At 42.2% G+C, this 229,800-nt stretch overlaps 1 protein-coding gene across 2 annotated transcripts; it reads right to left on the bottom strand.

The window, feature by feature from the left end:
• Window positions 1–8,445: 8,445 nt before the first annotated feature.
• BICD2 (BICD cargo adaptor 2) lies at window positions 8,446–162,379 on the bottom strand. Of its 2 annotated transcripts, XM_074957791.1 has the most exons (8): window positions 162,003–162,379; window positions 74,918–75,130; window positions 38,359–38,511; window positions 35,311–35,763; window positions 32,816–33,835; window positions 31,244–31,395; window positions 13,820–14,030; window positions 8,446–10,608 (listed from the first exon to the last, which is right to left on the bottom strand). In XM_074957791.1, the coding sequence occupies exons 1-8, from the start codon at window positions 162,240–162,242 to the stop codon at window positions 10,603–10,605; spliced, it is 2,448 nt and encodes an 815-aa protein (XP_074813892.1). In that variant the 5' UTR covers window positions 162,243–162,379; the 3' UTR covers window positions 8,446–10,602. The 2 variants fall into 2 exon arrangements, with proteins under 2 accessions (XP_074813892.1, XP_074813893.1); XM_074957792.1 differs by having other exon boundaries at window positions 8,446–14,030; window positions 162,003–162,377.
• Window positions 162,380–229,800: the final 67,421 nt, after the last annotated feature.

The raw sequence follows: 229,800 nt of genomic DNA, 5'->3' as shown, positions 1-229,800 counted from the left end.
GGGAACAATTTCAAGCTGCTTGTTCAGCGCATCCAATTCAACAAAAACTATGGGAATTTCTGACAAAGAGATGGCCCAGTCACCCTAAAAACCGCAACCCAGTTTTGCTGCCTTATTTTAGAGATTGGGATGAACTTACTTTGTTCAATGGCTGTGTGCTACAAGGTACACACCAGCTCCTTGTGCCAGAAGAATTACAGTCAAAACTCATACACCTGGCACACGATACTCATCAAGGAATTGTCCAAGCCAATCAATGACTACTGGATCTGTATTGGTGGCCAGGGATGGACTCTCAAACTGAAGCACTCATAAAATCCTGTGTCACTTGTCAAATACATGATAAGACAGCAGTGACATGTACCCCTCCATTACAGCCTGTTCCTCTTCCTGAATCTGCATGGGAAAAAGTGGCGACTGACATTGTAGGACCCTTTGATACTGCTCCAATTGACTGCCATTATGCCATCACTTTAATAGACTATTTCAGTAAATGGCCTGAGGTAGTGTTTACATCACAAATCTCTTCTGCTACCGTAATTAAGTTCCTCTCTTCAGTTTTTAACAGGGAAGGTAACCCCTAAGAACTGGTTTCAGATAATGGTAGTCAATTTACTTCCCTGGAGTTTGAAGCTTTTCTAGCACAGAGGAACATTTTACACAGAAGGTCATCCCTATATTACCTCAAGCCAATGGGGAAATCGAACGATTTAGCAGAAGTTTAAAAGAGAGTTTGCAAATGGCTAAACTGGAAGTGCGACTGTGAATACCCTTCACTACTGATTTCTGTAAGCATACCAGGCTACATGACATGCCACAATGCAAAGATCACCAATAGTTACTGCATGGGAAACAGATGAATACTAAACTGAACATTGCTGGATTGTTAAAGGCACGACCTGATGCCCCAAATTAGGATGATATGAGAAAAACAGTTGAACAGAATCAAGCAAAGTCTAAGGCTTTCACAGACAAGCGGCGGGGTGCTAAGGAACCAAAGTTTGAGTGTGGTTCCTTCGTTAGAATACGAAAACCTGGAATTTTACATAAAGAGGACCATAAATTAAGCTCCTCTTAAAATCATAGAGAAGAAGGGATCTTACACCTATCGACTTTCTGATGGGCGGGTATGTAATGCTTCTTATCTTGCACCTGCCTATGTACCAAGAGGAGATTATGCCAACACCCAGTCTGCATTGGATGACTTCACTGTAGTACCAACACAACAAGACACTGCACTGGGACCGGGGCTTGAGAGACGGCCTGTCAGACCCAGACGACCACCTGTCTGGACTAGACACTGTTATGTAGTATCTACAGTGTTTTCAGTATAATATTTCTGCCAACAGTATTGTGTCTTGTTTCATATTTGTTCCTGTGGTTAGAAAAATAATGTTTATTTTAATTGGGAGAGTTTCTTAAGAGAGGAGCGAATGTGGTGTTTAGATGTTGCTTGTAATTATTAGAATTGGGAGAACTGGCTGTTGGGAGTCTGAAAGGACAGGAAGCAGGAAGGAGGGGGGAGGAGTTGAGAGGCTGGAAAATAGCTACAGAGGGTGCAGCAGCAGCTTGGTAAAGAGGTTTCCACTTTGAAAATAAAGTCCTGTTGAAGCTTGTTAGTACCTTGCCTGGTTGATACAACAACTTGCTGAAGCCTCCAGGAATGGAAGACCTTCCCTTCTGATTCAGTGCAGTGTTTAGAGGCAGCCAGAAGAGGAATGGGAGAAGACGATGGGGTAGCAGCACCACCTGGAGGCAGTAGGAGAGGTAGCCTCAGGAATAGCAACTGCTTCCTGCAGGGTGTCCCAGAGCCGGGAGCTGGCCCAAGCAGAAGCAACAGTCATACCCCTGCACCCCAGGAGGAAGCCTTCCAGAGGGAAAAGGATGAAGTTGCACGAATAGTTTATTTGCTGAAAAATGCAGTTTTGGTTGACCTGAAACTATTTGACCCGATTAATTTTGGCTCGGGAAATGTTTTCAGGGCTAGCTTCAGGCAAGTGAGCCTATGTGCCCCGATACTCTTCAGCCTACTGGTCAGGGCTCTTGCCCGGGATGTGGGAGACCCAGGTTTGAATCCCCATTCTGGAGCACTTGACCTTCACCCTCCTCATCTCTCAACAGAGCATCTTAACCACTGGCTATAAGCTCTTCTGGGGTGAGCTGCTTTCACTCTCTCCTGTTGCAAAGCTGTGACCCTTTGAATAAGTTATTAATCTGGTCCAAAGAGAGAGAAGGACTCTCTAGCCTGGTGATTAAGGCGCCCCACCTGAGAGGTAGGAGATGGAGGTTCAACTCTCTCCTTAGACTCAGGCTGATGACTGAGATCCACATCTCTTACCCCTCAGGTGAGTGCCTTAATTGCCAGGCTAGAGTCATTCTCTCTGTGGCACAATGAATAGTTAAGTATTTATACCAAGCAGAACAGCTTCAACAGGAAAGACCAAGAGCCGCCTAATGACAGGGTGCTCACTTGGGAGTGAAAAGAAAAGGAGGACTTGTGGCACCTTAGAGACTAACCAATTTATTTGAGCATGAGCTTTCGTGAGCTACAGCTCACTTCATCGGATGCATACTGTGGAAATTGCAGAATACATTATTATATACACAGACACCATGAAACAATACCTCCTCCCACCCCACTCTCCTGCTGGTAATAGCTTATCTAAAGTGATCATCAAGATGGGCCATTTCCAGCACAAATCCAGGTTTTCTCACCCTCCGCCCCCCCACAGACAAACTCACTCTCTTGCTGGTAATAGCCCATCCAAAGTGACCACTCTCTTCACAATGTGTATGATAATCAAGGTGGGCCATTTCCTGCAGGAATCCAGGTTCTCTCACCCCCTCACCCCCCTCCAAAAACCACACACACAAACTCTCCTTACAACGTGCATGAAAATCAAGGTGGGCCATTTCCAGCACAAATCCAGGTTTTCTCACCCCCCCCACACACAAACTCACTCTCCTGCTGGCAATAGCTCATCCAAACTGACCACTCTCCCCACAATGTGCATGACAATCAAGGTGGGCCACTTCCAGCATAAATCCAAGTTTAACCAGAACGTCGGGGGGGGGGGGGGCGGCGAGGAAAAAACAAGGGGAAATAGGCTACCTTGCATAATGACTTAGCCACTCCCAGTCTCTATTTAAGCCTAAATTAATAGTATCCAATTTGCAAATGAATTCCAATTCAGCAGTTTCTTGCTGGACTCTGGATTTGAAGTTTTTTTGTTGTAAGATAGCGACCTTCATGTCTCTGATTGCGTGACCAGAGAGATTGAAGTGTTCTCCGACTGGTTTATGAATGTTATAATTCTTGACATCTGATTTGTGTCCATTTATTCTTTTACGTAGAGACTGTCCAGTTTGACCAATGTACATGGCAGAGGGGCATTGCTGGCACATATCACATTGGTGGATGTGCAGGTGAATGAGCCTCTGATAGTGTGTCTGATGTTTAGATAAGCTATTACCAGCAGGAGAGTGGGGTGGGAGGAGGTATTGTTTCATGGTGTCTGTGCATATAATAATGTATTCTGCAATTTCCACAGTATGCATCCGATGAAGTGAGCTGTAGCTCACGAAAGCTCATGCTCAAATAAATTGGTTAGTCTCTAAGGTGCCACAAGTCCTCCTTTTCTTTTTGCGAATACAGACTAACACGGCTGTTACTGTGAAACCTGTCACTTGGGAGTGGGGAGAGCTGACTTCAAGCCCCTGCTCCAGAGCCAAGTGTTAAACCTGGATCTCCCACAGCCCAGGTAAGTGCACTTACCACTGGGCTAAAGCTTACAAGGATGGATGGACACATACCTGGCTCTTTACAAATGACTGGAATGAAACTTCTCATTTGCTGACAAATTCAGAGCATTTGGGGAACCAAACCAAGTATTTTTTTTTCCGGTTTGCTGGCCAAATGGGGGGGGGGGGGGAAATCAATTATTCACCCAGCTCTAGTGAAGACACTATTCAAATAGGAAACAGGACCAGAGGAAGCTGTGACTGTGGTAATCCCTGGACACAAGGAAGTGATAAGATTAAAGGAGAAGGAAAAAGGATGGGAAGGGAGGCTTATGGCCATTTGAACTTCCTTCTGATGTATAAAGGCGGTCTCAAAAACCTGTTTAATCAAGGTCTTGTCTAGGGTGCAACTGAAACTATGCTGTGGACAACTGGCAAACTAAGAGTGTATTGGATGTCCTTCCAGGGCAGTGAACCTGGTATAGTGGTGTGGTTATTTTTACTGAGTCTATTTAAGACTCCTTGGCTTAGCAACTGCATAATTAAAACACATAGGAGACAAGTTCTCTTTACCGCCCCCCTTCAGTTAGGGTTGAGCAATAAAATAGGGTTGAGCAATAAATAAATCTTTTGTGTTGCCCAATAAATCCTCCAGAGAGGGTGGGGGAGAAGAGGCAGGCAAAAGACAAGACTTGACAATTGGGATATTTTTAGGGAAGATATAGAGAGAGTAAAATAACCCATTCATGCGTCTTCCATATATCATAAAGGTTTTTTAAAAAGTGTGTGGGGGATGACACACAAACCTATTTCTCTCTGCCCTTATCTTTACTGGTACTTTTTAATTCTGTGCCTAAAAATGCTATGTGAAGAGAAACACTTGCACCAGAATCACCAGCAGGCAAGGCCAGACAGCCTTAGTGACAGCCCACAGGGAGGGAGACTTTAGGAGGAGGCCCACAATGTGTCACAGTCCCTGCGAAGACCAACCTCAGTGCCATTCCCTCTGACAGATCCACCATGGTAACAAGTAGCACTGCCAAATTGCCCAGAACAGCCAGTAAATTGTACAATGTGAGATTTTCTTCTGTACCTAACAGAAATGAACTGTTTATCTCCATAGTACCTGAAAGCTAGACTCATTTACATTCTCTCTGGTTCATAAGGTAACGTAAACAGAGACCGGAAGATGTTACCCGGTGTCTCTTTGGTGGCCTGTGTGAAATGAAGTTTGTGGTCCCTTCCTAGTCATGCATGATAAAAGTACACACATTAGTGTTTGCAATGTGCATGTGAGCACTGCTACAACAGGGATTTAGCTCTGGAGGTCCCCCAGTTCAGAGTATGAGCCACCTCAACTTGAACTAAAGAGCTATGGTGCTATAACGACTCATGTCCCCGGTGGATCAGCAGAGGAGGAGGATCCATAACACCCATTCACCAGTGGGCTATAGCCTATACATGTCACTGGGACGTCACAGCACAGAGGCCAAGGAGTGAATGGGCACGGAGAATGAACAATCCACAGTGTATCTCATGGTCAGGATCGAGACCAACCCTTGGAGTAATCCACTCTTTCTGTAAGAGACCTTATTTATCTTCTCTCTTAAGGAAGTAAAGTTTGAGCCTTTTGCTGTGAGACTCAAGTAATTGCACTGACTAAAAAAAACAAAACATCCTCCCAAGCAGTGGTATGTATGTATAGATTGCATCAAGATTCCCAGAAGTATCCATCCACAATCTATGCATACATACCACTTCAGTAAAGATAGATAACTCACTTCTATAAGAGGCAAGAAAATCATCCATCAGCTGGAGAAGTTACCCAGTAACCATCCAACTGCTGCCAGATAAATACCAACTTTTTGCACAGTAAAGGAGAATGCATTCTATTCTCCACCTCAATACGACCGGCCTCAAAAGCTGTTCTCTGAGCCCGTGTTGGATCATGCTTTAAAGATTGCTATAGTCACTCGAGAATTGAGAGTCTGGTTTGGCTTGTTCTTCCAAAACATTATATATCAGATTTCCTTGTTCATTTTTAAAGGAGAGGTACTAAAGCAAGGATTCCATAATTGGTTTAATAAAGACTCATTGTTAATTTGGAGGTAACAGGAAGCTGGTGATCCATTGTTGGATCAAATACTTTGCTCTTATCCCCTTGAGCTGTATTAAGGTGAACTCCAAAAGTATACGGCATGCTATAAAATAAGTGACAATATATTGAAGATTAGTAAAAATAGATTGTGTGCCTAATTCTGAAACTAGATGCATGTCAGAATCTCAGTGCAAACTATCCTAATTAGAAACAAAGTCTCATGACCAGAGATCAGGTGAAACTATTTGTGATTCTAGAATTGCTGGTCTGGATTTTGCCTTTGCTTGAGTAAGCAGGTCTGCTTTAAAAACAATAAATAACTAAACATACTGCAATAGCTGAGCAATAGACTTTAAAAAAAAACAACCCCCACTCAACTGCTGGTAGAAAACAAAGATTTAGCCTTTTATATGGAAGATGAGGGATATTTACCTTAATTATAATTGTGTGGTCAGGTAATAGGCAGCTGGTTCAACAAAACCCATGCAGCATCTGATAAACTGCTCACTAAGGATACTATTATACTAGAATATTAAAATCAGGTATGTGTACTGAAGAATTTCCAAAGCTGTTTTAAGTTCACGGGGTTCTTTATCTCCGTTTCTTTTAGTTAGGAGATGGAGTAATGTTGGCAATATTTCATTTATGAGACCACTTTTGTCCTTTAGAAGAGAAAGAAAATCAGTTTGGCAAGGAGTAATGGCTAGTACTTAGGAGCAGGATTAAGTATAAGAAGATCTGTGACTTGAACAGGAGCTGCTAGAGGAAAAGAAGTCTCTGAAAATTCAGAGACACCACAACCCAGACAATTATTGGAAACATCCTAAGGTGCACTTGGTATGTTGCTGGTATGTTGTTGGTATGAAAGTTGCACTTGGTATGTTGCTGGTATGTTGTTGGTATGAAAGTTGCTGACTCCCTTACACATGGGGCCGTGGGGATAGAAAGGAAGGGAGAAAATGGGTTAATCTTATTCACCAACTCACATGCTGTTCCAACAGCTGCCTGTTATTTACTATGGGTAGCTAGGAAAGTTTGTCTGCAATGATACTTGGATGCATTCCTTCAGATCTACTGGAAATGATAGTGTTTGTAGAGCTGCTGTTTTGAAACCTTCTTCTAGGCTATAGAACTGATTTGTCTTTGGCTTTTCATCTTTATTACTAGAAACACGATTTAGAAAAGAGCCTTGCCTCTCTCTTAGAGCCTGATCCTACAAGGAGGCTGAGTGACTTCAACACCCATCAAAGTCAAGGAGAGTTGAGGGTATGCAGCAGATTGGAGGACTGAGCACTCAGCCAGATTTTTAAGGGTATTTAGGCCTCTCAAGATGAGATAGGCACCTATTGGGATTTTCAAAAGCACTGAGGGGCCTCCCATTGAAATACCTTTAAAAATCTCACCCTTAGTCTCTCTTGGTGCAGTTCTGCTTTTGTTATAAGAGATTATAAAATAATACTTTTTTTTTTTTTTTTTTTTTACCATCTTTACTGCCAAGCAACAAGTACTCAGCTCTAAATTGCTGATTCTCCAGGACGGGTAAGGGTGTTATGTTAGTTGGTAGATTCCTTTACCTGAGACTAAATACAGCAACATCTGTCAGTCTGGCATTTCAGCTCTGGACTAAGTCTCTGAAGTCAGTATGTGCCAACATGCCACCAGACGGGCCCAATTTTCACACCGCAAAGACTGGCATAAGAAATTAATATTGTATTAAAACATACGACAAATAAAGATAAATGTTTTCCTTGTATTATTTTGCTATTTTCCCAGTACACAGATGTTTACTTAAGCTTTCATCTTTTGAAATGCTCTGTTCTATATGTGTGCTTATTTGCATATATATTATATAAAATCTATTCTCCAGGCACAGCAATCCTGCAGGGAAAACTCCAATTAAAGCTAAGGGAAGTTTTGAATGAATAAGCACTAAAGGATCAGGCCAAGAGCCTTGTCAGACATGAATTCTGAGTATTTTGCAAGCAGACCAACCCGGTTTGTGAACATTTGCTAAATAGAAATGGGCCATTGTCTTCCTTGAGTTACAATGTACATTAAGTTGATTAGCTTTTCTAATGGAATTGAATACCAGGTTACATAAACTACAGTGAGTTGCGTTAGTTTAGGACAATCCCCATTTTGGGGGGATGGTGGTATTATAAACCTTAAAAATCCCATAGACCTGTATTTCATGTCCCTAGAGGTCAAGACCAACTCATAGTAACCTACATCCTGAAAAGGCTTTGTGTGTTGTTTGGACTGATCTAAAGTCTTATCTACTTACAGCTGACTTTGTACCTATATTTAAGCTGGTTTTAGGTCAGCTGTATATACAACTTCCTTCTGAGTTCTGAAGGGTCCATCAGAAATTACTGTTAAACATATGAACGACAGTTAATAGATGTAGGAGTTCCTTTTTCTATTCAAACTATATGCAAATGTAAATCATCTTTTAGGTTTCTTCCAGGTAAAACCTATGACAAAAATACAAATATTCATTTAACCTTGTATTAAGATTCTTAATGACCTAGGAATATTTCAACAAATTAAAGTGGCAGACATTGCAAAAACAAACAAACAAAAAAAATCCCCCCACACACAGTAAACAGATCTCCTTTTCTCTTTTATTGATACTGCCAATGCGACTACCTTTACACAAGCAGATTGCTTTCCTACATTACACACATTTTTTGTATTAATTTGGAAGTAACATTTTGCCCCCTAAAGTTATCAAATTAACACAGTTATACTTACGAATCAGTTTTCCACAATTTTCTTTTAACGAATGACATTTACTTTTTCAGATCTGTGTAAAGGTTACTTGGCAAGAGTACATGCATGACATTAAATGGAGACCAATCCACCACTAAAAGGTAATGCACATAAAACATAATACAGTACTTTGACATCATTTCAAATAAATACCCACGTACAAATGTAGTAATTTTTAAATGTAACAATATTTCTTATGAATCAATACTGTAACAGAAGATGAAAATATAAGAAGTCCCCACATCTAGGAATAATAATGCTTCTTCCAGCAAACAGAAATCTTTTCCCCACTGACAATATTATTACAATTTGTACTTTTTTTTTTTTTTTTTTTTGAGGGAGGGAAGTCTTCCCCCCTCTCCCCCCGAAGTACCAATTTAATGATTCACACTAGCCTCAACAAACAGCACCAAGGCAGGTGGGTACAGCTTGTTGATGCACTTTTCACTTTCTGTTTCCTGAAATTACAATGATTAGATACAACATGCAAGAGTAGGTATTAATGTCTTGTCTTTCACATTTCCAAACAATACTATGGTTAAACTGTATCCACCACCATACACAGCGAACAGAACATTAATGTTCCCAATACATCCTCTGTACTGCAGCCACAAATGCGTTAATACATCTTGCTCATTTGTTCAATAAAAGTCCATTTTGGTTCCCAAAGTGTATTCGGGTTCGTTTTTTTTTCCCCCCTATACCCCTGAATTTGCAAGGATCTGCATGATGAAGTATCATTGACTAACAGTATTTTTTACAATTTCTTGTGTATATATAATCTCTATATTAAGACGACCATTAAAAATGTGCGAAAGGGGAGTTCACTTTGCACTTATTGCTCCACATCTTTACTAAGTTCCAAAACAACCGTTCATTTCTTCTTGTATAGACTAAGCTATTCTAGGAGTCTCACTTAAATTATTAAAGGCACTACTGGCAGTAATTAATGACAAAAAGGCGCTGAAATAGAACACCCTATTCATTGACAACTTTAGAATTTTTCTTTCTAAATGTACCATAATTTGGCACAATAAAATGAAGAAGTAACAAAACAATTCCAATTTGGAATTTAAGCCATACAGTTGTATAAAATTCTGTTAATCAATAATACTTCATACCTTCCTAAAACCCAGAAATTCTGGAATTTATAGGTAACACTACTTTAATATTTTTCAAGTGCCTATTACTGTTTTAACTAGAGCAAAGTCAAGTTTTCTTCTTGTTACATTGAACTATTCCTAAGAATAATAATACAATATGAAAAAAACCCCAGAATTTGAATACCCTGGATTTCTTAATGAACATGGCAGTTAAAAATCAGTAATTTTAACACATAAAGCTTAACATTTTATAATAATAAAAAAGGTTGCTGAAGCACAGCACATACATAGTTTAGCAGAGCTCCTGGTTTTTGTGTTGAAACTCTTTTTCTAAACGCCATCTAGAACAAAATCAGAAATAGTCCAAATCTCTGCCACATGCTGATGTCGAAAATCAACAAGCACAAGCCCAAAATGGGGAGAGAGACTGTGAGCACAAACCACTGCATTTTATATAAACTCTTCTACATAAGGAATTAAAAGAAGCTAAAGTAAAATATCAAAAGTGCACAGGTTTAACAATCAGATAAAAAAATGAATATCTGCAATGAAATAAGAAAAATTCCCCCATCTGAACATTTCTAGTAGATCATAAACTAATATGGTGATCGTTACGTTCAAAGTAGGTTTCTTCAGCACTTGTAAGTTTTCGTCCTGCAGCAGCACTTATAGGTAAAACTTGTTTGTTTTATAACTTGAGACATAAAAGTAAAATAGCAGGTAGTATATTGGAAAAAGGTGGGTTTGTTTTTTTTTTTAAAAAAACAACAATCTAGGATCAGGTCAGTGGTTTCCATTCTTTGTGCAACAGGCTACCACTGTTAACCAGAACGAGGCAGGCTAAGAAATACTGTTGCACTGTTGGAAAGGCCATCTCCAGGAACTACTCTAAAGCTGAAAAATGGAAAACAGAACAACATTAGAAAAATTGGTACTCATTCATCAGTTAAAGAACTGACTTAATACAGAGTGCACTGCAAGATCTCCATAGCAGGTTAGTCGGTTGAGGGGCATCTGTTAGTTTCCCAAGTTAGAGGCAGTCACTTTAGTTGGCATGTGCTTTCCAAGCTAATGAACAATGCTTTACATGAGTACTGTTCAGAAGCAACAGCTTTGCAGGAAGGTTTCTTACAAGTACTGAATAAAGCTATGCTGTTCGAGCAAAAGATACAGCAGTGAGTATGCGAAAGCCATTATCAATGAAGATTTAGGTTCTCCCAAGACATGCAGGTCAGTATATCATGCAGGCCAATGCAGAGAACAGTAATCATTCAAAAGAAGAGCCTGCTTGCAGAGGTAGGTGATGGCTTAATAAGTTTTCCAAGCTAAATCCCAACCCATTGAAAGGGAAATGAAAGACTTAACATAGCATAGGTAAGTTTCAAGAGATTTGTTTCACAAAAGTACAAGCCCCCATAATCTTAAATATATTAATCTAAACATACACACAGCAGAAACAGGTCACTTTTATGTACCGTTGCTCATTTCTCTTTAGATCAGGTTTTAAAACATACACTTGACAAGCTTAAATGGTCTGGCTGTTTTTTATTTTAAGAGCCATAGAGATTAATAAAAATGGAAAGGATTACTAAGCTGGTTGTGATGTAGCAAAACTATTCATATTTTGTACTGATAATGTGAGCCAATATCGATAGTAATAGTCACCTTCTGATAACACTGAAAACTTCCTATAAAATTTCAATTGACTTTAAAACTAATCAATGCATGTAGTTTCTTAAATTTACCTTTTCTGTCATTTGTATGTTGTGACAATACTACCACTAGAGACAGGGAAGCAATAAGAATTGTATTAACAGCTTCCTACCAAAGTTAAAACAAAATGATAGCTGCTTCTAATGGAGCAAAATGAGTTCGTAATCTAAATGCCTACTTTTACAAGGCATTCTTTATAATTACCCACAATGCAAAAATGAGAAGAATAAAGGCCTTTTGGAGGATTGTGCAGCAAAGAAGAGGAAAAGCAGGACTGAAAATTGTTAAAAGGTATTTTGCTTCTAAAAATATCAAACCTGCTACATAGCAATATTAAAGCTCAAATTCAGGAGAATACAGTGTTTTCTAAAAATGAAGTAATAACTGATGCACAGCGGCCTGCTTTTGGGGCCACAATTACTGTCTTTTTAAACGTCTCATGTACACAGGTAATTGGGCAATACAGAAGACTTGGAAAATCCACTCTTTTTTTAAAAAAAAATAGATATTGGCAAATGTGATTCTGGCACCAAATTTAAGGATGCCACATTCAAATATTTCTTTTAAAACAAGATTTTTCATAACTCTGATGTCAGATTTCTGCACAATTTACTTGGGTGGATTTTAGAAGCATTTTTTTAAAATCTCTCGGAAGCCAAAGACTATCTTTTCCCTCCATTGGGAAAGCAGGCTGCGCTCCTTATTACTTTATATTTATCTTGTGATATCTCCTGACTACTTATAGGCAGAGCGGCGATACACAGGAAGCAAGCTGCTGACCGTCTACAAGAAATGGTAGTGAAATGAGGCAGTACTACACCAGGATCATTAGAATGGCTTTAGAAAACATCACTATCAGCAGACAACTGTGCAGTCTTGGATTACTTTTAGTTAATACTACAAGCATACAAAATTATTTGAAAAAGTACAAAATGAACAGGGCTTTACATTAAAATAAAGTTTGAGGCTAGGCACTTTAAAAACTTTTGTTTTTAAAAAATGTGCCTTATTGTGCTCCACAAAATTTTCCACAATTTTAAAAGCAACATTTTTCAATCTTGTATATTTATCACTTGTATAGGCACCAATTATGAAGTACACTTTTTTATGTTATCAAACATATTGAAATTAAGTGGCTAAAAAGGCCCCTTAAAAGTCCAATAGCAGACAAAGTATTTTTTTTTTTTTACGATTAATACATATGCTAACCTACTTCATTAATATTTATTAACAAGATGAACAGGTTAAATTTCCTGTGCCTATAATGTAGAGCCCTGCGAAAGGTGTGCTTGCATAAGGAATGCAATTTTTTTTATATTAAAAAACCCCACAAACAGAGCTCTGAAACACTATCCCATTAAGATTAATACTGAGAGCTGAGAAGAACTGTATTGTGACTTAAAAATAGTAGAACACAGTCATATAAATTCTGTACAGATATGGTGTGGATAGAGTTATATGTAAAACACCTTCTTTCCAAACTGTTATGCTGCAAAAAGCAACATGATACCACAAACATCCTTTCTGTACATGACACTTTTTCACAGCATAACTTTAAGGTGAAACTGCATATCAGTTAGGATCCTAATATTTGTAATTTTCAATTTTATTCCAGATGGGGTAATATTGCATATTTTTAATAGACTATAAATGTGCAAGTTTCTTTAGGTTAACCCTCTGAAGTAGAGAAGAAAGAGTTTAAGAACGTATCCTATATTTCTCCAACTTTTATAGCTTATAAAAGCCTTTTGGGACTTTGGACAGTGGTGATATGGCAGAAAATTTCTGACGACTGCCACAGCAGCCAAATCTAGTTTTGGTACTGGTTTTGAAATGTTCTGCATTTCCACGTTACACATCTAATTTCCAGTGTTGCATTTCACCACTTTTCAAACCAGATTAACAAGGAGATTTTCGGTTTGCTTTTTCCTGTGAAAGCTTTTTTTATTTGAAGGATGCTGTAACCCTGGGGAAAGGATCATATTTGTGCTAATCAAACTACAGTTAGTAACACCAGATGTAGTATAGCAGGTATACACTTTTAACACTTACCCATAAACAGCAAAACCATACACGTTAACTGTGGAAACAAAAAGTTCCTTTCCACTATTAACTTGTTAATAAGATCTCCATACGTATGAATTAGTTACAGTTAAGACCACCATAATACCATTTGTATTACATGGTTTAACAACATACTAGTACAAGCAAACTCACCGCAACATTAGATAGTGGGGATTTATGCTGACAATTACAGCATAAAAATTAGATGCATAATATGATTTCCTACATGCCTCTTCTAGTCACAATAGATCTTATACTTCTCACAAAACACCTGGTTGTTAAGGACAGACCCCTCAGATCTGTCTCCACAGGACCGGATATGACTTACACTCGGGTTACTGGTCTTGGCTTTGGAAGCAGATTTAGTGCGCACCCTTTTGGACTGCTCGTGGTCAAGCTCCAGATGCTCCAGGCGCTGGGTCAGTGCCAGTTTTTGCTGGATTGCCATACGAAGCAAGGAGTTCAGAGTCTTCTTCTCATCTTCAGCTGCTGCAAGCTGGCGTTGCATTTCATCCAGTTGTGTGACATATTCGTCACATCTGCAATGAAATATATCAAGAATCTTTAGCAACCCTATTTTCCATTACAAAGCATGAACCCTTTGTGCTCAGTGGACATGGCCACTGGCTGACAGGAAGGAGTTTTGTAATCTGTTATGCGCATATTTATTTAGGAACTTCAGCAAAACCACCGTGCAGCCCAATTATTTTCTTCTGTGGATCTCCAAATCCCACATTTAGTGCTCAAGTTCTCCCACTTCATTATAAGCCTCCCTGACTCCCCAAGTATGGGACCTGGAAGCTCTTTGAGGGGCTCTGTCTGAAAATTGAGCACCCCGCACTTGACCTGATAGTGATGAATTACATCTCATGACTCATTCTTCACATAAATGGGGCATTCTATTACAGAAAGTTAGGACTTTAGTTCTAAAGTGTAGGTTAGAACAAAAGGGTCCTATAACTTTTAATGAAATGGCCATTAATGCCATTTTACCATTGACTCAGATGAATTCATTTCCCTATTTTCCATGTGAGAGAAGGCTGAAAGACATTTAATAAATTCCCCTTTTATCTTCCAATGCACATCCAACCCCATACTGAACTCAGTCACTCTCCCTGTCCCAAAGAAAAGGCCTACAAGCTGCCCAATACTGTTCGGTTCAATTTATTTATTTATTTTTTAAAAGAGGAGCAGATGTAGATTCCAAAACTCCAGTTTTGCCTACCCTGTTTGCTGGTGTAAGATACCAGATATTAGTGTTTTATTGCTGTTTTGTTTTGAGCAAGTATGTCTTTTTATGCAAAAATAATGTTTGCAATATAATGATTTGCAAATGAATTTCTAACAAGGAAAAGGTGGGCCCTTCCAGTGTTACCTGGCATTTTGCAGGGCACGCTCCACAAATGCCTGTGACCTGTTTAATCTGTAATCACTTCCATTGAGCCTGGGAGTTATTAAAACTGCATCATGCACCATAAGCAATTCTAAATGAAGCCCCTCACGTGTAGGTGTGTGGTATGTAGATGATATAATGAGTATGGGTGTAAAAATAAATATGTCTATACACCAGCAGAAATCTCTCACAGCCACATCTGTAAAACTGAGCATCTTCATAAAATCAAAGCCAAACCTCCACCAGGGAGATCCTTCTTGTGAGATGTATTGAAAAGTCTGTCAAGCTACTAGCAACGTATAATCTAAAGCAGAGAGGAAAAAAAAAATCTGCATTCAAATGCAGATTCACACACTGTGCCTTATAAAGGGCCTGATTATTTTCCCATTGACTTCAAAAGCAGCAGAGGCCAGCTTGCCGTCTAACTGAGTTTGCCAGAGAAAAGTTTTTATTTTGAAGTACACATTGAAGAAAGTATCCAACAGTGGCCCCTAAATGCTCACATCAAACTTCAGTGCACTCAGACTGCACTGTAGGTTAGCGTACCAGGGACAACTGGACTCAGTGCTATAGATGGGAGTCTACCCTTTTTCTCATGGAGAAGCTGTATCGAGAGTAAAGACCTACAGTGGTAACAATACATGGAATTCTTGGAGAGTTTTGAGGTGATGGTGGGATTGAGACAAGGCAGTGTGCTGACTCCTCTTCTCTTCAGCCTAGTTATGGAGGTAATTAGTAGGAGAATCAAGCCAGCGGGGAGACAAAGAAACCTATGTATGCTGACGATCTGGCTCTTTTGGCTGACAGCAAAGAGAAATGAGCTAATACAGTATCAGAGTGGGCATCTGTGTTTGAAGACCATGGTTTGAAGGTAAACACAAAGAAAACTGAAGTTGTGCAAGTAGGGAACGTGTAAGAAGGGTGGGTGGTTGACACTTCAGGAGAGAAGCTACTGCAGAACTACTAACTGTGGAATGTAACCTATCATTTTAATGAGCTTCTGTACCAAATGACTGGAGGATAGCTAACATGATGCCAATTTTTAAAAAATGCTCCAGTGGTGATCCTGGCAATTATAAGCCGGTAAGCCCAACTTCAGTACCAGGCAAATGGGTTGAAACTATAGTTTAAAACAAAAAAACAAAAAAAACCCCAGAATCAGACACATAGATGTACACCATTTGTTAGGAGAAGAGTCAACATGTTTTTTGTAAAGGGAAATTGTTCCTCACCAATTTATTAGAATTCTTTGAGGGGGTCAACAGACATGGACAAGGGTGATCCAGTGAATATTGTGTACTTGGACTTTCAGAAAGCCTTTGACAAGGTCCCTCACCAAAGACTCTTATGCAAAGCAAGCAGTCATGGAATAAGAAAGAAGGTCCTCTCATGGATCCGTAACTGGTTACGTGGTCACTGTTTTCAGAATGGAGAAAGGTAAATTGTGGTGTCCCCCAAGGATCTGTACTGGGACCTGTCCTGTTCAACATATTCATAAATGATCTGGAAAAAGGGGTAAAGAATGAGGTGGCAAAATTTGTAGACAATACAAAATTACTGAAGATAGTTAAGTCCAAAGCAAAGAGTTACAAAGGGATCTTTCAAAACTGAGTGACTGAACAACAAAATGGCAGATGAAATTCAAGGTTGATAAATGCAAAGTAACGCACATTGGAAAACACAATCCCAACTATACATACAAAATGATGGGGTCTAAATTAGCTGTTACCACTCAAGAAAGATCTTGGAGTCATTCTGGATACTGCTCTGAAAACATCTGCTCAATGTGCAGCGGCAGTCCTAAAAACTAACCATGTTAGGAAACATTAGGAAAGAGAAAGACATAAGATATCATAATGCCACTCTATAAATCCATGGTATGCCACCATCTTGAATACTGCTTGCAAATGTGGTCACCCCATCTCAAAAAAGATATTAGAATTGGAAAAGAGCAACCAAAATGAGTAAGAGTATGGAATACTGTCCATATGAGGAGAAATGAAAAAGACCGGGACTTTTCAGCTTGGAAAAGAGACAGCTAAGAGGGGATATGATAGAGTTCTATAAAATGATATGACTGGTGTGGAGAAAAATTAATAAGGAAGTATTATTTATTCCTTCCCATAACATAAGAACCAGGAGTCACTCAATGAAATTAATAGGCAGCAGTTTTAAAACGAACAGAAGGAAGTACTCCTTCATACAACACACGGTCAACCTGTGCAACTCATTGCTAGGGGATGCTATGAAGGCCAAAAGTATAACTTTGAGATCAAAAAAGAACTAGATAAGTTCATGGAGGATAGGTCCATCAGTGGCTATTAGCTAAGATGCTCAGGAATGCAACCCCATGGGTGTCCCCAGCCTTCTGATTGCCAGAAGCTGGGAGTGAACGACAGGGGATGGATCACTCGATGATTGCCTGTTCTGTTCATTCCCCCAGAAGCACCTGGCATTGGTCACTGTTGGAAGACAGGTTACTGGGATATATGGACCATTGGTCTGACCCAGTAGGGCCGTTCTTAAGCTGATTTGGAAAAAGAATTTGTGTACTTAGGGAGTACACTTAGCGCTACTGGAGAGAATCCAGAGAATTGAAAAGAAGAACCCAAGTATGCTGGGACAGCACTGAAGAAGGCAGCAGATCTGTAATTAAGTAACAAATCGAAAGGTAAAGTGCATGCTGCATGTGTTTGTCCCTGCTTGCTCTGTGGTTTGGAAAAGATGAATCTTACAGAGATGGAAGAAAAAAAGATACAGATAGTAGAAAATAATATTCTGAGATGAATGGCAGGTAAGTGGAGAGTTGACAGAGTGTGTCTGGAATTCATTAGGGGGAAGAAACTTGGGACTCTCAGTGATAGATAGGCTAGAGAGAGTATGCTTGAGGTGGTCTGGACTTGTGAAAAGAATGGGAGAAAAATGAAAGCATGGGAGGAAGAGGAGAGCAAGAAAGGATGTGGAAGACTGAGGAAAGACGGAAAGACTCTGTCAAAAGACGCTTGAAGAGAAAAGGACTATAACTGTAAGACTTAAAAATCCATGCCATGGACAGAAAGGCGTGGTGAAGAATTGTGAGTACCTCAGACCCTGTGTAAATAGGGAAAGGAGTTTAATACAACAGATACATTTCCAAGGCAAAATTGAAAAAACACTCCAAAATTAGAGGAACCAGACTTGATACTTCCCAAACTATGGGCCAAGTCATCCCCTCTGATCTGTCACTGGTATTGAGGAAGGAAGGAAGCAACAGGAAACAAGTTTAAGTGTCCCTAAATATGCTGGATGGAGGAGAAATTAAACTTTAGGACCATCATGTCCCTTCCCCTCCCAGTAAGCTTCCCCGCAGTCCCACGTAAGCTTCCCTGCAGAATTTCACCCCCTTTGGAATGAGGACAGTGGGGTGGGTGTGCTTGGGGATAGCTGCCTTATGTAGCACGTCCCAGCAATCCTGCAGAGAAATGTTCACAGGAATGAATCATTTGGACCCCATCAGCACTAACTGCTGCACCATCCGCTCTATGCTGGCAGATGGAGATGGATTTTGTTGCCAAAAGGTGAAGGGGGAGGCTGAAAGGACAAGGAATAGCCCAAAGGGACTAATGATCTCAGGATGGCCAGAGATCTGTGGGATTTCCCTTCAGTTCTTGGGACATCCATGATGTTTGGAAGAGGGAGCACACACTGGGTGGACACCATGAGGAGGCAAATCTACCACCTCCTTCCCCCAACCTGACTCTTTGGAAACTTGGCTACCATAAGCCAATGGAGTTTTCATAGTATCTTGTGACCTCTTGTTTTTTTCCCCTGCAGCAGAATGTGTTCTGGCCCTAAAACATGACGATTCATTAGGCCAAATTTGGTCCCAGTTTATACCGCTTGCGTTCTTAGTGCAGGACTGCTGGATGCCGATCCTGCACAGAGCAGCTACCCTCAGCTACACCTACCCCTCAGTCCTCACTGAGGTAACAGGATCACACAGGATGAACATCAGAGCAAAATTTCTCTGCTTTTCTAACCGTTTGCAGATAGAACCAAACTATCAATTTCTTTTCAATCTGAACTGCACACTTCAGCCCCCAACCTCACTACGGTAAGGCTGATTTATAACTGCTGCAGCCATTCATTTGATTTCCATTGCAAAATTTGTATTAAAAGACTTTGAGGGGGTGAGGGGGAGCGGATTTCAGTTTTAGTCCTCCTGAAAGCGAAAGGCTGGCTAGGAACAAGAACACTGCAGAAAAACAGAGTACAGCTTCCCACACAGCTTTGCTAATGTACCTTAATAGCAGGAACATTGCAAGCTGAGGATTATCTAGGCGTCTCCTGATCAAAGGCTGTCAGTTGTGCCAAGCTGGGTGCTGGTTTGGTAACATGGACAAATGCCTGTAGGGGACTAGAATAAGGCCAACAAACTCAGTCCATAGTTGTAATTAAATCTCAAGATTTCACCTGTGAAAGGCTACCATTGCACCATCAGGCTTTTTGCTAATGCAATGTTTAAACATCAAATGAATGCCATTATAAACTTGACAATGGGAAATGATTTACGGTTTTTAAAAATGTGATGAGTTGTTTTTTTTTAACCCATCCTATTCTCACACTATTTCATTAATATAGGTGGTGCTTTCTTGCTAGCAGCAGCAGAAACATAGTTGGGATTCTTACTGTCCTGAATTACTGATCTCACGTGTGGGTTAGAATGTCTTGGAGTTTTACTAACACATGAGACATTTCATGGCTCTCTTTCCTGAATCCATTCTCCTGAATGGTTCTTTCGGCTAAAGTATTTTGTAAGTGAAATAAATCAGTATCTTAACCAGTTCTGTGCCTGATATTATTCAGGATTCCTTTGTAAAGCCAGAGAAGTGATACTTTGCATATAAGAATAGTAGTCCATTTAAACAGGTTGAAAAGGATCCAGGTTTTACTAGAAGTGGATGCAGACTTTACACAATTGGTCTTCTGGGACCAATGACCTGCTTTCCTCCCCCAGGCTGTTCATTAATGCCGTTTTCATTTGTTTCAACTGAGTGTTAGTCCTTTCCTAACTATACTTAGAAACCATGGTCTCCAGCACTGCCTTATATCAATGCAGTATAACAATTCACACTAACATCATGACTTTTTTTTTTTTTTTTTTTTACACATAAACTGATATCGATTTGTAGCTTTGCAGGTGTAAAAGCAAAATATCTTCTCTTTATAAATTTATCTTTTGTGCAAAGCAACATTTCAGACTATGTATTCAATGTAGATGTGTGGAACTGAAGATTCCTTTGTTCCAAACACACTTTTGAAACTAAAATAATTGAGCTTTCATGCTTACAAAGGAAAATAAGATTAGCATAATTCAAGTCTGTTGTGCACGTACTGTTATATAAATAACAGTACGTACATAACAGACTGGAATGATGCTATTTATTTATATATATATATATATATATAATGATGCAGACCTTGAACATAAGGCTTTGATGTTGCTTACTTTATCACTGATGATTAACCAGGAAAACAAGAATTTAAGGAAACCACCAACTTGTAAAATTTTAAATAAGCAATACCATAAAAAAATCTCAAACTCAAGATGATACAGAGAGAGGAAAATCCCTGAAGGGCTCCATGAAACTAAAAGTTAAAAACATTTAAAATGCCCATGTCTAAAGCTAAATTATTCTTTAAAAACAAAAATCAAAAGCATGCTGAATATCAATGTCTCTAGGGTTAAAGATCTCATTTTCCAAAGCAGTTTAACATTAGCATTACTTACTGCACATGCCAATCTCTCCTTATTTCTGCATATATTTTTAATCATCTTGAACTTCAGCGTGTTCAAAATGGTTAATTAATCCTGATATATTTTTAATCATGTGTTTTGCCATGTTCTACAGTGCTAAGATCTGTATTTGCAAATGCAACCCATGTAGTTATTGGCACCTGCACTTACTTACACCCATTTACCTTTTCCCATTTTCAGTTGTGATCAGTACAATACCAATTTATAAGAAAGCAGTAAAGCATAACAAGCAGAAAGAGCTAACTGAAGAAGCCTCTTTGGGAACACTGTCAGCTACTTTAGCCTCTACCACAATAGATTAAACTGTCACCTACATTAGAAATTAAGAGCAGAGAGGATTAAAGTCTCACAATTTTTCCTCTTCATTAAAAGATGGAAAATATATCCAAGCAGAGGCTAAAAGACATTTAAATGAACACGGACCCTAACAGAGACTAACAGCAGCATGGCTATAAGAGGTATTAGCTTCTACCTGCCATATTAACTCTGTCTTTACATTTGAAATAAATTTGATGAGAAAATTCCTAACAACCCACCATCACCAGCAGGAATGAAGAGGCCCTTACCTGCAGAGGAAACAGTGTGTGCTTATACTGCTAGAGGGGTGGGCATGTGGAGGAAGAGAGGGGTCAAGGAAAAGAAGGTGAATCTATCATCATGTAGCTCCATTACCCTTCCACCCAAGGCGACAGTAGAAAATGCACAGTAGTTCCACGGCTGCTTTGTAGGTTAGAGGGCAGAAGTAAAGATTCTTCCTTTTTCCCCTACCTCAAAACGATCCCTGGTTTGGACCGGGCACTGAAGGCAAGATGTAGAGCCAAGCGAAACACCATTTGATTTTATTTAATTAGAACACCAAGTTTTAAATGGCTTATATTTTGCATCAGCTCACCATGCAATGTAGAGAGAAAAACACGAGTTACAGTGGTTCATTTTAGATGGACAACCTCTAATTTACAAATTTTCTTTCACATAAGACCAAATTTTGTGATTCTTTCTCAAGCCAAACTCCCACTGGATTTCATGGAATTTTGCTTGACTAAGGGCTATAGAAGTTAGCTTTCATTTACTAACGTCTCAATCCTGGAAGGTGTTGAATTCCCCAACTCACTTCATTTAGATTAATACACACACATACACAGACAAAGATAAGTATCCGTATGCCCTCGGCTGCCTTGACATAAAAGTGCATAGCAAGGAAAACAAACAGAAAAAGAAAAAGAAAAACACAACCTAACTGAAATGCAGTTATCCCATCCACTTGGACTTCAGTGGAGGAGCTCGCACAGGACTGGACTCTAAATTGTCAATGAGTTATTGACCTTCATTAAAGACAAAGTGAATAAACAAGATGAGGCCCAATCCTGAGTGGTGTCAGTATGGCTCTGCACATGAATTCGTGTGGATCCAACTGCAGGATCAAGGTCCTAGTCCTAATCCAGTGTCTGAAATATTTTATGAAGTCACTTGATAATCTTGACCTGTCTGCCTGTGTGGGATCATGCATCTGTAGCACATATGCTTAGCAGATCCATGTAAACTAAGGCATTCTTTCAAATATATTTTTAAAAAAATACCTGAATCCAAAAATCAGATAAAAAGGAAAAGACCACAGATGTATATATTTTGGGCTTAGAGATCAAACCAATTCAAATATCTATTGGAAATCTTGACTCTGACTTTTCTTATTTTTTCCCTAATCTCCTGGACATCTTGCATTGAAAACTCATCTGAACCGCACATTAAAGAAAGTTAATTATGGGCTGGGTGTCATTTGGCTAAGAATCAAGTACAGATTATAACCAATATATAGTTTCCTAGATCACTTATCTCAGCCATATGGAACAAATACTTTTGCAAATTATTTGTATTAACTGTTTAAAAAGTAAATCACATGGAGAATCTCCTCTGCAGCTTGATATTTCCCAGGAGAATTATCTCCATAATACAAAGGCCAAGGTCAGATCCACACAGCTGGACCCTTCAGTCCTTCCGCACTTCCAAGGAATGCAATGGGACTCTGCCACAAGGGTCTGCCTACTTCCATCCTATTGAAGGGTCATGACCAGACTTGAAAAAAATTGAATTTACCATTAAATGAAATCCACAGGAAACCCCATTTCTGTATCAGGGGAGAAATTAACCCTGGTGAACCATTTAATTTTCATCTAGGCCACGTATACAGAACAGAGGGCCTCTGCAGCTGCTCTCCACCACTAGCTATCTTTTAGTTACTGGGTGACACTTGAGGTTTTGATTTTAACCAATGAAGGCTCTGCCTATTTGAGAAGCTGCCATTTTGATAAGATGTTGGCAAGGCACTCACCATGAAAGGGGCTTTAGAATTTACTCCCCATTAAGTTCAAAACCGCTCCAAGCTTTTGAAAAAGAGCATGGGATAAGGGCTGGTATTTGCTCTAGTCTATGCGTACTTTCATGGCCCTCATTACCACACAATAGGACCATTTGCCAAGTATTTACAACACTCTTGTGAGGTGAGGAAGTCTCATTACCCAAGTGTTGCAGATGCGGAACTGGGGCACACAGCGATTATGTGACTTGCCCAGAATCACACAGGAAAGCTGAGGCAGAGCTGGGATCTGAACCCAGATCTCCCCGATCCCAGTCATGAACCTATTCATAAAGCTATCCTCAAGGGGATAGCAGAACATTATTGATTTTCAAGCTCCGGTCATATTCTGGTTTGAGGGAAGCTGTTGGCCATTTTCATTGCATTTTTCAATCTTATTATCAGCAGTGCCTAGACCCTAGGATAGGTGCATTTTTGTTATACATATAAATATATAAATCAGTACAAGAAGCCACGAGTGTCATTTTACACCATTTCTACCAAATACATTTTGAATTCTTTTTTCTGCCACTGTGTCTTGTTACTTGCATATAGGACATTGGCAGTGCACAGTACTGGACCTGGAAAATGTGTTACACATAGGCTCATTCACTGCCCCTGAGCTACACCGTACCACTGGCTGTAGAAACTGGGAGAGAAATGCCTGTTAGTCAGGCCTTATGAGACTCCACTCTAGCCAGTTTTCAAGATCAAAGTTCTCCATCTGGCTTCTCTGAACTGAGCATTTATCCAATGTAGAAATATTCTACAACTTGTTCCAAAACTGTCCCAGTCCAATATGAAGCCCACTTAGTTATGTATGTCTCTTACATGTAAGTTTCACAGTGCTCTGGTTCAGTTTACAGCTTCCATTGTTAAGCTCTTCTTTCATGTTCTGTAGGCCCTATGATATCTGAACAAGAGGATAGCCTCCAAATTAGCTTTGCTATTTTAACTACTCTGCCAGTGTTTAGATTTGTTTACTTCATTTCATTTTCACACCGCCAGTTGGATGCCTTCTCTGTGATGGTGAACAGTAATAATTCATTAATTGCTGTTTGGGTGGTAGAAGTCACAGCCTGGTTCCCTTATTCTGATAGCCTTCTTGGACTAGTCTCCTCCAATTCTAATACTAGTCTCATACTATGCACTATCCGCGCATTACTAGCATTTTCTAATACATGTCATCTTCCCTCCTGCTGACTAGCTGCAGAGTTTGCACTTGCACATTGCTTGTCAAAGTCATCTACTCTCTGCAGGATGCCATTTCTTAATTACTGTTCCATCTTTATTCTGGAGGGAAAACATCTATTCTCATCTCATTCTCACTTGTTCTTAGTTTCTGGGAAGATGGTTTCCCTCTCGAGATTCACTGTAAGGTTCTGTTTGCTGATGTTCTATAAAACCATTTTCCTCAGGCTCTTGCTCAGTGGATTCAGCAACCTTCACTCTGAAGCAGGGAATTTGCAATTTGCTGTGGCAAGTTCTTTTTTCTGCAAGTGTTCATTTTGTCCTCCTTGCAGAACTAAAGTACTTTTCTTCTGTTAGAAGAAGAGGCAGAATATTTCTGCAGAATGGTCTGAATGGATTTATTTGATCTGAGGTTTCAGATTCTAACATAGAACACACGAACACCATGTTTGAAAATGTTTTGTCTTTGGAATGGATAAGTGTCTCATTTTGCTTTTCTGTCTCTGGTTGAATTTGCACCCTTTTACAGGGATATGTGCTTCTCATCCTGAAATAATATCTTGCTTATATCCTTAGCTGCTTTGATCTTCGCATGCATTATTTCCTGACATGGTAAGTCTTACTGCTATGGTCTTTTTGCTGAATCTTGGCATATTGTTCTTATTCCTGTATTCTTAGTGCTGTAAGGTGACCAAGTGTCAGAGTCAGGTCCTTGTGGGGCAGAATGAAGACTGTTCTACTGAGTCACACTGACTTGAAGACCAGGTTGGTCTCTTTGGCCCAGATTTTCAAAGGTTCTTGGGCATTGCTACATTCACTCAGTGATGCAATGCCTATATGATTTAGAACCCTAAATCTCACTTTCAAAAGGGATTTAGGAGTCTAAAATCCATCAATAGTCAACGGGATTGAAGCACTTAAAATCCCTTTTGAAAGTGAGATTTAGGCTCCTAAATGAGTTAGGCGTTGCAACGCTGAGCAAGGGCAGCAATGCCCAAGTGCCTTTGAAAATCTGGGCCCTTTGCTCCAACTCATGGATATAAATAGAGGGGTAGTAAAGAGAGAGAGGCAGTGCAGCACAGAAAATTCTGGAGACTAGCCTGCCTGAAAAGTAGTAGGGTCTGAGTGTTTGTAGGTAGGGTCCTGGCCAATTCTGTGTTCAGTTATGAAGAGAGGAAAATCATGATAAGATAGGAATTTTGTGCAAACTAAAGAAACAAATCTCTCCCCTGAGGGGCTTGCAATCTAGGTTACTCACAGGGCAGCCAGTTATGTCCTGGGAATGATAAGGGTCACACTAAAAAATCATTATGTACTTTTCATATGTACACATCCTGGGTTCAGTGGGTTTTTTAGAAGGGTGCAGGTGTGTTCACTAATACGTTAAAGTGTTATTTTTAGGACCTGGGCAAGCTAAGTCAGACAAGAGGAAGGAGTAAAACAATGGAATCAGTGACAGCCAGTCTTCAAATTGAAACCAAAATATCTTCCTTTCTTTCAGCTTTTCTTTGCTTGTGATTAATTAATACCTGCTTGATCAGGGCTTGGGTTTTTCCTGAATAACTGAAGCTTCTCTCCCAAACCTGCAGTAATGCCCTGTGTTTAGTCTGCCATAGTACAATAGCTTCTTAAATAATGACTTGTGGGCCAGTTATTTTCTGTCCTTCACGAAGTCAACTTCTTATAACCACACTTTCATTCTAGCACGTGTTCTTGATCTTTACCCTCAGATGCTGTAAATCCCTGCACCTCTGCTGAATCACCATTCCCATGTATTAGGGACTGCTGGAGAATTACAATCATGGTGTTTTGATTTATTCCCAGTTGGGTGCAGATGGCTCAAAGCAACTGCCAGGAAGGCTGCAGTCTCCTTCCTCCACATTTCCTTACTGAATTAATAAAAAAATACTAACTTCTGTTTAAATTCCAAGGTTGGTATATTTCTTATCTATTCTAATATTGTGTTTTGTTCCATAATGAGCCTTAGGAAATGAAACCCTTTGGAACTTTTTCTGTAAATAATTGTCAGTCTAGAAACATATTTTGACCTCTTCTACCTTTAAATTTTAGCCAAGTTAATTTCAATCTCATCAGAATTTTACAGGAAAACTGTCTCATAGAAAAGAAATCTTATTTTCAAGCTTCTAAACAAATAAATTACAAAACCACAGTTTAAATATCCTGATTTGATCATTGTAAAAAGAATCAACTACTGTATGTGCTTTTAAATATCTGCCTCAGATCTGATGACTTTTAAAACTAGCTACTTGGAAGTGTAAATTTGATCAGATTCCTGTATAAAAATTCCTTCCAGAATAATTAATCCTCTAAATTCATTATTGAGGTTTCCTTATTTGGTGCTGCTAATATAGGCCCTTAACCACAGGAACCCTCACTGACAGCTTTATAGCTCTTTGGAAGTAGCCTCTTGATTAAAATATTTTTCTGGAAATGTATGAAACAAGATCTCTTGTTTCACTTGAGTTCTCTCTACATGTGTGCTATTTTACCAGCTTCTTTGTGGATAAAATAAACAAACAGCTAAACAATGTGTGTACACTACATTTCAAGAACTTTTCCTGTTTTTGATAAATTCATCATAGAGATATGCATTAAAACCCTGAATTTACTTTAAAACAACTATTATTAATCAAGTTAGCTACCAATTTACAACATGCTAAATAGCACTGGGTAGATTTTTAATAAATAAGAGTGGTTTGTAGGGCATTTAGTTTTTCTTTTCAATTTGCAATGATTTACTTGTTTTCAAAAAATAAAATTTATATCAAGGTGTGCAACTATACTTCCATGTTATGAGTATATTTTAAGAACAAACCATTTGTTAGACTGAATCTCTTCACAGCACACAGATTTTCTTGATTTGCTTTTTTAGAATTCTAGGTGCAGATGTTCCTAAGATATATACCAGACTCCAAAATGTTAACTTGGGCAGTGTATTTTTATATGAAGAACTTTTCAGAGATTCAGGATTTTGAAATATACACTTTCAACAGCTGCTTCAGATGACAGACAGCTAAACTATAAGAGTGGATGGTACCTTTAAAAGGTCAAAAAAGAAAAGCACCACTTCATATTAGTGATAAAACTGGAGACAGTGTCTAGTTAACATTTACCGCAGTCAGGAAAATAAACAGACGTTCAAGTCTTTGTTGCATGGCAACAATTAGAACCATCCAAGTTTCCAATTAGCAACTGTAAAGCTGAAAGAAAACTCAGTTTACTTTTCTCTTGGCATTTTAAATGGAAAACCTATTGCATCTTTCTTCTCACGGGGAGAGTTTGCTAATTAACAATAAAATATTTGACTGTTATGAATTGATTCATGAATAAATACTAGAGTCCCAATTAAGTGGAAAAATTCCGTTTTCAGATCAATATGGCAGATTTTGACTATCCCTCAATATTCTGATCCCCATTTGCATGGATAGTAATTGCGTGCACATTTTTGTGTGTACAATTATTAAAACTTGGGCCTTAAATAGTTTTCTGCTTGCTCTTTTATGTTCTATTACTCAACTATTTTAAGACTGCTTGATAAATGAGTGTATGTCTATCTATTTACTTATTTAGGTGAGGGTAGGGTGACTAGATGTCCCGATTTTATAGGGACAGTCCCACTATTTGGAGCTTTTTCTTATATAGACACCTATTCCCCCCTCAACCCCCACCACTCCCTGTCCCGATTTTTCACACTTGCTATCTGGTCACCCTAGATGAGGGGAGATATTCCAGCATTTATATGAGTCTACTACCCTAAAATTAAACTATTGAGGGTATATCTAATGGAAAAAGCTATTTTTCAAACTCTGATTTGCATGGCTTCCCCTGTCCACATCTCAAGTCCTGTTGTGTTTTCATTATTTATTGAAAATAGTTGATAGTACTGTCAAATTAGTAGGATTAACCTACTTTAAAGGAAATTAGACCCTTATTTTCATGCCCAGATCATTAACACCTATTTATGATTTCAGCTTCCCTCATATGCTACAAAATGGCCAGTTCCCTGTGGATAATATAGATCCATGCTTATCTCAGCCACTGTAGCATCCAATGTAGGCCTACAGGCCACTACTAGAAGCCAACATACTGGATGAGATGAAGCTTTGAACCTGGATAGCTATCCCAGTGATTAAACTCTGCACAAAGATGTGTTTCTCCTTCCCCTCCCCTCCCCTGCCCAGTATCTTTAACTCTTCACAGTGTGGTGTATGAATTTAGCAGTTATGGAAGTGAGGAACATATTTGGGGGAAGAGAGGAATTTTGCAAGCTCCATGTGAGTGTGCCACTTAGCCTCAGTTGTGCAAGTCTCTGAATTTCTCAGATGGGTGGATAATTGCTCTCATATATGGGTGACTTAAGATACAGTTTGAATTCAGGTGTTCAAATGTGAAAGGCTATTGCACTGAATTACCATCCATGCAGTCCTCTGCTTTCTATGGGTCACTCTGTGCTCTTACTGACAGCTCACTGCTCTTTCATTGCAATGCCTAGGTAAAATGGGATCTCAGAAATGTTAACTATTCATTTGTGCAAGCAGGTCTGTAGTGTGTTAAGCACACAAAGTCATTCCTGAGTTCTTTATTCATGCAAATTCCCCACTGACCACTGACCTCACTGGGCATCAAGGCTGCAGGCTCAAGCTCATAGTCTATACCTCCCAGCAGAGCTTTCTCTCTGCGCCCCCCCCCTCCCCCGCTCGCATGCACCTTCTCACCTGTAAAAGATCAGGGTTGAGTTTTCAATGACAATAAGCTGGGAAGCAGGAAAATAGAAAAGAAAATTCTCCCTGCAGCATCTCACTCTATGACTTGGAGGAAAAAAATTTCCTTTAGGGCAACCAAAAGAGGATTTTCAAAAGTGGGAGAGGGAAATTACTATCAAAGGAAAAATACACTGTGCTTACGTATAAATCTTAATAAAAACTTAAGCGCCAACTACCTTTACCTAAAAAAAATTTTTTTAAAGGAAAGGTAAAAAGGAATAGGCTGTTTGTTTTCCCTTCCCACCCCCTCCACTTCCTGCTTCCAGCCATTTTCTCACTGATCTAAAACTAGCCATGGGAAGATTTGGTCCAGGCCTGTGTAAATGTAACGCCAACAGACCCCGGTCATCGGCGGGCAGGATCAAACCTGGAGCCTCTGGAACTTAGTGCATGAGCCTCTACCATATGAGCTAAAAGCCAACTGGGCTGTTAGCTAAGGCTGTAGAGCAGACTCATTTTCTCTCTCTCTCTCTCTTAGGGCAGGTCTTCACTACCTGCCAGACCAGCATGTAGTGATCGATTTATCAGGGATTGATTTATCGCATTTCATCTAGATGCAATAAATCAATCCCCGAACGTGATTTATCAATAAACCGATCCCCGAACGTGAGAGGCAGAAGCGGAGTCAATCAGGGAGTGGTAGCGGTCGTCTTGCCTCTGTCCTCACAGCCAGGTAAGTCGACCTAAGATATGCCAACTTCAGCTATGCTATTCGTGTAGCTGAAGTTGCATATCTTAGGTCGACCACCACCAGTGTAGACCAGGGCTATGTGCTCTCTAAGTGCTACTAGATGGGACAGAACACCACACCTGGGGGGATGGGCGGTGTTAAATAAGGATAAACAAGGGAAGGACAATACAAGGGAAAAAAAAAGTCTGTATGGGGCATTACATTGTGTTGGAAAATGATCTGCCAAATTATTCATCCTTAAAGCATCTCCATATCCGGTTTCTCTTTCTGAGCCAAGCCCAAATGCAAGGGTATTGCAGGGAAATAGAGTATTGCTGTCGATCCAACATTGCGCTTTGCCTGAACTCCATCATCACTTGAGTGATGTACCTCTGCGAGTGCTGCTCTAGAGCCATCCTTTCAAGTGCACTGAAGATGAAGCCACAGAGTCCTCACAAATGTTCCCATTATTCCTCACCGTGGTACTTTTTGACATGGCACAGAAAATCCTTTCAGCGTAAAAATTGCTCACAGCAGACAAGAAAAAGGTAAAAGAAGTACCTAGCGTAAAGACGCACAAAGACCTGTCCTCCCCTGTGGTTAGCTTAAATAAACAGAACAAGACTTCCAAACTATCGAGTTACATTAAATGGTGGTCTTTATGACACCTGCCCTGGCCATCTTGCATTGTTTAGATAGCCCTGCATAGCCTTCTGTTATTCCAAGAGGTGTGTGGGTTTTTTTAAAACTACCAACCTGGAACTACCTACTTTAGATAAAGTTTTTTTCAGACTAGTTTCCCCCAACACTCCCCCAACTCTAAGTTTTGTAGGTTTGAGAGAGGAAGTCAGTGACGGGCAGCTCCAAGTAACATGCAGATCAACAATGGAATGCTCACACCTTTTACAACATGTAATGTATCAGCATGTTCTCCAGGAACACCACAAAGTACAGCTAAGCAGGGCAGAAACAAGTTCCACACTGAAGTAGTGCAGCGACCCTGATAAGGTTAACTTTGTAAATGGCATGAGAGATGGGTGCCAAATGCAGCATCTACAGCTCTAAGAATATTTTTTTCTTTAGTTTATTAATATATAGACATATATTTTTCAGTGCTTGCTAGCACCTCCCATATTACTCTGTGTACCAGCAGGATTCAATTATAGCTGTATCTTCATTATGTAATGTTCATTTTATGTTCTTAAACATAATTCCCTCTCAACCTGAGTTTAAGTCATTGAAGCTAGTTACTCCCTCCCCTGATTTTCACATTATGAACACCCCCCAACTCCAGAATCAATATAATTTGTTACAGCAGAGTGCTATATCCCTATATCCCTGTCATTATCCTAAGCAATAGGAAAACATAATTGCAGGTCACTTTAATGAAACATTTCAAACAGCAGAAATGTGAAGGAAAAAAGGCATCCCTCTTTTGTTTTTCCTCTCACATATGATGGCATCCTTGCATGGTTAATACTGCTGCTTGTAACTAATACATTCTATTTATTCCACATACAAACAAGCAGTGTTTGGGGGTTTCAAAAAGAGTTCATGTGTTCTTTACCTTGTAGCAAACATTGCTCTCAGAGAAGAGAAGGTAGCAGCATCTTCTTTTAAAGCCTTCAGCTCATTACGCAGCTTCATCATTGTCTCCGTAACCATAGCTTTCTCATTTTCATACTTGCTTTTTAAGTTGGCAAGGGCTACCTCTGCAGTCTATTGTTTACCAAGAAGAACAAAAATGTACCAGTTAATGAAACTCTTCATAAAGTGGTTAGCCAAGAGGTTTTTAATCTCCATTCATACAATGGAGCATTTACTTAGTACTGAAATTTTAAACTTCTAGTCAACTTTTCCTGGACAGATTAAATGAATTGCATATTAGGATACTGGAGCACAAAAAGAGTTTGTTTCTAACCATAAAGCACCATCCCAAGGAGGTCAGCCTGAGGATATTTAGTTAGTTATATATATATTCCCAACACTACTTTGTTGAGTCAAATGCTACTATAAGTCATATCAACACCATCAAAGGTACAAAAAGTTAAACAGTATAATTTGAGGACTTAATCTCGATTTGCAAGTTATTCGGACTACAACTACATATAGCTTCTAAACTGCACCAGTTTTCCGAATGGATTACATTTCTCAAACAGTAATATTACAAACAAGATGAGTACAAGTCTATTTCTGAAATAATGTACTATATAATTATTATTTATCTTAACATCTGTGCTTTGAGATAAATTTGAATTTACATCACCTTAATTTTAGATTAATTAGTGAAGCATTTGTCATTGTAAACCCTGGAAACAGCTCATCACAATTATTCTAATCCAGCTGTGCTACTATGGTTATCAAAATGACATAATCCAGTCTCCAAAATTTAAAAATCTCTATTTCTACTTGTTTTTCTTCCCTTATTCTGGGGTGGGGTTGTTGTTTTTTTTGTTTTGTTTTTTAAGTTCTTATACCATTCTCCATGGAGTGTTTGAATTGTGAGTTTGTGTGTGTGGGTGAAATCTTAGAAAGGACATACTTTTTACAATCCCTTTAAAAGACCAGCAAACATAATTCTTTCAATAGGAAAATAATTTTTACCTTTTATTTTCAGTGAATTCAATGATTATTGATCCATTACACTACATATAACCTAATAAGTTTTAGGCGGTCACTAATGAAGCTTGCCCAGAACACTTTGTCAGTGTACTTACTCCTGATCTTCAACAGCCCACTATTCCAGTTCAGAGAAGATGCCAATAGCGTTACATTATGTAGGAACGTATTCATATATTCCCTGGGCACTAGACAGAAGCCACTTTCCATTTCTCTTGACATCTCAACTAAACTGGAACTCATGAAATGCAAAAGTATGTCTAGGTTTTGACTCTCTAGACTGCTCGGCATCACAAAACTTCAGCCTTAGACTATGTACATGGAGTGAAATCCAGGCCTCACAGATGAATGGGAGTTTTGTCACTGACTTGAATGGAGCCAGGATCTCACCCATGACTGCAATGTCTAACGCATGTGGCAAATGGCAACAAGGGTCATTCTAGCCAAATTTTCTTTAATGCTTTTGCTTATGATGTAGGTGTGTAAAACCCTGGGTTTCATCCCTGCAAAACCTGCTCACCTGTTTGTTGGCCTTTAGTACAGTTCTCAGGGTTGCTATCTGTTCTCTCTTGGTGCTTAGCAGGGACTTCAGCTTCAGGATTTCCTCCATGAAAGCTTCCTTGTCTTTGTCCACTACCGGCCCAAGTTCTTGGGTGGCAACGCGCTGCCTGGACAACTCGGTTGTTCTGTCCACAGCAGCTTGTAGGTGTTTGATCTGATCACGAATTATAGCGATCAAGTTGTAAATGTTCATGGGTTCCTTCCGAGGATCTGACACAGGAGATGGGAGGGATGACACTGGAGATGGACTGCTGTCACCACTTCCATTCTCTGCCTTTCCTAGGTCTATAGATAGCAGCCCTTTAGAGAGCAGGATTGGCGACCTTCGACCTTTGCCCTCTGGGCTGCTGCGTCCTCCTTTACCCTCTTTGTAATAATCCAGCATCACCCTGTTTGGAGTTTCATTGTTGCACATGCAGACGTGGTGATACAAATTGGCCAGCTCCTCACTGAACGTGACTAGTTCATCTTGGGCTACACTGAGACTGCCCTGTGTTTCTCCAGCAACGTCGCTTACTTTCTTCAGCTCCTTCTCCAGTCTGGCTACCTGTTCTCTATCTTGCCTATTAGATTTTTCTAACAAGGTGATCTTTTCAGTAAGAGCTTGGCTTTCAGTCTCATACCTGCTCTTCTCCTCCTCATATTTAGACTCACACTCTTCATATTTGCCCTTAAGGACTTTAAGCTCTTCCTTTAGGTCACCAATCTCTGCCACGGCCACTTTGTACTTGCATTCTAGGATCTCTGGCCCATTGATGTCAACTTCGTAATAATCTCCATCTTCGTGGCTGTCACGCTCCTTCTCATTGTCAAGAGCAGACTGACGTTCCTTGCTGACTTGGAGTTTTTTCATCGCATTAAGGTTCTCTGTGAGCCTGCCAACTTTCTCATGCTGCTCTGAAAGGGCTCCCCGGGTGTTCTCCAGCTGTTTCTGAGACTCTTGGAGTGTAGATAACAAATTAACTTTTTCTCTTTCCATCTGAAATACATAAAGTCAGACATTAATTTTCTGGAAGCAAATACTTGTGCAGCTTTATTCTGTACAATCATATGAGAAAATGGTAAATAGTCAATAAAAGATCATACAACTGCAGAAACTTGGTCCCTTACACTCTGTGGAAAAGGCAACTCCATTTACACTAAACTCAGTCTTAAAACCTTACTGGCACCATTACTAATTTGCATCATAGGGTGGTTCTTACATCCATTAAGGATTTTCAAACAAACACACTCTTTCCTGTTTTACCTTCCCCTTCCACAGTTTGGGCCTCTTAGTAAAACCATTATCCTTTCAGTTAAAGCTAAGCTGAAACCAGTGTTGTCCCATAAAGTGCCTAGGAAATGATTGGGCACTGTAAAAATAATAAACAACAATAAAAATGTGAAGCCAGTCAATAGTGGCAGTTTGGCATAGCACTACCAACCCCAGATTAGCCCTGTTAGCAACAAAAAAAGATAAGACATCAAACTATTGTCACCCTACTTTGCAGCACAGGGCACTCTTCAGAGAACTCTTGAACTGGTCAAAACTAGTCTTGTGTTTCTCTATAAAAAAATTCTTAATCAAATTTTTTGAATTTTGTTTATTTGGTGGGGGGGGGGGATCCTACTCTCACTTTATAAAGTTCTCCCCTTTTTCCACTGGGGCGGGGGGGAAGTAAAATGAGACACAGTGGTGATACCCCCCGCTGTCTCCCTTAATCTTCTTTTCCGGTGAAGTACAAAAGTGCTACTTTCTTCCATTTAAGTTAAAAATGAAAATTTAACTTCCCCTCAAATGTTTATATATTTTCTCTCCCCCACTTTTTGGGGTATTACTATTTTTTTAAGTGGGCATTTTCTCACAATTCTGAAACAATTTAGGGATTTCCCCCCCGATATTTCTCACTTTGAAAAAATGAAAAATTTTGTCAAAACCAACATTCCCCCAACCCCTACCATCCATGTTTTTATTAAATCCCATTTTTTACATCAGAAAATTTTCAGCAAGCTCTAGGCAACTCATGTGTGCCTTGTTTTATATTCTTCAATACTGGTTGTCTTGCTTATAATATAGAAAATGCAAATGACAATTCATGGCAGACTCTTAAGCAAATTAAAATGGATTTCATTTTCATCAGGCTGGCTGTGTTTTATACTCTTCAATACTGGGTGTCTTGCTTATAATATAGAAAATGCAAATGACAATTCATGGCAGACTCTTAAGCAAATTAAAATGGATTTCATTTTCATCAGGCTGTGAATTGCATTAGACAGGAATTACAGTATGTTTAAATGTAAATGCACATTAAGTACATTATGACAGGTGAAAAAGTTCCACTTTTAGTATTTGCAGGAGACCCATCAGACTATGGGTAACAATGAAAAAGATCTTTTGAGAAGACTGGGTTACCCCATGGTAATCTCAGACTGCTAGTGTAACACAGATTTATTATCTAGGATCTTAACATTTACCTGCACAAGCTGTTGTTTCAACTTCTGGATTTCTGATATATTTAGCTCGCTCAGAAGATCTGAGACCAGGCTTGGGGCTGGAGGAAAGCTGTCATTTTTCTTGGGGGTGGATGTATTATTCTTGCCATTGCTAATTTTGCTGAGGCAGTTCTGTTCAAAGCCATTCATGATTTCATCATTATTGGGCTCTGTGGTTTCATCGCTGAACTTGAGTCCATCCAAGGAGATGTTCAGGTGGCTGGTGTACATAGAGTCATTGATGTTCATGTAATGAGAGAGCTCCTTACGAAGGTTGTTCTTCTGCTCACGCTCAGTCTTCAGGGTCTCTAAGGCCTCCTCAAGTTGGCGTTCTGAGATCTCTTTCAACCGTATAGCATCTTCTAACTGGCTGTTGAGGAATTCTGTTTCCTCTTCAAGCCTTTTGATTTCATGTTTTAGGCCTTCAAACTCCACCTAGAGAACATATGATAAAACACTATCACTAAAATGCCTGACTGTAAGAGGTCACAAAGCAATCTCAGAACACTTCACTGATGTACATTTTATTTAGTTAACTATGGTGGAAGGGGAATAATTTTTAGATTCTGGACTCTAGTTCCTGCACCATGACTACAGACATCGTTCATTTAATCTACCTCTGAGAGTACATTCAACAAACATTTTCTGAGGAAACTGTTAAATGATGTTGATCTACTCCAAATTAATTAGAATAATTATGATTTGCATCATGTTGTAAAGAGGCAGCACCCAACAGGTTTCCCTAGCATATAATGCCAGCTACCTGCTCGACCAGTAAATCTGTGTGCCAAACTTCACACAAACTCAACCCTCAACATATTTAAAACCAAAGATTTAAACGCTGTGAGCCTGATTCACTATGTGGAACTCCATTGAAATGGCCTGTTGAAAACTGTTGTGATGTCGTGATGAAGGGCCCTATAATTATAAAGGTATGCAAAATGCCTTATTACTAAGCACAGACTAGGACATCTTCAAATCAAACCTATATTGACAATACGATATGAAATCTGACTACTACCATAGTTTTCTCATCTGTACAATGATGAGAAAACTATCTGTTGTGCATTGGTGTTGTAATCTTAATTAATGTTTGTACAGCTCTTTGGATTCCTTGGAAGAGAAGAGAGTAGCAGAAGTGCAAAGTACTGTATTATCTGATTTATTTTTCCTCTGACTCATGACTTAGGACATGCACCCTTTGTGTTAATTCTGCTTTGCAAATGAAGGTCTGGAAAAGCTGAGGGTTTCGTTTGGTTGTCTCAATGGATTAATTAAAAACTAGTAACATTCAGTGGATGGGATTATGGGATGGAGAAAAGCAAAAAAAAAAAAAAAAAAATCAAAAATGTCATGAATAGAAAAATTACTTACTTTGGTTCTAAATATACCCACCAAACAGGTATATTTAGGATGTAATTCACATTATCAAAGGATCCAGGACACAAAATGATAACCAGCGACTGCTGGAAACCACCGCCATCTACCAAACACCGCCTGACAAAGTTGGCTGAGGCTCAAAGTCAGCATTAGTGAGTTTAATTGGCTTTGGGTGCAAAGACTTAAATAGCTAGGCAATTTCACTTGCTTCCCCTTACAGGGCCAAAGTGAAATCCTGTTGGCTAGAGGGGAAAAAGAAAAAAAAGAAAGGAGGATAACATTGTTTGTTCTGTTTCCCAGTAATTTTCTTGAGGACCTACTATGGCTGCCAATGCAGTGTGTACAAATAAGCCAGTTCCCCAGCTGAAAATCTGGACCAATGTATTCAGTGAGGGGGAAACTCATAAGTGAGAGTGCTTTGTATGAGTTGGAATTCATTTGCTCAATCAAACCGTGTTTCCTCAACATGTGATGTTCGGGCCACTAGATCCACATAGTCCTGGCCCAGCCTCAACTCACCCTACATGCTGGCCTATTTGGGGCTGACACGGAGCCCTCTTCTGAGCACACAGGTGGTGTGGAGGCCCAGTTGTATGGCCAGGCCACCCCAAAGAGCTTGTGCAGACCCCTCGGCAGGTTTGGAGGTGCACCTAATATATTGGAACACCTCACAACACCTAGTTGAAAAAACGCCTTCTGCTGAACAGCCCCTTTAATTCTTTGGGGGGGTGGGGGGGAAGAAATTAAAATGAAGGTTAAAAACAAATCCCAATAAGTTTGTTTCATGTTTTCTATATTCTAAGGCAGGCACAGCTACACTTTTTTCTCCCAAGTGCTTCTTGACTCAGCAACATGACAGTATTTTCTGAAGCCTCCCAAACTACGGTTTATAAAATTAAATTGACAGGATCTCGGGGGGGGGGGGGGTAGGGGGGGAATAACTAGACATCAGTAGATTTTCATCTGTATACAGCTGAGAGACAGAATAGAAATAATTCCGATCTAACGACCGTTTGAAACAGTAACACAAGAAAATTCTGAACTCATTACAAATACATAATTACCTTTCCTGAGAATCTGCAGATGATTAGGACTGTACAATAAAATATTACTTAGTTTTCCAGCATGTGCATCACACATGTATCTGACAATGCAGAGCAATTATAGCAGTGTTTAAAATATTACAATAGGGAGTCAGAGAAGACAGAACATTAGGAGAGCAACAGAAGTAGCAAGCACCAACATGAAGAACTGTCCAAAAAATATATTAGTTACAGGTGAGACTGGCTGATGTATTTTAAAAGGGGATGAAGAATCAAGTGCAGCAAGGAAACCCAACTCCTAATAGCTGATGTAGCAGGGGATCAGCCTCCAACAGAGGAAAGGAGGGAGTGGAGGGGCTTAGATGAGACCAACAAAGAACTAGTAGAAGGGAATGACCAAGTGGGGGTATAGGAGAAGAGATGAAGGTACCGTAATGAAGAACTTTCAGTCCAAGAGGATTGATTTTGTAGTGGACAGAAAGCCAGCAGCGGCCTTTTGAGGGTGGGGAGACGTGGCTGCACATGCGCTAATGGGCATGGAGGCGTGTTGTAGCATGTTGAGCACACAGGAGCAGCCTGGAGCCATGCTGATTATTTCAATACTTGCCTGGTTTTGCTTGAGGACAGACACTTGTTTCTGAAGGCAGATGTTCTCCTCCTCGAGCTCAGTGTAGTCTTGCAGCAAACGAGCTTCTCTGAATTTATATTCCTTGATGTCATCTCGCAAGCGGGCTCTCTGGGTCTCCACATTCTGATTGATCTGTGAAAGTACCACCAAAAATATAAGCGTCTATATTAACTATCTAAAGCTATCACTATATGAACAATACTTCAATTTTAGATTAAACTGTGCATACATCCTCGTTATTTAATGAGACTAACCTGAACCTATCTTTTTTTTCATTCTGAGCTGAAGCCTCAGGGAATTAAGTACTTTACACAATAATTAATGATGACCTACTTTCTTATCTTACGGGGGGACTACCCCTCCCTCATGTGAAGTAACGTAACAGAGAAAGCAACACTATGGGCTTGTCTACACTACCACGCGGGGTCGATCTAAGATATGCAACTTCAGCTACGTGAATAGCGTAGCTGAAGTTGACGTACTTAGATCTACTTACCGCGGTGTCTTCACTGCGGTAAGTCGACAGCTGATGCTCTCCCGTCGACTCCACTTGCGCACCTCGTTCTGGTGGAGTCGACGGGAGAGCGCTCAGCTGTTGATTTATCACGTCTATACTCGACACGATAAATCGACTGCCACTGGATCGATCGCTGCCCACCGATCCAGCGGGTAGTGTAGACAAGCTCTAATAGAAGAGCTCTCACTCACAGGCTGTAAGCAACAGGACAAGAACGTTACTCACCTCAATCCATCTTTAGGCGTTTAAACAAAAAGGCCTTTTTAAGAGGGTAAATACAGACTGAGGTGTTTAGCTTTAGGCAACCCATATTTGAATACTAGGTCTCATTGCTTATGCCCCTCACCAGAACTTTAGCCCATCCCCAGGGCTGACAATGCAGCTCCGTAATTTGGGGATACTGCACAGTTAGAATTAAGAGAGGTCTCTCCTTTGGATGAGACATGAAACTGAAGATCCGCACAGCTCTGATGAAAGCCAACATGTAAATCAGGAAAACTAGGCCAGCCGGGTGAGTTGGCCAATATTCCCTCTTTTGGTAATAGCCCAAGATTTGTACAAGACGTTGCTGAGCAAATCCTATGTCTTCGTACACAGTCACCACAACCATCCAACTTATCCCTGGAAAGCACTTAGGGATATGCGAGTACAAAAACCAATATAATGAACCAAGTTATAGTCACATGACATATATATGCAGACACAAATAAATATTGAGCTAGCACAAATTCCATTTGTTCGGATGCCTCACTGTACTTCGCCAGATTTTTTCACACAATATTTTTTCCTTCAAGCTACACTGAACTATAACAGTGAAAAATATATTTTAAAAGTTAGCAAAAATATTTTCAGAGGAAAAAATGTTTAAAATATTCAGCCATAGAAGAGCAGCCAAATATTTTGCAGCTGTACACTTGATAGAGGGAAGATAATATCTTTTCAAACAATTAACGAAAAAGCTAAAAATAAAAGGAGAGGGGTTGTCTATTATTAATTCAGCAATTTAGGCTATCGCATCTCGTTTCTGCTATCCTCAACCAAGCAGTCTAGCCAAAATACAACAAAAGTGCCTCACTCTTTTCCAGTGCTGGTATGCAAACTAGTAAAGAGAGCTACTTTGGATTCTTTCAGCATAATGTTATTACTACTGGTTGCTGGAAACCAGAACATCAACACTGCTTGCAAATTCATCAAAACACTGTGTACAAATCAGCAGCCTCTTCAACTGCAATACATAGTACAGATGTCAGATAGGCATTTACCGAAAGACACAACACAAAGAAAATAGACGTATTGCAGGAGGGATGCCAGGAGCAGAGTCTGTTGTGTTTTCAGGACATATGTGGAGTTCAGTCACCTAGAACTACAAATCCAGTAAAGTTAACACTAGCTCCCTCCCTCCTCAGGTAGAGAGTCAACTGTGTAAATTAGTCTATTTACTTTTAGCAGACAAGAAAAGAGTATCCCTAGCACAGTGGGAGGCTAAATTAAAATAGCCTGTTTTAGCTAATGGCTAAAACAGACACTAAAATGCAGTCAACAATGCTAATGAGAGGTCATTGCATCCCATATTCCAGGGCATGCATCACAGCTCTACAACAGAACCACTAACACCTTGCATATGACGTTTCAAGAGATCATTTGTACTTTAACTACAGCAGTGAAGGAATCAGGGATTTTGAGTCACAGAGGTTTGTGGGATCTTCTTTTCCTTTCAATTCATATGCATTTTTCTCCGAGTTCATGGTTTTGGTGCAAAAATGAAATTTGGGCTTAGGCTCAACCGATAGATTCATGAAATGTCTAACAAACCTTAGCTGAGTTAAATTCATAGCTTGTAATGGAAGGCCCAAACCAGGCAAACCTGCACAGTTTTGAATCTAAAGTTGCAAATAGCCCAGCTAATATTTTGTGCTTCTGTAATGCCTTTTGTAAGAGATTCTAACAGCACTTTGCAAACGTTAATGAATCAAGCTTCACAACACTTTTGCAGGTAATATTTCCCTCCATTTTACAAAGGAGTACTGGTTAGAACAGACAGACACCCGAGCCGTTGTGAAGCAGAGGAGCATTTTAAATAAATATAGTATTCTAAAGAGCCGAAAGTTATAGGCAGGCATGAATGCACGTCAGAACTCCCTCCCCTGCTCAAGTGCCAGATTCCAGCAGGAAAGAAGACTCTGCAGCCAAATAATTCAAGCTAAAATCATAAAAGGCTCCTGGGTCAAACTCATCTCTAGGTCAGATTCATCTCCAAGTTTTATAGCTGATTACGAGCCTGTTCTTTACCCATGTGAAGTCCCAGTGAAGTCAACGGTACCCCGCATGTGAGTGAACAACTCTCCCCACACCATCAAATTAGTCTCAGAATGAGATACTCCGAGGTGTGTTCTCTAAATCCTTAATCATTTTATTTGAAAAACAAGGTTACACTCCTCTTCAGTACTCTAATTATCCCCTCTCTCACATAAGTTTAAACCAAGTTGTGTGTGTGGAATAGAGGTGGACTTCAGATTCGCAGTTAGTAATCGGACAAATGTAGTTTCTTTTGCTGTGAGAGTTTTTCTGTGAAAGGCTATGATTTTTTTAAACTAACATGCTACTTGCAATGGTTCAGCGAATCATCCAGGTGAACAAAATTTTAGCAAACTTTATGGATTGTTCATGAGGCCCACTAATAGCATTCACAGTGTTTGACTGGTCACCTTAGTCACACAGCATTGCTTCTGTTCCTTGGTTGGATGACCTAAACTTTGCAAACAGGAGGGCCTGGAGAAAGCATTGGAGTGGTTATTTAAGATTGGGGCAGAGAGCATTTTAAGGAGATTCAGATAGAGCAGCAGATGTAAGCAGGTCTAAAATCATTTAAAAATCTTTTCCTGTCCTGTTCTTCACAAGAAAGAGCATTGTCTGTGGATATGTACAAGAAGCCCAGATTTTAAAATAGCTGACTTCCTTCCTGAGCACGGAAGGAAGATCTATAACCCTGATTTATTGGCTGTCTACAGACTGTACATTCCGTTTGCTCCTATCACATGTACACCAAGCATCTACGTATGTTGCTAGTTGCAGACGTTATAGCTAGGTCCCTGGCTGTCTCATATAGTTGCCCAACTGCCAAGGCCTGGAAATCTGGGGACTGCTGTTTATTTCTCCTATTCCATACATAAAACACTGTATTATATCCACCAAGTGCATGGATTGAATCCACTGGTCTCCATACCAAAGGAAATTACACTGCACTCGTTCACACAATTAATGGCTGTGGCAAACGACTGTTGACAGTATAGAAGACAACCTAGTGTTAGTGCCTATCAGCATGCCAGAGCTCCCTCGCCTACTAAACTAAGGAATATTCTCTGCTACACAAAAATCTTCTCTCTCGTTCTACACAGCAAAGGATATTCATCAGATTGACTATATCCTAAAATGGTTCTGCTCATTCAAAAGCACATAGACCTTTTCTCTGACCTGTGTATCCTCCTGTTAGGATATTTATCAGTGGAATTTCTTCCTCTTAATTTCCCCCAGATGAGTTGTTGCAGGGATCCCCATTTTACAGCACAGATATTAGTTAGAGCTATTAGAAACAGTAGACATTTTCTTGGCAACAAGCCAGGCAGGCCAATTCCACATTATCCCTTATATGCCAGGGTGCAATTGTTTTACTTGGTGAGGCCTGTTCCCTATCACTGACACCAATTTCTCGATCTGCATACAAGATAAACTGGAAAAATATCAAATTCAAAGAGACGTTTACTTTTATTTTTCTTTACGTGGGAGACAAATGGCACTAAACACTTGGGAATAACCTCTCTAATTTAGAGGAAAACAGCCACACAGAGAGGGCGAAATTGTGGCCCTACTGAAGTCAATGGAATTAGAACCAGAGAAAATGTAATTCAGAAGTCTACAAACAGGTGAATCTCTCTTCAGTTTCTCTTAGGGTATGTCTTCACTCCAGAGTTAACTCGGGTGATTGGCACCTGGGTCTGAGCACTCAGGTTAGCCTAGTCTGGGAATGAGTCACTGCAAAGCCATACCCCAATTACCGAGTTATCACTGGTGCTGCGCTCCCCCGTATGTGTGACTAGGACTTCTGGAGAAATCTCCCATGGTTCTTTGGGACGCAGTAAGCGAAGCTGCTCTATGATTCTTTCCTAGTGAATTGAGGGAGAACTAGTCTGTCCTTGCAGGCACACGGGTGGAATTGTGGGAAGGTATTGTAGAACTACCAGTTCTCAAGTGATTTAGTCTGTATCCTTCCTGCAAAGAGAGAGTGATTACCAACCTGAGTGAAAGTGGTACCCAGGGTTTAGCTTACAGCCCAGCCGGGCCAGCTAAACTGGATTGAAATGCCATTAAATTTGGCTGAGATGGTTTTGTGTGTGGATGGAAAGGGGATCAGAGGCAACAAACAGGAGCCTGAGTTAACTCTATAATGAAGACACATCCTCAGTGGGTCTGACTAGGGCTCCTAGGTGCTTTGATAATGTCAATAGAGTCGAAAGGTATTCAGCATACAAGGTCAGTTATTTTACAGATATAATCTCAAATTCACCTACTGATCAGCTTCAACCCAGTTTCTTACATGTCACCTTTCAAAAATACAGCCCTCCTGCATGACAGCACAGGACACAAAGAAAGCAAGGTTTGGTAGATTAATATTTAAGATGGGGTCAATCAGGCCAGCCTGGCGCTGTTAATTATAGGTTATACTTAAAACAAGGTAGGAAACAGATCATTTGAAATTATAATCACATCCAGCTGGGATGGGTTAATGAAACAGGATGGCTTGCCACTTAAGGGCTGGAGGCCTGGGGCCAGCCAACCCTGATGACTGTGGGAGCCATCTGTGCCACATTAAACCACTTTGATGGGGCCTGAAGGAAGGCAGCTGATTCCCCTATAAAGGGGGGAAGGGGATAGAGAACAACTGATTGTCTCCTGGGGGGAGAGCAAAGAGCACCATTGAAGGGGGGGGGTATTTATATAAAAACTTAGAGGCCTTAAAATATCAAAGCTTTTGCTGCAACGCATACTAAGAGCATTAGGAAAACAGGTCCCTATTTTTTTTTAAAGCAATATTGCAATTATTTAAGACTACTGGGAAAGATGAAAGACTTCAATTTTTGAATGATCTATGGTGCCCTGTGTTTGGCAGTGAGACTCAGGAACGGAGTCTGCTTTGCCCTAAAACAGAAGAAGAAGATGAAGAGAGAGGGGGGAAGCTCGAGAAGCTGTAGCAGAGACTGAAGAGAGTGAAGAACTGTGCAGAGAACATGCTGCAGGAAAGGCCCTGAGACCAGGGGAATCACCCCCATTTAGAAGGCTGGGAGTACCCTGCTCAGGCAGAAGGAAGAACCTGGCACCAGCGGAGTTTGGAAGTCAGAGCCTGAAGGCTGAGCTCCAGCCAGGTAAAGCCTGGAAGAGGTAACTGACTTGGGAACCAGCTCAAGGAAGGAAGCACAGGTGATGGGGGTAGAGGGGACAGGCACATGGGTCTCATACCTCCCCCAGATTTCTGCCAGACTGGGAATCGGGCTGAAGAGACATGCCTGGGAAAGGCACCAGCAGCTAGCGCTCCCACTGAGCCCCACTAGGTGGCATCAAGAGCAGGGAAGCGAGACCAGGTTAAAGCAGGTAAAATATAACAAGTGAGTCAAAGTTTGTAAATTCAAAATGATAGCAGAGATGTAATAATCTGCCAGTTTCCCAAAAGTCTTTTCAGCGTTACCCAGAATAACTCTGGGAATCTCTGTCTTCTCGTTCAGTTATTTTACCCTGTTGGAATCCAAACAGTCCAGAGATGAAAGATTTTCCTTTGAATCAGTACTTAAAGCTTCTTCTTCGGACAACAATCTGCTAAATGCATTTACACACACCATGGCCACTAGCTTTGAAATTAGTATTTCCTGTTACAGACCTTAAATCCCTCATTAGCATTTCACAAGATTCCTTTGAGTAATTTAGTTACAGGGTTATGCACAAATGCAAATGTTTGTAATAGCAAACAATAGGGTATTTAACTAGTTTTCATGAATTGAACACCTGAATACATTCTCATACTAGCACACATTTTAATGTAGGGTGATCTAAACAAATTATAGGGGTATACACAATGTAAGTGCAATGTAATAGCAGACCATCGGTTACAGATAATACAAGAACATTAGCATCTCTTTTGATCTCTACTAGCATAAGAGTGAATTAGTATGAATACACTTAACACTTCTTTGATAATCACAGACAAGTAAATTGGCCTATGGCTCTGGCCTGAGCTAGTCTGTCAGCATCACAGCCTGTTACAGTTGATTATTGAAAAGAAAGCTTTGCTTTCCCATTGTCTTTATACAATCTTCTCTTTGTGTCACTCCAAGACTATCAACAAACCCAGTGTTTAAATCTACTTGGAAAAATCACTCTCTCTCTATGAGATAAGGTGTATCACAAGCCATGCCATCATGCTGTAAAAAATACAACAACAGAAAACACAGTGTGGCTCAGCTCTCTAATCGCGATTGGCATTACATCCATTTTTGGCTGATGAAAGCACAAAAAGGAGTTAACAAAATCAGTGACCTAGAAGGTAAAAAAAAATCATCTTTTTGTCACTCCCAGGGGTATCAATATGTAACAGTCTACCTAGCAGGCAAGTTTATAAATATATGCACTGTGTAGCTGCCTGAGAATCCTAATTAGCAGTAACACCACTACCCTAAAGGCAGGTATCTTTGAAATATAACACAACAATTTACTTAAACTAGTTGCATCCACCTATAGATGTTAATTAAAAAAAAAACCACGATAAGATGCCTACGTTTGAAAGTCTGGGCAATGGATCTTAGAGCAGACATCCCCCAAAAGCATTGTCCAAAATATGAAAGTCATTTAATCAGACAGCAAGAATTCAATCTGTGTTCTTTGGGTTCATTGAGCTGTCTTGACCACTGTTAGATATGGCTGGTATTGCAGATGAAGCCCATGTGAATACACATTCTGTCATGTCAACATTGTAGGCTCCTTAGGGTAGGATCTGCTTCTTTATTTTTGGGTCAGATTCAGTTCTCCCACTGTGGTAAACTGGCTCAGAGCAAACCTTACATGTCACACTTATAAGTTTGCTCTCTCACTTTCAGATAGCCCCAGTTGCCATAGCAGATGAATAGCCTGAAAAAAACAATATTCCAGTTGTATATTTGGTATTTCATGTAAGAAAAATATTTTTGGGACATAACCAGTAATTTTCTCATTCTCAAGTCTTCAGCCTTTCCCAGTTTCACAGCATCACTAGTGGAAAGATGCATAAAGAGATTGCAAGGGACTGTGCCTTTCTTTATCATTGTACAGCAGCTAATATACTGAGGTCTCAACTGGAAATAATCTCCTAACCATTGCACTAAAAATCAGCATGAAACCTGGGAAGACCATTCTACCTGGCTCAGTGCAGTAGGCCTTGTCATAAATTTCAAAAAGCTGATGAGGTGGTAAATACAGATTAATGTTTCTATCTGTTTCAGCAACTAGCATCCCACAGCAATGTCCCTGCAACCTCACACTAAAACTCATTTGTGGCTCAGATTACATAGACTACCCATCTGTTTCTGGGTGCAATTCCAGGGGTTAATTTTGAGCCATACAGCTCTTTCACATCCAAAAAACCCACTATTTAGGCTACAAAGCCGACGTTAGAAGATGCCAGATTTACAGCAGCCCATGCAACTTCAATTCTGTCTCCTGTGCATCTATTCTGGGCACTAAATAAGGTAGGAGTCCCATGGCAAAACAGCGTGTGATCATGCAGTTAAAGACCATCATCATACAAAAGGGGCAAAATTAAGGTTGCACAAGAAACCATAAATTTGGCTTTTCCTAACTTGAGTGCTTGACTTAGCCACCTAAACATTATTTTAATTAAGATTTTTAATGTAATTTACTATGATTTTTTTTAAGTGGAAAAAGGTAAAAACAAATTCTGCTTTGTGCCTCTATAAAAATCCGTTCACACCATGCATGATCAGGCAGGCTTGAAGCCTGAACCTTCAGCAATGCTGCAGCACAGATGGCTTGAGCGACAGGACTAACTACAGGACTAACTACGTAGCTGCAAGCAGAAGGCTTTTATCCCAAAGGTGGGAGATGGGCTGCTAAGCCCACGGACTGTGTCCAAGGTGGCTGAGGGGATTTTGGCCATTTCTCCCCCCTCTCTCCAGAGGTTGGAGGAACATTTCTGAATTTTTAAATTTTTGTTTTGTTTTGATAGCACTTTCCATCACAAAGTGTCCAAAATGATTTCCAGCTATAATAGGTAGATATTTAGATACTCTACTTGCATATTAGGGAGGCATGGGAGAAGTGCAAAAATAACTTAGTCACCTTTGCCCCACCCTTCCCCTCCTTACTTGCACAAATCTTACCTCAGACAGAGGTGAAGATCTAGCCATGTTTTATTATATTATATACACATTACACACACACACAAAATATGTTATTTTGGTGGCGAAGTCAAGCACTCCAAAGTTAGGAAAACCCAGGTTTATGGTTTCCTGTGCAACCTTATTTTGGCTCTCTTGTGTGTATGCATTCTGACACCATCTTTAATTACACACATGTATATGTATACAAAATATATACAATATAAAGACCTCAGAAATGGAAGCATCTCTGGGATGAAGGCTGGCAAGCAAATGACACATTGTACAGCAATGACCTGTACTCCTCCAGGTCCACAGAAATCAGGATGGCAATTTAGATTTTATATATACTACAAAGTGACCATCCCCCTGTTATAAATGTATTCTGGATATTTCTAGCTATAACTAATTTATGGATCCATTACTAATCCCATTTAGCTATTCATACCTGTAACATACGCTATTCGTGATCTCCTGTGTTTTGTTTACACTCTGTTCATTATTTCTTTTCTTGTGCTATAGGATTCAAACTAATCAAGTGTTTTCACCACTGTTTTCTTACCACATTCCCTCCCCCAGATACTCCATATAGATATTATGTAAATGTAATGCAGAAACAGAAATTAATACCAAAAATATTGAAAAAAAAATCTGTGTGCACAAACTGTCTTACCATTGATCTAGGAAATTTGTTCAACTATTTTCCTTGAAATTTTGCAGGGAGCATTATTCATAAATGTTTAGTAAATATCAAATATTTATTCATGTGCCTTTATTTATGAACACACATCAGTCTATCTTGCAACCCACAAAAGTGAGGCCATGAAATAACTGAAATGGACATTCTACAAGAACAGGATGTTCCACTTATTGTAAAGGCACTAAGTAAAAATCTACAGAGAACCCACAATCTATAGATTCCGGCAGATACAAAGAAAATGATTAAAAAGTAGCCTGGTTGAGCCATAGACATATTAGCACAAACGCACTCAAAAGTACTGTACAATTTAAAAAGTTTAATTTTCAGGAAATATAGCAAAAGTCATGTCCAAATAATAGCAGCAGAAAGTGTTATGTCATACCTGATGAGAACAATGATCGTAGTACATTTTACAATGTTTTTATCAGTGTGTGTTTGGAGTCTGAACAAGTTAACTGGAGGAGAAATATAAAGTGGACATTATGCCAACTGGGTAATTAAAAACCAGGCATGTGCTCCTGTTTAAGTCAGGGACTGCAAGTGGGACTTGGTCAATCTTCTCGAAAGCGGCTAGGTTTTTAAAACCAGGTATGATAGGAAACAGAAGGTAGTCAAAAATATTAAAGGGGGTTGCAGATCACAGGTTTTAAGCACAGTGTGTCACTAGCACCCAATACACCAGAGAGGAGCAGAGTTCTTAGTGCTCCCTAATTCTCCCACACACCATTAGGCAGGACTCAAGCTGCTTAAGTGGAAAGACTGCTACTTTTAAAAAGAAAATAAAAAATGCCACTTGTAGGAAGGCAGAGGTCGCTTGGGGAATTACATTACACCACCCCTTTTTGATCCTGCATTTGGTTCAACCCTTCATGTGTTAATGCTGCTCTTACTAGCACTATGTTCACTTCAACAATGAGTTTAGTGCTATTAGAAACACAGTGGGTCCTAAACTACATGTTAAGTGTCCATTCAAACTTTAACCTGATTTCATTTAGGGGGAAAAAATTTTGAGCCAAAAAAAAAAAAAAAATATATCCAGGTCAAAGCCTCGCTTCCAAGCCATCTCATTAAAACTTCACCTCTTTAAAGAAAATATTATCTGTTCCTTTAACAATGAAATAGGCATAAGGTGCCTGGCTCAGCAGTTAGTATTTAGCACAACAGGCTCCCATGCAGGAGTCTGAACCAAGGGCAGATTCCACCAAAAGTGTCTCACCCTTCTGGATTAGCAAAGGCTGGGAGTTCTACAAAAGCACCTCCCGCAGCCTCTAACAGAAGAAGCAACACCTACTGTGATATCCTGTGGATATTCTGTAAGCGCTGTTAAAAGAAGACCTAAGTGAATGTTTCATGATGCAACCCAAATCTCACCCGTCTTTAGGTTTTGCTACAAATCCTAAAGTCATGCCAGATTTGCTGAGATTCATGAACCTGGAGCCAACTTCTGAGTGACCCTGGATCAATTTCTGGTTTCTAATGGAAACCACACCAAAAGGTTTGCACAATACCTCTACAAACCAAAGACCTAAAATAAATGCAATCTGGCAGTCTTCCTGGGACAGACAGGATGGGTTCTAAGACACAAGAACCCTACAGGAGGAAAATAAAAGATGGGAAGGGGGAGGAAGAGAGAGAAGGTCCTCTGGGCTCCAAGAGGGGTGGTGTGCATTACCTTTCTTCCCCCTCCTGAACCCCCCAGAAAGCAGGGGACAGAGTTAGGGATAACCATTCCTCGTACCTTTTACCATGTCTAATATATAGTTCCTGCTACCTTTAAAATATTTTAACAGCAGCCAACTTTAGGGGTGAATGTGAATGACTGGCTTCTTCCCTGTCCCCCTTGTGTCCAAACATCTAATTCCATGGAGAGTAACAAATACCTTCATCATCATAGCTGCTACTCTCTCAAATAATTCGGTTATTTCCAAGGTTTACCTGCGTAGCTCCAAAGTTTAGTCACAGCTTATAAACTCTTTAAATAAATAGCTTTTGTGACACTGTAACATTAAAGAGAGGTTTATTGCAACAGTGGAAAACAAAAATATATACCATCATGGATTTCTGTTCCGTGCAACGTTATAGCTTCGCTTAATTAAAAAGTGCCAAGAGCAGTAACCCCATAGGCATTTACATCTTCTATAATTTCTTAATCAGCACAAAGCCTTGCTATAATACAGATATTTGATTAGCAACTATTGCTTAATACATAGTTAATACATAATTAACACATCAGATTTTTTAACCCAATCAAAGAGCCAAGTTTCAAAGCACAACCCCAAACCCTTTATTTGTCAGGGCTAATAAGGAGAGTTGACATCTGTGCACATGCAGCTGGGACTACAGACACATCACTGTCTGTTTTCTGTTAGCTTTTATTTGTTTGTATTCCTTGTTTGACGATCTTGCCTTGATCAAATAATCTATGCTGTCTTCAGTCACAAGCCTAAATCAAAAATGTCTGCTGTGGCATTCTTCCCACCTCACTGGTTACCACCACCCACGGGACTCCATCCTGGGTCAGTAATCTGCAGGTTTGTTTACTATGGGGTTTTTGGTAGGTGGTTTGGGGTGGGGGGTTTGGCACTGGTGTCTCTACACTAATGCAGCTGCACCAATGCAAACCCCTAGTATAGCTGCAGTGCACTGGTGTAAAAAATGACTTGCACCAGTGCCGTTACATTGGTGTAACTACAGTGGTGCAAACAAGCCCTCATTGCAGGTAAGTCCTAGAAGCAAAGGGTTCCACATATCTGAGGAAAACCAAGCACCAGTGGTTTTCTGATTTGCTGATAGTGTGGGCTTGTCACCTGCAAAATCGCATGCTATAAACGAAAAGCACAAAATTTCATCCAGTCACTGTTTACACATTTTCACACTATTAAAAGAAATGACCTCATGATTTCAAATGCAGCTTTTGGGGTGTATACGTGTGTCCAAATTCTATACTGCCCTTCCCCCCAAGAGTGGGAGTGTGCAAGCAAAACGCTAACCCAAGCATAATGACAGTGGTGTGAATGGCACAGTGTGGCACAATTATAATAATCTCTCCCTCCCCTGCACTGTACTGCTTGCTAAGAACAGCTAAACTCCAGCTGCTTTTCAAATCTGACATTTAAATGATTGGCAGCATTCCATGTCCTTCGTTTTAATCAGGAAGGGGTTTAACCCTTCTTAGGCATGCTAAGGGAACAACGGTCTATTTGAACATTAATGGTGTTAATTCAAAGGATTTTTTTGAAGGTCTTGTTTTGAGAGAGATTATATGTCTCTGCCAACTTGGCAGTGAGGGAAGGGATGAGTGTGCTGTGGGAGCTTTATAAGAAAGGCACACCTGCCTAAAAACATGTCTTTGGAAGATCTTTATTTGCCAAAAGACAGGCATCTGCTTGCTTCTCAGTTTGTGGTAATCAGCAATAGAAAAAGTAAAGTTAGTCAATCATGGAAGCAACACAGAGTAGCATGGCAAGAGAACCAAAATGAAGCACAGTGCCCGGAAGATATCAGAGCAATACCTTAACTATTACGCACTTTAGTCCAATTTGCCTCACAGCAATGTTATCTTCTGCACTTATCAAAAGATATCAACACCTTATTATGAAACGAACACCAGCATGACTTCACATGTTAAAAAATAAAAAAAATCTTTGCCCTTGTCTAATCTCTTACCAACAGGGTGCGTGAGAGAATCAATGACACTGTAAACTCCATCAGCACTAGATTATGGGCTAAATCTTTAAAGTTACTTTGGCACCTCCTTCCCATTGAAATCAAGATGAAGTAAGCACCTAAACAGCGTTAAAAAATCAGGCCCTTTGATTTTAAAAGATGCTGGACAAATCAAAGAATGTAAGCTAACACAGAACATTGAGTCCAAACCACCAAACCAAAACCCCAATACAGCTGTGAACAAAAGGGAAACAGGTATGACTTCAACTTTTGTTAGAAGCTTCAAGCTAAACCCTGGTCATTTAAACCCCATTTTGCCAGTCCACTAACCCACACATCCCTATCCCTTACCTTTAAAGGGGCTTCCATGTGTCCTACTGTCACCCAGTCCCTCTCCTCTGAAGTGTCTTCTAGCTAGCCAGCCCATTCACTGGGATCTTCAAGCAGTGCCAGATGGCCACTACCATACATCAATCAGGGGCCGGGGTTTCCCTAGCTACAGTACAATGGATTGTGGGGTGCCTCATCCTTCCCAGGCTCATTCATCTGGCAGAAGCAGGACTGTTTCTTCTGCCATTGCTCCTCAATGAGTGTATTGAAAAGACCAGGACAGACACCCGAGGATTCAGTGGATAGAAAGGAAGGCAGCACCAGTTTTCTTACTAAAGGATTCACTCTCAAGTTACTCCAAAAATCTTTTAAGTGCAGGGCGCTCTCAGCCCTGAAAATCCCAGGACACGAGACACAAGCCACCAGGGCTGAAGATATTGGGGGGAGGGCGGGGAATGAGGAAATTGCAATGTTCCTATTCAGTCCTGCCTCTCCCTGCAGAGGAGCTGAGTTATTAGAGGCTGGTAGGGCTAATCCCAGCAGTCAGCCACACTATTAGACAGTTCCAGCTTGCAACACCACCTGCTGCCACAGGGGGACTCCTGGTGGGGCTGAAGTATTTGGGCAGCAAGCAGAGGGACTTTCTATAAAACAGAGTAGAAACTTCTTAGGGGCTAATTCAGATTAGCCCTTCCAGAGACAGGGTATGGGGTCTATGCTCCTACTTCTTGAGGTCAAGTAAGGACAGAGGGGGGTGGAATAAAGGAAGGTGGTCTTAAGCCGGAGGAATTGGTTCTCACTCAGCCTGATGGTACTAGGCAAGTCTCTGAGTCAAGGAGGATTCTGAGCCTGAGCGGGCAGTCAGGTGAAAGCAGGAAGGGTTTGAGGGCTAATTTTTGAGTCAAGGGAAAGGAAGGGATTCAGACTCCGGGGGGAATTCAATAGGAGGGAGAGCTACCAAGCAGAAGAAAGTTTCAGGGCAGTGAGGGGTTGGTCAAAGAAATTTGGGGATGAGGTTCTGGACTTGCAGAGGGATGGGCTGGCTTGGTAGGGCTGAGTGTGGAGAAATGAAGGAGGGAGAGAGAGAGAAAGTGTTAAAGCAGTAGGGGAAGACAGAATAAGATCCGAGGGGCAGAAGTCTATGGAAAGGAGAGAGAAAAAAGAAAAGGTCAGGAAGGGGAGAGAATAGGGAGGGGGTCACATTGCTCCTTAATATAGTACTTCTCCATTTTTTATTCTGAAAGGGGCCTCTCTTTCTTTCACACCTCCCCACCAACATCCTTCACCCCCCACCTACGTATTCTCCTGTGACACCCACTCTCCCACTGTCCATATTTCAGTTTGGAAAATGTGGTCCTCCTTCGGGAAGGGGGGAAGGTCTGATGTATGGAGGTGGTAGGAAAGAAAGCAGTGGAGGGGTCTCTGCTACCTGAAGTCCCACCACTTATTTTGGTCACCAGCTACCACCATCTCCCCCTTTACACTTAATAGAGAGAGGGTTTCCAGGGACTGTTCAGAGGAGTCACTTTTAGGCTTTGCATATATACCGTTCAAAGTGACCTAAGTCTCCACAGGACTCAGCAGCTTTCCTGAAATCTTCAAACAACATTTAAAAGAGCTTTGAAGCACAAAAACACACAGTATGATTCACAGCTGATCAGAGGTGAAATTCGGGCCTGACTGAACTCCCACTGATGAAAGCTGGGTCCAGGATTGCACCCCAGGTGTCTATAGTGAGCATGACATAACAAAACAGATTGCTAAGCCACTCTGATGCCTAAAATTTCCTGAATGCCCTAAGTTTAGGGACATATATCCAGATAACCCTCAAACAGTCTGACACCTCATATTACATCCATAGAGAAACTTTTGCTTTTATATCAAGTGATGGGAAACCTCATTTCCACTCATGAATAGAGATCTTAAGTAACTTTTTTTTTTTATTCTGGTTTTGAAGCTCCTGGATTCACATATTTTAGATGTTACATTCCCATCTTAAGCAGTTCATTGTTTAGACAAAAGTGCTGGCGAGAGATTAAGAAGGGAAACGGATAATTGGAAAACAAATTTGTAAGAACACTCAGCATTCAGAAGACTTGCCTGCCATTTCCCAAGATGCACTTTTGTTCCAGAAATAATGGTTAGCTGATAGATCAGGGCAAAATCGCACCCTACGAAAGCATTCAGGGAGGATATGGACACATCATTTTATGGTCAAAGAGTAACAGTCAAAATTGATGTTTTGTAGAAGGTCAAAGACTTTCTTTTTTAGGAGACAGGAAACAAAGACAGAGAAGACTAAACACACATACAGAAAAACAGAATGAGCAATAAGCAAGACAATGGGAATTGACAGCCAGACAGATATAGAGGGTGTATAGAAATTGGCAATGCCACATCTGTACATCCAGATCTAGCATCTCATACTGCCCCCACAAAGAATGTGTCTATATAAAATAAGTGCCACGGCAGGTTACAAATTATATTTTAACTACACAAGAAGTCAGATTTTAACTCAGCCAAAGACATCTGATTCTGTGCCTATTATAAAAGATAATTTCCTTATTTTAGTTCAGGGACATTCTCCTCCCTGTGCCCTTCCCCATTAGAAAATGGTAGTAAAAAGCCCAGGAATGTGGTATTGTTCTACCCAGAATAAAAAAATATCTGGTGACTTTCAAAGACAAAGGGATACCCAGCAAATGTTGAAGTAGCACTATTAGGGTTCTGAAATAAGACAGCACTAAAGTTCCAATTTCCTGACTGAAGTGTTCAACGTAGACCAGTGACTCTCAACATTTCCAGATAACTGTACCTCTTTCAGGAGTCTGATTTGTCTTGTGTACCCGCAAGTTACAACTCACTTAAAAAGCGCTTGCATACAAAAATCAGACAAAAATACAAAATTTACTGAAAAATTTGCTTACTTTCTCATTTTTACCATATAAATTATAAAATAAATCCACTAGACTATAAATACTATACTTACATTTCAGTCTATAGTACATAGAGCAGTATCAACATGTTATTGTCTGTGTGAAATTCTACTTTGTACTGACTTTGCCAGTGCTTTTTATGTAGCCTGTTGTAAAACTAGGCAAATATCTAGATGAGTTGATGAACCCTTTGGAAGACCTCTGCGTACCCTCGGGGTCCATGTACCCCTAGTTGAGAACGACTGACCTGTTTATTACATTGTATTCTCTAACCGCAAAGTGTGTGTAATCTGATGTGATAGCTTGAACAATAAACTAAAGAAAGGCCGTTTCTCTTTCCAGAAATTGGCCTACAGCCTTATATTTAGAAACAGGGTCTTTCCTTCGGTTATTGCCAGACTGCTGCATATAGCATGGCCCTATTCACATACTCAAATCAATTAGCATTTTTCTCCATGAGCAGATCAAGGATTATTCTTCTGATTCTGTGCATGATGGCTCTCCCAGCAAATCACAATCAACATGACTGTCAATGATCTCCAAACTGTTCACTGGAAGTGGAGTGAAGATGATTAGTCTAAATAATAATAAAGCAACACTCAAGATGGGAACAGAAGATTGGATTGCCCAGTCTAGCTCCCTGCCAGCGCAGGATTTTTCCCTACAGTGTTTTGCCCAGTCTAGTGTCAAATGTCTCAGGTGTCACCATTTCTCTAAGAAGGCTGTTTGTTCTTCAAGCTAACAAATCTCAACATCAGGAAGTTCTTCCCAATATTCAGTGCGAGTTTTCCCTGACTTAATTTCAACCCATTTTCCTAGCTATGTCCCTCCTTCCCTCACCCAAGCCCCACATATTGAATTCTTTAACCTTTCCTCAAGCCATTCTTTTGAGCCCACTGATAATTTCGGGCCTGGTCTACGCTTAAAATTTCACTCAGTATAGCTACACCGCTCAGAGGTATGACAAATCCACATCCCTGACCAACGTGGCTAGACCAACCTAACCCCCAGTGTAGACACAGCTAGATCAACAGAAGAACATGCCTGTTGACCCAGCTACTGTCACTCAGGAGGTGGCGTTCCTACAGCGATGGAAAAACCCCTTCCAAAGCTGTGGGCTGCACCTACAGTGTAAGGTTATGTTGGCAAAACTACAGCACCACAGCTGTGCTGCTATAGTCCCAGTAGCGCAGATGTAGCCTCTGTTGCTCTTCTCTGCACTCTCTCAAATTTGTCAGTGCCCTTCTGCTAGCCAGTTGCCCAACTCTGAATGGAAAATCCCATGTGCAGTTTTATTATATCCCTATAGAAAGCAACTACTATCTCACTGCTCCATGGTACGATCCCTCTGTAGCCCAACACAGCATTGCCTGTTTTATTTTGCGTCATATCCCATTGTAAATGTGTGTCTAATTTGTCTCCTCACGTCTGTAAACATATATTCCACTTTAACTGTCTGAAGCTTTGCTGGTTAATTAATGCCTGGCCTTCCTCTACTCTGAGATCCTAAAGAGTCTAACCTATTTTCTCTTCTACTCTAATATTAAAGACCTATTTTAATGTCCATTAATCATTGACAACAACATTCTTGTCAAGCAGATTTGAAGTAAACTCCACCTTCTGCAGCAGTCTGGGAGAAGATTCTCAGGAATTTAGTGCCAGACTACACAAATTAAGAGAGATTCGGGGAAAGTCTTTACAACTAACAATGTTAACAGGGCAGGAAGTTATGAACTGAAGAAAGATGTCACAGGGTACATCTGACCTATCAGTGTAACTTTGTCATAACTGATATATGTAAACAGTTAAAGTTTTGGCTAGGTGTAAACTCACAACATCATTGTATTTGCCTTAAAAGAAAAAAATCTAGCAATATAGTAAGAAGCATAGTTTTTGCAAGCTACCATATCTCTGGGATGTAATATGGGCTTAGCTTATTCTATTTAATTCTGTTGAGATTTTAACTCACAACTACCTGACCTGGACTACATCACTGTTTAAAATTACTTATAATGAGTAAATACCAAAACAACCCATTAGGCTGAACTGTATTCATGACACTCCAAGGTGTTGTTATAATCAGGGGAGTTATGTTCAGGGATGTGTATAAGGTTCTGATGGAGGGAGTTTGGGAGTGAGAGGAGTGTTGGAGCTCTACACTGTGTGCTCTATACTACAGGGAAAAAACAGTTACCTACCTTTGTAACGGTTGTTGTTCGAAATCTGTGCTCATGTCCATTCCATTCTAAGTGTGTGCGCATCAACGTACACAGTTGTCAGAGACTTTTGCCTTGGCAGTATCTGTAGGGTTGACCGTGGTGCCCCCTGAAGAGCCGTGCTCATGCGTCGGTATATTAGGCACCGCTGACCCTACGCCCTCTCAGTTCCTTCTTGCCAGCAACTCCGAAAGAGGGGCAGGAAAGTGGGTAATGGAATGGACATGAGCAACACATCTTGAAGAACAACAGTTACAAAAGGCAGGTAACCATTTTTTCTTCTTCGAGTGCTTTCTATGCTAGGTGACTCACAAGCAGTATCCTTGGAGGTGGGCTTGGAGTTCACATTTTGGCAGTTTGTAGTACTGCTCTACAGAAGCCAGCATCGTCCCAGGAGCGCAGCCGCCATGAGGAGGGCCCTCAAGCAGATATCTGGGTCCTTTTGGGTTCTAGGTTGAAAGTTTTTACAGATTTGGCACTTGTCCTTTCTGTAGGATTCCCCCAATACTTCAAGCAACTGTCGTGGGGGGTCACTGATAGGCATTGGCCTGCTGTATGTCAAACACGGTTTGAAGCTGATAGAGCGGGGCATGCCCTGCTCTGGAGAGGGAAGCCCAACCGGGCCTCTAACTACCAACTAACCTAACACTTAACTTAATGGCTAACTATGTACCTACAAACTATGTACAAAGAAGATAACAAAGGCTGTAAAGAACCGCTAATGCTCTTGTGATCTGCAAGACAAAGTGCTTCAACCAACCATCACGGGTGATAAGAAGGAACTGAGAGGGCTTAGGGTTGGCAGCGCCTAATATATCGATGCATGAGCATGGCACTCAAGGGGTCACCACAGCCAACCCTACAGATACCACTAAGGCAAAAGTCTCCGACAGCTGTGCCCATGGTCACGCACACACCAGAATGGAATCAACATGAGCAAGCACTCAAAGAACAACAAAAACTTAAGATACTAAACAGTGTCATATGAAACCAGAAGAATACGGTCAAACCCAGGCTATGCTAATGGGTGCTCAGAGCTGGGTGGTGAGCACACAAATTAGCTCTGCAGTGAAAACATACTATTAGAAAAAGTTATATTGGGTTACTGGATTAAATCCTTTCTTCATCCTCCTTTTTACAGAGACCAAAGTAGTGGCATTTGCTTAAAGCCTAAACGTGCAGCCTTACTCACGCTGCACAGCCTCTCTGACTTCAGTCGGACTCTTCACCTCAGCTACAGCTGAAGCTGTACTCCAATTTCTGATGAGATTAACGGTTCCAAAACTGGAGTCACCTAGCGTTCTAGTTTCAATAGCCAGCACCATTCTTCTGGCTTCACAGATACTGCAAGTTTCCTTGTGAATAATCATCCAACCCTGAAGACTGCCTGTAGTCCAGTGTTTTTGGGAGCCAGTGAATAAAAAGGAAGTGACTAACATGTTTTTTGTCTCTCTAGCCACTTTTATAAACTGTTCAGTAGGAGATAGCCCTTAAAAACATGCTGATGATTCACTAAAATAACTTCAGGTTTATTATAATCAAACCAACTGCAGATAAAGTCCGCTGCCCACTTTTCCCAGTTAAGCTCCAAACAATGTCTCACAGCTCTTTGTAATTTACAGAAACAGATGTGGAGATGTAGCAATTTGGACACTTGTCAAACAGTGACTAAATGTTGTTTCCAGAGATTTCCTTTGCCTTCCTCTCTTTTTTTTTTTTTTTTTTTTAGTGGGGGGGTGATCTTCCAACTAACAAAGGCCTCAGAAAGAAATCAATACATTCAAATCCGTGGACTTTCGCTTCACTGGATAGGTATTGGGTGGATCTGTAAAATGTTAGTGTAATGCACTCTAAGGCCTTGTCTACACACAAGAATTGTACCACTAATTGTCCCAATATCTAGTTCTACACTGCTTTAACTATATTAGTAGCACAACCCCCCTAGTGTGGACACTGTTATACTGGTCTAGAAGTTCTTATGCCAATGTAGTTGATTCCCATGAGGAAATAAACTGTGCCAGTACAAGGCATCTTTATACTGATTTACCTGTATTCACACTAGAGGTTGTACTGGGTAACTAGTTTGTTTTACCCAAACAAATCACACCCCTACCTGAAATAGTTGTACTGGAACAAAATTGGCGTATAGATTAGGTATATGCTGGCAATGCAGACACTACTCTCGGTCATGTCCAAATCCACTTTCACTGAATGGATGATAGAAAAAAGCTGCTTTTTTCTAAATAGCACAGAAATCAGAAGCCTGGCTGGAAACAACAGAGAAAGGTGTGACGTTAAAGAAGCTCTGTTACAGTGGTTATCAAAATGTAAGGAGTCAAGTTAAAGGCACTAAAGATTGACGTCCTCAATCTGCTTCACCAGATGTCCTCAATTCTTTTGTGGAAGTCGAGTGCTGCATCTATACCTTGGCTTCAGTGACTGACTGGCCGCTCTCCTGAAACTGGCAGTTGCAGCGCTAGTTACTCTCAGATGAGGGGATGTTTTTTATGTTGTAGACAACTGTTCGTTAGACCCCAGACTGACACCACCAACTCTTTTCACAGAGGTCATTAAGTTAGTTGTCACGTGATGGCAACTTTCAGCCACTTTTGAAAACGACTAGATTCAACTAATTATCCAAAAGATGACAGGCTTATTATTCCCATTACCATTCCCGTGACCTGGTCTCTGTTTAATGGAAAGGGGAGCAGGAAAACCAGAACCACCATACGCAGCAGGAAGCAGCCATTTCCTTAACTTGCCTTACCACATGCTTTCCCCTTCAGCCATGCCTGTTTGGACAATGGATAACAAATTAAAGAAATATCAGCTTCTGACACATGAACGAATGATAGCTTTGACTCAGTGCAGTGCAAACTATCCCAAAACTTCAGTAAATCCTTTATTCTGGATTGACAACACTTGTCAGAACAGCAACAGACCTCTCTCGTGAGCAATAAAAAGACAAAACATGGTAGGATTTCATGAGTTAGCCCCATATTCATTTGTGACTGAAGGAGAGAATAAAAATTAAACAAACTTGTGAAGAACACGGATTTCAATCCCTTTCATCTAGGAAGAGAACATCTGACCTGCATTTACAGACCGGATCCCCATGTTCAGCCACCAACCCAAAATATTATCTTACATGCAAGAGAGTTGAGAGGGATCTATCTGGCTTTAAGATTAAACTCGATAAGTTTATGGAGGAGATGGTATGATGGGATAACATCATTTTGGTAATTAAATATTCATGGTAAATAGGCCCAATGGCCTGTGATGGGATATTAGATGGGGTGGGATCTGAGTTACCCAGGAAAGAATGTTCTGTAGTATCTGGCTGGTGAATCTTGCCCATATGCTCAGGGTTTAGCGGAACAACATATTTGGGGTCGGGAAGGAATTTTCCTCCAGGGCAGATTGGAAGAGGCCCTGGAGGTTTTTCGCCTTCCTCTGTAGCATCAGGCACGGGTCACTTGCTGGAGGATTCTCTGCTCCTTGAAGTCTTTAAACCACGATTTGAGGACTTCAATAGCTCAGACATAGGTGAGAGGTTTTTCGCAGGAGTGGGTGGGTGGGTATGGCCTGCGTTGTGCAGGAGGTCAGACTAGATGATCATAATGGTCCCTTCTGACCTAAATATCTATGAATCTATGACATATTAGTAAGGTAGCAAAACTGGGGTATTTTGTGGAATTTCTTTTTCAACCTGACTTACAAAATTGCTGTGAATGGCATAGGCACAGAAACGAATATAGGCAGTAAGAAGACAGAGAAATGAACAATAATAATTGGTATAAGAGCTGGTGCAGTGGAAGCACAAGTCAGTACTATGGTGACCATTCACTAACAGAGTATTTGTGCTTCCTATTTGGACTATTTTTTGTCACGTTCCTCCCTCATCCCTAACACCAACCTAAAATGGCTTGAAAAAATATCTTAGAAGCAGTTCTAGGTCAGTTTGCTAGCTGCCAAGCTACTAAATACAACTGTTTTTCTTCAAGTACATTACAATTACGCTTTAGAATGTATTACACATGCTCTTTCCTATTTTCAAGAGGCCACTGTCCCATAATGGAGGTAGCAAACCCAGAGCCGCGAACCCAAAACAGTGCCCCTATTTTCTGTGGCCTATAAACTGTAATACTGCTGGAGTTTGAGAAGAAGATTTCATCCAGCAGCAAAAGAACACTTTTAATAATGGTTTGCCAGGTTATTTCAAGCCACAGTCATGCCAGTTAGAATGTTCTCAGTCACACTACATTGTGTATGTAGTTTTCAGATCAGATAAAAGATTACCTCACAGGGGATTGTTTTACTTTTCTAGAGCTTATGCTGGTCAGAAATCCCTGAGCAGACAAAGGTCAAAATGAAGGTCATAAGAAGCCATCATTTAAAAAAAAAAAAAAAAAAAGTGTTATGTTCCTTGCAGTGCAGCACCACCAATGGTCGCATACCAACTTACTTAAAAGGGGCGCAATTCCCAATTCACCTTGGAATCTTACCACTAACTGAACCTTTGAGACTCTTATTACATAAAAAACAATAGATTAATAAATATCATGGCAAAAATCTCTGCGCTGACGAGTTACTTTAAACCTGGAATTTGAAAATATGCAGTACAGTTAAAGAGTAACACGTGCATCTCTTTGAATTTCCAGCGTCAATTTATTTTTCAAAATTCTGACTCTTTGGGATGCAGCCATTACAGGAAGAGAAATGCTGTCGTTAACATCTTTCCCCTGAATATATCAGTGCACAACAACAATGGAGAAATCAGGAGCAGATGCCTCCTGGAATACATGCAAAGCAAATCAATTGAATTTCCATGACAATTCATCTTCTTTGAAATGGATTTTATATTATTTCTCAAAGGGCTACAAATGATATATGCTACTTCCCCATTGTAAAAATAAAAAATTCTCATGGTTATCAAAAAAAAGGGGAAGTTGTCAGTGTAAAATCAACTCCAATGAAGATAAAAGGTGGGAAGAAAACAGCTGCCATCTGTAACCATCTGCAATATGCTGAGACAGCACCCAGCAGCGTGCCTGTATCATACGGTTATCACCATATTTGAACTTCCTGTAATGAACAAAAGACAGGCAATTACTCTGCCCATTTACCCAGACATCCCTTCCAGTGCTCTAGAGTCAATGGGGGGTGGGGGGGAAGAGAGAGAGAGAAAAAAAAGAAAGAAAAAATTCACACTGTGACCCTTCTAATTCTTTCAATATGTTGGGGTGATAAGGAATCCAGTCTTGCAGATCACATTTGATAGGCTTGGTTCCTCCGGGACATCGACCTGTCTCTGGCATGCTTTTATGAAAGAGCCTTGTTAGTCCACAAACAAAAGCTTTCAGCCAAATAGAGCTTTGAATAGTCAGTTTCAAGCTCCATTAATGATTTTAAAAACTGCATCGTCTCAATAGGCTTTCTTCTAAACCGTAAATAAATAATGCTTTCTTCAATAAATTGAAAAAAAATTTCACATTAAAATACTATGTGTCCACTTGCTAGAGTATTTTGTTTGAATTTTTAGGCCCTCTCTAGTCCCACAGGTATGAATTCCAGAGGGAATCAAGTCTATTTTGTGAGAGTATTAAGGATCCAAATGTGTTTTTCCTGAAATTGGTGTTTGCCATGGCATCCTCTCTACCTCCCCAAACTGTTGTGCAAAGTGCTGTGTGCCAGATGTATGCTGCCCCTCCCCTTCAGAGGGTGCATTTCACAGTGGTGAGATACATGCATGCTTTCTAACACATTTTGGGAACTTTTGGAATGAAAAGCAATATATAAATGTAACTTCTTTAAAAGCGTTTTCTCCCCCTAGGAAGCATGAAAATGGAAATGAGTGATGTGAGATATGAAACCCTCCCCACAAGGAGGAAAAAAACAAAACAAAAACAAAAACAAAAAAAAAGAGGGGAAACTGAATTCAACCCTGAAAAATAATCAGAGCCTCTAAGAGCAAAGTGACTTGAGAAACTGTAACTTTGTGCTTTCACACGTCATATTCAGCTTGGGACAGCAATCTAAAGAAAATAAAGACAGCTACATCTGCTGACTCCGCCAAACGAATTTTTCAAATATGGCTATTTCACTAAAATATCAGGAAGAGGGTAGGGAGCTGCCCAGCTGTGGAGAGGGTTGAGATTTTTTTGTTTGTTTGTTTATTTTCAAGAAAAAGTATCTAAAAACCACAAAAATTTCAAAACGTTTAAATAAATGAATTATGAAGTGTTTTACTGTATTTTTGACCAGCTCTATAATATACTCAGTCCACTCTCTCCTTCACTTTCTCCATTATTGCTTCTGCTAACCTTTACTCTCCTGATTTTCATCTCCCTCTGGCTGTGTCTGGACTACCCATTTTTGAGCCCTGGTATAAACGTTAGTGTGGCTCAGGCACTGTATAAAAGACAAAGAATATAAAGAAAATAAAGGCATAAATAACACTTGAGCCTTGTTTATACCAAACAGTCAAAAAACCAAAAACAAACAACAAGCACCACACTAAATTTGGTAGTGAAGAGACAGCCTCTGACTGCTCCTTTAGCATCTCTGTAATGGTCCTTTTCCCCCTCTCTTTTCCACCCTTCATCCCCTCCTCTTATTCATCTACATTCCCTCTTTAGGTGGCCACCTCTGCTCCCACAGCTTCAGCCTCTACACCAATGACAAATTTACCTCTCTGCTCACACCCTTTTCCCTCTTGTACCTTCAACTGTTTCTGGTCTCCTAGGTGTCTTGCTAGAATCTTCAGCTCACTCTCTCCAAACCTGTTTTCTACTTGACCCATTTACTACAATTCTGTATCAAACTTAACTATGCAGGTCAGTCCTTTTCTTCCACAACCAACACTGACAACTCCACTGTTCTTCACCTCTTATCCACCTGCAACCTCTTCCCACCCACATTTCTCCAAAATGCTGTTGCTAAAGCTGTCTCTGTTTCCCACTGCTCTGATCACGTCACCTTCCTTCATGAAATCCTTCACTGGTCTCCTGTATGTCAGGAGCTCAGAAACAGAGGCCTCATTCTCACTCTCATTTACATCTCTGATACGATCTCTCTCTTTTGCTCTTCGTGCACCACTATTTCCTTTCTCCTTTTTGCTTCTTTCATCCTTTTCTAAAAAACTGAGGCCATGTCTACATTACAACGGCCATTTCCGTCACCAGAGTTAATCCACCTCTCCAAGACATGGTAGCTCGTGGTATCTACAGTGAGGGTTAGGTTGACCTAACTATGTTGCACAGGGCAGGAAATTTTTCACAGCCTGCAGTGATGTAGCTAGATCGATCAAACTTTTAGGTACAGACCAGGCCCCAGCTTCACACCTACTCTCCTATTCTTCTATATTCTATTTATCATTAAGCAACTCCTCTTTCCTCCTATAAGTCTCTTCCAGGACTTTCTACTTTGTTCTCATAAATCTTTCTTCCCCACCCCTTACATGAACTGTTTTCCCACGTCCTGTCTTGTCTATTTTATTTTGATTATAAAATCTTCAGGCTAGGGAATGAGGCTTACTCCATCTGCCTGCCTGCAGTGTGTGCACGCAAATTTATGAGGCTATATGACTAACAACATCTTCATCCTTACCTCACCTCATTGTGTTGCAAATTGGCAAGTTGAGGCCTTTATTTTCAGTTTCCTGGCAGGTGCATCTGAATAGAAGTACTATCTCAACTTGGATTTTTTGTGTATTTTTTTAAAAGAAAAAAACCTCAAACAACACTAACAACACTATATGAATTAGGTAAATAGTTTACCAGTTTATTTGAGAGGGGAAAAACAGAGGATAACAATACACAAAGGACTAATCAGCCTTTTAGCTATAAATCCTACTGGGAAAGAGAAGTGCACCCATGACTTTGGGAATACTCTTCCCATTACTTATGATGCTGAGGCAAGTGCTTATGGGAACTTGGAGGACTTGAACAATTGCCCTACTGTGTACTTAGAGAAGAGCACCAGACAGTGCTGCTATAGGCAGACGGGCGCTTTGAGTCTAATAGCCAGCTTAATGGGCTACCATGGTGACAGTGTTGGCACCTAAAAATACACACTTGCTAGAAATCAAAACACAGACAAACTGCTATGAACAGAGCAGGCTCTGTGCTTTTCAGCAACATCTTTCCCATCTCCAGTTCTGTATTTTAATGTCAAGACTCAAAACCCAGGAAACTGATCTTGAATGGGTGACGCTGTCACCTCTAGGGCTCAAGTAACTAAAGAACCCAGGCACCTATGTGAGCTGGGCCTATTGGGAGCCTTATGGGGGGAGTGGGACCAGGATATTGCACTTCTATGAGGCCCAGGGCAAACCTGAAGCTTCTGACCGTGAGGGGTTGCCTGACTTAGTCTGGGGTCTCAGGGCTAGGTGAAAGAGCCAGTGTTGCCCACAGGAAGCAAACCCTTGGCTGATCCCTCAGGGCAGTGGTTCTCAAAGCCGGTCCGTCACTTGTTCAGGGCGGCCAGCACATCCCTCAGCCCATGCCGCTTTCCGCAGCCCCCATTGGCCTAGAGCGGCGAACCGCAGCCAGTGGGAACCGCGATCGGCCAAACTGTCGGACGCGGCAGGTTAACAAACCGGCCAGCCCCGCCAAGGGCTTACCCTGAGCAAGCAGCGGACCGGCTTTGAGAACCACTGCCTAGGGGAGAGTGATCAAGAGAGGCCACATTTTGAGAGCCCCAAGCACAGGGGCTTTTGCCCTCCCCGTTGAGATGTTTTGCCACAGCAGCTGTCTGGGAGGGTTCCCCAACCTTGGGCATTCCCTTTCCTCTGACTGCCCCAGGCCTTTGTGCCTGAAGCCATGCTCCAGTTCAAATGGTAAAAGCAACAGGAGGAAAAATCCTGCTTCAGCACACTGACCTGAAAGCCCTCTACATGACTTTTTCTAGCACCGCTGTTGGCTGGGGAAGACGCTGCAGACTCCTGCTGCTAAAAAGGAGAGGATCCAAGTGCTGGATCACACTGCAAATGCTGCTGCCACTGAGCAAATGCTGCTCCTGCCTTAGGCTAGTGCCCTCTCCCTGTTGGAAATACTGCTTAGAAAGAGGGAGAAAAAGAAAATCCTGCCTGGTAAGCAGGCCCAGAGAGAGCGCCTTCAGAACATCTCTCTGCCCTTAAAAAAGGCAGACATCTAGGCTGCAGACAGTACATAAATACTGTCAACAGGAGGAGTTAGTGTGCAGACTAGCTGGGCATGGCAGAAGTCACCAAAGGGAATTGCTACCTAGAGTGTGAGTTGAAGTCAGAAAGCTTGCCCATCAGTACAGGGCTGATGTAGCACTGGATACTTATGTGGAAGAGAAAAGGACACTAAGTGCAGTGACTGGGCTAATTCCTTAATACAACATTAACCTGCTACCCTACTTCACCTCCACGGTTTCTTTGTCCCCATAGGAGAAAGGGTTGGTCTTAGGAAATAAACAAAACTGTCATGTACAAAATGTTGTCCCTCTGCAAATATACTTTTATAAAACTGTGTGACTCCTCCCACAGGACAATATTTTTGGGAAGGGAAAAAAAAAACTGTCAGCATTAACCATGCAAAAAAAAAAAAAGTAAACAAAAACTAGGTGGGATTGGGGAAGCAAAGGGAGAAATCCCTGCAGGTAGCAGAATCAGGAAACTGCATTTTGTAAATTATCCTGCAGTTTGACATGCATTTTCTCTATATAGCGCAGCCAAGCGAAGATGACTGATAATACAGAACAAAGCAACACAAAAAGCTTCCTTAGGAAAATAACTGCCACTTTATGGATTTAGAGGAATGACGCTTGTTCATACCTTCCTGATAACCCTGAATAAGAGAGTTTTGTTTTTCAAGCATAATTTTCTGCAGATTATATAGAGCCATGTCATTTTAGCCTGCCTAGTACTTAAATAGTTTGATTTTTTTTAAACCCAGATACTGAAACAATACAGACAATTGTTTTGAGATATATTTTCTTCTTCGGTTTATATAACGGAGGCATCTTTCCACTTTCCATGCTCTTCTGGGAAAGCACCGCTCAATTATTTTTTGGCTCCTATCTACTGTACGTGGCTAATGTTGAGGGTTGGAATAATCCGCTTTGCAATCCTACTGCTAAAATGCAGAAGAGATGAAAGAAGAGAAAAGGGAGCGGTAATTACTAAATTGTTCAGGAGGGGTCCCTTCAATGACTCCTCCAGGGCACAAGAACTGCTGAGCTAGCTAATGGCAGCACTTGAACTCACATCTGGTAACCACCCTGTCAACCTGTCTCAACAGAACTGAACTAGATGATTCAACGGAAAACGGTCAAAAGCACTTGGATCTACTCCAGCAACTTCAGGTGTACCAGAGGTCATTTTTTCCTTAGCAAAACACTGATCACCTCCACATGAGTGCTTATGAGAAGACAGTTTTATTGCACATCCCCTTTTGGACACAGTTTCTGATGGTGACAACAGCATGAGGTAGATGTTTGTTCTAGCTCTTTAGACTGAAAATAAAGTATACATTTTTAACAATGAGAAGAATTAACCATTGGAACAACTTACCACAGTCATGGTGGATTCTCCATTGCTGACAATTTTAAAATCAATATTGGATGTTTTTCTTAAAGATATGTTTTGCGAATTATTTTGGTGAAGTTTTATGGCCTGCGTTACACAGGAGGTCAGACTAGATGATCACAATGGTCTATTCTTGCCTTGGAATCTATTAATTATTTTAGGCATCCAATGTCAACCACATCCTGCTACATTACATGACCACTAATATTCATAGAATATCAGGGTTGGAAGGGACCTCAGGAAGTCATCTAGTCCAACCCCCTGCTCAAAGCAGGACAAATCCCCAATCAAATCATCCCAGCCAGGGTTTTGTCAAGCCTGACCTTAAAAACTTCCAAGGAAGGAGATTCTACCACCTCCCTGGGTAACGCATTCCAGTGTTTCACCACCCTCCTAGTGAAAAAGTTTTTCCTAATATGCAACCTAAACCTCCCCCACTGCAACTTGAGACCATTACTCCTTGTCCTGTCCTCTTCTACCACTGAGGATGGTTCTAGACTATTCTCTCTGGAACCACCTCTCAGGTAGTTGAAAGCAGCTATCAAATCCCCCCTCATTCTTCTCTTCCGTAGACTAAACATTCCCAGTTCCCTCAGCCTCTCCTCATAAGTCATGTGTTCCAGACCCCTAATCATTTTTGTTGCCCTTCGCTGGACTCTCTCCAATTTATCCACATCCTTCTTGTAGTGTGGGGCCCAAAACTGGACACAGTACTCCAGATGAGGCCTCACCAATGTCAAATAGAGGGGAACGATCACGTCCCTCGATCTGCTCTCTATGCCCCTACTTATACATCCCAAAATGCCATTGGCCTTCTTGGCAACAAGGGCACACTGCTGACTCATATCCAGCTTCTTGTCCACTGTAACCCCTAGGTCCTTTTCCGCAGAACTGCTGCCTAGCCATTCAGTCCCTAGTCTGTAGCGGTGCATTGGGTTCTTCCGTCCTAAGTGCAGGACCCTGCACTTATCCTTATTGAACCTCATCAGGTTTCTTTTGGCCCAATCCTCCAATTTGTCCAGGTCCCTCTGTATCCTATCCCTGCCCTCCAGCGTATCTACCACTCCTCCCAGTTTAGTATCATCCGCAAATTTGCTGAGAGTGCAATCCACACCATCCTCCAGATCATTTATGAAGATATTGAACAAAACCGGCCCCAGGACCGACCCCTGGGGCACTCCACTTGACACCGGCTGCCAACTAGACATGGAGCCATTGATCACTACCCGTTGAGCCCGACAATCTAGCCAACTTTCTACCCACCTTATAGTGCATTCATCCAGCCCATACTTCATTAACATGCTGACAAGAATACTGTGGGAGACCGTGTCAAAAGCTTTGCTAAAGTCAAGAAACAATACATCCACTGCTTTCCCTTCATCCACAGAACCAGTAATCTCATCATAGAAGGCGATTAGATTAGTCAGGCATGACCTTCCCTTGGTGAATCCATGCTGACTGTTCCTGATCACTTTACTCTCGTCTAAGTGCTTCAGGATTGATTCCTTGAGGACCTGCTCCATGATTTTTCCGGGGACTGAGGTGAGGCGGACTGGCCTGTAGTTCCCAGGATCCTCCTCCTTCCCTTTTTTAAAGATTGGCACTACATTAGCCTTTTTCCAGTCATCCGGGACTTCCCCCGTTGGCCACGAGTTTTCAAAGATAATGGCCAATGGCTCTGCAATCACATCTGCCAATTCCTTTAGCACTCTCGGATGCAACTCGTTCGGCCCCATGGACTTGTGCACGTCCAGCTTTTCTAAATAGTCCCTAACCACCTCTTTCTCCACAGAGGGCTGGCCATCTACTCCCCATGTTGTGATGCCCAGCGCAGCAGTCTGGGAGCTGTCCTTGTTAGTGAAGACAGAGGCAAAAAAAGCATTGAGTACATTAGCTTTTTCCACATCCTCTGTCACTAGGTTGCCTCCCTCATTCAGTAAGGGGCCCACACTTTCCTTGGCTTTCTTCTTGTTGCCAACATACCTGAAGAAACCCTTCTTGTTACTCTTAACATCTCTTGCTAGCTGCAGCTCCAGGTGCAATTTGGCCCTCCTGATTTCATTCCTACATGCCCGAGCAATATTTTTATACTCTTCCCTGGTCATATGTCCAACCTTCCACTTCTTGTAAGCTTCTTTTTTATGTTTAAGATCCGCTAGGATTTCACCGTTAAGCCAAGCTGGTCGCCTGCCATATTTACTATTCTTTCGACTCATCGGGATGGTTTGTCCCTGTAACCTCAACAGGGATTCCTTGAAATACAGCCAGCTCTCCTGGACTCCTTTCCCCTTCATGTTAGTCCCCCAGGGGATCCTACCCATCCGTTCCCTGAGGGAGTCGAAGTCTGCTTTCCTGAAGTCCAGGGTCCGTATCCCGGTGCGAACCTTTCTTCCCTGCGTCAGGATCCTGAACTCGACCAACTCATGGTCACTGCCCCCCAGATTCCCATCCACTTTTGCTTCCCCCACTAATTCTTCCCGGTTTGTGAGCAGCAGGTCAAGAAAAGCTCCCCCCCTAGTTGGCTCCTCTAGCACTTGCACCGGAAATTGTCCCCTACGCTTTCCAAAAACTTCCTGGATTGTCTATGCACCGCTGTATTGCTCTCCCAGCAGATATCAGGAAAATTAAAGTCACCCATGAGAACCAGGGCGTGCGATCTAGTAGCTTTTGCGAGTTGCTGGAAGAAAGCCTCATCCACCTCATCCCCCTGGTCCGGTGGTCTATAGCAGACTCCCACCACTACATCACTCTTGTTGCTCACACTTCTAAACCTAATCCATAGACACTCAGGTTTTTCTGCAGTTTCGTACCGGAGCTCTGAGCATTCATACTGCTCCCTTACATACAGTGCTACTCCCCCACCTTTTCTGCCCTGCCTGTCCTTCCTGAACAGTTTATAACCATCCATGACAGTACTCCAGTCATGTGAGTTATCCCACCAAGTCTCTGTTATTCCAATCACGTCATAATTCCTTGACATCACCAGGACCTCCAGTTCTCCCTGCTTGTTTCCAAGGCTTTGTGCATTCGTATATAAGCACTTGAGAGAACCTGCTGATCGCCCCTCATTCTCAGTATGAGGCAGGAGCCCTCCCATCACAGACGTTCCTGACTGTGCTTCCTCCCGGTATCCCGTTTTCCCACTTACCTCAGGGCTTTGGTCTCCTTCCCCCGGTGAACCTAGTTTAAAGCCCTCCTCACTAGGTTAGCCAGGCTGCTCGCAAAGATGCTCTTCCCTCTCTTCGTAAGGTGGAGCCCGTCTCTGCCCAGCACTCCTCCTTCATGGAACACCATCCCATGGTCAAAAAATCCAAAGCCTTCCCTCCGACACCACCTGCGTAGCCATTCATTGACTTCCACGATTCGACGGTCCCTACCCAGGCCTTTTCCTTCCACGGGGAGGATGGACGAAAACACCACTTGCGCCTCAAACTCCTTTATCCTTCTTCCCAGGGCCACGTAGTCCGCAGTGATCCGCTCAAGGTCATTCTTGGCAGTATCATTGGTGCCCACGTGGAGAAGCAGGAAGGGGTAGCGATCCGAGGGCTTTATGAGTCTCGACAGTCTCTCCGTCACATCGCGAATCTTAGCCCCTGGCAAGCAGCAGACTTCTCGGTTTTCCCGGTCAGGGCGGCAGATAGATGACTCAGTCCCCCGGAGGAGAGAGTCCCCGACCACCACCACCCGCCTCCTTCTCTTGGGAGCGGTGGTCGTGGAACCCCCAACCTCAGGACATCGCATCTCATGCCTTCCAACCAGCGGAGTCTCCTTCTGCTTTCTCCCCCCAGACGTTATATTGTCCAATATAACTCAAGATGAGCTGCTAATCAGCCTCAGTACAACCATTTCCCTGTTCTATTATTGAGGATAGACTGATCTTTCCTTTATGTTGAGATGATTAAAAAAAAAAAAAAAAAAAAAAGGATACCAGGTTGACAAGAATGGAAACTGAAGGCCTATATCCACACAATAGGTCACTGCATGGGTAGTGCTAGCTTCCCACACCAACCCTGCCAAATATATCACTTCTAAAAATGAGACTGGGATTCAGTCTCCTCGTCCATCAAATTCTCGACTTCGGGACAGTTTTGCTATACGGGCACCGCCACTAGGAAATGGACTGAAGCCATCTCAGATCTCGTTGACAAAACACCCTCCTTCATCAGGTGACAAGTCACTACCAGCCTGGACCGGATCTGAAATGAACAGAGAGGAGGCGAACAGCGCTCTGTTCCATTAGAGATCTCAGGAGCCAGCCCATTCCTTTTGAAGAAATCTGTCTAATAGTAGTAAAACAGAACTTCCCAAACATACACACTGAATGGGCCAAATCCTGCACAGGGACTCTGACAGGTGATAGGGGGAGAGGGGCAAATTGCAGTAGTGTCTGTGACCTGGATAGTTCTCCTCCACAGTGGAGGTTAGCCAATGGATCTGTCTGTACAGTCATTGACCAGTTAGCCACACCCCATGCCATCTATGTTGCTGTTGAGAGGGATAATTCACAGGGAATGGAGTCTTTTTTGGACTATGGTCTGGTGTCTGTCTTTCTATGCAAATCTAGGGCTGTCCATGCCTGCATGGTAAATGGAGTGGGGAGACTTTCCTCACCAATCAACAACTGCTGTTGCATAATCTCCTCCAATTCTCCCCTATAATGGCTTTGAATAAACTCACTTATATGTATTGTATCCATAATCTTTATAGAAAGAGAAGCCTGTATGTCTCTTCCCAGTTACACTCAACCAAGTAGCTAAACGATTTAGCTATTCAACCCACTGAAGATGATGACGACGAAATAGGAATTGTTTGAAGTTTTGCCACTTCTTGACCCACTGCTTTGGAAAATGGTGAGTCTGTCAGGTTAGACATTTGCGGCATTTTGACTTGGCTCCAAATAGACTGGAGAACTTGTGATAGCTAATACAACATTGTTCATGCTGCCTCAACATTAGAGCTATTAATGGTAATTACAGGATAGTTTAAATTTAAATGTGGTGCAGAAGCAAGCACCTTCACGGGGGGGGGAATCCTAAAATATATTAGCCAGCTGGCCCAGACGTTTTCACTTTAACATTAAAAGCCTTCTGTTATTTTTTTCCTAGCAGAAGAAACAGCTGGGACTTAAATGGGAAAAAGAGAAAAGCAATGAGATGACAGAGAGGAAATGACATACAACCACTCTTTCTAAAGCAGCATTATTCTTAAGTACTCAAACTCATCAGCAGGGGTCTAAATTTTAGAATACACACACACACACTATAGCAAAATACATTGTTTCTCAAACTTTGAACATTTTTTTAAATGCAGGATTCCTCGGAGTTTAATAGATCCATTTAAAATTTATGGTCAAACATGAAATTAAATTCTTTACATTATTCTCACAGCTGATTTCTAGTCAGATGTAGAAGGTGAAGAAATTCAGCAGATTTTCCCCACTCCAAACACAGAAAACTTCAAACTTCCTTTTTTAAACAGAGGAAGAATCTCCCTGAGTTCCCATGAGTGATCTGATGTCACTGTTTCCTTCTTTACAGCTGCTCAGCTCTCTCGGCACAAATCTACAAAAAAAAGTTTCCATCTCATGCAAACAGCATGTGTGTACTGGGGGAGGGATGGACTTGAATCAAGCTAAACAGCTTGTCCTAATGCAAGCATGACAACATTTTATTAATCAACATGATGCCTCCAAGCAAATCAGGCAGAGTTGTTTCAGCATGACAGCACAAAAAACATCAACTGCAGCTGGTGACTCGTTGATTTTGGATTGTAATCTGCCTATCAGCACATTTTAAGGAACATTTGGAATTTCATTAAGTGCACAAAGCCCTGGTGGTGGGGGGTATGACGGGGGAAAGAGAAAGGAAAGGGAAAGGATTTAAACTGATCTTAATGGTAGTAAATAAATACATGATAGCTTTGGATGTGCTTGCAGAGACTGGTTCATATGCTCATGTTGCCTGAGCATATCAGCATGCCTGGACTCCAGCTTTATAGTCCTGCGATCATGGCACAGGATCAGCGATAGAAGAGAGTTAGATTGTTCCTGCTCAATAACTTGTAATAATTCATGCTGCAAATCCCCATGCTGTTATACTTAAAAGGCTAGGTATTGACTGATTCTATTCTACTGTGCTGAAATAATTGAATTTTCCAGAAGGACTCAATTTAAGATTTCCCACTTCTGTAGAATTTATCCTGCCATGTATTTTCCATGTATATGCCATTCAATTACAGAGAAGAGAAAGAAAACTAAACCAGGCACCTCTGTAAGTCACTTAGCAATGTGAAATATATACCAGAGGTATCAGATAATTAACCTATATAGAACTACCCCACCAGTCCAGTATCCAAGGATTCAAAGGCAGGTGCAAGAAGTCTCATAATAAACAATTATGAAATAACTTCCCTGCAATTTATCGCATTTAGACTTTTTTATCCTATCTAAATTTAAGGAATTGTTTGACGTCTGTGAACTTTATACTCAAAATGTTACCGGTTTCACCTCCCTCCATACCTGTATGATTTTGTTTTTATTTGAAGTATAAGAGTTCATAAATAATGGAATTGTTTGTTTAATCAGTTATACGTCTCTATTTTCTCCCTCCAGATAGCCCAGCACTATTAATATTGTGCAGCCATAACACTAAAGGAATATTATGATCAGGACTGAAATAAAAGGGTCAGATCTCTTGCAACAGCAATTTAAGTGACCTTTGAAAAGCAGTCTGTTACCATGAGATAAATACAAACTTATAACTATAAACACAAAGAAATCATATTAGGACCTTGACAGTAACTAAGTTCAAGGTTTTTATCCCATGCATGTGTGTCTTTTCAAGTTAGGCTGCAGGAAGTTCTAAGTTTACTATATAAATAAAAGGGCCAAATTCTGTCCCATCTCACACATTGATCCAACCCCACTGATTTCACTGTAGAAGTTGCTACCAGGGTGCAAGCCAAGACAGAACTGAGTCAGGATATTCTTTCTGCCTGAGCTAAGCAATTTTCCTGTTTCTTAGCTGATACAGTGCTTTCTTACACTCCCAAGAGCAACACCCTGTCCTACTGGCTGCGGGGTAAATACAGTGAATACTGACCAGGATGACTTCACAGGTATGAAGTAGAACACTGATTTCACAATGGGAGAAACAAAGTGTTCTGACAATTCATGCTATGATGCACAGCATCCATTCGCCCTTACCTCTTTCAGTTCCTGTGCAACAGAATTAAGGCGTTCATTTTCAGACTGGGTGTTGGCAAGGACATTCCTCAGCTGCTTTAGCTCAGTCTGCAGCTCCATTACTTTTTTCATGTAGTACTCTTCTTTGGTAGCAGACTCCTGAATCAAAGTCTCCTCCCTGCTCTCTCCATCTGCTGCTACCTTCTTGTGGTTGGTATGAGCCTGCCCAAAAGCCTAGGATGGTCAGAAAAAAAGGATATATTTGATTAATAAACACATCGACCTTTGCATAAAAATTACTTCCATTTCAATAGTTCACAAACTTAAACTTTTCCACATTTCAGAACTGCAAAATAAATAATTAAATAATCTTTTCTTGCACTTCAATCTATCCATTACAGGGCAGATCGTTAACTGGGGCAAACCAGCTTAGCTGCATTGACTTCAAAGGAGCTACACTAATGTACACCAGCTGAGGCTCTGGCTGTACGCGGATAATGACCTGACTCTGTAATTAGAAACCGTTTTGCCCAAGCAAGGCCCCTGAAAATAGCAGGATAGGGCCCCAGTGGTGTTCCGAGTGACTTATTCACGATGCATAAACAAATACACATATAGAACCTTGGATACATTCACATACCTGAGAGACTATCTACTACATTTCATACTGTTTGAAATTCCAGTGTTGATAGCTTACTCATCATTTTTGCGGCCGCCGTTTTAGTCTAAATGCTAGGCCAATAAATAAACTTTGTACACAAGGAAAAACAACCAATGTTCCTTTAAAATCTGGATGGGATAACTGTTAAAATGGGCAATATCAAACAATGGCTCACAATACTAATGAAGGACCTCCTTTTGAATGCCATACATATTAGTAAAATCTACTGTCTTCATACAGCATGAGCACAGGTACTCAAAACAGGGAGATAGTGGACCAGTTCTTAATTTGCTGTTGCCACAACAAAGTGATTTTATTTCCTGGTTCAACTTCTAGCTCTGAAGATGGATCTTTAAAACAAATATTGCAGTGTATCCAGCTTTTATGTCAAATCCTCTTGCCAACACTACCCATATTTGTGATGTCGATCAGGACTCAGGGTCCCAATTCAGCAAAACACTTGATAGGATTATGCACATGCTTAAAATTAAGCACACGCTTACATCTCATTGACTAATGGCACTTAATCATGTTTTCAAGTGCTTTCCTGAATCAAGACCTTAGTCTCCAACTGGACAAGATATCTCTGTGTGATGATCAGATACAGTACTTTTATCCCCCCTCCCTTGCCCTTCCCCCCAAGGCATGGTATACAGTGTAAGTGGTCAGGTCCAGGGCTGTGAAGACTGAATGAATAGTGGAAAACAGATTTTATGCTAACAGGCTGTTCTGTTTCCTGGTTTTAATTTGTGATGGGAAAAGCATCTCGCAGCAAAATTCTCCTTTGAGAGGTAAGCATATAGGTCTTATAGACTCAATGAGCATCAGATGGCAGAACCTGTTTTTAGAACCCAGGCAATTGCTTTCACTAAAACACATTATAAAGCAAAGGGTTTCTTAATAATTTAAGTAGGTATATACTGGTAACAATCTGCCTGACAGATGGACTGGAGTCAATGAGATTAATGAATGCTATCTTTAAACGACTGTACGTGTTTCTGCCCCAGTCCACTCCAAGATGAATTTGGGGGCTTCCAGGTGTCAGCAGTTTTCAGGGTGCCTGTCTCCGTATGGCAGGTTTTTCACAGCTAATATTATTATGATGCTTTAAGCCAAATCAAGGACAAACTAACATCTCCTTTCCAAAGGAAACTCCTTGTCTAGTCAACTGTAGATTTTTTCCATTTTTTCCTCCGCTCTTCAAATGTATCCTATCATCACAAAAGGAAATTTGCTTCCAATATATATAAGTAAGTTTCAGCATTTCATTCTTCTGCATATTAGAGAGGAAGCATTTACTGATACAGTACTTACTGAATACATCAGGGCTAAAACAGATGATTGATAATGTCTGCCCTGTCCAGTGTTAAAGGCACCCACTTACTGCTCTTATCAGAGTGAATTCGATTTCAGATAAGCAAATCAGAGAACACCTGACATATATCCAAGGAGGAAATACTGGCCAGATTCACTCAGCCAACCCGAGGGAAATTAAAAAGCGTCACATTTCTGACAGAAAGTAAAGCACCATCTGTGCAAGTCCTTGTCAAATGAGTTTCAACTGTACAAAGCAGCTTAAAAGCCTAATACCTCAGATCTCCATAAGTGTCAAAGGGATGACAAAAAAAATATATATATATATTGCTGCTTCTCCTCCACACACTGACATTTTTTCCCCAAGAATTAAAATCAGTCTGTTATGGACCTGCATTTATTTGAAGTCTATAACATGGAGACAGAGGATCCGACATCCACTTATACAGTACAATCAACTGTTTTCAATAGGTTTTCTTACCGGTAGACTGCTAACACTGAGCAGGTTACAACAACTTAAACCCATTTCTGATCACATAGTAAAAAAAGTCTAAGCAAAATTAAAACAAGTGATTTAGTAAATTACCTACAGAGAAATTCTTGAGAGCAATGGCTAGTTTACATTTAATCCTTTGGACACAGGTGTCAAGTTGAGGATTTCTTGTAGGAGTTAATGACTCTCACATATCAGCAATCAAGTATTTCATCATCACATCACTGGTGCAAATACAACCTATGGCCAAGATCATAGGAACATAGGAATTGCCATACTGGATCAGACCAGTGGTCCTTTTAGTCCAGTAGTCTGTCTCCAACAGTTGCCAGTGCCAGATACTTCAGAGGAAGGTGGAAGAAAACCTCCTAATCTCTAGTAGTTGGGAGATTGGCTTAAACCCTGAAGCATGAGGCTTAATAGCTCTTCCAAAATGTATATTGTCATTAATGATTATAACTCTGGATATTCTTCTTATTCACATAACATATATCATCTCTTTTAGAATCTTGATTTATGATGGTGTCCTGTGGCAATGAGTTCCACAGTTTAATCGCACATTGTGTGAAAATATCTTTCCATTTAATAAGTTCAAATTTCCCATTTTTTTTATTTCATTGACTGTCCCTTTGTTCTTGTGTTATAAGATAGAGAGAACAGAAGTTCCTGATCTATCTTCTCGGAACCTTTGTTATTTTATATACCTCTCATTTTTACTCTTGTTCATCTCCTTTCCAAGGTAAACTATCCCAATCTTTTCAATCTCTCTTCATATAAGTTTTCCCATTCCCCTGATTATTCTCAGAGCGCTCTCTGAGCCTTCCCTTAATTCCGCAGCATCATGCAATATGTTGTTATAAATTGCGACAAATAAATAAAATCTGCTCACATGGACTGATTGCAGAATTGTGACTGAAGTCAACAGTGACTAAGGTCCCAGTCCCACAATTTATCCTGTGCCAAGTCCCAGTGAAGACCCACATGCATCACATTGCAAGATAAAGGCCTAAAAGACTTAACAGTCCATACTATCCAATGGATGTGGGATGTCCTGTTTGAAGGAGGTTACTGGTTTCCATACAGTGAATAGATAACCCCATCACAAAGCCAACCATCACAACAGAGCCCCTTATTGGTGATTTGAGCAGGAATCAAAGGTTATATGGGTAAGGAGACCTAACTACTTTCTAAACTCCAGTGTGTGGTCCACCCAAATAAGGTTGAGGCAGGGCACTGTGGTAAACACACACTGATACTATCCAAGATACACTTATTACATACACTTACTATATACCAGAAGCCTTTACTCACAAAGCTGTCAGCCTGGTAACTTTCTCTAATACTAAAAATGCCGAAAGAAAAAAAAAAAAAAAAACAGAGTTCTCCCATTTTTAATCATGTCTCACTATGCCTGTCTTCTACTTAAGAGTGGGGATCCCATATGTTCATGTTACAACTAACTGCAATAGGCTATGTGGAATGGGAAAATTTTATTTTAATCCAGATGTCCATAAAATGTAATTACCATCCATGGCTACGGTCCAGGTCTGTCTTAAAAATCTTACGTTATGAGAAAAAGAGGGTTTTAGTAACGTGCATGAAACCCATGAACATTAAAGCACCATTAAAACCAGTGGTGTTCACAGCCTCCTTTTACTTTCTTTGCTATTTAGATGCAAGAACCATTGGGGGGGGGGGATGGGGAGAATTCAGAGTTGATTAAGTAATGCTTCTCTTACTCCTCTACCGAATGCTCATTTTTCTTTCGCCTACTAAATTACCTGGTTATTGTGCTGTGATTACCAAGCTTCAAATACCAGCATTTCCCGAGGCTTTTAAGAAAAAGTGGAGGCAAACATCTAAGTGCTCACTGCACAAAGAAATATCATCAGGCATAGCTACGCTACAGCTTATGTCGCTTGGAGGGCTGAATAAATCACCTCCTCCCACCCCTGAGCGACATAAGTTACATTGATTAAGTGCCGGTGTGGATACTGCTACGTATATCTAGGCTACAGCTACCGCCGCTCGCGGGGGCTGGAGCAGTTAAGCCGAAGGGAGAGCACTCTCCCATCGGCTTAGAGTGGCTACATTAGCAGAGTTTGCAGCTGCGCCGCTGTAAAACTCTCTAGTGTGGCAGTAGCCTAGAAGAAGGAGGCGGCCAGTTATAAAGGGATCGTTGTAGAAGAGCGTTTTTAAGTGTCACTAAAATGCAACCCTGACTGGATAATTCGCAGTCGAAGGTCTGTGACTACTATGTGGTCATGCAATTAAAGAGATCACGATGCATACACACAAGTTAAGGTTGCCCCAGCCAACTTTAATACTGCTGTTTCCTAACTTTTGCGTGCTTGAGTTTGCAACCTTAATAATGTTCTTTTCACTCAGTTTGTGTGTGTGTGAGATATGTATTAATTTATACACAGAGAAAGACACACACACTTTTTCCTGCATGTTAGTCTAGGAAGCTACCAAAATCCATACAGGTTTTGGTGGATGGTGACTTTGTAAATTCTGGAAGATACCAACATTAAAAGGACTACCAGAGCTCTCTCTGGCCTGTCCTCCCCCTGTCCTATTCACCATACTGGTCTTCTTTTCCAGGATGAAGTCATCAGTAGGAGTCAAAAGTGTTCTTTACTTATTTAGCCAGATGTAGGTGTTGCTAGCTACATAAGCAAAGCACTTCCATACAGTACAGTGCTACTATTTGTTGCCATCTGTAAGCCTCTGAACTGTTCCTCATTATGGAAGGATATTTTACTGTAGACCCACATATACTTCTGTCCCAGACAAATCTGTTTCCTCCTAGCTTACATTACAAATAAGGAACATTTTACTCATGAAACTGAGGTTGTGGATAATATCACATGAAACAAAACTCCTTCTGCACATATGATTGCAAACTTCCTGAATTATTACAGTTCTGCACCCTTTGGATTGCATCTTTGAATGCATATTTGAACTCCAGGAGGTTGAATGCTATGGACAATTGTCCTGCCGGCTCAAGGAGAAAATCATCAACCAGCTGCAGTCTAGGAAAGCAGCACACTACCAATCAGTAAGCGTGGTGGGTATTTAGTCCCACTAGGCTTTCTGAGTCTCCCACCATGACCACCATACACTAGCTGCACTCCAAGGATAAAACACTGAAGGCACACACGGAATTTTATATGAAGTGATTGAAAAAATAATAAATCAAATTACAGTTACCAATGTTACCATCCTTTCTCCTAATAGTTGCAAGCATAATACTAAAAATTAGCTAAACTCATTTTGAAAGATTAACCATTGCCATTTTACTGCACCCAATAATACAGAAGTTCAGAAGGGAAAAAGGACTTTGATATTTTAATTTGCTTAATAACAGCTGATGTTTGATCTCACTGCTGGTGGCAGCTATTTTGCTGAAATGAGCAACACAGGATTTACCGTACAGGTGCGTCTAGTCCAGTATCATTTGTGGCACTAATATTATGGGAGGCAGCCCAGAACAAGAGAGACAGTAAAAATGGCTTCTTGTTTTAACACTGAGCAACCCGGGGTGGGGGGCAGGAATTCTTCTCTACTGCCCAGCCCCAGGCTTTGGGTAACCATTTCTTTACACCAGTACAAGGAATGTAAAATTCTACCACAGTCAGAATTCTCCAGGCATGGCAGTGTTAGCATTTTACACCCACATTTTGTTGGTGAAAAATGACTACGCTAGATGCCAGGCAGTGGAGAAACAGGTGCCCAATGCTTTAAAAATATTCAGTGTTGTTTAAGTATGAGCAAAGTAGGCTTGAAAGCGACCCACACAGCCAGCCAGCATCCCATGACGCCTCTTTTCAACAAGATGATCAGCAGCATCTATTGCTACAAACAAAAAATCTCTCAGGCATATAGCTTCTCCTTTCCAACTCCCCCAACCTTTAAAAAAAAAAAATAATCTTGTGATTTGTTCTGAGATGGATCCAAGTCACAAAATTCAGATCCACACCACCTACAAGTTTAGGGTGTTCAGAGCCTTTTCATGCTTTCATCTTAATAATAATGGACCGTAAAGGTGAATTACTTTATCAGATTTGATAAACATCAGTACAACACAAATCAATGGAGTACAATAGATCTGAACACAGCAACTGGTAACAGCACAAGAAAGAAAATCCTATCATGTGCAGTCTAAACCTACATCATAATAAAGAAACACTTTTAGTGAAAACATTATATTGTGTCTTTCATCCAAGAATCTTAAGTACTTTAAAGCCATTAATGAAGTCAGCCTCACAGCACCCAGTTGAGGTAGGTAAGTAATACTGTTATCCTTATTCTGCAGATAAGGAAGCAGAGGATGAGACTTCAGACATGTTATCCGAAGTCTGCAGCAGGCAGGAACAGAGAATGACCTGTCCCCCCTTTCTCAACTTCCTCTTTTCCCACTTGAGAGAAAGTCTGTGAAACAGGGGAGGAATTCCCACAAGGGACGTATTAGGACAGTTATCTTCCTCTAGCACATTATATAGTTCATTCATGGTAGTAAGAACATCCTACCTTCTGAAATCTCAGATGGCTGGGCAGGGCTAGGTGAAAGCAGAGCTGTTCTTTAAGGAAAGACTTTCATGTGGCCGGAGGAGTGGAAATCAAAACTTTCAAACTTATTATTAAACTTATTGCTTGAATCTATTTATCTCAGAGATGGGCCTGAGCCAGAACATTCATACCTAGATGTCAGACGAACCAAGATTCAAGCGTATTCAGAGCTAGAGTTTTGATTTGAGCCCTGTCTCTAATTTGCAATTCACATTTTCTTCCTATAAATTTTCCTTGCAATATTTGCTAATTAGGGATATTTCTGTTTAAACTAAGGGCTCATTCATTCCCTTCCCAGCCCATCTTCCCTTTCTGCTTATTCTGCAGTAAAGTCATAATGCTTAATTTGCAACCGACAGTTCATTTGCATGGCCACAGATTGATACATAATTAGTACCTCACTGCAGTGTCAAACTGAAAAAGAGAAATGGTGTTAAGGGCCCAATCCAGTTCCTGATGAAAGCCACGGACATTAGCAGAAATTGGAGAAGACGAACCGTACAAGTACGATTCAATTCCCACTGTAGACAACCCCAGTTTTTCCATGCACTTCAGTAGGAATTAGACCAAGCCCTAAATAAATAAGCTCTTCTCCAAGTCTACATGTCTGAAACAATAGCAAACAATACAGAAAGCGACTGTCCAGTTGAAATAACATCTTCTATAAAATTGTCTCTCTTCTTTAAATGTTTGCTCATGTCAATGCTGCTCTTTTTACACCAAGCAAAAATATATACATATATATTCCCACCTCCCCCCAATATATGCGTCTGGTTGATCCAGCTTGCATTAGGGTGTTCCTGTTATAGGGCCAGATTGTGGTCCCATTGAAGTCAAGAGGAGTTTTGCCATTGATGGCAAGGGGAGCAGATGCAGGTTCAAAACAAATGCCTTTTATATTGTCATCATTAAGTGAAGATGATTTGAGAAGGAGAGGAAGTAGTTCATATAGTGTGTGAGGATTAGAAACTTTCAGTTAAACAAAATTTCACTTTGGCTACATTACTTATATAGGTAGATTCAAAGAGCTTTTTTTTATTTTTTTCCCCCCCAAACACCACTATTATACTTTAAAATGCTCCAGAAACGTCACTGATGAAAAGAAGGAGAGACATCTATTAGTTTAAAACTTTAAAGATAAAATGCAACAATATTATCCAGATTTAGGTTGTCACTGGGCCAATTCAAAGCTCTCCACAGTTGATTAGAACGGAAAAAGGAATTAGGACAGTAATGGGATGAAGTGGACCCATGCCAAGAATGTCATGTTATACAAATCACACCCAATTTCCAAAATACGAACTCATACAAAGTGAAGTTTCATTGGTATTTTAATCAACAAAGATCTAAAATCATCTGGGTATTTACAAGAAAGGATCAAACCTTAAGTCTCTTGGCAGAGGTGAAGTTTTTTTTGTACCTGACAGCACAGTGTGACAGGAAGGTAACTCAATACTAAGGATGATTCTCATAAACAAACATCATAGGAAGCAGCTATTCCCCCTTTGAAGGTAAGTGTCAAGATTATCAAGCTGATTTTTTAACAAAAAGCAGTTTCTGCATGTCAGTGACATATCCATTCAGCATAAGCATAGAACAACATGAAGAGTCATGGAAACTCAAATCAATTTGTCCATCTCATGAGCTGAACCTCACATCTATTAAAACAGCCAGTGCAATAGGCCAGAACTGACCCCAAAATGCTCAAAACTCAAAGCAAAGCCCAAGGCTTTTCTGAGATTTGAAAAGGTGTACAGTGGTTTTGATTGCTGTTTAAAAATCAAACCCAACACTCTGTGCTATCGTTTTACTGTGTCTACATGATCAGAAGCAGAAGTACAGAAACATCTGGAGAAAGCCTCAGGTCCTCAGCTCTCCAATGAATATTCCATCATGATTCTGAAAAGGCTAGCGTCAGCAAAACACTGCAAAACTATTTCGAGGCACTAAAAAATGAGGGGACAAACACCTTTGAAGTGGCTTACAAAGGTAGTAACTAATCACTACAATATAGTAAACTTTGATTATTGCAGATTACCATTTTGGAAAACACAAGAACCACCTGGGTTTGCCTTCCGGTACTTTGTCTCACCTAAACTGTTCATTCAACAATAATCTAAGGGATGGCACAAGGAACATCTAATACACAACATGATGTGGGTGTGGGGAGCACTAAAGAACTTTTGGGCACTAAAAGTTGCTCTTTTTTCATTTAAAAAAAAAAACACAGGCAGGAATGTTTGTGATTTCATTAGATGTATTACTGGGAATTCTTCTTTTTATAAAAAGAAAAGGAGGACTCGTGGCACCTTAGAGACTAACAAATTTATTTGAGCATAAGCTTTCATGAGCTACAGCTCACGAAAGCTTATGCTCAAATAAATTGGTTAGTCTCTAAGGTGCCACAAGTACTCCTTTTACTTTTGCGAATACAGACTAACATGGCTGCTACTCTGAAACCCTTCTTTTTATAAAGGCTTTAAAAGCGTCCATCTCAGCAAAGTACACAAATTTTCTATGTGCAAACAGTAACAATGGCTGCCTCTTGGGTATGTCTTCACTGTAGAGCTAGCCTGGTTTCTTACATGAGTGTTGCCCCCAACCCGTCTCCCGTCTACACACAAACCCTCTCACCCAAATTCTGTGGTGCTTTCAAACCAAACTAACTGGCATGGCTGGGGTTTGGGGTTAGAGCCCGGGTTTCACTTTTACTTGGGCTGGTAACTCACCCCTTTCTAAGTGAGAACACAGGCTAAATCGTTTGAATGCTGATAGTCCTCCACTGCCCTCTCCAATTCCTCCAATGTGCCTAGGAGGACAGACCAGTTCTCCCACAATTCATTGGTAAAGAATCAGAGTAAGCAGAAAGAACCATGGGACGTGCCTCCAGAAATCCTAGCAACACACAGATAAGTGCAGCACCAGAGAGGACACAGTAACTTTGAGGTAGGGCTTTGCAGAGGGCCTGCTCACAGCCAAGCTAGGCTGACCTGGGTGCTGATCTCCCAAGCTAGCTCTGTGGTGCAGACATCCCCTTAGCTTAGGGGATGAGAAGCAAAGGACAAGCCACTGGGCTTGTTAAAATTAGGCACACTGAATGGAAGAAAAATATCACAGAAAGTTGAAGATGTTACAAGAGCCAGTAATTCAGTTAATCAGCAACAGAAATAAGAGCTCTATCTTACACAGAAGAAATTATGGGGGTTTCCTGCACAATAAACATACCAGTTAGAAAAGAAAAACCAAACTACCTTTATTAAAATGTTTTAATGGAAATTACGAGGAAATTCACTTGCCATAGCTACACTCATTGGTAAATTACAGTGACACACTTCAAAGGATTGAAGGAAAAAGTGAGGAAAACAAACTGCTTATGAAAAATGTATGATATATGAGGATTAAAAGAAAGGTAAGGAAATAAACAGAATGACAACTTGAAGATTAAGAGGCATCAGGTGCCAAAAGTACAAAGCAACCTCAAGACAGTAGGTATCAATGTTAGAACACACACAGCTAGGCACCTTCCGATAAAAGGGGCAGCTGAAGTTCTTTGTCACACCAAAGAACCTCAAAAATATGAACTCAACTGAAAAATAAAAAAAGGCGAAGCAACTAATAGAGGCATTCCATGTAAAATACTTCGCTAGGCTCTTTGTGCAATTATCTGAAATTTCTCAGCCTGAATACATCAAAGTGGCAAAGAATGTTTTTATGTCCTATAATTTGTCTTTGGTCCATATATACTGAGCCTTTTACGTTTTAGAGTATGAGCTTAGAAGCAGCCTTTTTTAATTAAAAAAGCTTTTAAAAAGTCAAACATGAAGAATAACGTTAAGAGCCATATTTTCTAAAGCATGAGCACACACAAAAAATGTACATGTAATTGCATGCCTAGTTTATAGATTTATGTAGCTACGTTTGCACAGAAGATAGCATGATCATGCATACAGATATATCCATATAATAAAGGACAGCTGGGCATCTGGTCATTTGTGCGTGCAAATATCCAGTATATAACAACTAAAGTAACTGTCTACCCGAATTAGGCATGTAGTTGTATGTAATTTTTTTTTTAAACACACAATAAAAAGACCCTGCACCTCTGGGGGAGGGATAGCTCAGTGGTTTGAGCATTGGCCTGCTAAACCCAGGGTTGTGAGTTCAATCCTTGAGGGGGCCATTTAGGGATGGGGGCAAAAAATTGGGGATTGGTCCTGCTTTGAGCAGGGGGTTGGACTAGATGACCTCCTGAGGTCCCTTCCAACCCTGATATTCTATGATTCTATACTTGTCTACTATCTCAGCCATGAACGAATTACTACATAGCTAGCTCATCACCAACAGGAAAAAAAGGTTAAATCTGTTAATGACTTAAACGTTGAGCCTGCAATTGCACAACTATGTTCTTACATTTATTCATATGGAAGTAAAGTTATGCAAATTTAGGTGCATGGTTCTTAGCCTGTGAAGAACTCATAATAGTATGGAGGAAACAAGCAATGTGTATTTTTAATAATTTTAAAAGTAATACTATCAAAGCATATTCTTGGCCTTCAGTCATTTTCAAGTTGTGCTTGCCTCCTATTAGCTTATTCATATAAGATCTCTAACTGGGAAATTAGAACCTAATTAAGAAGGTATTATGCACCCTCGTATGATCTTGTGCACTAAAGAACGTTTCTTGACAGGTGACTAGTGCATATGTGGAGCTTGTAAGATGCAAATACTTTTTTCTCTCTTCATGTCTCAGGTATTAGGGGTGGTCAGTGCTCTTCCTCTCTGCCCCCAAAACACCAGTTACTTATACAAGATGTTTGATTTAATTTTTTATGAGGATCTCCTGAATTTTTCCTACCACAGTTTATCATCCAGGAAAGGCAGACAGTGAGGAAGGGGCGTTGGAGGAGGGGAGAAGCACAAAAGAAAGATGCTTTGAAGGCAAATGACAAAAGCAAACCTTTGAATTGAACTTTTCTCTTTGTCTACTTATGCCATCAAGCTTTCTACTTTACTCTCCTTTCAATCTGTGCATTAGTTTTTCCTCTTTAAATGAAAACAGCTGGGGATTTTTAAATTCAGGGGAAGTACAAACACTTCTGCTCCAGAGGGTAGAAGCTGCCAGAGCTCAGTTCCTCCTTTCTTTGACCACTTGGTGTCCAGCTTTATAAACCAACAACAGGGCTCTTCAGTGGTAAATTACAAAGCCAGAGCAGAGCAGAGCAGTTAAGCATTATCATCTGTATCAGGGCAGTGTCTACAAAGGTGCTAGGTGCTGTACTCAGACATGCGCAGCTCCAGAGAGAATAGGATTGTCACTGAGGAAAACAGCAAACTTCCTCTTGCAGTGCTGTGTATGTACATGCCATTTTTAGAAAACAGTGAAACAAAATGAACGCACACTTGTTCCTCTTGTCACTCCACAGAGCTAAATTTAGCTGTTGATTCAAGCACCAAGACCACATTAAGGATCCCAGAGCAGCTCAGTGCTGAATGTATCAACTGAAATCAGTGCCAAAAAAAAAAAAAAAAAAAAAGTCAGGATGAAGGCGTGAAACAAAACGGGGCAACACTGAAACTCTGTGATTTTCTCAAATCAGGTATTTGAACAGTGAGCAGAGGCGGGAGTTACTGAGTTGAAAGACACCACATCAGATGTTCCTTAGATTCCCAACATGAAGATTTGCAGAGACCAAGTTCAAGTTTCTGAGCCAGAGGCAGATTAAGGTTTCCTAGGGCCCTGGGCCAGAGCAAGTGGGGGACTCTCCCCACCAGTTCTGCCCCTTCTGCCTGTGGTCCCACCCACAGCCCCCCCCCTCTATCCCTTCCCCGCACCCCACCCCGTTCCACCCAGGGTCGTACCCCCGGTCACTGCAGCCCCGCAGCCTGTTTGCTCCTTTCTGCCCCAGAACAGAGAAACTCTATCCCACGCCATAGCCCCACGCTGCTGTGGGGAGTGAGAGCTCCTCCAGTCCCAGAACTGCAGCAGGGATCCAGGTGCTGGGGCTTCCCCCACCACCCCAGTGGTTTGGGGGGGAAGGGACCAGGATTGGGGAGCTGGAGCTTCTCCCATCCTGCATGGAGCTTCTGCCAGACAGTGGGGTCCAGGGGGGCTTTGCATGCCCTGCCTACCCAGCGGCCTGGGCTCTGGGCTTCTGCCATCTGGCAGCCGATACTTCCCGAGGCCCCCCATTTGGCTGGGCCCCATCAGCCCGGTGGCTAATCCGCCACCGTTCTGAGCTATAGTCAGTTGCAAAGGGCTAATAAGCAGCAATAGAAGAGCATAATGGTGGGAGTGGGTCTTTTGGCCAATTATTTTACATTAATGTAATAATAAGTAATAAAATCTGACATTTATGCAAAGTCATTCCAAAGGATTTCACATTGCTTTACAAACATGGGCTTCAGTAGGGCTCTGCAGGGGAGCAGGGATTGGATTGCACAGGTCTGATTGCAGTCTTATGTACTAGAGATGGTCTAACAGCATTCAGAACAGGACATGGAGCACTTTTAGACTACAGCTGGGGTCAGATTACGGTTACGTTCCAGGATCTCTGATGGTAAACACAAACTTATTCTCAAGGGATTTTGACCCAAAGTTGTTTGAAGTCACGCAAGGTAGTCATTCATTACTTTTCTGCTATCTCAGGACACATCAGAACCAGGATCCGACCGGCTAGAAAGGCTCCTTCCTCTTTGTGGGACACACCCCCCAAAGCTGTGTCGGGTGGGTTCAGTTCTTGGGTTTAGATTATACAAAAATATGTTCAAACGAAAGAAGTAAGAGTTAAAAAGTAAATTTGTAAAAAACTGGAAAGGGTAGGGTGAAATACATCACAAGGGGAAATGCCAAGGGCTAAAAATATAAAACAGTGGAAAAAAAAGAAGAGACTGGGGTCTGAGACAAATATAAAGAAATAAAGGTAAGATTTAAGATTAATTTTAAAAAATTAGGCAAGGATTAAACATAAAAAAAAGCTCAAACCATGTGCCACGCATCTGACATCACCCTGACCACTTTACAAGGCTGTTGTATTCTGGTTCCCCTTGCCTTCTGACCACTCATATTATTCATTTATTTATTTTAAGTTAGGAAGAAACAGTCCCCAACCCAAAGAGTTTACAATGGGTTTGTACAGCTTTCAACAATATGGAGTCCTGATCTTTATAGGGGTCTTCACAATAATTCAATTGAAGTATAAGGGCTTCCTACATGGGGAATTATTCTGAAATAGTTAGTCCTGATTAACTCCCTGTGTGAATGCTCTTATTCTGGAGTAAGAGTGCCTTATTCCCTATTAGCATAATCCATTTTGGAAGTGGATTAAACTAATTCAAAATAAGGCACTCTTATTCTGGCATGACAGCCCACAAGTGGAATTAATCAGGAATAGATAATCACTTTAAATTCATATCCTACCTTATTCCAGATTAATTTTCAAGGCCTGATAAAATTGTGTGTTAAAAACACCCACATATATACCACCCCCAAACACACAAAATTATTGCACCCACCACTAAGACACAGTCACCTCTGTGATGATACAACAGTACAGGACAGGAATGTCGAATAGTACTGTATCAAATAGAAACTGTGGGAGAGGAGTGGGGGAAAGTTAAATAGACAGCAGGGTTCATATGATTATGCAAAGTGGAATTTGGCCAAGATGCCATGGCTACCTCACTATCTCTAATATCTCTTATAAAATCTTTAACAGGAACAAGTGAATACAGCTTAGGTTTTATCTCACATCTAAAGCACAAAGTCATATTATACAAAGACAACATCTACACAGCAAAAAGCTGAGGTTGTTCCCAAATTAGTTCGTTGAATTCTAGTGAAAACTCCTCTTACTGCTATGTTAAACAGTTTAAATCTTTCAGATCCTTTGGAGTTGGCCATGTTGTAACCCAGGTGGGAGTTTAGGCCTTTGTGTAAGCAAACACGCCTTTTAATCCTAAACTAGAGGACACTTGATATCAACAATACTTCCGTGTAGTTATGCCAGTTTATACTTGCTGAAGGTCTATCCCAGTGAACGCTCTTCACAGATGGATAGCATACTGGTGGCAGCATACCTGCTTTTTCAAGAAGCCATACAAATTATATATCTATATATCCACCACACAGACCTTCCAGGTACCACAAATTCAACCTGCCTCAGATGACAAAATTCTCCCCAAAGGCTAGAACTGCATTGTTTCCAATTATGGGCTATTCATAATCCAAAGATTTACTTCTTTGCTTTCTCGCTCACAGTACAGGACCACGTTCACAGATCCACAATTGCTCTTTGTTCTCCAAATCGCTGTATACCATAGATAAATGATATAGGCTCTCTACTCTAGATTGGTTTCCTACCTCAAGAAGTCAGATTGCTTTGTCTGAATTTGCTTTGTCAGCTAAGCATTTATGGCCGTCACATGCTCTTTACATATCATAGATTTCCAAGGAATTCAAATACTATGCTATTTGGCTCTGGTTACATGACCTAAAATCAATACTGTACAGAATCACATGTACCCTACCAACATTTCCAAGTATTAATAGTGAAACTCTTAGGGGCATTGTCTCTGTTTATTCCATGAGGATAGCTTCCGTTACCAACAAAGGGAGAATGGACTTTTATAATGTATGTCAACTAAACCACAGTCTTGAATCTTAAAGCCTTGCCAGTTACAACTGCCTGAAACTGGGGTCATGGAAAATATAGAAGAGTTGTCACTGGAAAATTAAATGGAATTCCAGCTGCAAGTTAATGCTTAACCACAACTCCTTAAAATGAGGAAGACCATGATGCAAGCAGGTTTAACAACATATTTGTATGCGAGAAATAAGCCTGCTAAATGTAATTTGGGGTGTTAGATTGTGCACGTTTCTGGAGAGTCTTTGAGACTTGTTATCTTCTTTGAATAGTAACTGATCAAAGGAAATATCTTTTCACACAATGTGCAATTCAATTGTGCAACTTATTGCCAGAGGAGATCACTGAGGCCAAAAATTTAGCAAGATCCAAAAAAAGGATTTGACATTTTAATGGTAATACTTAATACTGACTATCAGAAGGAGATCTTATGTTGGGGGCAGGTTATCCCACATCTGCCTAATACAAGGATTCACATGTGGGCCACTGTTAGAGACACGATACAGGTCTAAATGGACCACATGTCTGATTCGGTATGGCAATTCCTTTGTTCTTAATTGGAATAGACTCGGGAGACAATAATTCTGTGTTATGAGTATCAGCACCCCTCCCCACAATCAAATTTACAGGATGGTACAGTGGTAGGAACTTCTTACAGGACACCATGCACCAGTATAATATGCCTGCTTCTCACACAGGAATTGCAAAGATCCCATGCCACGTCACAGTGACAACCACAGAGGTCTGGAACACACTGTAGCGATTCCCAATACAGTTGGTGTTTCAGTATGTCATGAAACACACTCTTCTCCTCTATACACCATTAGAATCTTCAAGAACAGGAGCTAAACATTTATCGTTTGAGGGACCAGCTTCTGGTAAGGTCTACTGCAGAAGTGCAAAGTAAAAAACAGCCAGAGAAGAGGAGCGTGTGGCAGATGTTTCCTACCACAGCCTGCTGAGGCTTCCCTACAGTCCCATGATGGCAGGAGCCACAGAGAGGTTTGCTTGTAAACCTCCTGCTCAGCAATGGTCCCTGTTCGCTCTCTCACACACGCAACTTTAAGCAGGAATAGCCTGTGTAGAGCAGCTTTTCCTTGAGAGAACATGGATGTAAACGAAGGTTTTTCTTTGAAATCCGAGTGTAAACCCACCTGCGCTTTGAGCATGAATGTGGCTCCTAATTTTGTTTGGAAAAAACCCCCATTCTTCATTGCTAACCCAGAAGCGGATGTAACAGTGAGGCAGCACTTTGCTTGGAAGCAGGGTTTGAATGATGCAGCGCTCCCCCCACAACGGCAAGAAAAATCCCCGTTTAAACTGCACTGTTTTGCTTACAGCAACTTTGTTGCACTTCACTTCTCAGTAGATCTCATCAGCATTATACTAATCAGGATGTGCTAATATGCTTCGGAAGATTAATTAGCACTAAAAGCCACAGGGATTTTTGTTCACGCTCTCACATTTCAGCCTCTGAACTTAATTACAAAATTTTATCACAATATCAGCTCCTAATTTTTTCTGGTCATGAAATTCAAAATAAAATAAGAGCGTTGTTTTCTAGGGTTTCCCTGAGTGCTGCACGTTTTCCTACACTAACATTCATTATGCTATAATGAACTAATGATTAGCAAAACAAAAGTAAGCAACATAGATCTCCAGGGAGCCAAGTCACTTGCCAGAGTGGAGCATTAACAACAACAAACTTTGCATTCAATCCTCTTGCATCATATTTGTCTGTATTTTTTCCCCCTGAGCCTTCATGTAAAATGTGTATGTCCCTGTTTCTCAGTTAATAGACTCAGTACTTTGGGTAGACTTCCCAATAAAGTTCTTAAAATGATACATTAAACATGTGTCGGAACATAAGTCCCTCATAGAAATCTGATCCTTATGTGATCCTGCTGGATTTTTGCTACATATTTTTAGAAACTTTTAAACTAAGACCTGTCTACACTAGAAAATATCAACACCACTGTTCACCTCAATACAGCTGTTCCTGGTAACAACCAAAAAAGCTGTAGCATAAACAGGGCACAGAATATTTTTTGTCACTGTGCCATTAGAATGATGGCTGCATACTTTACAAGGAAAATTAATCTAAGAAAGGAAAGGCAAAGATTTTGAAGCACAAAATATTAACTTTAAAATTACTGGGCTATAACAAAATTTGTAAGTGGTCCCCTGTGTTCACTGACATGGCTAGTTGTCATGTAGGTATCTACTCATTCTCCTGTCTCGGGGTGTGGATGCAGAGCTCATTCCAATGCCAAAAGAAGAATCAGGGTGTACCGCCTCCCCTACCTGCAACTACAAGATCCCCTCTGATTTGTGCAGATTGCTGGGGATCCGACAGAGGCATGAGCCAAAGGAGCTGGGTGCTCAGCTCTGGAATTTATTTCCCTCCTTTGATCCAGTATAGCCAGAATTTGATGGCAGACTCAGGACATTTTACAAGACTTACTAGGTTTCCAATCCACAACTGCCTTATAAGATCATAAATAATCTTATTCTGCTAAGGTGATCACAGAGGGACATTTGGCACAGAGACCGTTTAGAATGACTGTTGTTATTAATATTTATGTCACAGTGCGCCTAAGATCCTGCATTGAGCACATACTGTTGCAGTGCACTGAATTTGGGGTAGGGAGGTTGTCTCGAGTGTTATTGAAACCTGTTTGTTTTTATCTCAACAGTTTATAAAAAAAATTATTTGAAAAACATGGACCCACAAGAAAGGAAAAAAAGAGTGAGAAGCAAATCCTGATCTCACTGAAGTATGTGGCAAAAGTTGCACCAAGTCTTGAGGTAACACCATTTCACCTTTATGAAGTGGGGGAGTTTGTTTCCCAGGCCGGCTGCTCTGTATCTAGTTGACTTTTGTGACTTTGTATCTATTATTGTAAGAAGTGTTATTGTAGTTCATGAGCCGAACAGTCTAGCACCTCCAATGGGGTTCTACCTGGGTTTGGAAACTGCTGAGCCAGTGAAAATAGAATTCAGTACATGTGAAAAGGTGCCAGATTGACAGCTCCGGAAACAGAAGGTTTACTCTCTCTCTCTCTCTCACACACACACACACACACACACACACACACAAAGCATCAGCAGCACAAGTCCTCTCCTCCCCCCACCCCCATCAGTGTCTCTTCCTTGACTAACCACGAAGATCACCTTTAAGAATGATCCTGGCTCCAGTCCTTTTTACTCCATGGCTTCACTAGCAGTGTAGTCATCAGTGCCATTTGTTACAACGGTGAACTGCTGTGATTCCAAACACTAACCCAGCACCAGTGCTTAGGCAAGACCACATTAGTGCCAAATTTTACATCACACGACTAGAATCAGAACCACTTTCTTTCTTTAAAAAAATAAATGAAAAGTGGCTATATCCAAGTGGTGTAACTAAAGAGGCCTGATGCACACACACAGATTGAGGTTACATACACACAAAGGTGCACAGGCACTTTTGGGTGTTTCATGCATGTGACTTGGCCACTGAGTGAGCACAGACTTTTTTTTCTAAATGCGGGTCTAAATGCGTCATGTCATTTGTAAGCTTTTCATCAAACACTTAATTCCAACGCAAATTAGCAGCTACTAAAAATCATCTCACAGTTAAAACAAAGAGGGTCATATCAATGATGTGATTGTGGAGTCCAAATATTTGCAACCTGCCACGGCTAGAAGCAAATGCTTTAGGATTGGGAAAATGAGATTCCTCGTTCTTTCAGTTGTATAGGGCAATAACAGAGGACCTTAAAATATCATTAGGTCACTCGGGTTGGCTGTGCTTTTTTTGGCACCAGGCTGAACACAGGAAGACCCAGACATTCAGATTGGTGTTATTCTTAATCCCTTCTTTTTGTGATGTAGACATCTGTCCACTGGGACCATTGATTTATTTCACATAGGCCACCAAGCAGCCATCAGCTGGTAATTACTTCTGGTCACTACTAACCTAAAGGTGAAAGGCTCCGTATAGCATTAACAATCCCTTGCTACCTAGTCCCCCCATTACTAATAATATAATTTGAGGCATTTCCCCTCCATTAGTGGTATATGGATAAACACATTGACCTGAAAGAGCTCTTCATAGCTAGAAAGCTTGTCTCTTTCACCAACAGAGATTGGTCCAATAAAAGATATTACCTCACCCACCTTGTCTCTCAAGCACATTACCGATAGTCTGAACAAAATGAAAGAACGACTCTCTGACAATTTGTAACATTCACTTGAGAGGTTACCATACAAAATTGGCTCATTAGTATATCGTATAGAAAAAGATGCCTGGCTTTTAAGCGCTAAAATCAGCACCAGGTAATTATAAACACCATTGGACTAAGGGATTCTCCCTTGCACAAACAGCACATTCAAACTAACCAAGATTTCTACATCTGAATATTTCCAGAACCTTTCCCCCATTATTTCCTAAACAAATGAAGAATAGACATACTATTAAGACAAATCATATAAGACCACCACTGTGAGCACTTCTGCAGTTAGGAGCCTTAATCACAAACGCAATCTCACAGACAGCACGTGACCTGTCTTACACCACAAACAGATTTGCTTGCAAATGGGTCAGACTGACATGCATAATTCATAGGATCTTCCACATGATTTATTAAAATTAAACCAGACACTGCTGCTACAGCCGCACTGTGCTAGGATAAAGCATAAGATCAAAAATTGGTGGTCACTGTGACCATCTATCTTCCTACCCATAATAAGAGATACCCATATGTAGTATAATCCAGTGCAGCCAGCATATAAAGTTAGGCCAAACTGAATGGTAAGTAATAAAGTGCATTTTTATCAAGTGTTTATGGTTTCTATATAAGCCACAAAAGACATTAGGAGTTAGTTTTAACATCAAATTAAAGAGATAAAAATGCATTTCAGGGGGTTAAACCATATTACAGATTTTTAGTACATCATTTCATCTTCTGTAGCAAGGTACTGCCTTATTACTGTTCATATCAGGACCTCAGAGATGTATGTGACACACACATATGGTAACTATTCAGGCTTCGCAAACACATCTGAGATTTGTGACTAACACAAAAGCAACAGATAAATTAAATAAGTGATTTACAATCTTTGCTCTTCATAGTTAACAGTTATATTCCACTTCTCATCCCAGAGATCCCCCCACTCTCACAAAGGCAAGTAAGCATTACAATCCCCATTCCGCTCACGGGGAAGTCAGTGGCACAGAGAAGGTTAAAATTATTTGCCCAAGGTCAATATAAGAGCAAGAATAAGACTCAAGTCTTCAGACTCTGACCTTCACTGTACTATGCTGCCTCCCTATTACCTAGGTTCTCTGAAACGTGAGCATCAATAGTTCTCTTATTCACAGTTCTTCCACTATTATTATTAATCATTTATGATCACAATTTGGTGACAGTATGCTGAACACTGTGCAAACACAAACAATGACAGTCCCTGTTCCAGACAGCTTATGTTTCAGTGAGGCCTTAAATTCAGTGACCTTAAAATATATGAAATATGAGATTTTTTTTTTCCAGTGGAACATTTTAAAGGAAAACTCATGAATTTCTTAGAAAACTTAGGGAGGAAAAATAGTGAAAAAAACCTCACACAAGTTGAAATAATGCTGTTTTGTTTTGTTTTTTTAAGTGTCCAGTTTGATCTTGTGACAGTTAAACAATGGGTTGATGAAATGATATCAGAAGCAAAAATCAACACATCATCATTACACAATAGCCTTTCAAATTTGTTTACATTTTGCAATCATATTAATTAAGACATTGGTTAGGGATCAATGGGACTGCTTACTTACATAAGTAAAAGTTAAGCACATATATTAAGTGTTTGTAGGATCAGAATCACGCACACACACGCCAGGGTAAGATTAGAAATCAACCTGAGCCACTAATGTCTAATCCAGGCCCCAAATTCTCCAAAATTAAATAGTGTTCTTATCCAGGCATTTGATTCAGGTTCTCTTCTAATCAAATGCAACACAACACAATTCAAATTTGAAAACAACCCAATAATTATAAAGCCTGGTTTTCATATGAGCTTCGATAACAGAACCACTTGGGGAGGGAGGGGGGATTTTTGCCTCAAACACTCTACACACACAGCACACATATATCACTGCATGGCCTAGTTTATTACTATCTTTTTAACTGTGTTTTGGTTTTCTTAATCTTACTTGACCATAAAATCTTGTTACAACATGGTGAAGAGCACAGAGGGAATTAGGCTCATGCACCGAGAGGATGAAAGAGCTACAGAGGTCAAAGACTGGTCAAAAGTATAACATGCATCTGCAGAAAATGAAATCTCCAACACTGCTCTAATCCAAGGCTGCCACCAGTACAAAACATGAAATAGGAGGGCGGGGAGGGGGGAAACCAAAAATCCTTCCACGCTGTTAAATCTGTCTCTATGTACTCCCTGTGTATTTCCAAGCTGGTCAGTACTTCCCATTAAAGGAGATCTACCTGTTTCCACTAGCCCATAAAATATAACGTTTCCCTCCTTCTCTCTATTGCCCTGCACTGCCCCCTCCCCCCCACCTTCCAAATTTAAAGGGAAAATAGTTCCTCCTAAAAAACAGAACTCGTAAATCCTTGGGTTAATATTAAATGCAGTAAACATTTTATTTTAAATGGTTTTCCTTGTTTTTATTCAAACAATGACTCAAGAAAACAGCTAAGCATTTAAGCCATAAATGACTGGGCCTCAGGAGATCTTGGTTTAATTCTCTGCCACAGATTCCTCATGTGATTTCAGGGAAGTCACTTACACCCAGATTTTTAAAGGCTTTAGGTTTTGCTCCAGTGGTTGCATTTAGGTGTGGAGAGACTAAGGCCCAGATTTCTAAAGGTATTAGGCATTGCAAGGTCTAAGTGACTTAGATGACTAAATCACATTTTGAAAAGTGATTTAGGCACTTAAATCACTTTTGAAAAATGCAATGCATTATACCTTTAGACATCTGGGCCTCAGTCCCTCCACACTTCTGGTTCCCCATCTGTAAAGAGGGGACAGTAATATTTCTCTGCCACAAGCAGGTGTTGTGAGCAGTGCAGAGACACAGTGATGGGAACTATAAGCACCAGAATAACCAGCTAAAAACCTCCGAAGTTGCAAGTTTTTGTTTTATATTTACCAATTCATCTCTTCTGTCATATAAAGAAAAAAGAGACCACCAACTCTGAGGTGCAAGTACAATAAGTAAATCAGCCCACCAAAGAGAAGAGGCATATAGCAGAACAGGTAAATAAATAGAAAGCACTGAAGTTGTCATTCTAATGCAGAACGAAGGAGTTTGTATATACTAGAATGGCTTTCAGAGTTATCTTAGTTAGCAGGGTTTACTTATCTAGCCTTTGCTCTGTATTCAACTATATTTACAGAAAGTACTTTTATTTGTGGTTTAATGATGTTTAAAAGGAAACTACATAACATAATTAAATTTGACAGGAACTATTTGCTCTAAAATATACATCATAGCATCTCTGGTTCAATTTTTCATGTCTAGAGGAAAAAATGCCTGTGTAATTACCAACAAAACCTCTCTCTGACATCTGTTTCAGAAACACTATTCCTGATAATAATCAGGAATACATCTAATGCACCATAGGTCCTACATCTGCTCTTAGATTTTCATTCTTCTTTTCTGACATTCAACTTATCATACAGGGGGACAAAAAAAATAATGTTGCCATTTGATTCACTCTGTTGTTGCAAATGGGAAGAAGTGAGAGGCTTACACAGCTGGAAACCTAATGCCTCACTGATATTTGCCAGCTGTCCACCCACTCTTCCACAATGAGATTATTTCACTAACCAATTTTGAGAAGTGAAAAATTATCTTCAAAATATGAGTGATTTTAAAAGAAATATAATAGAAACAGAATCAATCTGCTGCCGTACACTTTAACAGCAAACGATGCAACCTTTGTCCCTCTGCGAACACCCGACAGTCAGAACACCCTCTGCACAGCAGGCTCTAATTAAACCCTGTATGTTGGAAGTGTGAGATGGAGCATCACTAACAGCCCAAGGACTGTGCACCTAAGCGTGTCTGTGTGCTCGTTTGTGCTTTAACTTGTCCCTGGACTCCAATCTTTACCCAAGCATGTTTGTCATGCTGGCTTCTTTAACGCAACCCTACATTTGTTTCTGCATCTCCAGCGATTGCATTGATCCAACCGAGTTCTTTTCTCTGCCCTCCCCCCACATTTCGTCTGGCTGAGCATCTAGTGACATGTGGTGTTGAAATGTCAAGCAACATGGAGCAGGCTTTAATAAATGCCACACTGCCCTTTCCTCTGAAGTGAAAGGCTGATACAGGAAGGTAATTGTACTCAACAGATGAACCAACATGAGGCATTAACTGTTGCCTTCACTCATTCATAGAGAAGTTGAGGGTTGGGTTCTCCAATTACATTCACATTACCATGTACAGCACACCCTCACAATACAGCAGTGTTTGGAAGCAAAGGAATGCGCATGTGTTCCAACAAGACACGTGTTAAAAAAGGAACCCAACTGTAATTCTTTCAGTAGAAAGGCACAGCTGAGGGCTTGTCTGTACAAACAGCACTGCAAAGGTGCAGCTGCACCACTGTAGTGCTTAGTGAAGATGCTATCTATGAACGCTTCGCCCATCCGTGTAGGTACTCCCTCTCCCTGAGAAGCAGTAGCTATGTCGACAGGAAAAGCCAGGGGTAAGTTGATATGACTCTGTCGCACGGGGTGAGGATTTTCTACACCCCTGAGCGACGTAGTTTTACCACCATAAGTTCCTAGGGTAGACCAGGCCTGAGTGTGAAAGAAGAAAAGTGGTATAAGAATGGTAGACTTGTTGAGAATAATCCGCTGCCTCGTTTATTGAGCTAAAAGGGCTTGTGGAGTGGCGGTGTTCTGCATATACTTAAATTGGAGCCTGATAGGCCAATAGGGTGACCCACTCGTTATATTTTAGGCAGTGGGCACTTGCCTGCATGTGATTCAGGAGCATTAGTGCATGTAACTTTCCCCTGCTATGTCTTTGCTTAGTTTTTGCCTGCTGGAAATCAAGGAAAATGTGTACAAATCCCGCCTTTGGATTCAGTGCCTTCGCTGTTCTTTCATCAAAATAAGCAGTTTATGGATAAATAACTAAACAAACAAAAAATACGAGCACTGCTAATCAAGAACTCCCATGAGAATACTATGCGTTCTGCCTTTTACCCTCAGTAAGAGGAGACCAGGACTATCCTAACCAGCTGTTCCCCTTCAAACTGTTCTTTATTCAAAGAGATTCAAAGTCTTTGTTTCTTTCAGCTGGCATTGTACTAAGTAATATACCATAAGAGCAGGAGCACACACATTCTACCCTCCCCCGACAACAATCGCTGTAAAGTATTCAGGGTGTATGTATTCCTTTTTGGGTGTTAATACATAAAGTCAGAGCTGCTAAGTAAGCATTACTGGTTGCCTTTCCTTCACATGACTTCCCAGTCCATGAGTAAATATGTAGTTGGGTTATGTGGACTTAAGTACCAAGCAATATTAGTCATAAGGTATTTAATTCATTAGCATTCCTCCCTCCCTGCCCTCCCCCCCGATTTAAATGAATGTGGGATCTTTTGATAAGAAAATATGAAGCCAGCTGCCATTGGCTACACCAAAGGTATCTAGTTCCATTACGCAGCTGGTGCTAAAAATGGCCATCAGTGTAAAATCGGGGAGTGGGGGGGGGACGGGACTGCATACACCAAAACACATTTAATGATGCATTCCCTCAATTCTCCTTCAGAGAGTTCCCCTTCTGGTGTTCTGTCCTTGGGACACTCAGCATGATACTGCTCCAACAACCAAAATGTGTCCTGCTGCTCCTAAGCTCATTAGCTATCATGGAACAGCTTCATTGGTGAGCTGCATGGTTCAGACATTGCTTGGGAGTAAACTGCAAACCAGCAGCTGCTTTAGTTGTTTTAAGTGGCTGAATTTGGGCATCCATGAAAGATTTTCAAAGAAAATTACAGTGTGACTGCAGGGGAGGAGGAAAATTAGAAGCTCCAAATACATTTTGCTGAGTTTAAAAATTCAATTACAGTTTTATATTCAAACAAAAAAAAAAGTGTAGCTGTGTGCATACGTGCGTGTGCAGAGGAGAGTCTAAAAAGACTGCATCAAGCAATAATTTCTAGGTCTGATAGATTTGGGACAAAGATTTTCCTTCCTGGGGCATCATAATAGATCAATGAACTAATGGTCTTGTCTGTTAGTAGCAGGCATCCGCTCTTACAGACCACAGGTTCAACACTGGGTCTCGGGGGAGGAGCCCTCCCAGCCTCCAAAAAAGACTTTACCACAGATAGAACTTTGCAGCTAATGCTTCTGCTTAACACTGGCACTATTTATTAATTTCAGGAGAGAAGTTAATTATGGAATTCTATCCACCAGTACTGTGGGTGCCCTTTACTGTCCACAGGGGGAGCTGTGGAAGGTGGTCTCATAGTGTATGTCTACACTGCAGCTGGGAGGTGTGGTTCCTAGCCCAGCAGACAGACTGATACTAGCTTCACTCAAGCTAGCCCACTAAAATTAGCAATGTGGATGTGCAGGATGGGCGGTGGCTCAGGCTACCCACCCAAGCTCAGACCCAGGGAGTTGGCTGGCTTGGACTTAAGTGGCGAGGCCAAGCCACCACACACAGAACTCCACACATGTGCCTGCCCCCACCAGATGCACCCACCAGTTTGATGCAGTATGGTCATTACTACCTTCTGCAATGTTTGTGGGACAGATCCCCAGCTGATGTAAACTGACACTGCTTTGTTGAAATCATTGGATCTAAGCCGATTTGCACCAGCTTAAGTTCTGTCCCTGTATGTCGTTTTTATCATAGAAAACGGCTACCCATCTATGCCACTTCGTACAACAAAAGCTGAAAGACAATGGATTAGCATACTGCTTATATCCTGCCATTAAAAATCTCCTCCAGAGATGAACATTTGAGGCCTGGATAATGTACAAATGTGGACCTAAAAGTGTGATGTCCCACCACATAGTATTAGTCACTATTATTCCTGTGTTGAACTACAGGCAGGGTAGCTTTAGGCTGGAATATCATTTTAAAGACCTGGCCTATTTTCAGTTCTCTGAATCCCAAGTCTGCAGCTAGCAAAGACGTGCTCAGATTCCTAAAGCCATCCTCTCCTCCAATAGCTATCCCACTCCCACTGGACTGGCACAGATCCACACACTGACTGGCATAGCGCCGGCTCTGCAAGGCGCTGCTGGTGTGACAAATCATGTGGGCAATGTGACAACAACAGAAACTGTGAAGATGATAAAAACTGCATATCAAGCCATTTATTTAAAGATGCTGGATTCCACAAAGGTGGTAAGAGTAAGTGAAAACAGCCTGCTTCCTACAGACTAATGGGGAGGGTAGTCACTGGCATTTAGGCAAGGCCAACCCCATCCAGGCTGAAGGACTCGGCTTAACACAGCCTGCAAAAGTGTAACTGTCCCCCATTGAGCAGCCCATTGGTTTATGACCAGGCTTGCTTATTTCAGCCCTCATCTGAAATCAGTTTCCAATGGCATGCAAAGCCATTCTAGGTACAGAGCCTCCAGTAGCTCAAAGGCAGCCTACAGCAAGGCTGAAGTGGCACAAGTCATCCCCTAGCAGGGGACTGGCAGAAGTGGCTGGGAAGGAGACGTAGCCAGGGCAGCCATAGGATGAAAGAATTCAGCAGATCCTCTGGAGAGTGCACAACCCCCAGTGGCGGAGCCCTACCTAACCTTTCGAGAGGTCTTACCTCACACAACCCTTTGGGGGACCCCACAGAGGGTAGTGGAAGTGCAGACACTGCCTGTCATCTCCAGCGGTCGTGAATCAAGCCCAATAGCTACTTATGTTCATATTTTACATAAGATGTAAATATTTTGACCTTCCCCTCCCGATTCCAATACCGAAGGCAGTGAATGGACAGGCCACCTATGACGTCAGAGGGAAAAAAGAAAACCTGAACCTTCCCGACAGCTTAGGCTGTATACACTACAGCCTATGTTGGCAAAACTTAGTCAGGGGTGTGACTATTCGACCCCCGAGTGACATAAGCGTTTGTGTGCACAGCGCTATGTTGGCGGGACAGCTTCTCCTGACAACAATCGCTTATGCCACTCACAGAGGTGGTTTTATTATGCCGACGGAGAGCTCTCTCCCAATTTCAGATTTTGGTACCGGGGGGTAGGGGGGAAAACACGGCACAACTTTAACCATGATTCCAGGGGCTGTTAAGGCTCCTGAGAACTCTAATTGTTTTTCCAGATAATAACTTAGAACTTAGCTGACAAAACCACCGTATCTAATTCCTGTATAAAGAAAGAAAATGAAATAAATATTAGACCCACTCAGTTCTAATACTAACATGTTCTAACATCTTGTGTCAAGTCACTTAAGGGACACTGGTTACATTTAAAATTTTAATGTATATTTTTACTCTGTTACTAACTCTGGAACAAAGAGCAGTTGAAACAACTGTAGAAAAATCTAGATTACTATCAATTTTTTGCAGTTCACCGATTCACTTGGAATAGATCATTTAACTTTTGGAAATATCCTTCTGCACCTGCTTGGGGCTCTAGCGGTGTTACCCCACTACAAATAATAGACTTGAAACTGGCTTTAAAGAGGAGTCAAAACTGATACTTTCAAGTCACTTTCACAGTATTGCCAACCCCAAATGTTCAAAAATCATGAATCAGGCTCACCAAAAATCATGAGATTGGCTTTAATAATAATATATTTGGCATTCTTTTAATTTGCCTTCTACTTTTTGAGCCTTTAGAGTGCACTGGGGTCACATTTTGAAGCTTTCTCCACAGCCACAAGGGCTAGAAATTTCATTTTTCAGTTAAAAATGAAGACTGAAATCATCACATATCCACTTGCCTCCAGGAGCTGGGGATTTAAGGAAAACAATAATCATCATGAGACTCATGACAAAATCATGAGCGTTGGCAACACTACTTTCACTTCTGTTTAAAGGCTAGTTACTTTCCAGAAGGCTCTTAAACACAACACTACAGCGATAGAGTTGCAGTTTTCACAGGAGAATATTTAAAACCAAACACCAAGAAAATTCACATTTTAAAGACGAGTAAACAATTGAGACTTCTGAGTTATATCCAGGCCACTCTAAGCAGGAAAGGAAAATAAACAGGCACAGGCACTATGGGCAGCTCTTCCTCTTGAAAGAATGTTGGAGGGTCAAATCTTCTAGTCCTTAATCAAGTAAAACTTCTATTGCCATCAGCACCTCCACTCATAGATATTAACAAGTGCTCAATAACTATACATTTCATACTTAAATAGTCCCTGAGCCATCTTATCCAGGGTTACACATCTTATATGCATTGGCTCAGGGACTACATTTTCTGGCATATTCTAAACAGTGCTGAGCACACACATAGTGCCCCGTGAATAATAGAAAACATGACAATAATCGTCAACTTTATGGACTCTGTGGGTGTAATTTCTGTCCTTTGTTCTGGAATTGGCCTGAATACTACTGAAACCTTAAGAATTTGAGGCACAAATACATCTGATACTCATACGACACTCTTATTCCTTCCTTTTCTCAAACTCGGAACAAACAAATGACAAAACAAAATGGTTTTCAGTTAAAATGTAAAACTGAACAGCAGCCATTGCTCTACCACCCAACATGGGGCAGAACCTACCACCCTTTGGAGGTTAAGTAGTCTCCTCTCATCTGACTCTCATTCTCTCTCTTTCTTTATCCTTCCTACCTCTGTGCTGCTTTTCATGCTGTTAACCACAACATCCTTCCTAATTGCCTGGGACCGTTTGCTGGAGTCTCAGAACTGGCCTTCCTGGTTTTGCTCCCATCTATCAGTGTCCTCTTTCTTGCATCATGCCACAGAGAGATAGGCTGGTTCAGCAGATAGAGAACTAGCCCTCAGAGACCTGGGTTCTACTTCTCCCATGGACTTCCTGTATGACCTCAGGCTAGTGCCTCAGGGACAGAGTTTCAAAGGTTTTTAGGCACCCAAAGATGCCTCTAGGCATCTAGTGGGGTTTACAAAGCACTGAACCTTCTAAGCACTTCCGAAAAATCTCACCAGGTGCCTAAATAGCTTTGAAAATCTGGCCTTTAGTCTGTGTGTCCCTCAGTGCCCCATCTGTACAATGGGGATACCAGCACTGCTCCACCTCAGTGAGGGACTGTGAAGAGAAACAGGTGAGACATTGTGAGGCGCTCAGATACTACGGTAATGGGGGCCACACATAAGTACCACAGGTAGAGTGGGAACTTTCCTATGCCACTGCTATTATTTTTCCTCATTTCTGGCCCCTTATTTTCACCTCTCCCCTCAAATCTCCCTCTTTTCTGAACGTAACCTCGGCTCAGAGGGCTTGGCTGCATTTGAGTCCCCTGCAGTCTCTCTTCAAACACTCCCCACCCCCAGCAAAGGTAATTATATTAAGGATCTGGAAGTTATTAGATGAGCCCAAAAAACTGGAATCCCTTTTTCGGGCTCATCTAATAACTTCCAGATCCTTAATATAATTACCAGCCCTTTCTTGTGTTAATCACCCTGCCTCTGTCTATAAACAAAATACCGACTCCCTGCCCCAGGAGCACAAGCTGGGAGCAGCACCCCTCCCCTGCAGAACTCACAGTCCACACACATGCTGTGCAGCAGTTAAGAACTCTGCCTGGGAGCCCCCCAGCCCTCCCCAGATGGCACCCTGAACCGGAAATAATATAGGTTATATATGTACAAATGTGGATCTCTGTAGACAGTTACTGATAGAGTATTAGTTTGAACGTGTGTGGCCTCCTTTGAGTTATGTTCGGTCTGAGCACTGCTATGGCAGCCTGCAAATTCCCAAGTGGAAAACCCAACTGACTTCCTCTGTGGCTTTGAGCAAGTTACTTAAGGCCAGATTGTGGCCAGCAACTGGAGGAGTGCTGGTGGGGAGCCAAGGGGGGCCACAAGATCCCGACCCCCATAGGTGGCTGGGTGAGGCTAGCCCCCGCCCCCCCTTCTGCCTGAGGCGCCACCCCCCTCCTCTCCTTCTGCCTCCCACCCCCGCAGGAGCCCACAGCACTCCTGCCCCAACCCTGGCGTGCTGGGTGGTGCGGCTGCAAGGACGAGCGGGCAGCGCGGCCCCAGCCCCAGCCACCCTAGTGCCCACAGCAGGCTGGCCCGCCCCAGCCAGCCTGGGCCAGGGCAGAGTGCCAGGAACTGCAGGAGGGAGCCTGGGGACGGAGCGTAGCTAAGGCCCCACCAGGTTGTTTGGGGAGGCTCAGCCTCGCTCAGCCTATGATACCCACCACCCATGCCAACCCCCACCTTCGGCAGGTCACACCTGGAGCCCTTGTATTCCCACAAGCTCAAAGGCTGCTCAGGGCTACTGCCCCCACACGTGAGCCACTACAGAGACCTGATCCAAAAAATTTTTAAGTCAGTGGGAGTTGGTCCATTAACTTCAATGAACTTTTGATCAGGCCTGAAAAAGAAGTGGGCCATGGAACACCCCATTCCTTTCCCTATCGGCCAGCCCCAGAGGAGAACACACACCACACCTTCCTAAGGGGTCAGGCAATAGCTGTGCTCCCCATAAGCTCTGCGAAGTGTCGAGTGCAGCTCCCGGATCTTCCCCTGGAGCGAGGTGTCTCCACATTAGCCCATACTTGAGGCTGTGCCTTAGCGACCCAATCTGACCCTTCACTCTCTGCCTTCATCTCCCTGTCTAGAAAACAGAAGTAACAATACTTACACAGGATATCCTTTTGGAACTCAAAACACAATGTTACATAGGAAGGAGGTCCAGTACAGACTCACTATCATGCTTCTCATTGAAATAATTTTCAAACACCGTTTTAATAAAATGAAAGACAAAGCCAAAAACTCTGAGGACCATTCACCTTCCCAAGGCATACAGTCACCTCTCCCGGAACTTGCTTATTGTAATATATACTGTATGGAAAGGAAATACTGTCAAGCAAAAGAACAGTGTAATATTGTAAACAGAAGACACTATGCCAGAAACTCAAAAAGCTCATGCATCTCTGGGGGTTCTCTTTCCTAACAAAATATCCCTCTGTGTAATCATGCAAGATCACTAACAATATTAAGAATATTTTTACATCCCTGTAAAAATACATAAGAGAAATACAGGAGATCTATAATGGCTCATTACAAGAACGAGAAGGATTAGCTATTAAGCACGAATACCACACTGTCTTCGCTCTCACTACTTATGTGATCAGGGTTTCACTGGAGAGTATTATAAGGTCAGCCAGGAATCTAAGTCGACAGTTAGGGGACTCTGCTCTCTAGTTCAGCAACTGGTTCTAAGAAATGAGACCTAACTCTTAGCCTCTCTTTCACCTAGTCCTCACCAGCTTTTGGGCCCAATCCTGCACTCACAATTAAATTACTGGCAAAATTAAATGGGGGCAGGTTTTGACACTTAGGAGGGGCCAAAAATTCTGCTCCCTCCTTAACTATGCATTAATTGGTGACTACCAAGGTGCATATGGTTCAGTTATTTAAGAGCCCTGTCCTGTTCTTTTCAGTACCAAGGCTCAATACACTGGTGAATGTTTTACTCAGATTAATGGCCTTTTGTCTATTAGGCCAGCAAAGATATACTCAAGCATGCAGCTCTGCAGTTATGCACCCCCAACCACACTTTTCTCTTACTGATTCAACAAGTCCGTTTACTGTTTCTCTCCCTACCTCATTTGCAATACTAAAATGACACTGATGTTCCTTACATGTAGCTGTGATTGGAATTTTGCACCATAGGTAAGCATATAACTTTGGGTATTTTCATTGTTCTTCATGTTAAGCTTCCCCAGTGTGCCTCCTCTGTGTTGTTGGGATCATCTTCCCAGAGTGCTTCTCTGTGGCTTCCACTATATGAAGTTTCATAAAAAATAAAATTTTCAGTTTGTACAGGGTGATTAACATGATACACAAAGGTTTTTCCTTATGCTTACTTGGTTAGTCCTCCATTTCAAAGTATATATTTAAACAGTATTTCGAATTGCAACAGAAGAAGTCTGGAATAGAATGTAAGAAATATTAAACCAAATCTCTTATTAAAGAAAGTGCTATTTTGCTAATTTACTAAAATAGCTCTAACAGAGATGCTGTCAATTTGGGGCCAGATTTTCAAAAGTATTTTAGTATCAGAGGGAGTAGCCATGTTAGTCTGTAACCACAAAAACAATGAGGAGTCTGGTGGCACCTTAAAGACTAAACAGACTTATTTGGGCATAAGCTTTCGTGGGTAAAAAACACACTTCTTCAGACGCATGCAGTGAAAGTTACAGATACAGGCATAAATATACTAGCACATAAAGAGAAGGAAGATACCTTACAAGTGGAGAATCAGTGATGACGAGGCCAATTCAGTTAGGGTGGATGTGGTCCACTCCCAATAATTGATGAGGAGGCGTCAATACCAAGAGAGGGGAAATTGCCTTTGTAGTGAGCCAGCCACTCCCAGTCCATCTGGATTTCAACAATTTCTACCCCACCATCAACCTGAGCCCGGACCAGTCCACACAAGAGATCCAGTTCCTGGACACTACAGTGCAAATAAGTGATGGTCACAAACACCACCCAACACCGGAAACCTACTGACCGCTATTCTTACTTACATGCCTCCAGCTTCCATCCAGGACACATCACACGATCCACTGTCTACAGCCGAGCCCTAAGATACAACCGCATTTGCTCCAATCCCTCAGACAGAGACAAAAACCTACAAGACCTTTATCAAGCATTCTTACAACTACAATACCCAACTGGGGAAGTGAGGAAACAGACTGACAGAGCAGGACGTGTACCCAGAAGTCAGGTACCCACTACAGGACAGGCCCAACAAAGAAAATAATAGAACGCCACTGGCCATCACATACAGTCCCCAGCTAAAACCACTCCAGCACATCAACGATCTACAACCTATCCTATCGAAAATGACCCCTCATTCTCACAGACCTTGGGAGGCAGGCCAGTCCTAGCTTACAGCCAGCCCAACCTGAAGCAAATACTCACCAGCAATTACACACCACACCACAGAAACACTAACCCAGGAACCAAACCCTGTAACAACCCTGATGCCTACTCTGTCCCCATATCTACTCTAGCGACACCATCATAGGACCCAATTGCACAAACCACACCATCAGGGGCCCACTCACCTGCACATCCACTAATGTGATATGTGCCATCATGTGCCAGCAATGCCGCTCTGCCATGTACATTGGCCAAACCAGACAGTCTCTATGTAGAAGAATAAATGGACACAAATCAGACATCAGGAATGGTAACATACAAAAGCCAGTAGGAGAACACTTCAATCTCCCTGGACATTCAATAACAGATTTAAAAGTAGCCATTCTTCAACAAAAAAACCTTCAAAAACAGACTTCAAAGAGAAACTGCAGAGCTACAATTCATTTGCAAACTTACCACCATTAATTCGGGCTTGAATAGGGACTGGTAGTGTCTGGCTCACTACAAAAGCAATTTTCCCTCTCTTGGTATTGACACCTCCTCATTAATTATTGGGCATGGACCACATCCACCCTGACTGAATTGACCCTGTCATCACTGATTCTCCACTTGTATGGTAACTCCCTTCTCTTTACTTGCCAGTATATTTATCCCTGTATCTGTAACTTTCACTGCATGCATCTGAAGAAGTGTGTTTTTACCCACGAAAGCTTATGCCCAAATAAATCTGTTTAGTCTTTAAGGTGCCACCAGACTCCTCGTTTTTAAAAAAAGTATTTTAGGTGTCAAAAGATGCAAAAAATGCCTAATCTGATTATGAACTTTTGAAAATTCAACTAGGTAACTACCTGTACCTTTTTATACCAATGCCTTTGAAAATCTGGCCTTTGGCTCTTAAAATTAAGTTTTGTTTAACAATAATAATGCATGAGGGGAAGTAGGTCTTAACAAAACCTAATGCGAATTGCACTGTTTTTGTGTTTATTTGGACTTAACAGATTCGGCAAATGAATAAAATATAACATTTTAACTCTTCTCCAGTGTGGTGAGCCCAACCACAGCAGCATGGTGGTGCAGTTTAGAATCAGAAAGTAAAATGGGCTTTATGTTCAAGTGAAAGTGCCTGGCCTAGTTTCACAATCTGAGGTAATTGTGCACAGTAAGCCAACCTCATGAGGAGCGAAAGGAAACAAAGAGTGTTGAAAACAACAACAGTAATACAGTTACAGGTTCGGATTTTAATACGTGTGGCCTGGTTTTCAGAGCTGATCAGCACCAGTAACACCGGGGGTTTGGAGGTGGGAGAGAAGGAGAGAGAAAGAAAATCAGGCCAATGATTTTAAGCCTTACATAAAATGCCTTTAAATACAATCCCCAAAATGACTCTCAATCCTGCACCACGACAGAAGTCCAATTCCAATTCAGCAGTCTCTCGCTAGAGTCGGTTTTTGAAGTCTTTTTGTTGTAATATTACACTGAATGCATCCTATGAAGTCAGCTGTAGCTCACGAAAGCTTATGCTCAAATAAATTGGTTAGTCTCTAAGGTGCCACAAGTACTCCTTTTCTTTTTGCGAATACAGACTAACACGGCTGTTACTCTGAAACCTGTCACTACAGAAGTGCCAGTCATAGTTTACTATTTTTTCAACCAGTTTCTTCTTTACATGGATAACAGAAAGGGGTGTTTTGTCATGCCAGGCATCATCACTCCTATTAAAAGTAATCTCTGTCCATTAAGTAAGCACCATCTACTCATCAAAGAACTCCAGTGGGGAACTCATCACATGCTAAACAGATTGAGCCTAAGGCTCCTTACCTCCACTGCTTGTTAAATAGAATAGCAGCGCCCAACAGTATGGCTATAATTAAGCAGTTGTGAATGAACCCGGTTTTGCAAGGCATTAAAAACCCATTTGCACAAACACACTCCAGGAGATAACAAGGGATGAGGTGTCAAATTTGGGAGGACCTTTTATTAGGATTCTCTCATTTTTAAGTGTCACAAAGGCAAATAATTTGAGAAGGCAGTCTATGCGGATATAATCCGAAATCCTACTTTGTACTTTTTTTGTGGGTGTTGGGTTGTTGGTATTTTGTTTGTTTTTAAATGTTGAGAGAGAAATCACAGATACATGCTCATTTGTTCTGGAAATACTAAAATCAATCTAAAATCAGCTAAGATATTAAAAGGTTGGAAGAAGTGGGTCAAGAATTTGCCTTTTCTCAATCATCCACATGCTTATGATGTTACAACCATGTAACTATGAGTATTAAAAGTTAAACAAAAAGAAAAGGAGTACTAGTGGCACCTTAGAGACTAACCAATTTATTTGAGCATAAGCTTTCGTGAGCTACAGCTCACTTCATCGGATGCATTCAGTGGAAAAATAAAGTGGGGAGATTTATATACACAGAACATGAAAAAATGGGTGTTATCATACACACTGTAAGGAGAGTGATCACTTAAGATGACCTATTACCAGCAGGAGAGCCAGCAGTGGGGGGGGGGGGGAAAGGGGGTACCTTTTGTAGCGATAATCAAGTTGGGCCATTTCCAGGAGTTAACAGGAATGTCTGAGGAACAGTAGGGGGTGGGGAAATAAACATGGGGAAATAGTTTTACTTTATGTAATGACACATCCACTCTCAGTCTCTATTCAAGCCTAAGTTAATTGTATCCAGTTTGCAAATTAATTCCAATTCAGCAGTCTCTCGTTGGAGTCTGTTTTTGAAGTCTTTTTGTTGTAATATTGCAACCTTTAGGTCTGTAATTAAGTGACCAGAGAGATTGAAGTGTTCTCCGACTGGTTTTTGAATGTTATAATTCTTGACATCTGATTTGTGTCCATTTATTCTTTTACATAGAGACTGTCCAGTTTGACCAATGTACATGGCAGAGGGGCATTGCTGGCACATGATGGCATATATCACATTGGTAGATGTGCAGGTGAATGAGCCTCTAATAGTGTGGCTGATGTGATTTTTTCATGTTCTGTGTGTATATAAATCTCCTCACTGTATTTTCCACTGAATGCATCTGATGAAGTGAGCTGTAGCTCACCAAAGCTTATGCTCAAATAAATTGGTTAGTCTCTAAGGTGCCAGAAGTACTCCTTTTCTTTTTGCGAATACAGACCAACACGGCTGCTACTCTGAAACCTGTCAAAAGTTAAACAGAAATTAATTAACTAAATACTATTTAACAGTGATCGATAAATGTTATAAGTCTCAACAGTTTAAATTTGGAAAAGTACCTGAGAGTTCAGATAGGTGAGGAGCAGAGAGCTCACTAGAAAGTCACAAGCTGAGAAGGATCCAAGGCAAAAAGGATCAAATTATTCAGCACAATAAGAATCACTGATAAAAAACTAATCTTTCCGAGACTAAATATATCAGTTAATGTCAGTTTCACCATACACATACAAACCAACAAAAGAAGTATTTCCATTGATAATAATCTACATTTACAGATGGGCAACGTAAGGAAAAATGCTGCTTGAGAACTTAGAGTTTGATTTAAGGATATTTACTTCATTATATATTGATGCGATGTTGACAATTTGTTTTAATGGTTATAAAGCTTCAAGTTTTTGAATATCAGCATTCACTGTCATTAAATAATTATTGTCTGACTCTTCCCAATAATTTCTCACAACTGAAAATTTAAATTGATTAAAAAAAGGAAAAAATGCTTAAAAATGAACATTGGTAGTATCCATCAAAATTATAAAAAAATTAAAACTGAATTCTGCCCTTCCTAGATATATTTACCCCTTTTTTGGTTCATGAACCAATCTGGATTTCTGCAAAGGTTTTCTTCATTCCACAAATTTCAGCTCATGGGATGTTCTTGAGCTATTTGGGTATACATCAGCTATTTGCTATCCATTGTTTTTAGTAGTTGATCAGTCACCCAAGTGCAAAAATGCCCTTGTACACTGGGTATTTGTATAAAGAACAGCCATTCCCCACACATGCAAACAAAACCCATTTGAGCAAAGTTCACATGTAAGAGGGGGCACAAATGCACATAAAAATGTATCAGCTCTAACCAAAGAAGGTGGGTACCAGCAGAAGAATGAAGATTGAAGTTAGGTTGATGGGTGATGCTACATACCAGTTTTAATTTTTCCCAGTGCCAATTTGCTCATCCCTAGACAATAGCATATGTAGGCTCAGATTTTCAAAACCACCTATGGGGTTTGAATACCCAATTTCCACTAACCTTAACCAGGGTTTGGGCATCCTCTCGGCAGCTTTGAAAAAAAACAAACTCAGGCTAAAAATATAAAATACCTACCTGTGCTTCCACAAATACTAATAATGTGCACTTAATGAAACTGAGGATGATGAATGACTGAACATTTAATAAAGTCAGCATTTATTACATGTTCTAATATTGCACGATTCTGAGTCAGTGAGTTCTTCACTTGCATCATATACAGAGTGGTTTTGAAAATGAAGGTGCAAATAACAGACCTTTCCAACCTTGCAGTTTTCTGCAATCTCAAAGATGCACATAGATTGCTCAGAGTCCCTATCTTTTCACCGACCTTTACAAGAATCAAAACTTACTGTGTGACCATTATTATACTGCAAAAGGGATTTCTGTTTAACTGATTCATGTCCCCCTTTTTATCCACCTCTTTACTTAAAAGCTTTAATAATGGATAAACTGTGAATGAACTGATTTTTAATCTGAGCAAGGGCTATACAGTTCATCCCAACAATACCCAATTACAATCTCATAAGATTTTCTATCAAGTGTGTACTGTATTTACAACAGTCTAAAATCTTTTGATTTCCTTCCTTTTTAATTGCAGCCTACGCCGAAAAAGTCTAGGCTCTGCATCAAACCAAGGTTCATCAGTTTACTACTGCCTGTCATGTTAGCATCTGTCATTTTAATAAATTATGCTCTGCTTCTTTATGTTTAAATTTCCAGCTAAAAAGGAAGGATGGCAGCGGGGGACCAACAATAAAAAAAGAGAGAGAGAAATTGTACTTCAAGGAAAGGGCTATGATCAAACAGGGTAATCTAGAGTGACTGCACTATTCAGACAGCAGACACACATACACAGAGCTAAATCACAGGTGTGCACCATTTAATCTAGAGCACAGAACTGAATCAATGCTAGATAAAGTTAGAGTGCCGCTGTTCAGGGTGCTTGCAACTGCGTTGCATAGCCTCGCCGCTGGTAATGTCACAGTCACCAGTGATTCAAGAAGCTACAAAAAAATTAGACAAAGAAATGAGCAAGTCTGCTTAACATAGGAGCCCCAAAGAAAGATTTTTTTTTTTTGTTTGAAATCTCTGAGGAATATGCAGTTCCAGTGATTTACTTACACGCTGGAAAACAGGAAGCACAGGCTTCCTTTGTATTCACGTGCCCCCATGTGAATTTTCAAATAGAACTCATGCAAGTGAGGAGGAAACAGCAGGGTCATGTGATATTACAGAATAACTGGTAACTATTTTTACATCTCCTAGTCAAGAATGCTTTTCCAACTCTCCGGTTACAGCAGTCACCTCCTATTTAATAGCTCAAAGACTGAAAAAATAAAAACCAATATAACACATCGTTTCCACCAAAACGTTTTTGCTGTATTTAATGACACACTTGAAAGATACACCAGTCTGTAATAAAAGTTGTGACACCCGATGCCTCATGTTAACCACTGTTATATGGTTATGATATATTTTGCACATAAAGAAAAGGAGGACTTGTGGCACCTTAGAGACTAACCAATTTATTTGAGCATAAGCTTTCGTGAGCTACAGCTCACTTCATTGGATGCATTCAGTGGAAAAAAAAAAGTGGAAAAAATTCCACTGAATGCATCCGATGATGTGAGCTGTAGCTCACGAAAGCTTATGCTCAAATAAATGTGTTAGTCTCTAAGGTGCCACAAGTACTCCTTTTCTTTTTGCGGATACAGACTAACACGGCTGCTACTCTGAAACCTGTCATTTTGCACATAGTATGCCTTGTGAGGAATGATTATTATCCTGTTGAAATGTGTGTAACATCATTGCATGTAAAATTCTAAGATTTTGCTATATGGGGAATAAGGTTGGGACTGAAGAAAACGCAGGTGTCATCCAGTATGTAATTCATGAATGGCTGAGGCAACATACCTGGGAGTGATTTTACATGCTAGTGGCTGTATGCGAGCAGGCCAGGTGTGGCTGCTCTGGCATGAAAGCGATGTAAAAGGCACCCCAGGCTATAGAGTTACGGGGACACTGTTGTTCAATCGTCCAGATTGTACCCTGGGGAATGTCACAACAGTATCCACTGAAGCAACTGTAAATGGGACCTGTACATTCAGACCTACTGTAAACAACATTCCACAATAGCCAAAAGGACCTCACTTTAGATTGCTTGTATTGAAGGTTGCCATGTTCCCTCTTCTATACAGGGTTTCAACTGTCACATTGTTTTAATCATCAGGGACTACTGATATCAAGGGAAAGACATCCAGTTGCCTTCAATGAAAGTAAGATTAAGCCCTAGAAAATCTAAATTACATGCCTGTCTCTGCACATAAGCTAAACATAGGAATTTCACTGTCCTACAGGTTCATATCCTTTTCATTTTCTCAGTTTTATAGCTAAATGGTTACTTCATTTCCAGCTGGCAAATAACTATCCAAGGAATGGTAATAAAATGCCCACTCACTTTGTATGCTGATATACTGGACTTGATCATCCTTTGACTGAAGTCAACAACAAAACTCTTTCTTTCACTCGAGACTTGGTACCATGGTAAAATGTTACATTATTCTTATTGTCAAAAGCAAATAAAATCTGAAGTGACAATGGACTTCAGAATGACTGTGATCATGAAAATAAATAAATTGTAACTTCACAAAACTCCACAAAATTATCTAGGAAAGCCAAGAGTCTTTTCATACTCAGCATTACCCTCAAACCATTCTGCTGCTTTATTTGCTTGACACCAAAACTGCAGCACCTTGACATCCAACTCACAAAAATGTACGTATGGTTTTACAGTCAGCCAGCAAACCCCTCATGAAGTCAGAACAAAATGCTTATCTAAAAAGTGCTAGCAATCTTAGTTCCAATATTTCAGATTTTGCTAATGAAAGCTAAAGCATGAATGTGCTTTACTTTTTGTATAATATTTAATGGCTGTCAAAAGCCACACATTAACTGTGTCATTGTATGAGAGAACTGCATTTTTGACTTCTACTGAGCACATCCAGAGATCGACTGGAACCACTTAAGCTCTTCACAACTCAGCTATTAACAAACGCCAGTCCTGCCAACTGCAGCCATAATCTTGCCTAAGATATTGTGCTTTAGAATCAGCTCTATCCAGCTGCCATTAGCCATATTAAATTTTCTACATATAGTACTAAATTTTGCTCAGCTACACTAGTGTAAAGAGTGGGAGTTGCAAGGGATTTAGACGTAAATGAGAACAGAAGTTGGCCCATAACAGATGAACACCAGGGAAGGAACCCAATCTGCAGAGGTGCTGAGCACAGCTGTTCCTGTTGACTTGTGTTCAGATGGGAGTTGTAGATGCTCAGTGCTTTTGAAAAGTAAGCTCCAGATTTGCAGATGTTCCACTCTGGCGATACAAAGCCGCAAGCACGTAAACACCATGTAACGCTGTTAAGCAAGATATTCTGTGCAACAAGGCTCCGTTGCACCCACAAAGACTACCATGTGTCCAGCCCAGACATTTATTCCTGGTGACAATAAGCAAAATCTTTTTTTTAAATCAAAACAAAGCAACAGCTTCATTCTTCCCTTCCTCTTCATTTTAGAAGTCTCACATGCTGTTAAGGTATTAGAATTACAAAAAAAAAAAAAATTATTATTCACATGCTGTGGAGGCAGAGGTCCTGCTGCTATTAAAATACTAATTTGTTCTGAATTGCAGATCAATATTAAAAGCACCACTGACACTTCATATTTTTTTTTAAAATATGCAAGTCAGTAGCATTTAAATGGCAGTTACCTTAAACTGAGACTTTCCAGATTACTCAGGCCACTGAATGCATCCGATGAAGTGAGCTGTAGCTCATGAAAGCTTATGCTCAAATAAATTGGTTAGTCTCTAAGGTGCCATAATTACTCCTTTTCTTTTTGTCAGATCATCTTGTTTCCTGTAACACTGCAGACGCTTTGCCCAACAGAGTTTTCCCTAGCCAGCTCTGAATTTAAAAAATAAGATCTATACTTTTCTTATGAGCTCCCTGTATACTAATTATCCATAAAAAGTGGAGCTATTCTCTCAATGCCTTAATTTGATGCAATCTATTTTGCTACTGTAAACACAAAGGAGCAATTGCCAGGACAATATTGGTTGTAAAGGCAAAGCTGATGCAATGTGAGGTCATCTGCCACAGATAATGTCCAGACTGTGCTCTCTGCACACAGGAAGCCTGTAATAGAAGTCTAGATTGTCTGCAGTGAGCTCAATATCCTGATTTAGCCTAGAGGCAGCCCCTCTGCTGTTCCACATCCTCCTCCTGACAATGCAGTGAAATGGCAGGGATCCAAATGGATTACATCAAGACATTAAAGCTTATTGTTGTCTTACATATTCTACCTTAGCCATAAGGGAATAAGGTTGCCGGCAATGAAAATAGGTTAGAGTAGGAAGGAGAATGTAAATTGAGAGTAAGTAGGTGAGGAGAGGGTAGAACTGCCAAGGTAGGTGGCAAAAAATAAATACATTTTAAAAGCGTAGATGGGTGAGGGGGCCACAAAGGACCAAATCAGAGGGAACTTGCTAGTAAGTACTGAATTTCTGTTTGGAAGGATAATAAAAGAGATGAGTATCACAGTCATAGAAGACTAGTAGCAATGACCAAAATGTTAGAATATAAGGATCTTCATGTCCTTACTGCAATCTTAAAGCCCAACGGCGGAGCTGGAAAGGGATGACAGCCACCAATTGGAGCAGAAAGAGATGATTACAAATACCAGTCACTGACATACGGCAATTCCTTGCTACAAACTACAAGGTTAGATGAGCGAAGGAAAAGCGTTACCCCAAGCATGCCATGCCGACTACTCAAAGGTCATTCTAGGTTAGAAGGACTTAAGCATGGAGGTGACTCTCTAGACTTAAGTATTATAAAACAAAGAATGGTTGGGCTAATGAAAGAGCAGCACACTCTTTGGCCTTGTCTTCACTGCTAAAAAAAGAAATGCTCTTTACCTTGGGGTAACTAGTGAATGGGAGTTTTCCTGAGGTAAAAACACAGTGAAGACAAGGCACATCACTTTCAGTGTGAGGTAAACTCACCAAGATCAGCACTGATCTCGGCAAGTTTACCACACAATAAAGACGAGGCCTTTGTACTCATCTCCACAGCAGAGGACAATGGGGAAATTGTTATTTCACTGGGGGTCTCAAAGGAAGTCGGTGTGGCCGTAACAGATTCGAACTCAACAGGCCTCATCCTGAGTTCGCTTATCCTGGTTTTACACAGATGCGACTCTATTGATTTCACTGGAGTCACTCGGGATTTAAGCTAAAGAGATTCAGGCCCTGTAAGTCAGTATACACTACCAAGATGGCTGGTTGCTGACAGTTTTCAGCAGTAGTTCCAATGGATGTGTTGTGGACAACAGCTTAGCTACCAGCCATTTCCATCATGACTGCTGCTAGCTAGAGGTGGGAAACTCTGGGTCCTCCCTCACTTCAGCATGCCCAGAAATGCAATGTAGCTTCTGCAGTCTGGGAAGAAGGGACAGGGCTCAGATGGTAGCCAGCAGAGTTCTGAAAGAATAAGGTGTGATATAGCAAACCCTGATGAGGCTGTGCAGTATATCTAGGAGCAGCTGCTGCTTTAAGAAGACTGAAGAATTACAAATGTAGTACAGGTTTCAGAGTAGCAGCCATGTTAGTCTGTATTCGCAAAAAGAAAAGGAGGACTTGGGGCGCCTTAGAGACTAACAAATTTATTTGAGCATAAGCTTTCGTGAGCTACAGGTCACTTCATCGGATGTACAAGCTCTGCCAAAGAATAAGCCATGGAAGACACCAGAGAGAGCCTCTCCTCAACTCCAGGAAAATTGTTTTAAGCTTTGCCCCTCTTGGAGCAATGCCGAGCTGCTGGACCTCGTCAGCATTTGGGGAGAAGAGGCTGTCCATTCCCAGCTGCGCTTCAGCCGTAGGAATTGATACCTATGGACAGATTTCACGATGCATAACAGAAAGGGGCCATGACCAGGACACAGTGCAGTGCAGGGTCAAATTGAAGGATCAGCGGAACGCCTACCACAAGGTGTGGGAGGCAAACCGCCGCTCCGGTGCTGCCAGTTCTACACGAGCTGCCAGTTCTACAAAGAGCTGGACGCGATACTCGGTGGTGACCCCACCTCTACTGCAAAGGCCCCTGTGGATACTTCGGTGGCTTGCATGCCAGTGGACTGAGCCAGGAGGAGGAAATCTTGAATGAGGATGTGGAGGGGGACCCAGAGGCAGAACGACTCGGAGCTCAGAGATGCATGCAACCAGGAGCTCTTCTCTACCCCCGAGGAGGCTAGCCAGTCACAGCTGTCAGAGCTTGGCGAAGTGCAAACAGGAGAGGAGGCCCCTGGTAAGTGACTTTGATTTTGGGAATCACTGAAGCCAGTTGTTGGGGGCAGGAGGGTTGCAGAAAGCAGGCTTGTGTCTGTATGATGCACGTGCTACCACATGCTTAATCTGAGCGGCGGAACAGGGTGTTGATTGACTCCCTCACTTCATGGGAATCTGCCTCAGAGATCTCCACAAAACTCTCATAGAGATACTGGGCAATCCGCTGCCGCAGGTTCTTTGGCAGAGCTGCTTTGTTTCTTGCCCCGTTAAAAGGTAACTTTCCTGCACCACTCTGCCGTCACTGGGGGAGGGGGACCCTTGCTGCACACAGGCGAGCCACATAAGGGCCAGGGCAGAAGCCGAGGTCTTGGAGAAGACCCTCCCTTGATTCCCTGGTCACTCTCAGCAGCGAGATATCTTCCATAATGAACAGAGCCCGTGGAAAATGTGGGGACAGTAATGATTATAAGGCCCCCCATACACTGCTGGCTCTCCCCAAGAGCCACGTGCCCAGTGTACAGTACAGTTCTGGAACACTGATTTCCCCTGCAGTTACTCACCATTTTGGGGGTCTTGTGGCTCATGTGCGCTTGCCTGGGGTCAGCCAGTTAGTGACAGGTATGTGAATAGTGGCTGTGTTTTAAATCACTGAATCAGTGGTCTGTGTGTTGCTGCTTCTGTAAAATGTTGCATTTTCGCTTCACAGATATGACCTTGGGAGCCCAGCCTCCCTCTTTGCCTGAACGGCTGCGCGAATTAGAAAGCAGCCACAAAGAACTAAAGAGGACTTTCTGCGTGATGTCATGATGCACTCCGCAGCCGAAAAACAAGAACTGAAGGAGTGGCGGACAGCGAGAAGAGGGACCGAAAGGAGAATGCGGCACGCCAGAACTAAGCCATGGAATGGCTCTTAAACATTACGGAGCGCCAAGCGCTACGAGGACTACAAACCGAGCAGCTCTGCGCCCACCCTCCCCTGCAGCTGCTGTCACAAAACTCTTTCCCATGTGCCCCCCAGATACCGCCAACACACTCTTATCAACCATCTGGCTCCAGTCTGTACCCTCTGCATTCCACTCCTGCCCCATCACAGTCCAGCCCTGCCGACTCCCAGTACCTATGTGACCTAGGGGGGTTCTAGTGGGGACCAGCTGTGGCCACTCAATTAGGGTGAACCGCAAAGAATGGGCAGACAATCCCCAAAAAGCTGGTGGATACTTCAATACTTAGATTTACCAAGTCAGCATAAAACGGCTTCTTTATTACCTTACTGGTTACTCAGAAGTCCAAACAACACAGTTCCCTTAAAGTGATCCAGCCTCAGTCCTCCATCCAGGTACCTAGGTCAAATATTGTATGATGATTTCTGAAAATCTTGTTTCATCATAAAAAGGAAAAGGTTCTATCAATCCCAAAGGATCAGACACAACCTCCCAGGTTAATGAATGTTTCAGATCTTACCCAAATACACGCTACAGCCAATTTTTATTAACTAAACTAAAATTCATTAAAACAGAGAGAGAGAGAGAGAGAGAGAGAGAGAGAGAATGGTTAAAAGATCATTATACAGACAGACATGAGTTCAATCCATTGAGGTTCACATTCATAGCAGAAATGGTGAGCTTCGTAGTTGCAAAGAGTTCCTTTAGAATTCAGTTCATAGGTTATAGCCCAATGTCCAAATATCATATTCTGGGAGTACCAGCATAACTGGGACCTCAGTCTTGCAATTCAAACTTCCCCTGATGAAGATTAAACAGATCTGAGATGACACAATCAGGACCCAAGGGTCTTTTTATACACTGTTCTAGCATCCACTTGACCATGCAGTCCTGGTTAGTAAATAATAGGCTTTTGATGCAGCCTTTTGCTTAACCACCACCAGTAATTAGTTACACAAATTAACTAGGGCAATTTATCCGTTAGGTAGTCTATCACAAAATTCAAAAGAGACGTATAGACAATGACATTATTTTACCAAAGAGTCAGCTAAATGTTAATACTCCATTTTGATCTCTGAATCAATAGTTATAGTGACAGACAGGAACTGTCCAATTACACGGGTAGCATCTAAGATGCACACAATCATAGGCACCCATGGGGAAAAATCAGCAGGTTCTTAGCACCTACCAGCAACCAAGCTCCCGCCGCCCCCTCCTCCGCCTACCTCCCAGTGCTACCTGCCCGACAGCCGCCAAACAGCTGTTTGGCAGTGCTTTGGACTTTCCATGAGGGGGGCGGGAGGAGTGGGGACACAGCACACTCAGGGGAGGAGGTGAAGAAGAGGTGGGGCAGGGGCGGAATGGGGGTGGGACGAGGGCAGTGCAGGGGTAGGAAGAGGCGGGTCGAGCACCAACCGGGCAAAGGGGAAGTCAGCGCCTACGCACACAAATAATATTACCTCTAACTTCTAACAACATAGGTTTGCATTTCAAAGTTCTAGCCTATTTAGCATGCAATGGCCCTAATTAAATTTCTAACGTGTCTTTAAAGGTCGGCTTTGGGTCATTCAGCCTGCAAACTGTTTAACCCTTTCTGGCCATAAGTTATATTTTGTATAACTGCTGCAATTATATAGCAGTGGTAGCAACAATGGTTTGCAGAGTTATATTTTAATTCATTAGACATCACACCCACTGCATTCAACACCTGTCCCTCTGCAGTTTAGCCCTGCTGAAGTTCAGTACCCACTGCACTGTACACTAAAGGACAAGGTTGCATATGATACCCAGACATACACAAATCTTTAACCGGCCCGGGACCCCACCTCCTCCTAGGACCCTCCCTTCCCCCGTCCCCCATAGCGCTGATGTGTTTTTTTGTTTGTCTCTCCCCTCTGGTTGTTGTTTTTTAATAAAAGAATTGTTTTGGTTTGAAAGCAATCTTTATTCTGTTAATTGAAAGCAAACAGAGCCCTGCAAAGTAACAGGCAATTTTCTTAAACCTTCATAGTGCATCCTCTTCACCAATCACAATCACCACCTAGCATTACAAGCACTGCACTCCTGAGCATAACAACAAATATTAGAGGATTTCAGCTTCAAATTGCTGTCTCAAGGCATCCCTGACCGTTATGGCCCTGCACTGCACCCCTCTAATAGCTCTGGCCTCTGGCTGTTCAAATTCAGCCTCCAGGCACTGAGCCTCAGCAGTCCAGCCCTGAGTGAAGCTTTCACCCTTCCCTTCCCAAATATTATGGAGCATACAGTATGCAGCTATAAGCATAGGAATATCGTCATCGGCCAGGTCCAACTTCTCATATAGGCAGCACCAGCGGGCCTTTAAATGGCCAAAAGCACACTCAGTCATTCTGCACTTGCTCAGCCTGTTGTTGAACCACTCCTTGCTGCTGTCAAGGTGCCCCGTGTATGGCTTCATAAGCCACAGCATTAAGGGGTACGCGGGGTCTCCCAGGATCACAGTGGGCATTTCAACTTCCCCTACGGTGACCTTCTGGTACGGGAAGAAAGTCCCGGCTTGCAGCTTCCTGAACAGGCCAGTGTTCCGAAAGATGCGTGCATCATGCACCGTTCCGGACCAGCCTCTGTTAATGTCTGTAAAAGCCCACGGTGATCCACAAACACCCGGAGAACCATAGAGAAATACCCCTTCTGAATAATATACTTGGTGGCTAGGTGGTCTGGTGCCAGACTTGGAATACGCGTGCCATCTATCGGCTCTCCGCAGTTAGGGAAGCCCATTTGCGCAAAGCCACCTACAATGTCACGCACGTTGCCCAGAGTCATGGTCTTTCAGAGCAGGATGCGATTAATGGCCCTGCACGCTTCGGTCAACACGACTCCAACAGTCGACTTTCCCACTTCGAACTGGTTAGCGAGTGATCGGTAGCAGTCTGGACTAGCCAGCTTCCACAGTGCAATCACCACGCTTCTCCAATGACAGGGCGGCTCTCATTCTTGTGTCCTTGCGCCGCAGGGCTGGGGCGAGCTCATCACACAGTCCCATGAATGTGGCTTTCCCCATCTGAAAGTTCTGCAGTCACAGTTATTAGAAGCTAATGCTAATGTTTAGCTGCATTTAAGAATGGCTGAGAATACAGAATGTCATGACGACATTTTATCAATTTTTTTTTTTTTTTGGCAAGTTCTCTCTCCTACTGCCCCAATTCTGGAGGCCTGATCTTGAAATCATAGCATAGGGTAAATGGATCCAGAATCATTTAACAGAATGATGGGATTCAAATAAAATGAAAGCAAAAATTAGGATTCCACAGAAATGAATGGACTGAACATGAGTGAGGTATTCAGAATTCTGAAAGGCATAATAAAACCCAATAGGTCCTTTAGAGACTTTGTTCCATAACAACGTGACACTCAATAAATCTCAAGGAATGTGAATGTAGACCATAAAAAGTAAATACCGCTTTATTGCGGCTTATAGTAAATCCGGAATCTACAGCTGTAGTAGGTGATAAAGTCAAATACCATGGATAGGTCTTTAAAAAGGCTGGATAATTTCAGTACTAACAACAATTGTAGATATACAAGCCCAAGATAATATGGGTAATCCGATCTCAAACAGAGTCCACCTATAGGAAATCAATGGAATAAGAGAACAAACAGATTCCACCTATAAGGAATCAATGGAATCAAACACACACAATTCACAAGGTGTGGTGTGAAGTTTTTGACCTAGTTTGAAAGATCCTGTATACTACTTCCAGAGGCAAGGGGCCTGATTCTCTGTTGCCCGGGGATCATGTGTAATCCCATGCCTCTTGTGCTAAGTGTCTGTAAAATGCTATTATCCAGATTTGGTGGCATTTTACACCCACTAAGCACAGGTATAAATGACTCCATGGGTTACAGGGCAGCAGACAATCAAGTCCAAAGCGCTCAACTCAGAATCCTGATCTCATGTAGCAGGCCTTTGGTAAACCTTTAAACAGTACTAATTAAAGTGACAGTGCCAGACTACAAGCAGCTTACAAATACACTGAGCATTTTCATACCTGTGTAGTTAATACAAGGAAGTTCTAAATAATCAAATTTACATTTCAGTATTTATGGTTTGTTTACTTTCTGCATTTCACCAATTTTGACAAAGAAAGTAGATTGGCCAGTTTCACTTTGGTTTCTGGTCATCTTCAATGTTGCCTAGATGGAACTACTATAAGGTTGGTGCATAACTGGTTGGAAAACCATTCCCAGAGAGTAGTTATTAGTGGTTCACAATCAAGCTGGAAGGGCATATCTAGTGAGGTCCCACAGGGATCGGTCTTGGGTCCAATTCTGTTCAATATCTTCATAAATATTTAGATAATGGTGTGACAGTGCCCCCCATAAGGCTTTATGGAAATATGCTTATGAATATATATGACATAACCGGAATATGTAACATATCTATGTAAAGGTTATGATCCTACTGAATCTATTAATCCTATTTGTATGCATGTATCATTTTTGTATTCGAAGTTATGAATATTGGCCGTGTGCTGGCTTGATTTCGCTTGATTCGCTTGATTCGCAAAGTTAAGTGCCCAATCAAGACGCACTTAAGGAACAATGACAGGTTTCAGAGTAGCAGATGTGTTAGTCCGTATTCGCAAAAAGAACAGGAGGACTTGTGGCACCTTAGAGACTAACAAATTTATTTGAGCATAAGCTTTCGTGAGCTACAGCATCCGATGAAGTGAGCTGTAGCTCACAAAAGCTTATGCTCAAATAAATTTGTTAGTCTCTAAGGTGCCACAAGTACTCCTTTTCTTTTTAAGGAACAATGCATCTTGGAATGCTCCAATCCACATAAGAAGTCTCGCTGGAGACATTCAAGATACCATGTGGGCAATGGCTTCTGCTTGTAAAAACTGTGAGTCATGCATGGACATGTGACTTGCCCAAGTGACTCCAGAACTCCATCTTGGAGCTGGACTTTGCAGAGGAGAGCGTCTTCATCCACAAGAGAAAGTCTATTTAAGCCTGTGGGATACCCCTCCATTTGGTCTTCAGCTGGCTAAGGAGATAACCTCTCCACCCCCAAGGATACCTGAAAGAAACTGGAACAAAGGACAGTGACTACAGGGGGTGTAAAAAGAAAAGGAGTACTTGTGGCACCTTAGAGACTAACCAATTTATTTGAGCATAAGCTTTTGTGAGCTACAGCTCACTTCATCGGATGCATGCAGTGGAAAATACAGTGGGGAGATTTTATATACACAGAGAACATGAAACAATGGGTGTTACCATACACACTGTAATGAGAGTAATCAGGTAAGGTGAGCTATTCCAGCAGGAGAAAAAAAACCTTTTGTAGTGATAATCAAGGTGGGCCATTTCCAGCAGTTGACAAGTACGTGTGAGGAACAGTGGGGGGGGGGGGTGAGGGGGGAATAAACATGGGGAAATAGTTTTACTTGTGTAATGACCCATCCACTCCCAGTCTTTATTCAAGCCTAATGTAATGGTGTCCAGTTTGCAAATTAATTCCAATTCAGCAGTCTCTCGTTGGAGTCTGTTTTTGAAGTTTTTTTGTTGAAGAATTGCCACTTTTAGGTCTGTAATCGAGTGACCAGAGAGATTGAAGTGTTCTCCGACTGGCTTTTTAGTGTTATAATTCCTGACGTCTGATTTGTGTCAGGGGGTGCGAGTGCTTGCTAGTCTGTAAAAGAGAGCTTACTGGAACCAGTGAGGTTTTTATCTGTATTCAGTTTGATTAGACATAGACTTGCATATTTTATTTTATTTTGCTTGGTAATTCACTTTGTTCTGTCAGTTACTACTTGGAACCACTTAAATCCTACTTTCTGTATTTAATAAAATCACTTTTTACTTATTAATTAACCCAGAGTATGTATTAATACTTGGGGGGGGGGGGGGAACAGCTGTGCATCTCTCTCTATCAGTGTTATAGAGGACGAACAATTTATGAGTTTACCCTGTATAAGCTTTATACAGGGTGAAACGGATTTATTTAGGGTTTGGACCTCATTGGGAGTTGGGCATCTGAGTGTCAAAGACAGGAACACTTCTGTAAGCTGCTTTCAGTTAAGCCTACAGCTTTTATGGGACATGGTTCAGACCTGGGTCTGGGTTTGCAGCAGGCTAGCGGGTCTGGCTCAAACCAGGCAGGGCACTGAAGTCCTAAGCTACCAAGGCAGGAAAGCAGGGGCAGAAGTAGTCTTGGCACATCAGTTGACAGTTCCCAAGGGGGTTTCCGTGATCCAGCCCGTCACAAATGGCATACAGAGTATACTTGATACCAAGCTAGAAGGAGTTGCAATTGCTTTGTAGGATAGTATTAAAATTCAAAACATTCTGGGCAAATGGGAGAAACAGTCAAATAAACAGGATGAAGTTCAGTAAGGACAAATGCAAAGCACTCCACTTAGGAAGGAACTATCAGTTGCACACATACAAAATGGGAAATGACTATCTAGGAAGGAGTACTGTGGAAAGGAAACTGAGGGGTCATAGCGGATCACAAGCTAAATATGAGTAAAGAGTGTAACACAGTTGCAAAAAAAAGCAAACATCATTCTGGGATGTATCAGCAGGAGTGTTGTAAGCAAGACACGAGAAATAATTATTCTGCTCCACTCCATGCCTGATCAGAGCTGCAGAATTGTGTCCAGTTCTAGGCGCCACATTTCAGAAAAGATATGGACAAATTTGAGAAAGTCCAGAGGAGAGCAACAAAAATGATTAAAGGTCTAGAAAACATGACCTATGAGGGAAGATTGAAAAATTGGTTTTGTTTAATCTGGAGGAGAAGACTGAGCGGGGACGTAACCTTTTATATACTTGAAAATTGTACAACAAGAAGGGTGAAAAATTGTTCTCTTTAACCGCTGAGGATAGGACAAGAAGCAATGAGCTTAAATTGCAGCAAGGGCAGTTTAGGTTGGACATCAGGAAAAACTTCCCCACTGTCAGGGTAGTTAAGCAGTGGAACACATTGCCTAGGGAGGTTGTGGAATCTCCATCATTAGAGATTTTTAAGAACAGGTTAGACAAACACCTGTCAAGAAGGGTCTTCTTATTACTTAATCCTGCTTTGAGTGCAGGGGACTGGACTGGACGATCTACTGAGGTCCCTTTCAGTGCTTTACTTCTCTTATTCATTTCCTTTCCTATTTTGATTTTAAAGCACTAGCACAATGCAGCAGCATTTGATTTGCAAGCAGGTCAGGAGAATGTTTAATCTCCAGAACAGTCTTGTCACCAAACTTCACACCTAACAACATTAACAGAAGCACCATTATCAACATTTTAAAACAAACTTCTAACTTTTAGCCGAAGCTTCTTGAATATATGTGGGGCTGCTGGGTTTCCTAAATTGCTATAGTGACCTGATTTGATGTCTACTTTTCAGCAAAACAGTTTTTAGTCAGCTGTTGTGCGGTTTGTTTTTTTTTAATTCAAGGATATTTGCTGGAGATTGTTAATGTATTATCTCATACTACAGGCTGTTCATGCAGGCACTGACTGCTTTCTGAACACTTGCCACAGATGGCAGCTGCTAATTGAAAACTTCTTATAATTAAATTCACCCATGACTTCAGAATTCTACTAAGGATGTGTTTGTTTGCTGAATTACATGTTTAATAAGAACTGAATGCAGATTTTTAGAGCCATTAATTATCTTCCTAGGGTCTCTCTAAGGCTCAACAGCCTAAGGGTCACAGGTTCAAGCCCATCTGTCACCATCCCAGCATGCACCAAGCAGTTTTTTATACTGTGGTGGGGACGGTTCATCTGATAAGGCATATGATCTTGGAGACTATATGTACATTAAAAAAAATGTAATTCTGACCTGTGTGTGGCAGCATTTGAGAGGTATATAATCTCAGCATAATAGTGACTAAAATAATGTATATATGCATCCACTCATGTTATTCTGGAGCAGAAAGCAGCACAGAGCCTCAAACACCCTTAATAGGACCAACCCTTTTTCACTGAAAGGATTTTTCTGAGATACTTCTAAAATAAAATCAGAAGCTACTGTTTTGATTTATACTACAGTAATTTTATGTTAAGTAAAAAAAAGAAGTCATTGGCCTCTAATCCTAAATTTTTGAGATAAGAGATTTTCTTAATTAAAAACCCTGGCACAAGGTCTATTCTCCCCAAAATAAATTTGTGGCAGCTGCTCGAATCATGCTAGCATACGCATACCAGCCCCTGATTACCCCCCTAACGTTCATTTGAACATTAACACAGGAAAAGTTTAGATACATGTTACAATGAAACTGGCCTACTTAATGAAGCAAAGTACTTCAGACTAGGAGTCTGAGCCAACGTTATCCAAGGTAACCAAGATAATGGGCTTCAGACATTATACAATTTTTCCAAGTTCCAAACCAAAATAGAAAGCAATGAAAGGAGACATATATACTGTAGTATATTTCTTCTGTTTTTCTTCCCTTTATTTAGAGTTTTTGGGCTGCCATATATATTTTCAACTAAATAAAAAAAAGTTTAGAGCTCCATCATCAGTCAGATTATCCAGACCATTGTTGTACTACTAGATTGGACAGTGTCCCAAACAATAAGCTGTTTTTAGAAAACCAGGGATTCATCCTCTTATGTGGCATGAGGGAGGGATTTAGACTTAATTTAGCACCATTTAGAAAAGATTACCCCTTAATTGCAACAGGAGCTGGCAGACATGGGCAGCAATGAAAAGCTTTTATCCAGTAAATCTTCCAATGACTAGACACAACTACGTAGTCAGAAGCAAAGAGGCACCAGAAGCAAAGAGGCATCAAACTTAACTAGCCACAAACTTGTCTGTCAGCTGAACCTGGACTCCTAGCTCTGGCCTAGTGGAAAGGCCTCCTCATGTGTAAGGAAAGGTGGGGGAGGGAGGGAGAGCAGAGGAAAAACCCCCACAATTCTTTAGGCACAGCTGCTGGCTCTTTTGCATATTCAACATAACCCCCAGGAAGGACACAAACCCTTCATTCATCATCATGCAAATCAGAGAGGTGACTGAGGGCCAGAGACGCTGCCACCATGCACAGGGAAAGTCCACTCTTAAAATTTTTTTAAAATAAAACACAGACCCCTTAATGGTCAATAGAGACATTATATATGGACAAATGCAGATTATTCCGTTTTAATATCAATAGGCTAGGTAATTAGTTTGCAAACTGGCAAACAGCCTGGTATAAAACAGAGATTTGATCATTCACCTTTATGATGCAATAGCCTTTGTACACTACACGTGGAAGGTTCTGAGTTACTACACAGAATTCTTTCCCAGGTGTCTGGCAGGTGGGTTTTGCCCACATGCTCACAGTCTAACTGATCACCATATTTGGGGTCGGGAAGGAAATTTCCCCTGGATCAGATTGACAGAGACTGGGGGATTTTTGCCTTCTGCAATGAGTCACTTGCAGGTTTAAACTAGTGTAAATATGGTTGATTCTCTGTAACTTGAAGTCTTTAAACCACGATTTGAGGTCTTCGGTAACTCAGCCAGAGGTTAGGGGGTCTATTACAGGAGTGAATGGGGGACGTTCTGTGGCCAGCAAAGTGCAAAAGGTCAGACTAGATTATCACGATGGGTCCTTCTGGCCTTAAAATCGATGAGTCTAGTCTGCAAAGGCCTAAACTCAGGGTGATGTCTCTTTCTCAAACCAGATGACATGCAGTGTCATGCTCCATGAATTCTATGGCACTATCTGCGCTGCTCTGGTGACAGGCAGAGGCCATCAGGCTACCCTAAATGGGCAGCAAGGAATTCGCTCAGCCTGATCACCCCCCACCAGATACAGGGTGTGTCATCAAAGCACTGCTGGGCTCCAGTGGTCCCCAACTGCCTAGGAGGCCTTTACAAGTCCGTATAATTTGGAGAAACCCAGAGGCTGTTCTAAGGCCTCGTCTATACACCAGTTTAATTTAAATTGTTGGGTTTTTTAAACATATTTAATTAAACCTGTGTAAACCCCAGTGTGGTTTACCTGTGCCCAGGCGACAAGCTAAAGTCAAAATAAGCCTGATCTAAACTGAATTTAGAGTGTCCCACAGACTGTTGTACTGATTTAATTAATCAAATAGTTAAAGCCATTTAACTTCTGTGTTTAGACAAAGCCTTACATCAGGGGCTGAACTACCTTCTCTTCCACCTGCACCCCGCCGGCAGCTTCGGGGACTGGGGGAGTGCAAAGATGGTGCGACAGCTTACCTTGGTTGGTCAAAGTGACTAGGAGCTGGGTGAGGGGGAACTGGGACCGTTTGGGCAAGGAGACTGGAACCAGCGGGGCAGAAAGAGGTGGGAGGAGGGGAGACAGATCTGATGAGGAGACTGAGTGTGGAGGGGACAGGACTGGTACTGGCAAGGCAAGGAGACTGGAACAAGGAGGAGTTAGAGGAGAGGAAAGATAGATACATGCAGAGATGGGATGAGGAGCCTGGGGTGGAGATGGGAAGACTGGGCCTGGGAGCCATTGGGATGGGGAATGCGGGCAGAGATGACTTGAGGGTGGATGAGTGGGGGAGAGACAGATCAGAGAATGAGCTGGGAGGGAGTGACTGGGAATGGCTGAGCAAGGAGAAAGGGACTGGGACAAGAAGCACGAGAAGCAGAGAGACTAGGATTGGGTAGTTGAGAAGACAGACACTGGAGTGAGGAAACATGGGTGGGGAAAAGAGAAAGGACTAGAAGAGGGACAGGTTGGAGGGCGATGAGGCAGAAGAGTCTGCGCCCACTCAAGCACACTCACCTCTAGAGCCTGGAGTGGAACCCAACATTCCTGAATCTCACAATTTCTCTACTGTCACCAAATATCTGTGCTACTTACTGGCACAGTCTCTCTCTCTCATCCCCCTCTAGTGCTGGTCTACATAGAATCTAACAATCTAGTGCTGCTATTTGCTCCTAGGATGGTCCCTAGGGTAAAGAACAAACATTTATAGCCTGGACCAAACGTGTGGCAAGTGTCCACACCAGCCTTTACAAACATATTAAATGCTTTGAGTTAGTTAGCAATCAACTCGAGGTACAAAAGTCTACTGAAGACATACACTCAACCCTTCTCTTCACTAGGAAAAAAAAAATGTTAAAATCCTTGTGTAGAGGCGGCAAGTGGTAGTTTTAACAAATACTAGTTAGACAAGATTAACCCTGGACTCCCCTCGACGTCTCACCTCAACCAGCTAACGTGTGTTAAAACAACTTGCCTTATCTACACTAGGATTTTAATACATTAAAATACCCATTTTTTTAACCCTAGTGTAGACACACATGCGCATGTACACACACACACACACACACACACACACACAGAGGCCATGTCTACATTCACTGGTAGTGGTTAAACTATTTTCCTAATTAACTTTTCGTACAAAGAGTTTGTAGAATTCATTATTTGAATAAGACATTTGTGTTTTGTTTTGTATAGGGATAGTAATAATACTTTGTGTATTTACATATTCAGATTGTTTTACAAACAAACATATCAATGCACAGTACCTCTTTGTTGGTATATTAATGCAAAGAGGCTGTCTTTTTGCTCTCTCCCCCCAGGCTTGAGTATGTAGGAATTGCTTGTATGCAGGTGGTAGGGCTATCATGACACAGCCAAGCCGTGCAGACACGACTAATGGTGCCATGGCCAGCTAATGCTGAATGAAAGGTCTAGACAAATTCAGAGGTTGTGTGTAAGGTGGTGAAAGTTGTGTGTCCATAACCAGGCACCAGAGTTTGAGACTAAAGGGAGTCTAGTGCCCTGTCCACACTAAGGAAATCTGATCCCCTCATGCAACCACACTGCAATGGCACAGACCAAGGCTTACAATGGGTGCGATTTACTTTGGCAAGATAGTGGATTAAGATATACCCCTGTAAGCCTTGCATTGTACTGGTGCTGTGTGTCTACATTAGGGTTTGTCCTGCTTTGACTACAACAGTGTAACAACACCAGTGTGACATTTCCTTAATGTTGACAGTCTGTTGGCTGGTGTAACTCACACCGAGGGGCCAGAAGAATGTGCAGTAAGGTACACAGAGTTGGGGTCCATTTCAAAATTACACTCTCCAACCAGTTGCTTTTCTTCTGACACCTCTCTCTTCCAGCCTCTCAGAGTCAAACTTAGACTCACTTAGAGACATTCACTGATGTGCAACCTACACTGTATATCGCCTCTGATTTTGCTCCACTCCCTCTGCATCCACTATCATTGCTACTGTCCAGATACATTCTTGATCATTTTTATGGAGTACAAATAAAAATAACCCAGCTCAGATGGCTGCTATAGAGCTACATTTGGAGAAGAGAGATGAAGATTTAACCACTTTTCTATAGCTCTGGAGTCAGAAAGGGAAACTTATCCACGTAGTTTCCACAGGAGTAAGATGCATAACTCCACTCTTGCCATTCAAATACAAAAATGAGATATAAATGCTATAAACAAGAGCAGAACAGAGCCCTAAATTAGCTCAAAGGACATACATGAGCAGATTAAAAAAAAAAAAAAAAAAGGTATGAGGAAGCAATACTTTTTGCCTATATAAGGGCTGATCTCATATTCACAGCTGGAATCTGAGAAAAGCTTTGGGCACTGCTGTATCTATTACACTGCTAGTGGATGCCATTTTCATGCCCTTCGCAGCATTGTGTGAGGTTCTCTGGTGCAGTAAAGACAGACTTGGGGAAGGGGGAGAGAGGAATTTCTAGCTGTCCCTATATCCATTGCTCATGTGTTCCCTTGCTGTAACACTTCCACCATTAAATCGGTTTTTCAGCCTGATAACATCTTTGTAAGAAACAAAAATCCATGAGATTTATCTCCAGTCCTGAAATTTCACAAACCTCAACACTACAGCAGGATAAGAGGTATATAATATCATCATGCTATACTGCAGTACCAGAGAGAGCAGGATCAAGATCTAAGCTATTTTTAAAGCAGTCTGTTAAAAGACAATGGGAAGAGTTAAACAATTTGATCATGAAAGCCTTCCAGTTTGCAGTAACAGACAAACAAACAATAAGCTTTGGCCTCTTTTGGTGAGCTCTGGCAATCTTTTACAAATAAACTGATTTAAAGTCCCATTTAAACGGAGACATAATGGAACAAAATCCAAAATCTGGATTGTCTCTATGTCTTCTGGAGGTAGTATTCCTTTTACAGCCAGTGCCGGCTGAAGCACAAGGCTACATATTCTTCATACAAAGCCCAACATTATGTACAGTGCCACAAAGTTAATATGCAACTAACACAGCATGGCACTGTGCAGCAAGTGAAGGAACTTAGGGCAAGCAAAATAAACCAGTCAGAATTGTCACATTCCTACGCAGTTGACCTTGCTACAGAAAAGAACAATGAAAATAAAATTAGAAAAAATACATTCTTTATGAAGCGTACTTAAAAACACAATGTCAACCTTAATAGAATCCCAGGCCTACTGTGAGAAAATACAGGACGGGACTTGTTTGAAAAGAGAGGAATAAAGGACTATACTGAAGTAGAAGAGGCACAGTAGACCACAGGGTCAATAAATGTTCTTTGCGACTGGTTCTCACAATTCCAGTATCTAAGAACCTTGCAATCTATTAAAGTATTGTCACAGCTTTGCCAAGGAGAAAGCCACACTGGATCCGTGAAATTCCAAGACACATTCTCCAGCTGCAGTCCAACACACTGACGGGAACGAAAGGAATGAATGCCTTACTATGTTCCCTGCAAACCATAACAATAGGAAGGTCAGAGGGAACATCAGACCAATTTTTATGGTAACAGACTGTGTGTCACAGCTAAAAAGTCCATTTGCTTGAGTCCCCAGTAACTCATTTCTATTTTAGAGCATCTGGCCTCTCAGGCTAAGTGAAAACAACAAACGACCTCAAAAGGCACACAGTTTATAATGTAAATCCACAGCAGCTATTATGGAAACTATATGTACTTCCATTATAAGGTGGCTTGGCACCGCAGAAACCTATTCTTTAAAGGCATTACACTTCATGTTCTACTCCCACACGTCTGTCTTGGGAGAAATATACAAACCAAACAAGGTCAGGATTTTGGTTTAGCAGGAAAAACTGGGAAGTTTTAAAGAGATATTGCCGGTCTCCCTTTCCATAAAGTAACAGATCAACTTACTTGCTCTTGAGTGTTGGGGGGCCACCCTGCAACAGCGATCTATCTGGATAGCTGCTACCTCTTCAAATCCATGTCAGCTCCTCCCTGTGCCCCAGCAGCTACCCTGGGGACATTAACTCACTAGATGAGTGGAGAATTTCAACAACAGAAAACCAGAAGTTAACTTGATAAAGATCCCTCACCCCTCCCAAACCAGCTCGACTCCTCACAATTCAACTCCCCCTTCCCAGGAGCCTCTATACAAGAACCATGCACTTGCCCTTGTGTTCCCTCTGTGTCTTTAAAAAAAAAAAAAAAAAAAAAAAAAAGCTCCCCAATCTCCAAGCGTTTGAAGAATGCCACCCAAATGGACATAAAGATTCACACTCTAGGCCTGCCTTCGCTCATTGCTGGCAAACCCCTGAGCACAATACAGCTGCGCCCCACCAGCCAACAGGCCACTCCTCAGCCTGAGGTAGAGAGCGGAACCTAGCAGCGGGGGCCAAGGGAGCACGGCCAGTCCAGGCTCACTGCAGTCCCAGTCAAGCCCTGCCTCACAATGTCCATACATCCTCTTGCCCACTGCAGCACCATCTAGGGGCGTCTTTATCCCTGGCAGAATTAGCCAGTACCCAGACAACAGGCGATATCATCTCTAAGGAAAACTGTGAAGTGCACATGGCTTTATTGACTTACAGCTCTTCTGGAGTCCGTTTAATGATCGCTGTTGTTGCTGCAAATAATCAGTCTTATGCATGTGGGGAAGGTACTACAAAGATATACCGGAAGGATTTCAAAACTGATAAGAATATAACAGAAAACTGGAGGCCCCTACATGAAACACAAGAGACCCAAGCTGGGAGTAACACAGAACTTTAGTGAACGAGCAGGCATTCCTGATCACTTGAGACCCCCCCCAGATTCCCTTCATAACAGGCAATGCTAAAAGGGTCACAGCAGTCAACATACATGAGGTCTGCACTCCACTGCCCATTCTGAAGTCATGCTGAAAAGCTACATAAAACTTACTTTTTTTTTAAATCTAGAACCCAGATACTTCATCCTTCAGCAAATATTCACTCTGCTAAACAAATAAATCAAAGACGACTTACCACTATATCCAACAACAGCTATGGAGCACAGTATAAGGCAGGGGTGAGCAAACTTTTTGGCCCGAGGGCCACATCAGTGTGCGAAACTGTATAGAGGGCTGGGTAGGGAAGGCTGTGCCTCCCCAAACAGCCTGGCCCCTGCCGCCTATCCGGCCCCTCCCACTTCCCATCCCCTAACTGCACCCCTCAGAACCCTCAACCCATCCAACCCCCCCTGCTCCTTGTCCTGACCGCCCCCTCCCAGGACCCCCTGCCCCTAACCGCCCCCCCCCGGAACCCCACCTCCTATCCAACCCCCCCCCGACCCCTGACTGCCCCAATCCCTATCCTCACTCCCACCCCGTAACTGCCCCCTCCCACTTCCCATCCCCGACTGCCCCCCTCAGAACCCTCGACCCATCCAACCCCCCCGCTCCCTGTCCCCTGCCTGCCCCGCTCCCTATAGACACCCCCGCCCCCTGACAGGCCCCCTGGGATTCCGACACCTATCCAACCCCCCTGTTCCCCATCCCCTGACCACCCCCACCCAGAACTCCAGACCCATCCAACCCCCCCTGCTCCTTGTCCCCTGCCTGCCCCCCTCCCAGAACCCCCCGGCCCCTAACCGCCCCCCGGTACCCAACCCCCCTACTCCCTGTCCCCCAGACCTCCTGCCCCTTATCCAACCCCCCCGCTCCTCTCCCCCTTACCATGCCGGAGCCAGCCGTGCTGCCCAGGAAGAGCGGCAGGCCAGAGCGATCGTAGTGCAGTGAGCTGAGGCTGTGGAGTGGGGGTGGGGGGACAGCAGGGGAGGGGCCAGGGGCTAGCCTCCCCGGCCGGGAGCTCAAAGGCCTGGCAGGACTGTCCTGTGGGCCGTAGTTTGCCCACCTCTGGTATAAGGCATATTTATAATGGCTGTCACCTGTGTTCAAGTATGACTTTGAATAGAAATCAGTTTCCACATAAGGTTCAGGAAATGTGCCAGAGCACGTCGGTGTCTACATTCTCTCCTGCTGTCACCAAAGTATCACGACAATATTCTGTTGCAGGTTCTGCTTCCTTCATGGCAGAGTGTGTCAAGTTTGCCTCTCCTGGGCCATACCCTCCTAGGTCATTAAGTCGAGCCTGGGAGACTGTGTGTGTTACTTGATGCACCCCTTAAGGCAGAGTTTGGGACAGCCAGCCTTCCCACTGCCTTTCTTCAAATTCACTGTACAGAACTTTGTTAGGCAGTCGATTGTTATCCATACGTATGACATAGCCTACCCAAGTAATTTGCCTCCGCACTAGGATGGCTTCCATGCTCAGCCTGGCTACCAGCCATACAACTTCACTGTTGGTGATTGTCAGAATTTTGTCAGATTTTTGTCAATATATGTTGGAGCATATTAAAGAAGTTCTGTATTAAAATCACAAATGAGTTTGATTCCCCATAGTTTAAATTCCAGGGTATTACTAATTAAGAGGTCTCTTGGGTTTTGGTACTGTTTCTCTCCCTCTATGTGTGAAACTCGCAAGCTGCTAATTGCGTTAGTACATTCTAAGACAGAGTCTGTTCTCAAAGCAATTCACAGAGAGAGAGACTCAAAGCAATACTCTGAAACAACAGAAACAGCACCCAGAGACTCCCCCCGCTTTTGTTGTATTAACAATTGTGATTAAAATAGAGATAGAGGATGTATGTGGATGGATGCTTGGTGTGGATAATAACTGAATGATCAGGGAGGTGCCAGCCTAAGAATCCAGTGTCCATCGGCTGAAGAAGGCATCAAGTGGAAATAACCAGAGGACCCCCGGAGGGCAGACTGGAATCCACCCACCAGCCTCAAAAATGGGAGAACCAAAGAACAAGATAACATCTCCATCTGGCAGCACAGAGCCGTCAGGAATGTGCCATCTGCTGATTGATTCAGCAACAGCATGATGAAGCAATTCCCATAGACTGACATAGGAAGAAATTCCTATAAAAATGGACACTGGAGATTCTGCAAACCAACTTCCAGGAGCATCAGATGTGCATCTGATGAGGCCCTGCTCCCTCCTCATGTCCAGAGCACCTGGCCAGTGGCTTGGCATGAGCAACTCTAAGGCTGGTAACTATGATAACAACCTTGCAGAACCTGTGTGTGTGTGTTTGTATGAATGACTGTGTGAATAAATATGAGATTGAATGGAATGTTATAGCTATAACTAACCGCTTACTATGATTCTTTCTGTATTCACAATAAATGTGGTATTTTGCCTTTTCCCCTTTAATAAGATCCTGCTGGTTTTTATTTTATTGGTATAACATATATAGGCCTACTATATTAACAATGTAATACAAGTTGAACACAGCATTAAGACTTCATAGTGTACATATTTTGGCCTTTCTGACAATAACTTGGGTGCCCTTGAAGATCATCTGTCTGGATAATAACTAGCAGCTGAAAGTCAGTGCTGCCGCATGGGTGTGGTAGTTGGGCCAAGAAAGCCCCCATTTGTGCAGTCTCCTTCACACAACCAATGAAATTGCTGCATGCAAGTTAGCTGTAGAGTAAGAGCAATAATGGTGGAGTTACCTCTGTCACCACAATGGTTGAGGTAGGCCTCTTGGTTTGGCATGGCATAAATACAAGCCATATGGCAGCTCTACACTGAACAGAGGTAGTTCAGAAAGTCAAAATGGCTGAGAACTCAAAAATTGGATGCTAACAGACACTAAATCCCAGTATGATTGAAGCTGGTGATATTCTAAGCAGAGAGAGCTTTCAGCCATGCTAAAAGCTGTTTCTATCACTTCACTCTGACTCTCGTATTCTAGGCTTCAGAGTGACAATCCTGGAAGCTTATATAGATTATCAGTGGTTTCCATATCACAAAGGATATTGGTACAAGACTTCAGAATAAATTTATTTTTATACTCACTTATTATAGACTCCAATTCAGCCAGGTATTTAAGCATGTACCTAAATTTAAGCACATGAGTAGTCTCATTTCATTGGGACTACCCAGATGCTTAAAGCTAGGTATGAGATAAAGTCTCTTGCTGAATCAGAGCCATGATGAAGAACAATAAGACGTGTTAATAAAGCAAAGCAACAATTCCTAAGAAACTATGGGAATAGTTGCTCTCCCCAAGTGTACCCTGTGGGAAGTTTAAGATGTCTACACCGAGGCCAATTAAAAATTCACTAACAATAGACTTTAATGTTGAGTTACCAGCACTACTTCTCTCTATGCCCTTCCAGAACGAAGTTCAAGACCCCAAGCAACATTAGATAACCAGGAGATGCCCTGTTAAAGTAATGCTTTCCACACAGTACACCTAGACAACATTAACTTTGCCCCTCCACTGTGAGTGTGACTCAGTGACCCCACCTTTCTGAGCTACCCTCCTGTGGGAAGGGATGGAATGATCATACAATCTAAAAGCCAGCTCTGTGAAGTTAACATATAATTAGTTGGAACACACCCCCAGCAACGCAAGAGGGACTTAACCTTATGGTATCTAAAACACCTTGTAGCAAATAAACCTTCCCGCTTAATCAAGCGAAGGGTACACCAATAACCTCAAGTGATCAAGATTTGACACTGCTGTAGTATCTCCACCAACAAAGTCTGTGCTCTACCACTGACAAACTGATCTCTGCTCTTCACTTCTATCCAAATTCAATACATTGATTAGCTTTCCTTTGAACTTTTGCAGGATGCTTTTAAAGATAATTGCTTTCATTGTCTCATGATTATGTTGTTTCACACAGTGATAAATGATGTCTAGAAAGATACCACTCCTTATCTGCTATCTATACTTTGACGGGAAGCACTTTGATGTTGATTTTTCATTTCTTTTTCTATTTTACATTTTTCATCAACTGTAAAGTGCTTGGTAGTACATCTGCATTGCTACAATATAATGGATCCAGTAAAAAATCATTTAACAGCTAGGATATAATCATAAATGTAAGACAGAGATTAATTTTTAGTTGCGCGTGCAGCAAAATTTATATATGGAAGCTCCCAAAACTATAAGGTAAACCAGGTGAAGTTCAGACAAGAGTATTCAGTGATGCCAAATGTCATATTTTTATTGAAAGTCTCACAACATTGGATATTTTACTTCAAGCTGCAGCGCTTGGAGACAATTTTACAAAAAAACGTTTCTAGCGGTCATGGCTGAGGAGAAAAAACTTTGAAAACATGATCAAAGGTCACCCTGAAGGTTCAAAAACTAGAAGGCAAATAAAGCAACAAATTTAGAAAAAAAATCTCATGAATTAAGGGCCTGCCTCATGCTTTTTTGAATGTTTTGAGCTGCCAATACTAAGTATTGCTGATAACAGTAAACACAGTGAAGAAGAGAGAAGATGAAACTGTGTTCTAGTTCCTTACGAAACAAACAAACAATCCTCAAAACTCCCCTTGGTATCACTATTCCAATATTATTAATAATAATAAAAAAGATCTACTCAGGCTATAAAACTTTCTGTTTCCCAATTCCTGTGTTATCTCACAACAATAAAAACAAAGAAGAAAAACTTTGGGTTTAAAATGAAGTGTTCTAAATAACAGATCTGATAGAAGTTGATTACATGTTTTTACGAGTGTGAAATAAAATCGCAATGTTTGTAATTCCATTAGAGCATCAACTCACACAAGATACAGGCAGGAAGTATAAATGCTTCCCAGATCTATGGCTTTTTATGGTCACAGATGGAGACTTCAACCAAGTGCCAAAGAGACAGTTTCCAGCTCTGTCCATCGAAACCACGCAAAGGCCAACTAACAGCTCAACATCTTCCCAAATGGCCACAGGCAGGAGGACCATGACCCAAAGCCTGTGTGTATCTAGGTGTTATGCTGAACTGTACCATGACTTTCACAGAACTAGTGGACACTCAGCTGAATTGAATTGTGTAAAACATCTAGAACCATGAGATCAACCAACCTGGCTTGGCCACCAATCCTGCCCAACACTGCTCCTTCTGACATCAAGCAACAAGTCACCTTGCAGAATCTTCTCCTTAAAGTGCAAGACTTGCCACATCTACCCCTGTTTCAAGATAAATCTAATCCCTGATCTACAGTTTTAGTGCAAGGCATCCTATTTGGACTCCTTCTTTCAAGAACTTCTGTTTCACCTCCAGATCTTGTACTAAATCATGTACAAGAACAAGCTTCAAAACATAGCCAATGCCTATCTTGTGACGGATCCAACAGTCCAGCCCCGGGGCTCTGACCTTCCACGCCACCTGTTGGCAAAGCTTCTCATAAGATTTGGCGCCTTCATGACTCTCCCCTTTGCCGCAGTGGCCAGTTTGAAGATGTCAATCATATACTTGAAGGCTGCATCCCTTGGCAAGGGCTGCTGGTTCCTCATGGACATGCACAATGCCCTTTCTTCGGCTACTGAATGGTTAAGATATTTAGACTAACACGCTTGACTTGAATGTCTATGTAAATGCAATTGCAGTAAGAAGTGCCCTTCTCTGTATGGGAAAAAATGTGCTTTTTTTTTTTTTTTTTAACCATCTATCACTTACCTCACGATAAAATCTTCATGTAGACAAAGCAGTTGTAGTTTTCACACTTGCGGGCAGGTGAGGTAAAACCTAAGCTCCCCCCAACTCCAAACAAACATCTCGGTGAGAAGAGATAGCTCAGTGGTTTGAGCATTGGCCTGCTAAATCCAGGGTTGAGAGTTCAATCCTTGAGGGGGCCTTTTAGGGATCTGGGCCAAAAACTGGGGATTGGTCCTGCTTTGAGCAGGGGGCTGGACTAGATGACCTCCTGAGGTCCCTTCCAACCCTGATAGTCTATGATTCTATGATCTCCAATTGACCTCTTTGCCAGCCCACATTACCCAAGAACCCCACAGAAGACCACCTACTTCCTTGGAGTTAGTAGAGACTGGTGCGCTTTGGGTAGGCAGGTCTGAAAAGACATGAGACTCTCCGGGTAAACTACAAGAGGTCTCTTTTTTAAATGTTTCCGCATACATTTTACACCAAGAAAACAGAAAATTCAATTGGTCTAGGAAGTGGAAGTGTGTTAAATTTGGAGACTAAATTCTGCCATTACAACGTGGAACTCTTTGGCTCAAAGGGAAAAATCTTCACGCAATCTTAACTACAGAGCCAATGGAGACACCTCTACAACCTTCAACAGAAGGTCATGACATGACTCCAGAATTGCACTAATTTCTCACAGGAAAGATGCATTGGAAACCATACAATAACTCTCAGGAAGAATTTTCGTTCAGAAGCCAGGAAATAGGATTAATTTAAATTGCTGTTTAAAAATCTCCAGAAGACAGGCTGTAACTCTGAACCACCACCCACCATTACAACTCCAGTGGAGAGTCCTAGAGCAGGCTAAGTACGCAGCTCCACTAGTGCCAGCATAGACTGACAGCAATGATGCGAGATTGTGATAATGCTCGATGTGAACAACTATTCATAGTGAAAAGGGTCAGTGTAGACAAGTATTTATGTATAGTGAAAAGATCCGTCTGTAGTCAGTATCTCATCCTTCCTCTATTCCCCGGATTGGGAGCAGAAAACCTCTACATTAGGAGACTGTAAATCAAACTATTAAAAAATGAACTTTTTTTTAAAAAAAATATAAACAAAACTTTCAAAAGCTACATTTTTAAAGTGTGCATTGTATTGATTAAAGTATTTTTTGTTCTTTTTATAAACAATTGGTATAGAAAATATAAAAAAGGACAAAGTCTAGCAGGTTCTCTCACAATATGGGGCACATTGCCAAAAATACATACAACAAGTAAGTAAACATCTGAAAAACAAACAGCTATGTCCAGCTGAGAGATATTCAATATATTTTTAAATTATGTATTATGTTAGTTGTGTGTTACTTACAGTGAGATTTGCATTTAAAATGATCGGGTTTGATGTGTTCAAAGAGATTTTGTAATGCAGTTCACCAAGGTCACATTAAATTAGCTAAACCCAACCACTCAGTGCTTAATTGCCTGCACTGTTTCACAAATGTGAAAACAACAGAGGTGATCTAATGGACTCTATTTCAGGGAGCTAGAGTGCTACTTATGCAATTCTTGATTAAAATTTTCCTTTGAATGTGGATTTTTAGAATTGCCAAGGGCACTGCTCTTCTTGTGAATTCACAATTCTGAACTCACATAATCTCTAAACAGAGCTAAATGGATGAGTTTCAATCAAGGATTAACCTCCAATAGCAAATCATACACACTATTTCCCTCAATTTACATTCTTGCAAATGTAATGAGGGAAAGAGCCTTAAGACACCCACAGAAATAACAGTACAACTCTGCTGTAATGCTATATATTACAGAACCAACAACTTTGAAAATTAGGTGTTTTGGGATTTGGTTTTTGTTCTGTTCTTTTAAAGCATCAAATGATTCACCAGAGTCCTGTAATCATCTGATCTTGACTGAGATCTTTTGGCCCTGGACAAAATAAGGGAGTTCCACACACCCGCCCTAGTTTAGAATTTTATTTAAACCAGCTGTGTTCACAAACCAGCTATCCCCATTTCCTGCACATAAAATGTCCCTAACTCATTTGAAATGGACGGAGGAAGCCGTGGAGGGAGAAGAGAAACAGAACAAAAATAAATAAATAAATAAATAAATAAATTGATGCTGTAATTTTTAAAATAAAACCCAAACATCAGTAACAGCACCTCACTAAACATCCAAACTACAACTTGCTCACTCTCCCACTGAACGCCAAGGCACTATTCCAAGGAAGTGCTAGTGCAGAGAGTCTTGCATTGCCAATGGAAAAATGGTCACTACGATCCAAGTCATTAGATTTCAGGGTCTGTGTTCCCATTAAGTCTCCCATTTTGTAAGTAATTAGTGCACAATGTAGACTGCACTTTTTTTTCTTGCTGTTTTTAGAAAAGTTGTAACAAAGGCTCTTTGAAAACTTGGCCCTTAACTCACCCTGCACTCAAAAGGGCCTCATGATCAAGGACGTGATTTTGTATATACACTTGTTTGTATGCAGGTTTTAGGAGTACAAACAGCACCTGCACAGGGTTAGGTGTTCAGCTATTACTGGTGTTGCCAATTCATGATTTTAATTGCAAGTCTCGTGAGGTTTTCCTTAAAAGATTCAACTCCTGGAGTCATGGAATTACAGGAGAATCTCAGGTTTAATTATTTTTTTTAATTAGTTTCTAGCACTCATGGTTGCAGAAAAAAACTTGGAAATATAAAACCAGAAGGCAAATACAAAGAACTGCAAATTTATCGTTTTTTAAAATCTCACTTTTTTTGTGGCCTGATTCATGATTTCTGACACATGGCATTGGCAATAATGCTAATGCACTTGGCATGAATGAAGCAAAGGTTTTGCTTGTGCAAAACTGTGCCCCCTAGTTGGAGAGGCAGCTTTTGAAAATGTTGCCCCACAGAAAATTACCCCAAAACTATAATGAATTAGCTCATAGATTGCACTCATATGGATCCAATATACTGATGTAAACTGCATGACTAGAAAGGAATCATGACACCTGTATGGAGTCCCACTGACTTCATTTAATATTTTGCAGGGTTGAGCCCTTCCTGATCCATGAACTAAAATCTCATTGAGCCCAGTTCTGTTCCTACTGAAAACCACAATCATATAATAAGAATACTATTATAAAAATTATGCATAATTTTAAATGTTTGTAAATAATACAGAAACAACAATATTTGAGAGATAAGGCTAACAAAAATAGTCCAGCCTGATACTTTAGCCTTAATGTATTCTATTGTAGAAAAACAACAAAAACCTGACATATCAAACAACACACGAAAACCAGAACATTTAGTTAACTTCTGAACATTATTTATAAGCAGGATTTGTGTGGCTATACAGCATGCTAAAGTTCTCACTTTGGCAATAAGTTTACTTTTGATGTATACATAACGACAAACCTTTACATGACTGGATCTCATTCACCTTGAAAACCAACCACCCATTCAAATTAAACACTCATATTGTTATCAGAGACCAAAAAGATGGCTGACAAAAGCTAGAGTAGAGTAGTCAGATTTGTTTAAGACCACAAAGCTTATTCTATTATAATGGAAAAATCAACAGCATATTTTCGTAGAGGACAAGGACAATATAAAGCTTTCCCCAAGGGTACAGACATCTCACAAGGTAGACAAAAGCTATGCATTCACTGATACAATTTCATTACACTAACTATGTTGCTCTATTTAAAAAGCAAATACTTATGCAACCCCCTATGTCTACATCTGCAGCTATAATGTGGGCGGGAATATACCATTCAGTTGACTGACAGCGTGAGTGCCAATACCAAATGTGTAACCTGACTTTTATAATGAGACCAAAACCTAAAATTGGCTCCACAAAGTTTAAAAAGGTAAGAATGAATTCCTTCCTGTTAAATTTCCATCTATATTTAATTTTTCTCTCAACCTCACTGTCTTAATTCAGCATCTGCAATGTTAATATTGTAATGATATCGCACTTATTATAGTAATTTTGAATAGAATCGAAGAAATTTGCACTTGAAATGAAGGATGAACTTTGTAAGGGAGTATAGTTAAGACAGAGATAAATCAATCCCTACTAGTCATTTTGTAACAGATGACTTAGTCTCCGGTTACATTTGCAAGAGAAATGGTTACTTGGGTTTAACCACTTAATGTTTAATACTACTTTATAAACTACCAGTAAATTGATCAGAATAAATTTGCTTGCACAGCTGTTGAACACGGTGAACTAAGATATGTATCAGAACCTGAGGTCTTGCAGAGATACAGTTACTAGAGCAGAATTACCAGATTTGACTATGCCACAGAGTGCTGCGGGTGGGGAGGGAAAATCAAATCAGGCTCAAATAAATTTGTTAGTCTCTAAGGTGCCACAAGTACTCCTTTTCTTTCTACCAAGTATGGTAATTCAATTCTACAAGCTGCATCAGTGACAAATTGATCGTTTAGGGAAGAAAATTCTGGGAGAATGATAACCCCTCCTCCTCACATGTTATGTAATGAAATTGGTGAACCCAACAGGGTTTCTGCTCGCTTTCTCTTGAGAGGGGTAGCACTCCGCTTTGAAGAGTCGCATTTCTGTTAATGAATGCATAACTCTCTCACCAGATGAAATCACAAAGAGCCACAAAATAATCATATAGCAATATCTTGATACTGCATGGTGCTGTTTTCTTCTACACATCACACTTCAGTGTGATCATGTCCACGCTCAATACCATGGCGCAAATTTGGAAACCAACATAGGATAACTATTATTTTGGGATGCTCAGCCAAACCCTTCAACACAGTCTGTTTTCTACTGCCATCCCCCATCAGCTGTTTGGAGGAACCCACAGCAATACAGTCTATTAGTTCAGCACCACATGGACCACGTCAGACATCAGGCAGGAAAAAAAAAATTCCAAAAAAACTAACATAGGTCCCCAAAGAGCCACATGTGACCACAGAGCCACATGTCCAGTACCAGCGTTCTCAAGCTATGCTAACAAGGAATCTCGACTCCAACAACTCCCCGGTTTTTCCTACTAAGGGCTAGCCTACACTGGCAAAGGTAAAGCACTGCCATGGCAGCACTTTAACATGGCTTGTGTAGTCACGGCAGAGCGCTGGGCGAGAGCTCTCCCAGCACTCTAGAAAAACCACCTCCACGAGGAACGTAGCTCCCAGCGCTGGAGCACTGTCTACACTGGTGCTTTACAGCACTGAAACTTGCTGTGCTCAGGGGGGTGTTTTTTCACATCCCTGAGTGAGAAAGTTGCAGCGCTGTAAAGTACGAGTGTAGACAAGCCCTAAGACTTTCCTCACTGCAAGCTTTCAGCAAGTTCTAAGACTTATTATGGGAACCTGGATAGAACATAAATGTTCCTTTATAAACCATAACCTTCACAACAACTCAAGAGAGTCTGGATTCTAAATACATTCACTCATTTTAAAAACAGGGCTAAGCGAGGAACAGAATGCATAAATTACTTGCCCAGGATCACAAATCAAGTCATTGGTGGAGCTGAGAACAAAATCTAGGAGCCTCGACTCAGTTGCTACTCTAGACACGAGGCCTGCTGTCTCCCTTTCCCAAATGAGGAACAGACAGTAAAGACAAAAGTGGATCTATGTTTGGACAAAAGGAAGCAAGGACTCATGCTTGGCCTACACTGAAAAGCGATAATCTGCTTAGCTAGGTCAGTCAGGGGCATGAAAAAACACACTCCTAACAATGTAGCTATGCAGACAAAGTCCTCAGTGTAGATACAGCTATGTTGACAGAAAAGAGCTTCCATCAACACAGAACTTCGTCAAGGGAGACTGCGTCCCTACACTGACAGAATAACTCCTTCTGGTGGCATTGGCTGCATCTCCACTACGGTGCTATGCCAGCAGAGCTACACCAACATAGTCTCCATAGTGTAGCACACCCTCTGTCTACAGGAACTTTATTACAGGGCTTGGGTTATTTTTCAGAACCTCACTGAAAATATGAACATTCAGTAACAGCCCCCCATTTAAAATCCACTCATTTAAACAGCATACTTAAACTCGGCAATGCAGAACACTACAGGCTTCTTCAGAGACAAATTGAGACACAGGCCTCAGAACCCAAGACTGGTTATTTGAGGGACCCACAACATGAAACCAAATCTATTCAGGGATGGCAGAATGGAGAACATCAGGATGGAGTTGCAGTTTGGGGAGGGAGCGAATGTGGTGTGTTTGCTGGCCCCCCATGTTATAACAACATAACCTGACTATTTTATAAACAAAGTGCTTGTTGGTTTTAATAGGAGAATTTGTCAGTAGGTGTGGTTAAGATTTCCAAAACTGACTTGGCAATTTAGTCTCAGAACCCCCACTAATTTCAGTGGTGTTTGTGTGGCTAAATTGCCTAGTCAGCTTTAGAAATCTTAACCTGGATGTTCACACTGTATGAAGAATAACGTTTGTGACCTTGGACATGGACTATCAACTGTAACAAACTCCTCACGTGCCTAGGAAGTAATAAAACTTTGGTGCTAGCAAATCATGGGGCAGTATAAACATATCTGTTTGGTTTGTGGGATTACTGGAGAGACTCCTCCATCCTCTCAATCAACAGACTCTTTGCCTAGGAAACCTCTGCAGAATCATAGCCAAACCACAACAGCGATTACCTTCAGCAATGTCAGGGTACAGAAGGGGAAACCCCTTCGCAAAGATTAGAAATACCATATCATTTGTATGTAGTGCAGTTCTGTTACACCACAAACTTGTTAAAAGCAAGGCCATGGGTAGATGAAAACTAATGTGAAGTACGGGATTTCAGGGAGAGAGGTATGAGTAACGGATCAAAGAATAAAGTACTGTGGAGGAGTAAAGATTGAATCCTGCAGTGCATGTTCACTGCATACCCAAGCTGTTCCATTCATTTCAATACAAGTTGCACAGGCCCAAGGGCTGCAGGATTGGGCCCCCTACATAGAGTACCCTAGAAACACGCAAATCCAAAAGTGACTAAGCATTAGAGATTAGACTGAAGTGCAACAGGACAGACCCTGAGCAGTCCTGAGCTCTGGCTGTGTTTGGTTCCAGAACTAAAATCTCCCAAATTAGATACTGAAGCCAGAATATCTCCATTTCCACTCTGAAGGTGGAAAGTGGAATTTAGACATGACCAAACTCCCTTCCCAGGACTCTGACATTTCTGTTTTCTGCAAAAGGTAGCCCACAGCCCTGTCGCTGGCTCTTTCGTTGGTGGCTCCCTCTCCAAACCCTGATTTCTAATCACAGGTCAGCCAGTCTCTACTAAGGATGCAGAGGGATAATCTGCAGCATAGTATACATTGCTTTTCCCTCTCAGGCGGCAAAGTATCTGTGTAGGGGGGAGGGCATGTGGAAGGAGAAATGGAGGCCAGAAAGATATCAAAGCAGTTATATATTTCCCGGTTATTACGTTTGAAACTTTGACTTTTTTCCTATCTGGATCATATGAGGCTCTGACATTCATTTGGATGGCAAAGTTTATTTATATATGTCACTTCCCTCTGTTAAGGATTTATGGATCATATTTCAAATACATGTTATATTCCACTGTTGCTCAGTTACCAACTCTGAACAAACAATTCTCTGCATACTGAGAAAGAAAAAGCAAATGAAATGCCTGGAGCATGAATCACCCACTGGAAGTCGTCTTATGGCCCCGCAGTGCTACAGATTAGTCATAACCTCACATACAGTAGAGTGGGAAAGGAAATGGTGAACCTATTAACTCCAGTGCATTGAACAGCTCCCCCGCCTTCTCCCACTCACCACTGTTCTTAAAAAAGGGACACTTTCCAAATCACTAGAATTTACTTAAAGATTAAAATTAAAGGCTCATATTTTCATTAGGATAAATTTAACCTGGTGCAAAACCCCTGAAATCAATGGAGCCGCACAAGCAGTGAATTCGGCCCAGCAGCAGCTGTTCAAGCAGTAATTAAAAGCTGTGACTCAGAGGGAAGAAGCTGAAGGCTCACTCATATCCCCCGCCACAGAGAAATCCACACAAGGATCAGGAGAGCAGTTCTGCATTAGTCTGTTTCCAGACATTTCAGCATTAAGGACGGCCAGGGTTTGACTGATCACAGAGGGAGTACAAGCCACAAAATAGGTGGATATCCAAAACTCCACAACAAAAATCTTGTACATCAGGGAGGCATCCACCAGCCCCTTGCTGTTTCCCCCTGGTTTATCCAGCCCCTCCAGTGGAGCTGCTTGTAAAAGAACACCCATACCTACACCAAGCTTTCCCCAACAACCCTCCCTCACCAAGAAAGGGTAAGGTGAGGAGCACTTAATGCTGACAGTATTAATTCCCATGGGCCCTGTCAAATCTGGATTCTATGGTGCTGCATAGGGAGTATTTGCCCTCTCCTCTTTCCCCACCCCCATCCTCAATCAGCCATGAAGTGTCCCCATGTGGCGCTTGGGGATGCCACGTTAGATTCCACTCCCCCTTACGGCAGCTATTTTGGGCTCATATCTACACCATTGTGTTACCTCTTTGCTTGAAGAGAAGAGCATAATTTTACCCTTTGTAGACTGCAAACTCTTTGGGGGCAGCGACTGTGAGTTCCCACAGCACCTAGCATAATGGAAACCCAGCACTGTTCGGAGCTTCTGGATGCTCCTGTAATGTGACTATTACACGGAGAATAATAAATTATTGCTCATCTGACGAGAGAGTGTTAAACCAAAGCAAAGAACATATCTACTTGGACAATGATCCCACCAGAAGATTCAACGATTCAGTGCAACTCTCTCATAAGAGAGTGAGACAAATTCTACTCATATACAAATATTCCCACTGAAGTAAAGGTGAGCAGGATTTGGAGCAGCCCCGCACACTTTTACTCTGACATAACACGTAGGCACCAAACTCTATATTGCTGGGCTGACAAGTTTTGTTTTTCTTTTTTAGACTTTGTTTTGGGTCGGAGCGTGGATCCATTTTACTAAATTAAATACATCATTGAAGTGCAGAAAGTCAAACCTTTCAGATGGGACTGCTGACCAGGTAGGCCAACAAAAATCAAAACCAACCCAACAGCCACTAAAACAATAATCTGCACTTTTCCCTCACATCCATCCTCTCCAAACTGGTTTTTTTTTTTTTTTTTTTAAATTAACAGTCTGACTCCTCCCAAAGATCCGCCCTACTCAGCTAGACATTTTCAGCAATTACTAAGGGCTTGTCTACACTGGAACTTTACAGCGCTGCAACTTTCTCGCTCAGAAAAACACCCCCCCTGAGAGCAGCAAGTTTCAGCGCTGTAAAGCACCAGTGTAGACAGTGCACCAGTGCTGGGAGCGCGGGTAGCTACGCCCCTCGTGGAGGTGGGTTTTTTAAGAGCGCTGGAGGAGCTCTCTCCCAGCGCTCTTCCGTGACCACACAAGACACATTAAAGCACTGCCGCGGAAGCATTTTAACATTGCCAGTGTACACTAGCCCTAAGGCCTGGTCTACACTTAACATTTAGATCAATCCAGCTACATTGCTCAGGGGTGTGAAAAATTCATACACTTGAGCGTCAGAGTTAAGTCAGCCAAACCCCTGGTGTAGATATGGCTAGGCCAATGGAGGAATTCTTCCATTAACCTAGCTACCGCTGCTCAGAGGGGTAGGTTACCTACATCAACATAAAAACCCCTTCCATCGATGTAGGACGGATCTACACTGCAGCAGCACAGCTGCTGCGTGGTAGCTGTGGCACCCATATTGTGGACATGGCTTATGTGGTAGTGAATTATGTTCTGGAGAAATTGCTCAGAAAGACGAAAATGATGACCCTTCATATAATAGTGACAAGGTGGGCAAGGTAATAACTTTTATTGGACCATCTTCTGTTGGGGAGAGAGAGAGAAAGCAGCTTTGGAGCTACACAGACCTGAAGAAGAGCTCCGTGTAACTTGAAAGCTTGTCTCTTTCGCTAGCAGATGACGATCCAATATAAGATACTAACCTCACCCACCTTGTCTCTCTAATATCCTGGGACCCACAGGGCTACAGCAACACTGCGAACAAGAACGTATGTAAGTGTAGATGAGGGATCTTCCAGTTTACCACAGAGGGAAGAGAACTGTTTCTGACTTTAAAAGCTTAATCCAAAGAATGTGAGCAGTTTATTGAAACTGAAGGCTTCTGCAACAGGCAGCCTAACTGGTTACCACCTGAAGCACAGCAAGAATTGGCATGCATAACTTTAAGGGACCTTTTTTTTTCTGGGCGTCTCCTTAAAGAAGGACGTGCAAGAGAAATCGTTTTTCCAGAACTATCATGACAATGGCAGGTGTCCCTTCAGCTAGACCAGGGCTGGGCAAAGTTTTTGGGCCAAGAGCCACATCTTGGTGAGGAAATTGTATGCAGGGCTGGGGCAGGGAGTTGGGGTGCGGGAGGGAGGGAATGTGGGGTGTGGGAGAGGGTGTGGTGTGCAGGAATGGGCTCAGGGCAAGGGATTGGGGCAGAGGAGGGGTGCAGAGTGTATGAGAGGGCTCAGGGCAGGGAGTTGGGTGCAGGATGTGGCAGGGGGCTCAGGGCAGGGAGTTGGGGTGCAGGAGAGGTGCGAGGTTCAGGCAGGGGGCTTAGGGCAGGGAGTTGAGGGGGCGGGGTGCAGGAGGGGTTCAGGCTCCGGCCCGGCACCACTTACCTAAAACGACTCCGGGGTGGCAGCGGCACACACCAGGGCCAGGGCAGGCTCCCTGCATGCCTGCCCTGGCCCCATGCCACGCCACTCCAGGAAGCAGTTCACACCATGTCCCTGCGTGGTTCCTGGAGGTGGGGGGCACTGGTCTCCACGCACTGTCCTTGCCACGCATCCAGGTACCTGCCCCAAAGCTCCCATTGGCTGCGGTTCCCCATTCCCGGCCAATGGGAGCTGTGGGGGGTGGCGCCTGGAGGCAAGGGCAACGCACGGAGCCCTCCGTCCCTCCCCTCCCTGGGCCCCAGGGACGTAGTGCCAGCCGCTTCTGAGAGTGGTGCGGGGGCTGCGGCACCATGGGGGACAATGCCAGGGGCTGGATCCAAAGCCCTGATGGGCTGGATCCGGCCTGCAGGCCGTAGTTTGCCCACCTCTGAGCCAGACTGTGCCATGTCAAAAACAGAGAAGCAGCCAATTTCCTTGGAGTCAGCTGGTCTTAGTGTAATAAGTATAAGAAAAGATTTTTGTCTCCTCAAAATGAGTTTTCAATCTCACGCTTACTATGAACAGGGATTCTATTCTCTCCCTATATCCCAAATACACCACTGTGATGCATGGCCAGAAAGGGTTAAACATCCTGCAAAATAAATAACCCTCAAAAGAAATGTGGGGAGATAATATTTGTGTTTTTGTGTATTTAAATTTTTTATATATATATACACATACATATACACACACATACACACACACACAGAGGAGTAGGGTCAACAATGTAATCAACAAAAAGAAAAGGAGTACTTGTGGCACCTTAGAGACTAACCAATTTATTTGATGCATCCGATGAAGTGAGCTGTAACTCATGAAAGCTTATGCTCACATAAATTGGTTAGTCTCTAAGGTGCCACAAGTACTTCTTTTCTTTTTGCGAATACAGACTAACATGGCTGCTACTCTGAAACCTGTCAATGTAATCAACAGTCCCTATCTATGCTGAATTCTGAGAGTTCAGAGATCAAAAGAACATCCTAGCATTTGAATGAATTGTAAACACAAGATATCTTGGTATTCATCTGTCTTTGAAATGTACTGTGACTGGTGGAGGAACAAGCAAATTGCCTTATGTTAATTCATATAGCTAACTCCTGGTGATGGACCTCCTTCCAAATCATCTTAATTACCTTTTGTTCCTGGAGGAACTCCCAACTTGTCAAAGACGACATGAAATCGTATAAAAGATCCTTGGGTCCTGATTCTGTCATCTCAGATCTGCTTAGACTTCATCAGGAGAAGTTTGAGTTACAAGCCTGAGGTCCCAGTTATACTGGTACATCCTGAATGTGAGATTTGGACATTGGACTATAACCTATGTGCTATTTCTGAAAGAACTCTTTGCAACTACAAAGCTCACCATCTCTCCAATGAATCTGAACCTCAATGAATTGAGCTCATGTCTGTATGTATGTTGATCTTTTAACCATACTCTCTCTCTTTTGTTTTTTAATAAATTTTAGCTTAGTTAATAAGAATTGGCTGTAGCGTGTATTTGGGTAACATCTGGAACATTCAATAACTTGGGACATAATGTGTCCTATCCTTTGGGATTGGTAGAACCTGTTCTTTTATGGGATGAAATAAGATTTTCAGAAATCATCATATTTGACTTAGGTACCTGGATGGAGGCCTGAGGCTGGATCACAAAGGGAACGGTGTTGTTTGGACTTCTGAGTAACCAGTAAGGTAATAAAGAAGCTGTTTTACGCTGGTTTGGTAAATCTAAGTACTGGAATATCCACCAGCTTTTTGGGGTCTGGCTGCCCCATTCTTTGCAGTTCACTCTAATTGAGTGACCACAGCTGGCTCCCACTGGGACCCCGGTCACAACCACTCCTTAGCCTATAACCAGCTCACTAGATCTATGAAGAGAATATGTACAAAAATATAAACTTTTTTACTAGTAGATGAAGTGCCAGACTCTGATCTTAGCTACACAGTGTAAATCTGTAGAGTTGAATTGATTCTGGATTTATGACAGCGTAACCAAGATCTGACTCTGACCAACACTAAGTCTTCATTTCAAAACAAAAGGTCAACTATTTAAGTAATCAGTAGAAAGAATTCCTTTTACTTACATACAATTCCTGAGGTTTTAACAGCATTATACAGCTGAATGTAATCCTGTGAGTGGCTTTTTTTCCTTTAATCTTCTTAAAACAAAGTTCCCTCTTTGTGTTTTTGGCACCCGATCAGTATTAGTTTAAACATTTTGTGGGAGGACAGGAGGAAGTTACCCAGAACCTTAAGATAAATAGATGGAGAAGCTCATAATTCTATTAAAGGGTGGCCTAGTGGCTAGAGACCTGGACAGGGACTTCAGAGTCCTGAGTTCTACTCCTGGCTTTGCCACTGGCCTACTGTGTAACCTTGGGCAAGTCACATCACCTCCTTGTACCTCAGTTTCCTTTCCCCATGTATAAAATAGAGATAATGATAATGACATCCTCTCTTAAGTGCTTTGAGAACTCCTGAGGAAAAACGCTAGTTATTATTTCAGCAGTCACTTTATTCCAATTCAAACAAGTGTATTTGAGTCAGTAAAGAGAAAGGTCTCTCCTGCTCTTCTGAACTTATATTTAATCAAAATGTTAAAACAGGTCTGGATTAGTTTTCATGTACCCAAATCAATATTTTATAGCTAACTGTATTAAAATACACAATGCAAAACTTACATCAATAATCATATTGAGCCAGGGCAAGTTGTGTTTCAGTGGTACATTAACACACACTTCGGCTGTGTTTCGCAGCATGAAGCCGATAGTCTGATCTTCAGATACTCCGGGCACATATTAACCAAGTACTAGCACCTGCCCGGCATTATCTTGATGCTAATATATTATGTCTGCTTAGGTTTATATTTGATTTAAACAAGAAAGCTTCTAAATATATCTGAGAGCACACTTTTGGATTATGTACCTCCACTTAGCCAGAAAGTTCATAACAGAGAGAGAGAAAGAAAGAACAGAAAAGAAAATGCAGAAAACCCTCATAAAAGAAAGAAAAAACTCCTTGGTTATTTTCAAACAGGTCTTCAAATTAAACAACAGGGATTTATTTCTCAATTTTCCCTTGTTTCCTGCCTCCCTCTCTCCCCCTCCCTGCACAGCCAGAATATTAAAACTGAGATAGGATCTATCTAGTTCCTTGGTGCCTGTGCCTGGCTACTACACACATTACTACTTCCAACAGAGATGAGCCCCTTTCACCTTATGTTTGAATTGTATAAGCTAAGCCGAAATTATTCCAGGTGCATCTGATGCACTGTTGAGAAGGCAATTGCAAGTTGCTAGATAAAGGAAAAAAGTCTTAGGGAAAATCAATGCAGGCTTTATATTATTATGACATGTATAGCATAATCTAGAAAATATCAAATAGGAAATAAAAGACAATTCCTGTTTTTCTTTCCCCCTTTGCCCTAACACTTTTTTTTTTTCTTAAAACCACCTCACATATTTAGTACAGTGCAGATCAATTGTGCTGTATCTGCACATGCTTTTAGACTGCAAGGTTTTTAGGACAGCCACACCATTTCATATATATTTTTTTTGCTACTGCACATCTACATTATATTATGAATTCTTTATTTCTATAATCATGCCCGTGTTTGCTGAGAGATTTAAACATGGATCTAACCCCCCTGAAGTGGCCTTGCCAGCCAATCAAAAAGCAGCTTTGGACGGCATCCAGTTTCATATTTGAATTTATAGATAGCTGTAAATCTAACGGACATCTCAAACACGGCTCAAAGTACCATACTGAGCAGATATCAGCTTTTCAAGTGAACATTCCAAGCCACATTCTCCCACAAATCACCCAGACTGCCAATAATCAGACTCTCCAGACAGCCACTTTTGTAACCAGGGTTGATCCTGCAAACCTTCAGTTGTATGAGTAGTCCCCGCTCATGCAGGGACCCCGTGTTACTTATGCAACTAGCTTTGTTGCATACAACAGTTTGCAGGATCAAATCCCAATGTAGTAAAAAGTCTATGAAAGTGCCCTTTCATTACTTCACCTTGTGTTGCATTAAAATGTGACACAACACTTAACTGCAAGAGATCTAGCTACCTTTTTTTCCCACCCTCATGAAATCCCTGAGGAAATAAATCACATTCTGTGCTATAACTGCATAATGAAAGTTTGAAATGGATTCCACTTTACAGAATCTAGATCATAGGTTACCTCCACCCTCACTAATCATTACATTCATCAGTGAAGATGACCTGTACCTAATTCCCTTAGGTGACAATAAATGCAAATGAAACAATGGATCAGTGGGAAATGCAGCACAAATTAACATAAAGACGTGTGAGATAAAGATAGATCTCACCACACTCACAAAATTGGCATGCATGAGAGGAATTCCATGCTTCACCAAGGGCCCTCAGCTCAAAGCAGGTGCTCTACAAGGGGCAGAGAGAGCCAAGAGAAGGCTTGAGGTCCAAATGTTGGAGGTCATCCCTTGCATAATCTGGAGCACGGATCTGTGGGTGTAACCAGCACTCTGTTGTAGAGGAGCTTGGGGAATAGAACTGATGGAGAAGTAACTATGCAACTCCAGTCATATTAGCACCCTGCGACGATGGTGGTGGGGCATGCTGGCCCACCAGTGCTACTGAAGCTCTGATGCTACAGGAGCTGCAACCGAGAAGCTTGTAGCTTGGGCAGGGCCAGTAAAGAATCCCTTCCTCCCCGCACTCCCCTGCACACAGCCAATTTACAGGGATAGTTCTGTCCTCTTAAATTATAGCCTATTGAAAGCATGGATCTTGCCGTATGTGTTTGCACAGCACCTATTACAATGGGGTCCCAGATCTCTCGGCGCGACTATAACATAATTAACACTAACGCATGGTGGAATAAATCATTGGTTTGATGCGTTTTAAAAGCAGCATGGGGCTGTGGTTAGAGCAGGAGACTAGAAGGCAGGACTCCTGAGTTTCATTCCCAGTTTGTTAAACGGCCACCCCTGACAGATCACTCCCACTCTGAGCAAATTGTCTGCCACCAAGGTCCCTGCTTTACTCTAGCACAAGCTTCAGAGCTTAATATGTGGCAGATCTTGTGTGTGAATGTTTCTTGGCTAAGTCTGGAAAAACAATGTTTTAAAATAAAAGTTACATAAACGGATAAGGGGGAAGTCCCTTCTGAGAATGCCCAGTGTGCATCTGCTAAGGTTTAAGATGGCTAAATCAGTACTCCTTTTCTTTTTGCTAAGGTTTAGTAGATCCTAATGAAGCCCAGACTCCTTCATAATGTCATGAGGGAGCCAGAGGAACTACGTATTGTCCCTGCTTGATCTGACTAGGGCAGTGGTTCTCAACTCTGGTCCATCGCTTGTTGAGGGAAAGCCCCTGGCACGCCAGGCCGGTTTGTTTGCGGGTTTGTTTACCTGCCGCGTCCACAGGTTCAGCCGATCGCAGCTCCCACTGGCCGCGGTTCGCCACTCCAGGCCAATGGGGGCTGCAGAAAGTGGCGTGGGCCAAGGGACATGCTGGCCGCCCTTCCCGCAGCCCCCATTGACCTGGAGCGGCAAACCGCAACCAGTGGGAGCCGTGATTGACCGAACCTGCAGATGTGGCAGGTAAACAAATCGGCCCGGCGTGCCAAGGGCTTTCCCTGAACAAGCGGTGGACCAGAGTTGAGAACCACTGGACTAGGGGATTCAGCAGGGTACTTGAGCTGCTCCTAGGATTGTTTACGTGGAAGGGTAGGAGTACCCAATGTGGACACAAGAACAAATGGATATAAACTGGTCACTGGGAAGTTTAGACTTGAAATTAGATGAAGGTTTCTAACCATCAGAGGAGTGAAGTTTTGGAATAGCCTTCCAAGGGAAGCAGTGGGGGCAAAAGACCTATCTGGCTTTAAGATTAAACTCGATAAGTTTATGGAGGAGATGGTATGATGGGATAACATGATTTTGGCAATTAACTGATCTTTAAATATTCATGGTAAATAGGCCCAATGGCCTGTGATGGGATGTTAGATGGGGTGGGATCTGAGTTACTACAGAGAATTCTTTCCTGGGTATCTGGCTGGTGAATCTCGCCCATATGCTCAGGGTTTAGCTGATCACCATACTTGGGGTCGGGAAGGAATTTTCCTCCAGGGCAGATTGGAAGTGGCCCTGGAGGTTTTTTGCCTTCCTCTGTAGCATGGGGCACGGGTCACTTGCTGGAGGATTCTCTGCTCCTTGAAGTCTTTAAACCACAATTTGAGGACTTCAACAGCTCAGACATAGGTGAGAGGTTTTTCGCAGGAGTGGGTGGGTGAGATTCTGTGGCCTGCGTTGTGCAGGAGGTCAGACTAGATGATCATAATGGTCCCTTCTGACCTTAATATCTATGAATCTATGAGATAGTTATAACAGGACACACACACAGCAAAATCCTGCTGAATATCAAAGGCAGGAGAAAATCCATGGGAGTGAATAATTGCTGACCTGTGACTTTAAGTTGTCTTCATTTTTGAGGCATTCTAGCTTTAGGGGGAGAAAAAGGTTAATTTCCTATCTTTTTCCATTTTGAAGACACAGCATCCCATAGTCATAGGCAGTGTGTCCTAGTGGCTAGAGCACTGCACTGGGACTCAGGAGGCATGGGTTCTACTCCTATTTTGAACACTGGATTGCTGGGTGATTTTGGGCAATTCACTTTATTTCTCAATGCCTCAGTTTCCCCGCCCCCATCTGTAAAATAGGGATAATGATGCTTACCTCCTTTGTCAAGTGCTTTGATGTCTACTGATGAAAAGCAATACAGAAGAGTGAGGGATTATTATTATTTTTATTATTCCCTGGGGATGAGGGAGGCCACAAGGGTGAAAAAAAAGGAGGAAGTGTTTGTTCCACACACTACTCCATATGGCTCCATCCTCTTCACAAGGCCTCACAGTGGCATCTTGACCTACACCTAGAATTTATGTTTTTGAGGGCTGAGCAATACTAGAAAACTTGCAGCAGTGTAAGTAAATCAGTTTAAAAGTGACTTGGTTACACTCGTACAAACCCCTGTTTGACACATAGACACATTTACATCAGTTTAAACTGCACTTCCTTAATCAGCTTATTTCTAGTTAACTTAAAATGATTCCAAATCAACCAAAATGAGGCTTTGTCTGTCTAAAAGGGAAAACTGCATCAGTTCAAATTAAATAGTTTTTCAAATTATTTAGTCAGACTGGTGCAAACCCCTACGTGAACACTTTTTTCAGTGCAAGAGTGGCTTATTTTGGTTTAGTTTTTAAACCCATTTCCAAATGATACAACCATTTAAAAAAAAAAAAAAAAAAGATTAAACCTGAAATTAAAAAAAGTGGCCACACAGGGATTTGCGCTGGTTTAACTAAAACAGTTTAACTTCACACCTTAGGTTAAAGCTGTGTAACTTTCTTGGGTAAGCAAAGTCTAAATCAGTTTAAAACCAACACAGGGATTCTATACTGAAAGTGTTGCCAAAATAACTAAATCAATTTTAACACACACACTTTAATAGTTTGCTACAACTCTGTGCGAGCGCTCTTATTTCGGGTTAAGTGCCCACTTTCACTTTGGCTTATTATTATTTGTATTAGCATAGCACCTAGGAGCCCTAGTCATGGACCAGGACCCCACTGTGCTAGGCACTGTACAAACACAGAAAAGGCAATTTCTGCCCCAATGACCTTACAGTCTAAGTGTCTGTCTACACTACAACTGCTATGGCAACACTGCTGCAGCACGGAAGCTACCCTGCTGTAGGCTCTACAGTGTAGATGCTTGTTGTGTTGGAAGGAGTTTTTCCAGCAATATAGGTAATGGTCAAACCACCTTTCCAAGGGGTGGTAGCTGGGTTGATGGAAGAATCCTTCCATCAACCTAGCCACATCTAAATGGGCGGGCTAGGCTGTCCTAACTACAGCGCTCAGGATGTGAAATTTTTCACAGCCCTGAGCGATGTAGCCACATTGACCTGTTTTAGGTGTAGACCAGGCCTAAGTATAAGACAAGCGATAACAAACAAATACAGACAGACTGAGAGGGGAGCACAAGGAAATAAAGACGCCTGGTCATGGGATTTTTGCCAGAGATGCTCTGCAGCATTAGAGCAGGAGTGAAGCAAGCAGATATTGAGGGTGAGCCAGGGGATTGGAAGGACAGACCTTGCAATGGGAAAGGGGGCAAAAGAGTCAAGGGTGGACAAGACTGAGATATGGAGAGAATCGGCAACCATATTGTTGGGAGAAAGCTTAAGCTGGGGTTTGTTTTAAACACATTCTGACCTGCACTGAAACAAAGGGCACGTCTACACTACAGTGAAAAACCCACAGCTGGCCCATGCCAGCTAACTCTGGCTCATGGGGCTTGGGCTGCCCGGTGGTTTCAGTGCTGTGTAGACTTCCAGGTTGGGGCTGGGCTCTACGTCCCTGCGAGGTGGGAGGGTCCCACAGCCTGGACTCCAGCCAGGGCCCAGAAGTCTACACTGCAATGAATCAGCCCCACAGCCTGAGACCAGGTCAGAAGGCTCAGGTGTCTAGTTGCAATGTAAGTATACCCAAAAGGTGTGAATTAACACCAGTCTGGTTATTGTGGATGCAGTTTTTGTGTAGACAAGCCCTCAGTTACATCAGTGAAAGTTTTCTAAAGCCTGATCTACATTTCAAATTTAGATCAACATAACTACATTGTTGTTTCAGCACTGCAGGCTGAAGATTGAAAGACTGCCAGGGCCTTTGTCTGGGGGGGAGGGGGGAGAATATACTCTGCTGCCCCCACCCCTGGTTGAGTGGTAGGGGAGAAGCAGTAAATCCTCAATGTAATTACCCTATAATCCCAATGTAAAGTGAAGCTATCCTGCCAATCTACTATTGCAGAAAATGATCTCCACCCGAACAATTAGCAGGGAAAGGTGGGGTGAGGAAGGGGATCTCCCCTTCCCCAGCCCATTCACTTGTGAGGTGAGGGTCTTCAAAGCTTAGGGGCCTGCATTTGGTACTAAGAGTTTGACAAGCCAGCAATAACAAGGCTGACATTCCGCTGCTTTACACTTTGACGCTCGCTCAGGCCAATTATTTGATTTCTGTACTTTGTTTCCAGGAAGCTCCATGTCACGTCAAAGTTCCGACATGGATGGCCGACATAGTGTGTCAAATGGCTCGGTAGTACATGGATCTTTGGCACCGGGTATGGCATTTCTACACATATTGTGCAGCCATTCATTTGCTGGTCTTTACAGAGTATTTATTATAAGGCTAATTTACTAGAGAACCATCAGCTCTGTATAGAAAGGATCCTGTGAATGCTCTGTAGCCAGTATTTAAATATCAGCAATTCAGCCTTTTATAAGCAGGCCTACTCCTAATAAATACTATCTACCAACAATTTTTCCATTTTAAAATAGCAATAACCTTTGTACTTAGGTGGAGAAACCTACTTAATATTAAGGAACTCGTAGTTCACCACCATATATATCCCTTTTATAAGCAACCAGATTAAATAATGTAATTCAAAATCTGTGTCTATTTGGAGGGACAGGAAAGGCGAGAGAGATAAAAAAAACTTGATCCCAATATCAAATTGCAGCCTTAAAATTCAGGGAACTGGGTTTTATATTAGAAATGCTATCTGGACGGCCCTGAACTGTGTACCATTATACAGCAAACAACAGAATTATGGTCTAAGACTTCCATTATTCCCTTCCGCCTGCAATGACCACCACAGGACAGCCTGGCACTTGATCTCCAGGGTATTAATCGCAAGGATCCTCTTTCCTGTGCACCTCGCCCAGCTGAGAGAAGACACAGCAGATGTCATTGGAAGGGCACAGGGTCTTAGAGGAATTGCTGAGCTGCCCCTTTAAAGGGCTGCACAGCATGACGCCAGCAACGAGGAGCATGAGGATGCCGGATCTTGCTGTGACACTGCACTGCATTAGAGACGATGGTGATGATGATGTTCTTCATTTGAGCTGGAAGAAGCCAAGATGCAGCCAGCATCAGCTGCTTTCCAGTGAGGCTGAAGCCAGACTTCCCGGGGAGGGTGAATTACATCGCTACTGCCCCGCACAGACACAGACCAGACAGAGACTTGCCTGCCCAGAATATCCATCGGTAGCAATGCATCCTCCGCGCTCCCGGGCCACCTCCCCACTGCAGAGGTCAGGGTGCTCTGCAGCAATGAATCAGTCCTTGCTGCAGCCCCAGGATATATGACTGGCCTCCCCTTACACATGGGCCAAATTCCTCCCAGGAGTAACTCCAGCCTTTGCAGCGGAGTTACCCCAGAGATTAGCGTGGCCCCCCGAAGTTTCAGGGGGCCTTGCCCAAGGTCAGACAGCGGCTGAGGCACCCCGCGTCTCCAGATCCCCCTTCACGGGCCGCAGCTCCTCGCCCGCGCTCCCTGCCTTGCCCTCTCCCCCTCCAACAGACGGGCACAGGGCAGTCAGTCCCGGCGGGCCCCCCCCGCCCCGGGCCGCCGGCTCACCTCCTTCAGCTGCTCCATCTCCGTGCGGATGGTCTCGTACTCCGCCTCCAGCTCCTCGTACTGCTGCTTGAGCTGCTGCTTCTCCTCCAGCACGGCCAGCCCGTACTCCGCCGCCTGGATCTTCTCCCGGGTGGTCTCGCCCAGCTCCTGGGAGAGCCGCTTGAGCTCGCTCCGCAGCCACTCGGGCTCCGACTCCATCACCAGCTTGGCGTAGTCCTCCTCCTCCATGGCCAGAGCCATCGCGGCCGGCCGGGAGCGGCGCCGCCCGTCCCCGTCCGGCGGGGCAACACAGCGAGGGGGGCTGCGGGGCGAGCCGGGCAGCGGGACGGACGCAGCGCCCTTAACACCCCCGCAGCCGCTGGGCTGCCATGGGCCGCCCTCGGCGAGCACAACTTGGCCCCGCTGCTGCTGCGCTGCCCGCTCCCCCGACTGCCATGAAACGGGCAGGGCGCTCGGTTCGCTCTGGCCCCTGGCTGCACCCCCGCCCCAGCCGGCCCCTTACACCATGACTCCTGCCGCCTCCTGCTGCGGGCTGCGGCTGCGAAACTCGCTGGGCAGGCAGAGCGCAGTGAAATCATTCAAAAGGAACGGCTAGCCAGCTGCCCGCCGGGCCTTGTGGGACGTGTAGTCCCGCCCCCCGCCCAGCTCCAAGCACACGCGGGCTTCTGAGGACTACGAGTCCCACAATGCACAGCGAGGGCAGCCCAGCTGGAAGGCAGCCCCAGCCCTCTTGGAGGAATTCTTGCTTCAGGGAAGAAGCTGGCAGCGGGCTGAGTTATTATCATCGTCGGCGTCCGGGCAACTTTCCCTTGTAACAGTGACGCCTACAGGCCGCGTCCAAGCTGGGTGGCTACATTATTGCGGGCGGGGAGTCGGAGTTGTGACAGTTTCTGGGATATGTGGCTTTCAGAGGCTGTATTCATTGCAAACGGGGTCACTAAGTAAAACCAGTGGAAGCTGGGCACCTAAATACCTTTGGGAATCGGACTCATTGTCTGTGATGGAAGTGAACTTAATACAGCAGGCAGCCTTCTGGCTTTTAAACAACACAGGATAACGTTTCCCCCCCAAAGTTGTTATCATCAGCATCGTCAACCCCCTCTGTCTTCTTTGTTGTAGTTCTATAATTATTTATTTATTCACTGATGCACTATTGTTGTGCATGGTACCTTACAAACAAAAATATTTTGTTTGTTTTGATTTCCTCAGCTGAAAGATTACATAAATCTTTGCAGAACCAGGGATATGGATTTAGGCATGTGCTTCATTTTATGCACATGAATGGTACACATCATGTAAAGTTAATTATGTGTGCTCACATGTGTAAAGTTAATTATGTGTGCCTAGGCCTTCTCAGCATCAGGGCCTTCTTACATGATCCTGTAAACCCTTGCTCACGTGCATAGCTGCAGTGAAATCAAAGCTAATGCTTGCCTGAGTGAATACTCAGCACATAAGAAAGGGTTTAAATACCCAACCAGGGAGATTGCAGATTATGTATTCCTTACGCCACCCATTCCTAAACCGAATTTCACACCCCGTGATAATCTGTACATTATTCCCTGATAACCAGAAACTTCTATGCTTAAACTCTGTACCGTTTTCTTTTTACTTCAACATCATCTTAATACAATTATTAAACCTGCCTAGAAGCTAAGATGTAACAAAGAGTGAGGGCCACAGAGAATGGGAGGGGAGGAAAGGGAAGGGAGAACAAAGGTTGCAACAATAGGAGCATGTGTTTACTTCTGTATGTTATGCATGCTTCTTGAGGGTGCTGCTTTTGTTAGTTGTCTTCATTGTTCAAAAACTAAAACTGATATATAGCATTCTGGTAGAATTAACCAATTAAATTAAATAGTTACAGCTATTGTACTGTAAAGCTGTACCATTGCTCTAGCTTTCACTCAAGGGGGTACATTTAATGCTGCTATAGATTCCTCCCTACATTTCTAACTGAAGTACAATGGTTGCTAAATAATGCAGTTATTTGAAATTAAAAAAACACCTTAAGTTATTGATTATGATTTGTATTGGGGGTGCTTGTTTATGAGCTTGTTTATGGTGGTTATTATATTATTGCTCCGATGTTGACAAGATGAGACCCGGGGTCCTCTGCAAGACACCTCACATTTATAGCAGCTTCCCTCTCATGCAAATGCAAAATCTGTGTCTGTGTCAGCTGGTCATCTGTGACGCTTCCTTCTGGGTGTTGTCTTAATGCTGCCACATTTATTTTCAAAAAGTGTGTTTTCAAAAGAGGGCTCTCGCTTCTAACTCCCAAGGCCGTCAATATGTCTGATCTTCTTTAATGAGCCCACTTGACAAGTTTTATTGTTCTTGGGTCCAGCTTCCATCCCCTCTCCAACTGGAGGAGCTTGCCTTCCATGCCTTACTCGTTCAACAGGGCAATTGATTAAAAGAGGGGAGATCTTGTTCTACTTCTAGCGAAAAGACATTTTTCTTCTACCTTAACTATCCTTAGGGGCTATAACATTATACCAAGGCTCAGTACAAAGTTTCTAGACAAGGATTTGATACAAAGTTCCTATATCAAAGGACTTGATATAAAGTTATATGAAAATAGAGGTTATATATGAAAAGACTTAATACAAGGTTATATGAAGAGGCATAATACTAAGTCATATGAAAATGATACACAGTTATGCGAAGATGCTTAATGCAGAGATTTATCTACAGCACTACAGGAATGGGGGTGAGGGTGGGGGAGCTGTATAAGTATCTAAGGTAGATAGATTTTGCAACTGTCTTGGTTGGCTTGTGTAGCTCTCTACACAATAATACATGAGCATCCTCCAACCTATCCCCATCCCACTTGAAAAAGATGCAGCTCTTTTGATGAGGAAATGTAATCAGCTATTGTTGCCAGTTACCCTTTAATAAAAGAATGATGGTTACCAAAGAAGAGTAAACAGGACACAGTGAATGACGTAATTACTTCTCCACCACAGATAGAATTAATTTATAAGCCATGACGTAGGGCTAAGTACCCTGGGTCAAATTCTGCTCTGAGGCCTGGTCTCGACCTAGAGCTTAGGTAGACCTAGCTACATTGCTCAGGCTGTGAAAAATTTCACACCCTGTGCAACCTAGATAGGCAACCTAACCCGCATTGTAGATGCCACTAGGTCAGCAGAAGAATTCTTCCATCGATCTACCTACCACCTCACAAGGGGGTGGATTTACTACAGTGATGGAAAAACCCCTTCCGTCATGATAGTAGGTGTCTACAGTATGGGGCTACAGCAGCACAGCTGCAACGCCCATTGTAAATCCTGAGTTACTCCACTGAAGTCCGTGAATTTACTCCAGATTTACACCAGTGGAACTGAGAGCACTATTTGGCCCTCTGCATGTCCAACTTGCCCAACTTGTTCAAAGCTTGTTTTTCTTTTATTGCAGCAGGCACAGCTCAGAATTTCACCTAATGTCAAAAATAATTGGTATTGAATTGGTGGGCAAGTGCCAAACACAATAAAAAACAATTACCTGTCCGAGCAGACATGAGGATTAGAACATAGTATATAACACGGGCTGTGCCTATAGCTCCAGGGCTTTTTCAGGCTGCTTTAATCTTCCACCTACCTATGTTCATCCAGATCCACCTTGGTACACATAAAAACATTCCCCTTTAATAAAGTGTTTTAATGTCTGAGTTTAACCTCATCGTCATGAAGCCACCCAGCTAATATTTTATTTTGAGGAACTTGTGCCAACTCAAACCTCCACATGGTTCATCTAGAGAGGCTGCATTTGACATGTGAATATTGAGGTAATGCCCTAATTCTCTTCCCTGTAACAAACTTGCCTTGAGCTGAAAAACAAAAGTTTGATGTAAACAGTCCGCTGCAGCTAACAAAAAATCCTTCTCTTTTCAGTTTCAAAATGCCTTGGAGTCCTGTGTTAATAGCAAACCTGTATGTATGGGGCCTGATTCCAAAAACCTCACACACCCCTGACAGCTAACACCCAGCTTTTATACACTCTCAATTATTTCTTCTCTAAATTCACATCCATTCCATATCCCCTACACTCATTTAAACCCCCAATGCACTATATGCAACCAAACTGGCTGGGCCTGCTTCTGATCTCACACCAGTGTTATAAGATGATGTAACTAACTCCTTTAACTTCAATAGATGCACTCCAGATTTACACCACAGTGAGATCAGAATTTGGCCCACTGAACATGAAAGTCCTGGAGTTGCACTGCCACACTTGACTTGCAACTGTTTTCATACCCTGCTACCGTTGTTGTTCTGCCAGTTTCCATTCCCTCCCAAACTATACAAGCTGGCAAGGTCAGAAGCAGCCGCTCTTGTCTACAACTGGCAAGTAGCTCTGCTTCCCAGCTGCCCAACAAGGAGAATCAAGGAGGAAAATGGCCAGGGTGGTGAGACTGCACACAATGCACTCAGGAGCAATTTTCTTCCCTGTATTCAGGGACAAAGACAACTGGGGGCTTAATGGGAGCTTTATCCCCCTCTCCCCCCTCAAAAAAATTTAAGGATTGTATTAATAAATAAAGGAAATGCTGAGTTTGAAAGAGAAACTTGCTTATCTCACTTGATTAAAAGTAGACAAATTTAGTCATGGTACAAAACTATTCATTAAAACTATATTCAACAGCTATTATTCTATTATTTCTTTAACTGTAGTCCCCTCCTCCACCCCCACTTCCCCATAAAGAAAGTTGTCTGTGCCCCTGGTACTTTCCAACTTTCATGGGAGTTCTGGGATCTGGACTGGACCTTAAAGAAATGAACCATATTGGTGGCCCTAGTCCAGGGTTCCTCAAACTTCATTGCACCATGACCCCCTTCTGACAACAAAAATTACTACATGACCCTGGGAAGGGGGATGGAAGCCCAAACCCCACCATCCCAGGCTGGGGAGCCAAAGCCCAAGCCCTGCCAGCCTGAGGGGCCCCGAAGCTTGAGGGCTTCAACCCTGGGTAGTGGGGCTCAGATTTTGGATTCAGCCCCGAGCCTCAGCAAGTCTAACGCCAGCCGTGGTGATCCCATTAAAACGGGGTTGCAACCCACTCTGGGGTCCCAACCCACAGTTTGAGAACTGCTGCCCTAGTCTTACACTTCAAAGGGAGTTCATTAAAATTTCATTAAAAATTGGGAACATCATTTTGATGAGAAAGGGAGACACAGGGCCTTGTTCTCCACTCTGTTTTCTGTACCATCAGTGAAGTCAGTGGAGTAAACTGGTCAAAACTTTATGAATTTTGAAATCTTGAAAGCCAAAATTATATGGGGAATTTTTTGAAATATTTTGTTGACCCCTCCGCCCCCTTTTTCTTGACCAGTTATATTGCCAACCCTAAGCATTCAAAAACCATGAGTCAGATGCAAAACAAAATCAGGAGGCTGACTTTAAAACCATGAGATTTTGGAGAAATAATAAATTTGGGATGCTTTGTCATTTGTCTTGGTTTCTGAGCTTTTAGGGTGTACTTGGATCATCTTTTCAGGTTTTCTTTTCAACCACAAGGACTAGGGACTTAGTTTCTCTTTTTAAATGGAAACTGAGATTTTTACATAATCACTTGCCTATCTGAGCTGGGGTTTTAAGAAAACACTGAATATTGCAAGATGCATGGTAAAATCATGAGCCATGGCAACACAGCTTAACAAAGTGGGCTAATTGTTCTGTCATAGACCAGATTTGAGTCATTAACCATTTATGTTCTGGATGGCTCATAAAACTACTGGAGTCTCATTACCAGATCCCATTCTGCAATGTTTTGCGAAATAGTCTTGTTGAAAATGTGAAGGAAAATGTTCAGAAGCAATTGTTAACATGGGAACCGCTATTTCAGAGGCATCTGTGGGCATTTTTGGAAAAGAGCAGATTGCCAAAGATAGAGCTCGCCTGATGCTTTGAGATGATGGAGTTAGCATAATAAAAGCTTGTGATGGCTGCAATGTGTATGTGCTGGCATGTGTCCACAACCTGCACATCTGCTTCAAGAAGTTTCTGTGGGGAACTTGATCATAGTTAGCCAGAAGGTGACTGGTCATTTCAATCACCTCTGTTCTGCTGTCTCCAACCATACAAACCCCCGACTGATACCAGCTGATTCAAGGTTCATGGCCAAGTGTAACTCCATTTATAGTACAACATGCTTAAGCTGGAAAAACAAGACATTCTCACTCCCTATTGTTCAGAAGATTTCAATTTTAACCCACTTGCTATATCCCAGTGGAATCTCCCAGACACTGTAATGTGAGGCCTCAAACCATTCAAGGAGCTAACAACAAAAGTCAACTCCAACCAAGCCTGAATTAGCACAGTGTTTCCTGCTGTGTGAACATGGACAGCCCAAAAAGTGAAGTATCAGATGAAGACATCAGAGCCATAAATGCTAAGAATTTCATACCTCATTTGCATCAAAATAGGGCAAGGATATACAGTTGCCTGTTTAAGATGTATCTGTATAGAGTTCAGATATTATAAATGATGACACAAAAAACATCCATCTTGAAACTGGGTCCCCAAAACAGGCATATATATATATATATATATATATATATACAGATTTACAGGAGTTTTACTTCTTGCAGTGTGTGTTGTGTGTGTGTATCTAGCTATATCTATATCTATACACACACTGCAAGAAGTAAAACTCCTGTAAATCTGTATTCTGGCAGACAGCCAGACCTCTATTCACAGACCCTTTGGGCAAATTATTCCTGGAAGGGAATTAATGATCTGTGAACAGGTGGGTACAAGATCATTGCAAGATCAGGGCTATGGCTACAGCTATAAAAAAGCAGCTCATACTACCTGACCCCCCAAATGCCCTCTGCATCACTGTCATCTGTCATGGCGGGCCCGGGGAATGGGCTCATTATGAAGATTTAAAGGAAGGACTATAGGTGAGGCCAATTTCCACCCCAGGTTCCTGCTGCTAGCAGAGATTTTTTTCTAGTAGATGTCTGTGTGCAAGGCCTGTCAGAATTTGGCCCACTGTATTTGGGTTTGTAAGTGTCATGCATGTCTATGTTACATTTCCCTGATCCTAGCTTTCTACTTTACTGTTTTTTAATAGAAAAATAAAGCGGAAGGGCTGAAAATACATTCCAAACATTTTGCTACAGATTCACAGATCAAGCTGGACACTACATGCATGACCGATCTGTGTTGATGACTGGTCCTTAAACAAAAAAACAGGAAAGTAATAGGTGCTTTGAAGTGCAGTGACAGAGTACTCTGTATATGCATCATTTACTACTATACATAGGAAAGTTTGGTGAGTTTACGTCTTTACTGGCTGAAATCTGCCCGTAGCAGAGTTTGCATCATATTCATTTATGTAGGAAAAATAGCTTTTTGTCAAAAAATTAAATTCTTAAAGTGTCCATGAGCAGGTGAAGAATGTGACTTAACTCCTAAGACTAGTGAGGAAGTTTTGGCTGATCTTTGGGAGCATATATGGAACAGGGGGTTACCCATTGAGTGGATATCCAGCCTAATAATTGCTTGGCTTATCGCCCGAGGTAGAGAAGTAGGAACGAATGAAGGGCCCAATAACAGTATGTCTGACACGCCATCTGCCAGGCATATCAGGCAGCAGATGCGTGGCATGGTTACTCAGTAAAAAACACACTCCCTGTTCTGCCAGCATGGAATGAGTGTGGAGGGCAATGTTCCCTCTCATTTTTGACAGGTCGTGTGCTCAAAAAATTTCTTCTGTGCAAATTTTTGTGCTTCTGTGCAAATTTTTGTGCGTGCGGTGTTTCGCCATGTGCGCGGGGTTTAGGATCTGTGTGCGCGTGCACATGCGCACAGCTTGGAGGGAACAGTGGTGGAGGGAGTAGGCATTTTTATTAAATATTTCCTCATTTTAATTTGTTGTCTTTGTATTAAAAACAGCCTCTCACATAAAGCCAGCTAATGCTGCTAATGACTACTTGTAGTCATTTATTCTTCCTCAGCCTTGACTATATGAGAGAGTTGCACTGGGTTTAACTAAAGTTGTGTCTTTGAAACTGATTTAGTTAAATTAGTGCCAAAGCTGTGTGGAAACTCTTAGTTTGGTTTAAATCAGACTTATTTCAGTTTAGCTTTAGTCACTTAGCTAAACCAAAGTAAGTGTCTCTTAAAGAGAAATATTTCAGAGTAGCAGACGTGTTAGTCTGTATCTGCAAAAAGAACAGGAGTACTTGTGGCACATATGCATATATGTTCCATTCTATGCATCCGATGAAGTGGGTTTTAGCCCACGAAAGCTTATGCGCTAATAAATTTGTTAGTCTCTAAGGTGCACAAGTACTCCTGTTCTTTTTTAAAGTGAAATGAGCGTCCACACAAAAGTTTGCACTACTTTAACAAAATGGGTTTAAAAAACAATTTAAGGCAAACTGGCGCAACGTTTAAATGCAGTGCTCTCCCACATGCTGTACCTGAGCTCGCCAGTATCCTTACCAGGTTGTGAGCTGAGATCCTGGTGCAGCTTCTTCAATTCTACTGCTGTAGTGAGTCTAAGGCTTTGTCTACACTGCCAATTGAATGAAAAAACTTTTGTCATTCACAGGTGCTTAAAAGAGCTCCTCCTCCCCCCAAAGACAAAAGTTTTGTGGGGCAAGTGGCAGTATAAATGGCTCCTTGTTGGCAGGAGCGCTCTCCTGTTGACAATGCGAACCTTGCTCATAGGAGATAGAAGTATTTTGTCGACAAAAGTGCTGACAAACAGCGTTTACACTGCCCGAACGTCGCTAAAAGCTGTATAGTGTACACAAAGCCTAAATGTAACCTTACTGAACCCACTAGCCAGTTAGAAGTCATACAGTGGGTAGGGCCCTGAATTTAGATTTTATGGGATTCCTTTTCCTTTCCATACCCCTCACACACACCCATCTTTTTAGGAGGGACACAGCAGTTCCTTTTCCCCATTGTTTTAACTATTGTGAAGTAACCAATATCTGGTGTTAGGTGCTATAAAAACTGGTACATAAAAAGATTTCAGGTTGCGAGGTATGGCTTTGCTTTCTATATTTATCTATGGCTAATCAAGAGTTTGTAAGTAAATACACACACAAACACATCTCAAATTTGCATAATTATTTAAGCTAATATAAATATCATCAGCCTATGTATCTTCCCTCCTCCAGTCCAACTTTTTCACAGGAATTTAGCCTTTAGGACACAATGACTATTGCAAGTTTTTGCCTTGCCTTTTCCCCCCCCACTTGGTAAAAAGTGTCTCATCTGCAAAACATCATTTTTATGGGAGCAGGTAGCAAACTATACAGAACTACATGGAATGTAGCATATACATAGATAGGGCTTGATTTTTCTCTTACAGTGGTGTAATTAAGATCAAAGATTTCTGGCCCCATTAAAGATACTTTGCACCACGTCCGCAGTGCAAAGCAGCTTTAACTCAGTTAAAGGGACACTGGAGGATTACCTCCTACATTATCTTCCTTCCAGCAATTGCTATGGGGCAAGGCTGGGGGCTGTTTCTACACCCTGGTGGTCCCTGCCTGCCAGAACAGCCCTTTGGGACTGTAGGTAACTGTAAAGTAAAATAGGCCTAAAGTTTTAGGCACTTTACACTGGGGACCGGATCTGTCCCCAGCTAGACACAGGATTACAATGGCATACAAGGTAGCTTTAAGCCACCTTTGTCACACCCCTCCAACTTGACTGAACATAGCTGGGACACAGCCCAGAATCTGGCCATTCCAAGTGAATTAATGTCACTCAGTGGATGAGAACACAACCTTCAGCCAGGTAGGCACTAAAAAGTGATATCAGCATTGCTATGTGTGTCAGGGGTCTGAAAACACCACACCCCTGACCGATGTGGCTATTCTGACATAACCCCCAGGGTGGACACAGTTAGGCTGACAGAAGAAAGCTCTCCTGACACAGCTAACTTTGTCTGTGGACATGGAGTTCCTACATACCAACAAAAAGTTGGGTCAGGCGGCATCTATGCTACAGGGCTCTGCTGGCAGCCTGGCATAATTATACCAGCATAGCTAGTATGTCTCTGGCTCATGAACTCCGAAGTCCAATACGTTGTTAGGCAGTTTGATGAGGTGTGAAATGGCTGCTCTCCCTTCTCTATGGTTTTTGTTGCACCCTAACAATATTTCCCATTGCCAGCTTTCTTGATCAGATTAAGGAAGAATTAGTGGAATTAATTAAAAGGCTATTCCACTAACCACCACACAGCAGGTCTGATTTCATTTTTATTCCCCTCAAACTATGTCAAAGAAAAATATAAGGAACCTTAGCTACAACAGCCTCAGGTTTACGAAAAGGAAAATGGAAAGGATAGTGGGCTGCAAATGAAGCAACCTGATTATTTCAGATCATTATGGGAAGAGAAAAGGAAGTGAACAATGGTGTTTCAGACCTCAAGTCCTTCTTCTTGAGTGATCTGTAATAAAGAAAGATACAAGTTTTTTTTTCTATATGTTATTCTTCAGTAAAGATGTACTGGGTTGGCTGGAATTGAAATGCACATGGACAAAGGTACCTATACTTGAACTGCTTAAATATCAAACTCACTGCTAGCAGAAATATAAAAGCAAATAGAGCCCATTAAAGTTGATGAGAGTCTTTCCATTTACTTTAGTGGGCTTTGGACCAGGCTCATAGTCTTTTATGGCACACATTACATCCAACCACATATTTCAGGAATGTATGGATTTTTACGTGATATACCATACCCCTATGTAATAAATAATAATTTGCACTTGTACAGCACCTTTGATCATAGGATTTCAAAGTGCCTTACTGAATTAGGGATTTATCAACTCAGTTTTTACAGGTGAGGAAACTGAGGCACAGAAATAACCTCTCAACTATCATGTCTGTAAATCAGTGTCATAATCTGCAGTAGAATGCGTAACCAAGATTTTCAAATATGGTTGCCTAAAGTTAGGCTTCTGAATCCATGTCTAGGCTCCTAAATAAGTGGCCAGGTTTTTAAAAGTGTGTGAATCCAAAGTCAGTGGGAGCTGCTGGGTGCTCAGTACTTATGAAAATCTGGCCACTTATGGAGGAGCCCAAACATCGATCTAGGATCCTAACTTCAGGCTCCCTTTTTAAAAAAAAAATCTGGGCCCATGTTTTATGAAGTCTGTTTCTCTGCTCCAGCTCCCAGGTAGTGCTGCCTCCATATATCTGATTAAAAGCATCTGACATGCAAAAAACCCAAAGCTGTGTAACCAAAAAAGGACAGGAGTAGGGGGAGAGAAATCAGGTATATAAAAAGAGCTACATTAGAAAAGGATTCACCATTTAAATGCTTGTGTTGCAAAGGTCACAATTAGGGGTAATTGGATCCCCCATGGCTGCATTTAGAAAGCCTAGGAAGTGGGGCAACAAGTTAATTGTATCTGGTTAAACCTGGCCATTTAAACAGCTAACACTTGTCTAATGGGGCATTTGGGCAGCTATCACAGTTTTATGTGTCTGAATTATTATCCAACCTGGCTTCTATATATTTGGCTCAGATTATACCATGGGACCAATTCTGATCTCACTTAGGGTATGCCTTCAATGCAACAGCAAAGTGTGTTTTTTGGATTAGCTAATTTGGGTTAAAATAGCAGTAAAGACATTGGCAACTAGGATTTTAGCTCAGGTTAGTAGCTTGAGTTAATGTCTATGGGGGGACCCTGGGATTGAACTCAAGCTACTAACCAGAGTTAAAAGTCAAGTTGCTGTGTGACCACTGCAGTTTCAAGCTGAGTTAGCTACCCCACTTTAAGAATATACTTTGTTTTTACAGTGAAGACAGACACTTACACTGGTTGTTTGCTAGTTTAACACTATTGTCTTCACTTGTGTAAATCAGGAGTAACTCCAGTGTACATGCAATGAGAACCAGGCCCAATGTTTCTGTATTTGTTCCCTTTAAATAAGTAGTGAGAATTAATCTATATTCATAATGATGAACAAAATAAAGAGAAACCGTATTAAAAGCATAACCTTAAAAAGACAAACATACAGAATGAAATCCTGGTCCCAGCAAAGTCAATGGGAGTTTTACCATTGACATCAATGGGGCCAGGATGTCACTCCCCAGACTTTGAGATCTGACATGTGTACACTTTTGAAGTCAATGGAAACACTCCTACAGATATCAGCGGGCTTTGGACGAAGCCCATAATGTACTGCACCTCAAAGTCACTGGTGGAAACACAGTTTAAAAGCTCCAAATTTCAAAACAAAAACTATCTACCAGAAGGCTACTCTTTTATCTCCTAAAATGCAACAGAATTACAAGTCAAAATTTAATTAAAAATAACATGAGGGTCTACAGCTTTCATACAGTGTATTCCTTACCTCAAATCTTAAATTTATGTACGTGCAAACTTTAGTTTAAATCAGATTTATTCTACTGTGTTTTGCTACTTCATTCAAAAGAGTTTAAATGCAAAATATCTGGGAGATGATAAAGATAATTATACAGGGATTCATCTGACACCGAGAAAATAAAAGATGAATAAATTCTAAGACAATGAAATCCTACCCCTTAGGATTTATCCAATGGGCATACTAGACCAAAATCCTCCCTGGGGTAACTGCAGTGACTTCAATGGAATTGCATCAGAGAGGAATTTGGTTAGAAGTCATGGGGGTTTCATTTAACAGTCTATGTGGTGTAAGAAATCTACAGCTAAAGGTCACAGCCTCTCAGACTGATCACTGAAATATTTCAAGAGAGGAGGTGCCCATTTTTAGTTGCAAGTTGCACATTCCTCCTGGCAGCTGATTTAGGCTCTTCATATGCTGCCTGGCTGTCAATGGGACATAAAAGATGCACCTGTCGACAGTCCATCTGTTATATTTGGAGGGTTTCATTTCTAGTGAAAGGTGTATTTCCAGGACTGCTGTCTTGGAAAAGAATGGGAAAGTGGAAGAAGGGAAGAAGGAAGGACTGGGAAGAAAAAAGGAAAGCAGAGGGAAGGAAAAGTAAGAGCAGGAGAGTCTAGTCCAGGCTTTCTCAGCCCGTGGGTTGCCAGAATGTTTCGAAGGGTCACGTGGCAGCTCCTGCGGCTCGTGTCCACAGGGCTGGGTGGGCTCTCCCTGCTCTAGGCATTATGACCTCCGGGGTCACAGTGCTGCTCAGGTTTGGCTCAGATGTCGCTTCACCCCTCAGTCATGATGATGACCCATGTGCTGGTCACAGTGCCACTCACACAAATTTGACCCGGCCATGAGTGACGATGAGACTTTGGAGGTCGCACCACCTGGAGTGGGGAGGCAACCCAGCCAGCCTCACAGGATCAGAGCTACAGGAGTTGCTATTGTGGGGTGAGTGCAGGGCAGTCTCTGCTACCCCTGCCCCGGGCCTCCCACCCCTTCCGGGGGCAGGACCTAATATCCCCCTAGTCTATTTACCATGTCGGGACAGATCATCAACATTTACAAATGGGTCCTGAGCCCAGAAAGGTTGAGAAACACTGGTCGAGTCCTTCATTTATATCCAAATCTGTTGTCTTCTTTTTTCTTTACTCCCATCTTTTAAATCATATTCTCTTCCAATTCTCCCTTCCCATTCCTTTCTTTTCTGTCCTCATCCTCTCTCTTCTCCTTTTCCTGTGACTCCCATCGCTTTATAATTTCAGAATTAATGACTTCCATTGACTTCACTGGCAGCAGGATCAAGTCCCTGCAGTGCAAATGGCTCTGTCCGTAGCTGAAAGCGTGTCTACCCTGCATCTGGGAGTGCGCCACCCAAATTGGGTCAACAGACTCGTACTCGCGCTCTAAAAATAGTTGTGTAGATGGTGCTTTGTTATTGCGGCTTTGGTTGGAGCTTGGTGTCTCAAGTCCACCACCCTGCCCCTTTCCAGGCACCTGAGCCACGATGTCTACACAATTCTGGACCCAGGCTGCAAGGTGTGGTTCCAGATGCAGGTTAGACATGCTCTAATAGGCTAATCTCCCTGGCACATGATCACTGAGGTGTTTTTTTGTCTTTGTCCTTGTTAATGTTGAGTTTCTCCTTCCCATCTTAAGTGAACTTTAATATTTACTTTAATTATAGTTCAAGTTAGGATGCAGTTTATCCTGTACAGTAGAACCTCAGAGTTTCGAACACCAGCATTACGACTGACTGGTCAACCACGCATCTCATTTGGAACTGGAAGTACGCAATCAGTCAGCAGCAGAGACACACACACACAAAAAGCAAATACAGTACAATACTGTGCTAAACTACTAAAAATATAAAGGGAAAACAGAATTTTTCTTGTGCATAGTAAAGTTTCAGAGCTCTATTAAGTCAGTGTTCAGTTGTAAACTTTTGAAAGAACAACCATAATGTTTTGTTCAGAGTTGAGAACATTTCAGAGTTACAATCAACCGCCATTCCTGAGGTGTTCGTATCGCTGAGGTTCTGCTGTAGTTTATCCAGAAATTAGTTGTCAGGTACAAAAAGGCAGTAGAGCTATTACTTGAGGCAAACAATACAAAAGATTATTGTGGTCAGTCTCACGATAGCTGTGTTTTTTCTTACTCTGTCCGATGTCCTGAAACCATGCCAGTTAGTGAGCCTTAATAAAAGTTCCCAGCCAAACGCAGACCTTTTTTCCCCGTCATCCTGGCTCTGTCACTGACTTTGGCAAGTCCCTTAACTTATACAGGCCTCATCCTCCCCAGCTGCATGGTGAGGGATAATAAGCTCACCCATCATTGTAGATGGAAAATGCTAATCGTTTTTAACTGTATCGTAGGAAGTGAAGATGACTCAGATGCCACAAGGAATGACTTGTGCACAAATGACTGTGCTGCATCAGGTGTTTTGCATGTGTGCGCTATCATTTGGTTTGCCCAGGATTGCTGGTCACAGCTTGGGAGGTGGGTGTTTTAGTATCTGTGTCACTTCCTGTCGGGGAGAGCACATGTAGATCATATCTGTGTTCTTTGTAAGTGAAGATCCTCATTGTGGTGCTGACAAGTGCTATAAAAAAAATTAAAAAGTAAATTAACAAAAAGGGAATTAAAAAAGTTACGTGGCAGGAGAGTTCAGCTTCATTTGGAACATCAGATGCAGGTCACTGCTGGAGGTGGGATCCTGTTCTTCATGTTGGCCTGTTCTGCTATGAAAAGTCATATGTATGTGCTCAAAGGATACAAACAGTGAGAGGACACTGGGCACAGCTTCTCAGTTCAGTACAGCAATCTTTAATACCTTGAGGCACTCTAACTTTACTGGATAAACTCTTAGACAGTCAGAGGAGCCCCTCCAAAGGGGATTCAGGACAAATCAATGTTCAGAAGGGCTTTGCACATCCCAGGAAGGTTGAGGGGCAACAGGAGAGGTCACTGTAGGCTCATCTACACAAGAAAATGCATCAGTATAATTTATGGTGTGAATTTAAACTGATCTCGTTAAACTGGTGCAAAAGGCTGGTGGACACTGGTATATCTGAATTTATTCTGTGGTTTTTTGCCAGCATAGCTATGCCATTTTGGGATGTGGTTGTTTTCGTACTCCTAATCAATATAGCTATGCAGGCAAAAAATTTAAGTTTAGGCCAGACCTTATTACAAAATCAGAATATCCTCACACCCTTTTGCACTAGTTTAACGATGTCAATCAAGAAGCTGATTTAAGTTTTATATCCATGCAACTTTCTCACGTAGACAATCCTTGTGAGTGACTGTTTCAGTATTATTGTAATCAGCTTCAGTTCAGCTTCTCAGTGAGTCTTTCTGCATATACCTCTCAAGCCTCCCTTCTGTTCATGGTGCAACACTGGCAAGTCATACTCTGGGCCTGGAAACAGCATAAAAGCAGCAGTGCATCTCCACTAGATTGTCACTGAGCCAAGTCATGGACTTTTTTTCCTCCATTTGCAGAGGATATACCATAGGGGGTGCTTAGTTGGCCTACAATTGCTTGTTGCATTATCTGCAGTATAATAAAAGCTTGTCTAGCCAATTAGTCAACTTTGGCCTTAAAAAAAGGAATAGAATGTTTTAAAATCTTATTTAATAGCCGTATAAAATGATAGGGTCTTGGAAATATGTTCAGTGTCAACTGAAAAGAGAATGGAACACCATTAGAGCTGTATTCCCAGCACTGTGTGGAAAAGTGTTTTCAATACAAGCAGCACTGCTTAGGCGTGCAATTTACCAAGCAATTAGACTAAAATGTGAATGTCTTATAAGAGAAAATTGCCAATCTATGCAAAGAAAGGATGCAGTAGTTAAAGCTTCAGTAGAGTGGAAGGTATAGAAATATTACAAGTGTACTCATTGTTCAACCTGAGCATAATGTATATCGTTAGTGGTGTTGAAATAGAATAGCCACAGGGTAAGAGGCATATGAAAGTGGAGTGAGACTTTTCCCGTCTTTCAGTGGCAGCACATATAATGGGCTGTCAAAACGATAGGCGACATCTAGCATTTTATCTGAAGAGGCGTGTTTTTGTTTTTGCAGGGCATGGGCTGGAAGGCAGCAACTGGCAGTCATGTTATTGCCATCATCTTCTATAGCTATCATGGATACCTTCACCCCCATAAGTCCAGCACACCACATCACCCTGCCCAGCTGTCATGAGCCAAACACGCATTATTATATGGCTACTGTCATTCCATATATGACACATGCAAAAAGAAATGTTAAAAGGTTCTTATCCTGGAATGTCTAATGTACTTACAGCAGCTAATGATTGCACATTACATGGAAATTATAGCCCATTACTACAATAAAGGCACACAGACAAAAAGCAATACCATAAGCGACAGCCTGCAAGTCACGTGTGACGCCAAGAATATAATCATCAGCATACTCCCTAATTATTTCCAAATACACCTATGATCCAAATATTCTATACATTTGACAAAGGCACGCAGGGTGCATGTTAGTTTATTGCATCTAATTTTGTTGTTGTCTTTCCTCAAAGCCGTTATGAGTGTTAATTTTTAGAGCAAAGTATGTAGCATTTATTAATGCTTCACTAAAAGCCATGTGCTTTGCTGTTCCAAGTTTCATTTCTTCCCAGTCTCCATAAGATCTTTTCAATACTGTGTCTTCTCTTGAGGAATGCTATAATTCAGCAATAAACACAACAAATCAGTGCTACTGCTGTCACACTGTAAATTCCTTGGGGTCTTTTTGTTCTGTGTTTGTACAGTGTCTAGCACACTAGGGTTCTGGTGCATGACTGGAGCTCCTAGGTACTACAGTAATACAAATCATAAATAATAACAATAGCTCAAGTGTGCCATTGAGGAGCAAGATGAGTGCAGCTTCTATCACTATTCCATAAAGACACTCAAAAAACAAAAACAAAATTAGGCTACAGGGAAAGGATGATTTGTTCTAAATAATCTGGAGTGAATCTACTTTCTCTCTCTAAAGTGCCCATCACAGTGGTATCTAAGCACCAACATCAGCATGTTAATCACTACAAAGACTCCAGACGCAGATTTTTTTTTAAATGATTTGTGATTTGGGGTGCCTAACTAACTTGGTCACCTCAAAGGAACCTGGTTTTCAGAAGGTAGCTGTTTGGTTGTGCACCCAAAATCACTAGTCACTTTGAAATCTTCACTTTGGTCTGTTTTCTCTTCTTACTGGTTTACTGTCCAATCTACAGTCATGTTCTTTCCCTCTGCTCCATGCAAATGACCCCTCCCTCTCTTTATCTAGTCAATGCAAAGGGGCATTAAAACTCCCATGCGCATGTAAAATTGAGCATAACAACAGTCAATATTCATGTTCCATCTTGTGGGGCAGTGCCTAAAGACAGTTCTTTTTGTTCACACCCCAACTCATATGTTCATGACTCACCGCAAGGGTTCATACATCCTCAGATTGTTGTGGGCCTGTCAGCTTTGTTTCTATCTCTTACAGGTGGTTATGAAAGTGCTACTGCTGTAGGACAGCTGTAGCATTGCAAGAAGTTGCATGCTGGTGCCTGAAGAGAACAAGCTGTAACCCTGGTGCCTGCTGTTGGAAGATGTAGCCTCTGGTAACCTTGGTGTTAATCAGAACATTGCTGTCTATTTATCATTTTCACACTTACGCCACATTAGCATAATAGTCCAGGTCATTAGTTATTTGTCCCATAGGGTCAGAGTCAGTCTGTCTGTTGCCATAAGGACAGATGTGCTTTCACCGTGTGTTTTATTCACCCATCTGACCAAGTAACTCCTTTATAAGAGCTGCAAGAATGCAATGGATTTTTATTTTTGATGTAATTATAGTGCAAGAGAAATCAACATTTAAAAAAGAAATAAACCAGTTTCTAACAATTTGGGAGGGCAAATCATTATTTAAAATCTGTTCTAGCCTCAGTAGGGAAGACAGTAAATAGCTGGGACTAGACAGAGTGAAATTTAGACTAGAAGCATCGACCTAAAACTGCTCGGCCATACCCATGCAGGCTAGCCAAACCATGGGCCAGTTCCTGCAACCCTTATGCAGTTTAATAACTTCAAAGGGACTTCACATGAGTAAAATTACTCACCTAAGTATCTGCAGCATCAAGATTCCTATTGCAATCCAGATTAGCTGGAACTGTCTTTGCACAGGGATCCTTAATGCTTCTCCTGATCCAGTGAAGATGCTTCCCACTCTGACTCTTCTCAGAAAAAAAACACACTCATTTTCTAGCTATATTGGCTTTTAATTTAAAGGCACACCATCAACTTAAAAAGTACTGTCTGTCTGAAAATGTAACTTCTACTATTATAAGGGGCAGTAAAATTAAAGTAAGTGAAAGATTAGAGAATGTTTTCTTTTCAGTATATTTATTTTGTGCGGTTGACCGCGCTTGATGTATATTTTGCCTCACTGTATAGTCCATTTTGTCTGGTCACAAGGGTCTTTCTCCATTAAAAAGTGTGGAGGATTCCTTTTCCATTGTATAAGGAATCTATTTTTGTGAATTGTAATTAAGTATATTTTCCAGTGCTGCCTGCTTTGGAAAAGATGAGTCAGAATTTTGTGGAGCTGCTTTCTGGTGTATAACTCCAGGAATGCTGGTCGTCGAAAGAAAAAAGGCTTTGAAAAGAAATGACTTAATAAAAAGAATGCTTTGCATTTGTGCAACATCTTCTAGCTAAGGCTCTCAAAGCCACACAACACCCATTTGAGGCTAAGTTTTATTACACCTATTTTGCCTATATAGAGGAAGTTTTCAGGAACGGTGTGGTAAATGAGAGGGGGGATAGCTCCCTTTTGTGGACACCCAGCCAGCCCGTTAGCTATAGAATCCCTCTTGGTAGTTGTTCTCTACTTGCTTTATCTGAAAGGGTTAACAAGCCCACAGGTAAAGGGAAAGGAGTGGGCACCTGACCAAAAGAGCCAATGGGAGGGCTAGAATTTTTTAAAATTGGGAAAAAACTTCCCTTTGTCTGTGTGTTGTGGTTCTCCGGGGAAGAGGGGAACAAGGCAGCAGTTATGCTGTGAGAAGCTTTAAGCCAGGTATGAAAAACCATAAGACCATACCTAGAGATTGCTTATCTGAAACCCTAGATATGTAAGTAAATTAGGGAATGCCTAGGAAGACACAATTCGGTCTTGGGCAGCCAATTCCATCTTGCTGGCCGCCCTTCCCAGAGCCCCCATTGGCCTGGAGCAGTGAACCACGGCCAGTGGGATCCGCGATCGGCCAAACCTGCGGACGCGGCAGGTAAACAAACCAGTCTGGCCCGCCAGGGGCTTTCCCTGAACAAGCAGCGGACCAGCTTTGAGAACCACTGCTATAGACCACTGGGATCTGATTTGGATATGGATAGAGACCTCTTTAATGTTTCTAATGAAGTAAATACTAATGGGAATTGTGTGATCATGGGAGACATTAACTTCCCAGATATAGACTGGAGGACAAGTGCTAGTAATAATAATAGGGCTCAGATTTTCCTGGATGCGATAGCTGATGGATTCCTTCACCAAGTAGTTGCTGAACCAACAAGAGGGGATGCCATTTTAGATTTGGTTTTGGTGAGCAGTGAGGACCTCATAGAAGAAATGGTTGTAGGGACAACCTTGGTTCGAGCGATCATGAGCTAATTCAGTTCAAACTAAATGGAAGGATAAACAAATATAGATCTGTGACTAGGGTTTTTGATTTCAAAAGGGCTAACTTTAAAAAATTAAGGAAATTAGTTAGGGAAGTGGATTGAACTGAAGAACTTGTGGATCTAAAGGTGGAGGAGGCCTGGAATTACTTCAGGTCAAAGTTGCAGAAACTATCAGAAGCCTGCATCCCAAAAAAGGGGGAAAAATTCACAGGCAGGAGTTGTTGAGCAAGCATCTCAGAGAGGTGATTAAGAAAAAGCAGAAAGCCTATAAGGAATGGAAGATGGGAGGGATCAGCAAGGAAAGCTACCTTACTGAGGTCAGAACATGTAGGGATAAAGTGAGAAAGGCCAAAAGTTATGTAGAGTTGGACCTTGCAAAGGGAATTAAAACCAATAGTAACAGGTTTTATAGCCACATAAATAAGAATAAAACAAAGAAAGAAGAAGTGGGACTGCTAAACACTGAGGATGGAGTGGAGGTTAAGGATAATCTAGGCATGGCCCAATATCTAAACAAATACTTTGCCTCAGTCTTTAATGAGGCTAATGAGGAGCTCAGAGATAATGGCAGGATGACAAATGGGAATGGGGATATGGAGGTAGATATTACCACATCCGAGGTAGAAGCGAAACTTGAACAGCTTAATGGGACTAAATCGGGGGGCCCAGATAATCTTCATCCAAGAATATTAAAGGAACTGGCACATGAAATTGCAAGTCCATTTGCAAGAGTGTTTAATGAATCTGAAAACTCAGGGGTTGTACTGTATGACTGGAGAATTGCTAACATAGTTCCTATTTTTAAGAAAGGAAAAAAAAGTGATCCAGGTAACTACAGGCCTGTTAGTTTGACATCTGTAGTATGCAAGGTCTTGGAAAAAATTTTGAAGGAGGAAGTAGTTAAGGACATTGAGGTCAGTGGTAATTGGGACAAAATACAACATGGTTTTACAAAAGGTAGATCATGCCAAATCAACCTGATCTCCTTCTTTGAGAAGATAACGGATTTTTTTAGACAAAGGAAATGCAGTGGATCTAATTTACCTCGATTTCAGTAAGGCATTTGATATGGTTCCACATGGGGAATTATTAAATTGGAAAAGGTGGGGATCCATATGAAAATTTAAAGGTGGATAAGGAACTGGTTAAAGGGGAGACTACAATGGCTCATGGAGGGAGGTTACTAGTGGAGTTCCTCAAGGATTGGTTTTGGGACCAATCTTATTTAATCTTTTTATTACTGACCTTGGCACAAATAGTGGGATTTTGTTAATAAAGTTTGTGGATGACACAAAGCTGGGAATTGCCAATACAGAGAAGGACTGGGATATCATACAGGAAGATCTGGATGACCTTGTAAACTGGAGTAATAGTAATAGGATGAAATTTAATTGTGAAAAGTGCAAGGTCATGCATTTAGGGATTAATAACAAGAATTTCTGTTATAAGCTGGGGTCTCATCAGTTGGAAGTAACAGAGGAGGAGAAGGACCTCGGAGTATTGGTTGATCACAGGATGACTATGAGCTGCCAATGTGATATGGCCGTGAAAAAAGCTAATGCGGTCTTGGGATGCATCAGGCGAGGTATTTCCAGTAGAGATAAGGAGGTGTTAGTACCGTTATATAAGGCATTGGTGAGACCTCATCTGGAATATTGTGTGCAGTTTTGGTCTCCCATGTTTAAGAAGGATGAATTCAAACTGGAACAGATACAGAGAAGGGCTAGTAGGATAATCCGAGGAATGGAAAACCTGTCTTATGAAAGGAGACTCAAAGAGCTTGGTTTAGCCTAACCAAAGGAAGGCTGAGGGGAGATATGATTGCTGTCTATAAAATATCAGAGGGATAAATACCAGGGAGGGAGAGGAATTATTTAAGCTCAGTACCAATGTGGACACAAGAACAAATGGATATAAACTGGCCATCAGGAAGCTGACTTGAAATTAGATGAAGGTTTCTAAATATCAGAGGAGTGAAATTCTGAAACAGCCTTCCAAGGGGAGCAGTGGGGGCAAAAGACATATCTGGCTTCAAGACTAAGCTTGATAAATTTATGGAGGGGATGGTATGATGGGATAGCCTCATTTTGGCAATTAATTGATCTTTGACTATTAGCGGTAAATATGCCCAGTGGTCTATGGTGGGATGTTAGATGGGGTGGGATCTGAGTTACTACAGAGAATTCTTTCCTGGGTGTCTGGCCTGTGAGTCTTGCCACATGCTCAGGGTTTAGCCGATTGCTATATTTTGGGTTGGGAAGGAATTTTCCTCCAGGGCCGATTGGCAGAGGCCCTGGGAGGTTTTTGCCTTCCTCTGCAGCGTGGGACACGGGTCACTTGCTGGAGGATTCTCTGTACCTTGAAGTCTTTAAACCAATTTCAGAAACTAGGTCAGAACTTGGTTTCATAGCAGCTCTCAAATAATGCATCCCAAAATACTTGACATTAGCTAGGTACTCAATGCCTGTCAGCGCTTTGGGGCAGAGACCATACCTACCTTCCTTTCTGTACAGGACAAGGCATTTCTTGGAGGGAAAGATTTTGTATCTAGCGCAATGGCTCTATATAAATAATTGTACATTAACTCTGAGGAAAGAGGTCACTATCTGCTCACCAATAGCTCACTCGCAAACATTAGATCCTGTTCAATAGTGAGGAATGTTGATAAAGGACTGCAGTTTCCACCTATTATTATTTATATTGTGGTAGTCCTAGCGACCCCAGACAAAAATCAGAGCCCTTTCCGTTAACCACTGTAAACACATATTGCTGAAAACTACCATGGGACCTTTAATTTCCACCAGAGCTAGATAGACAGGACAATGATTTAAATGTCTCATCTGAAAAACTGCAGCTGTAATGTCACATTCACAATGGGGGCAAGGAGTGGGAATCCATGCCAGTGCTTGTATACACCTCTCTCCATTATTGTACTATACTATCTGCAGGTAACTCTTTAGGCAATGAGCCCAAGTCCTCATAAGAAAAGGTACATAGGACCAAATTCTCAGCTGCTGTAAATCAACATAGCTCCACTGAAGAGTGCTAAGGGGAAGATTTTCAAAGGTACAAAAAAGGATTTGAAAATCTCCCCCTCAAGCCATTAATGGGGTAGAGAGTTTTCATTATTTGAAGTGTGTTTATTTTGTGATTCTCCCCCTGGAGGAAAATAGCACCCAACTGTGAAATAGAAGGAAGTTAATGGATTTCAGCAGCAGCAAAATATGCTTCCTTCTGGATAGTAAGTACAAAGGCGAGAAGAAAGGTATTAGCACAGTCATCTCCTATGTGGGTTAACTGCTTGGATTCAGTGAACAAGCTAATCAGTTTTGCAGGGTCTTACATAGCTTTTTGTTTAAACACAGATGCCCCAGGACTGAGAGACGGTCCATATTCACTCTCCATAAAGCAGTATGGGGCACACAAGCCAGGGCATAAGGACATTAGAATGACTGGGGAAGGGGGACAATGGTCCCTGGGTTGAGCGGTTCGAGGGCAGAGCCTGTGTGAAGGCTCAGGGAGGAGCTGCACCTGTGATCATCCGCTGAATAAAGTGACTCAGAATGTCTCCTTCCAAAAAGACATATTGCCCATTCACTCAAAAGCACACAGCAAGCAGGGGGCCTGGGGCTTGCATGCTGCTCATCACCTCTCCCAATGCTTAGGCAAGTCCAGCTGTATCAGGTACATCCTGCAGACCCCCTGCCTGAGTTCCATGGCCCTGCCACAGGCTCTGCCTATAATATATCTGAGTAGGCAGAGAAAGACTCCGCTCTTGCAATTTCTCTCTCCCCCTCCCCCGCACTCTGTGTCTCTCCCACCAGCATCTCTCCCATAGCCACTGCTGCCAGCTCATGCCCCTTTTCCTTTTTGTCTCTAGGCCAGGGTTTAACGGCATAGTAGTTTTTTTTAATCTTAGGCTCCCTCTGGCCTTCAGAAAATACGCCCGTTAACCTGGCTGGCAATAGGCAAGTAGTGATTTCCCTCAGACTAGCTCACCCATTGTTCTCTTAAGAATTCTGAAATTCTGCCTGGAGAGACCTTCTATCATTGTTTCATTTCCTGCTTGTTCCTGCCTTATGTCCTCCATTGATTTAACTCCGTGCAATCAGCCAGAATAATAATAAGCAGGTAAAGTGAGATACATACAATTTTCATACAAAATAACCGATATCTCCTTCCTTCTCCACAGCTTCTTTCAGCAGACCGCCTGGAGGGAGGTAGAAGGGCCCCTTGACACAAATTAAATCATGCACATTGTAGCTGAATCCCCCACGCCCCCATCATCCACAGTGCATTAAAGAGGAAATTTTAGAGCTATTGGAATGCAAGTGTGAGGGAGGGCGCTATAAAGGTCATAAATCACTGTGACAGGTTTTCCGTGCCAGCAATCAGTTTGCACTTTGAGTAAGACTGGCTGAGATTTTTTAATTTTTCAAAAATTTGATGAAAAACCAGCAACATTTTGGACAATGTTGTTGTTATTGTTTCTGGCATTCATGCTCTGATTTAAAGTGAAAAGAAAAGGACTAGGAGGGGAAAAAAGAGAACTGAGATTTGTGAGGTATCCCTTGAAGAAATCTTAATGAGAGATTACACCTTTACCCCACAACCACCTCTGGTTCAAGAGCTCATGCACTAACAAATGATTTACAGTCCTGGTAAACTAACAATGAATGGCAAAATATTCTTAGTAGAACCAGTGTGATGTGGGGAGCAAACGCTGATCAAATGTTGCATTCTTTTCCTTTTGACAGACACATTGTGCTCTTGATGAAATTGTGGCAAAACTCAGCTAGACTTAAGGGTGTTGGAGTTTGTTACCTACCATTTCCTTTATTCTGTTCCTTTATACAAGAGGTGGGCAAACTACGGCTCGTGGGCCACATCCAGCCTGCGGGACTGTCCTGCCCAGCTCCTGAGCTCCTGGCCAGGGAGGCTTGCCCCCTACCCCGCTCCTGCTGTACCCCTTCCCCCGCAGCCACACCACCACGTGCGGAGCGCAGCTTATGCTCGCCCACCTCCCAGGCTTTCCAACAAGCCTGTCCTGCTGCTCTGAGTGGCATGGTAAGGGAGCAGGGGGAGTGGGGAGCAGGAGGTCCCAGGCGGCAGTCAGAGAACAAGCGGCTATCAGATGGGGGGGCGGTCAGGAGACAGGGAGCGGGGGGGGGGGTTGGACAGGGGGTGGGGTCCCGGGGGGCCTGTCAGGGGGCAGGGGTGTAGATAGGGGTCGGGGTGGTCAGGGGACAAGGAGCAGGGGGCTTAGATAGGGGGTAGGGTCCTGGGGGGTGGTTGGGGCAGGGGGTCTCAGGAGGGGGTGGTCAGGGGACAAGGAGCAGGGGGGTTGGATGGGTGGGGGGTTCTGAGGGGGGCAGTCAGGGGTTGCGAAGTGGGAGGGGGTGGATAGGGGGCGGCAGCCAGGCTGTTTGGGGAGGCACAGCCTTCCCTACCTGGCCCTCCATAATGTTTCGCAACCCCGATGTGGCCCTTGGGCCAAAAAGTTTGCCCACCCCTGCTTTATACCCTTTCCTCCTTTCACCTAATAGTCTGTCAGGCAAACTTCTCTTCTAATTACTCTATGCTCGCCTGACCTTAAGTACTAGTATCTAGCCCCTATCTCCCCATTGCAGCTTTGTCAACAAAACTTGTCTTGATTAGATTCCTATTGTGATATCTTTTCCTATATGTTTACATTCCTTATATCCCACTGCATGCTATGGCCTTGTCCATGCTTTGTAACCTTAAATAGGATATACAAATGTCCTTTATTAGCTCCTGTACTTAAAAAAGCACTGGGTAACATTTTCAGCCTATTACTGGAATCTCTAGGGAGGCTTACATCTTGCAAACGTCTCTGAGGACGCTCATAGTAGGTAGGTGATATGGAAGGGGGGGGTTCAGCTGTTGTGACCTGCACGGGATGTGCCATGTTTGTCTTTCTTCCACAGGACAGAAGCGGCTTTGTCTGTACAAAGTGCAAGCTGGTCTCCATATTGGAAGAGAAGATTGAAGGTCTGGAACAACAGATAACGACCCTGCGTTGCATACGAGAAACTGAGGATTTTCTGGACAAAACACAGGATAGGCTTCTAGGGGCACAAAGCTCTAAAGATATAGAGCAGGTGGCACAGAGGAGCCAAGAGGCCAGTGAGGAAGCTTGGCAACATGTGACCTCCAGAAGAGGTAAGCGGAATGTCCGGGTTCCAGTAACACAGACACAGGTAACCAACCGCTTTCATGTTCTCTCCACAGGTACCATTGCGGAGAGTGGACCAGATGATATGTCTGGGGGGAGAAAGCAGAAGGAGACTCCGCTGGTTGGAAGGCATGAGATGCGATGTCCTGAGGTTGGGGGTTCCACGACCACCACTCCCAAGAGGAGAAGGCGGGTGGTGGTGGTCGGGGACTCTCTCCTCCGGGGGACTGAGTCATCTATCTGCCGCCCTGACCGGGAAAACCGAGAAGTCTGCTGCTTGCCAGGGGCTAAGATTCGTGATGTGACGGAGAGACTGCCGAGACTCATCAAGCCCTCGGATCGCTACCCCTTCCTGCTTCTCCACGTGGGCACCAATGATACTGCCAAGAATGACCTTGAGCGGATCACTGCGGACTACGTGGCTCTGGGAAGAAGGATAAAGGAGTTGGAGGCGCAAGTGGTCTTCTCGTCCATCCTCCCCGTGGAAGGAAAAGGCCTGGGTAGGGACCGTCGAATCGTGGAAGTCAACGAATGGCTACGCAGGTGGTGTCGGAGAGAAGGCTTTGGATTCTTTGACCATGGGATGGTGTTCCATGAAGGAGGAGTGCTGGGCAGAGACGGGCTCCATCTTACGAAGAGAGGGAAGAGCATCTTTGCCAGCAGGCTGGCTAACCTAGTGAGGAGGGCTTTAAACTAGGTTCACCGGGGGAAGGAGACCAAAGCCCTGAGGTAAGTGGGAAAGCGGGATACCGGGAGGAAGCACAGGCAGGAATGTCTGTGAGGGGAGGGCTCCTGCCTCATACTGGGAATGAGGGGCGATCAACAGGTTATCTCAAGTGCTTATATACAAATGCACAAAGCCTTGGAAACAAGCAGGGAGAACTGGAGGTCCTGGTGATGTCAAGGAACTATGACGTGATTGGAATAACAGAGACTTGGTGGGATAACTCACATGACTGGAGTACAGTCATGGATGGTTATAAACTGTTCAGGAAGGACAGGCAGGGCAGAAAAGGTGGGGGAGTAGCACTGTATGTAAGGGAGCAGTATGACTGCTCAGAGCTCCGGTACGAAACTGTGGAAAAACCTGAGTGTCTCTGGATTAAGTTTAGAAGTGTGTGCAACAAGAGTGATGTAGTGGTGGGAGTCTGCTATAGACCACCGGACCAGGGGGATGAGGTGGATGAGGCTTTCTTCCGGCAACTCACGGAAGCTACTAGATCGCATGCCCTGATTCTCATGGGTGACTTTAATTTTCCTGATATCTGCTGGGAGAGCAATACAGCGGTGCATAGACAATCCAGGAAGTTTTTGGAAAGCGTAGGGGACAATTTTCTGGCGCAAGTGCTAGGGGAGCCAACTAGGGGGGGCGCTTTTCTTGACCTGCTGCTCACAAACCGGGTAGAATTAGTGGGGGAAGCAAAAGTGGATGGGAATTTGGGAGGCAGTGACCATGAGTTGGTTGAGTTCAGGATCCTGACGCAGGGAAGAAAGGTAAGCAGCAGGATACGGACCCTGGACTTCAGGAAAGCAGACTTCGACTCCCTCAGGGAACGGATGGGTAGGATCCCCTGGGGGACTATCATGAAGGGGAAGGGAGTCCAGGAGAGCTGGCTGTATTTCAAGGAATCCCTGTTGAGGTTACAGGGACAAACCATCCCGATGAGTCGAAAGAATAGTAAACATGGCAAGCGACCAGCTTGGCTTAATGGTGAAATCCTAGCGGATCTTAAACATAAAAAAGAAGCTTACAAGAAGTGGAAGGTTGGACATATGACCAGGGAAGAGTATAAAAATATTGCTCGGGCATGTAGGAATGAAATGAGGAGGGCCAAATCGCACCTGGAGCTGCAGCTAGCAAGAGATGTCAAGAGTAACAAGAAGGGTTTCTTCAGGTATGTTGGCAACAAGAAGAAAGCCAAAGAAAGTGTGGGCCCCTTACTGAATGAGGGAGGCAACCTAGTGACAGAGGATGTGGAAAAAACTAATGTGCTCAATGCTTTTTTTGCCTCTGTCTTCACTAACAAGGACAGCTCCCAGACTGCTGCGCTGGGCATCGCAACATGAGGAGTAGATGGCCAGCCCTCTGTGGAGAAAGAGGTGGTTAGGGACTATTTAGAAAAGCTGGACGTGCACAAGTCCATGGGGCCGGACGAGTTACATCCGAGAGTGCTGAAGGAATTGGCGGCTGTGATTGCAGAGCCCTTGGCCATTATCTTTGAAAACTCGTGGCGAACGGGGGAAGTCCCGGATGACTGGAAAAAGGCTAATGTAGTGCCAATCTTTAAAAAAGGGAAGAAGGAGGATCCTGGGAACTACAGGCCGGTCAGCCTCACCTCAGTCCCTGGAAAAATCATGGAGCAGGTCCTCAAAGAATCAATCCTGAAGCACTTACATGAGAGGAAAGTGATCAGGAACAGTCAGCATGGATTCACCAAGGGAAGGTCATGCCTGACTAATCTAATCGCCTTTTATGATGAGATTACTGGTTCTGTGGATGAAGGGAAAGCAGTGGATGTATTGTTTCTTGACTTTAGCAAAGCTTTTGACACGGTCTCCCACAGTATTCTTGTCAGCAAGTTAAAGAAGTATGGGCTGGATGAATGCACTATAAGGTGGGTAGAAAGCTGGCTAGATTGTCGGGCTCAACGGGTAGTGATAAATGGCTCCATGTCTAGTTGGCAGCCGGTGTCAAGTGGAGTGCCCCAGGGGTCGGTCCTGGGGCCGGTTTTGTTCAATATCTTCATAAATGATCTGGAGGATGGTGTGGATTGCACTCTCAGCAAATTTGCAGATGATACTAAACTGGGAGGAGTGGTAGATACGCTGGAGGGGAGGGATAGGATACAGAAGGACCTAGACAAATTGGAGGATTGGGCCAAAAGAAATCTGATGAGGTTCAATAAGGATAAGTGCAGGGTCCTGCACTTAGGATGGAAGAATCCAATGCACCGCTACAGACTTGGGACCGAATGGCTAGGCAGCAGTTCTGCGGAAAAGGACCTAGGGGTGACAGTGGACGAGAAGCTGGATATGAGTCAACAGTGTGCCCTTGTTGCCAAGAAGGCCAATGGCATTTTGGGATGTATAAGTAGGGGCATAGCCAGCAGATCGAGGGATGTGATCGTTCCCCTCTATTCGACACTGGTGAGGCCTCATCTGGAGTACTGTGTCCAGTTTTGGGCCCCACACTACAAGAAGGATGTGGATAAATTGGAGAGAGTCCAGCGAAGGGCAACAAAAATGATTAGGGGTCTAGAGCACATGACTTATGAGGAGAGGCTGAGGGAGCTGGGATTGTTTAGTCTGCAGAAGAGAAGAATGAGGGGGGATTTGATAGCTGCTTTCAACTACCTGAAAGGGGGTTCCAAAGAGGATGGCTCTAGACTGTTCTCAATGGTAGCAGATGACAGAACGAGGAGTAATGGTCTCAAGTTGCAATGGGGGAGGTTTAGATTGGATATTAGGAAAAACTTTTTCACTAAGAGGGTGGTGAAACACTGGAATGCGTTACCTAGGGAGGTGGTAGAATCTCCTTCCTTAGAGGTTTTTAAGGTCAGGCTTGACAAAGCCCTGGCTGGGATGATTTAACTGGGAATTGGTCCTGCTTCGAGCAGGGGGTTGGACTAGATGACCTTCTGGGGTCCCTTCCAACCCTGATATTCTATGATTCTATGATTCCTCTATAGTAAATTTAGGCTCTCTTAACATGTAACTGATCTGCCTCTAACTACAGAAAAGGCAGCAGTAAAAGCAAGGTTACCTTTGGTAGACAGCAGTGTCAGTGACAAAGGTAGTAGATGTCTTGAGCTTGCTATTCTCTTGCTATCGCACTTGGATTTTGCTTTCTCTCATCTATATTATTTTAGCAGCAGAGCAAATTATTTTATGGTAATAAACCTGATGTAGCATCTTGCCTGCACAACCATAGTTTTCTTTCCTAGAAGAAATCCAGCCTGAAATGTCACAGTTGTTAGGGGGCTTATTTTCATTGAAGGTTTTGAACAAAAATAACCTTTATTAAAACGTGTTACTAAAGGTAAAATTGTCAAATAATTCTTTTTTTTAGGTCTAGCATCATTAATTCAACAGTCTTTTGGCTGACGTATCAAAGATGTGATTAAAAAACATTTATAAAGTGCAGTGTTAATTTAATCATCTCTCATACATAAAATAAGACACAGTCCCTGGAATCCCTGGCAGCAAAGCATTTAGGAATGTAGTTAGACAAGACCAGACACCTTTGAGGGAAGAGAGGCTGTGGAGATGACTAATGAAGAGACAAAGTGAAGAGGGATTGTTCAAAGAGATGTGGGTTTAGGAGCGATTATAAGGGTGGGGGAAGGAATTGAAGTATAGGAACATAGATTGTTCAGAAGAGGTCAGGGCAGCATGACAGAAAGTATAATTCTGAGTAGGAGGCAGAGATGGCTGAAGCCAGTAGTTCTCAATGTATTTACCATTGCAGGCCACATATGCTGCTCTCTTGTGCATCTACACAATATATATTACCTGTATGGCCCTGAGGATGTCACATGGGCAGCAGCTGTGTGCTGATTGGGTCGCAAGAGGCCCACGGGCTGAGAACCACTGGCTGAAGCTCTAAAGCCAAAGGATAGGAAAGAGAAGGGGAAAGGGGAGCAGAAAACAAAGGTGGGAGAAAAATTATGTAGGGCCTTGTGAGCCATTTTGCATGTTCCTGTTCTAAGAATCTACATGTTGCTCACCCACAAACCTGTGATGCAAACACTGAAATGCTGTGAAGCGTGAGCATGACGTTCACACCATTATGCGCGTTCTATCCTTTTTCTTAAACTCAAACTTTCTTATGGCCATTAGAGATGCTGCTACAAGGTTGCTGGCATCCTGCTGTGTTTGAGAAGCAGCCTCTCCTGTCATTTGCTGAAAAGAACTGCCTCCCTACTCAGCAGAATGGGGACCAAGGGCCTGGGAGCATCATCAAGAACCAGAAGAAGAAAGTGTTTACACACTATTTAATTATTTTCAATATGGGGAGAGAGGAAGGAAGGAATGAAGAGGAGATAATTGGACAGAGGAGGGGAGAAAGATGGAGACAATGGAAAGGTAGCCAGTGCTCAGATATTATAGTGATGAGTGTGGCATAAGAACCTGATTAGAATAGCAAAGGTAGAGTCCCGATAATCTTCTATTCGGTTTCCATTGATCTATCTCCCTCCTTCTCTTTCCCCATCCAACATGTCATGTGCATGACCACTTTTCTCTTGAGACCCTCAGCATCTACTTCCCATGACAAAATGTCACAACAAAAACTTAATAACTTGAAATCTGTTAAGTGGGGGCCACCTTCTTAGTTACGTTCCTCTTCAGTACACGTGTGTGCTGCTTCCTTCTGACTGGACATGTTCCTACAGGCTGGCAGAGAAAGTGAAGAAGGCAGGTAACATGGCACCTGAAGAAGGAACCTTTCTAGCCACAGGCTTGTGTAACATTTCCCTTTTGCTCCAAAGGATGGTATTGCATAATGTACTTAACTCAGATTGAATAAGAGTTCCCTCTAGTGGACAGTCAGTTTGATATTAATTAAAAAATTAATCTTGATTAATCCACTGTTAAACAATAATAGAATACCATTTATTTAAATATTTTTGGATGTTTTCTACATTTTCAGATAGATTGATTTCAATTACAACACAGAATACAAAGTGTGCAGTGCTCACTTTCTATTAATTTTTAATTACAAATATTTGCATTGTAACAAACAAAAGAAATAGTATTTTCAATTCACCTAATACAAGTACTGTAGTCCAATCTCTTTATCATGAAAGTTGAACTTACAAATGTTGAATTATGAACAAAAAATAACTGCATTCAAAAATAAAACAATGTAAAACTTTAGAGCCAACAAGTCTACTCAGTCCCACTGCAGCCAATTGCTCAGACAAACAAGTTTGGTTACATTTTCAGGAGATAATGGTGCCCCCTTCTTGTTTACAAGTGAGAACAGGCATTTGGATGGCACTGTTGTAACCGGCGTTGCAAGATATTTACGTGTCAGATGCGCTAAAGATTCATATGTCCCTTCATGCTTCAACCACCATTCCAGAGGATATGCATCGAAACTGATGATGGGTTCTGCTCAATAATGATCCAAAGCAGAGCGGACCAATGCATGTTCATTTTCATCATCTGAGTCAGATGCCACCAGCAGAAGTTGATTTTCTTTTTTGGTGGTTTGGGTTCTGTAGCTTCCGCATCTGAGTGTTGCTTTTTTAAGACTTTTGAAAGCATGCTCCACACCTCATCCGTCTCAGATTTTGGACGGTCCTTCAGATTCTTAAACCTTGGGTTGAGTGCTGTAGCTGTTTTTAGAAATCTCACATTGGTATCTTCTTTGCATTTTGTCAGATCTGCAGTGAAAGCGTTCTTAAAATGAACAACATGTGCTAGGTCATCATCTGAGACTGCTATAACATGAAATATATGGCAGAATGCGGGTAAAACAGAGCAGGGGACGTACAATTCTCCCCCAAGGAATTCAGTCACAAGTTTAATTCACGCACTATTTTTTTAATGAACATCATCAGCATGGAAGCAGGTCCTCTGGAATGGTGGCTGAAGCATGAAGGGGCATATGAATGTTTAGTATATCTGGCACGTAAATACCTTGCAACACCAGCTACCAAAGTGCCATGCAAACTCCTGTTCTCACTTTCACGTGACATTGTAAGTAAGAAGCAGGCAGCACTATCTCCTGTAAATGTAAACAAACTTGTTTCTCTTAGCGATTGGCTGAACAAGGAATAGGACTGAGTGGACTTGTAGGCTCTAAAGTTTTACATTATTTTGTTTTTGAGAGCAGTTATGTAACAAAAAAAAATCTACATTTGTAACTTACACTTTCATGATAGAGATTGCACTACAGTACTTGTGTGAGGTGCATTGAAAAATACTATTTCTTTTGTTGATCATTTTTACAGTGCAAATATGTGTAATAAAAACATTATAAAGTGAGCACTGTACACTTTGTATTCTATGTTGTAATAGAAATCAATATATTTGAAAATGTAGAAAAACTTCCAAAAATATTTAATAAACAATAGAATACCAATTGAAATTTAACAGTGCGATTAATAGCGATTAATTTTTTTAATCGCAGTTAATTTTTTTGAGTTAATCGCGTGAGTTAACTCCGATTAATCGACAGCCCTGATTATCTGTAAAGTACAGAGGGTTCTTTTGCTTCCTTTTCACCACGTTATAAAGAGTAGTTTGAACACTTGCAGTCTGATTTTTCTCTCTTTTACACCAGTGTAACTCTACTGATTTCCATAGAGAGATTCCAATTTACAGAGGTGTAAGTAATAAGAGAATCACTCCCCTGAAGTGTGTGTGTGTGTCTGTGAGATTAAACTGGATCTGGATTTGTGAATTGTTCGTAAGTATTCTGTGTTGGGAGCTGCAGGAGTGCAGCATGTCTGAAAAACAGACCTCCAGTTGGGCACCTAGGCACACAAAATTAATAAACCCTTTTGGAAATACTGGCCTCACCTAATATACTACTATAGTTTTTCTCCCACACAAATACCCGCATAGAGAACTCAGCATGGTGTTTTAGGCACAGAGTTAAAATTAACATCTTTTAAACTACAACCTGTTTATTTGCCAAACATCCAAACCAATTTAAACTTAAGCTAAAGCAATACATTTAAGCAAATTAGTCACTTATACACCAATAAAATGTACATTTAAAACAATTTTTAAAAACTATTCTGCATTTTTAAGCCCTGAGCCTAAAGACAATGTTCCATGGAAAAAAACAATATTTTTCAGAATGTCTAAAATCTCTTGATGTACAAAATTTAGAACTTAAGTTGGAATGATTGTGGAAAAGGCCAAGCTTTCAGGGGGAATGGAAGTTTCTCCTAGCTCTCTGCTAATGCTCAGCAAAAAAGACTGTCAATTTCATTATGCTTATTGTGGCTTGTGAGAGCAGAACAGATTGGCGCAGCTGTAGATACTCTTGCTGTAAGGGTAAGTATAGGGTTGCAACTAATCACAGACTTTCTTTATCCCCCTACCAAATAAAAAATCTGATTTATGAGGTGTCATTTTTAACAGTTTGCTGCTCGTATAACATGCATTTCTAAAGTGCTCCTCATTGAAGTATTCTGGGTGTCTTTACACAGATTTTCAAGAAGACCTCCTGAAAGGAGCATAGCTCTATCTTCCTTGAAGCTGCCAGTTGACTGAGAGTGGTGACCCCAATCATCTCTTAGGCAAACTGCTGCACAAAGAGTTGAGTCAGGTCATCATGAATTAGCACCAATGGCTCCCATTACTGTGGTTTTAAAAACCAATTTGGAGTGTAGCTGCACCACCCTTAACAGACAATCCTTTAGGGTAGCCTGTGAAGTTAAGCACTCATGTCTGCATGGCCTTCTTTGAAAACTGCCACTTAAATCCTGATCCTTCTTTCCTTGAGAGACAGTCGATTTACTAACTTTCAGCAGTGCCAGCAGCCAAACCCTGAGTTTAAAGGGGAGAAAAGGCAACCTCTTTGCAACATGATGCACCGAACGCTTGCTGTGAAACTAGACTCCAGTCTCGGGTTTTTAGTGATCTCAGTCTAGGCAATGATCACAATTCTTTACCCCCCACTCTTGTATCAATCCTTTAGCCTCACTCTCTTATGTGATCTATAGAAAGGGTCCTGTAAGACCACACCATTCTAATTTGCAGGGGGAGCAACGGAGTAAGCAACTGCATAGCAGTCTTGAGACAATACAGATGTTTTCAAATTATTGCACAAATTCAGATAGTGCAAGCGGTTAGAAGAGCTGATACAGACACAGTTAGGATTGCTCATATGTTTTGGGAGTGACTCGTATCGCAAATTACTGGCATGAGGTGGGTCAAGGACCAATTTGATATTGGATGTTGGAGCCCTCCCACTTAAGTTACATTCTTGAGGGAGATTACACGGTAATAAAGCAGCATGGTTCCAATGTGCAACTTTGGTCACTAAAAAAATGAATCCTGCAAAAATGGAAAAGTCGATCCACAGCAAATATTGATGCCTGGCCCAGAGATATGGCTGACCTCGGAGCTAACAAACAACTGGCATTCTGCAGGGAAAAAAATGCCTGAAAAATTCAAAGTAATTTGGGCTGACTTTTTAGAGGTCTACGATTAACATAGACCCTGCAGATAGATATGGTGCTCCCCCTCCCCCTCCCTTTATCCTAACCCTCTTAATTTACTTTGCGTATTATGAAGACTCTAGTAGTTTGGTATATTTGTTGTATCTGGAAAAAAATATAATATATATATTAAAAATAGGTTGTTTGCAAAATCAAGCTGAAAACAAAGAGTTTTAAATCTGCCTATAAATTGCCCACCCCTCTTAACATTTCAGTTGCTTATTTTTCACTCTTCTGGGCCCTGAACCTGCAACTCTATACAGGTGCAGGGGTCTGCCTGTAGGGAGCTCGCTTCTGGATGGGAGTCTTGTCTCCCGTCAGGTCATTTCTCTGGTTCCCCAGTTTTGCAAGCTTAAGTGGGACCTGACATTTTAATGTTAAATACAAACAGATAAACCTTTAAATAAAATACCTTTCAGGCCTTCTTTATATGTCTCATACAGAGGTAACACATGCTCTTACTCCCTGATCCCGGCAATTGATTTGTATCCGCCTCAGGGTCCACCTGCATGAATTAGCTTCTAAAACTGGGGCCTAGATTTCAAATTGACTGTGTTCTTATAATTTTCCAGGGTAGAGTAGAAGCCAAGATAGTCCCTCCACCTCCTCTAAGTATGTTCACAAGCTCTTAACATTCAATAGCTTCCCAGCCTATAGAAATGATTTATCCCCCTCACCATATGTTATAGCCAGCGTGGGTGGCACTGCCTATTATTAGGATTCCTCAGTATTTTCCACTATAACGGTTGCTTGTAACTTTTTCAAACTTCTAACTGGTCAGGCTGAAATTTTCCATGTTGTGTGTCTGCCTCTGCTCAAAATGGTTTGGAAAATTTCAGCCAAAATGGTTCTGCCGTTTCTGAGATCAAAGCTAATGGAAAGTATTGTTTTGCCCATGTTAAATTCTGGCAACCTTTCATTTGAAAAGCTCTGGGGCTCCCATGCTTTGGAGCAGGGACTTGAGATTTGGCAGCGGGTGGCTTTGTGTCAGGGATGGACCTTTTCCTGCCCCTGTAGAAATCCACCCAAATCTGGCCAAGTTATAAGCTTTTGGAAAAGTGCAGTTCACACATGTTTAGTAGACACTTGCAGCTAAATTCCCCAAATGTTTCATCCGCAGGGGGCATGCTCCAGCCAGGGAGTGAGCAGGACTTTCCCAGCAACTGCAGCTCTGGGCAACTACAGGCTGTGCCAGGTGCAGACACCAAAACTCAGAGCCGGTGCAACCTTTATTTGGTCTCCTTGTGTACAGGCACACTGATAGAGTTTTTAAGTACATGATCACATATTATTTTGTCCACACATTGCACCAGCTGGTCCTGCTCTGGGGATGAATCAGGGTTGCGTACTACAGGAGGCTGTTGTCTGTGGAACCCCTGCTTCGTTTGGTGCAGAGAGTGGAAAGTGTGTGCTGCCTACAGCATTCACGATTCCCAGTGGTCTCCCTTCTAAGTACTCATCAGGCTGGGACTTTTTAGCTTCTGATATCAGGTGCTTTCAGGCCAATATGGCTGTAGGTTTGGAAGATGTGTGCTATGGGACTGGGACAAGTGTGTCTAGACCTGCCCCAAACTAAAGGCCCACTCCCTCAACTAAGGGGCAGGAACCACTAAGCACAGGCTGCAATTGAGTAAGTGATTGGAAGTGTGGTGAATGAGGCAGGGGATTTCAGGGAAAGAAAGGGTATTCTTATGCGTAGATTGAATGCTGCCCTGGAGAACTAGATTCTATTCCTTCCTCTGTGATACTAGTCCAGAAATGTAAATCAGATTTTCCACAGGTGGCCACTAACTCTGTATTCCTGATTTTCTGGGTGTGTGCCTTGAGACCTTGGGGTCTGTTTTGCAGAAATGCTAAGCACTCACAACTGCAACTGAAGTCAATGAGAGATATGCTTTGAATATATGATGTGCTATATAATGCTAAGTACTCAGAAAAATCAGGTCCTAAGTGTCTCAAATTGGGCACCTAAAAATAGTGGATACTTTTGACTTTAATCTCTCCTTGCCTCATTAAGTGAGCTCCATCCATCCTGTACACTGAATGAGGAAAGGGTCATGTGGAAAAATTAGTATGATCATGTCATTAAAGACTATCATAATGCATATGCACAAGGGGGGCAAATTAAGGTTGCATGGGCAACCTAACTGTGGCATTTCCTAACTTCTGAGTGCTTGACTGTGCGAACTTAATATTTTTAATGTATATTTGTATCATAATATATAATTTCTGTGGTTTGCATTTTCACTTGCTAAATGTATTATGACAAGCTATTTCCCTCCCTTTGCACCTATAGATGTTTCCCTTCATTCACTAGGGGTTTCAGAAAAAATTCTGTTCCAGACTTTCTTTTGTTTGCAGTCTCTATCTGAGGATGGTTGAGATCTACAAAGTCTCAATGTTGTGGGCACATGAAGGTCAAATACTCTCAAAACATTCAGCAAACCAGGGCTGGCACCCAAAGGGAGCCTTCACAAGAGACATTTTGAAAGCTGGTACCTTCTCAGTATTATCATGGATTCCTAGGGAGTTTTTTCAGAGGAACTGGAGTGCCAATACAAATCAGGGCTCTGTCATTTTAAAAATGGTTACTGCACTGTCCTCTGCTGTATGGAATTTCATTTTACATATTTGTACTATACAGGGGTCTTATTTCCAGTAATTGGGATGTAATTGGTAGATTATAATCTGCTGCACCTCTTGGAAAATAAGCCCTGTTGCAGAATCAGATGGTTTATAATAGAGCTAACAGGGGGTAAGAATAAAAGCTGTAGCTATAACAAGTGTAGCCATTATAGGGTTAATTAAGCTGTAACAACTGAGGTGCAATACGCTTCTGGGGATTAATGACCATCTGGGAGGACTCAATGGGCCAAGAAAGCCTGCTGGGCATTAGTCTACAGGAGATGCCCTGCACCAAGGTCATTACTCCTGTTATAACCTACAGATGAACCAGAATAAAACCCCAATGCAGACATGCACCCATCCCTGCAAATTCTGGGGAAGTTCACATCTGGCTCTGAAGTTTGTGGTTCCAGACACTGTTGTAAACTGATCAGAAGAGACACATAGAGGCCCATCAATTTTAATGGGTGATTCAGTCTCCCTTGGTGTTTACAGAGATTTTGTAGAGAATTTGCCTTTTACTTAAGCAATTGGATAGATCTGAATAATATCTCAACAGTCTGTTCCATTTATAATTGTCAATGTTAATTACTATAATAAATACAAGTTCTCTGTTAAAGCCCATAGCTAGGGCATCTGTAGGTTTCATTTCCAATGAAATACCATCAGGCCATTGTGGTTTACCTAATCCAGTATTCGTTCTCCTACAATAGACAATATAATGCACTTTCCTCTGAAGTATAACAACTATGGAAGAACCTGCCCGGAGCAAAAGATTTTCCTTGCTCCCCTCGCTCGGAGACATATGACCTGAAGCATGAAGGTTTGCATCTCTGATATAGTTTTAGCATAGTTGATACAATTGTGGATAAATTCTCATTGTCCACATAACTGTCTAACCATTCTGAATCCTGCAAAGCTCTTAGGGTACATCTACATTGTGATAAAAGACCTGCTGCATGGCTGTGGCTGGCCCGGGTCAGTTGACTCGGGCTCATGGGGCTCGGGCTGTGGGGCAATAAAACTTCAGTGTAGATGTTCAAGCTCAAGCAGGAGCCCCACCTTGGAGACCCCAGGAGCGGGGAGGGTCTCAGAGCCCAGGCTCCAGCCCGAGCCCTAATGTCTACACTGCAATTTTTAGCCCCGCATCCCAAGCCCCGCAAGCCTGAGTCAGCTAACACAGGCTCTGAGGCTCGGTACTGTGGGGTTTTTTAATCACAGTGTAGATGTACACTTAGAGTCTGATATCTCACAGCAATGAGTGCCACAGGTTGATAATGTGAGATGTAAAATAAATAAGTCCTTACTGTGAGTTTTAAATTTAGCTTTCAAATTCTTTGAATGTTCCCTTGTTCTTGTTTTCTGAGTAAACGTAAAGAAAAGCACCTGACAAATTTTATGGTATACTAGTCAATATTTTATACATTTCTATCATGTTCCCCCTTCTTCATCTCTTATCTGAAGTTAAATTAATTGTGACAATCAGAGTCTAGACACCCCAAGGTTTAAATCCCCTAAATAAGCAGTTGAACCAACTGATTGCATACTGTATTATTGTACTGTAAAAGTGTGCTAAGTAAGGTCTTTTATGAAAGCTTGTAATGTTCTGAACTTGATGGTCATTATGAAATATGTATACACACTGTGGTTATGAATCTATGTATTTATGTGTATATAGAAAACTGTGCCCATAGCCTGTACTACAATTTCTACTATACCTCACAGTACAGAGGGATACCTCCCAAGCCAGGTGTTTACCCGAAACCAGCTCTAAGTAATGACCCATTGTCCAGCCAGGAAGAAGCAATGGCTCACCATTAGAGTTAATGGAATGATATTGAGACATCCTAGTTCTCAGTTTATGAGGAGACTTCCACATGAGTCACCATGGACTGAGAGGAAAAAAAACCTTTTAAAAGCACATTGGTGTGTGAGGGTTTTTTATCCAGAAACAGAGCCTCTAAGTGGGAGGCTGTCTGTGAAACGCTAGATCCCCCCTAAGCTAGGGGGTAGGATGTGAAACTGTTCGAAGACAGTAGGTAACCTGTATTAGAAAAGGGATTTTACCTAATATGGAAGTGTAAAGCCCAAGGATACCTCTTCGTGTTTCTTTTCTGTGTAACTTGCTCTTCCTTACTATTTTATCTTTGAATCTGTGGCTTTTCTATTAAACAAGCTTTTTATTTATTTTCATCCCAAGCAGATCTCTGTTGTGCAAACTGTGTGGAGTGTGTGTGTGCCAAAGTAAGCTGGTGTCTGGAGGGCAGGTTTCATGCTTTCAGGGGTGATGAACCAGAGGAGAAAAGTCAGAATGTCTGATAGTTCAGGGAGGACTGATTTGGGGAGACTGGATTGGAAGGGCTGTTGGTGTCACCCTGGAACGAGTAACTAGGATGGTGGAAGCCTGGGTGAGACACTGTGCTTGTGGTCTAGCTACTGGTGTCAATGGTCTGAACCAAAGTTGCACAGCATAAAGGCACCTAAGATTACAGGGCATGTGGTGATGGACCCCTTACTGGTCTGGGTGATCCCTAAAACGTCACATTAATCTTTTCATGTGGAAGTCTTTCTAGACCTAAAGTCATTTCCCTCATCTGTGTTTGGATCTCTTCTATTTTTGCTATCTTTTTCTTTTTTGGGGATAGGGAGTGGTGACTGGAACACAGTAGTCCAGGCAAGAGCATCTCGTCCATTTATATAATGGTATTACAATATGTTCAGTATTATTTTCTATTCCATTTTTATACATCCCAAAGTCTTGTTTGCTTTTTTGACTGCTGCCGAACATTGAGCAAAGGTTTTCGTTGAGCTGTAAACAATGAATCCCAGGTCTTTTCCTGAGTGGTTACTGCTAATTTATAACCTATCAACATGTGCAAGTAGTTCATATTATTCCTTCCAATAAGAATTACTGTACATTTCTAAACAGTGAAATTCATAAGCCATCATTTCATACAGTTTTGGTAAGCCCCTCTAAAGTGCCTCTCAGTCTTCTCTAATTTTGACTCACCAAAATTTTGCCAATTCACTGTTTGCTCTCTCTTTCAGTTTGTGACTGGTTATATTAAACAGCACCTGCTCTAGTATGGAAATTTGGGGCACCCAACTGTTAACCTTTAGCCAGGCTGAAAATAGAACATTTATTCTCACTCTTGCATTTTAGCCAGACTCTAATCCATGTCAGAACTTTGCCTTTCTCTCCATGACTCCCTAGTTTCTTCAGTAGCCTCTTGTGAAAGACTTTTGACAAAGGCTTTTTAAAAATCCAAATACGCTCTGCCTATACATTCTCCTTTATCCACTGTTTTGCCCCCTAGAAGTTTTTCCAAAAGTCCTCCCTGGTGGTTACCCTCATTCAGCAGCCTACTCAGGATTCAAGACATGTGCTAGGCAGTTCTCCCAGGAAACCCTGTCAGCTGTCAACACTCTAATTCGCACTTGTGTCATATGGTGAAATCTAAATGCTTTCTAAATATTCCAGCAACCTTCTGACTTGATTTCCTGTTTCTTTACCTTGGTGAGAGAGACAAGCTCTTGAGCAACACAGAAGCTGGTCCAATAAAAGATTTTACCTTAACCACCTTCTCTCTCTAATGTCCTGGGACAGACACAGCTACAACTACACTGCATGCAAGTGCTAATGTCAGTCACAGGTATGGAAAGTTCATGATTTTGGCAAGATTAGAAATTTAACCTACTCATTTGCACCAGAGCTATGAACAGCTGAGAAGCCTCAAATACATTTTTAAAGTCAGTTTGTAGACCGCTAGCAATAGGAGTTTGATATTGTAAATGATCAGACCATGAGAATTTTTAATTTACTACCGAGGAAAAGTAACTGGTTCCTTGAAATTGCCCATAATGACAGATCATACATGTTATATCCTTGGGGGAAACAGTTTTAGGAAGAAATCACTGGAGACAGAGAGAGCTGTAAACCCTGAAAGCAGCCATTTATTGCCACACACTGAACTAACCAAAAACCAGCCAAAACTGGCTGGGCTATCCCCTAATAATCTAACTCAGTTGCCATAGCAACACAAGATTCTATTACCACGACAACCAAATACACAACATATTCCTCCCCCCTTAATAAGAACATCCCCTAAATAAAACAAACACTAAACAAGAGACGGAGGGTAGACTGCCTCCGTTCCCGGCTAAACCCCGGGGATTATTGTGCCCCGTAACCGTGAGTTCGCCCTAGCTAAAGATGCAGCCATTGAGGAGGCCTTCTGTCTTGAGGTGGATTACGGCAGACTTCTGGTGTTGTTACACCTGAAAGTGTCTTGGGCGCGGGCCTGACACTGGGCTCAGGGCTATCCCCTCATAATCAAACTCAATTGCCATAGCAACACAAGATTCCATTACCATGACAACCAAATACACAACAATACAGACAAGAAACCATCTTCTAAGCAGAGCTGTCCTACACCAAAAGCACAGTTCCAAACAGCCCCAAACTTCGAGAAAGTTTGTATCTGTTCATGATCTGATTCATTCCTCGGCTTCCAGGCAAGGCTGGGCTTAAGCCACTGTAATCTATGTAGTCATACAAGGCCTTGTACTACATGCACACCCCAATTCCCTGTCTGTCTTCAGTGCCAACCTGCTATGGCACAGAATGGATTCCTCACTGTTTGCATGATGATGAGTACAGGATGTACAGTGGTTAGGAAGTTGGGATCAGTAACTGTATCCTGTCTACTAACACAGCGTGGGACAATTTCTACTCTTACACTGGTGTAAATCCAGACTCATTCCATTGTGTGAAGTCTAGGCATGATGAACCAGAGCAGAATTTGACCCACTGTCTGATGAGCCTACAACACCGTGGGCTGATTCCCTCCATGTCAGCAACTTAAAGGCAGCTAGATTCCGATGATCAGGGAGCAGCAAATTTCACTACTCCAGACTGCCCTGCCTGTAAGCCAGAGATGGCAGCTGGGAGTTCCCTATGCTTCCTTCAGCAAAATGACACTTCATCGCTTTTCTAAACTGCTTCCTTCTGCTCAGATCCTTTCTGCCTCTAATCCACCTCCTGTTCAGCCTCTGCCCCCACATCCCTTCCTTCATTGTGTGCAGTGCCCTTTCCTGCACACTGGGAATTGACAGTCACTTAAGATGGTAGATGGGAAAAGAAAGCCACCTCTACAGCCAATGTGGCACCCCTGCCATCTCCCAGTGCATTCCCAGGAGGCAAATGCTTGTGTGTCCTCATCTACACTATCACCATTCTATTAGTTTGAGCAGAACTCACTCTGTAGCAGGAAGTTGCCAGGTGAGTTCCCTCCCTCATCCTGGTGCCACTTGATAGTGGGGACCTAGAACTGTCAGTCACTGCTGGCCCCCCTGTGTAGGAGCAGCAAATATTGAGGCTTTGTCTGCACTGCAAAAATGGCACTAGTAACTCAGCATGGATGCAAGTTCATTATGGGTAGCTATGGTGGAAGGTGTAGTGTAGACACGGTTCAAATGTGTTTATTGCCCTATTTCCTAACTCCGCTGGGAGTAAAAACAATGGAGCCCATGTGAACCCTGCTTCCACAGGTGGAGCTGCACCCATGGTGAATGACAGGTCCCATATTTGCCAGCACAGATGCAGCCTAATTCTCAGAGAAAATAAATCTACAAGTAAGGAAAAACTTTGCTCTCTCAGACTGCCCAGGCTAAAATAAGAAATATTTGTGCTTTTCTATAGTCAGCTCCCCTGAATAAAAGTCAGGCTTATTTTCATATTTAAAATAGATAAGTATTAAATCAGTGCTAAGAATTCCCCTCCCCCAATTGCTCTACTTTCCAAGAAAATCCCAGGGCCATGCTCTTGATAATCCGGGTGTTTGGCATATGTCCATAGGGCTATTTAATTATTGTCTTCTTGGACATACAATGTATGTCCTAAAACCCTTAAGGGCTTACACAAACCCCTTTGTACTTATGCTTTGTCCCCCTGAGAGGTCATTGAACACAATAGTGTCTATGTCCATTGTCATCACGTATCGTGAATCTGTGATCATAGCAAATTTCTTGTTAATATTCCAAAAATGTCTCCCCCTGCCACCAATTGTACATAGTCAATTGTGTCAAATTTGGTAAATTCTGCATCAGGTTCATGAAAATCTTTGCAATCTTTTAAATCCTGTGTTCACTTCAGGCCTAATATAGGGAATACAACACAAAGGCAGGAAAGATATTAAGAGAATATATAAATGTAGACAATAAATAAGATAAAATTGGAGAAAAATGGAAGCAGGGAAGGAATTGTTGGGGGGATTTCCAAAAGCACCTCAGTGACTTAGGAGCACAAGTCTCCCTGCCTTCCACTAGGACTCATGCTCCTAATTCACTTAGGTACCTCTGAAAATCCCATCCTGTCTCTCAGTCTTATTTGGCTCCTTCTTGTTGCCTGCAATATCTATCTTAGCCATGGCATATTTTCATGATATCACAACACACTTGCCTTCTTAGTTTATTGCGCATACATGCATCTTTAATACTCTCTTAATATTTGCACATGTAAAGCTTTCTGTTACTTTATTTTTTTGGTTAAATATCTTTGGGGGTGGGTGAGAGAAATGCAAGAATGAAATAAAAGAGCAATACAGTACATATGGAGTGAAATCCTGGCCCCACTGAAGTCAATGACAAAATTGTCATTGACTTCAATGGCCGCTATTTCACCCACCGTTTATAAGGGATGAGTCAAATCCTAAAGCTGAAGGTAAAGGTAGTTAAAGTAACTGGTTAAACATAGGAGACAATAGCAAAGTCCGAATTGTGTCTTAAATGGTTGATATGTAGTCTCACACTGGCCCCATCTAGACTAAGGAAATAGGTCTTGTTTAAAAACATATTAGCTAACCCAGTGGTTCTCAACCAGGGATCTGGGGCCCCTAGGAGACCTTGAGCAGGTTTCAGGGGGGCCTCCAAGCAGGGCCAGCATTAGACTCGCTGGGGCCCCGGGGCAGAAAGCCAGGGCCCCGGGCAGAAAGCTGAAGCCCCACTGCATGGGGCTGAAGCCCAGGTCCCTGAGCCCCGCCACCCGAGGCTGAAGCTGAAGCCTGAGCAATGTAGCTTGGGGGGGAGGAGTGGGGCCTGTAGCATGGGGCCCCAGGCAACTGCCCTGCTTGCTACCCTCTAATGCCAGCCCTGGCTTTTATATGCAGAAAACCAGTTGTTGTGGCACAGGTGGGCCGTGGAGTTTTTATCGCCTGTTGCGGGAGGTGGGCCTCAGAAAGAAAAAGGCTGAGACCCTCTGAGCTAACCCATTCTAGCATGATTTAAATGCTCGTGTAGACGGGGTTTAACACCTTTGAGATCATTTCAGCTGGTCACAGTCCATCTGAGGGTCAACCACATCCAGCCAACATGTTTTTCAACATGATCACATTTGTCTACCCAAGGTACTAAATTGTGCCTAAAACATATTACATTAAGCTCGTTAACACGTTTTCAAACACCATTCATTTCCCCCGTGTAGTCAAACCCATTTGTGACAAATGTGGATGCTGCCTGCAAAAGCCTTTTCAAGCCCTCCCTTTCTCTTTTGTACATTGGTGATACTCAGTAAATAGTAAACGCCTAGGCACTACTGTAAGACAAATATTAGTGAATAATCTTTTCCTCCCTTCTGACTCCTTTGTCCCTTGTTCTGTAACCTTGTGTGCTACATCCATCTGAGGGAACAGACATCTAGTATGTATAACACATTGGACCTGATCCCGCTGTCACTAATCAATGGCATTTTGCCGTTGACTGCAATGGGAGAGGAACTGGGCCGATCATTATAGTGCTATACATAGATCAGTCACGTTATTATGTAAGTGCAAGTCAGCTGGTACCATGTAACAAACTATTATTTGGCTTTGTCGATTGGATTATTTAGTCTGAAAATGTAAATAAAATTAATAATAAAAGATCCCTTCAGAACACGACTGTGTGGGTGTGGAGGAAGCTGGGATTCCCACTGCTCATGCACTGCCTGTTCTGTGGATAAATAGGGCCTTAGTCTCCAGCGCTGCCAGGCCAGCACCTTTCACAACTCTTATATTTATTTCTATTCTAATAGATCAGGGGTGAGCAAACTACAGCCCAGGGGCCACATCCGGCCCTTCAGAGGTTTTAATCCGGCTCTCAAACTCTCACCGGGGAGCAGGGTCTGGGGCTTGCCCCACGCTGGCGCTCCAGCCAGGGAGCAGGGTCAGGGGTTGGCCCTGCTCTGCATGGCTCCTGGAAGCAGCGGCATGTCCCCACTCTGGCTGCTACGCGAGGGAGCAGCCAGGGGGCTCTGCATGGTACGCCCGCCCCAAGCACAGCCCCCGCATCTCCCATTGCTTTCAGTCTCAGAATGTCAGAGAAGTTACTCTGGATTTACACCAATGCAAGGGAGTCAGAATCTGGCCCAAGCCCTGTAGGTATGTCACTTTATCTTAGTGCATAGACTCAAGGTAGGGTTACTTGCATTCAAGGTAGAGAAAATGGAGTCAATGCTCTGAAATACTGTATTCAAGTGCATCATTTAATTATGTAACAGCTTGAAACTACACACTTTTCAGCTCAGCTCTTTTCAAGGCCAGACTTCTGTTGGCTCGTCAGCTGAAATTTGATCAAGTGATCATTGACCTTTTTCAGCCTTTAAAATGCATTGGTGCACAAAAACATAACGTAAAACCACAATAGGCTTAGAAAATAAAATAAGGCAACGGATTGTTTGAACACACAGAACTTCCACATGGAATTTGTGGCAACTTCCAGTCCCAATGTTGTTCAGATCTTCATTATATTAATTACAGAAATAAAATGGAAACCTGTGTCGAAGCAAAGATAGCTTTCCAGAACACCTGCTTGACTTATCGTTTTAATAAATCATCTCTGGCTGCTGCATAAGAATCAATAGCTGTGTTCAGTGCTTTGACAGACCAGTGATCCTGAGCTCTGTTCTGAGAGAGTTACTTCAGGTCTCTGGTAACTAATTGAATCACAAACAGTGGTATGATTTTACGGTACAGCGCCCACTCATATGATGGCTGCCACACTGGCTGACACCAGTGATCTCTAGTTCTAAAAGCATGAGTCTACACAGCTTGAAAGAAAGAGACAGTAGGGTAGGACGGGAGGTGGGGAAGCACTAGGAGATGTAACCATCTTACAATCTCTGTGCTTGTTTACTCTTAAAATGCCACAGCGGCACAGTTGCGCCTGCTTCAGCGCAGACACTACTTACACCAACGGGTTCTCCTGTCGGCGTAGGTAATCCCACTCCCCGAGAGGTGGTAGCTAGGTCAGTGGAAGAATTATTCCATTGACCTCGAGCTGTCTACACAGGGACTTAGGGCAGTTTAACTGTGCCACTTAGGGTGGTTGATTTTTCACACCCCTGACCAACACAGTTAAACTGACCTAATTTCCTAGTGTAGACCATGCTTCTGTGAACTGGAGACACATAACACACACTGACATGTGGGTTACATCATAACTACACTCATGCCTTTTACTTTGTGGATATTAAAAGCATCTTATTCACTAGTTCTTAAAACACACCTGTTAGAAAAGTAAGTACTACTAGACCTATTTTAAAAATGAGTAAACTGAGGCACAGAGGATGACACAGCAAGTCAGTGGCAGACGAGCTTTAAGACCCTGAGTCCTGACGGCCGGTCTCCTGCTCTAATGCACAGGATCACACTACACCTCCCTCATGTATGGAAAAACATATGGCATAGATTAACCACTGCATGCAAGTAAGGGTTGTTTGTTCCCAATGCAAGGTCTCAACAGGTATTCCAGAGGATTCTCACCAAAGCTGGTTAAACCGAGATACTTCACACAGAGAATTGATCATGACACAGCATTGCCAGGGAAAAAAATAAAACAACTGATAATATCAGCTGCTCTTCTTTGGTTTCCACAGACTAGGTAATTAGGGTGCTTGCTGTGATTTCACCTAGCACAGACTAATCAAAGTGACTGGACCTTCAAGATGGTTTGATGAATCGTCATGAACACACAACACATTAAATAGAATCTGCTGATTCTTCTGCTGCATGTCGATTTCTATCAGCCCAGAGAGCTGTGTGCAGTAAGACATTACCAAGAGGACCAAAAAATAAAAAAAAGATAATTGATGAGACAAAACTGTGAAAAATGAGATGTGATATATACATAGTGACACCACAGACAACTGGATGAAAATAAGGCTCCCATTACCGTGTTCTTTTACTTCAGTGCACTGGGGAACCCATACGATTAGAACCTGGCTCAGGGAAAACTTGGCAAGTTACAATCTTTAAATCACGTTAACTTGTCTTCTATGATACATATAGAGCAGGAATGCAGCAGAGAGACCTCCTGTAACAGGTTTGCATATCTTGCTAATGAATTCCTGTAAGGGAGGAAATTGCCCAGGAAGGGGATGCTTTATCAAGACTTCTTTGCAGCAAATTTCACCTCTACACAGAAATTAGATTCAAGCTCTCAGGATGGTGCAGTGTATCCTATTTCTTACTCAAGGATACCTCCTCATTTCTATGGCAGACAGATGTGAGATTTGTTGTTCCTTGCAGTCAGTGATACAAATGTATCTTCTATCTGTTTCAAAAGGGAAGGAAATTAAGAGAAATAACTTACAACTTTCTGGAACATCTAAACGGAGGTTATTGAAGCATCACATTGATTATGAAGACTTGGCCTTCACAACATCCACTGGCAAAGAGTTCCACAGGTTAACTGTGCGTTGTGTTAACTTCCTTTTGTTTGCTTTAAACCTGCTGCCTACTAATTTCATTTGGGTGACCCTGAGTTCTTGTGTTATGAGGAGTAAATAACACTTCCTTATTTACTTTCTCCACACCAGTCATGATTTTATAGACCTCAATCTTATCCCCCCTTCGTCGTCTCTTTTCCAAGATGAAAAGTCCCAGGATTATTAATCTCTCCGCATACGGAAGCCATTCCATACCCCTAATAATTTTTGTTGCCATTTTCTGAACTTTTTCAATTCCAATATTTTTTTTTTTGAGATGGGTTGACCACATCTGCACATAGTATTCAAGATGCAGGTGCACCATGGATTTATATAGAGGCACTATGGTATTTTCTGTCTTATTATATATCCCTTTCTTAAGGATTCCCAACATTCTGTTCACTTTTTGACTGCCACTGCACATTGAGTGGATGTTTTCAGAGAACTCTCCACAATGACTCCAAGATCTCTTTCTTGAGTGGTAAGAGCTAATTTAGACCCCATCATTTTATATATATAGTTGGGATTATGTTTTCCAATGTGTATTACTTTGCATCTATCAACACTGAATTTCATCTGCCATTTTGTTGCCCAGTCACCTAGTTTTGAGAGATCCTTTTGTAGCTTTTCGCAGTCTGCTTTGGACTTAACTATCTTGAGTAGTTTTGACTGAAATAATGTGTGTGTCCAGCCTGAGAAGGGTGAGAGACAGAAGTTGTTCAGAAGCCATTTTATAAAGCTTTAAAAATTCCGCACTGGCTGCACATGCCTGACTCCCCCTGGCTTCAGTGACAGCCAAGCATAAGCAGCTAATAACAGAACTGGGCCTTCATTTCTCAGGAAAGCAAACACTTTTGTGGATGGGAATACCAGCAACTGAGTCCCACTGTTGCTGTTAATTCTCTAACCTGAAGGATTTTGCCCAACTGCCAAATCATTAACCTGTCAGCCAGTCCCATTTCTGACTGAACTAGCATTTCAGGAAACAGCGCTTGCTGGTCTTGTTTGTCTCTGTTGGGCTTTCCCCGAAAAGCTTTCCCTAGTGCTGCAGAACCAGGATGGCTGCACTGGTGCTCAAATCCACGGGAGCTGTACTGGAGACCAGCTGTTGGCCTTTTAACCACCATAGGTAGTTAAACCACAATGGGTAGGTCTCCTCTGAGCAGGGCTAGATGACGTGGGGGTAAATATTCCCACAGTCCGTTACACTTGCTAGCTCTGGTGGAGTTCTCAGAGTACAATGCCTGAGAGAGATTTTTCAGAGAAAGCTCAGTGGAGATGTAGATCTTGCAAGAGGAAAAGGAGATTTTTGCTTCAGGCTGCTCCAGTTCAGTTCTGTGCATGACAGGCTGTGGGGTTGGCAATGGACTAGGGAGCTTTGTAATGCTGTACCGGTGTTCTGAATAGATGGCTTCATTTTCCAGGGCTGTCAATCCAGGATCTCTTACAAGCACTACAATTACTTGTAATGTCATTTAGTGTCCATTTAAGTTATGTCCTACTTTGGGGCTTTTTCACTGCTGCTTTATGATAAATTTTGGCACTTGCCTGTTCCAAGCAATAGAAAAAATGTGAAAAAGAAATTTAAGTGACCACAAGAAAGAACGATTTGGCTCAAAATGGGGTCACAGAACGGGCTCACGATTCTATTTATTTCTTATGGGTGTATACGTACGTACATATACACACACAGGGGCAGCAAGTTTGTATAAATTTTTGGTGGTGCCCAGAATGAGTCCAAGTCCCAACCCCCGCCCACCTGCCTAAGGCTCTGGGACGAAGTTTGGGTATGGGAGGGATGTGGGCTCTGGGACGGAATTTGGGTGCAGGCTCTGGGCTGGGGCAGGAGGTTGGGGTGCAGGAGGGAGTGCGGGATGCAGGCTCTGGGAGAGAATTTGGGTGCTGGGTGCGGGCTCTGGAATAGGACAGGGGGTTGGGGTACAGGAGGGGGGCAGGAGGGGGTTTGGGTTGCTGGGTGCGGGCTCTGGGCTGGGAGACAGGGTTGGGGTGCAGAAGAGAGTGTGGGGCATTGGGCTGGGCTGGGGATGAGGAGTTTGGGGTGCAGCAGGCAGGCTGCCCGAGGGCTGGGGTGGGGGACCAGAGAGGAGGACTCCCCCCAGCCCTCTTCCCGCTGGCAGCCCCTCCCGGCCCCCCTGGCATGACACTCATCGAAGCCTCCCCAGGCTGCTGCTCAGGAGGTCCAGCCAGGATAAGCCCCCCCCCCCCCCCGCCCCCGGAGTCACCTGCTGGGTTGGGGTGAGGGGGTGGCCTCCTCCCCTCCTCCCTCCTCAGGTGCAACAGCCACCTCAGCCTGCCCCCGGCGCTGCTCCCTTGTAGCCAGCAGCAGTAGTGACCGGCAAGGGAGCGCAGCACAAAGCTGGAGGTGGCAGCTGCCCACCGCCCAGGGCAGGCAGGGATGCTTGTGGGAGGCACGCGGGGGCAGCAGACGGGGCCGGGGGATACTCTGGGAGAGGCGCGCGGGGGCAGTAGGCGGGGCTCGGTGGGAGACCCAGCTCCAAACATTGGTGGATCCAATTTGCTGGAGCCCGGGCACCACAATGATGTCAAATGACTAGAATAGGGAACTAGGCAGCCAGGGCTTTCAGGTTTCCTTTTCTAGATTTCCACTTGAGTCAGTGTAAGCACAGCCATCACCAGGCCTTTCTTCATTTGTAAGCTATGGACAACTAATACTAGCCACCCACCTTACATAAGGTAGGCAATTAATGTGTGGAAAGTGCTTTGTGATCTTCTGTGCCCAGATCAACACACACAACAACCCCCATTGATTTAATTACAAGTCAGGCATGCAAGACAGAACTGAACTCTCTTACTAATATGATGGCAAATCTCAGAGATTCTGACTGCCATAAATCTAGCCTTTGAAGTGTTTCCCACTTGAAAAGGCAAAAAGAATATCACCAAAACTAATGGCTTGTTAGTGGCAGGCCTAGAGATCAAGGCGCATCTGATATGACTGTAGCAACACCGTAATGCAGTAGGTCAGCTGCTCACTGCTTGGTAGCATGTGTCAGGTTTCCTTTTCTACCCCTGTTGTGTTTATTAAAGCTCAACTTCAAAAATCTATGACTAGGAATAAGAAAGGATACAAAAATCACAAGAGCATGCCAGATATTTTATAGCTGACCCAGAAAAGAAATGTCAGTACCAGTTCTATATTTAACCATGACTACAGCAAACAGACCAGAATAACCCACTCCTCCTCCTCTCCCCTGGCACACATTAGTGCAGGGGCTCTCAAACTTCATTGCACCGTGACCCCCTTCTGATAACAAAAATTACTACTCGACCCCGGGGGACGGGGGGGGAACGAAACCTGAGCCCGCCCGAGCCCTGTCGCCTTGGGTGGGGGTCCAAAGCCCGAGGGCAGGAGGGGCAGGAGGGGCAGGAGGGGCCTGTAACCTGAGCGCTATTACCCAGGGCTGAAATCCTCTGGCTTCGGCCCCAGGCAATGGGGTTTGGGCTTTGGCCCCAGGCCCCAGCACGTCCAAGCCAGCCCTGGTGACCCCATTAAAACAGTGTTGCAACCCACTTTGGGGTCCCGACCCACAGTCTGAGAACTGCTGCATTAGTGTAATCTGATCTTCAGTTCAGTCTTGAGAATACAAGATGCAGATCACCCCACCACACTGCCACTCAATAGACCACAGTTAACTATGAATCCTTTGCATTTGGGTTTGGTTGGGAATTCCTGAACCTGCCTCAGAAGCATCTGGTCCTGGCCACTGTGATAGACTGGGCAATAGATTAGGTGGTCATCAGGGGTCTGATCTGTTATGGCAATTTCTATATTCCTATATAACCAGGAGTAAGTACAGCCATAAAAAGAACAGATGAGGAGAGGGTACTAAACCAAACAACCAAGCCCATAAATCCACAGCTCATTCATTAATATTTTTGGACTCACTCACAATGTATATTTAATAGTTATATAGATGGGCTGAGACCATGAGGTTTTGATTTTGCAAATCCAGAATCAGGCTGGTTCAGCTTGGGTTGCCTCTTAACCAAACCAACAAAGTGCATATATGTGGAGGAAGGTTTGAACTGAAGATAAAATGTCATTTCTAGAATGGGTGGAGATGGGCCCAAATGAAAATCCCCCAGCCTGTCTCTCTAGGGCCACACTGGCTGGCCTGGCTGAACTGCATGTACCATTGGACTGCAGCAGGGAGTGTGTGAGTACAAAGATGATGTCTCATTCTCCTGCTCCTGGGGCAGGTAGAGATTGGCCTTCTGGCTGTTGCAACTTAAAGCTCGAGCTGGTAGAAAATTCAGAAACATTTTCAGGAAAAATGTTAATCTTCCAGGAAGTTTCTGTTTTGCAGGGCCCTATTTGCTTTTTTCATTAAATGTTTTAATTGAAAAATTTCATTTCCAGAAAACTGATGACTGAGGCTATCATTTGACAATACGCAGCATAATATAAATAAGCACTCTAAATACCACCACATAGTCTTAGGGATGGGCCAAAACCTGAATTCAATTCAGTCAGTTCATGCACTTTCAAGGACTCTAGTATCCTGCCAATTGCTGTGCTTCTCAAAGGGGATGGTGTGACATTATAGTTCCTGAATCTCCCCCAAAACTATACAATAGTATAGTGTAACAGGCACTGGAAATCTAGATTTCAGAGTAACAGCCGTGTTAGTCTGTATTCGCAAAAAGAAAAGGAGTACTAGTGGCACCTTAGAGACTAACCAATTTATTTGAGCATAAGCTTTCGTGAAGTGATGCTGTAGCACATCCGATGAAGTGAGCTGTAGCTCACAAAAGCTTATGCTCAAATAAATTGGTTAGTCTCTAAGGTGCCACTAGTACTCCTTTTCTTTTTGGAAATCTAGAGACACTCTTCCCTTCTCTCCACATACTGTACTTAAAAGTTTGCCATCTATTTAAAAGTATTAATCTAATACCAGAAGTTATCACATTTAATGATACTGTATCTACTATGTATAAATTTACTATAAAACCAACTTGAATTCATCTGGACTCAATTTGGGGTGATGGGAGCAAAGCAGTTCTAAAATACTTAAGGTTTTCATTGACACCACGTTCTGCTTATCCGGAGTCATGAATGCAGGGAGCACATAAAATACTAAGCCACAAGATGGCAGTAGTTCTTCATAAATGATGATGCTAGCCACTCTCACACAGCAGAAATACAGTATAAAGCACCACCTGGGCACATCTTACCAATTGCCTCATCTCACGCATCTACAAGTGGCCCTATACTTTTCTACAGAAACATAAAACAACATGAAAAACCTTCTACTAAGGAGACTTGTATGTATGTATGAGTCCCCTGGTATTTGCCTACCAGTACCAGAAATAATGAAGGAGCTCTGACAGAGAAACGCATTGCTGTATTGCTCTGCTCCGTAGGGCTCCCTTCAGATACTCTTACTCATGGTGAGTATTACCTGGCTTCCTGAGTAATCATTTTGAAATGAATGGAACTACTCGAGGATTAAGGTACTTCTAAGCATGAGGAAGCTGTGATGGCTCAAAGCAGCCAGAATCTGATACTCCCTAGTGTAAGACGAGTTCCCAGAAGATCAGTGATCCCTCCAGTGTATGGGGAGTGTTGGGGGCATTGCTGATGGAAAGATGTGTGGCCAGAGTGCCATTGTGGTCTGGTGATTCCTGGTTGCTGGAATGCCCCTTATGGGGGCTGCTGCAGAAGACACAACTTGCAGCAGTCTTAGCAGCCATCCTTGTCCCCAGCTGCCCCAGTACTGTGGAGCTGCAAAAATGGCAAAAAAAGCTACCTTTGCCTTCCTTCTTCCCTGAGCTGCATTAGGCACAGCTGAGGATAAGTCCTTATAGGTCTGTATGGTGCCTAGCATGACACTGGGTGATGAATAAGTAACAATGATTAATAGGTATCACATAGTTTACTGATCACAGAATTAATACACCCTGATGCAGCAAATTCTTCTGTGTGTTTTCACTGAGACCTGTAAGCCCTTTACTGAGCTCCGTAGGCACGTGAGAGCTATTTAGCATCACTGTGACACATGCCCAAAAGGATGGAAAATGTGAGACATGACAGCCAACACTGTAGCTGGTGATAGCTACAGCAATAACAGTGCTATTGATGATGAAAAACAGAATGGGTAGAAGAGAGTGGATATTTCGGGGTCTGCCCTTAGGACAAATCAAATAATTGCAACTGACTCTGTAGATTTTACAATCCCCAAGCAGAGAGTTTCCTATAATGCAACCTCAGAAATAATTTTAAATCTTAGATTTCAACCTCTCACCCAAGCAATAGCCTGTTTATAGCTCTATCAGTTGATTTAAAAAACATCATTACCAGAATGGATATTGTAAACATTGCCATTTTCACTGCGATGTCTGATATACTATAGCTGGAGGGGACGGATGTCAAACATCAGTAAAATGTCAGTAGAGTGCTGAGAGAGATAACAGACACACATAAGAGCCAAGTACACTAAGTATGTCTACACTGCAGTTAAAAACAGGCTGGCCTGTGCCCGCTGACTCAGGCTCACGGGGCTCGGGCTGTGGGGCTGTTTAATTGAAGTGTAGACATCTGGGCTCAGGCTGGGGCCCGGGCTCTAGGTCCCTGTGAGGTGGCGGGTCCCAGAGCTCAGGCTGCAGCCTGAGCCCCACCACAATTAAACAGCCCTGAAACCCAGGTCACAGGAGCCTGAGTCAGCTGGGTGTCTAACTGCAGTGTAGACATACCCAGAGAGGCAGACTGTGTGGGAAGAAATTTCAGCAGGAATGAACAGTGAATTTGGGAACTGGCTACCCATAGAAGCTGAGTGTGGCAGCACAAAACAATTTTTGAAGCCATACTGAAAAATAGAAAGGCAGCCCTTTCTCTAGGCCAAGCTCTTCCCACACATTCTGAGATCCAACAGATTATTTTTTTTAACACCTGTGAATCTTTTCCCAGAATTGGACTCTGCATGTTTGTTTTTGCACACTCTGGAGCAGAGTTAGTCACATGGTTGAAGTTGCATGATCTTATAGCTACACAAGAGACATACGCTCTCTGCCGCTGGTTCTACTCAGGACTCGCAGCAATGCCAGATTGCTTGCTTCAGCATGTCTCCTCTGCCTCTTCAGGTAGTATCAAGGGAGGAGGGATAGCTCAGTGATTTGAGCATTGGCCTCTTAAACCCAGGGTTGTGGGCTCAATCTTTGAGGGGGCCATTTAGGGATCTAGGGCAAAAATTGGGGATTGGTCCTGCTTTGAGCAGGGGGGTTGACTAGATGACCTCCTGAGGTCCCTTCCCAACCCTAATATTCTAGGAAGGTCATAGCCAAGTTTAGTGTCACCAAGCTAGTTTTTTATATAATTACAATTCCTCCCAAGGGTATTGAATTTATCATGGTCACTATTACTTAGGGTACTTCTACACTGCAAAAAAACCCCACAGCAGTGTGTCTCGGATTCCAGGTCAACTGATTCGAGCTCCTGCTTCCAGGCTAAAAATAGCAGCATAGACATTCCCATTTGTGCTGGAGTCTGGGCTCTGAGGCACCCCTCTCCCCGTCCCCACTGGGTTTCAGAGCCTGGGCTCCAGCCCGAGGAGGAACATCTACTCTGCTGTTTTTAGCCCCATAGTGAAAAGACTCAGTGCTGCAGGGTTTTTCTGACAGTGTAGACATACCTAAGTGACTCAGCTATAGTTACTTCTTGAACCAACAACCCGTGTGTTCCTCAGGACTGAGACAAGAAGATGCTTTCCTCCTGTATGCTCCAGAACTAGCTTTTACATAAAGCAGTTGTTTAAAGTGTCAAAAAATTGCATCTCAAAACTTAGCTGGATACAGCGTTATTTTGGTATGACACATCCCTAGAAGGGGTCTTTCTCCAGCCTGAGTGCTCCTCAGCCCCTGCCAGCTTTCTGCCAGTTCCTAGGTTAATCAATCCCCTCCAACCGTATCAATTTTCTGTGCCAGCAGCAGTTTGATTTCACTTTGATTAAGAAGCCTATATTTTCTGAAGAGCTTCTCTCAAAGGTTTCCTAGTGCCTAATAAGTGAAAATCCCTTCTCTTACACCATATTCACATCAACAGATGTAGAGCCAGATTCTCAGCTGGTGATATCGGTGCAGCTATGCTGATTTACAACAGATGTGGATCTGGCCCCAAGTCTCTGAAAATCCCCCATCTACCTTGCCCTGTGTGTAGAAAAAGAAGCATTTCAAGACAAAGCAACCACAGGTGCCCTGGACCCACTAATTTTTCCTAATAACTTACATTTATGTGACTGATACCAAAATCTACCTCAACGCAGCTCCTCCTTGGCACGAGGGTGGAGAGATGCTCAGTTTTTGACCTGAAAATGAGGTCGAAAAGGGGACCTGAGAGCGTCTGATCAGATCTACTGACTGGACACACAAAGTCCAGTTACTGTGGGCAGGGGAGGTGGGGAGGCACAAGATCATCACCTGTGCCAGCCCCTACTCAGCTAGGGCTGCCTCCTACCTGTGTCAGATGGCTGTAGCTCCCAGCTGCAGCTCCGCAGGAAAGTCCCTCCCTCCCTGGGCAGGTGAGAGAGGGGAATAGCAGAGAGTGAGGGGGAAGAGGAGTGAACAGGGGATGGGGTCTGAGGGGGAAGAGGAGTAAATGGGGGGCGGGTCTGGGGGAGAATTGAGGGGGCGGGGCCTCAGGGAGAAGAGGGAGGCTGGGGGAGGTTCTGTACTCCTGTTGGAGTGTCCGGTTTTTAAATATTATGAAGTTGGAAACCCTACTTGGCACTCACTAGAAGTTTTTCTAGTTGCCTCATGCAGTCTATCACCTCCATACTTATTAGGCAAATCACTGGACATGCTGTACCCAATTATCAGTATTTCTAATGATAAATTTGATACTTCCATCCATACTCTATGTATCAGATCTCCTGGAGTGACTTCAGTGCTTGAGGAATGATCAGCATCTTCTACCTCTCTCAGAAGGCAAGTCCCAGCTAAGGATACAATAAACACACATTTTAATTAATTATAATTAGTTAGTTAATGCTCACTCAGGGCTTTGAAGATGCAAAGTTCTGCATACTGTAAGTGCTAAGTGTTATAACTAGGGTTGGCAGAATTCAATTTTGATTTTTTGATAATTTCGATGGATAATCTTAATGTTTATTTTTAAGCTTTTATAGATTTTTATCAATTTACATTTTCACAGTTGCGCAAAATTACGGGTTTTAAATTTTGTTTTCTATTTTTATCCATTTAAATTTGCAAAGTTATGGGAAATTCTGAGACATTCAGACAATAATTATTTAATGACAGTAGATGTTGAGATTCAAAAGATTAAAGCTTTAGAATTGTTAAAACGCAAATTGACAACATCATATGTCAAAATATACAAAGTAAATAACCCTAAATCAATGTCTAATAATTTCTCAAGCAGCATTTCTTTCTTACTATCCGTACATTTCAATGATCATCAATGGAACCTTTTTTTGGTGGATTTGTGTGTGAAATTGATGTTTATCAGCGTTTACTGATAAAAATAGAATCTGTCTAAGCCTAATTATAACTAATTAAAATGTGTCATGCTAGGTAAAATAAGGGATGGGGAATAGGAACAGAGTGGCTAATGCAGCCATCAGTTTAACCCAGCCTCTCCGTATGTGTAATATACTCATGGAGAAGTGGGTTCATGGTCTAAATATAGATCTGGTACTACATGCTCACCAAGAGCTCAATCCCGCTTGCATTCAAGTTAATGGGAAAACTCCTATTGACTTCAATGGATGTACGATAGTGTCTTAAATATTAGTCTTACCTTCTACATAAAATTTCTTGCTCACAATAGTGAGCCTCAGCCTAATCGTATCCTGAATAGGGCTGGCTAGAAAAAAACATTTCTGTTTCATGAAGTTTCAAATTTGTTTTCGTGCCACTTTGGAATGAAAATGAAACTGCTAGAAAAGCCAAAAGAGATTGAGAGAGAGCAATCCACCCCAGAATAGCCAACAGGCTGGTGGTTAGGCCATGTGTCAGGTTTGAGTCCCCATTCTGAATCCTTCCCCAACCTTGGCTTGCAAACTTCCTGAGGAAATTTGCATCAAAACCATTTTGTTTCTGCAAAACATTTAAGTTTTAACAAAACAGCAATTTTTGATGGAAAGAAGTTTTTGATTAACTCTAATCCTGAACATAAATACTCCAAGCAACTACGCAAATATCCAGCTTGCGACTGCGTTGTTCGGCAGAGGTTGATGTGCAACTTAGTGCACAGTAAAACCTTGCTTCTGACTGGGTCTGAATCTCCATGCATCAAAGGGGCAAAACACCAAAAAAGAATGCTTAGCCCTGCAGAGGACACACACAAACTCACAGATGCCAGGGCTATCCCATTAGCCTCTCGCCCTCAGGTGCTAGCAGCTGGGCATGGGGAAGCAGCCAGGGCCGGCTTTAGGTTCTTTGCCGCCCCAAGCTCTGAAAGCACAACTGCCCAAGCCAAAAAAAAAAGATGGCCAAATGCCACCCCTGGAATTGTGCCGCCCCAAGTATGTGCTTGCTTTGCCTAGAGCCGGTCCTGGAAGCAGCACCAACTTGCATAAATACAAGCAGCCTGCAATACCCAGAGTGCAGGCAGGAAATGGTTACTTTTCTTGCATATATCAGAGACATGTTTCAAGATCTGAGTCCAATTTAAATTAGTATTAATGATTTGCATACATTACTTGCAATCAGAGATTTATCCTAGTGATAAACTAGCCCTGACAAAAAGAAGCTTTATTTATCTGGCTAAACAAACTAGAAATTCTTGTTTCTGAGAACGTCTGCAAAAGCATTGTCTCCATTAAATTAAAATTGCCGTATGATACATTTCCACCAAGACTTTAGGTGTACTGTCGATATGATTTTGATCAGACTTTGGTGTGTTACTCTGGAGTGCTTATCTGAAAATTAAGTGCTGGTAGATAACTTTGTTTAAGGTTATACTTAATTAAAACTGTAAATGTTTGAAAACTGAACTTTTCTTCACAAGTGCAGCCTTTGATTTCCTTTGTTAGATGTAAGTTGTTTTTGTCTTTGGACTGTGCTTTATTGCGGATTCCTTGAAAGTCAGAAGAAATTTCAGTTGGAGAAAGGTTTTCAATTTTGTTTATGCCACCTGCCAATTTTTTATTTTCAACAAGCTGTAGAATTTTGTACTGACAACACAGAACTGCATTACACAAATTGTCAGATGGAGAAATAATTGTTGGTCTGATTTCCCCATAGCCCTGGTATTTCCACATGCCTCCTGGAGAACACTTAACCCTTGCAATTCCTCTTTAAGTGAACACGTAGTCTACATGTTTCATTGTGCACAGGCAAATTGTTTTGCAAAGGGCTTCTGTGTTCTAATCTTTTTTGTACTGATAGTATGGACAAGATAACCCAGTTCTATAATGGTTTTAGGAGACCAAGTTATAGCCTAGGTCTTGTGCACAAAACAGCGTATACTATTTCCTCAAGTATAGAAGTAATGGGTGCAAGGGGCATTTGACACATACTGCCAACAGAATAAGAAAACAAGGCTGATGGTTAATCAGTTGAGGTTTCTCTGTCCAGCTGAGACCACAGTTGCCAACTTTCATGCGGTAAATAAGCACCCCGACTTTCACAATAAACCCAAAATCAAGTTAATCCCATTTCAACACAAGCCAATCCCTAAGAACCCCAACACTCTATGTGACTAGATCCCCCTGGCCTGCCGTCTGGGACTGTGGTGGGCCTGCTGTGCACTCCGACTCTCTCCCCCGCTTGCCCCTGCTTGCTGGGACCCGATGGGAAAAAAAAAAGAAGCAACAAGCCAAAAACTAGCCAACAAACAACTCACAACTCAATTAAGCCAAAAACAAGCCCAATTTCTGCATTTTTTTTGCAGGTTTGGCATGTCTGGCTGAGACACCTCAAAGGGGCCTAATTTTCAGATAGTGCTGAGCACCTGTCCTGTAAACATCATGGCTAGGACCCTACCAAATTCACAGCCATGAAAAATGTGTGACGGACCATGAAATCTGGTCTCCCCCCGTGAAATCTGGTCTTTTGTTTGCTTTTATCCTATTCTACACAGATTTCACGGGGGGAGACCAGCGTTTCTCAACCAAAAGGGAGTTGCAGGGGGGTCGCAAGGTTATTTTAGGTGGGTCGTGGTATTTCCACCCTTACTTCTGCGCTGCCTTCAGAGTTGGGCAGCTAGACAGAGGTAGCTGTTGGCTGGGCACCCAGCTTTGAAGGCAGCGCCCCGCCAACAGCAGCGCAGAAGTAAGAGTAGCAGTACTGCAACCCCCCCTATAATAACCTTGCGACTCCCCCACAATTCCTTGTTGGGTCAGGACCCGTACAATTACAACACCGTGAAATTTCACATTTAAATAGCTGAAATAATGACATTTACGATTTTTAAAACCCTATGACCATGAAATTAACAATCATGGCCCATTAAGGTGTCTGAGGCATTTAAATTTAGGTCTCCTTTTGTAGATGGCTCACATACACATTCTATAACCGGCTCCTCAGCAGTGGCCCAGAACACAGTGTGAAGACAACAGATCAAGAAAAATATTTATCTGTTCACTGTCCAAGCTGCTGAAGCACATGCAGCTCCCCTTCTCTCCTCTGTCCCTGCCCCCTCTCTGTTCTTCCTAGGACAGAAGATATAATTGCCATCTCTCCTGGTGCCCTACACTTACCTGAAGCAAGAAGTGTACCTATTGAGGATCTGGGGAATCTGGGGAAGGGTGGGTGGCCACATCTAAAGGCTCCTCCCCCGACCTAAGGGGAGAAGCCACTGGACCCAGGTCTCAACTGAATTCAGGGGACAATAAATGAAAAACAGGAATAGGAGTGAGAGTTACAGGGTCAAAATCAGGTCTGCATGAGAAGCAACAGCAAAGAGTGTATCTGCACTGCACACCCTCTCCTCGGGCAGCTATAGCAGGAGATAAACTAACAAGTTCTAATTCTTAATGAATATCTAAGCACTGCCAGACTGTATATATTAGACTGATGTACAGCATCTATGCCGAGCTGTACACCCCATGTACATCATTATGGCCAGGCCCTTGTCTCCCCCACCCTCCAGAACCTTATCGATTTTAGGGAAAAACCAGAAAAATGGGGCCTGACTAGAGTGGGCATATGAGATCCCACTGGCGGGGCCAGGCTGGAGTGTGTGGGGACTGGCCAGACTAGGATGAGGGGACCACTAACCCTAATCCTGAGATCATTGGCTCACCCCTCTTCTCCTCTCACACAGGCCTCTGTGGGTCACTGCCTCATCCTATATGCTAAGTGACCAAGTGGTGATTTTAGTGGAAATCAGGCTTTTCTGATTTTCACCAGAATCAACCACTGATGTCTAGAATCTTCCTAGGAATTTTGGAATTGATCAGATGAGGTTTTCAAGTGATCACATTAGACAGCCAAACAGAAAAATGCCATTTGAGTGGAGTGTAAGGCCTCACTGGGGTAGGCCAAAACCAGGATGCGCATGTGGAAAGAGCAGACTCCCAAACCAGGCTCATATCATAGAATCATAGAATATCAGGGTTGGAAGGGACCTCAGGAGGTCATCTAGTCCAACCCCCTGCTCAAAGCAGGACCAATCCCCAATTAAATCATCCCAGCCAGGGCTTTGTCAAGCCTGACCTTAAAAACTTCTAAGGAAGGAGATTCTACCACCTCCCTAGATAACACATTCCAGTATTTCACCACCCTCCTAGTGAAAACGTTTTTCCTAATATCCAACCTAAAGCTCCCCCACTGCAACTTGAGACCATTACTCCTTGTCCTGTCATCTTCTACCACTGAGAATCGTCTAGAACCATCCTCTTTGGAACCACCTCTCAGGTAGTTGAAAGCAGCTATCAAATCACCCCTCATTCTTCTCTTCTGCAGACTAAACAATCCCAGTTCCCTCAGCCTCTCCTCATAAGTCATGTGTTCCAGTCCCCTAATCATTTTTGTTGCCCTTCGCTGGACTCTCTCCAATTTTTCCACATCCTTCTTGTAGTGTGGGGCCCAAAACTGGACACAGTACTCCAGATGAGGCCTCACCAATGTCGAATAGAGGGGAACGATCATGTCCCTCGATCTGCTGGCTATGCCCCTACTTAAACATCCCAAAATGCCATTGGCCTTCTTGGCAACAAAGGCACACTGTTGACTCATATCCAGCTTCTCGTCCACTGTCACCCCTAGGTCCTTTTCCGCAGAACTGCTGCCTAGCCATTCGGTCCCTAGTCTGTAGCGGTGCATTCAATTCTTCCGTCCTAAGTGCAGGACCCTGCACTTATCCTTGTTGAACCTCATCAGATTTCTTTTGGCCCAATCCTCCAATTTGTCTAGGTCCCTCTGTGTCCTATCCCTACCTGCCACCGTATCTACCACTCCTCCTAGTTTAGTGTCATCCGCAAATTTGCTGAGAGTGCAATCCACACCATCCTCCAGATCATTTATGAAGATATTGAACAAAACCGGCCCCAGGACCGACCCTTGGGGCTCTCCACTTGATACCGGCTGCCATCTAGACATGGAGCCATTGATCACTACCCATTGAGCCCGACAATCTAGCCAACTTTCTACCCACCTTATAGTGCATTCATCCAGCCCATACTTCATTAACTTGCTGACAAGAATACTGTGGGAGACCGTGTCAAAAGCTTTGCTAAAGTCAAGAAACAATACATCCACTGCTTTCCCTTCATCCACAGAACCAGTAATCTCATCATAGAAGGCGATTAGATTAGTCAGGCATGACCTTCCCCTGGTGAATCCATGCTGACTGTTCCTGATCACTTTCCTGTCATGTAAGTGCTTCAGGATTGATTCCTTGAGGACCTGCTCCATGATTTTTCCGGGGACTGAGGTGAGGCTGACTGGCCTGTAGTTCCCAGGATCCTCCTTCTTCCCTTTTTTAAAGATGGGCACTACATTAGCCTTTTTCCAGTTGTCCGGGACTTCCCCCGATCGCCATGAGTTTTCAAAGTTTTCATAATGAGATTCCCACTGAAGCAGAGCTGTTAGACACAGTATTACATTTTAGTCCAGTGACTAAAGGGTTAATTACCTCAGCGCAGGCCCATGAGTGAAGGTGGAGTTCATGGGAGATGCTGTGCTTCCGTTGGCTAGAAGTGCCTGGGTACAGACGAAGACCATGCCCTATTAGAATTAATGTTCCAACTTGCACCTGTGCTTAAATAATTACACTGGGGCCAGCTGTGGTGGGAATTTCAGAGACAGAAGCTCCTAGAAACTGGTGGTGATACTTTCCATCGATCCCTAGAAAGCTTTTCTTTATTTAATAAAAGTTAAGCAATGGGGCAAATCTAGTCCCTGCCTCTGAGGTTGTAGAACCAGGCAGTGAAGGGGGTGGTTGCCAAGGGGCTGGAGAAGAGTGGCAAACACCTGTGGTGCAGAGTGCAGCTCACTGGGCACTTCCTGCAGAGTAGCATGCAGGGGACAGGTGGAGGTGAGTCCTGACAAGCCAGGACATGGATGGAATGGGTGAGGGACGTAAAAGAGCCTGCCAAAGCTATTTCAGCTATGGGGTTAGAGCAGCCTCCATGGAGTAGCTCTACAGTTACTCTACAGCCTGGCAAGGAGGCAGAAGTGTACAAGAAAAGATCAGAACAGATCACCTGCAATCCTACTGCAGATGTAGGAAAAACAAAGCTAAACAGAGGGACCATTAATTCAGTGCTATGCTCTTCAGAGAGACAGTATGGGGTTCAAGGAGTCAGTTTGTGTCCCTTGCCTCCTGCTAAAACAGAGAGGAGTAAAAATTCACAATATAGATAAATAATTCCTCACGAATAAACAAAAACTGAGGAAATATCTCAAATTTCAAAGGCTATCCAGGCAGCTAGGATGATAAAGAAAGTGAATTAATAACAAACAGAGAAGCATAGAAACTACAGGACAAGGGACATATGGTGTCAGTCTCACCAACAGCAGGCTGGACAGCCAAATACAAGACCAGCTTCCTTAGCAGTCACTTAACTTACAGCTGCTAGTAAACCATTGTCAGCATGAGCATCTTCACTACTAACAAAAAATTGTGTTTTTTTTACCTCAGGGTAACCAATGTGTCTGAGTTTTCCTGAGGTAAAAACACAGTGAAGAAAAAGAATGTTAGTTTTATTGTGAGGTAAACTCGAGGAGGTCAGCCCTATACCCCCTTATGGAGTTGACCTCTGCAAGTTTACTTTATGGTAAAACTAAAGTGACTTGTCTTCACCTTGGAATACCTCATGTGTGTTAGTTACCCCAGGGTAACAAATGCATCATCTTTAGCAGTAAAGACCAGGCCTAAGCGTGTGATGCCAAGGTGGGAGAACAGCAGACTTTCCTCCTAAAATGAGCCAGTGCTTAATTTGCAATGAAAGAGATGACAGGGCTCAAGGAATTAGGTACCGGGGCTTCGCACCCACCCACTTAAATTATATGCCTAGCTGGGAAAACTCACCTAATGTAATAAAATCTAATTCCCAGCTAAGAAACCCAGAAAGTATCTGCCATGAGTGAAAGTACAGTTTGAAATTTGACGTACAGTGCAGAGAGAGTTGATGTAACCCATTTATAGTTGCTAAAATGGCTGCGAGGCTGTTTGGGTAAAAGTGAATTTATATTAAAATGTTTTCGTTTTTGTCTAAACTGAGTCTGATGCCCTATTTCTTTGCTGCGACTGAGATCCTCTTGGCACAGCAGATATGGGGGCTGTCAGGGAGTGGGTGTGATTCCCATATTCTCTACCTGGCCCCAGGACAGGTTAGAGCAGCCTGGGGGCAGCTAGCAATAGCCCCAAGGGACTGTCTGCTACCTGTGAATAACCAGTGTCCTCAGTACAACCTTCCCAACACTTGCACCAGGGCTGTGTGGGTAGGGTGGCTAAGTCGGCTGTAGGACTCTCCTGCTGGGGAAATCCACAGCAGGGAAGATCAGGCGAGAGAATCTGGCCCTGAATATCTCTTTGACTAATGGACAGGTCTGCTGTTATACAATCTAGCGCAGTGGCCCCCAACCCTTTTGTGGCCAATTGCACATTCATGTTTTCAGAAGAGTGTGGTGGGCACCAACAATTTTTCAAGGCTTATTTTGTATTTGTACATTAAATAATACGAAAAACATCATATTTAATATTACATAATATATGAATCCATAAGATAAAAAAGGTAATTTTACATGTAAAAGGTATTAATTTATTCGGCAATTACTCTTTCACCTTACCATGTGAATTTGCTCTTTTTTATCTACCTGTAAGAAAAATTAAGGAGATTTTACAAAATAAATATCATAAACAGTTTTCATCTTATTTATTTAAAAAAAGTAAAATTATTTTTTGATTGGACAGTTTTTTGGAAAAATGTAGACTAGCTGTAGCAGAAAGTAAGGCTAGTAATATTTCAGTCCTATGTATAAAACACTGTTGAACTGCTGGTCCAAATATATTTATTATTCTTACTTTAACATAGATAGCCAGTTATGGTTAATAAAAAATATTCTTTGTATTGTTACTTGTATCTGGATTTCAATAACCAAACAAACAAATATGAAAAAAAGTTAAACACAAGTTAATCATACGTGCTCATCAGCACTTAATGGAAAATAAGTATCATTAATTCACGTGGTTTTTCTAATAAAGTCAGCCAATTTTTCGTAGTTGAGAGAGTAGGATGATATTCCCGTTTGTAAGCAATCGTCAAGATGGGCATCTGTAAGCCGAGATCTGTATTTTGATTTTATGATGTTCATTGCTCAAAACAGAACTTCGCATAGATAAGTGGAACCGAAATAAGATTTTATTTTGTATGCTTCATTTTTTAAGGCAGAAAACTTTTTTAGGTCAACCAGATTCCAAAAGTTTTCATCTGTTGCGCAGGATTTTAGAACAATATCATTTTGAAGGTCCACAATCTCCAGTTCCATGTCTTCTGTTCTTACTTGAATGAGACTCGCAATTGATGTAACCATTTCTGTTACCTCTATTTGGCAAGTAAAAGGATTCACAAGAAAGGCAACTACAGGCTCGATGATGGTGAACTGTTGACATCTCTTTTCAAATTGTTCGAGAAGTGTTTGAATGTGGATAACAAATGGTGATGGGTTAAAATCACTGTCACATACCATTTCCTTGATACTTGGGAAATGTACGAGAGACTTTGTCTTCACATGTGACATCCACAAGATCAGTTTTGCTTTGAATGATTTTACAGAACCTATCATTTGAGCCACATGTTTGTCTTTTCCCTGGAGCTCAAGATTTAAAATGTTCAATTTGTCAGTGATGTCGGTAAGAAAAGCCAAGTCCATTAACCAGCTGGAGTCTTCTAGTTGCTCGAAGTTCTGATTTGTGGACTTCAGAAATTCTTTGATTTCTTCAATTAGGCTTAAAAAACATGAAAGAACTTTACGATTGCTCAGCCATCGTACTTCTGTGTGCAAGATAAGATCAGATTGTTTATCATCAACATCTTCTAACAGGGCCTTAAAAAGTCGGTGTTGCAAAGGTTTCTCTCAAATAGAGTTAATTATTTTAATAACGACATTCATGACGTGTTGAAAAGAAAGAACTTTGACGTACAAAGCTTCTTGGTGGATAATGCAATGATAAGACATAAAGTTCAGAAAGAATTCATTCTTCTTGCAGAGTGCAATGAACCCATTGGTGCTGCCCATCATTGCTAGTGCCCCATCAGTGGTGATCACAGACAGCTTGTGTAGTGGCATACTAATTGATGTTGCATATGATTTGAATAAATTATAGATGTCCTCACCCTTTGTTCTCCCTTTCATAGGCAATACTTTTAATAACTCTTCTTTTACGGTGAAGTCACTAAATACCATCCTCACCATAACTGCCAACTGCGCTGTATCCAATATATCTGTCGACTCATTGAACTGCAGTGAAAACCAGTCACATATTTCCAAGTCATCCTTTAGCTGAGTTTGCATGTGGCTTGAAATTGCATGTATCCTCCTCGTAACTGTGTTCGCTGATAACTG

The sequence above is a fragment of the Natator depressus genome, chromosome 7 (genome assembly GCF_965152275.1).
Source record: "Natator depressus isolate rNatDep1 chromosome 7, rNatDep2.hap1, whole genome shotgun sequence".
Lineage (NCBI taxonomy): Eukaryota > Metazoa > Chordata > Testudines > Cheloniidae > Natator > Natator depressus.
The sequence above is the reverse complement of the archived record's forward strand: the minus strand, read 5'-3'. Positions and strand labels throughout refer to the sequence as shown.

What these genes read in the sequence shown, in the direction of transcription:
- BICD2 (XM_074957792.1), bottom strand. Translation starts at nt 162,242, where the DNA reads ATGGCTCTGGCCATGGAGGAGGAGGACTACGCCAAGCTGGTGATGGAG. An exon ending in AGATGGAGCAGCTGAAGGAG is followed by an intron (nt 75,131 to 162,002) that starts GTGAGCCGGCGG and finishes TGACCATCCTAG; the next exon opens with GCTTTTGGGCAGGCTCATAC. An exon ending in AGAGCAATGTTTGCTACAAG is followed by an intron (nt 14,031 to 31,243) that starts GTAAAGAACACA and finishes ATTTCATTGCAG; the next exon opens with ATGTGACGAATATGTCACAC.